This window comes from Numida meleagris, chromosome 9 (genome assembly GCF_002078875.1).
Source record: "Numida meleagris isolate 19003 breed g44 Domestic line chromosome 9, NumMel1.0, whole genome shotgun sequence".
Taxonomy (NCBI): Eukaryota; Metazoa; Chordata; class Aves; order Galliformes; family Numididae; genus Numida; species Numida meleagris.
In genome coordinates this window covers 14474723-14763080 of record NC_034417.1, presented here as the reverse complement: position 1 = coordinate 14763080, position 288358 = coordinate 14474723, and the positions used below count along the sequence as shown (strand labels likewise).

The 288358-nt window shown below is 42.2% G+C and overlaps 1 protein-coding gene and 3 long non-coding RNA genes across 7 annotated transcripts in view; all 4 read right to left on the bottom strand.

Annotated features, from left to right (window-relative positions):
• Positions 1 to 12323, bottom strand: part of LOC110403898 — a 14933-nt gene extending 2610 nt beyond the window's left edge. Inside the window, exons 1-4 of the long non-coding RNA XR_002441896.1 lie at positions 11307 to 12323; positions 7575 to 7707; positions 6566 to 6780; positions 3984 to 5688 (exon numbers count right to left, since the gene is read on the bottom strand). This is a non-coding gene — a long non-coding RNA (uncharacterized LOC110403898). The remainder of the gene's footprint in view (positions 1 to 3983; positions 5689 to 6565; positions 6781 to 7574; positions 7708 to 11306) is intronic.
• On the bottom strand, positions 22989 to 140610 carry MCTP2 (multiple C2 and transmembrane domain containing 2). 3 transcript variants are annotated; one of them, XM_021407429.1, is made up of 24 exons: positions 140523 to 140610; positions 124578 to 124681; positions 122703 to 123230; positions 118526 to 118585; positions 117395 to 117503; positions 107672 to 107814; positions 106832 to 106908; positions 105541 to 105652; positions 103550 to 103585; positions 94844 to 95008; positions 92937 to 93067; positions 86877 to 87063; positions 85880 to 85973; positions 82262 to 82364; positions 79777 to 79879; positions 70550 to 70651; positions 69695 to 69769; positions 68826 to 68945; positions 45957 to 46079; positions 43137 to 43178; positions 32526 to 32635; positions 30039 to 30148; positions 28216 to 28313; positions 22989 to 25924 (listed from the first exon to the last, which is right to left on the bottom strand). In XM_021407429.1, exons 3-24 carry the CDS (start codon positions 123219 to 123221, stop codon positions 25856 to 25858), a joined length of 2688 nt encoding a protein of 895 aa, XP_021263104.1. In that variant the 5' UTR covers positions 123222 to 123230; positions 124578 to 124681; positions 140523 to 140610; the 3' UTR covers positions 22989 to 25855. The 3 variants fall into 3 exon arrangements, with proteins under 3 accessions (XP_021263104.1, XP_021263103.1, XP_021263105.1); XM_021407428.1 differs by lacking the exon at positions 140523 to 140610 and adding an exon at positions 140124 to 140260; XM_021407430.1 differs by lacking the exons at positions 103550 to 103585; positions 105541 to 105652; positions 106832 to 106908; ... (4 more) ...; positions 124578 to 124681; positions 140523 to 140610 and having other exon boundaries at positions 92937 to 93002; positions 94844 to 94977.
• LOC110403846 lies at positions 146821 to 167522 on the bottom strand. The gene is made up of 3 exons (XR_002441848.1): positions 167484 to 167522; positions 148342 to 148452; positions 146821 to 147151 (listed from the first exon to the last, which is right to left on the bottom strand). It is a non-coding gene; the product is annotated as an uncharacterized LOC110403846 (long non-coding RNA).
• Positions 169148 to 281120, bottom strand: LOC110403913. Of its 2 annotated transcripts, XR_002441901.1 has the most exons (4): positions 279989 to 281120; positions 211171 to 211282; positions 202340 to 202536; positions 169148 to 172688 (listed from the first exon to the last, which is right to left on the bottom strand). It is a non-coding gene; the product is annotated as an uncharacterized LOC110403913 (long non-coding RNA). The 2 variants fall into 2 exon arrangements; XR_002441902.1 differs by lacking the exon at positions 169148 to 172688 and having other exon boundaries at positions 200074 to 202536.

The window sequence follows — 288358 nt, the reverse complement described above, 5'->3', positions numbered from 1 at the left end:
TTTGAAAATCGTTTGGTTTTTTTTTTTTTTTTTTTCCTAAGAAAAAATCATTCATTGTAACAGCAGGGGAAAAAAAAGTGTATGCAATTAAAGCCAACAAAGACATAATGAAAATAAAATAATTATAATATTAAGAGTGAAAACTGAGACTAGATGCTTCTAATTGGAGAGCAGAAGACTTTGTCCATGCAACTGATGAGCAGCAAGACTTTTTTCTATTTGTATGTTTCCAGACTAGGCTGTGCCCCACTGACAGTCAGTGCTGAAGCAAAGCTTGGTAAGTTCTGAGTGCAGAAAAAACGTCTCTAATAAAAGCCTTCTGTGTCCTCCCAGGAGGATTTTCACCCACCACAGAGACATGGACACATCTGGAGTAGGCAGCAGCTAAGCACAGTGTAGAGGGAGCTGAGATGCTGGATGTATTTTGGATAGGAAGGTCCTGTTTGTAAGACATTCAGCCCCATGACTATTCTCGCTAATAGGCTGTGCCTTAAGTGTAACTGGTTGTGACCTGTTTTCCATCTCGAGTTAGAGGAGGGAAAGAGGTGCTGGGACAGGCAGGGAGGTGGTGATGAGGTGGCCAGGGGGTCAGTGCAGGACATGAGCATCCCCAGATCATCTCCTGGCTCTGTGCTGACTTCTTGCATGACTCAAGGCAAGTCATTTAATCTCAGTTTCCCATCTGCAAGCTCAGAGTGCCACTGCAAGTGCAAGCACAGCTGAGGTGGGGATGTGCTCAGCCACCACAGCCGATGGCAAGGAGGAACCCTTGAGTTATTATGGATTGAGAGGAACAAGTGCTCCATTCCCAGGCACTGAGCACCACTCCGCTCATGATGATGCTTACGGAGCTATAGGATATCAAGGCAAACACTTGCATCTCTTTAGTGCCATCAGGATCACATCAAAGCTGCGTGCATTTCTTCCTTCCTCTCCCTTCTCTTGTTGCACCAGAGGCTCAGAGTCGCTGGCTCTTGCTCACCAGTCTCATTGCATTAGCTTGATAAACCACCCGTTTACCTATAATGCAACAGACTGTAAGAACCCTTGTGGCTATTGCATAATAAGGAAAATAAATAATAATATGCTTTAACAAGCATTAGTTGAAATAGCCGGGATTTGGTGGACCCGGCGATAAACAGCAGATTTGCTTCCCCAGGAACGTGGAAAAACGAATCACATTTGGTTGGCAGCTATGAAAACACAGCTGATCAACGGCTTGGTGCAGGCTCACACAATCCCCCATCACACAGGGCATGAGGGAGGGATGTTGTGCACGTTCCTGTGCTAGATGCATTGCCCCGGCGGGCTGGCAGCTTTCCATCCCTTGGACAGGAGCTGCAGGGCTGCACGGCCCAGACAGCAGTTTAACCCGAGGGTCAGAGGGCAGTCAGGCGTTATCTACCGGCTGGGCGCATTTCCTCCACATCTGTGGCTCCAATATTCCCGAAAAGACACTGACGAGAGGGCGAGAGCTAATGGGAGCTCCTCCGGTATTTAGAAATGTAAAGGGCTGCATTCATTTTTAATGATGTTGGGAACTCACTTTGAAAAAAAAAAAAAAAAAAAAAGAATAACAAAAGCAAAAGCAGTCAACAGCAATTTACGCAGGGTGAGAGACAGAAAAATCAATTTAACCTTCCCTACCTGATTTTTTGGGCCTTGCAGCTGCTGGACAATGAGAGTATCACTGTATGCTTCAAGTACAACACAATTTTCGGTACAGCATTACAACTATGGGATGGGCTTGTACAGTTGTGCCTCGGTTATACTATTACACGTCTATTGCATGGGACTAAAATAACTTATTAAGGTAAAATCCATCATCATCTGCCCCCTATTGCTCAGCACGGATGGTGTTTCACCGACCCCTATCAGTTTGCATGAAGTGTAGGGCTAGCTTTTGAGTTAAGCATTTGCTTGGTACGCTCTTGAGAAGCCTTAAAGCTACTTTTGCCTTCCAGACTGGAGGAGCCCTACATCCAGTTGAGTAGATAATATATAATATAATAACATATAGTACATGAATTGACAAAACCAACAAGGCACTGCTGCTGCACTCCACAGCTATGCAGGCAGTTGGGGCACTGATCATCTCCCACATGCCAGAAGCAGAGGACAAAGAGGTCCCATATGGGGCTTCTTTGCCACCAGTAACCCTTTTCCAGTGAGTGAAGCCCCCAGGGGACCAACTTTCCCACCTGGACCATTATTTTGCATCAACCACATCTACCAAGCTGACATTGCTGCTGCAGAGCATAGGGCCAAGGTCTGTCATAAAGGAGAAATAAAGCCAGGTGCAATTACCCTTTTGCTCCTGTATTGATTATACTACAGCATTAATTCTAGGGTAATGCAGCTGTGGATGGAGCCAGGATGACTGTCTCCAGCATAGGACACTCCAACCTTTTTAGGCGTGCTGCAATTGAATTTTTTTTCTCTAGTTATCTTCTGTTTAAGGTGATGAAATCTAAACACTTAGAATCCAAATACTGACTGGGCACAGGCCAAAGAGTTTTTCACATATGCTAAGCTAATGCAATCCTCACCAAAAGACAGTCACTAGAAGACACCTCCTAAGAACTCCTTCCTGGCTCTTACGAGTCACAGTGGTATCTACTGGCTTCTTCCCATCCATATCACAAAGTCATCTCTATGATTAACACCTTCACTAGCATCCTCCATGGTAGGATAGCCAATACCAACATAACCTCTTCATTTTTAAGGGTGACAGAGAATGATGAGGTCATTTTCCATGCCCTGTGTCATTTCCCTCCCCAATTACAAGGCTGGTCCTTCAGAGAATAGCCTCGTGGGCTCTTGTCTAGACAATCCTTTAATTGACTCAAGCTACAGGACTTCCGTCATTTCTCCAGGGAGATCATCCCACAGTCTGACAGACCTTGATGCCAGGAAACATCTCTTAATGTTACCCCTACAGCGTCCTTGCCCAGTGTCATGCCAAAGCTATATTCAGATAATGTCTTCTACCAGGAGATCTATACATTCCAGGTATCCCACCTTGCACATGTACCACACTTCCATCAGTCCAGTCAACTTCCATTTGACGAGTGGCAAATGCTGCTTCTAGATCAATGTAAGTATTTTCATTTATTCCCCTGCCAGCACATCAACTTGATTAGCTTATGGAGAAATGTTGTGGTCGCAGCAGCAGAGGGAATACAATTTTCTTGAAAATCATGAAAAATAGTGAGTCACATATTTTTAATTTATTATAGGGACAAAATAACCCTTACGTTTTGTCTTTAATAAAATCAAAATTCAGAACCTTGAAACATAGCTTCGTAAAATGTTTTTTTTTCTTTTTTTTTGTTTTTTTTTTTTCAAAAGAAATCAATTTAAATTCATTCACTCCTGGGGTAATCACATAAATAGTGAGCAACAGGTTAATAAGGTAGTAATAGATATATTAATAATGAGCAAATCAATTGTTAGGGGCTGTTCAATAGTGTGCTTATTAGGTTTATATTCATCTGCACTACTAAAACTGATGTGCTTTTAATAATCTATAACATGTTATTCATGACTCGAGCATTCTTCTCTATTAATAATTTACTAATGCTTTATAAACTATTTATAATTGCATTCTTCATATAAAAATATGATCTTTGATCTAACAGCAAGTGATAACTTGGGACAGTCCCTACTGGACTAAACTGACGACGCAGAGGAAACCACAGCGGAGCTGCTGAAGCACCATCTGTGCTATCCACAATCCCCAGCATTTGCTTCTACTGGTTTTGCAGCTCTTCAGAAACACGATAGCCAACATGAATCGAATTTTAATTTTGCATAACTCCGTAGCAAAATGTTCTTAGAGAACAACCAGTTCTCCTATTCAGTGTTTGAAAATCCATTTTTCTTCTCCAAATTAGAGACAACGTTAGGAATAGAGGCTAAAGGAGATCATTGGAGCTCTTGTTATAGAATTATTACAAAATCACAACTTGTTTTCATCTTACCAACCCCATCCAGGCATGAAGACAGTACAAGTTGTGGTGAAAATGACTGGAAAGATGCAGAGAGAAGGAGTAATGATATTTCATCAACAGTGTAGGGTCCTTCGTGGAGCTGAAACTGCCACTTCTGTACTCTTCCCAAGATCCACTAAGCCCTGGAAAAAGGAAAGTTACAGTCTTAAACAACATAATACATTAAGTGCCATAGAGGAAAGAAAGCATGTGATTTATTATTCAACCAAGAAAGGCTAGAATGCATTAGAAGTTTATTCTAAAACCAAAAATAATGATATGAGTGTTGAAAGCACCAGTAAATATCTGTGGAAATATTTCCTTTAGTTCTGCTATCTTTATTTAAGATCAAAATTACTCTAACAAATACGGGGAAAGGTACCAATACTTCACAGGAATGCAGTGGTTCACTTATGAAGAGAGTAAGGGAATTTGTCTTATTTAACCAGATAAAGATTAAAAGCGGTTCTGATTACTCTTCCTAAATGCATTCAGAATTCAGGAGGGTGAGGCCAGTGGAGAAAGATTATATATGTTAAAGGACTCTGTTGGAACTAGTTCAGTTGCTTATAGATTGGCCATGAAAATTAATGAAGAGCATTGATTAATTGAGCATCGAAAGCCTATGATAGTTTTCTAAAATTAAGCAGTCAGAGAAAAAAAATTCAACTGGAAGCCTTTGAAAAAATTCAACTGGAAGCCTCTGAAAGGGACTATATTGCCAAGGAGACAAGAATCTGGTGTGTCATTATGTCCCCAAGGGGTTGAAAAGGAGACTGGATCACTGTTTGTTTGTGTTGTTCTTATCTTATGCATCATGTTGTTTCTGGAGAGCAAGAAGGATTTGTCCCCCTACCACTGCTGGTTTCTGGCAGGGTTATAAGTTTTGTCTGGGTTCAGTTTTGGCCTTTCTTTGAAGTAACGCCATCGGATGTTGCTAGGAACAGGATGTAGAAAGATGCACGGACATACTTACAGATCCACACATCCCCAGTTTAGATGAAGGTTGTAACTGATGGATGAGCTCTCGGGAGAAGAATACAGTTTGCTGAATGTACCGCGATAACATAAACATGCTTTATTTCTTTAGATAACTCAATAGTACAATATATGAGCGATGAGGCAAAATAGAAAATGGAAAGAAAATCCTTCTGAGTATTTGTACTACCTAGATTTGATTTTGAACACAATCCTCATATGCTAGAGTGATGATCTGTCTTAGTTGGTGTCTGAGTGACCTCTGAAGTCTTGAATACCCTGGATCCCTCTGTACGAAGTTTGGGGCTACAATTTTCCCTCTCTAGAGAAAAAATAACTTCAGAAAGAGCTAGAACAGAAGAAGGATCTGTTATGGCTGGTAGAGAGGGTGGTTTATCTGGTTTGGAAACAGTGATAAAAACACTGTCTCCTATTCCCCCAGAATAAAGTTGAATCATGTAGAAAATTAGCCAACTTTTTTCAATAAATTTTTTTCTTAATTATTATTATTCCCAGTTCAGTCCCATCATTCAACGATGCTTAGAAGATTAAGTTTTTTTTTTTCCCCCTCCAAAGTACTTTATAACAATACTTATTAAGTTTGCTGGAGGAGTGGCCCTAGTATCTGGAGTCTTCTCCTGTTCTGTCCTCACACGCACAACTCAATCTTCCTCCACGCTCTCTCAGGAACAGCATCCCCCTCTTTCGTGCGTCTGTGCTATAAGCGGAAAGAGAATTTCACTTAAAGGAGCACTGGCAACTGGTTTTGAATCTCAAGCTAATTTGTTGTCAGAGTAATTTTTTAACATAATTCGGGGATGTCTTTCAAGTGGTGAGAGAGGAAGGGATCTGTTAAGTGAAGGAGAATTAATTATTCCCAGACATTACTGAAAACATAACCAGGGTGAGATAGAGCAAATGAAATTGATTTTAAACAAAAGTGAACCTGACCGCTCACATTTCATCGTCCCCTTCTGTGAGACTTCTCCAGGTTTCACCTCTTGTTCAAGAAAATTAAGTATTAATATGGCCACTCTTAGAGAGAGCTGCAAGATAACCCTATTTGCTCACACCGTCTCAACTGATTAAGTCTTGTTTCCCAGCTGATTGGGAAGATGTATGAGAGTGACAAGCTTCTGTCTTACAAGATCTTCAAGTCTGAAGTCTGTAAATTCTCATCTCTCTTTTACCCACTCCTTCTCCCCGTAAGTCAAAACAAACTCAAACACCGAACCACAATTTAGGGCCTGAAGAGGAGGCTCTGACCTTCCTCCTCCAAAACACCTTTCTGAAACACTCACGGCATCTGCCACTTGGCATTACAACTTTCCTGCTAAAAGATGCAAGGACATAAGCTTTGTTGTTGTTTGTTTTTAGTGAAAAACATACTATTAGATTGGTTTGCATAAAAAAACAAACAACAAAGCAGTAAAGACAGGGTAGGGGGTTGCTAAATGCTGATGAGAGCTGAGATGTATTAACCAGCTGTAATGTGCTGCTCTAGTCTCCAGCTTTGAAATCCCTGCTAAAAGGCTTCGAACCATTTCTCTCACAGCTTATAACATACACAGAGCAGAGCACAAGAATGCAATTACCTCCAGCACAGCTCTTCCCTGTCTGCATAGCTGCATTAGGAAGGATTGCTTGAGACAGATTTTAGAGTTACACCATTAACTGCAAAAAAGGTGACGAACAGGAATGTCCCCTGATGTGTCTCCAGCCCCAGAGTGTCTTTAGACCACACCAAGATGGTCTGTTCTCTTCAGGATTAGCTGAGGGCCATGGTCAAGGCTGCAATGTGATGAAACAGCTGGGAAACAGAAGCACAAGACACCGGTAGAGAGGGATGTGTGAGGTACAAACCTCTGGATCAGTAGCCCTCATTGTACATCAAACACCACCCCCTAGTTTCCTCCTGCCTAAAAATATTTGGGAGAAAAGACAGAATAGTCAAGAAAGATTATCCATGACCACAGCAAAGGAGCAATTTAGAAGAACTCTGGGGATGGTCTAATTAGGCCATTGCACATTAGCTGATGGCACATTGCTGGCACAACAACAAATGCAACGGCCATTGCATCAAAACACCTTAATGACATCTTGGAGCCTACCCTCCGGCAGCACCAAGACCTCATAGAGAGAAAGGACAGCAAGACTACCTGCGTGTGACACTCCTCACGAGCAGAAACAATCAGCCTTGATGGAGTATTTTATGAAGAGGTTTCCATCAGGCGCCAGCAGCTTTTTAAATATTAACCAGCGAGATCCACTGGCTGCCACTCTGGGATTACTGACTCTGACACTGGTGATCCCAGCGCGTCAGCTTAATTTAGCAGCCAAATCCTGGCTCCCAGCGAGTGGCTTGCAGATGTGGATTTTAATTAAAAATATTTAATTTTCAGCTCCGAGTTCCATTTGCTCTACCTGGCAGTATGGTTGCTGGTGCTCATCATACAAACCACCACAATGCTGCTCCAAGGAAACCTCTAACAGTTTCCTCCGCCTATGGCAGCTCCAAACGGCCCCATGGAGCCCCGTTCTGCATCCAGCCTCAAACACTGAAACGGAGAGCTAAAAATAAATCATTTGTGGCTCAGAACCTACCTTATACCATAGCAGCTCACTCAGAGACTGGCGACATGGAAAGTGCTCCCTTCTAGCTCCAACACGATGCATCCCTCGAGAGTCTGTTTTTCACCCACAGGACGCTGCTACAAACTCTAGGTGTTGCTCAAACCTGGGGGAAAGAAAGCTATGTTTAAATTGTCACCTCAGGGTCGTAAGCACACATCATTTGACAACAAGCAAGCTGGGACTTCACATAGCTCAGTGGGACCTCACATAGTTCCTTCTCTGCGTCATGAGTAGTTCCATACAAATATTTTTTCACTAATAGTTTTCTACATCTGCAGACATATACTTAGCAAATCTCTACTCAAACAGTTGCAAAAGCGTTTAGTGCAGGTCCTAACTATGAAAAAAGGCTCTGTCTTCTGTTTGCACACTGCAAACAGCATGCATGGCATTTGTCCACACATAGACACTTCTTGTGAATGTAGCAGAAAATGCGAGCAGTTTGGAAGTTGTACATTATGGCTGATAAATATCTGAAAAGATGTTTAGAGATTTTTCGTTTAGGTCCTGTATTTTAAGGGAATATTTGGGAAAAATGTTTTTCCTATGGGGAAAGGGATACAGACATCAAGAAAAGGAGTCAGAAACAAGGAGGCTTCACTATACTAATATCTAAATCATTCAACAGTCAGATTCAACAGTTAATATTTATTACGAATAGCTGCAAATTTTAATTATAGAAGATATTTCAAAATGATATATTTTTTGTTTTATTCTATTTTATTTCCAAGGAAGTTCATATCTCTTCATTGCTCTCGAGAAGAGAAATAAGTAACCCTAGATGCTCTACAGAAAGACTTATTAAAGGGCACGTACAATTCAGTGCCAGTGAGAACCTACCCATAGAGAAAGACTTTGTAAACTATTTGGGGGAAGGACAGTACACGGTTGTATAGCACCTGATGCAATGGAGGCATGACATACGACCCTTATCACAAACGGAAAAACAAACATCGACAAGACAGATTGAAGAACACATCAGAAACAGTAAAAATAACGTTAAAAATAATCGCTGCTAACATTTAGCCTGGAGTCCTTTTTGCTTTGTTATTTTATATTGACAACCCCACCTAGAAATGGGTCTCTAAGACTTTTTGACTTGTAGACAACCCATTTTGCTCCACAGACCCCAGTGTATCTATTGTCACCCATGGGAGAGCCCCAGGGTCTCTGCTACGCTGCGTCTTTGGGGACAGATCAAATGGCTTCCAGACGAGAACAGAACCAGACATTTTCCAACCAAATACATCTCAGGTCACTGAGCAATGCTCTGGTGGCTCTGCCTCTCCTGCAAATGCCCATGCTGAGGCATTTCAATACGTAGCTTTGCCTGAGGAACCTTCCTCCTCTAGGGCAGGAGGAGATGCTTGCCCCTGCCTTGGCCAGCACCACGTCCAGTGAGCTGACCAAAACCATCAACGCAGCTGTGTGCTTACTGATGTCTACAACTTCAAATTGGGGTGCTCTAGATATGCAGATAGGCTTTGATCAAGCAGCACTTCTAGGGAGAAAGGTAGCGATGGCAGAGTCATAGCTGAGCATGAGAAGAAGAGTAGAAGACCCGTTCAGGCTGGACTTCGGGATTAACTGCGTGAGCACCTGCTTGATGATGCATTGAAGTCCCAGAGACCCCGTGCCAAGTGCTGTAACACCAAAGCAAGGCCTCGCCCCTGACTGTAGAGTCTGAAAACCTTAGGACATACAATTATTCATTCAGACGGGGATTTATGTCCAGCTACTGTTTTCCAAGGCAGTCAGGTACTACCACAGGTGACTGCCACAGCAAGGACATTTGGGGAACTTCTCAAGACAGGTGAGCACTGAGTCTCTCAAGAGGGTGAGTGCTGGCATAGGGTCCAAAGCACTTTATCAATCCCTTCCTCACTGTCACATCAGACAATGGGGAGATACCACACTCCATGAAAATAAGCTGTATTAACCCCACAAGGGGGCAAATCTCTTCTACAACTAAATCGCAGTGCATGAATACCTGTAGAGTGACTCCTCGATCTCCTCAGTAAAGAACAGACAGGATTTACAGGGCACCAAACCCTTGCTCTGTCAGAATGAGCAGTGAGAATTATGCTAGATCCATCATTAACACTACAGGATCCCAAGCAGAGGCTCTGTGAACCACTGACAATTTTCTCAAGTCCTGGAAAATCCGCCAGCAGTTGCTCATGGATAGGAACTGTCTAGAACATCCGCCTTCATAGCCTCACCACAGCTATAGGTTTCAACATCTTCCCTTCCTTCCTGACCACGGCATGAGAAGCAGACAACGCACACAGAAAAAGGGCAGCTCCAAATCTTTGCCCAAAGCCTGACAGTTTCTCCTTCCCCAGGCAGAAAATGGCACAACTTTAATATGATAATGATGTCCCGCATGAACTCGTTCTTCAAACAAGGACCAGTTTGTCATGAGACAGAAATGGACAAGGGTCAACCTTTTCTGCCCCTTCTGCATACAACAATTCCTTCTTTGGGGGGAATGGCTTGAAAGCTCCAGTTATCTAAGTCTGTTTTCCACTAAGAGTGACACCTCCGAACAGACTCCTCCTGTCCCTTTTTTAGGCTATGAACGAGTCCTTGGTGTTCCAGCCAGGCCACTTCTCCAATGCAGCTTCTGTCATTAGGAAGAGCAAAAAAAAAAAAAAGAAGAAAAAAAAAGCCACCTTCTCTTGGAAAGTTCTGCCAATATTTTATGCCCCCTTTTTCTTTTTTTTTTCCTTTTTTTTTTTTTTCCCCCTTCGTACATTCACACAAGCTAAACAACAAGAGGGTCCTCTGATGAATGTGGCGGATCGCCATGGTTACGGTTCAGAGATGCAGCAAAAAGCAATTATGGTGGGACATAGAGGAGAAAAAGAAGAAAAAAAAGGAAGAGAGAAATGCACCTCTTTGTCAGAATTTCAGAACAGCTGTAATAACACTTCTGCACCCAAACCAGTGCAAAGTAACTGAAATATTGTGGCATGTTAAATGCCAACGCATTAAATACTGGGATTTCAATGTCACATTATTTAAAAAGACAGGAAGCATTAATTTCCAGCTGCACTTTCAGCTTGTTAAGTCATCTAGGGGGAATAGGGAAAAAGGAACAAGTCCATGGCACGGGGGCTCACATTTTGAGGTGTGAAATAAAACACTGTTCAGTGAGGCAGCGGAATGCACTTGTAACAGATTTAATCTGACAGCAGCTGTGGTTTCCTATTTAAGGTTTGTGTGATTTATTTTTCCCCTTGGTGCTGGAGCTCCTGAAAGAGTTGACGATGCTCTCCTGACCTTTCCTAGGCTGAGGATCTCAAAGCACTTTACCCCATGCATTCATTTTCACAGCCTCCGATGGGCGAGGTAGGTGGTTGGCACTGCTCTCACACAGTAGGTGAGACTTGCTCCAGTCTGATCGTTCTAGACCAAGGTCACAGATGGGCTGTCTTTGACCTTGGTTTGGGACTGAGAGAAGCAGGAAATTCTCATTTTACAAGTTGTTATTCTAAAATCATACTTAGAATAAAAGCTGCATATTGCAGTCCAGGATTATCTGTGAAGTGTGTGCGTGCCCATTACACATCTATTCCTCTGTGGCTAGCAAAAAAGATTTGTCTCTACTCTTCCCTGTTTGTATTTACTCTTGAGGATTTCTACAGATCTATTTTTGGTGGCACCAGCAGCATAAAGGTGCTCCCTTCCTTCTCATACCTGTTACATACTGTAGCTCCCAACTGCATCCCTGTCTTCCAGGCTGTGAATCAGAATGGGAACTAGACTTTGGTAGCCCAGGGAAGGAGATGGGAAATAAGACATGATTGAAACGGTCTCTGATCCTGTTCACCAGGTGGTTCTGCAAACTGGAGTGCTAGAGGAGCAGAAGTGGCAAGAGTCCATGGCACCTCGGCTGCAACAGAAAAGAAAGATGAGCAGAGCAATGCAACAACGAACAGCCAAAACAGCCCAACAGGACAAAGATTACCCCCTTCAGAGATTATTTACCTCTTTTCTGAACTCTCCACTTCAGTTACGTTTCCTGTCTCTTCACAGAGTAGACATTACAAACCACGTGTCCCAGCTCCAGCCTTCCCCCATCAGGTCACAAGCTCAACCACCCATCCAATACTCACTCACTTGATAGACAGAAGTGAGAACTCGGTTTCCCAATCACAGCAGCGGCCCACTATTTCTTTCCTCTATTATTCTATATTATTCCCAGTGAAAGCAAAGCTGCCAGGTCCTTCCTCAAGCAAAAGAAATCTGAGAGGGACTGAGTAGTGGTATTTCGGAAAACTTTGCTTCTGATTAACTTTTAAAGGAATTATCAGCACCCCACACCACAGGGAGGTGACAGTTCTTCCTTTAACCTTTCCCTTGGTAATTTATGCCTTTGGAGATGTGTTTTCCACTCCATCTTCCCCCTTCTTCTGAGCAGTTCTGAATCCAAGGGAGCCAGCTAGAGTAGTGGGACAGATTGGGTGATGTTCCCACGTGATGCAGAGATACCCCAATCCCACCTAAATCAGTAGCATCTGGAACTCAGAGCCATTTCTGATTGAATGCTCAGTGTCCAAACAGGTGAATCCCTACAGAAGAGTCAAGGGAAGGAAAGCAGATCATACCAGAAATCATTGTCAAGGTCCTCTTTGTCCTACAGGCACATGGCATTCATAAGAAGAAGTGATAAAAGAAGGGATTTTAAAATAAAGGTTTTGTTGCAGTTTGCTGGTTTCTCGCTGCTTTATTATTTGTTCTTTGCACACGTCAGATAACCGGGCTTGCAAACAGCTTTAATTAGAAATGCAGATTACACAAGGCCAGAACACACTGGACACTTTCTCCCTAGCAATCCTGCTGGGAATACACACAGCCAATTTGCTAAGAAACAAGCTGAAAGTCAAAGTTAGCTTCATTTTCAAGCTGTATAGTGAATGCAGTTGCTGTGCCCAGTTCATAAATCTAGCAGCTGTGAATAATTCCTCATTCTTAAAGAATTTGACAGAACAAAAGAACCACCTTGTTCCCTGTAGAAAGGTCTGCTGGAACTACACTACTTCTGGTAGCGGTTCTACCTGCAGAGATGAGGAAGGAGTGGACATGATCAGTGACGACCTAGGGTTCAAACCAGGAACCCAGCATGCCATGCCCATCCTGACAATGAACTTGTACACCAGAAAACCCTGACAAAGAGTCTGTAGGAATGGTCTACACGCTCCAAAATATATCTTCTTCCATAAACTTTTGAAGATTTCTGGCTTTAAAACTTTCCTCATTTATTTACTTACCACATTTTTGTCCGGGGAAGACTGTTGAGAAAATGCACTGCTCCAAATGGACGTGAAAAGGAAAAAACAGCCCAGGAGAAGGGGATGCAATGAGTGCTGGAAAAGCACAGACATGTTATTGAAATTCTGACCTTTCTGACAGCTCCTGGCTTCCCGTCGGCACTGTGTCAGGACGATGACTATCATGTTTCAGGCTGTGCTTTGCCTGCAGCAGACTGTAGCAATTTCTCTATAATTGCTGAATATATATAAATATATATATATATATGTTTCATTGCATCATGGTTTCACCTGAGCAGAGATTTTTAGGGGAGCAGGGGAGGAAGAGGACCTAAACTGGATGAACTGGGAACAGCTGAGTTCAGGTTAAAAGGAACTGGGCTTATCTACAATAGCTACAGTTAGGTCCAAAATGCAATAACTACTGAACTATTCCTCTCTGCTAATGCAAAACTTAAATGGTTAAATTCTGCTTCCCTTCACATCAATGATAAAACCCTCCTTGGCAGTAGTGGGAGGAAAATGCCTTGAAACGATTCTAACATGGCTTCTAAGAAAAGGTTTGGGTGGGAAGGATAATAATTGAGATTCTTTTTCTATGTTAACTGAGGTTCACTTATTATTAGTACTACTGCATTGTTACAAAATATTTTCAGAATCCTCATAATGAAACATAATTGAAAATTCAAATAAAACATAGGAAATGTGATCAGAAATTTAAACAGTTTGTCATGTCCTATTTTGGAAATGGAAAAAAAAAAAGGGCTTTGGGAGTTTGAAAGCAATGTTTGAATTCCTATCTGTAGCACAGTGCTTACTATCAGGTTGTGAATTGGTTTACTCCTCATACACAACCAACTGGACATCTGCAAAGTCTGTATGAAAAGAGAGCACAGAAACAGAAGTATCACTGACGAAACATTAAGCTATGGGCCTGGTATCACATTGGGTCCTTCCAGTGCCATGTACCTGTGTGTCACTGCTGCACTACTTAGAGCTCCATCAAACAAACCACTTACCAAGCAGAGAGATATGAGATTTCTTGGTGATTGCTCTCCATTAAATTTCACAAAATATTAGATAAAAGAGGGTTTAAAACGATATTTCGCAGATATTTAAAATTAACGGCATTGCTTCACTGGTGCTGATGTTTCTTTGATGTTTTCGTAGGGCCAAAGTGACAGAGAATTAACTTTATGGGAAGAAAACAAAGTTAAGGTACTTGGAAAACATGTGCAGACATAACTGAGCCTCAGTACCAGAAGCATTACTTCAAATATACGATCACCTTCTTCAAGAAGCTGAAAATATCCATTGGTGAGAGTACACTCCCCGGTGCCATCCTCTGTTCCCAACACGGCTTTGCCATGAAGAACCCCAACAAACCCTCAAGAATTTATAGCTAAGGAAGGCAGACAACACTCAGCTGCTGAGAAGCAATCTAATGCCAGGGGAACGTTGGATTTCTCACGGCAAGAGATGCAAAACTCTTTCATCTCACAGCCCCTGGAGATATGAATTCTCTTGCACTAGAAAATCATCTCTAAGTTTCTATAAATTAATAAGAATTAGCCAGTACCTAACTACCGTGTGTACTACTACTAACACCTAACCCCAGTGTGTTACCCTGGTCTTTAAAAGTCGCATCATTTTGATCATCTTACTGTCACTAATTTTTTTTCTTCTGTGATTTTGATGTTTTAATATTTCAGAGGAAAGCTCACTGTAAATTGGAGGATTTAAACAAGCTACATTATTGAATTAACAATCTCAGTAAACGATTCTTTGGAGAAAGACAAACAAACATTTTTCCCCAGATCTCATCTGCAAAGCAGGAAAGAGAGCACGTATACAATAGTGAAGTATTTCTATTTTAGTGGTGTTTTTGTCACTTCTCCAAAACTCAACCCCCTTGCATACGGCACATGGCCACGGACTGCCAGGCGCATTAACGTTTTACATCTAAAAGCCTGAACTAAACTTCAAAGCCACTCCATCGGGCAGTTTCCTCAGTTTTTCAGCTTAATCTTTTAACTCTAGAGCTGAGGATGCAAGCTTGCATAAACTTGGTCCCTAAATATTAGGATCCCAACAGGTGTCCAGCTTTCAGAAAGGTGGAAGCAGACATCTGGGCTCATAATTCATAGATCCATTGACTCACTCTAGTGCTTGAAGCAGGAGAAACAGCCTCTTCACAGAGGTTCTCACTTGCTTCAAAGGACAACTAAAGCAAGGGCTATGGTGCCCTGGGGTCTGCAGCCCTGCGTGTTGGTGGTGTGGTCTCAAGGCAACGAGCTGCAGCCGGTGGCCGTGGTGGTGGAAGGGAACCACGGCGGTAGGTGGATGGTCAGACTAGATGATCTGAGAGGTCTTTTCCAACCTTCATGATTCTATGATTCATTGCAGCCCTTCTCAACCAAGTCCCCACCACTCTCGAGTTCAAACCCTTTGATCCTCCAGCTCCAAACAAACTCCTTTCTCAGTGGAATCGCTTGGGACAAAGTTTTGCCCCACGAGGTCAGTCACTGGGCTTCCAGACAGCAGACTCGCACCAGGGATTCAGCTGCTCTAAGCACTGGTGTTTTACCTTGTGGAGGATGGAAAAGACGTTAGCATAGAGTTTGTTTTGGCCTCACAATACAGGGCCGGTGATGCTCAGCCCCCACCAGAAGACTGTTGTTCTAGCAATGGAAAACGGAAGGGGGGAAGAGATGGACTCAAAGCACACAGCACTCCAAAGCCAAAACACACATCGCAGGCATTTCTGCTAGTGGGATACGCAGGGTAAGCCAAGCCAGTGCTCTGCTACTCAGAAAACTCCAGCAAGCAGCAGTCATCAACAGAGCAAACACATGCTGCCCTGGCACAGCAGCCAGGGGAGGGGAAGCTGAAGGTTTATAACAGGTTGCTTCACGTAAGATGGAATATTAACTCTTTCTCTAGTGCACCCTCTTCCTATAGGCTACCCCAGAAAATTAAAGTTGGGGTTTTTTGTTTTTTGTTTTTTTGTTTTTTTGTTTTCCATTTTTGTATTCTAGGCAAAGGGTAAAAGCTCCATCCCAGATAGCCAGGACAGGCCTGTATGTGTATTTGGATGTATGGATGTATGTGTATGGATTTTACACCATACCTCATCCTTTTCTTTTACTCTCTCTTCTTTCTCCCCACTTCTCTTTCCATTTTTTGTACTGGCACAGCCACAAGCAGCTGCCCTTCTGCCCACTCTCAGCATCCTTTCTCTGAGCCGTGATCACTCCTCCACTGCCTTTGTCCCTGATACTCTCCCCCACAAGCCCAGTGCAATATCCCAACTTCAGCCAAGTCCAACATGAAATCATTCAACTACACCATTTTAGATTGAACGCCAACTCGTGCTTGGGAAATGTTGCACATCCTCCCTGCATTCAGCTTGTACAAACAGCGGTAGATATTTCTGTCCCTACTATACAAGCGCACACATGCTCCTGCTGCTCCCACCCCTACAGGCATTTCCCCAAAGCTATCTTAAGATTATTGCAAATGCAACACCACATTATGCCTCCTAAAAAATAAAATAAAATAGTCAAACCCTGGCGTATCTCCAGAGAGGAAAGCGTCAGATCTCAGCTGGTAAATAAGATGTTACTGTGAAGCTTGTAAAGCCAACGTTATTTCTCCTTTGTAAAGGCTCTACCTGCATAACATGAAGGGGGCTCAGTGACAGACACATTAAAACACCATTAAACTGTGAAATAGAACACAGTGTGAAAATAGATTTAACCTTCACAGCATATTGATCTCTACCCCGCGCCGTGCCTAAGTTCTTGGACAACTGTTTTATAATAGGTTTTACTTATTTTCCTGTTGCTATTCTGACTTCCTCAGAGGAGGGTGTTATTTCTAAAAGCTCCTGACAGCTAAGGGAAAAGTGGGCTTGTTTCTTAGTCATTGCTCAGCGCTCGAGCGGTGCTGCTGCCAGCTGCTCCATAAACAGAAATCAGTTCTGGGTGAGGGAAGGATGGGTCTGGGCAGCAGCGATTGTGGTGGGATGGGAGGAGGAGGAAGGGGAAGCGGAAAGGGAAGAGGAGACGGGCTGTTTGCAAGGACTGCGCCGAACAAAACCACGCAGGATGCAGGCAACCAGGCTGAACCTGAAATGCCTTTTGAAAGGGACAGCTCCAAGATTTATTTAAGCGCGCAGGGACACGGACTGCGTTTGTGAAGACCATAGGTAAAATAATTGTGCACACATCTGCATATTCAGACGGAAATCCTTCTGGGGAGGTGACCGCCATGGATCATGCTGCTGGTACCTTCACTGTGCGACAGTGACTCCTCGCAGCCATGACTTATACCATGGGACCTCTGAACCCCGTCACCTCCTCCCTGACCCTCCATCCATCTTCCAGAGCCTTATGCTAAGAGTTCAAACCCTTCCAAATGGGCAGGTATTTTTCTTTTTCACGTCAATTCAACAACCAAAAAAACCCAACGTTCCACCACCTGCACACTGGGATTTCCTTTTTGACCACCCCAAAATAAACCCATCCAGAACGCGGGACAGATAAGGGCCAGCCATGTCCTGTAGCCGTGAAAGAGGATTTTCTAACACCCACACATGAATGAGATAAATTTTAGGGATGGGTGGTGTTCTTTTTACATAAACATCTCCACTGCAGTCATCTGTCAGATCCTGGGCTGGCTTCTCCACATGCAAGCAAAGGGCAAGCTCAGACCATCCTTCAGATATCCCGTACACACTGCATGGAAATCCAACATCTATGCTGCCTACCGGGCATGACTGGAGCGCCTCTGAGCAGCGTGCTCGATCCACGGACCCAGGCCTTGCCAGTAATGAGCATCACACCATTCAGATTTGTACACATGGCTCACACATACGGTTTGCACACTGTCTGTGAGGCAACCAAGCAGCTGCAAATGGCCTAAACCACAGAGATGCTTTCAGAGCAATAGAAGAGCTGCACTGACTTCAGCAAGACTGGGATGGTGCTCACTGTATTTAAAGCAACTACTCATTAATGAAGTCAGTTAGCTTCAACAAAAACATACTTCCACTTTGGGTATGCAGTCCAGCTCTCCAGAATGTTGTACGTATTGACATAGCATGAATATCATCTGTTCCCCCAGCAAACTGCTGTCAACAAGAATATACAACAGTCAAACAGCATCAAGTTTGGCCACTATTTATCTAATTCATTGGAGTAGCCAGGGTGATTCAAAGCCTTTGAGCTCAGCAAGGATTTTATATCAATGCACTTCAAGTACAGCTCACAAAGAACCACACAGCAATTGCAAAACACTCAACTGTTAATTTCTTTCTCACGTAGAGAAGTGGCTATACTTCCCTACAGGAATCCTTACACTGGTTTCTGTTCCCTAAAAGGAGCTTACCTTTTCCTTGTGTCTCCAGCAGAGCAAACACTCCACAGCAGAGCTGAAAAATCTGTTTCCATTATTAACAATGCCGGATGAGAAGGATATGGCATGGGTGAGGATGCTGACCTCCACCTTCCATGTGCCTCATTCATGGACACTACCACTCTGCTTTAAGAAACTTCCATCTCACCATAGTGTCCTATGCAGATGGCCCACAGTCTCCATTCACACTTCCAGTCAACAACACATAATTTCAATGCTGTTCTTCCAGTTTAGCCTGTTCCCAAGCAGATACTTTAACTGACTTGGTTTTGGTGAGCTTCTTATTAAGAACTGTATTGAATAATCCTATCTGTTATGACCCATCACAACTTTTACCTGCTCTTATTTCTATGCAAATGATGGGACTTAAAGGATACCCATGGGGTAGGAGAGCTCAGCAGGCAGGGAGGAGAAGCAGTGGATCTTCATGGTGGATTAACGACCCACTGAAGATGATAAAACCAGTTCAGCATGTAAGAAGGACAAACAGTAAGGAACAAGGCTAAGGAAAGCAGATAACTGAGAATAGCGAAGTATAAACCTAAATAGTGCAACGTGCTTTGGTGGTACTCTCTTGGATGATGCTGCACACAGTTAAGGAGGCAAAAATAGGGGGTTTTGATATTTGTTTTGCAAGAAAACCATGCACAAGGAAGAGGTATGTTTTTTTAAATTGCAAAGAGTACACGGCATAGATTAAACTCCAAAAGACATCAATCCTCCAAGGTAAAGATGGTTTCAGATTCAGGAATCTCCCCATTTCCCAGACACTAAGGATAAAAGAATAACACAACTTTATAGAATTTCCCAATTCCGATCTAATTTTAGAGAAAGTTACATCAGTGCCGACCTTAAGACAGTTCCAGTACCCTAGAAATCCATGGATTCGGATCTGATCCTTCACCACAGTTTTCTTTGGAGTACAACTAGTCCTCAACACACACGCACATACAGAAAGAAAATCAAAATTCATTTTTCGTCCAAAAGCAGCTCCCAAATGTATCAGCACTGCTATTTATCTACCTTCCCCAAATAGATTTCTATACATTTGTACAAACATAAAAGAAAAAAAAAGTATGGAGAAGCAGTCCTACCCCAGAAATGAAGCCCTCAAACTGTCTGAAAATGTGAGACTTCCAAGATAGTCCTTTTTTTTCTGCCACAGAACTGTTCTGTGTCCTTGTGCAAGCGCTTCCTTGGTAAACGCCCCCAGTGCTCTCCACTCACCCCTAGTATCGTCCCATCACAATGACACATCTTCAGGAGAGAGCCTGAAGGTTATGGATTGTGTTTGGTTAAATCCCCCCACTTGAGGGATCCATTTAACGGTAATCTCAGGTGTAAAACTTGAGATGCAAATATCACAGTCAGAAATGCATTTTGAAGCAATAGTCACGCGTCTATGGAAAGATGACGATAATAGCGAGTGCTTACAGCAAATGGTATTGTCCAAATTGATATCGTATCTTATACTCAAAAGGTCTGAGCAGAAGCATCTGGGCATCATGGTAGAGCTAAAAACAAGCCCATCGAAAATGGATAAACAATTAAAAATGTATTGAAAGAAGAAAGAAAAAGAGAAATCATTCCTAATTAATTCCAGTGCCCTGTACAACCCCAGACTATTTGTAATCCTACAGGGAACATCTTTATTGATCTGGGGGACGCTGCAGCAGACTTCTGATGCTTATCTCAGCATAAAAATAGGCTCTTGTGATGAGCAGTGATTTAATTACATGACAATCACCGCTAACAATGCATGGCGAATACCAAAAATATGCAGAGCAAGAGTGGCAGTGATAAATGCAAGGGAATGGCAATGACTTTCAGTAAAGTCGTCCATTGCCAGAGATGGAGGGAGACTTCCCCCACCCCTGCAAGTGAGCAATACGTGGTTTTGCTATGCACAGGCTTAGGCCCTCAGAAACAGTTGCCCTACATGACAACGAGCACAAAGATCATTCGGATCCCATCTTTCAGATAGAAATGCTAAAATAGGAGCAGTACAAAGCATTTGCTCAAGAAATAAAATACTGCATTTAGGTTTGTTTGTAAGTACCGGCTCTTTGGTTCTTATCACCTTCATTTGGTAGGTGACAGTTAAAACATTATTCAATATTCTTCCCACTGACAGAAGAAACTTACCAAAATGCAGAGATCAAGAGCCAAAAAGTTCTTCATTCATCTGCTAGAAATTTGATCAAAACCTTTCAGTGTAAGTGGGAAATCCCTAGCTAAGCATTCCCATGAGCAATCCCTACACCCATCCACCCTTCATTTCATCAAAGCCCAGGGCATTATCCATCTGAAGGCCACTGTATGTGTCAGCTGAGCACACAGCTTCACGGAGCCGCTGATCACCAACGAGGAGCAACCTGTTCACATCCTAACCTGAACATGTTTGGGCCTGGAAGACCCAGAACCAGACTCAGGGGTCCAACCTATAAGCAAGCCTCTTACCTCTTTCTACAAGGAGGTCTAGAAGAGGTTGGAAGGCTGGTTGTGCTAAGAAAGCAGCTCAGATGAAGTTTATGCCGGCTGATCTTCTGGCTTTTACTTTCTTCTTCTCTTAGAGGCACATCACCTCATTCAGCCAAGAGGGAAATTGCAGGTGTTCAATCCAACACGCAGAAACCGATTGGCAATGTTCTCCCACGTAAAATTTAACAAGAATCACCAGCCCTCGGGTTAGAGCCACGCTGAGAACTTGAACTCCTGCCCGCCCAGGTGCTGCTGCTGCTGCAAACACCGAGACCTGAATGCCACCTCCTGCTGCCCTGTGCTCAGCTCCATGATTCATGTCAGAGGAGCACATCGCTTATTCAAAACAAAATGACCTTCTACATGCTGCACTGTTTTAAGTCAAAGCAATACAGAGGAAAGCAGATTAGATATGGGATGATCTGGAGAGGTAAGGTTTTTTCTCTTTGTTATTTCTAAATGCTTTTGAATATTTACACTAAGCAAAACATATTGTTTACTCACGTATCCTTTGGAACTATATAACTGCTGCTGCTGAGGGTCTTCTCCACTGATAAAAAATTCTTTGGCAGACGCTTTACCCAAACATGTTGGAATTTCACCCGGTTTAACTTATCCTAAATTGAGAACAATTAAAACACTCCATTTGCAATACAGCAGGTTAACAGTAATATGTAGTACCTCAGCTTTCTTCCCAGTTGCTAACTTTCAGGATGTTGAAGAGCAGATATTCTTATCATGTCTCTGTGTGATTTGAAGGGGTAGATGCATCAGGGCACTGACACATGTAGCTTTAAAGATAAAATGCAAGTACAGTATTAAGTCAGAAGAGGATTCACTTCTAATACATACCATAGTCTCCCGAGTCAAAGCTAACATTTCCCAAACAGTCTATCAGCTTAGTCTAAAGGACGGAGAATCTAAAGGTTAAGGTTTGATTAGAATGTATTTTGTCGATTTTTGCTTAACACTTCAGAGCAGCCAAATTCCTTCCCAGTGTGAACCTATGGAGCTGGTGGGAAAATAACTCCAGTTGTGGCGATTCCTGCAGGATCAGGCCCTCCAAATAAAAACCCAACCAAACAAAGTAGCCCCATGTAGAGTACAGGAAATTAAATGGCAACTCTCCATTTTCCAGTGGGACAACCCAGTTCTGGGAGCTGTTCGTACTCCAGGCAGTCAATTAGCAGGAGTCTAATATCTAGGGATGAGCACTTCCCCATGCAAACAAGCGCAGGTCTGCAGGGCAGCAGCCATAGGTGTGAGACCCAGAGCACTAGGGCTGAGCTCTCCATTGCTTTGTTTGGGAGAGGACTGAGGGAGAGCAGAGAGAGGAATGCCAGGGCTGAAGGTTAAAACTGCAGCTCTGCAAGCAGAAAAGAAAAGGCGCTTGTGACATTTCCACCGACCGCTTTATTCAGTTGTTTGCTTGCTTTCCACAACGTGCGTTTCAGTGACTGAGTTTTCCTGACAGTGATCCATAAGGGAGCTGAGTCCTCGTTCCTATTCATGATTAGTCAAGAATCCAGCTTTCAGCAGCAGCTTATGTTTGGGCAAACACGAGTACATATTTCATTTGCACACGTACGTCAAATCCTGTTATTTACACGCTGTAAAGGTAGTAGACATGTTTGATCACATCCTACCAACAAATCTCTGTGTTCCGTAATGTACAGTCAGCCAAAGGACCCACAGATAGATTTACATTTCTGAATGCCTTCCGGTCTTACAGAAATTAGAATGCAAATGTACACCTTGTGGGACTCAAATGACTGCCTTAAATTAAAAATATAAGTTTATAATGTCCATGCTATACAGCGTATAGATGAAAAATGTAAAAAATAATAATTCCCACGAGCAGATAGACACACAGGCACGTAACAACTGACATTCTGGCTTCAAGAATCAAATGAAAAGTCTGAATAAAGAGTTGGATTACTTCAGTGTGCAGCAAATGCACGTAACCCTCCTTTCCCCATTGGTAAGGACTAGGAAATCCTGCCAAAAAGCACAAAGCAGGTGGGGTATCTCTTTACCTTATCTGCTACAGCAGCACAGCTTCCACTTCAGGTAACCTCAGGTGCTGTTACACTGCACTGTCAAGTGATGTACTTGCTTACCTAGCCAGATACTAAATAATACAGCTCAGTAAGCATTTGTAAGGAATGAGAAATGTATGTCCTAATGCAGATAAATTAAAAGCATCATCATAACCTCAAACGTTTATTACATTTCAAACAGCATTTACCAAAACAAGGAGCTCATTACAACATTTACACATACTGGACCATCCAAACCCTTTCATTTGGTATGTCTCCAGCACAACAACCTAATATAAATTATTCCAAATCACACACACACATATATATAAAAGACGTCATCCCGTCTCCTGAACAGAAATCAAACGTGGAAAAATCTACAGAAAAAAAAAATACTATTACAATATCAGTCCCAACTTCTGAATAAATAAACGTTTGCTGCAGTTGAATATTTTCACTCAGATCAATGATCTGATTTCACATGCCTGCTTAAATATGTGGGACTTTGGCCCCTACAAAGCGACAAGAGTACAGCATGATAAACTGGATGATAGTCCCAAGCGAGACAATTAGGCATTGTTTACACAGAAGACTGAGAAACTGGTTTAACAAAAGAGATCCGTGGACATCCACTGTATGTACAAGAAGGAGATTTACTGGAGATTTTATAATTTCTACAAGACTCTTTCCAACCGACTTCATTAACTTGAAGTAAATCAAATCATGCAGAGATCTGGCTCAGCCAGAGAGACACGCCGGGAACGATACAAAATGAAGAAGAACAGACACAAGATAAGCCTTAGAATCTTTGGCATTTTTCATAAACATTTTCAAGGTTTTTAAATCTGTATGTTCAATCATTTTCCCACACATACGCACCTATAAATACATTATACATGTACTCTTCTTTATACACAACTGTGTACATGCATGGGTACACAAGCACACGTGCACACAAAGAGGCATTTTTATAGTATTTTAAACTGAGATAATCTTTCTTCTCTCTCTTCATATGCAGCTACACAGAGCTTTACATGAGCAAAACACATTCTTTATCAAACGGAGGCACTGATCTCTTCTCCCTGGTAGCCCACACCCAGCAGCACAGAGGAGGCTGAGACTGGACATCAGGAAAAGTTTCTTGACCACGAGAGCGGTCAAACACTGGAAAAGACTTCCCAGCGAAGTGGTTGATGCCCCCATGCGTGTCAGTGCTCTAGAGGAATTTGGATAATGTCCTCAATGGTATTCTTTAACTTTTGGTTAGCCCTGAAGTGGTTGGGCAGTTGGACTTGATGGTCTTTGTAGGTCCTTTCCAAATGAACTATTCTAAATCAAGTCCATGAACACGTGCCCCTTCTAATTCAGTGGCACAGAGGGGATTGTTACTTCGGAAAAACAAACATCAAAAAATCACTGAATCCAGGTAACAATCCAGTGGAAAATACTCTGGTGTTAGTTTTTCCTCCCCAGACTCACGCATCAGGCCCCCAAGTTTGCATCACTGAATGGTGTGACACCATTTGGATTGCCAATCCATAAACAAGGCTTCACTTGTTTTACCTTTAATTAGACTACTTCCGAAGTCTTATTTTTTAAAAAGCAACTTGTGCACCAGAATTCTCTTTGTTTGTAAGGTGAACCACTTGAGGCGATGCTGGTGGGAACACCTGCCTGGAAACAGCACGAACCAAGCTCCAGCTCTCATGCTAACAATGACTCACGGTGGCAAGTCACAAGTCACTCCCATAAAGTCCTACAGCAACTAAAAGACTGAGGACTACACTCTCACAAAAACTGAGCAGGTTTACACATGATTCTCCACCTCAGTTTCCCAAGGCAAACAACATGGATGATGCTGGTTATGTGAATTTTATAAAGCAGAAGAACAATAGCTAAAAGATCAGTAAGAAAGCAAGAAACCACATTCTCCTCAGAAAACGGTGTCCTTTCTCCTGTTTCTTCATTGCTCATCTCCCACATAACTTCATTTTCTGATCCCTTCTTTGTGAATCCCAGTGAGAATCAGTGGCAGACCAACACCTGCCCACTATTGCACAGCCACATCTTTGGGCACCATGTACTCCTTCTGCACGAGCACTTGTTTCTTTAAGGCAATAAAGTGTTTTTCTCCTGGATCTGTAGTGTTGACCCCTCTGGATTTAGACTGAAAAACAAGAGTCGTGCTGAAAATATCTGATGAGATGGAGTTATAAAAGGCAAGTCAACAGAGTCTTTTCAGGTCAGTGAGTTAGGCTTTTCTGCAGTCTCTTAATCCTTTTGCGGCAGAAGGTTCTCATGCATCCATTGCCAGCAATGGATCTCCAATGAATCCAGCATCCAAATAGTTAACCATGGGGTGGGCATTTTTTATTTTTTTAAAGAAAAGGGAAAAAGGAGAAATCCACAAGTGCTGGATGAAATATTGAGATACTGCTGGAGCTCCTCACTCTGCTAATTATGATAAAAAACTTTTTAAAATGTACACTGCTTGAACAGAAGATGGGTATCAAAGACTCGTTAATTCAGAGCTTAAACCTTTCTAGGCACAGTGATTTAACTCAGAAAAGAATAGCTTTCATATCTTAATGTAAATCTGTTGGATATGTTAAAAACTGGTTCAGAGCATCTCCTCACATCAGCTCAGCTGATCTGCTACGCTAGGCAGAATTATTTCCTCCTACATAAAAAAATGGAGCGCTGCCACATCCAGCCTTGCCTCTGCAATTGAAGGAAAATAAAAAATAAGAAGAGGGAATGCAGTGGCACCATACCCTCCCACACTCCTCCCCACCCTACAAACTACTTCATCTGTTCCACTCCGCTCTTCTGGGGGCTCCATCTTGGTGCCAAAAGACAGCCCAAAACGACAACCCAAAATAGGTGTTTATCAAAACGACCAGCTTTAAAAAACATAATTAAAAAAAGAGCCTGTGGCAAATTATTGTGTTGTTCTGAACTATGAAGAGAAGGGGGAAGCGCATGTACACGTGGGGGGTACGGAGGGAGATGCTGCATTCCGAAATTGCACTTCATCCTATAGCGCACTCCGTTTCTTCCTAATGGGACTGGAGCTGCTGTATGGTTTCAATTCAGCATGCTGCACCTGTAAAAACAAATAGACATGACGTTTGCAGCTAGGTAACTCTAGCTCACTACAGTGTGTGTTAATGGCTCCCCAAGGACAAACCAAGGGAAACTAAGGAAGGTTCAAAAGTAATGAATCATTTTCTAAACACAGGAACATGGGGGATTAATTGCAGGAAGGATTTGAGAAGTCATGCATCATTTCTTGAAACGAAAATATTAAAAGCAGATTTTTCTAATGAGATACATGGGGTTCTACCTAATTTCTGCAGCGTAGGATAGATCTTGGGGTTTGTTTTGGTTTGGGAGCTGTTTTTCTTCTTCTAGCATTAACCAGTAAGTTTAATAAACTTCTCTCAGGAGTTAGAGATCAAGTGGATCCCAAAATGCAGCAAATGACTCTTGCCAAAATTGCATGCAGACCTTGGGATGCTGGAATATTTAATCATTTCAAAAATGAAAATATTTTCTCTAATCGAATCTGGACAAAGCTACCTCCACCTTTCAAAACAATTTCACTTACACTTTAATAGGTAAAACACATGTGATAAAGGGAGGAAAATTATGCAATCCCAACAGCAAATTGCCTGTTGTGCTACAAAAAAGTATTCCCATTGAAACCACGGAAACCTTTTGCTGAATGTGCCATCTTTTCCATTCCTCTGTCTTTTGTCCAGCACATGGCTAAAATACATAGGTGTTTTCCAACTCGTCGCAGTACCGCAGTGAAATGATGATGCATCAGTAGCATGTTAAAGGAAGCAGAAAGGATTTGGAGCTGCCACGGATGACTCTTTGCTGGAGGAGTGTGGGGCTGTCATACAGGCTCACTATTTTTAGCACTAGTGGAAAACTGCTCTGAGAAGGTCTGTCCCATCGAAGGAACTTTTATTAGTCCTCCCTCATAGTAAATGGTTATCGTTTTCCTCAGAGAGTTCAAAGGTTCCCAAAATGATAGAAACCACTCAAGGAAATGTTATAAATGTAAATGTTAAATAAAGCATAAATAGAAAAGCAGCTTATCTTTAAATATAAACATTAAAAGGGCACATGCAAACCATCACTGCAAATCCAGTGCACTCTATGAGAGCAATGGCAAAAAAAAAAAAAAAACACTACCAAAAATACACTCAAACTTAACGTCGCTATGATTATTCCTGTTTAGCTCTTTTGCTCCCACCAGTCTACGAAGAGATTTCTCTCAAGTTATTAGTGCTGCCATCAGCCAATCTGGTGACCTCTTGAGATAAATGTCACCACAAGCCTTTCCAACCCTGTTTCTACCAGATGCTTCAACGCTGCATGGAGGCAATTATTTTTCGGTCTCCAGCAGAGTAAAATCACTACAGGCGAGATTGTGATCCCCTTATTCACAGTAAGCAGCACCTCACTGTGAAAGTACCACGATTCACAGAGGAAGGTACAATGTCAGTGGGATCCAGAGCATCAGGATCAGGGCCTGAGGACACAGATTCCAGTTGATTAAAACAAAAGAAAGAATCCTTTGTATCATGTGCCTCGTTACTCAGCAAGACTATTTTCCTTCCTTCAGGAGAAATAAACAGATCTTGACATTCTAAAGGACTTATTGTTCAAATCATTTCCAGGAAGATTGGCAGGATTACTGAAGACAGTGTTGTTGTTTCAAAGAAATATGAAAAGAGACGAGACTTGACTGAAATTGAGGGCGGACAGATTCTGGCTAGATTAAAAGTTATAATTCTGTAATGGTAGAAGATTGAACTCATCAACCGCAGACTATTTTATACACATCTCAAAGCTTTCTCTAATGAAAAAGATGAGCTGAGCATTGTCCGAGGGCAGCCTGGAGTTCAAGGTGGGTGGGGAGGAAGAATTTTGAGGGATGGATGATGTGAAAAAAGCCACAGCGAGCACAAAGTCACGGAAATAATCCCCCCACACTCGATTTTGAGAAAACGGAGAATTCAGAAAGCCTTTTGGATGGTTATCTCTATCAAAGAGACTATTTTTCTCTTTCCTCTGTACAAATATAGGAGCAGAAAGGTGACGGAAACCATAGTTCACTAACCATGCTGGGTGATTTTCCAGATCATTTTTAAGTACGTCTTTTCAGGATAATTTTTCTGCAATCATGCTTCTGACAAAGGATTTTGGCTCCCCTCTCTTCTAACGTTCCCCCCCCCCCACCAACCCCCACCCTTTGTGGATTTTCCCAATCCCTTATCTCAGTTATTCAAAAGTGCAGGGGCATTGTATTCCCCAACAGAGCACCCAGCTGCTCTCAGAGCTGCTCGTTGCCTCTGTTGGTGCTGCCCATTCATTACGTACCTTTTGAACATCAGATGGTACCCTGGAGAGGAAATCTAGTAGCTCGTTATTATCGATGGCATAGGGATTTCTAAGCTTCTTAGTAAATTTATTTATGCCTAGGAAAAATAAAAGCAAACAAAATAAGGCAACTCATTTCTATTCCCTCCCTCCTCAGCTGCTCAGGTGAGGTGAAAAAGGGAAGAAGAATTCACAAGTAAAAATTAGTGTGAAAACAGTGCCTCAGACTTCAAGCCATGCACACGTTGCCGGTCATGTGGGATCATTCACAAATGCCTCCTGAAAGAAGTAGGTTTATACAGCCACTTCCCCACTTTGAGAGCAATCTGTTGTCAGCAGTGGGGGAAAAATAAAGATTGTGGCATGCATTCATTCAGGAGGATAATGTGGGGAGAATATAACCAATTCGCCACTGAGATGACTGTTAAATCCACTATCCTTCGTGAGCAAAGACAACCAGCACCCTGCTGCTTCCCCACCAAGATATCACGATAGCAACGTGGCTATCTAAGGGCATGGTAGAAGAGCAAAGTGTCACTGAGCAGAAGAAAACAGCCAGCTCACTTTAAAGAACAGCCAAAAGAATTCATATGCCAGCAGCCTCCAAGAATCATAACAGAGCACTCAATCCTATTATACCCCTGTCCAAAATCCCATACTAGTTTCCTTGAAAGTAGTTTAAAATGAGGTGGCTGCTCCAGCCTTCTCCTCTCTGTGAAATGTTCCTGCTTCACATCTGAGATGCAGCTTTTAAGCCATATATTTGGAGCAAAATGCCAACACAATTTTCTGTGTACCTGATTTTTAAAAAACAGAAAATACCATAAGGTCTTTTGAGGCCTTGCCACAGGGTAGTTGTTTAACACGTATCATATTTGAAGGCCCTGTCAGTCTAGATGATGTTGAATGGATGTATAGTTCTCATGTATTCACCATGTCCTCCATACCAGAACAACAGTATTTCGCCACAGAACTTTTTACTCCCAGCAGTTTCTCTCCTTTCTTTTTGCTCTTTCGTTTGATTTAATCCTTAATTTAATTTCTTTTTTCTCTCCTACAACAGTGGCTGAGGCTTGACAGGGTGACGGGAGCTCCCTACAGCCCAGCACTGCACCAGGGCAGAGCTTAGCAGTTTGTTGACGACTACCTTCAGACTGAGATAGAACCATAAATAAGACAGAAGGCCACTTAGAGTTAAGGACAGACTTCAGCAGCTGAAATATGCTTTTTTGTTGTTGTTGTTGTTGTTGTTATTCTTAAAGACCACCTTACTTTTCTTCAGAACATTATCAAGCATTTTTTTCATATTTAAAAGCTCCCATTTTGCTTCATCCCAATAAATCAATACACTTTTATACAACTCCTTTCCATTCCCCGCTCCAAAGATATTCTCAGTGCTTCCCATTGGACCACAGGTTATTGGGCATAATGCTTCTCCTGATTTTGGTAAGAACCAAAAGGCTGCCACGGTCCAGGCCTCCATGCTCAAGCAATTCAAACACACCTTGCCCACTCCCCAGCATTTCCCAGCTGGGGGCTCCAGCACAAGGAAACTAATTACTTCCTAATAATAGTAATAATAATAAACAGAAATAGTTTATCTACACTAATGTGCTTCTTGTGGTGCTGCTGAAAACCAGCAAAGAACCCTAAGAAAAGAAGATCACTGGATGACCCAGGGAGTAAAAGAAAAAATGTGAAGAGGTTCATAGCGTATTAATTCATCTGTAAGTAAAAGCAACTGATTGCAACAGGTAAAGATTGATTTAATTTTGTAGATGTAAAATGTATCACATGCATATGAGAAACAGTGTAGCACTTACCCCAGATTAAAATAATGTACCTCAGTGGTATAAAGTACAAAATAACTGTTGCTGCCGCAAGGAACAAGCAGGCCAGAACGGAGAGGAAAGGCACCGTCCAGTTGAACGTGCTGAAAAGAATAATATTTCTCAGTATTTCTACACTGTACTTTATGGCAGATAATAACTTAATGACCTCTTAGCAATTTTTTATGCATTCAAGCACAAAGATACACTTTGGAAAGTGGGTAAGCGGAGTCCTGCGTCTGGACTAGCTGTAATAGATTAAAGGTGATATCTGAGAGGCAGATACCAGGTCAAGGAGAGAGGATAGCCTCAGGGGGGCTCGGCGAAGTTGTTAGCCATGTAGTGAGTTGTTCTTGTTTCTTATACATGTCGCACTTGTTACACATCTCTGTTCACCAGTCAGCTCTCCATTATTCATAGGAAGATTATCTGATCTGGAGACAAGGCCACGCTGCAGGTGCAAGCCATCTGAGCTGGCTCTGCAGGACCACAGTGGAGATGACATGAGAAGGGTGCTGATGCATGACTTGAAAGTGGCAGGTAGCCAGAGTCAACTCTGCCAATAACTTGGAATGGATTAATTACAGCTAATGCTAAACCTTAAAAAAGCAATTGGTCACTTCTCTGCATTGTATTGGGGAATAATATTCTATACAAATATGTCTTAATAGGTATGCACTTGCTTCTATTTCCTTACATTTTTATCATTTTCTTACTACACTGTATATAGGAGGCTGTCTCAGGTCAGCTCCAGTATGTTATCAGCAGTCCAAGCCTTCACACACCACCATTTTTCCACTTGGGCTCTGAAGTCATCATAGTAATTTAGACTTTCAGCACACAAAAAAATTTCCTTTCACACAGATCATTCACATGTAAGCCTACCATGTACTTCAGGGGAGCAGCTATTACTAATATATCCTAGCAGTTACTTTGCCAACATGTTCCCCTGTATCACCAGACATTGAGATACCTGGAGACTACATGAACATCAGTCAGTTTGTAGGTGGATTTACAGGTCTTTGCCCATAGAAGCTGTGGGTGCCCCATCTCTGGAGGTGCTCAAGGCCAGGCTGGATGGGCTCTGGGCAGCCTGATCTGATGGGTGGCAACCAGCCCACAGCAGGGGGTTGTTGGAGCTCAGTGATTTTCGAAGTCCCTTCCAACCTACTCTATATTCTACAATTCTGTGATCTTAGCATTCGTTTCATGCAATCTACCTGCCAACTTCGTCACGTCAGGATGATGGAGAGTAGGAAGAAGAGGGAACGAATGTGGACCACTCATCAGGCTACAAAATAATATGAACTTCTCTTGATCAACAAAGTTAATAGTATGGGACAATAATTACTTTTAAGCTTCAGCAGAGGTAGTAAATATTAAGTAAATATAGGTGGGGGAGAAACCATCAACATAGCTCAAGTTAAAAACAATACCAAAACAGCCCTATTCTGTTAAACTATTAAAATTCCCTATGATTGCATAAGTAGAGTGACAGATGGAAACTGCAGCATGATTCAGTCTGTCACTTAGAAAAAACTTTGGTGGCAATTTTTTAATGGAGCATTACTGTCGAGTTACAATGGAATTCTTCTGAAATTACACTGGGCCTCCACATTAATACCCAATGTGTTCTTTAAGACCATTGTCACCAAAATGAATACAAGAATTAATAGTGAGTCTTCCTGCCATGCAGCTGGGCAGAACACTGCCCCGTTCATAGACTGGAATACATCTCTGGGCCACTTCCACCCCAGCTGGGGTGCATGGCGTGGAACCACAGCACATGGGTTTGCTGTATTTTTAGCTCGAACCCAGCTCCTCATTGAAGCGTGGCTCAATCACAAACCATCACTTTGTGCTCAAAACAGAAAACAATGTGGGTCAATGAAGTGCCAATAAAGATTGGGTTATAAAAGTTTGTATGTGTTTGTGTGGGGGACTTTCCTTTTTTTTTTTTTTTCTTTGGCTCTTCACCTCTTTCCTTTGCAAGGTCAGGAATGCCCCATCTGCCTCCTGTTGTGACAAGACCAGAAAACTGCCTTCAGGCTTCCTTGTGGCATCAGCAGGAAGTAGAAAGCTCAAAATGGTAGAGAAGAACATCAATGCACTGTAGAAGGAAATAAATGACTGGTAACCCCTGTAACCATGGTAGGGAGGGCATGGGAAAGGCAATACCATCAGTCCCCTACCTATTTTCAATGGGGAAATCCAAAGAAAAACCCGATACTTCCTAGTCCACAACTTCAAGAAGTATTTTCCCATCATCACCCCATCACAGACAGACAAGATCAGAAATATGAGCAAATGGATGCTGTGAGAGCTACACCAGCAAAGCACACAGTCTCTCCTTTTGTCTATGCTTTAGGAACATTTCTGGAACAAAAATTCCATGGCCAGGCTCTCCTGCTCCACTTTGCAAGAAATTCACCTCTGCTTCATTGCAAATTATGGTTAAGCATGAAAAAATGGATCACTTACTTTTTAATTCTCTCTCCAAACGATGCTATTTCCTCTAGAATGCTTTGAACAGCTATGACAATCTCTTGCACCATGTGGATTCTATCAATTAATCCCTTTTTCTCAGATTCCTACCAAAACAAAAACCAAAAAAAGCAAATCATTTCATTCAGTATTTGCTAACATGTTCACAGATCCGTGAGAAAAGCAAGAGATTCCCAGTACCACTGATGCATCTGTGAACTTAAGCACATCACTGAAGGAAGGAGAGAAAACATTTATTACATATAATGAATTTGAAGGCAAATAGTTCCCTACATTTTCTTTCTTTCTTTCCCTCAGCACCTGGGCAGAGGTTTCTTTATCTCCTAACACGAAGTTCAGGATTTCAAACCAGGCTTTCACTGAAGAACCCAGCCGTACGTCAATCCAGAAGAGGTGCCAAGCACCCCTCGGTCCATAACTTTTGAATATCACTTTTCTGAGCTTTGCAAACTCCCAACAGCCATGCTGTTTTCTGTATATAAACTAGCAGCAAGATAGTGAATGCAACATTTTTTTGATCATTCTGCATACAGAGACTTATTCTTTTTCGTGGGGAAAAAAAAAGAATCAAAGGAAAAAAATGACATTTTCTTTTTAAAGCAGCCATTTCGCAACTTCATTTCTTACTGCTTATTTTAGGCAACAGCATTACAGGACATTGCTACACATGTGCAGGAATAAAAAGGAAGCACATTAAAAATCAAAATGACTTAAATCAGCTTTGGAAATCAGTATACAATTATCAGCATTCAGCATTTCTTTGCCAGCAATCTAACACACATACAGGCATGCAAATTGGTGTGGTTGCAGATATTCTAGCACGAAATCAGCAAAACATTCACTTATTGCAAAACGCAGAGAGCCCTGGACACTGATTTTACATCACATTTAGACTCTCTAAAACCAGCTCAATTTAGAAAAAAAGAATTATTATATATTTTTTTTTAACCAGTCAGTGCCCAGAGAGGGGAGATGGTGGTACACTGCAAGTCATGGCCATGTTCTCCTGGAGGTCCTTGAGGCCAGGCTGGATGGGGCCCTGGGCAGCCTGATCCGGTGGGGGACAACCAGCCCATGGCAGGGGGTTGGAGCTCAACGATCTTTAAGGTCTCTTCCAACCCAAGCCATTCTATGATTCTATCATTCTCCATGGTCCCTGCTGGCCAGAGTACGTGGGAGTAAGCAGGGACTGGAGACATTTAGAGCAGCACTGCCTACAATTCTCCCCCTGCCATGAACCTGCAATACACTGCTGCGCAGGAGAGAGGGTCAGAGGCTGCTTGCAGTCACAATGGGCCACAGAAGTGAAGTCTCATCGCTACAGGGTTTTGACACTACCATGCTATGAGAGGGTCTGCATGCATCTGAGAGAGGGCACTGCCCTACATCTGTGTGTGCTAAAATAACACATGAACCATCTTTGGATACTAAGAGCCAGACATGACTGCATGGCCCTCGTAACCCTTAAAAGCCAAGGTTTGAATTACTTACTGGATATTTCTCTTCACAGTAATTTTTGAGTTGAAAAAGCCAGCCAAAACCACCATGGAGTTATCAAACTCCAGATATTTGAATATTTGCCTTTAGGTTGCAAGGGAATGCACAGTAAATAGAAGCAGGATTTTTTAAATAATCACACATTCGGGTGTGAAAATGAGTATTTTTACATTAATAAAACAACCAACAAAAAATGAAACCCCTGGGGTGTGAAATAACCCCGAAACTAAATAAATAAATAAATAGTCAGCTCATGTGAAAATAGCACCAAAAAGTCATTTTCACACAGCTCCAGCTATAACCTTGCTAGGCTCAAATGTAAATGACACATTAGGATTATTTTTAACTATTCCTTCACTAGAATGGTGCAACGGTCGCTTAGTCATAGTCAGCTCTTAGGCACCAAGCTTGCCAGTAGAAGTTGAGCGCAGTATATGGAGCAGCAGGCAGTGGGGATTTCGTTCTATCCTAATGCAGACAGATGGGTAAAGGAATCACTTCAGATGATATTCAGTGATATTCCAGGGCAAGCCTACTCTTGCTACCCACGGCTGAAAGGAAGATTGTCCAGCAACTCTATCTGCATCATGCTGGCTTCATTTACACGTTTTCCACTGAGCGTAGAAACACAGCGATAACGCACTTGAACCAACACCACACAACTTCTGCTGCAGCCACCAAGCAGACTAGGAAAATAAAACAGGAACAACCAGCTCATGGGATAACAGGACAACTGCATACGTATCCTTACTTAGCAGGCACACTAAAATCAGTCCTAGACAATATATTCTTTTCAATTTGTAATACAAAATATACGCAACCAAAGAACAGGCAGAGGTAGTTAGGGATTAGAAAGCATTTTAATTGAACTCAGTTACTGGACAATAAAATGTGCTAGCCACTACTCATGCTCAATGCATTGCACTGTCCATGCCAAAATAATTCGATAGTTTGTCCATGTCTTTTCTTTGTTATTATTGTTTTGTTCTGGAAACCTGCAGTCTAAACACATTTACAGGATGATTAGGCACTGGTTAAGCAGGAGAGAAGCAGACAAATGAAGTACAACACATAGGATCTTCCAAATTATTGAGGCTGTGGAGCACTGTGTATGCTCCCTGAAGTCAGAACCTCACAAAACACTGTCAGAAGCAGTGAGAGTGGTTGTAGTCCATCAAGAACACAGTCGCTGCTCTGTCTTTATTAGTAAATGAGCAACTGCCATACAGAAAGTTGTTATGGAGCATAAAGATATTTGTTAAAGACGTAAAAAATAATCCTAAATTCATCTTCCACTCTACTTCTCTACCTGTGCAAGGTCCTCCCCCAGCATAGGTAATTTTGCTCCTTCCTCTTCAGATATCACTTCTCTCTGAGTTGTTTTGGACTCAATGTATTATTCTGCTGGAAAACAGGATTTGGATACCCATGGTTCAAAACCAAAGCTCTGAAGCATTTTCTTGAATTTAAAATAAAATATCCTGCCTGTTTCTCACACTTATTTTTTTTTTTCTAAAATCAGTTGTGAAACCTCCTTTCCTTCAAGGCCTTTTTCTTCCTTATTTCTTAGCTGATTACAGCACTGTGGGTGGACCAAAACCAGTCTGCAGCCTCTGGGAAAGAATTAAGTCCATCAAAATGAACTTACAACTGAGAATTAATTATATAATCAGTGTGTTACTTCAAATCTTCCTTGCATATCCCGATTTAAGAAACCTTCATTTCTACATTAATTGCCTGAACAAAAACACAAAAGGGGTCTTACAGAAGATTAAGCATGTCAGTGGAAGAAGGGGAAAAAAAAAGCAAAAACCCAGCAAATTCACAAATTAAGTCTTTTGTGTCCAGTTAATGCACATCAGCTTGAACTTCCACATGAAGACACCAAATCTCTCTCTGCCCTGCTGAATGTAAAGTGCTTCTGGATTTTTCTTTCTGAAATACGCAATGGTTAACAAGACAAACATATAAAGGCACAGAAGGGGTTACTGCATTTCTCTGATCTTTTTTCCCTTCCCAGCAACGTCGTCCCACTCCAGACACTCAGGGACAGTTGCAAAAGAAACTCACATGACAACAAAATTGATGCACTTCCAATGACAGAGACTTTGAAAGTGCGTGAAATATGGGGTAGGCCAGGAAGAGCCATCTCCAGCATTAACACATCAATTCATGACTGGTGAGCTACAGTTGTCAGAGCTGGGATTGCAGGGGAAATCATGAAACCTACGGAGGAAGAGACTGAAGACAAAAATTACCAATTGTTTGCTCTGCTCTGCACCACAGCCCAAAGAATGCTACTTACTGCAGCTTCTCTAGCAATGTATTCAGTGCTGAACTGAAAACATGGATGGTAGAGATCTGCTACTTCTTGCAATCATTTGTTTCCATGATTAATAACTGTCATCTTTACAAAAGCTAAAAGCTGCTCCCTATTTTTTAAATCTGTCCTTCAGAGTTTGTTCTGGATACATCAAAAAATTAAAACACAAGGACGTTTTTTCATGCTGTTTTATAAGTGATTTTTTTTTTAAATGTATACGGCACATATCGTATGCACACAACTAAAATTTTAGGCACAAACTCACTAGCAACTTCTAAATACTTCAAACCATTCAGATTCCATATAAAACACTTGCACAAAAAGAAATCTTGCATGCAGCTTTCAAACAAGTGGTATTCATCAGCAAATTTCTGGCATGCCAAGGGAAACTCAATATATAAAGCTGAAGAACACTCGGGGGCAAGGATGAGGAATAAGAGGAGGAGAAAGAATAAATAGGGATTGATACAAAAGGAGGAAGAAAGCGAGACACAGGCCACCAAGTCAGGATTGAAAATGTGGAATTAGAAGAGTCAGTCTGCCTCGTTTGGGCTGGCCTAACCATCAGGATTAGCTTCTTTACAGCAGTTATTCCATTACATTACCACTGCTAAAAACACATCAGGGCAATATTTTGTCAGGATTTACCCCATCCACCAGATCGGAACTCCCCAGTGTATCAGTAGCAAAACAAGACTGACAGAAAGGGGAAAGGAAAAAAAAGCTCAGGCATGCATGCCTTTTAGTCTGCTGTTCTTCTAGGTTTTGAAGAACATGCTGTAGTTATTTAGAGAAAAAGAGATGTAACCAAAGTGGGCTTTCACTTACAACTTAGAAGAGTTGGAAGGGACCGTTAAAGGTCATCTAGCCCAACTTCCCTGCAGTGCAGAGGGACACCTACAGCTGATCAGGTTGCTCAGAGCCTGGTTCAGCCTCACCTTGAACGCAGAACTCCAAACTCAATGCTGTCTGGCAAAACTCGTACCAAATGTCTTAAGGCCAAAATACTCATAGATGAAGAACTTCCAGAACTAGAAAGATTTTACTTGGTATAAACAGGAGACCACTGTTCTCTATTGTCTGCAGGGAACAGTTTGCTAACAGCTTCAGTCCAGCAGCAGAGCGAAGCTCTTGTGGGAAGTGGCAGTCATGGAGTCTCTTGGTAGCTAAAATGAATTCCAGGCAGAGTGCTGAAAATAGTCACCACAGCAACCTTGAACCTGATCCTGCCTTCGATAGGAGCTAAGGGTGGCTGTAACGATCCCAGCAATCTGCTTTGCTGAGTCACTGCAGTGCCCTGAGCTGTGATGTCTGCTGCGTGCTGAGGAGGGCTTCTTGGCTCTTATGGGAGGACAAGCACGCAGAGGGGATGGCTGCCAAACTCTGAGCGATTGCCTTGTGCAGTCCCAAAACTGTGCATCACAGGATCGTTTTGTTTATTAACACCATGCTGCAAATGTGCCTGCCTGGCTGTGGAAATGTAGCAAATCTGAGTGTACTTGAAATAATTACCAAATAGAGGAAATGCAACACATACAGGTCAATTTATGCTCTCAGTTAAAAAGGTGTGAAATCTGGAATAATTCCACCAGAGCCAATAGAATTACTTCAGGCTGATATGAAGGACAGCACCACCAGCCTTAATAGGATGCATTTTAAAAGCAGGGCACAGCATCCTACAGCTAAGTCTGAGGGGCCACTGGCAAAAAGGCCAAAGATGGCCATCTCATCCCTCATTAAGGAGTGCTCATAGGAAAACATAGCACTTTTCTTTGCTTACATTACACAAATTTCATCTGTGCACAGCGGACTAATTCTAAACCAAAGCAGAGTTTAAGATTGTGTGGAGGGGCTTAGGGCAGAACTCTGCTGCTTTCCCTCTGGACAGGTGCGAAATACAGGGGTTTAAAATGCATATTCTGAACTTGTATGCATTTGCATAGAGATATAAAATTACCAGAATCTGGTGATATTACTGCAAGTCTTAAAAGTAATATCAGTAGTCGCAACAGAATAAAACAACATTCAGGTGAGAAACATGTGCACAAGAACTAACAAGAAAGAAGCCTGAATGGAGATAAGAATGTATCGTTCATCTTTTATCTTAAAAGAAAAAAAACTTTGAGCAAAAAAAAAAAATAATAAAGTACTTTCTCCTGGAAATACAGGAGACCTAAGAACAATCGCACGCTGATTGGATTTAAACTACTGGATCATCATCTATAATCTAGCAATTTGGGGTACAGGAGGAAGATAGTGCTATTCATACGCCTGCTCAATTCAAAAGAAATTTTAACAACATTTTACATAGTTGGAATTTTTAAAGGAAATTTTTCAACTCCCTGAGGTTTATGAGCTCAGCGCTATTTAGTATTCCTCCAGAGATTTAGAGGAGTTACGGTGTTGGTTCGCTTACCTGCAGGGCAAGAGGATGAATGTTAGCTTGCATATGTCTGCTAAGGTTTTTATGCGAGGAGAGACATGCAACAGTGTCTGGTATACTTGAAAGTCTTCAGCAAGTCCCTGCTATGAATTCCTCTCTCCCATCACTCCCAAACCTACGGATGACCAGAGTGCTGGTGGCCACGATGAGGAGACAAGGATTGTGCCAAGTTATGGATGCCTATGGATCACAGCATTCCTAAAACATGCCACATTGTAGACTGAGAAATAACAGATCATCTATCTCTCTTCCGGTTTCTGGTACGCAGAAGGCTTTGCAAAGAGGAAAGCATAACCAGAGCAATCTCTGCACTCCGGATGACCCAGAAGTTGATTAGGTTAATAAGAAGCTTGGAGAAAACTTGCCTAAGTAATAACTGCATCTTAAGTGATAACTGGAAACTTTCATTACTTTAGTCAAGATGATTACAAGACCAGATGATTCTGTGTGCTTAGATGTGCCCCATCCTCTGTCTCTGCACTGATCATACCTGGGGCAAGCAGCAGAATCTGTTCCTTAGTATTATTATAGCTGATGGAAGAGCCTAGCTTATTTGTGGTCAGCACACAGGCTCCTTAGGAAGAAGTAAGAAAGAATCCATAATGCTTACTGAAGAGAGAACGGCAACATAAGGGAGTCCACACCTACATAAAAAATGAATCAAGATGTGTTTTTACGACACGATCTTGCCCACAATTTTGTGGAGAAGGTGTGTGATCTCTCTTAGTCTGAACATACCCTCTGTATCATGGGGTATTTTCAAGCCTTTACCATCATTTGTCTTCATCAGTCTCAATGGAAGATGATGAAATATTATTTTGCAATTGTTGTATGGAAGAAAAAAGAATTTAATGAAATTATTTATACTTCCAGAGAATAAAACAATGAGATGATATTGTCTTGTATGACCTTTCCTAAGTATGGGGATACAGCATCTTACACAATAGACTCTTGGTTCATGTTTCAATTACTGACCTTTACTGTGGAGAAAATTAATGCAATTTTCATCGTAATCCACCCGTACAAATAAGATCCATACGGAAGGTTTCCACATGCTGAATCTAACACAAATGGAAAATGTCAGCTGTTTGCTACTGGATGAATTTGACTTAAATTTGTTTGGCTGAGTCTTTTCAAATTGTGCTCGTAAAAGTTGGTATATTCTTGGTACCTATTTCTGAAAGAATATTTTATATTAGGAAGAAGGAATTCTTCTTCTTTGGGGATTTTTGCTGGCCTCTCCTCGCCCCCCCAAAATTAACCCCGAGGTGCTAAACATTCCTTGGAAGTTGTCAATGAACTTGGCTTGAAGTCACAGTGTCATCTAATCCTTTGCTATTACATCCCATTAATCAAGCACAACTATGTTGGCTCACCACCGGATGGAGACCCTCCAAGAAAAAATCAGGGATCTCTGTTGACTTATTTTCATCTCTGATTTTCTTTAAACTCAATTTTTGTTTTGTTTTGGTGGAAATGCAAAGTTTTTTCCAAAAAACTTAATATCATGAGAGAACCCCAAGACTCTTCCCAATCCGGTGCCAGGACACTTGTATTTAACAAAGTAGCTGCCTGCTCTTGAAGCTCCACAGTCGTTGTCAAAAAAAGAAAGCGGAAAAAAGAAAAATAAACAGAAACAGTCAACGATTAGACAACCCACAATCCAAGCTGCATGCAACTTGTCTATACCACTCTACTGGTGGGCAAAAGATGTTTCAGTGATGTAATTTTAAAATAATCCTTCAGACAGTCTGACAGAGCCCAGAGCCGACAGGACAGAGCCTGAACTCCGCATCTAAGATGGAGTGAATCCGAGAAGGCATTCATCCACCGAACAGCTTGTGCCAAAGGGACACAGCTCTCTTATCTCCATGACGGTATTTGGAAAGGGCAGAGGGAGAAACGATGGGGGATTCGGCAATTAAGCGCTGTCATTTAAGACAGATAGTTTAGGTGGAGGGAGTTAATCTGCTCACGGGTTTTTGAACTGAGCGTCTGTGTATTTATAATTTGTAAACAGTTCATCTCTTAGAGGGTGTGTTACAATTCCCAGAAGCATGGTCTGTTATGTCTAACTTGCAGCAGAACCCAGAAAGGCTATGTGTGCGACTGTTTTGATACAACATGATGATAGGAAACAGAAACAGTGGCCTCGTAGACTACGACTCAACTAGCAGATTTCAACTTTGGTTCTTGTATTAGGGAGGAAAAAAAAATACACAGACTTCTTTTTTAAACTACAGCTGTCTGTTTAAATGTTGACATTGCAGTAAGATAATGTCATAAAATTACTTTTTTCTTACACTCCCCAGAGAGCACTGGCCACCCTCAGACTTGGAAAAGTCACTTAGAATAACCTAACGTCCTTAAAGATGTGCACAACATGCTCCAACACTGGGGCAAATACACCCAGGACAACAGGAAGACAGTAAGGCAATGCTGCAAGGTGTGTGGCCTGAGACACACGGAAAGGCTGGCAATTCTCTAGTAATTCTGTGTCCGAATCTCAGACACACAACACTAGTATACAATTAATACAAGTTAGGAATTATTATTGCCGTAATATTGAGATAAAAGCATTATCTCGATAAGAAAGCCTAATGGAGGTGTCCATGTGAGTTGCTTTAATTAGTTCCACCAGATCTCCATTTCCAAGAGCCTCTAGTGCACGAAACAGAGATAGAGACGGTGCTGATTACAGCAAAATGACCGAGCCAAATAATCAACAGCTCAACTCTCAGGAGTTTTGCCAAACCACTGTTTTTAGTTAAAAGAAACCAACAAGGAAAATCACAGTGGAGTTGTTCAGCAGGTGGCAGAAGTGCAAAGTAACCAGATCCATAGTTAAGTGACACAGTTGTGTTTATATGGAGAACCTAAGTCACTGGTTAAACCTGACCTAGAATATTTTGGATTTGCAGCAATTAATTTGTTGCATAGAACAGGAACAGGGGACTAAGTATATTAGGACTGGCTACAGAGAATACATTATACATTTAGGAACCACACAAAAATGTAGGGTCAGCATATGCAGGTGTCTAACGTCGGGTACCCACAAAACAGAAACTATCAACATTTTAGAGATGCAATATTTCTTTGAAAACAATGCAACTTCCATTTAGCAACTTCTGCTAGACACTGGTCTGCTTACTTGACCAATATAACAATGAGAAGAATGAAGTAAAAATGAGAAACTTATTGTGCATTGCAAGAATCCCGCAATTCATCCGGATTGTCTAAACTTCCACTTATAACTCCGATGGATTTTTGTTTGCTCGTTAAAATACAGCTACCACAGAAGAGCAGGTTAAATTTAAACAACTATTCCCATCAACAAGTCTGTTGAGCTTCAATTCTAGTGTCTGTGACCGAGAAGGGTTAAGGCGTACTTCCTAAATGTGGTATTGATTTCCTTCACAATGATCAACAATTTCACTGTAACACTCTTCAAACATAGAATATGCAAGAAGAGCTTATTAACTTAGTACACAATTTGAAAGTTTCACATTGCCTTGTGAACATTTTCTTCCCAACAGCTAATGTTCCTTTGCATGCTGTTGCTCGTTAAATAATTCCTCACCTTTTAGCTCTTGAGTATTTATAGATTATCAGATTCTCCATCTCTTACTTATGTTTTTTCAAGCTGTATACATTAAATTCTCTTAATCTTTCTTCACATGTCATGCCCTCTAATCTTTTTATCATTTGTCACTGTGGTTTGATAAACTTGAAAAAAAATCCAATGAATTTTTCATAGTGAGCAGAATGAGTAAGTATGCTCTAATAAAATGAGGCCTCACCAATGCCAAGTCTTTCTACATTTCAGCTGACAAACTAAAAACATTTTTTTTTTCCAGGCTGTAAAAGAAATGTTGAGAAGACTTTAACCAGTCCTCCACAAATCACAGCAATTCTGGCCTACAGAAATGGAAATGCTGTATAATTTGTTGTAAGCCATTAGTGCAGAATGTTCATCCAACACTCGCAATGGAAGTGATGACGCATTTTACATATTCACCTTGTTCACCCATACACATACATACACTGGCACATGAACCCACGTCTTATGATTTCAAGCATACCCTGGGCACTCCACAGATTCAAATGAAGTTCACAGGTCTCATGCAGGTCATGCCATTATTGAATGTTATACAAAACAACCAGCATTCTCAAACTTTCAGGTTTGCTGATCAGCAAACAGGTAACAATTATTTTCCCAGATAAAACAGGTAAGGAATGCAGATCTCATGGAGATAGCACGGTTAGTTTGTGTTACGCCCACTTTCCTTCTGATTCTAGCTAAAATACCATGAGATATTTTTACCTTATCTTCCTCGTCGTCATCTTCATCCAAGCCCATAAGCTCCTGCAAAAGCATATCTCCGTATTAGAAAAAATTACACTTATTTCTCATTGACAGGCAATGTTCAAAAAGCTTGATACTCCCACAGCATTTCATTACACAGTTTTCTCCCACTTCTATTGCAAGTCATTAACAAATCCACAACTTTCACCTTTCAGAAATAATGTTTAGCAATCAAGGACTTTTTTTTTGTGATATCCTGAACAAAGCAGGCAATACCCTATACAAATTTTAAGTCTAAATAAAGCATTAGTGGTTGTGTCCTGTCATTTGAAGGCAACAGGCTTTCAAATTCATTGTCAACTTTAACTAGCTGTAAGCAGCTGTGTTCTTAGTCTGACAAATGAACCAGTCAGCATGTCAAGGCTGAGGACTCTACACTCAACTTGTTCCATCCTCACTGTTACAATGACTGCTCTCTCCCTTTAGGGCCATTACCGAAGCATTAGATTGTAGAAAATACATTAGTATGAATATAATCAATCTCATGGTTCATATTCAGATTCCTATGCAGCATTGTTCCCTCCCTTTAACTTCTTCACTTGACAGGCAGGGAAGGAAAACAAAAGACTTGCCTATGGCTTGAAATTAGGAGTGATTGGGTTTTAATTCAGGTATTTTATAACCTGAGCCTTTAACAGGGTCCTCCAAGTTTTTCTCGGTTATTTAATATTTGAATCAGCATATTGCAAGTTTTCTTTTTTTGCAAGCATATTGCAAAAATGTGACAAATCAACAACAAAAAATGTTTGGGATTTGTTTTTTTATTTTTTCTGCCAGAATAGTTGCAACTAGTATTCAGAAGGTACTGAGAGTTCAGATATCCCGGTTTACTCCCGCTCTCTGCTGTACCCAGCGTAGCTAAGTTAACAGTGATCATGGTTTATGTTTCTGTAGAAGCTGCCATCTGTAAATCATAAAGCATTTTACCAACATTCATGCATTTAACGTCCTGGCAATTGGTTCATGCCTACAAGGTTAATACTGTTATCTCCATTTTATAGCACAGAAATTGGAGTGAGAATATGAGGTCCTCTTTTCCAGATACTCTTGTTCTCTTTCTCAACTATACATGAAAAGTACTTTACTTCACATGTAGTCAAGGTCTAAAGAAGCAAAAAAAAAAAAACATAAATAAGCAACTGGGAAAAAAGCACTAGTATTTTGAAAAAAATAACTTTCATCATCTGCAGGACAGATGTGACTAGAGGTAGCACCTGATTGTCTATTTCTGACCTACAGACGGTTAGAATCATAGGCACACATAAAAAAGAAATCAGGTAATATTAAAGGCACTTTGACGACTTGTTCCATATGATCCCAATCCTGCAAAGCACTTAGGCAGACGTGTAACTTTCCTTATGCAAAATACACCCCTGAATTTCACAGCATCACATTGCTCACAGGATGTGTGACCAAAAAGGGCCAACTTTCTTGTTCAACTTTCTTCGCTACTGCTTAACTTGGAATTTCAAATACGGTCTTCTAGTAGCATCCACCTGAATGATCTGATGTGCAATCTTGCTGACTTGTGTGAGACTGTCCTCATCTGAACATGCAATAAACTCACCACAGCATGAGCGATAGGTGTTGAATGTTAATCTCTGTGTACTTTTCCTAGGCAACCAAGTAGGATTTTGTATTGCCTTTTGTATTTAAAATAAAACAATAAAAAGAAATGTTTGGCTGAGATTCTCCCACATGAGAAGTCCTCATTTCTTGATGAAATAAAGTAGTCCCTGGAGACATACAATATTTTTCTGTGTTATTCTGGACTTAGAAAAAAGTGTTTTTCTTACCTTTTGTCTTCAAACCAAACCTACATCCTTGTCCTTATAGTACAACTTTCCCTGTGTTCCAACAATCCTTCCATTTGGAAATGGATCACAACTGAACTAGAAGCAACTTTTGTTGCTAAAACTAATACAATAGGAATCGACTTCTTTTTAATCCCACGATACAATTTCTCTGTATCAAATTCAAGCAATTCATTTGTGTAAAGGTAGCCTTTAGGGGTACAAATGCCAATCATCTTTTTATCAGAAGTTATAAGAGGTAATTCAGCCTGTATTTTGTTATTGTACTTGTAATACATTTATAAATGGAACGTAATGGGAATCCACAAATTTATCCTCTACTTTCATTGTAATTATAGTTACAGAAGTAAAGACGGTGGTCAACATCAAACAGAGTTTCATACCTCAACATGTGCAATTTGCAACATGTAATTATTTTTGTATTGTGAGCATTTCTATTTCCTAAAACAAGTGAAAGAACTGAGGAGTAACTTTTACAAAAACTATTTGTCATTTAAACTGGGAGGCGAGGAGGAGGAGTAAGGGTTTCTTCTTGAAGTTTCAGATAACAGGACAAGGTTTAAAAAACAGCTAACCTCTATTTCAGCTTGTATTGACTTTCCTCTTCTGTGAATCACGAATCGTCAGGGAGATGCAAAGTGTAAGAGCAGTGGGGGCACGGGTTTTGGGGTCTTGTCACTTTCCAAGTCCTTCTTAGTTCAACAGAGTTACAAAATAACTGCAAATATTTTTAAGTGAAATTTCCCTCCTACACACTGTCTTGTCTTCTTCCCCGTGCTATACTGAATGGCTTTTTGCTTGAATTGAATCAAGAAAATTGAGAGGGTGGAGAACTCTTTTCAGTAACTTCAAAATAAAAATGTTTAGCTGCACAATTAGATTAATACCATTAAAATGCACGACATTTTGCTGAAGGGCAAATTCAAGCTGGGGCTGTCAGAAAGTTTACTGCCATTTTACTTGCCTGGGCATCTTGGGTGTTGTTGACCTTCCCTGTTCTGACGAGTGAGAAGTTGTATGCAAAGAGCGCCAGTAGAGCCAGAGGCAGCATGTACAGTTCCACGCTCCATACGGTGACCACGAATACCTGGGAGAAATAAAGCAACAGAAAAGAACACATACAGGTGTTTAAAGAGAATATGATACCAGAAAGCCTTTCAGCCATTATCCTGCATCCTTGAATCTCTGCTAACCTCATTCATTTCTTATTTGGCAAAAAAAAAGAAGTCTGCTTGAAAAGCATACTCGTTCCATTCTGTTTGAATCCATTAGGCTGCTATTTGTTTGCTTCTCCTTCCCTTTTTTTGGTGAAGTACAAATCCATGAACATAAGGTTGGTCCACAGGCATTGTTCAGTCCTTCCTGGGACTTCCTCAAGCCTGAAAGCTTTGTCATTAATGCTGGCACATAATAGACGCACTTAAACCTGTTCCACTTCATCAAACCCTAATTGCCAGAAGGTCTTTCACTGACTAGAGAAGAGTTTCTTCCTCTTGTGCAACAGGAGCCATCCACCTCTTCAGTCAATCCAGGAGAGACTGCTTAGCAAATGGAACTTCACCATTAATCCACTTACTCTTCTTGGCACAGCACTGCAAAGACCTTTGAGGGTGCAAGGCTCTCGGTTGCATGTGACGCTTTATTTTGGAAAGGAATCCAGTAATTCTATTCTCAATTCCCATACACCTGCCATTTTTCACTAAAGCGAATTCTGATTTCACTGGTTGCTTGGGGCCTCTTTACCCAGAAAAGGTCTGAGTTTGTGCCTTTGGAGCAGTATCTGATAAAAACCACTAACAGCACAAGTAGAAGGCAAATCTGTGGTTCTTTTCTGCAAACTGGATCAGCAAAACATGTAACCACTGCTACGGGGATTTAAAAAGCATTTAAGGTTTTTCAAAAATATGATACCAAGCCGAAATGCAATCTTATCTTACAAATACCAGTGATATGTGAACAGACTCCAAACTTAGTGGTTGGAAATGCAAGTTAATAAACTAAATCCAGAACTGTCATAAAATGCATGTTGTGATCCCATTTCCTTTTCTATTCATACACAGCGTTTCCAGAAGAACTGACTCATGCCAGTAGTAACTTTAAGCTAAATTTTAAACAATCTCCCTTAGAGATTAGGCACAAAAACATTTATCAGATTTTTCTTCCCACAAAGGAATCTCTGAAATGATCAGAAACAAAAATCAAATTTTTAGAATAATACAGGTAGGTGAAAGTGAGTCAGATCCTCCAGTTAATGCATCTCAAACTGTCATGAAAGAACAACTATGGGCGATCAGAAAGCCAAATCTCTATCTCCTTGGCCTGTCAGACTCTGTATAAAGGTAAGGCTGGCATTTGCAGAACAGGCTGTTTATGGCAACATATACAGTGCTATGGACCGCAGAGCCTAACCACACCACACCAAAACACTACTTCCCACTGCATTCCATGGGGAAAATTTACACCGTTACAGAAAATCAGCTTCCGTAACTTTTAAAGAAAAATTCTTGCCTGATATCAGACAATTGGCCAGTTCGCATCTAGCAGGGGCCCAACACAAACCGAGACAATGACCATGTACATAGCCCTGCCCAAACAGGGGCTGCATTTTCTAGAGCAAACCTGATTTTATGCTATCTGTTGCTATGCAAGGACTTAGATTGTCATCTTTTTCTTGGATTTGGAGGTCAGTAAAACAATATTCGAGATACACACATTGATAAAGTGAGTTGACATCCACGCAACATATCCCCATACTGCTGATTTGCAGCACAGGAACTTAGAAAAGGATCATGTTTTAATTCCTTTTTTATCATGCTCTTCAACACTTTTAAAAATTAGATAATTATACTAACAGTCAAATTGTATACAAAAGCAAGGTAAAAGAAACAGAAGAATGCTGGCCAAGAAGGTAGGGTACTTGAACTCTCCTATAGGAGTCTCCAAAAACTATGGTATTTCAAGATTTAAAAAGCCAATTCTTCTGAAGTTATTCCAGCTCCCTTAGATGAATCTTTACTTGTTTTGTAAGGGAAAGTAAAGGTGATATCAGCTCTTGTCCTACCTCAAATATCATTCTAAAGAATAAGTATCCGTTATTGCGAATATCTCTCTATATATATATCTTGGATATATAGAGATAGCTAAAAACAGAGGCACACACAAATATACATCTGATCCTTACGAAAGCTCTTTTAAAGAAATTCAAATTGCTAGGTATTAATTCAAAAAATTTGCTTCAACATGTTGGAGGAGGTTGTATAGGCATCATCTCCCCAGGGTCTACATGAACTCACTCTTGTCTTAGTGCAGCAAAAAGACTCCACCAGCAGCCAGCTATGCTGACTCCTACAGGAGTCAATGAAGCCCTTGAAGAACCTTTCTTCATTCATTCAATTGCAGGACTTGAACCAATTTTAGTGCATCTGTCACCATCCTATACAAACATCACTCCACTCTGTTGCAAGTATAATACAACCTTGCAATCACAGGTCATTTAGGCAAGATGCAAAATCAAGACCTTGGTGATTTTAGATCCAACAGTATATTTTGTGTATTATTAAGTTTCAGACCCTAAATAAAACTTAAAATTTAATGACAAAATCTCAGTGCAGGCTCAGTTGATAGCTGAGGCATACTGTTGCTTCCTTTCTAACGCTGACTGGTTATCAGCTGCTGAGCTGTAATTCAGACAGCGACACTCTGATAGAGCTCCCACACCTACTTAAGAAGAGCTGCTTTACTGTTACCATTGCAATAGAGGCAACTTTCATTACTGTAAGACAACACAGATACAAGACAAATTGAATTAACTATTCGGAAATTATTTAGCTGCGGAGGTATGGGAAATGATTGCCGTGAACATAAAGTACATAATAACAGTTCAGAGGGTGTTTATACAGTAAACAGAAATATTTCTGCATCCTAACAGCCTTTTCCAGCAGTTCTATAGCATCTGCCAGCAAAGCAGTTCCTATAGAAGCCCAAATCCTGCTTTTTCAGTTCTCATGTAGCCCTGGAACACCAAGTGCAAGGGCTGCTCCAAAAATAACGCCTCCTATTGTATGATGTCGGCCCACGACATAAGAGGTGGATGCTTGTGACGTGGCAGTAGAGGCTGAACCTTCCCACCATATTCCATTACATTTTGTTGCCGTGCAGTCTGACAAAACAGCATCTGACATGGAAGTGCATATGAAGCAAAGGTGTGTCACTGAATTCCTGCAATGCAGAAAAAAGTTACACGCATTGACATCCACTGACTCTTGCAGAACGTTTATGGAGACCAAACAGTGGATGTGAGCGCAGTGAGGTGGTGAGTGGTACATTTCAGCAGTGGTGACAGCAACATGAAAGACAGCCATATTCCAGATGGCCATGCACAGCTCACAGCTGTCACACCATGAAACAAAGAGGGACTCGAAGTCCACACAAACTGGCAGATCATGACCAGGGAACTGTGTACGGAGTTGGATATTGGCTTCAATGTATTGGAAATGATGGTGGCAACATTGGAATATCACAAAGCTTGTGCCAGGTGAGTCCCACAAATGCTCACACAAGAACAGAAAGAACACTATATGCAAGTTTGTATTTCCTCCCCAGCGGCATTGGGGAAAAAGAGCTCCTGCATTATCCCGCTTAAATTATTTTGTACCAAAACCTCTTGTCAAAACTCAAGAATGGTTCAGCTGCTGACATATACAATAGCTACTGCAAGGATCAATATATTCCCAATTCCTATTAGGCCCTAGCCTATCTTCTTCCTAATACATAGGCTGGTAGGGGAAATCATTAACAGGTTCAGACCACTTGCTCAAGTTCACAGAAGTCAGGGACAGCATCCAAGAGCCCCCGTTGCAAACGATCTGGTTTTAACAAACCATACTTTTATTTCTTCACATTTCATATCATCGTTAGACCAACCTCTGTCAAACGTAATCCATGACATCACTGACACCTTTTGTGCCTGGATTCATACTGTGCATGAGAGAAGTTAAAATGACAGCAGCCGATTTCTAAAATAAAAGTCAACAATCAAAAACTAGCTCTCTGTGTTACATCTTCTAATGCAATTTGAGAATATAAAACCCTACTATCGAACTGAACTATTTAATTCACGACATTATAAAACAATTATCAGAATAGAAGCAGAAAAAAAGACAAATCTGGAGGAAAAAAAAGAGCTCTTGACGCTAATATTTAGACTAGAGTTCTACCTAGAAGAGAACAGCAACATCACAGCCTTGGAGAAAGGACCACTCGATTTCAGCTGATTAATGTGTTGCTATTTCAAAGGGCCTAATAACTACAAGTTAAAGCTCTGGAGGTTTGGAAGCTGTTTCATCTGAAAATCACTGAAGAGGGGTCCAACTGTTCCTGTCAAGAAGCATGGAGTTTGAACAACCACGAGAGTGGCCCTTTTGACAGCAGTACAAAAGATGAGAGAAGGCAGTCTCAACTGAAAGTAAAAACAAACCTTCAGAAACACATTTCAAATCTGGTTTTTCTGCCCCTCTGGTTCCAATTTAGGATCTGACTATTAGGAACAGATTTTAGACGGGTGTCTACTAAAGTATGCCCATAAAACATTTGTCACCAGCAAACCCACAGTCATGGGATGGAATAGTTTTAAGAGGTTTAGAAACCTAGCATGGAATGGGATTTTCTATGTATTTTTTTCTACATATTAATTATATCTTCTTTTTTTTTTTTAACTAAAAAAAGGACATTCTTGGCCTATAAGTCTTTCTAGAGAAGTAATAAATGCTATGTTGCTGAACAGAATAATTCTTGAAAAACAGCAGCGATGGGAAAAGGAGAGGGATGCATTCCATCAGATGGAAAAAATAAAGTGAAAGGAGATTAAATGCATGCAAGGAACCTATGGTAAAAGGTTATTTTCTCAGGCAGCATAGGCTCCAATGCTAATGAAATGCCTCATCAGTGGAACTGTGAAAAATATTATTTGAAACTTCAGGTTTCAAAACCACACACAATTTGACTGAAGTCTAAATGACTAACAGCTTTGTCAAAAGTTTCCTTGCAATTTATAAACGTGGTTTATGCAATTCATGAAAAGTCAGGAGAAACATATGAGCTAATGTTACTCCAAGTTACCTGTTTTCAACCAAATCAAAACACTGATTTTGATTTGAGGCACAGAGAGACATTCCCCTTCATTTATAGGGAAGAGGAATTGGATGTCTCTAACTTATCTCAAAGTCACGCAGTCTTCATGCACACAAAAACGGACTCCGAACGCCCCAGCATTCTTTTTAAGCTTTCAGTCCCTCTACCCCAAAATACAGGATATCAGCCAATGACATAAGGCACTGGCTCCCCAAAAGGGCATTCAAATCCCTCTGAGGCAATAAGCTTGTCAACAACAAATTATTTCTGACAGATACTTATTCCTGCTCTTTGAAAGGGAGAGTAAAAGAGTTGAAGGGAAAGTGGACGGATCTACTTAGAGCAAGAAGCTTGGCCGTATGCGTGCGCATACCTGCATACACTGAGGAATCTCCTCGAGATAACAGACATTATAGGTGCACTACCACGGTGCTGAGCCCACGTAATGGAAACCAGAGCACAGCACGCGGAGCCACGTGAATGCAGTAACCATCTTTGTGATCATGGAACGGCGTGTGCGTTTGATGGGGAAGAATACAGAAAAGGAAGTTTCTAGCAGTTAAGGAAATTAGTCTAAAATAGGTCCATATTGAGGCACAGCAAATAAGGGCTGAATATATTTTCCAGTGAAGTACCCCTCCCAAAGATTTTGTTTTTGGAAGATTCTCTTCCAAAGTTGCACTCCACCATCTTTCCTATTATCCTCATTCCATAGCACCTTGCCATGCCACGCTCAGCTGAGAGCACCTACTGACCCGAGCCAGCACTCAAGTTGGTGGTGAGCAGAGTCACTCCCTCCTTGTGATGCAGTAACAAAGAACGTGGCAGGAAGAGAAATTATGCTTAAATAAAGCAGCACCACTGTCAGAAGAAACCTATTTACTTTAGATTCAATTTGCTTTTTGTGTCCCCAGCAAAAGAACACAGAGTATCTCAACAGCGGTACAGTACATGTGTTCCATTGAGTTGGGATGACCAAAATCAAAAGTGATGTAAAGGAACGGAGGTCATTAAATATTTATGTCACGTTACAAATAATCCCTGCATTGCTCTACACATCTCATGTGTACAGCTTGCATAGAACTTGCTAATTTTATGGCTATATCACAAAGTTTAGCTCTTCTCCATAGGTATACTACTGCAAGGACAAACACTATTAGAATGCAAAAAAAAAAAAAAAAAAGATGACAAAAGTTCCACCTAAACACCCCAAAGCCAAATCAGAGCACCAGACTGCATGTATTAGATGCATGTCACAGCACAGAGCTGAAGATTACAAATAAAGGGTTTGCGTATGCAGCACACTTTGCTACCACGCTACTCATTTTTTCCAGAAGATGCCTTAGGTAACAGAAACAACATGGCTATGTTTGCCCACATCAGCCGTCTGTGTAGGCTGAGAGAGCTGCCAAGCCATGTCCTGCTGCCACAGCCAGATGTTCTGCCCCTGCTTGTTCCAGCTGCAGCCCACTGAGAAAATGGCTGCGAATGGTACTAGCAGGAGGTGTCTGATTTGTGTTCAACGACTGACGTTACATATGATGATGCAAGAAGGAAAACGAGTGATAGAACAAAGCCTTTGAAGTAACGCACAAGGACTGGAACTGTACTCACGAGGATCAACGTTTTAAGACTGGTTTAAATACCCAAAAAGAAAAAAATAAACAATGTTCCCTACTTTCAGCAAAATAAGATGTGAAACAACCAACAGAAAAACCAAAAAATTCCCTTAAGAACATACAAGAAATCTCATACTACCCAAGTCAATGTGCAGTAGGGCCTTCTTTTATTTTTTTAATCACTGCCTAGTTTAGATTCTTCAGGGGGAACGCATTTTCTTTGCTGCTGCTAGGAAGTAGAAACTCATTTGTGTTTTAAATGAAAGCTGTGACTCATGTGCAATCACAGGATTCCAAGAAATGGAGCTTACAGAACAGCATGCTATTCTGCAAAAGTCGCAGTGAACTCAGAAGAGCTGACAGTATTATGGTCTGTTCTCCACCATCATCTTGGGACTCTGCTGTTGCAGCTCAACCAGGGAAGGCTATGATGGTAGATTTAAGGCTACCTGACTGCAAACACAAAACGTCCACGCTTGGATAATGATTTACTTTTCTGTCATTAAGAAGTCCAATGGATTTATTCTTTATTCCTAACAATGTCTGGAATAAGAATGAGAACTAAACATGAAACAACAGCACCCCACCCAACACCACCTAAAAGCAAAGGAAAGAAAAAAAAGTGGTTTCTCTTCTTTTTTTTTTTTATTATTTTTGTTACATTAATCAGATTAGGCTGCCTAGGAAATTAAAAACAAGATCCTTAGAGATCTTTCTTTAATGAGGGGTCAGAGAAGAGCTGCTTGGTTCGAGTTTATTGCACCAAATTCATAATATCTCTTAAGTTTGTAAATTAAAATTTCATGGAATCACAGAATCATGAAGGCTGGAAAAGACCTCTAAGATCACCCCGTCCAAGCACAACCCATTTGCAACATGCCTGTTAACCACATGTCCTTCAGCATCACATCCCCATGGTTCTTCAGCACCTCCAGGGACAGTGATTCCCCCACTCCTGGGCAGCCTGTGCCAATGCAGCACCATTCTTTCTGAGAAGAAATTTCTCCTAATATCTAACCTGAACCTCTCCTGGCACAACTTGAAGCCATTACCCCTTGTATATAATCACAGAATGAGTAAGGTGAAATCATTTATACGTTTCATTGCAGATATCTGAAGACTATCTGCCAAATGTCATCATGGACAACTACTTTCAATACCAAAAACTGTGTCTGAAGGAGGCACGCTTTTTCCTTTAAGACATTAAAACCCCAAAGCATACCAGCCCACCACAAGTTCTGCAGGATGCCTCCGAATAATCTTCTTGTGGCTGCGCTTCCTCTTTATCCCTAACCCAAAAAGAGGGTAATCAAAACAAAAACAAGCACAACACCAGTTGTTTGAGGGTTCTATATTTATGTATGTACAACAGTTTTAGAGTAGAAGACTTCAAATCTTTTCAGGCTGCAGACACTGAAGAAATAGCTGTTTGCTAGCATGCTGACTGCTCTAATTTTTCCCTCATGTTTTATCTATCATATTTTACATTTCCTGAGCCAAGTAAAATACAGTTAGAGACCCTCAAGCAATGAAGCTTAAAAATGGAGGGGGGAAAAAAAAAAAGAAACAGGGAAAAATATATTACAACAGTTTTCTATCTTTTAGGGTAGTCCACTGGGAGCGGGTCAGGAGAATAAATCTGCATGTTCTTTGTTAAGGAGTAACTATGACAGACAAAGGCAATGGAGGAAGATCTTAAAAACAAAGGGGAGGGAGGCATGCCAAACAAAAATTTGCTGTTTTATATTGTAGCTAAATGAAACGGTCAATTTTATCTCTAATGTTTTGGTTTGTTTATCAGTAGGGTTATAGCTTAAGAATTACTCTCAATCAGAAAGTTATGATCTATTTTCAGGGAAGACAGGCATTATGTGAGTTAAAAGCCTGATCCTATAGTAAATAATTCTTCCAACAAGTGTCAGAAAAAATATCTGTGCTCTTTAAAAGGAGAAAAAAATGTAGGTTAATTTTATTTATTCTGGATAGGGTGAACACCTTAAAAGGGTCAGGAAAAAAAATGATCATTAGCTAAGCTGATAAATGTCCACTTACCTTGGAGATGTATTTGTTAACACGGTGAGAAATACTAGCTGTAGGGGTCAAATGGTGACGTAACTGTACAGTAAGTGTAACAGGATTCAGTGGAAGCCTTCTGTAACTTTGGACTATCAACACTGGGTTACAGTTGGTAGCAAACGACACACTTAAGCAATACATTTAAATGACTTTAATGACTTCTGCATGTTCACGGTGTATATTGGAACTAAATGAGGAAAAAAAAAAAGGACTCTCCAATAAAGCAAGCGTATTTAATTAGACTTAATTCAGAATACAGTGGCAGGAGGATCACACATAGCATTACTTCCTTGGCAGTCGCCAACTACGGCATGAAAAAAAACAACAGGCTGCAGTAAACCATATATGGAGGTGCTTGTACACAGAAATCACAGAACCATTAAGGTTGGAAAAGACCACTCAGATCATCTAGTTCAGCCATCAACACATCACCACGATGCCCACGTCCTTCGGTGCCACAAATGTTTCAAAACTGCCTGGCACCCTTTTCCCAAACACTCTCGGCCCCAGTGATGTTTCTAGACTGAAACAGAACAGAAGGAGCAAAGCACTGGTTTTGGTTTTTTGGTTGTAGGTTTTGGTTTGTTTTGTTATGGGGAAGGGAGATGTTATTTAAGTAAGAGAGCAAAAACTGTAGCTGAATCCCAGCCCTCCCCACATCTCACTTGCACGCTGGATACTCAGAACAGAGAGAGTGATTAAAACACACTTACATAATTTTTACAGGTTCGTAACCTTCAGAGAGACAAAACTGCTGCCTTACAGAACAAATGCATGGAGATGGCTGGGGTACCCTGTGGAATTACATCCTAAATATGTTGTGATTGTAAGTCAGCAACAACAGCAGAGATGCAAAAAAAAAAAATCCTAAGCATCGTCAACATGATTGTCTAATAGAGATTTTCCCCTTACAGACCTAGAGCATCTTGCTTTCCAAAACACACAACAATATAAGGAAAAAAAAAAATTTGCAAGACTCTTGCAATTTCAGGCAGCTGTTCAGGTAAAACTAAAGCCAGAAGATTGTTTATTTTAATAAAGCTATTGTATGTGCAGCTCCAAATTAGGAATGGCAGGAGACCAGGGGATGCCTAAACCATCACCACCTGTTTGCCCTGAAAATCAATTAAAGTCACACTATCGCAGCAATCCCTTCTTAGCTAATAAAAGTTATACAGCTTCAACGTGCGACTTGAGGTGCTTTGTGGGAATGCGCCTGAAATCCAAAGCCTCAGTCTCGTGTTACTTTGATAGTAAACACAGCTATGAACTAACCACTGTAAAACTTGCCTTTTTCGGGTTAGAGAAGGTGTTAAGGGAAAAGAGATCCTGAACTGCTGTTTTGATGCAGTGGATTGAACTAATATTCAGTAAACTCTAACAATCCAGCAAAGAACATTATACAGAGTTTTAAATCAGAGAAGACTGAAGTCCTTTATAACACATTCCTGTTCAACATATTCCACGCTGCAGAACAGATCCAACTTTACAAGTTGAAAGCAAGGGCAGCAGAGACATCCCAAGTGTTTTAGTAATTAAACGAATATGCATAATGAACCATATGCCCAAAGGGCCTGTTCTTCATGTGGGCCAGATTTTTGTTTGAATTTTTAATTTTTATATACAGATGAAACATTTCATGTAATATAGCAACAGTGCAAAGGAACATGCTATGCAGGAAAGGAAAGAGGAACTACCCATGTGAGAACGACCAGAATACACTTGATGAATTCTGCTCCTCAATTTCCGATTCAGAGCCAAGAGGGTTTTTTATTCAAAAAAAAAAAAAAAGAAAGAAAAAATGCTTTTCTCCTTTGAACAGCTGTATTAGTCATCTGCTCCGAGTCTAGAAAAGATGCTTTAAATATATATATTTATATAGGTCATATTTATACATTTTTATGTGTGAAATAGATTGTGTACAGCACAAAACCATTGACACCATCAGATTAAAAAGCTTCCAATCCACAGGAAAGAAAAAAACCTAAAGGATGGCTCTCTTTTTGACAGGAGCTGTGGTGTGGTGGGAACTGCACCATAACAGCACACACATCTGTCTGTCAAGCAGGCCTGGATATAATTTTTTTTTTTCTTAAAGATGGGTGCAATTCCCCTCTTGTTATAATAATGTTACTCTACTGTGAACATTACGATATCATGGCTTTGTTGCAGAAATATTACACGTTCCAGGTTCTCCTGGGGTTGAACCGTGCCTCTCCTCTCCTAGTCACATACATCCTTTCTCATCCCTTGCTCTTAAAGTGCAAGAGAAGCATCTTTGACAAACAGAATCCATTGGAGTATGTTGGTCCTTTAAACAAGCAACAAAACCATTTGGTGCTTCCAGCTGATTTGCAAGTATCTAGATTGCAGAATGATATCCTGGCTCTTTTAAGTGGCTTTCATCCATTGGACTAACCTCTATTTTCTTTTGAAAAACTTCTGCTGGGGCCACGTACTTATTTCTACCAACGTGCTGGTTTTTATACGTGAATTGGGCTCTACAAACCAAGGGAAACCGAAATCCTTATCACATTTTGTGAGAGAAAGGAAAAGTTTGGGATGAGCAGCAATGAGCACCTGGCTAACTCAGATCATGGCACCGCAGAGCTCTACAGACACGCAGCGTTAAAATGGCTGTTCCCTGCGCTGGCTTGGCTCCACAGAGATCCAGTTGGGAAACATCAGCTGTGCTATAAGAAATGCAAACAATCATCTGATTCGCTTCGGAATTAGAGAGAGGCTTTTCATCAGACTCAATGAGTTCAAGTTTTCGTGGGACTTCAGGAGTTCCCCGTCACCACACTTAAACAGAACGGCCTGTGAGATCAATCCTCCCCTAGTATCAAAAGTATTTAAACCCTGAAAAAAACAAAACACGGTTGTAAGTAGAGGCATTCATCGTTCTCAGTCCTAACTCAGGTTTTTTACTTTTGACACCAGCTGGTTGATGTGATCGAGTGGTCTCCGCGGAAAGACAGATAAACTTCAACGGCTGTCGGAAGACAAAAATTGACATGGAGCGTCACCTTTCCCGACTGTTCAAATCCTTTAAGGAAGTGTTGGAGCAATTAGAGAGGGAGTCTAATCTTTGCAGAGTGCATTAACACTCTCCGACCTCTCAGACAATAGATCAGACCTTAGACACATAATGCTTCCCTAAGGCTTTTTAACCAGAGCATTTGATCTCATAGTCACTCCCTATGTGTCGCTATAGGTATCAGTGCGTAAGACAGTATTCACTGGGCACTGAAGGACCGCTATCTGTACCAGTATTCTAATTTTAAAATAGCAGGAAAGCCATCGCAGTGCATGCTGTCACAGAGCTACTACTTCCCAGGAAAAGAAAAAAAAAAAAGGAAAAAAAAATAAAGCAATCCAGAGTGGCTCTGCGAAATGTCTTCATTTTTAATAATCTCGTATTTCCTTTCTGCCACCACTGTTTACTTCCCAGCTTTGCAGTATAAATCTATTTTAAAAGGCGGACATTAGTTCTTTATTCGCAGAAACAGTTATCTGACAATAATTTCAAAATACTCCATTTCTTAGCCCCTGTGGAGGGACTTGAGGGAAAGGGAATTAGGAAGACAGCTCTAGTTTATTAAGGAAATTGAAATACATCATTGCAAATAATTTTCCCAAATGTGCGCAAGAAAGTATCTAGGGATGTTTTCTTAACTGCTAGAACAAGTCACCATCTAATTCCTGATGGGCATGTTGTGCCAAAAAACACGTAATTGATACAGCGATATTAGCATTTCTCATTTAATATTCTAAACATTTTAAGAAAACTTGCTCCGTGCATTTTTCTAATGGAATTAGAGTTCCTTGCCATCATTTTCTGACAGAGGCCACGTCTGAACACTCCTCGTGAGGACAATGCATAACGGGATTTTAAACAGAGCTAACTGAATTCCCACCCACTGCTAAATAACCGGTGCTGAAGTCTTTCTTCTCCCCTGTGCCATGTATTTGATGTACAATGCCAGCTTAGAACACTTTATATTAATCTACGAATAGTTTGTATTAGCTGCAGGATTTTGTTTCACTTTTCTAGAACTACAGAGAGTGCCTTTTGTGAAGTCCTTGCATTACAAATACTTCTTGCTGCTGTTTCAACGTGTATCTCAAATTTGTCGAGCCAAGTGCATCAAAAATGACAAAAAGGTCACGTATACCTAGTATATTTAAAAACAAACAAGTCTTCAAAGTCAAAGTGTAATGCAGTTATTTCTAATCTGAACAAACAATAGGCTACATCTAATGAAAGTTGACAATTGGCTCTGATACAAAGCTGTGCAGCTCCTCTGTTCCATTAAAAGATGAAAGCTGAAGGAAAGTACAGAAGACAGCGACTTCTCTCAAAAAGCAAGCAGAAAGTTCTGCATCTCAACCAGCAGAGCAGATAAAGGCTGTTTTGCTGGGGTTTTTTTGTGGACGTTTCTGCTCACATATGGCACTCATCTCTCATTAAGCATGCTGGTGTTCCGTGGGTAAAGTTAATGCTAAAATAAAACAGCATATTAGATCAGAACAAAATGCTGCATGCTCTACATATTTATTAAAATCACAGCACAGCATTTTAAACAAAAAAAAGCACCTGCCACCAAGCTAAGATTGACTGCAATGTGGATGTCAGAATTAAGGCTCATACACTTAATTCTAATAAAGCAGGGAGAAAGGAAACCAAAACTCAGGGATGCTACTGGTGCCCATCTAATCCTTTACTGTTGCAGTAGTCAAACTTATTAATAATCAATAGGACCGACTTTTTAAACCAGATTTCTGGGATTCTGCAGTTTAAAAAAACAGAAATAATATTCTGATGTAGGATACTTCTATTACTAATTTTATCCTTAAACAACCTTATGATCAACACCCTAGAAACTTCCCAGTTGCTTACGACTAACCTCAGTCAGAGCAGCTCTTAGTTGCCAGTGAAAAGAAGTAAAACTAAAGGGAACAGGCTTAAAAAAAAATGTCTTTGCTCCACAGCTTCTACACTAATCCTCTTTTATTCTCAGATCCTGTAAAGGATCCAACTCTTTCTCATTTAAAAAAGTAGTAGCGCGCTTTCAGAGAAACCCCTCAAGGTGCATCTGTCTCCATCATAAAACTAAAACGCTGCGTTACCTTCAAACACGAAATTTCTTCCAGTTGTCAACATTTCTGCAACTAGTGTTAGATTAGCGCCGAGAGAACGAGTGAATTGAATTAAAAAATAAAATAGTTCAAGCAAGAAAAAACGAAAACCTGACAGAAAAATCTGACAAAAGCACGAGTGTCAGAGCTGGCTCATTCATGAGAGGCCATCGCCACCTACAGGATTTTCCTCCGCTTCTGAAATGCCGTTACTCGTATTCGAGCAGGACTTGCTCCAAACAGATGGGAATTTCTAACCGAGGTTAAATAACATAAGTTTGCCGAAGTGAACGGAGTTGTGGTGACTTCAATCACCTACAGATTTCTCTACTAATTCCCTTATTTTAGAAGAATAAAACCTGACTATTTCCAGGGAATGCGCTGCTTTAAGATTACATGTGCTACAAATAAAGGATTTGCCTTTTTTAGACGAAAAAAAGAAGAAAAACCACAAAGCACTGATAGGGTTATTCCATCAACATCAAGGGAAGTAACAGTCAACATCTACAATGTTCCTGTAAATCTGAGTGCCTTAAAGTACGAAGAGATGATGCCAGGTCAAAGTACTGTGAACAACGAGACCAAACCAAGCAGACCCTGACTGAAAGAAAACCAATGCACCTGGGTTCTGGGTGGAGGGAAGCACACTATGAAATTAAGACGATTCTTACCTTCAATGAAAATTTCACCTCCTAATAGATATCATAGACTTTCTACTTTCCCCCCGCCCCTCAATTTACCCACTTTCTGACATCAAGAACAGCAGATGCTTCGGCTGAGCTGGATACCTTTTCAGATACAGTTTGCATCGTACACATCCCTACATGACTTTGGGAATTCTATGCATATGCTTCTGAAATACGTTTCCAGTAGCATGAGTAAGTAGTTTCTCTCCCACACTCCTGTTTAACATGAGTTTTACACAGACACAGCCCTCTCTGAACTTCAAATACAAACTTTACCTTTGTTTAAACAATTTCTGATCTGTGAATAAATTGAACCTCCAGAAAAAAGGATAGGCAAACTGGAAAAATAAGTGGCTGCTTCTCAATATGCCAAATCAACTCTTTAGGCCAAAATAAACTGGCAAAAAGTAACAAAAATTTCTGTTGTTTTTCAAGCTACTAGTTAATTGACAGGAATTGCAAATCACCGCTTTCTCACAAATTCAGAAGATGTTGGACACTTCATCTGAAGTTCCTCTAAAGAATTACAAACAAGAAAAGAACTGCAGGAAAGCCAACTTTTAGACAACGTGCAGTACAGTCTTTCCCAGATGTTTTGCAACAAATCCCCAACGTTGGGGCGGAGATTCGTATTTTGAGCTAATTTCACCTTTGGCATATGTGAGTTTTGCGGTTCTATTGAGAGTAAAGGAAGCCACGCCATCTTTCTGGACAGCAAATTTCATCTTTATATAATCGTTAAAACCAAAGGACAAAAAAAAAAACCCACCAGTTTAATGCTAATCTGTGCCTAGATTTGTCAGCAGAAGCACACTGCATTTCTGTTAACACGTGGATCGAAACAGAAGTTCAGCAATGTTGGATAAACAACTAAAGCCAACAACAGGCAAGATTTTACCCTGCTGGAAAAAAAAGCAAAAAAAACTCAATATATACAAAATAAATAGAAAATGTACAAAACAGTATAAGGGCAACAATAATCTCTAGCAAAACTTCAGAACTTCAAAAGACACAAGACGTTATATATTAAAAAAGAAAGAGCTTCATAAATCAAACAGCTAAAGTACAATACAATATAGAAAACTCCAGCCAGACCACAAAGAGGGCTCTTTCTTCATAAACATCAGATCAGGCAGCTAAAATTATTACCAAAGCTCTCTTGTAACTGTCACCTGTGGTGGGTATAATTACAGGCTACTGCTGCAAGCACGCCCACGTCATATGGCAATAAAAGGACCTATAGCTTGCCAAGACCAGGCAGACAATGGAGAACATACACCACCTGACGAGAGCCCAAAAAGATCAGCCAGGGAGACTAATAAAAATGACAGCTTAGAAACAAATGACAAAGCTTCAGCCACAAAAAAGGCAATATCAAATTAGCTGGGAATGCAAGCACTGAGCAGAGTTCTCCAACAGGTCACAACTCGAGCAGAAAGCCGGTCGGAACTGTTTTCAGATGCATTTAGCTCAGGTTTTAGCTGTAAAGAGCCCTTTTTTTCCTTCGTACTTTTTTTATTAAATAAAATGTTTGCACATTTGGGGTTGGCTTTGTGAGCTGTCATTAGATAGCCAAACAGATGAAAACTATCTATTTCTAACTCTGCTCCGGAGACAGATAGATAACGTATGTTAATACGGGCACTTTCTAAGGATACATCTACACTCTGTAACAAAGCTGAAATTCCTCCTCATTGCCTTAATTCTTTGCTGGATGCCCGCATGCACATGCCTACTGACCAGCTGTAGAGAAGCTCACCTTATGGCAGAATTGGGCTTTTAACTTGACAATCTGACCATAAAGTTTAACACGCACAGGCGACACATTAAATGGCTTTGTCATCTAGTAACAACATAACGCAATTACAGGAAGAGGGGAAGGCAGAGATCTAGGGGTCTGAGTGAGAATGCAACGCATACAAGTCTGCAATACACAGCACAGAAAGCGCAGCTACTGAAGCTCCCCAACCCCAAAAAAGCAAGGGACTCGCCATATAGGGTGAGTGACTCGTGAAGCAGTCCCAGAAGAGATGACTAGTATTCCTCAGATTCCTCTTTTGTGGCTGCTTTTTGTTTGTTTGGGTAAAAAAAAAAAATGGAACTCCCTGAACTCCTGAGCTAGAGACACAGACCACCTCGCCTCTGCAAAGTTAAATTTAAGATCTTCGTATCAGTTTCTGCTATGCTCCATCTCATTCCGACTCCAAAGCTGCAAACTTTGTTTTTTAAATCTTGTTTATAGTGCTGTCAAGCCTCTAAGTAGTTATTTCCCTATTAACTTTGTCCTTGTTTGTTCTTGCATTTTTGAAAGAGCTGGAAATAACACGTGTTTACTTTGCTGCGTGGCTCTCGGCATCACCAATATTGCCGTTGCTATTCCAGGAATTTTAACTGCTGCAGGAAAGCAAAGCCCGGGATCTCAGGCTTAAACCGTATCCTACTAAAGCACAGAAGGATAATGCTGGAAATGTAAAAACTTCTGGGAAAAGAGCAAAAACACCTCCTTTAATTGCACAGAGAAGCCCGCTTCTCATCCGAGCTGTTACTTGCATGTGTCAGGTAACGTGCTTGTAACAGCTCAGCGTGCACAAACACTGGATTTTCACAGGCACTGCCATGAGCAGCGTGGAGGAAGCAGGATGTAAACGTTTCCTCTGTCATTAGAAAAATGCTTTTACAGGGATATAATAGCCTGAAATAAAAATATACCTCTGATCCAGCCCTTTCACGGGAACTCGAGACAATAATTTTAGAGATGTACCTTTGCCAGGGATTTGCAGAGGGAAAGAGCAGAGGAAATGTTAGGGGCTCTGAAGAATTAGTTGCTAGGTCGAATTCTTGAAACGCTGCCTCCGACTGCTCCTCCAGCACTAGCTCGGGTCTTTAATAGGAAAAAGGAATTGTATCAGAGCGCTATTTCTCAGCTTCCCTATTTAAAAAAGGGACCCCGTTCATTCCTTTGCGGACTGCTTCTTCAAAACTGCAGCAAAACACAAGCTGTAAATGAGCTGAGAAAAGCCCTCAGCAAAAGCTCTACAGTAAAGCTGAAGTGAGGGCCATCTCTTTTGCATTAATACTTCTATTTTTTTTTAAAGCTTTTTCTTTTTCCAAGTTCCCCATTCAGCGTTTGAAGAATACTCATTCTTCTCTCTTTAGGATTACATCTATTCATTTTATTTAGCTTTTTAATGTGGAGACATTTTAATCTACCATTACTTTAATGCTGTTCCCAAATAGTTTAGGAACAATGATTTATATTTCATCTTCAGCTACGAGAATTAAAAAAAAGAGAGAACAAAAAGACTATACCATTCTCATTGCTTACACATGTAGTGTAGTAGCGGGGCGGTTTGGTTTGTCCTTTGTGTCAGAGAACTGCCTGCTCAAAATTATTGGGCAATTCAAATAGCACGGAAAAATATTGGGAATGTAACATAAGAGTGTGCGCTCCTTCCCTTCCCTACAGGTGAATTGTTACTGCCTATTGAGAATTCATACATGAAGCCTCGGTGAAACTTCTATCTTTTGCTTGGTTGGCCAAGGTCTGAGAGATGCTCGGCAACACTCAGCCTCTACCCTCAGTTGTTTGGATGTCACTGGTCTCATTTCTCCACAGATTTCTCGTGTTGCAAAACAACACGTGACCTTGAGTTAGACTGGATGTTCTACCAGTATTTTGTTGTCATGTCCAGTGTGGCATTATATTAAGTAAAAACAGGATTGGAACGTTTTGCTTGGAAAAGTCTCAGCATAACATTCAGAAGATGCTTGTCCATACGTGGAATGAAAGATCTACCCCCAGCTAACTTCAGAAGGCTTAAATTTTGAGTTAGCAAACATCATTCTCGAGGGAAAAGTACATTCCCCTCTTACTGATGCACAGTTAGTGATTTTAGAGGACACTGTCAACAAGCTCTCGGCCTTTTGTCTTTAGGTCATCAGTATAAATATAGCCCAGCTCAAAAGGGGATTAAAAATTATTCATGTCTGTTAAGACGGTTGGTGTCTCCTCTACGAGATGAGTTTAACTGGGCTCAGATCCAGCTCCCATATCACGAGCTTAAGTGGCTGCATATTAAAGGGCATGCTAAGCAGCAGTGCCCCAAAGTACGTGAGCTGCAGAGTTCATGGGTTGAACTCTCCATGCTATCCCAGGTTAGGACCAATGCAAACTGGCAAAGCGCAGCCTCAGCCAGCACACCCCATGACTCTTAAAGCCCCAAGAGGCTAATGCCAAAAGGCTGGGCATCCTCCAGCTCCTTCTGGATCTACAAAAAGGTTTGGAGCTCTGAACTGGAGATGGGTGCCTGTATCCCACCTCTCCAGAAAGAAGCTCAAAAGCTTAAGTGTGGGTTTGTTGCTGCATCCATAGCTCCCAGCAGCTCTGCTGGACGTCTCAAACCCCCAGTGCTTCCCTGTTCCAGAATGAGTTGGCTTTTTGGGAAGCCCAAACACTCCAAAATGATCCCACGTCTGTCATTTTCCCAGCTGCGCACCATTAAATAACTACAGGCAGTTTGACCAGAAACTCCACATTTCAACCACAATTACACGGCATCACCATGTATTCCCTCCTTGTGATAGTACTATCCCATCATAAAAGAATTACCCTGCAATGTCACTGCAAAATAAAATAAATACTGCCCACACATGCTGCTTTCACTGTCTGGCTACCAGCTAGGGCAGAGCTTGAAATACAGCTCCCACCTGTACCACCCTGGCAGCAGCCCTGATTAGCAGAGGCCTGAAGCTGATGCAGGGGGACACACTGCCAATAAAAATGAAGTATTCTGGCATGGGTTCGCGTGCAGGGACCCTGAAGCACATTGCCAGCGAGCGCTGCCAGTCACACCGGAGGTGCCATGGTGGCCGCTTCCCCATCATTTGCCCGAACCCATCAATGTCTCGCAACTATCACACAAACTTTACAAAATCGTAAAAAATTCCAGTCAATATATCCTTTTAATTTGCTCCAGATTATAGTTGTTTTTTTTTTAAGCAATTACTGTAATTTCATTAAATGACATAATTACCATTAATTCAGAGGAAAACTGTCAATAGAAGGTGTAATTATGTTGCATAAAATCACAAGCACAACGTTCAACGATGCATAATTCCTCACGAAAATCGTTCTGTGACTAAAATTAACTCTTAAAATATTGTTAAAATACATATTGTGCAGTAGGAATGATTAAGTTTTGACTATGGACTTCCACAACCAACGTGAAGAAGGAGCAGAGCAGGCAGGGAGCGCGCACGCGTAGAAGGAAGAAGCAAGAATTCAGCTTAAAAGCGCACTGGAAAGGTAACATGAGTTTTCGTATGAAAAACAAACAGCTTATTATCACATGGATATGAGTTGATTTGCAAGCAGACATTCCCTCTGGCACATTTCACCGTGCAGCTCCTGCTTTTTGGGCACCATTAGCACAGTGTGGAAGCAATGTCTCAATGAAGAAAGGTGACAAAAGGAAGGAGCGAGGCGGATGAGGCTAAAACCACAATATTTGCTCTGGAAATCAGGAACAAATTGTCCAGGTATGGTATGGAGAGTGTTAGGCACACAAGCAGAACCGTGAAGGGATACACTACAGTAAGTTTTAGAGTACCTTCAAAAGAAAGCCCCTTTTGAGGAGTAGGTTCCAAGGAGTAGATGGTGGAGAACACATGGACAAAGACTTTTAAGACCTCTCCCAGTGTAAGAACACGGTTAACATCACAGGTAACATTTTCCACAAGTGTCAATTTATCCACTATATCAGTATATTGAGATGAACACGCCTTGTAAATAAGAGAACACAATGATAGCATTTTCCTCATCCACTTGGGTCCTGCCTGTTCTGACCTCTGTTTCCTGCCCTTTTTCTTTTGAGTACCCAAAAGCAGCAGCAAACGTCCTTGTCGCACTTGCAAGCGGTCGGTACTAATGGGCAAGGAGGTGCATTGTAATAAAGACTAAACAGCAACGTGCCAGATAGCACACGAGCTCCTACTGCAATGCTCTTATCATCTCTTACAAATACTCTCTTCCACCTGAGTGAGGTGCTTTGTGTGTCTTTCCCACCTCTGGTTTCTAGTGCCAGATACAAGCGAGATGTTAGTAAGAACACATGGTACGGGCTAAGCTGATTCAAAGAAGGTACACAGAAGTTGCTTGGTGGGGGATGATGATTTTCAAAATGACATATTTTAAGATATATCTTTTATTTTAACTGTTAAAGGCTGGATTATACGTACAGGTCAGGGCAATGGGGTACAGCACCTATCTTGCTGTGTACATATTTTCCCCAGCTATGAATGCATTTACTGGAAACAGCAAAAGATAGGGAATTACCACTTCATTATAAATGCCTAAATGGAATTATTGCCATGTGGAAAAAATCAAATACACTTAACTTTTGGTTTGTAGAAGAAATCTGCTTTTATTATCCTTAGTAGTGTACTTTATTCCTTTCCCACTACCCACTTTCTGTAGGAAACCAGGAGCATTATGTTACCCAGTAAAGATGTTAACATCTGTAACTTGTAACGTTCCACTTCTTTTGTTCATCTTCCTTCTCACCTGGAATCAATTCCTTTTTCTGTGGACCCACTTTCCCAGATTCTTATTTTTATGCCTTTCTATCACTTACAAATTTTTCCTAACTCTAGAAAAATGAACTTCACAGCCGTGACTTCACAAGCATTTTATTTCCTAATTGAGCAAATCTCTTAAGCATGTGGTTAGGTTCCTGTTTAACAGCGACGGTACAATATTGGCACTGGGATTTTACCTATGCCCCTACTACCTTTGCTGCTTGTGTGTACAACTGTACAATTCCTTGCGCACAACCGTACAGATTTCTTGCACAACACAGAGAGAGGTTTCAGAGCCACCAATACTGCAAACAAGCATGCATACATAGCAGCTCCAAATCTTCCAAAAAATCCATCATCTTAAAGCCCAAAGGGCAAGGCTAGGCTGATGTAAGTTTTCTTTCTCTTAGCACTTCCAATATATCAGTGCGCATCCTACAGTATATCAGTTAGCATCTCTGTCTTCAATGAAGACAACATTTTAAGGTATCAGTAAGCAGGTCTTGAGCCATTAATGCTAGATATGATCTGAATGAGTTTAGAGCAGAAGCAGAAAAAAAAGCACAGAAAAGATCCTCTTGTCCTACCTACTCTTAAAGTGCATGTCATGCCTATAACTTGCAGGGTCTTTGCTCTGATTTTCTTTCCATCATCTTACTTATCTGTAAGGAACACACTGTGAAGTGTGCTCCTTAAAAGAGCCTTAAAGTGATTTAAAATGCACAGAGAGTAAAAGGAGAAATCTTGAAGATGTGGCTGTAATCAACACTCAAAAACTTTCTTTTTGCATGCCGGACCACCACAAAATGATTTTGTAACCTTCAACGGCACGCCAAACATTGCAAGCACGAAGAAAATGTCACACCACAGAATAAAAAACAGGCAAAACCCTTTTTGTGCTTGCATGGATTATGAGAAAACTGCAAATGCGGTGTTTACTAACAGGAGGAAAATGGAGAGGGTGGGAATGGCAGGTAGAGAATTTGGCTTTTTGTTTGCAGAGGGGAGAACTCATTGACCAGCCTTCCCCTGTCCTTTTATATATATACATATTGTGATGGTTAAGGGAATAAATTTGCAACTGGCAAAGCTGTTCATGCACCATAGGGACATGCAGCACGCCGTGCAGTGGCAGCAGTCAGAGCAGACATTGGTAACCTGCAGCTCATTGCCTCCTCGTGCATCATGACAACCAACATCTCACTGCAGTTGGTGCCTACTTTCTCAGCCACCATCTCTCTCCTCTCCTACCATCCAATTTCCATCCTCTAAAAGGGCCGTAATAGCCATACAGAACAGCCATATGGTCATAGCCTTTACAGGGTAACGTCACCGACCATATTGACATGGGTGGCCCAGGTCAACAAGAGCCTCTGCTCATAGCAAAAGAAAAAAAGGCTGTTTCTGAAGGTTTAATTTCCACGTCCAGCAGACCCAACGCTGACCTGGCTGCCTTTGAAATCTGCACACCCTGCAGCCGTGTAGCTACAAAATACCAATAACAGCAAACGATAAATGGCTTTACTCTGGTGGAGAGGAAGGCACGTTAACACTCGAGATCTTATATCACTTAGCCGCATCCAATAAAAGAAGAAATCCACTTACCACAAATGCTATCACGCTCTTTACCGTGGACTCCCAGAGAAAACAGCTCCGAAGGAATTGTATTGTATTCCATATTGCCATGGTGATTTTTTTCACACGATCAACATTTCTCGATAAGATCTGATAAATATTGAGTGGGAGGAGGGGAGGAGAAGAGTTTAATCAAACACTCTAATATCCTACCATTGCTTCAGAAACAGGGATAATTTAAGCTACAAATGCATGCCAGGGCACATATTACAAATAAAGCTTCTATTTCAAAGGCACTTTCCTGCTCCTGTCTGCTTTCTGATTACACCCTTACCTCCCAGATTTTCCTTATCCATCAGAAAAAAAATAAGGCAAAAAAACCCCAAAAACAAAGCACATCTCGATGCCAAAACTAAACAGAACAGTAACAGAAACCTATCTTCATTGCCTTTTAATTTTCATATTATAGTAATGTCTGAGAATGAAAGGCTAGAAATAATTTAATCCAAACACAGAACCTCTTCTCTGTGTTTTAGATTCGTCCATAGAAATAAATAAGAGAATTTTAGTCTTATTACAGGGCAGATTTTTAAAAGGATAATAGTCATTGTTCTAAAATCTACGGAGTTGTTAACTAATGTAGATCTGAATTCTTCGATCCCAAATAAAAGAATAGGGTTTATGCTTTGCTTCAGGTGCCGTTAACTGTGCATCACCCACACCTATCGTTTTCCCTGTTCTGAAGCACAAAGCCAATCTACTGATGCAAACTAGATCAGAAAGCCTTTCAACATAAAGAAATGCACAGAATTTACAAGTAAATGGGTGCTGTTCTTGGCCACAGCAATTCAAATCTTTCCAAAGTAAGCATAAGAGCTGAGCCCAGAGATAACCTTTACCTTCTTAGAAAATTTGCGGTTCTCCTCAGTGAAGCGCTTTTCTCGGGGCTTGAATGTTCTAATACTTGCTTTTATCTGAAATAAATAAGAAAGTTGTGTACTTTTAAATTCGTTACTACTTATAGCACTGGGATCTTTCTCTCTTTTAAGGGACATCTAGGAGAAGACTGAAAGAAACCAAGGGGACACCCTACGGAGGAACTGAAATAAATATTCATCATCGTGCACGTTCAATACATATAGGTGGAAGAACCCGGACTGTCTCAGCCCTGCTCCCCAGAGTTTTGTTGACTGCTCTCACTATACCACAGGGCCAGCAAAGGCAGAGCCGCGGCACAGCCCACAACGGCCTTAATAAATGGGATTCCATTCAGCAAAGGCTGGAGGGCATAAACAATTGAGACTGACTCAGCCACCTAAAAACTAAGTGCACCACGTACATGCCTCATTAATTTTCCTGTCAACACCCTGGGAAGAGAACATTGTGGGTCAGCTTTTTTGGGAGGAAGTAGGTGTTAAAAGTAATGCATAATAATCTAAACATTAAGCCCTTTTCTGGCTCCTGCAAATGAAGCCCTGGTGTACAGTAATTGACACCTCCTTCCTAAAGCTCCTGTGGTCACTGTAAGTCCTGAAGTGCCCGTTCATTGTTCCATCCACACAGATGGGCTGTCACGTTACGACGTGCCAATGCCTCCTCACCCACAGTATGAAACATTGCAACCAGATGCAGCGAGGTCAGGACTTTTCCTGCTTGGCTCCTTCTTTCAAAGGATCAATTACCTCCGTCCCAGGTCCACATATTTCCATGTTCCATACACAAATGATAAGCAAAGAGAAAATATTTTAACTTACGGGATTAAATAGGACATCCAGCTCTAAGTAAATTACTCCTTTTGAAGCATGTTCCAAGTCTTTATTCTTCAGCATGTAACAACTTTGTTTGCCATTTCTGATCTATAGATTGGGAAGAGAAAAAGCATCAATATTTTCCCAGCTGTAATTTACAATGTAATTTTAAAAGACACTACCAAAAAAAAAAAACTCACAAGCACAAAAATCCTCCCCAAACCACGATAATATACTCAGAGCCTGAAATACAAAATGACCATTGGATTAGAGACCTATAAAATTGCAGATTAAATCTCTTATGGTCCAACTTTAATTTACAAACCTTGTACTTTATAGTAGAGCAGTGCACGCAATAACCAGTTTGAAAATTCTGCCCTGGAAGCCAGTGAGTTGATGGGAAGTAATCAGCCTCCGTTATTACAGGTTGAAAATGGAATTTTTCTTCCAAAGTTCAGAAAAAGAGCCACGACAACAACTTACCCACCTACTGCACACTCCTGTACACGAACTCACTTCAAATGCTTCGCTTATTGCAAGGTTGTCAAATTATTACCCAGGAAACGAACACAATCCAAAGAAATTAATCAGCTTAAGTGGAATGAATGTTAATGTAACAAATGTTCAAAATTAACTAATTCACGTAAAAGACTTCTCCCCCCACCTCTGAATTTCAATACCATTTCTATGCTCTAATCTGCCGGTTGGCCCTATCACATTAAACGTCTATAAAAAGAAAAACAACCTCCCTCCCTCACCATTTTGTAAACTATTTGGCTCAAATCAAAAGCATTCTCTCTTCTAAAAGTGATGGCAGAAATGTATTTATTATACACAGTAGGATATGTATTGATTAAACATTTGGCTTTTTAGGAAGCAGACCAGTTAATTCTAAACAGCAGTAACATAAAAAACTGCAGCTTACCAAAAAGCTACATTCAGGGACTGTAATGATCAAAGATTAAAGATTACGGAGGAAATTTGGGGGCATGAAATTGCAACCATATTTAAAACGGCTATTGCTGCTCTGGCATTTAGAAGAGGCACTCGTATAAACCACAGCAGAAATGAGTAAGGAGAAAAAAAAGGTATAATAGGAACCAAGCGATTTCACATTACAAGGGAAAGGTCACGTTCCTTCCCAATGCTACTCCACCCTTTCTGTACCAAACAGCTCGTCAAAGGGTAGATGGCTTTCCTGGCTGACAGTTAAAAGGGAAGAGGGCTCTCATAAAGACCAAGTTTGCATCCTCAGCAGTGTCCAAACAGGAACTCCAGCTTTTACTATGTTCTCATCCAAAGCTGTGCTTAACAGGACGCTGAGAGCTATGCAGTCGTTCATAGAGCCTCTTTAATAATAACAGGTACTGATCATGAACCTGCTTTCAATGTAAGGGGAAACACAAAGGGTTGGAGTTAGAGACAAAGGAAGTGGCCAGCCCCATTTCTAGGATCGCTCCTATCACAAGGTCCTCAGACCTATTGCCATGTAAAGTACTGTTTACCCGTCAGAAAGGATTCCGCTACTTCAGCAGTTCCCTCATCACTACCTGCCAGCAAGGGCAGAAATAGTTTGAAAAGATACTGAATGAAAACAAAACCACTCCAAGTTATTCAGAAACTAAAGATGCTCCACTGTCCAAACCTAAAATTGGATTTCCTCTGAGTAGAGATAAAAGGCCAAATGGACTTGGCTTGAGATTATTATCCCTCTGGTCCAACGCAATGGCACCAGCAGAAGGTTTAGAGCGAGCTTTGTTCCTAGCAGCGCGTCTGCAGAACTACAGATATCCGGTGCATATCAAAACTGCATAATTGTAGATTCCTCATATTTATGAATGTGGAGGCTGAATTTTCATCTATTTCAGTTCCAAACAGTTCTCCCAACTTTTCATTCTTAGGATGAAATCCTTCCATACTTCACGAGTAAGAACATGTGGAAATCTGTCTGGATATTCTTCTTACCTACATATTTTAAGAGCATAGGCAATAAGGAAGGGTATTGCACATGCTGCTAAATTCAGAGAAAAAAAAGGAAAAGGAAGGAGAAGGCCTGGCAACATGGCATTCTGCACTCAGAAACATTACTGACTTCAAATAAAAGATTTTATTTGCACAGCTGTAGCTGTATCAAACACTTTGGGTATATCTGTAGGTGTGCAACCTTGAAATCATCAAGAAATAGCTTCCATCTCCATTCGTCTTTGTAAATGGGGGTTTGTTACCGGGGATGGTATCATTACTGTTGTTGCTGCAATTTTCAAGTTGGACAGGGCAGAAAGTATTGCACTACGGATCCAGTTTTAGTCACTTCCATTTGACATCTTTAATTCTAAATGTTTGACTTGTCTAGAAAAAGATGCATAATTATACCTCAGACTAAGACTAAACATTAAGACAGATTTCCTAGCTTTTGACCTTCTTCAAGAGGAGAAAAGCACAAGAGAAAAGAACAATTGGCTATAAGCTGGCATTTCTCCACTGCATTTTCATTTGGATGAACAGAAAAAACCTTGAAAAAAAAAGTCAAACAGAAGTCTCTCAAAAGTTTTGGCAACATGCTAAGGCAATGCAGCTCAGCAAAAGGTGTAGGGTAACTCTAACACCCATGACTGCATGGAGATTAGATTGGTGGCATGTCTCAACTGTGCCCAGAAGAAAACACCCAAAAGTGCATTCTCTGTTCTTGGGCCAGAGTTTAGATTCTGTTCAACATTTCCCTCTATCTCAAGAGACAGTCATATTAATTTCATTTTGGATCCATTTCTTTCTCCTCTCTGGGAACTCTTCTCCTGTCTCCGCTGCTTGCAAAAACCACTCAAATGTTCTCTCCAGCCGTGGACAATGTTGCAGCCTGAGCTGGGGTCCTAGAACGATCCTAAATTTAGAAAGATCAGATTCCTCTGTCACCCAAATATCTTTCACTAGATGCCCGAATTAATAGTCCCGATAGCCATGTCTAAAACTTCTAACCGCTACTTATGTAAAAAGGAGCAAGAATGGAATGGAAATGAATACTGGAATTAAAAGTGAAAATATCTACAGGTGAGGTCCTTCAAGAGAGATTATCAATATTATTCCCTCATTATTTCACATACGCATATATATATATCTTCTCAAGGAATACTAATGCCTGCGTTCTCTGAAAACTTGTAAACTGCATGCAACATACTAGGGTTCAATCAACAATCAAGACTGCCCATATCCACAGGAGGATGGATAGTAGTACCAACCCCACCGATACGCTTAACTGGACAAGGTTACCGTCAGAAAAAAGAAATCAGCGTTCTCATCCCTTGAAAACTTCTGATATTTGGGGTTATTTCCATGTTCTGAATCAACTCAGAAAGATAAAATACGAGCAGCACTATTTCAACAGTACAATTCACCCCTTCTTCCATATCATAGTCCCTACACAGGAGCACGTAAAGGAAGTCACCAGCTGGAAGAAAAGCTAAAATTCTTCATGCATTCAGTATTTGTATCTACAGGAGCACTTCAGGCAGAAGTAACCTCTGGCAGTGCTTCAGCTTGCCCTCCCAGCTGGGAGGAGATGTTCAGGTGCATGAGACCACAGCACAGTCAAGGCCCAAAGTGCATCAAGTTCCTTTCAAATGAGTGAATATATTTGCTAAACTCTTCCCACAGATGTCCCCAGTAAAACAAATGTGACTAAACACAGTATTGATGTAGCCAGCCAATGCTAAATCTATTAAGCAACAACCTTCTGACCGCTTGGGAATTTTAATGAAATAGCGAAAGCCGAGATTGATATGACACAAAACACTGAGAAGACAGGACCCTTACGCAGCAAAGGGTGTTTTTTCATTGCTCTTGTCTCAAAGAAATATGGTTTAGTGGCTTTTTTTTTTCACATTGATTTTAAGAAAACTTCGCTCTGTACCCAGCTTTGATGCAGATTCAATGTCATATATTGATGACCTGACAGAACAATGCTGGGTTAAACCTCTGTACATCAACACCCGTGACGTGCAGAAAGGGTAATGGCTACTCTCCAAAGGTAATTCATCCAAAGCATTTGGGACCTCTGATATTCCTGCTTGAGCTCATTGCTGATGCACAATGTCATACCATTTGCCCCGAATAACATAAAGCTGTCTTGTTATAGACACACACCTCCTCTTATCAAAGGACATATTTCCCCAGGAAAAGATGAAAGCAAGGCACATATTTGATCCACCTGGACGTGAGTAAGGGGTTTTTTTTGTTGTTGTTTCTCCTCAGCCTTGTAATATACGTTCATTAGATTTTATACAAAATGTCCAGCCTCAACTCTTTCCCCCAAACATTTCACTTTTAATAACCTTCTGTAGGATCCAAAGTACAATGGCAATGTAAATTCTTGGCAGAGGGTTGATGTCTGAAGACTGAATGTGCATGTGGGCAATGGTCTGAAAGCAGGCAGCCAGGCTGCCAGGCAGAGTGAGGAGATGCTGAAAGCCCCAGGAGCGCTCTGAGGCCAGGATCTCAAGTAGCACTCAAGAAAAAAAACATTCCCCCGTCGATACTATTTTCAATAAGCAGAGCACTGTCAAAGCACAATACATCATTACAGAAATAAAGTGTCCTTTTCTCTGGAAGCGATGTCCTTTACCCTCATTCCAAAATTTCAGGTTCATGAGAAGAGTAAAAATCAGAACAGATGATCTACTGCACAGCAGCCTCTGTGACATAAGCGCAGCATTTCCACCGCTCTCTTAAAGCTTTCTCCTGCAAAAGGCTGTACACTTATGGTCAAGGGCTAAGTAATCACAACTGGCAGGTGTCTGTTCTCTGAATCCAGGCCATGTTTCAGATAATTAAGCTTGCAAAAGTCATCCTAGCTGTTTCCACTGTATCTTTAGCTACCGACCTCGCGCGGCACTTGGAAACATTTCAGAGAGCTCTTCCTGTTTGCCGAAAAAAGGGCGCAGCTGAAATCTACTCTGAGCTGATAACTCAGCAGATAAAAACATTCCAGTCTGCCATACAACTCTTCACTCAAAGCTCTTTCTACATGAGGATATTTGATATACCCTGCTTTAAGATTTACTGAAGCACACGATATGATCCCATGCCTCCTCTAACTTGCAGCCCTCCAGGAGATAGGAGCCTCTTGAAGCAAACCAAAAAAGACAGAGCCTTACAGACAGAAACGTGGCTGCTTTCAGTAAGACCGAGGGCACAAACGAACACCAAGGTGGAAAGGACTACTTTGATAATGAGTTCAAGTCCCCTGAAACCTACAAAAATCACTAAACCTATCGAATTCCTTTCTTGAAGCAATTAACTTTTTGCCTGGCTTCTCCATTTCCCAGTATCTTCTTCAGTTTCTAACACAAAAACCCACCCTGTTCAGACCATGGTCTGGTCTTCCCTCTCATTGCCCAGCATCTGAGAACGCAATCCCTCTTGCAGCCCAAAGCTTAGGCAAGCCAGACTCTACAGGTCACCTTTGGCACAAGAGAGCTCCATTTTGTTCAATACTGGTAGCAGTAATTTGCATCTTCTTCAGTTTATATGCCACTTCTGTGACTGTGGATACCTGGAGCTGCAAACAGTATTTGAGATGAGGTCTTGTTTACCTGCTTTAGAGGTGGAGAATTGTTCAACATAAAGAAGGGCAGGAGAAAAAAAATGCAATAGGTTGATTAACATGGAAAAGCTACAAGTAAAAAGCAAGCTCTGCATTTAGATTTCACCTTCCTGAAACAGCAAAGGCAAATCACTACTTCCCTCCCTCCGTCCACATCTACCTGCGAATAGAGAAAACGCCAAAAAGGCAAAAGAATGTGAAGTTTTCAGCTTTATTCCTGTCATTTTAAAACTCTTCTTACGTTGCCAAATCTGTTTGTGTCTTAATTAACACATTCCATAAGCCTAGATCACAGTCAACGGTGACTGGAAAGCATGAACCTAATATTAATACACAAATTCACAGAGACTGTGTGTTAATGGGATGATGAAGGTGCATTCATGTTTGCAAAATGCCACTGCAAGACTTCTGGACATATTCAAACCAAAATTCTCTTTCAAACTGAACTTTTCCTAGCCCTCCAACATATACTCTATCCAAAGCAATTCTTCAGTAAGAAAATGTAGCCATCCACGAGCAGTTCCTGAAGGAAACTTATTTCACGTGCTGACAGCTCACAACTCAGGCTCGTGCATTTTTAACTTATATGAGGGGAACAAAGAGGCAAATGCATTTCTATTTCAAAAGGGAATGTAATGCAAGCCAAATATTAGGCCTGAGAAATTAAACTTGCATGATTTGTGAGGTTTCCTTGAATCTTTAACTATTGTTCGCTTTCAGCATATTTATCTAAATGGTTCAAAGGATAGGTTCAAATCTATAGCTAAATTCACAACATACGTCGAAATACTCATTTCACCAAAAAGAGCTTAGAAAATCGCCATTCTCTGTCTGAACAAAGCTAATAGGTGCAAAATGTTTTTAATCAGAAGCAGAGATGAATATATTTATGCTAGATTTGACTGAAATAGGAGGCAGGGAAGTTTGGATGGGAAGGAAGAAAATCAGTTGGCAAATGAGAGCGTAAACATTTTAGTTTTATTTTATTTTTTTGTCTCAAACTTTGGACAAAAAACCTATGCTGAATTTGAGCATTACCACACACATGCACTCCCCTGCTCTGCCTTGTTACATGCTTCCTAAGGGATACTTGACAAATGCCTATAAAATCAACAGAAAATCCAACTCTAACATCTTCTCACTGTGAGCCCACACAGCCTGCTGCCGATCATGCAGACCATTTGGCAAGCACTGGGTCTGCAGGAGAGCAGCTGCTCCAGCCACTCTCTTCCAGGAACATCAGAGATATGAGGACTTTGGGAAAAATTAACAAAGTGATCAAAAATGGAATAAAAGACGTTAAGAGTTTTTCTTCCCTGTAAACATCAAATCATCCTTCATGCCAAACTGACTTTAATATTGTTCGGAAAGTGGAGATACTGAAGACTCTAACCACTGAAATAGACAAATAATCTAAAGCATCCCCAGCCTCAGAAAGAACTTGCAGGGTAAGCCGTGGAGGGAGGCAGAATACAGGGCAGCTTGAACACAGGTACGTGCATACAAAATGCACCTATCTGTTCCACAAAGTCCCCAAACAGACGTTTTATTATTCTTTTACCTACAGTGACCCCAGTCAGACCAGTACCCAGGTCTCCGAGTGTACTGGGTGGATACACCAGCTCTGCCTAGCATTGCTGCTTGAGTGCAGCACTGAGGCACCTACAGCCCAGTATTTACTCCACAGCCACTCCTGCGGGTTATGCATGTCTTATCCCCCTTATTCAAGGGCAGGCTGGATGGAGCCCTGGGCAGCCTGATCTGGTGGTTGACAATCCTGCCCGTGGCAGGGGGGCTGGGGCTTAATGATCTTTAAGGTCCCTTCCAACCCAAGCCATTCTACGGTTCTATGAAATATCCCAAGGTGCCCATGATCTGGACTCCAGAATAGCTTGGAAAAAGCACATGGTGGATGAAAATAAACATAAACACACGTTCCTGAGGAAATTCAGAAGCCACATTGCTTTTAACTTGAATGCACAAGAAATATACATATTTAAACAAAATAGTAACAAAACTGGAGCACATTAGCCTGCTCCTTTACCACTATAAAGCATTCTTTAAGCTGTGATCATATTCTCTAAAACGGTTCAAGAGCTTTTCAGGCATTTCATTATTTATTTGGAAACATCAAATATTTGTAGTTCAGCTTCCCCTTTCTGATCTTGATTGGTCCCTTACCTAACCTGTACCCATATATTTCCCAGCTGACCCTGAGGGGCTGCTTTGATTTAATGGAATTTCTGCTTTTTCTCTAGAAACCTCCCATTACTCCACTCTCTGCGAGGATGGAGCCCCACTAACTCATTCCCACAACAGAGCCATCCCTGCAGCTGCCCTCCTTTAAGACTCAAACTCTTTTGCCTTAAACATAAGAGATGTGCACCAGCCTTTCTGCAGAGGTGAACATGCTTTCACAGGAATGCTTCAAAACAATATGGCAATTTTGTACTCTATAATTTCAATCAAGACTCACCGGCTGCCTGTTCAGGAGAGCTATTACCCACAGCATCACACTGTACGTTACCGAAAGGTTTGCACTACTGCAAGCATCACTCACACTGTGTTATATGTTGTAAGCATGAATGTTTGTACAGGGCACGAGGCAGTACCCACTGCATAGCCTGTCATACCCTCTTTTCCCTATAGGGAATCGACTGCAAAATGTGATGCCTCAAAACTCAAGGGAAATCCCACGCATGAAGCTAAGTGTGTGCTTACAGACCTGGAGTGATATGAGCATAAGAGAGTCCATGAGGCCGTTATCCTCAGCTACTGATTTAACAACAGCAACAACCTAGAAAGTTATTTCCAAACTTTACTGCAAAATTTACCAGAATCTTCTGTGCTACTCCGAATACACACACGCAGCTGTTTGCATCCTCTTGATCTGGTTTACTCTGTTATTACCAGCCTTCTTCCAAATTAAATCAGTCTTACCAAACACAAAGCTGCTTTAGCCCATTTCTCTATTAATGCCTTATAATGACCCTTTCATGTTCCCTTCTCTTTAGCTTGGCCTTTTTTTGGCCATTTCAGAAAAAGCTTTAACTCTCCTTAATCTCCAGAGCAACTCCTTTCCCCTGAGCTTGCTTTGTTTCCAGTTTTGATTTTATACTCCCATGGTAGCATTCACTCTTCACATATTTGTTTACAGAACAAAAGCCACCCGTCTTTATAAGCACTGTGGAGCAGAAAACACCCCTTTTAGGTAATTTTATTCAGCTGTGCCAATAACAACAGCTATCTCTAGTCAATCCTACTGTGATGTGCAATTACTTTCTTGGAGCAAAAAGAAGCAAGACAGAACAAAGACATGCATAAAATGTTACCTTCGGAAGATGATGTGGAAACATACAGAACAACTCAATTATGTTTTCAGACCTACATGGCATGTAGTGCTGATGAAGTACAGACACTTCTGCAATTTTCTTTCCAATCAACTAAATTTCTATTAAAAAGGGTTGGCAATGCTTGTTACGCTAAAGAAGACTACAAACACTGCCAACTAAGGCACACATGGGTCACAATAGCTGTTTGTCTCCAAACCTTTGTTGCTTTGCACTAAGGAGAAAAGAAAAGCAACTCATTCCCAGCGAAACCACCAATGTTTGAAAGATGTACAAAGGTAACTTACAGACAGCAAAGGGATAGCAACTTTTCCAAGAAAATCAGGGGGTTTATCTCCATCTTCATCAAACACCGTCACTTCCAGAACGTCATGAATATCTTTAATAGGGCTGTAATGAAAAGTGCAGACACAAACAGTGATATTCGATACACATGCACGCAGTCTTCCCCACAAAGATCTGAGAATGCTGTTTTCCTAATTAAGTTTGTATTACCTTGGAGTATAAAACTAGCATTTAATTAAATTCCAAAAAAATTGAATCAAATGATGGATATTCCCCAAGCTTTCCCCTCGTGTTGCAGTGCCATAACTAGGTGAATAAACAACTACCAGACAGTGACGTTTTTTGTGCACCTATGTTGACTGTAACAGTGGATCAACTCTGCTTTCAAGCAGAGAAAGCTGGTGGCCGGGAGCGGTCCAGGGCTGAATTCAAAACCAGGCTCCAGGACACTAAGAATACATGAAAAATAATCCAGGAAGCAGAACATGTAATTGCATTTGACTTGAGCTATTATGTTCCTTTTAAACTATTAGCAACACCAATTACTTAAAAAATAATAAACCTAACAACCCTAATTAAAGGCCAAATGTACAATATTTTTATTCCATTCAATCCAAATTTTCGACCAATGCGGCAGCAGGCACTCAATCCTGAATATTTTATCAGATCATCAGTAAATCAGTCTCATTTCAGAAAAGTTGATGTGTGTGCTTGCAAAACCTGGGTAACCGGAGATGATTTATGAGTTGCGTTCATTGTCTCCTCTTTTCCCTCTACCACATGCTAGAATTAAAAGAAAGAGGCACATTGGCACAGCACCTGCTTTTTATTTAAATCAGTGCAGCCATTCTACCCAGAAGGCCACTTCAGGGCAGTCCTGCTCACGGAACCTCTCCCTTTGACACCATGGAGGTGCTCTTTGCAGAGCAGAGATAGGAGCTCAAAGCCACCTGTCCGTCCCTCCGCTAGCAGCTGCAGCGTGTTCTTCAGTGTGACCCAGGCACTATCTGCACCACATATGCACTATTTACAAGACCTTGTCTTTAAAATATGCCAAAACCTCTCACTTCAGCAACCGAACTTCCACATACCTCTAACACGCCATTACAATTTTTCATACAGTACAGCTACCAGGGGTATAAAATATTAAGAAACCCACACTGTGACACAGACAAGTGTGTTGCAGAAAATCCAAGTATGACGGGAAGGGCTCTTTGGTGGTATCGAATACTCCATTTGAAAGGGATTCACTCCGAACAATCCACTCTGCTCTAAATCATCACCAATAGCTTTTAAGTAGTTTGATCTTGATTAAAGGGGAAAAAAAATAATAAAAGGAATCCAAAGAGAGTTGTGAGAGCCTGACTGGCTCTGTGAATTTGCTGCACAGAGTGGCCACGCACGAGCAATAAGAAAGTTAGTGATAGTCTGCAGCTGACATTTCTGAGACCCTCAGGAAGTACAGAAACAAACCTTCTTTAAAAAAAAAAAGATTTGGGATTCTTATTAGGTTTATTTTGTTGGCTGAACATCCAAAAAGACTCATCTGTTGGCACAATCTCAGAATAAACAACGAGTGGAAACTTCTTGAGAACAGACAAAGCAAAAGAAAGGAAAGGCCTCCAAGAGACATGCATTCAGCTGCAGCCATGAACTCAACAGAAATCCAGCAAAGTACTTCTATCAAAGAGATCCGATACTTTTTACTGTGTTCACATCCAGCTAAGTGTTTTGGAACGTTGCTTTTGCAAGAAATCTGTAATTCTCAAACCGTTCTTCCAGTGGAGGGCTGTAGATGTTACAAATGCTCGACTGCCAGCCCTCACAGTTTCCTTCTTTACCGCAGACTGCTACAGTCTTGGGGATATTTATTTTAATCAGTTATTCACAAAAACTTTTCAGCATGAAGGAAGATAAAAAATTTGACTGCCAGTAACTTAACTATCACTTTTTGTTACTAATGAAGTCACCCCAAAAACACACGCTTTTATTTTCATAAAAACCTACGCTTCTGATTTGTGTTAAGCCATCTCTGATTAGTTTAAATTCATAAGACACAACAGGAACAACGTGAGCTCTAATTTTCTGCTTGCTTACAAATTAAATGAGGTATTCTGCCATGGTTCAATGAACCGTATTTTATTTTAAATTATGGAAAACGTAGGCGTGAGTATCTGGTCATCACTTTCCGTTATATTATCTCTTGGATCCAGATACAACTCCATTATGTCCAGTCATGATTCTTCCTATAAATATCACAGTAATTCTTCTTTTAATGACTTCTATTAATAAACTCCATCCAAGAACTAGTAAGAGGCAAAAAGCTCCAATTGAGTTATATTTGATATTTCTCCAGCATCCTCTTCTGACTATAAAAAGTGACATATCTTAAACTTGACCTTTGTATTTTTCCAAAGTCAATAGCTTTCATAGATAAGCTGCTAACTGTTTGGTGTTCCATCATGTTTTCAAAAGCAATTCACTTACAATGTGAAAACTTTGTTCCACTCTGGATTGAGGTTCTTGTAAACAGTATGTGTTTGAAGACTGTCATTTCCCAGCTCCAGTACACAGAAAGGATCACTTTTACCTATGGGAAAATCAGACTGGAATTAAAAAAATAAAAAAGCAGACCCGTTACTGTAGTTACCATGCACTCTTTCATTGTGGTACAGGCGTAGAACTTGACCGGCCAAATATAAATTCATTAAGGTAATTGGAGATTGCCTCCCACTGGTGGAATGACTTGTGCTAAATAAACAATATCACCGATGCATCTTCAGTTTTGAAATCAACACCACCTCGTAATCCATTCAGGTGCCTTCACTCTAATACTTGAAATCTGAGATTTACAGAGACTAATCTCTAAATCTGTACAGCAAGAAAAATCTGCTGAAGTTGACAACTACTCAGCTGACATTATGCAAGCAGTACTGTCACACTGACTCAGGTAGTGTTGGGGCTTCAGTTACAGCTGTTTTACCCTCTTCTTAGAGTGCGTGGTCTTCTCCAGTTGATTAGAGGATTAACTAGCCATGCCACAAGAAGAGAAGCGTGGCACGGAGCCTGTATCAGTAGCACTTCATCAGCCAATTCCATGGAAGCAAGTCCTTGAAGCTAAGGAGACCCTACGTAACGTCGCTGCTTCAATAAAACCCAAATCAATTCAAAGATCCAACTGCAGAATCCAGGTGTGAAGCAGGCAGAGTACTTAAAACCAAAAAAACCCAAATGGAATAAACAAAAAAATGCCCTCTATAAAGAAAGATGCTGGTGTGGAACACATTGCGGCACAGATGTTTGCTAACGCATTAATATATTGTTTTGATAAAGCACATGGCATGAATTTGTAGCTTTCACAACATAATGCAGCTCAGCAGTTTCCAGCATGAGCAGAGCTCCGTCTACCAGTGTGTCTGACTCAGTATCTGATTTAATCTCGTCGTCAGTTCTCATGTACAACTCAGGCACAGACTATCCAGCTTCACTTCTGTGTATGCAACTAAGTACGGCAGCAATGCCAGGATTTAGGTAGCAGGCAAAAGATATTTAAACAAAAGCTTTCCTTTTCTTAATCTTTATTTTCGGTATTATTAATGAAGGGCTCTTAAGGTTCTTACTCTGGGAAGTTTATGAAAGAACATGGAATCTTTTCAGTATGCAAACAGTGGGTATTAACTAGTCAATATTGGTAAAATTTAAAAACCATGTATATTACTAGAATCTGTTTGTCTTTTCCTTTTCAGCTTACGTGCCCGTTCCCTGAAAAGCAGCTCTTCAGAGAAACTGCTTGAAATGCAAACTGGTATGTGCCAAAAACAATCCCACTGTATAATTTGATATTCTGAATGCTATTTTTTGGTCAGTGAGCAAATGCAGCGTCTGAGAAGAACTCTCATGCATACACCGAAAACGTCCAATAAAGCAGAAAGTCATTTTCACGTCAACAAAGCTATTATCTAGGAATATAAAAGTATGGAAGGCTCAAACTGGGCTGGCTGTGGCTGAAGAACTTCCACGTATTCAATACACCTATGCGGAAACTTGACTAAAATTTATATCAAACGGCAGAATACTGATTGTCAAAACACTGATCCAAACCAAAGCAGAAACTACATGGTTTCCATGGGATGAAAACCCGCAATTAAAATCTACAGCATTAAGATATATCACCTGAGAGAATTCCCAGTCACACCAAGTAAGGAACAAGGTATAAGGTGGCACAACACTTCTCGTCTCCAGGAGTTTGCATACCTAAGACTTGTCACTGCTGTGGGATGGCACAGGGGAATACCACCTGCTCGGACAGCTCCTTCATTAAGCCCCAGGAAATCTTTGCGCTTCTTATTGTCTCCACAATTATTCCTTTATCAGATTTTTAGCCGGACTTTGAATTTACTTTTATCAATAACAATAAATCTGAGCAGTCTCCCTGGTAATGCAGGAAATATGGCACTGCTCTAGGAGGGCTCTATTATGGAAGCCCATAATTGCTGCACTAATCATTTATGAATGGCTCAGAACAGATAATTAATCTTTATGTCTCTCATTACATGATCAGAAATTATGCTATTTTTACCTAAAATGGCTGCATCCTTTTGCAATTTGGTGGGTCTATTACAGCATAATACTAGGATATTTTCAGCGCTGCCATTGAAAAACAATTTGTCATTTGCTTCATGAATCAGGCTCAAAGCCTGGGTTATTTTGAATATAATGACAGACTGAGTAACCTTTTACTTAAGCAGAATTTCATTCTCTGCTATGCACAAGGAATGTGTGTCACACACCCTGTAAGAAAAGTCTTTGAATTGCAGAATCAAGAACGTGCGTGTCTCTCCTAATGTTCATTATCCACCCACATGCTCCTGGTTAAGAACTGAGGGAAATGGGGCCAAATCCATCACTGATGCAACTGCATTAGCATCAGTGAAGTTTTCCAAAGAGTCCATAACCTCCTGAGCTCAGTTATTTCCCTCAACACTGCACATGTATTTTGATATAGAGCCCTATCCTGCTCTAGGTCCTGCTTTGCTGTTGCACAGCTTCTGCACAAGCTACCTTTCCTTACTGGCAGGCTTTTTTTCATTGTTGTCAAATTAAATTATTCAGTTCTTTGAAGAAAACGTATCTGCAGAAATCTTTTCTTCCACTGCAGGGAATTGAAACTGAAATACTACCATGATTAATGCTGGGTTTTATCCTTTGGTCCTTATTTTAGGAGCAGTGGTCTCCTATGTTATACTGACTGCATGAATTCCAGAGAATGGGGCAAGAGTGTTTTCTCTCTAGCATCTTTCTTGCCTTTATCAACAAGTTATCTTTGGAAAAAAAAAAAAAGCAGACTGTCAGCAAATATACAACACACTATGCTGTGTCTGTGAATTATGAGATGCTGCAAGATACAGAGGGGAATTAAAAGGTCTCCAGAATCCTGGAGAAGATGATAATAAAAATAATAATATCCAGGCAGTCACTACAGAGAAATATCAATTCTCTAGCTCTTCCCTGGAGAAACAATATGAAGTTGTATTCTTAAAAGCGTTAGCATCCATTGCTGTCAGGACCAGGAACAATTTGAGGTAAAGCTCAGTGGAAAATCTGTCCTTTCTAGAAGTAAGAGCCATGAAGATCGTTACAAATTGAAGCTTCAGTTCCCTATCACTGGTGAGCTTTCTTTTTCAGGTGAGAGCCCGCAGCACTTCCCGAATACAGACACTCAGCGCTGTGTCAGATGCCCCAAAATCCCTCCACTTGTTCACAAACATGCAAGGCACCCAACAACATTTGGAGATACTCATTTCAGAAGGCAGGCATACAGATGAGCCACTTTTTAATACCTATTTGATTAGGATATCCTAAATCCTAACCTACTGGTTATCTAGCATAAATCTAAAGGGGCACCAGATATCCAACCAGGAGGCCCTTCCCACATATTTTGGGAAAGCAAAACTATTTTGTGGCTCAGTTTCTTGGGGCAGGTTTCACACTGCAGAGAAGCTATGAGGTTTGCTTTCCCTTGTTCAACAGACAGTACAGCACAAAGTGTAAATAACACTCAGAACATACTATTGCATCAAATGCTGGAAAACAGAAATGGAATACCTGCAAAATCTGCTGCCAGGAGGTCAACTGCCTTTAAAACTTTGACCTGTAAGAAACCAACGTCCTTCATGTCTCTAAAGGAATTCTTTATACTCTGCAAAGAGGAAAACGTTTAGGATTTAGTTTAGGATACATTAAGTTTCAATTCAGTAAGAAACACATTGATGAACTACTAAACGGCTTTAGTGATACTCATTCACAGTTTCTACAGCATTTCAGTTTAGCAGCCAGTATTCACGTACATCCTTCCACTATCCCATTCTCAAAGCACAGCAACCTTACATTTCGTGACATTCCAAACTCGCAGCTCTTAAAGAGATTTTTAGTTCACATAAGTTACACATCAATTTCATGATGGAGACTGGAAAGAGCCCTACTTGCTTATGGAAATAACATCTGCCCATCAAAACAAAAAATGGGGCAGAGGTAGACCTGGAGAAACAGCATGGGTTTAGGAAGACAGCACACTCCATCAGGTGTTCTTCAAAGTGTTATCAAGTAATTTGAATTCATCATGTTTCAGTATCGCATCCCATTTTACAGAGAGGCTTACTCCTTTATGCTCAGCTTTAAAGGATTGAAGTGTGGAAGCCATCAAATGACTTAGTTCTCCTAAAGTTGAAAATTCAGAACACATCGTCCCAAAGGAGAAAAGAAAACTAAGTAATATTCTCTCCCTCCATGATATTCATAGACTTTCATTCCTCATGATAAGGTCTTAACATAATTCAAGTTTTTAAAGGGAAGCATTAGCTTAAAACTCATCAAATAGAGGCATCCAAATTGCTTGAGTCTATCTGCCCTGCCAATCTACTTGTCATTCTAAAGACAATAAGTATTCCAAATAATAGTTTTCTGTGGTAAGAGACATGTTATTATGACTGGACAAATCTTACTTCTTTTCTCCCTTCCCTTTTTTCCTTTGTTTCGGTTGTAGTTTTGACTACTTTGAAAAATAAAGCAGAAAAGGAGTAAAAAAAAAAAAATGCAAACTCACATAGCGCTGTGCAATCTGTTTTCTTTCACTGGGGTCTCCCAGAGGGCAGACACACAGATCAGAGATGGACACTCCTGTACATGGGGTGACAGCAATCAGCATTATCAGGGACCCCGGATGTTTTTCCAGAGGCAGCTCTAAGCAATTTGTCTGTTTCATTGACAGGGCAGAAATGTCAACTTTACATCTAGAACAACAATGCCAAGGGTTAATGAATAAGAGGAGGTAAATAAAATAAAGCAGTATTTAATATTGATTTCAGTAGCAAGCAGGCAGCAAAAGCTTTGTGGAGATATGCACATATGTGTGTGCACATATGAAACTAAACATGGAAAACAAAGCCAGTTTCTACTGTACTTAGTGTCAGTTTTGCTTTCCGGTTCACCTACTGGTAAAGCAAAGGTAAAAGGTTTGGGCTGCACAGTAGAAAACTCAACTCCGGCCTGCCTCACTTCCCCTCCCAAATCCCACCGTGCTTTGTGATGGATTTTAAAGAATTTTATTTCACCTGGGGGAAAAGAAAAGAGGCAAACACAAAATTTAAAACATTAGCCTAAAATAGATTCGTTTCTTTAAAGTCACATACTCCATTTTATGCTACATTATACTGTATGCCCCAATCTCTTTTACAAGCCTTACTAGAGTTACGTTTTCAGTGTACTGTTATATTTCCCAGGGGGAAGGACTGTCTTGAAAGTTCCCCCCACCTTCAGCATAGTGCACGCACCATTAATCTGATTTAAAATAATAAAATAAAAAGGAGAAACGTTTATGAAGAGACAATAATAAAAGATAAGGATGGGCTAAAGGAGAGATCGCTAGACATCCAGTTACATGTGAAGGGAGCAGCTCAATGCAACAGAAAATCTAATCACCTTGCTCGGCTAAATGCCTTCTATTTAGAAGTCCAGTAAATGGAGTGGAACTTTTCTGAACCTCTGTGAGCCTTGGCTTTCAAGAACAAGCTAAACAAAAGTTGTAGATGATGGAAAAAAAAAAAAAAAGCAGGAAGGAGAGGCTTTGTTGCCACAGAGCAAGGGGAGTCACATTCCTCTAAGGGACGGCGAGCGGATGATGGAAGGAGAGAGATTTCTCTCCCCTTAATGCCTGCCGACAAGTTTTTATTTAAACTAAACTTGTTAAGGTGTTGTCTTAATAGGCTAAAATTCCACAGGGTTCCCCCAGGTGGGTTTCTTCTGGGTAAATGGTGCATGTAGTGTTCCTGATTGATCCCATTCCAGTAGTAGAGCTGGAGCAGTTTATACCCATCTGCTATAAATTGCATGCTTTCCGCTTCTCAACAGCCTATTTTCTGTGAATGCTAAGGGAGGTGAAAAAAAAAAAAACCAAAACATTTCAGCCTGAAAACCCAACAAGCTATATTATGAAGTGAAACTCATTGCTCTGATGAGTTTGTAAGTCATCCAGTAGCTCCCTGTATTAAAACACAGTTCTGTGTGTAAGCTTCTGACCAAAGTCAATGGGGATGACTTCGCCTTAAGCGTGCTCTTTGCTATTCACCTTGCTGAGCGTACAACAGGTTGCAAGTTTACTCTTACTAAGTGCTTTCAAGTGTTTTGAAAGAGAAGGAAAATGAGCTAGGAAGAGTTCCAACACAGTTCGGCAAGCAGGTTGCCTCTCACCAGTTTCCAAGTGTGAAAGGTCACACTCAAGCTCATTGCTATACCTAGACTCTTCAGAAAGATACAAGAGAAAATGTGCAAGGAGGGAAAAGAAACCAAAAATAAAACAAAAAGGCAAGCATTTGAGAAAGACCTCATCACTCTCACCCCGCAGTTCAACATCACCTTGGCTGCATTTACAGCAGTGTTACTGATACCTTACGTATCCAGTGCAAAAGGGGAATGTATAATTATCTTGTTTTGTTTTGTTTTTAATTTATTTTTACAGATGAAGAAATTGAATCGAGGACAGAAGTGAAACTCAGGGTCACCCAGCTGGGTCTGTGGTCCAGCTGGCCACACAGGCCACGTCTCCCACATCAGCATTTCACCCACCCACTCAAACACAACGCAGAACTGGGAAAAGCTGCATTTGCAATTAGTGTTAAGAAATTTCCATGTGAAAAGAGAGAGAAAAGACAAAACTTTCAGATGACGGTGCGGCTCCCACCAGAAGATAACCTTAGAAATTTCATGTATCTCAAAGGCAAAGTTAAATATGATTCTAGTTTGTTTTGGCAAATTGGAGTTGTTTCACTTATTCAAAGAATTTCATTAGCCAAAGGTCAAAGAAAAGATTGAGTATAAGGGTGTGGGGGTAGGAGGGATGCACATGTGGGGGGGGAAAAGCAGCAGGAGATGGAGTATAAGCATTTCTTCCTCAACTCATGTCTGATTTCCATGCAAGCTAACTTCCTAAAAACATCTGTGTTCACTCAAGGTGATGGCATGCTGCTGTACTTTCTTTTGAGAAACTGAAGAGAAAATCCACATTTGCACTTGCAAATGGCAAAAGGCTTAAGAAAAAGAATCTGTTTCATTTAGGTTATAGAAGGCAACTGATCAGACTATAACGAATGTGTCTCGGTGAAGCAATTAGATGTTCTATTTAGTATATATACACTCAGAAATTTTCACACAAGCACTTCTACACTTCTAAACTGAGTCGAACTATATCCCCGTCCTCCTGAAAGAGAAATCCTCCATTTTCCATCTTCTAGCTTTATATCTGAAAGACCTTATTACAGATAATTATTTCACAGAAAAGCAGTAAGAGACTATGGGAATGACCACAGCATAAAACAAACGGAAGCATTCCACTGGTTTTGCAGAAAATTAGCCAGATCTAAATGCAAAGAGCAAAACCCACAAGTTATTCGCACCTGAGGTGATGCAAATGATCTCCCAAGTTAAATTCTCAACATAGTAACCTTATTTCAGAATAGAATGGCTCTGCTTGTTGTCATCCTTCCATAAATCAAGGAATTAAATTCAGGCATAGTATTTCACACATGGCAATATGCATGATCTATAGAGGATAGAGGTCTGTTACCTCAATTAAACGCTTTTCTTCCTTCTCTTGATCAATATAGAAGTCTAAGCCTCTATACTGACCTCTAGTCCTGCAGAGGAATATGCTTCAGCTTTACTTTTTGTTTAAGATTTTCTTTTGACTTCTTGACTTACAGCCCTTACATTTATCTGCCATATTTTTTTCACCCTTTTGCAATTAATTTCACAAAGAAACTTTACTTGAGAACAGTATATACTAAATTTGGGGTAATTTGTTTTCATTTATCAAGGAATCAAATGTTAAGTTTTCACTAGGAGGAGCTGGGCTTAGGCACTTCCCAGCAGCCCATCCAGAGTCCATCAAATAATGGTAAGTATCCTTATATATACATAAGTATATATGATAACACCGAGACAAATTATTACCTTTTTTCCTCCAGAACCCTTGGAAGCCCTTCACAAATGAGGTCAGAATCACAATCAGTATACAGTAAGATGTGTCTAAGATTAATATTTGGAAAGGGATTCCAAATGCCACAGGTGCCAGAGAGATGGTTAACATGGTCCTATTCTGACTTATACTAGACATAAATTCAGTGAAATTTAATTGAAAGGTTTGGTCCCAGTCATCGTAGATTTTACCACTTCATCCCAACTGTGTGGCCTTTAGAACAAGTTGTTCCTGCCTGCAAAGGCACCATTTCCCTGAGGCATTCCTCAAAGATACCAGATGCTCTCCTACTGCACTGCTCATGGTCTTAAGTCTTGTGATTTTTGTAAAATGCCTTTCTTGATGCAGGTTTGTGGTGAAAAGAACCGATATTTCGCAGTATCACTTTCTCAAAACATATTTCTTAATGCAGAGATGCTCACTCGCAATTTGGCATAAACAATTTAACACAGCCTGGACAAATTCTGCACACGTTAACACCTTTGTTTATTAATATACATTAACATCATCTCTTGTTTATAGCATGCCTCTTATCCCAAGGGACACAAAAAGCACTCCGTAAATGTTAGTAGCAGCTCTGTGCAGACTAAATAGAGGGATTATTTCGTCCAGCAGCACAGAACAGCCACCCCCCAGCGTCAGACTCTGGCAGCTGAACCCCTCAGTGCTGCAGTATATTACGTGAGAAATTGGATCCCAATGGAAATATAAGGACAACGTAGGTAGGCTGAATGTAATAATTTAGGTTGCACTGCACCCTGACAGTGAGGGCCCACTGCACAATAGGAGAAGGGTGACATGAAACCGCAACTTCACTAATTCAGAAGCAGACAAATGCCCCAGGTGTTAGTGTTTAGTACCAAAGGTCCAATGCATTCCTTATTCTATATGTTCCATAGGCTTCATGGACACTTCAGGCTCTATTTCAAGAATATTTTACCTTAAAACCAAATTATGCCTGGGAGAAGAGAAAGGTTCCAGGGGCTTAAACCATCCATCCTACACAAAATCGTGGGTCTAACGGGATGAACAAAAGTCTTTATTCCACAGAAGTTCAGCAGCGTGTGGATCAGCAGATGTGACAACTCATTATTTTAACATCTAACCAACACAGTCCACCCTACATAGCCCTGAGAGAACATAATGAATTCTGCTCTACCCACAAGTTAACCACAGAATTATTAAGATCCAGCAAATTTTGCTTTTTTTTTTTTTCTTTAAAGCCATGAAAATATGTGAAGGCAGTTGGGGCATAATGCTGTAGGTAATGACTGAGTACAACCCGCAGGCATTTTACTGAAGAATCTTTCTTATAGCACAGTTGTGAAATCCAGATTTCAAAACTCAACTTGGAAGTCACAGTGACAACGAACACGGCACCTCATAATGCCGTTTTTCCTACAAAAAACCTTTTCCAGATTAGACTGCACTTGAACCATACAGTAAAAAAATATATTTATTGGGTTTCAAAAGTTTCTACACTGTGCAAACAAGGCTGGTCATTACGCATTTGGTGCTTACCTACACGTGCAATCACCAAATCTAGCATATTTTTTTCCTGTTTTGATGCTACAGGGAAATCACTGCACTTAAGGCAACAGCAATGTTTCCTTTCCACTGACAACAAAAGTAACTTTAAGGTAAATCTGACAGACACAAGCTTTCCCATTGCTGAAATCTTTAATAACACCACTGGTTATAGAATAAGCTGATCACTTTTTGCCACACTGAACACCACCTGCCTGAAACAAGTAGAAAAAAAAAAAAGAAGGGAAAAAAAGTAAGAAAGAATTCCTCCTGTGTCAAGGAGACTGAACAGAGGCAAGCCACAAACACTGCTACATTTCGTAACTCTAAACAGAAAATATCAGAAGTAATAAAAGTAACTGTAAGAACTGAAGGAACAAATTCATCTCCAGCCACTTCTCCATGTGATGAACAACAGCATTCAGCCAGAAAGCATTTCCTGCTCTGCAAAACCACAAACATTTGTAGAGCCAAAGGGGATTGTTCTTTTCAGTGAATAGTTTCAAACTACTTTTAATACTTAAAGCAAGAGAATGTTCTTATTAGTTAGTGCTATTTAGTCAGCAAGTTGTGAAATACTCGCCAGGTAAGAATGCAAACAACTGCAGACGGCATCCTTGCTCCTAAGAGTTTAGAGGTTGGGGCACTGATCCAGCTGTACAGATGCAGTTTGGGGAGACAAAAGCAAAAGAAGAGACGAGGGCAATAGGAGGAAAGATACAGTTATCTCTAGGAAACTAAGACTGTGCTAGTACTGTACAAAACTGGGTGGATTTAGATGGACGAAAACGATCAGGACTCAACAGTAGGAACCACAGTCCATTTCCATTAAGAAATTAAAATGAAAGGTTCAACTAACTAGCCCACAAAATGTCTGCTGCTAATGTGGCATGAGATTGATCATTTGAAGTTATAACATAATAATGCAGCAGGACAAAATCCTCTATCAGTCAGGAGACAGACATTCCCTGAGAGGTCAACCCTGCAAGCCATACTTTAAATAGCAAGAGATGGTACAATAAGTTGGGGCACCAACCTAAATATAAATGAATGTAACATAAATTACATTAGCTTTTGCATTTAACCCCCCTCCAAAATAGCACTTACGTTCCCAAAAGCTCCTCGTGCTTTTTGTTATCCTTTCTCCAGACCTCAATGTCCAACATATCCTTCCTGTCAGAGAAGTAGTGAAAATCAAACTGTTCCCTCCACTGAGGATTTGCACTCTTACACAGTGTCTAGAAAACATGCAGTTATAATATTTACTTTTCTTAAATGGCACGTATTTCCACAGTAAAGCACATATCAATTCTACAACAAAGCCAGATGTTATGGTACCCAAGTGCTAAGAAGGTCATCCAAACCAAAGCTCCACAGTTCATAAAACAGAGCCTCAGCATTCTTCCTCACAGTAATGCTAACTATTCAAATGTGATGTCAATGAATGGCTAGAGAAACGCAAGGTGGATCCTCCAGTTCCACTCTCACTGAGCCACGGTCATCATTCAACACCACTCATGCCAGAAGAAATCAGGAATTCGCCTTTTGAAGACAGTCATCTTAAAGCAGGTTTGAATTACTTCAGAAATTCAAGCTAATATTTTTCACTCTTTAATGTTAAGATATAAGCAAAGAAGGAGAAGCTTTGATAATATTAACATGGCATTCATTTGATATCTGTAAATTGTCCTTCTGAGTTCAGTGAGATCTTTCACACTTTCAGGTTACTCTGAGAATGCCAGTATTCACCGGGCTGAGATTTAAATCACTTGCAATTCATATCACACTACACTAACCACCATCAGCATCAGCATGGCCACTGAGAGAACAGGAGATAGGATTAGCTGGACCATGACTGAGATTTCCTCCACCCTGGCTGCTTTTCTGGCCCGTGAGATCGTACCTCATAAGTTAAATAAACTCCAGGAAAGAACATGAAGTACAGACAATTTGAATTCCTACTACAGTGTTAAAGCTGCGGTCCCCAACTCTTGCTGGACTCCAGACAGAAGTACTAGGCAATTAATTCAGTGCAGGCAACGTTGGCCTGAACTCCCTCTTTTAAACTTTTCAATTTTCTGTGACTGCAAACAATGGAGAGTCGTTCAGATTCATAACACAAGCTATGGACCATAAAGAGAAACATAAAAAGGGATCTTAACGAGAATACTGTATATTTATTCTAAAATAACTAAACCATTTGTTATTTTTCAAAGCTGCTTTTCAAAATAAAAACATCATATCGTGACCTTGGTTGAGGTCTTCTGTAGGGGACAGAGTGCAGGTTTCAGTCTACATCTGAACGCTATGTTCTGTGAACTTGTGCTGCACATTTTGTACAGGAGGGATTTTGTTTGTTTCCTCCTCCTCCCTCCACATTTCCAGTTCATGACACGCGGAGCTTTTGCTTTCTCAACAGAATAGTATTTTAATTACTGTTTATTTCCTTACTGGACTTCGGAGACAAAACGTGTATCTTTGGGAACCCTACTCATTTCTTTGTTTCCTATTAAATGGTACTACATACACGCAAATACAGCCTAAAAGAATAAAATTTTAAATCAAGACCCTGGAATTTTCCAGATGTTTTGTGGTTGGTTTGGTGGTAGGCTTCTCCTTTTTTTTTTTCCCCCTCTGTGAAAGGTAACATGTCTGAAGAAAAGTGCTTCAAGAAAACATTCCCCTTCACCAGGAACCATTTCAGGTCTGCTTTCCCAGCATACCTAACATTGCAAACCTGACTTCTGTATTGGCAGAGAGGAAAGAACACGTGTGATGCATGTAGCCTTGTTTCATTTCACATTAACACTGAGCATCCATCAATATGATGAGCACGTTAAATGCACAAAAACAGATAACACTACTCCCAACTTCCTTATTTCTATGTTGCCGTATATAACATATTAATAAAATGTCAGCATCCTTCCGTCTGGTCTCCTGGTTTTGATCTCACTTTTATAACAAAAAAAGATTCAAGAATAGTTCCAAACTGGAAGAAATTCTGAGTTACCTACCTTACTCTTGTATCTTTGATCTCCCAGTTTCAGGAGAATAAAAACTTCTGCCAAGCCCCCTACAGGGATGTTCCTCCCTTCCAGGAGCGTGATGGTGACCTGCCCATTCCACAGCTGGTTCTTGCGCAAAGAGTCAGAGAGTCGCACGTTCCGCATGAAACTTGCCTGCAAAGCAAGTTGGGGACACAAAACAGTCATACACTCAAACCCATGTTTTTATACACACATCGACAGTGATATGAAATCATCAGAAGTGAGAGAGGTATCACCAGTTCCTCACAGCAAGCAAGGAACTAAGGGCACAACAATACTAAGGGTTTTCTGCCTGTTCCGTGCTACAGCTGTCCCCATGAACGGACCACGCTCAGTGTCAGGACAACATCAGCACATTTAGTTAAACTACCAGAGAAGTCAACATCAGCTAACCTGGCTGAGCTTCAAAAAGAGCAGAGCTTGAGTGCGTAGAGCAAACTGTTACCTTGTCTCACAGAACAACACAGGACAGTGACACAGAGAAGGGACAGAAGAGGGGAGAAAGGAAAGCTAGCTAAAAATGTCTCCAGCTACATCGATAAAACTGGGGTCTGTCCTTTCCTGTGAGGCAGGCCACCGCCATACACTGCCTATGGCCCGGTGAAGGACTGAAGTCGCATCTTCCACCGCTCAGTGTCCTCCACCTTAGCTCTTTGCCTGCAGACTGTCAGAGCTGCAGCTTCCAGAAACTGAGCTCACGAACCAAGAACACCGACGCCTGCTGAAAAGCACTGACACAACTGGGCTCTTTATCAGGAGTTACGGTTACCTAGTAGGCACATTTGTTACCTTCATGATTTCCTCCTACATAGCATGGCTGCACTAACAGTTTGCTAACTGGCAGTATTTTATTGGACAGAGGATGATTAAATAGGCCTTTATTTGGAGGGAGTAAGAGTGAGAGCTGGAAGCATTAAAACTCAAGGCTATCCTCTTCTTCTCGCAGTAAAACCCTGCCATATTTTATTCTTGGGAAGCAACTTTTAACTCGCCACACTTTGGAGCTTCAATCATATTATATACAGGTGGGAGCAAGACAGAAGAGATTGCACAAGTCACTTTAAAGCAGGACGAGTTGGCTTTAAAAGCAAGTAAGAAACGTTGTTGCTAAATAAAATGATTGAAAAAGCACCTGATGTCTGAAGATTACTTTTTATGGATCAATTACCCAGCTACAAAATTCTTAAATCATGGGTGGTGAACTCACAAATTTTAACTCGCTTTTTATTTTAAAATACCCAACTCTTTGGATCCCACAAGCATATTAATATACTTCTATTTAAACACCCCGTTTGGCTTTCCTGGCACACTGGAGAAAGATTCCTACCTTTAAAAAGAAAATGAGATTTTGATTCATAAATCCAGCTGCAATGTAATTTTTTTTCTTTTTTTTTTTTTCAAGTTGGTCTTTTAGGCCAAAAAACTAAAGCATGACTGTTCCCATGGACATACTTCAAAGACCCAGAAGATATATTCCTCCCTAAACACTGCAACTATTTCAAAATCCTTTTTATAAAAAAGGGAGTAATGTCCACAAGGGATCAAAGGGCATTCTGCAGTCTGGCAATCGCCTTAGAAAAATGGCAGTGCTTCCATGAAATATGCCCTAAAATAATTTTGCAGCTTGGTATGTCCTAATTTCGAATTGGATGTTTATCTTGGAAAAGCTTCTATCTAACTTGTCCATAAAACAGCTCCACTTAGCTCTATGAGCCCTGTGAAAATGGAATCCAAAGCTGGCTATTAAAGGGGCCTGGAGATTGCTTCCATATGGCGTAACAGCATGGGAGTGGAGGGCTAAGGCCTACAGCAGGCGCTGCTTGGCTTGAGCTCCCGATCTATCCATGGACACTCGTTGCATTACACCATAACATCTGGATTATTGCTTGTAATGTCCCTGGGAAATATCCACTTCCCATCAAAGCCTTTATCTATCTCAGTTGTACTTTGAACATTTTAGTATTTAACATAGTCATGTTTGATGTGATGTACTTGCTGCTTACAGACCAAGGATTTTCCCTCCCCCCCATCCTTCCTCCGAGAAGGAAGAGGTATTTGATGTTAGTTCACAAAAAAAAAAAACAAAAAAAAAACAAAGTTTATAATTCAGATTATAATTTCTTTTAAAAACAAAGCATCCCGTTCTCTTCAAAGCTTCCAGCCCGAACACGAAAGAGTTGTTATCACTCAGTTTGCAAATCAAATTTGGATTCTTTTCATTTTTTACCTAGTCTGGTATTTTAGGGAGTCACTCAGTGTTGGGGCGGGGGGGGGGGGGGGGCTTCCTACCAAAATTTGGTCTGAAATACAGCCCCACCTTCTCAGCCACTACCTTGACAGTTCAAAGGAGAGCTGGGAGGTACTCAAACCGTTCCCAGGAAACATCAGCACCTGCAGCTCAGTATTATCAGAGCACACTGCAATGCTTCAACTCTGACCTCTCAAAACAGGTGACCCTGAGCAAACAGCCTTGTGCAGCCCTACTGTATGGCTGGACAGCTGCAAAGTGCTCTGTGCTGGGGTGCTGAGTCCAGCTCAGGGGTGGAGTGTATGGGCCACAAGCTGTGCTAACAGGACCTGACTATTTTCTGGACAAGATCAAACATCGCTTTAAAGCACCGCACTGTTAGAGGAGCCAAAACGTTTTCAGCTGGTTCAGGATACAGTGCTGATCTGAACCACCTCAGCAATGCTGCCTGCTTCCAGGGTACAGTACCCTGTAATCATCCCTCTAAATGGAGCAGCATGATACCCCAGGAAGGCTGCTTCTCTCGGGTCACATCAGCAATGCTTTGTGTTTCCTGGCCTTGACCAGGTTGTGTGTGCTCAGCAGGTCTGAGACGTCTCCCATGCCTCGTATCTTCTGAATGTACACTGAAGACACACACTGTGCTCGCTCTGCATCCCCCTTCTCGGAGTTCCCATATATTTGGCAGGCTGTTCCACTGACCACCCTGATCGAAATCCCAGCCAAACAGGCAACGTCTTCATTTCCCTTCAGTTTCTGGATGGAAGCATGTTCAGGGAAAGCCAAATGTGGTACGCCCAAGGACCTGAACCATCAATGAGTCAACTTTAGTGTTGCCTGGGGAAGGCTGCACTACAGAAAATGCCGCCCGGGTGAAAAGAAATCGATACTGTATTATTTATTACAAAAGTCCCAGCTCCTCTCTGATACCCCACGTATACTTATTTCAAACAGATTTACACAGAGTTAATTGATTAAACTTCACAGCCTCCCTCTGAGTTTGCAAAACTATTACAGAGCAGAGCACAGAGAACTGCAGTCATTAGTCTGCATTAGTCCAACAAAGTTAGTGGCAAAACAAGCACTACAAAAACCACTTTCCATTCCTCCCAGTCATCACTACACTAATCTGCCTTCACACCAGGAAAATCAAAGCCCCTGTACGCCACCCAGAAAAGGTGGTTTGCTCAATCAGTGATAATTATAAGATGTTTTTAGCTATTCAGCTCTTCCCTTCCCTGCTGCCTCCCAAGCTGCAGACAGCTCTGCGCGTGGGTGCTCCAGCTCCTCCTGTCTCTGAACCCTGCTCTTTCCAGCTGTGCTCCTGAACCACATGCCAGGCTCCAGGCCCCTCTTGCTGCATTCTCCTCCAAATGCTGCAGTCAGCCAGCTCACACTCTGGCTACATCCCAAACCAAAATCAAGGTGCTTTGCCGAGGTACAGAAAAGTTGGCTGAAGCTAGGATTTGACTAGAGGGCTGGAAATGAGGAAACACATGCTTTATGATGGAAGTTGGCACGTGTCCTGAGCACAAGACATTAGACAAGTTCACTTATCCCCCCCATCCAGTATCCATCACTTCTGAAACGAAGCTTCTGGCCCTGAGACCAGAATTTGAGGGGCCGCCTTGAGAGCTCTGACTTCATCTGAGCTCTCCATGCATTGAAAAATATTCATACATGCATCTAATGTGGGTGTTGGCTTGCAAACAACCAGCAATACCATAAATGTCATCCCTATGAGCAGCTCAGTGCTGTAAAATGGGTAAGAACTTAAAGAAAGTGTTTCCCACACAAGTATGACAGAAAGACAATGAGCACAAGAATATCCAAGGAAGCTGTTCTGTAAAAACAAACAAACCCAAAAACACACAGAGGATTTAAAGTCTAAGCCCTCATGTTTATTGCAGATTTAGGGTCTGCAAAACATCAGGTAAGCAGTAATATTCTCTGAAGCCTTGTCATGGAGCAGGACCCTGTCACATAAAGAACAGAGGTGGTTCTTTTCCATATGCTTAGAAAGGACATTTTCCTAGAAAACAGCACATCTCTGAAGAGAAAAAACCATCAGTGCTGACAGCACCATTTCCAAAATTCAGTTTCTGATTTCAAAAACGAGTAGAGAAGCTTCTCGTGCCAACTTTCAATTTTTTGCTACTTCCTAGTTTTGGTTACAAGAAGAAACCTGGACAAGAACAAGCAGGTGAGCCACACTCTGCCTTCACAGAGGCTAACAACAGAGATGAGCGAGAGTGAGCTTCGGAGGGGAAAGAACAGGCTCACTGACCCACAGCTTCACAAAATCCTTTAGGAGCTTGACTCTCCCTGCAAACACCACTGGATATAATGTCCCTCCATAGGCACCCAGTGCATCCCCTCTGGTGCATCAGGAGCGCTTTCAAATCTGTCTCTTTTCCTGACACACACATCCATGCCCCAAGTTCAAACTTGTTTTTGAAGCAATAAAGAGATGCAGAAAAATCGTACATTTAAATGACACAGCGAGGTGGCCAAGTGTGAAGTGAGTCCATCTCTCACATCTTTCATTTAAAAGGATGAGACAGGACAACAGAAAGCCTGCTGCAATCCCTGTGAAGAGGTCAACGTAGAAACTGGGCCACGTAATTTGCCATTTGAGAAAACAACAACACGCAAATAGAAGACTCTTTGGACCTCTCCTCATTAGGCAGGGAAACCATTTTGCAGAGGCAGTCTCCCCCTGGGAAAGAGGAGAGGGCAGCGAGAAAGGCAAGTGAAGCGACACGAGATTGCCGCCACGATGCGTGACCCCGTGGCAGCCGAGTCCCTACGCTCCGCAGAACGCTCCGAGCACGCCGCTGCCCACGGGGTATTGTGGGAGAAAGGCAAATAGAATGAGGCAGGCCAAAATGAAACCTAACAGCCCACGCAGAAAAAGCAGAGCGAGGGATTTTCCCCTGTGATGAGACGCCGAGGAGCACTTGGGTCCGGTCAGCCTTTCAACCAATTTGTTCAATCAGCTTCGGCTATCAAGGTGGCAACTGCGTCGCTTTTGTTTCAGGACTGAACTGCTGCAGGTCAATCCACCCCAAGCAAACCTGCTCATTTGCTTCAGAGATGTTCAACACTTAAAGGTTACTCAGCTGTACAAATGCTGGAAATAGCACGCGGGGCTCTCGGGGCAAGATTCAAGCCACCCGGGACAAACAAGGCTACTGAGCATCACCACATTGGGATCCGGCAGAGATGGTAACCAACTCCTTCTGCACCCCAGATAGCTCCAGAAAAACAGGAATAAAATCAGAAAAGAGGGGAGAGCTTGCCAATACGCAGATACGAGCTTATACGTTAATACTACTTAACAGTATCCCCTTCCTTTTGCAATGCCACTCTCCATGAGAAAGAATAAAGCTGCACTCTTGGAGACAGCTCCTGCAGAGGACAATGCAGTTCTCAGCTCCCATGAAAAATGAGGGCTCTGGATGTGCTGCCCATGTCTTGGGGTGCTGCCCAGATGTGCAATGATTCCCACTAGCTGCAGTGAAGGATATATATACTGTGTAACCAACAGATAGCTAAATCATCCAGTTTAACAGCTCTTGCACCAAAATGATTTAAAAGACAGTATTCAGTCGCTGAAATCCTTCCTGCGTAATATTTCTAACGACTGTGAAACTACTGTAGCTAGACTGGATGAACTTGTACTGCTGCTGTTTCTATTGTTGTCTGAAATGCAGCTTTCTTTCCCTGAAAGAGCAAGGGAGTGTGGAGAACACACGTGAAAAGTATGTAGTATCCACAACAGCCCAGGTGAGTCCCTTCACCTGTCTGGCACAGGGTCACATTGGGCATTAATACTACCAACAGAGGTACTCAGCATTCGGGGTGAATTTCAGAAGCCAGCAAGAATCTCACAGCTAATGTAACAATTCATTTAGAATACCGATGTTCCAACTCTGCCAAGTGCACTGAGATAACACAAAATGGCCAAATCGGAGTATAACTCGATTTCCTTCATGTAAGGAAAAAAAAAGGGAAAGTTATATTCATTTTTGTCCATCCTCACAGTAAGCCATTTTCCTTGTATTTTTCAGAAAAAGAAAAGCTAAATGTTACAATGTGGGTCAGCTATAGTTCACTTTTAATAAATTCAGGAAAACCATTCCTAATAGAAAACTTTGATTTGCTTAAACCTGAAGAGATGAAATTTAGATTCGTCTCAGTTCAGCTGCTCGAATGGGAAGTACACGGCCTTTATTCCTGCAGCAACCAACCACAGTCAGCTCGGGAGCCAAAAAGATGAGTTTGTGCATGCATTAGAGAGCTCATCCCATTTCCCCTGCCCCCCTTATTGCTATATCTTTATCTCGTCCAGCAACATTGTTTTCTACCCCATCATACTCTCTGGCCATTCTTCCATAACCTCTTGTGCCTTCCCTAGACACCTATATTCCCCACGCACGCCATTTTTCTTTCTTGCCTTTATGTTCTGCCACAAACTGCTAGTACTGCTTCCACAGCCCAGAGTTTCCTAACTAAAGATGGTTATTGATGTACAGTACTAGTGTTTTAGTGCAGTAGCAGAATCAATAAACTAGGAAATACTGCTTTGTCAGATTTTGCCAGTGCATGCTGGGAAATATTTTTAGTGCCTTTGGATGGTCACAGAGCTTTTCTTTAGAGATCACACTGGAGCATGAACTATGTCTTCCCTCAGAAGAACTGAAGCTCTCCTACCCTCTAGTGACTGTAACTGAATAGAGCACAAGGTTGCAGCTCTGTGGTTTGCTTCTTTTTCCCCCCTCCTCTTTCAAACAGCACTTGCATTTCTTGTAACTTGCTCCCATGCCTTAGCATCTCAATTCTATTTAAAAAAGATGCTACAGCAGAAGCCAGAGTCTTGAGAAGTGCCAGACCTGACAATATGGCTTATAGCTGAAGGTCTAGAAAACTGTATATATAAAAAAAATAATTCAAAATGCAATGAGGTATAGCATACAGCAGAGAAAAATAAATGGCAGCAACCAGGGCAGAAGTTTGGCTATTCTGCACAAAAGGGAGCAGAGTTTAAAACCCCATTCCCCTTCCTGGGACCTAAAGCCAACCAGCGTCAAGAGACAACTGTGTGTGCTTGCATGAGAAAGAGAGGGATTGAGCTACACTGACTGAGTGGGGACATGGTAATTTCCAGAGCTTAAGTTAAAAACTAAAGTGCTGAGCTCTTCAATTCACTTTCTGCCGTCCTGCATTCAGGGATGTCTGGCAGCCCTCTGCAAGCGCAGCACTATGGGTCTGTGTTATCTCCCCGCAACTGGGGCTCACCGAGCCACCAGCCAGCTCCAAGGGCTCAACTTTGCACTTCTGGTTACAAAAATATTTTTGCTGCCACCATACCTGAGAGAATTGGCTCCTCCACATACCACAACACAGTTACGATGAATAAAACAAGAGGAGGTTAATTATTCAATTTATTTAGGCACAAACTGATAGTTATATAGGGAAAATACCAGGATGCATATGTGCTCTCATAGGAGCCAGATCTTGCTTTCCAGGAGGTCAGTCTTTAGGGCTCTCAAGTCAAGTACTGGGCCTTGCAGTTTCTGTATCATTATTATTTACTCAATAGCAAATTAAAGCTTGACAAAACAAATGAAAAGCCACAAGTCCGCTTCCCGAACCAGTTAAAATATAATGTAAAAATGGGATATTACAGGAAGATAGATGTAATGGCAGCCTTCAGGACTACTAGAAAAGACCAAGGAAAGCATGTTCCATAGATACGCAGCAACACCAATCTTTGGAATCCTGTTACATTGCTGGTAATGGTAACTGCCTGCTCTTTCTCCATCCTGAGAACAAAAGGAATTTGAAAACCCACAGAAGGAGCCAGAAGACATAAATACCATCTCACCAATTCCTCCAGAGGCAAGACACACCCCAAACAATTCAATTGGGAACCAGTCGACCTGTTTTCAACACCAGTACGTACTGCTGGCCACCTTTCGGGTACTCCTAAGCAATCCAAATCCTCCACAGCTTTCTCGTTGTTGTTGCTTAATCATAGAATGCTTTAGGATGGAGAGGACCTAAAGGTCATCTAGTTTCAACCCCTTGATGCAGGCAGGGCTGCCAACCACTAGATCAGGCTGCCCAGAATCCAGGATGAATTTACTCCCATTTTCTGTTAGTAGAGACTCTTTCTATAGTTCTTTGCCAAATGAGGCCTTACTCTAATTTGCTGATAGATGCTACCATAGGCCAGACAGTAAGAAAACAGAAGCAATTTCACATCACACTGAAAAAATCAAAAAAGCAAATGGAATGAGAACTACCACATGTAGGTTGCATCTAGACTTCCAAAGTTATGATACTTTTACACTTCGTTTTAGAGGAGAGCACAAAGATATGGGGAGCGGACCTTTTTGAAAAGAAAAGGTATGCATTACCTTGGATGAAGTTCTCTTCTTCCGACTTGACCACCTCTATTCGGGAGTCCCCAGCATTGTACCAAAGAGAATCCACAGGGGAGGAGTAAAATGGGGAAAGTTGTTCAGTAAAGTAATTCAAACATCAGCTTATAAAACTTACTGGAAAAGCTTATTAATAAGGAGGGGCTTGGATCTATTACTGCATTAATTTATCTTCCTCCTCCAAGGCACCATCAACAAACTCAAAATACCTGCATTGCACCAAAAATAAGAGGACTAAAAAAAATCAGGAACAATAATCGGAGGGACAGAGAGCCATTAGTGAGAAACATGGCTTATACTTTTGGTGCCATCTGGTTCTACAGTAAGCTAATTTTAAAAAGAAAAAAAAAAGAATCATCTTGCTGTTAAGTGCTAATGTGGACAGAGCCATTTCACTATTCTGATTCCAGTGGAAATGGCTGAGCAATTTGCATTTGAAATACGAGGGCTTAAAACATCATCTTTAAAAAAAATTACAGTGTGCACCAACTCTTCTATCATCCGCACTCTGAATATTAACTAAGCACCCTAGAGTACCAAAAGCCTCTACTTCAAACCAGTGCATTTTCTGTCTCACTGGCTAAGTCCACTTTATTCCACGTCTTCCTAAAAATCCCAGAAGAATTCCATGGTTCTTCTGGCTAAATTACTTCTTCCTAAAGACACTATGTCTGCTTCACCCCTTCCTGTAATCCAGTGACACTTGCCAACAACATTGTCTTGTACAAGTTCATTGGGGAATTCACATCTCAGATTGAAGCCATCGCCTCATAACATAGACATATAAATAGAGCAACAGTGCTCTGACATCATTAAGTTTTTAAATAATCACATACCAAAGTAGAAGTAACTTTACAATTATCATAAAATTAATGTAGAGGATGATTTTTTGCAATTTTCAGAAAAGGCAACAATTTGAAAAATAATTATTGAAGTGCAGACATCCCGTGACAACTTTTTCTTATTCTGCTTTCAAACCCTTTGAAACATTTCTATAAATAATCCCATTTAGACTGTAATTTCATACCTGTAATTCAATAATGTGCTGTAAACAGCAACTTCCATACTAGACTGTACAGAAGATCAGAAAGATTTTTCTCTTTATATATTTATGTCTCATATTTAAAACTGGGCTGGCTTGAAAACCAGAGCTAAGAAAATGCCAAATTGTGTCTTTTCCCTGCTCCTTGCAAAGCTGTTCCACGGACAGCAGCAACATGAGTTCACCAGTGAAGGCACGATGTACACTGTATAAAACACTGGTAGGAATCTTGGAAGTTTAAAACAACAACATAACCAACACCTGCACAACATGAAATTTAAAAACTAACAGCTTTGAGTTGCTCGCAATCTCTGCCCAGTTTTTTTCTGTCTTTCTAGCAACAAAGCTGCACTGTATTTCTGCATGAGGAGCCAAGTTCAAGTGAATTCAGTACGAAACTCAGTATCAAAATCAGGGTTCTTAGGAGAAATCTCTTCCTTTCAGCCAGTGTTCTCTTCCTGCTGCATTGATGCAGTTACAGTCTTGACTTCAAATCCCTATCTTTAGATGTATTTTTTCATCACTGGCATGAGAGAGAAGAATTGCATTCAAAATGCTGGGTTGTTTCCACGTGTGAAAATCCAAGCTCCTTGATGGCAACCAGAAAACAGCATGCTCTGGAATAGCAGTCGCAGCAGTGGAAGATAACGTGCACACGATACATGGATAGCATTGCCACAGTGCACTTTGCAACTACAAGACAAAAGAATTTAGCTACAGATGTCTAAGCATCTTTTACTCAGTTAAACATGGAGCTTTTTTTTTTTCCCTAAAGCCATGATCTATATCAATTTCAATATAAAGTTCTGTGAAGATGAAAATAAAGGTGGCATTTTGAAGTAAATCAGATTAGGTCAGGTCCTTTTTTTTTTTTCCCTCACCTCAACACATTTCAGCTATAAATTTGATTTCCTAAGCCACTTACATTTCTCTTGAAGTCTCCTTGCTTGACTGCTAGACTCAAGTTTAATACAATCACTCCCATGTCATCTTCTAAACTGTTGGGATCTTCCAGTTTTAAAACCTGTTCAGTAGTTCTACAAGCAAAACAAAAAAATAAAAGAAGAAAAGGTACGGATTTGTTGTCTTCAGTTAACTCGAGTTCATTCCTAAAGGTCACTCTGAGCTGTGCAAATTTCAGCCTCTTGTCTGAATTCCCAATATTGAGTTTAAATATGAAAGCAGGAAGTCTGAAGCTGATAGTCCCGACTAAATGCACAACCCTTTTAATAACACAGCCTGTCATGATATTCCTGTGTTATTACCTGCATTTCTTCAGATGTGGGTACAAGCTGAACTAAGTTACTGCTGCCTCCAATTCACAGGGAAGAAGGAGGACAGAGAAACTTAACCAAGTGAATTTTCTAACATTAATGGCTGAGACTTGACTCAGAATACGTATTCTGCCTTACCTCCGTGTGCATTTAATCTCCCTCTGTGACTCAGTTCCCTCTCTGAAAACGGTAATGCTGGCATTTACTTGGTGGCACTATCTGACAGATAAATTCATTAATGTTTCTGGAAACACGCATACAACAGCCATGGGAGCTATAATACACCCGCACAGGGCGAACTCATTTTCTCAAAAAAAAAAAAGTCACACAGTGAGTGAGTATAAAAGAGAGAAATAAAACTTGAATTCCTGGCTTCCAGCTTCACATTCAGACCAAGCAGCAGTAGACAAAAGGCGAAGGGCTTTGCCTCTGCACTAAATCAGGGCCAGATGCAGCTGCAGCAGGGCTGGGTGGCTGCGGGGGGAGGATGGAACTGGGGGAGCTCGCTGGCAGCAAGGCACTCCCAGTCAAATAATCTGCAGAAAAATGCACCCCACTCTACAGGGGGCTATAGCAGGGGGTTCTCAGCTTTCTCCCCAGTTCTTCTGTCATAAATCTACCTCCATAAATTATTCTGGCATAGCTAGAATAAATAATCCCTGCATATAGAAACTCATTCCTAGATACAAGAAGAGCAGCTTCGTCTGTACTGGGCTCCATCCAGGTACAACTGCAATCCAGTACATGATGCCAGATGAAACCGCACCTATATGGCATTTATCTAAAGCTAATTTCTCCTTTTTGAAACATGTTCCTCACCCTTCAATCAGAAAAAAGTTTCCACAAACAGATGAATTCCAAGCCATAGCAAAAGCATTTCATTATTTTATCGTGTCCCTCAACTGGAGTGCAATAACACCATTAATTAAATAAATGTGTTACCTATTGAGTTCAAGTTCAGTGAGTGCTACAAATGCCGAACCCATGAAGTCAGAAGAGGTTAAGTCTCGATCATACACCTGGTGGCAAAATAAAATAAATATTTAGAATTTTCACATCATAAGGCAGTTTTATCCAGCTGATAAAAGAACTGATATTTTAAGGCTTTTCAGATCAAAGCTTAAATATAATTCAGGGATAATTTTCCATTTCCCTGCTTTAATTTGTATTTTTAGCTGAATATTTAAACAGTGTTTTGAAAGTATCATCTTAATATTATGTAAACAAAGACGTGTGCTGCTACAGATTGTGCCTGTTCCTTTATGCTCTATGATGAAACGCTGCAGAACATCAGGTAGTTCCTGCTACAGATGTTTTAGCAATTAGTGCTCACAACTGGTAGCTTGCAGTTCTGGTAACTGTAATGGTACTCATAATGAGAAAAGGCTTTGCTACTTGTCACGGTTGCATCCTGGGCAATAATTCTGTTCAATCCAGCCAAATTACACTCTTAAAATAAGAGTATGAAACCACTACTGATTTCACCAGGTTTGCACAAGCATGGTAAGTTACAGCAGAAATTAGCCCCGTAGTCTTAAATATATCCTGTCAAGGAATTTCATTTCAACTTGAGTTTTCAGTGAATGAAAGCAAAACATTCAAGTGAAATCTGGAAAAGACATATGTGCATTTTAATTTGAAATTGCTAAAACTCTTAAACCAGATCGTGTTTTGCATTATGCTACCGCAGTGAATAAAAGAATCACTATGTTTTTACAGCAGAAAACAATTGCTTAAAACGATATTTATCTATCTTTCAAAAAATTTTAAACCAAGACTTACCTTGACCCAGAGTTTTTGATCGAGAGTCTGTACGGGCAGCACGACAGTCTCATCCCAAACTGGGTTTAGGTTCTTGTAGATTACCTTACTTTTGTATAGAGTTTTCCCATTCAGTTTGAACTTCACATACGGGTCACTTGTACCTGTGATAATTAAAAAGGGATAGATCAGCACCGCCCCCATATAAACACACAGTCTTAAAATATAATTTAATAAAATAATAAATGGTAATGTCTTTCTTCTAATATACACTCATATGCATAACTACCTATACAGAAATGCCTAGTTTGTACAGGAAATCAATTGAACATAACCAGAAAGTTCCCTGAGAGCAGACAGCAACATCTTCATAGTTTATTCGATCTCTGCTTCATTATTCTTACAGAGTGGTAATTATTCTTTAGTAACTTTGTTAATATTTTGAGTAAAGAGCAAACAAGGATGAAGAAATATTTACAGGCCAATTAGGAAAGCAAACAGTAAAAGAGAAAATATGATCCTGTGACAACGAATATTTAGAACAAAACTAAAAGGCATTATAACTCTGGATAGGAGTGCCAAGGATACCAGTAACAATAGCTAAAATACCCATCAGGATTTCATCACTGCTGCCATTTGCCTATTTACTTAAATTCAAATTTCAAGTTCCACTGAAAGAAATACTGACAATATTCAGCAGCTCAGGATAAAACCACACAGAGAACAGATTCCATAAAGAAAATCAACAATACTCAGGTAACACATTTTTTAATCCAGGCAGCACATTCTGCCATGGCAATAATGTCCCATATTTTTATGGAGCAGATGTCCATAGGCAGACCATGATGCTCGTGCTGCTCGGCAGCAATAGACAGACTTGCAGCTGTCAGAGGAAAAGAGAAGAGGGAAATTTTATTATTATTATTAAGCCAATGGTTTCTGCACTAACACCAATCACCATGCAGGACAAAAAAAAAAAAAAAGAGGGAACGAGGTATGGAAAATATTTAACTAGATGGTTGATTTAGTAAGGCACACAGACTGCAAAATCTCATGGACTGCCAATAAGTGAAATAATAAAATTGAGGTGTAGCATCATTTACAATTAACCGATCCCAAGTGTTGCTTATCTGTAATGTTCAATATTGTCTGCACTGTACTTTATATTTAGAATTCCACTTCCCTGCTAACAGTTCCATTTCATATCAGCTAACCCGACAGATGCATCCACACCAGGCACTGCACGCTTCCAATGCAGCCACCACTGCAAATGCTGCATTTCAAGGAGCTGCTGCTGCCACAACTTCAGACTTCACAACTTCAAAATAATCTTAATGTGTCCTCCCAGGTCCCCAAAGAGCTACTGGTGATGAATGAGGAGATATGATCAATGCTATGTGAAGAAAGACTCAGACTCGAGAAAAAATAGCTACGCAATAACATCTATTTAGGCACTTGGGGACACAGTGGGCATGGTGGGGACGAGTTGAGGGCTGGACCTGATGATCTTAGTGGTCTTTTCCAGCCTTAATGATTCTATTTGGAAACAAATAGTAAATACAACTGTATGTCTGGGGACACAGAGACTTATTTTTAAGAATTATAGAAAGTTTTTATTCTGCTTTCACTTGAGAAGTGATGAGTCAGAGTCCCGTCCAGTTCTGCACATAAGGGGTGTTTCATTCACAGAAGGAAAATATTGATTGGATTTCAAATACAACCCACAATAGTGCTTGCTGAAATCAACTTTGTCGTTGTTGTTGGGAAAAACACTACAAACATAAATACAATTTTTTTTCCCCTTCTTCTCTGAGAGGTGATAATAATAAGGGCCTGACCCAAAGGCCAGGGAAGTCAGAGGTCAGCTTCTCATTGGTTTTAATGGGTTAGGACTAGACCTTCCACTAGAATACTTACTAAAACTATGATTGTACTCCCACATAAAGCACCCAGCTTAAAAACAGCACGCTTTACACAATGAATGGAAATAGTAAGATAGAACATAGCCCCGCTATGTGGGCAGTGGCCCTCCGAGGATTTACAGGCTGAGAAATGACGCCATTGAGCTCTGGGGTGTTCGTTTCTCCCAGCTCCAAAGATCCCAACTCTGTTCTGCTTTAAAAGGAAAAGAAAGGATGGGTAGGAATTAACTGCACGCTCAAAAACAGTAACAGTAATAATGATGTCCAGAACCTATCCTGTGCACAAAATAGTAACCAGCCTAGATAAGGAAAGCACTTGATGAAATTAAAGCATGAAGAGGTTGATGGAGGTCTATGGCTGTAACTCAACTGGTTTTGGCACAGAAAACCCATGAGAGAGGGCAAAGCCTAAAAAGAGAAAAAGAGGAGATGGAGAAAGCAAACAGCCAGCAAGTTCAATATCTGCCAGCACGAAACTCCAAGTCCTTTCTCTGAGGATGGGAAGCAAGAGGACCATATCTAAGTAAGCATCCTAATTGCATTATTGCTCTGAAAGCTTTCCAGATCATTAATAAAGGGAAATAAAAAGAGGGGGAAGGGCTGCCTGGTGCTGTTCATGTGAATTAGGCTGTAGCAATCATTCTTTTCTATAAACATGTACATAAGAGGAAAAGAATACACACAAATATATATATATATATAAAACAGTGAGGAAAAAGCTATAATAAAAAGAGGCCTTTAATTAAATAAGATTGCCACACTGGGATCAGGCCTTCATGCTTGTCAGCTTACTCTCAAAATAAACATCTCAAACCCAGGCCTCAGTGGTGTCACTTACTCCGGCAAGGCACACTGGGTAATCCCTCGCTATCTTGACAGCTACATAATGTTCAAACTGTTTCACGGGTGAATGGCGGCACTTGCGCAAAAGAAAATATTAATGCCTGGAATTAATAGAAAAAGGGATGATGGCTTACAAAAGCCAAACAAGGGAAAGGTGTCAAGTTAGTGCGGTGTTAATTGTTAGGGAAAATAATTGTGAGCGGGCGTGGGTTTCGGCAGCGCTTGGCTGTCGGGCTGTCAGAGGGGTAACATCTCAACTAGGCAGGCAGGGGAACGGGGCCAGCAGCGCGGGAGAGCCGCTCCGACGTCCTACAAATGACAGAATGGCACCTCTGTGCCAACAGACAGACGGACCTCAACCTCCAAGGTGGCAGCTGGACACATACCGGGGCTCGCTGGCATTGTCTTGGGCTGATCGAGTTAGGCAACAAGGCTGGATGGAGGGGGCGAGGCACTGCAGCCCCTTTTGAGGCTTTCAAGGTTTCCCGCACAACATGTTGGCAAAGCTGCTGCGTCTCCCTGGGTCACTGCACTTACTTCTGGTGTTCTTTAAGATGCCCCAGATTGCTTTCAGGTGGTCAACACAGGATAAAAGGAGACAGGCAGTGAGAAACAGGGCAGACGGGGCAGCCACACCTGACGGGATGAATAGCACAGACTGCAAATTATTGTTAACCGCGTCCGAGTTCAAGGCTCGTAGCCTTCTGGATTCAAGATCGGGCAGACATTTGCATCTATTAAATGCTGTTAATTAGGGACAATCTACAGTCTAGCCAAACAGTAAAGCTTTTCAAATCAGTGAATGGTGATTTATGATATGAAATGATCTAAAAGGAGGATATATTTTAGATTTCTATTAGACACAACAGGTGCTCAAGAATATTCTGAAGAAGCCAGGCCATTAAAAAAAGCTTTTGAGAAGTCACTTACCAGCAAAGGCATCCAAGACAGTAACAGAAAAAAAGAAAGGATGACTTCCACACAACAAACAGCTGATCATTCTATCAGCTAGACCTATTTTTGCACAAGAACATCTCAAAAGCGATGCACACCCAAATTCTTTTGCCTCTACTACCTCCCACTACCACTACAAAGCCCCAAGTGCAGGCACAACGAGCCCCAGCTAAAATCTGAGCGAATTCAGTGAGCCAAGGTGGCTGAGACGCGGCAGCAGGACGGGGTTTAGCAGCACAAGAAACTGTTAATGGTGTCTTTGAATGGATACTGCTGCCCTCTAGCAGCCAGCAAGAGATGAGTCACATCAGCTGCGTTAAAACAGTATACACACTTGTTTCATAATTAGAAAAAAAATAACACCAGATCCCATATGATTTCAAACCACACTCCATTTTACAGGAGTAAACTTACTGGAACTACAGCATATGAAACAAGTCTTGTTACATAAATAAAGAAAATTACCACCTAAGTTGCATTAAAATCCTGAAAGCTCAAAGCAAGAACAGTGTGAAACATAACCTGGATCATTTCAAGGTTTGGTTAAAATCCTACATTTGAATCTGAAGAAGGAAATGAAGGATTTATTTTATATGCACATAAAAAAATACATTTCTTATAATCTTCCTAGAAATAGAATTATTTGAGTTATTTACAACAAGTAGTAAAAGACATTTTACAACGGAACACACTTTTTAAATGGAAAACCACTGTCCTTGTAGTGAAATAGCTGAGACCAAGGCTTAAAGGGGAAATCAGGAAGAAAAAAAAAAAAAAAAACACGTAATCTGAGAGCAGGAAATCCAGGTAATTTTGGAAAGTTTTGTGCACAGCGAATTTTAAGTGATCGGTGATTCTTGGGAACAAGCATCACCGATAGGCTCCAAGGGAAAATAAACCAATAACTCAACGAGAGATATGTGAAGAATTCATGCAGATCTATACTTGAAGGGAAAGAAAAAAACTGAGAGGATATTTCAGAAATGATAGTTTAAAAAAAAAAAATCCTCTCAGAAACTGGATTCAGCACCCCACCAACCGCTGCAGAACAAGCTGCTGAATGCAGAGCCACGCAGAATCCAGAAAGCATCAAAAATAAGTACTGAAGCCATTCAAATCCTTAGCGTTTGTAAATTAGTCATGATTAAGCCTTTCAAAAAGAAGTGTGAAAAGTTGCCTAATACATCTGAATAATTAATAAATCTGAAGAGCTAATGATCTAATTGCCGATACCCTGAAAACAGAGAGAATCTAAATTAATCAGTGTGTTTGCAGGGAGTGATTCAGCCTAATTGCTCTGAGCATTTGCTTTCCAAACAATGGATTTATTCTTTGCAAGCTGAGAAACCCCTGAGCCCTGTGCAAAGCCATCCTTGCCTCCAACACCGCTACCATCGCAGAGCTGGGCAGGAGACGGCCCAGAGCCGTGGCTGGTGCAGGTGTACTGCAGGCGTGTCGGTGCTTAAAGAACAAAGTATGTGCTATCCCGTCCCCTCTTCTTTCCATTTTCTTTTTTACAGCCCCTTTAGATACTGAGAAGCCACTCTCAGGTCTCCCCAGAGCCCTCCCTCCTCCAGGCTGCACAGCCCCGGCTCTCAGCCTGTCCTCGCAGGGACAGTGTTCCATCCCTTGGATCATTTTTGTGGCCCTCCTCTGGATGCACTCCAACAGGCCCACGTCTCTCCTGCACTGAGGACTCCACGTCTGGGTGCAGTACTCCACGTGAGGTCTCACGGCACAGAGCAGAGGGGCAGGATCATCTCCCTCGCCCTGCTGGCCATGTTGCTTTGGATGCAGCCCAGGATACGTTTGGCTTCAGGGCTGCAAGGGCACGGTGCTGGCTCATGCCCGCCTTCTGAGCAGGGATGATGGGATGCAGCCAGCAAGCAGACAGCCCCTTCTGCACTCCTGCAACCTGCACTGCTCCCTTTGTGCAGTCCTCACACGCACGCTTCCCATATCCTACTGTCTGGATCACAAAAGGAAAGAAATGAGAGCAAAAAACCAAGTGCAGCAGCAGGAAACCATCAGGGAAACCTGAGAGGAAGAAAGACAAAAGGACAGATAGGGCACAAAGAGCTTGCAAAAATCTAGGAAATGGAAAACTGTGCAGAAAAGAGAGGAAAAAGAAGTCCATCGGAGCAATGCAACAGAGGGGAAAAAAAACTGAAGAGAACCACAGACGCTCACCAGTTGACAGCACATCTGAGAAATGTATTTATCATAACCACAGTGTGTAACAGAGGTAACCATACACTCTAAGCCTGGAAGTACGGAATTTAGAAACACAAAGGGCTTCTCACCCTTACATGCACTCAAAACTGTTTGTTTGGTTTTTTTTTTCCTCACAGTAGTACAGTGGAGTTTGTCAACTGAAGAAGGCAACACCTCCCTGCAGCTGTGGCACCATCTCGCTGCTCGGTGTCACAGTGCAGCTGCTCTGCAGTGATGGTTGTACAGACAGCAGCAGCCACAGTCAGAGCATCCCAGGGCCAGAAGGGACCGTGACATTTCAGAGTTTGTTAGACCAACTCACACAAACATCAGGCATCACTCTGCCAAAGGAAAGCGGATGAAGAAGTAGAAATGGGCTCCATCTCCTCCCAATTCAAAGCACATAGAGCTGGAAATCACGAGCTTCACAAAAATGGGCTCAAGGAGGCCAAAAAGCTACCAAGGGCATAACAGAACAGCAACATTTAGAACTGGTGGCTTAGAGTGTTTAATATTTTATCAAAGCCAAACAAAATATGCGGTAATTTTCACTCCTGCACAACTACCAGCGTTTCCCAAATACGCACGTTTCAATAATAAAATGCATTCTGCTCTGTTACCATTCACTGTATTAAAACTACATAGGTCACAGACTCCTCACCATTACCATGATGTTATTGGGTGATTAGTAGCAATAACACTACACAAAGTGCACAAAATGCTGGTATTGGGCTGGTACCCACTCATGTTCACAGCGTTTGGTTCATCAGTCACAATCATAAATGTGGGAGGACCCATGCACATCTGCCACGAGGCAATGTACACACAAGGGATGCGACTGCCACTTGCCAAGCACACCTTCCTGTCTGCTCAGGCAATCTCTAATGTATGGCTGTGTTGGATTGTACCCCAAGAAGCATCAGTGAGAAGCAAATAAACCAGATTCCAAGCAAACTGATGGTCAATGAGCCCCTACGAGAGGACACTGCAATACTGGTCTGGAGAAGGATTTCTTCAGAGCATCTCTCAGTTCTACTGAATCAAGATCCTGCTCTGCAGCACTCTGCTTTCTTGGCTTGGGTACACAGAGACACAGACGGCTGAAAAACCACGGGAGAGGCAAAAGGTGAAGAAAACAGCAGCCGGGAGTAGAAATTAACAGATAATATTATGAAGGTAAATAAAGAGTAAGAAAAAACTGGCGAAGTGAAACCAAAGGAAATATCCCTAAAAGAGCAGTAAGCAGTGAGTGAGAGTTCAGAAGAGTATCCGCGAGGTTTAGGAAAAGTGAAGTCACACACCAGTCTTACAGCCTGGGGTTATCAGCAGAACCATCCCTCACCTTTACTCAGCCAAGAGTAATTACTTCCTTCATTACAAGTGTATAATGAGTCAACTCAGAGAAAGGCATGAATTTGCTGAGAAGAACCAGGACTATCCAGCAACAGCTGTTTTAAATGGCAGAAAGATATTTTCTCTGCCAAACAACTTAGATTAATACACACATACACATATTAAAATGCTCAATGCAACTGAAGCCACTTCTTCCTCCTCCTGCCCATAGGCTGGCACAGGCAGCAAACAAGGCAGCAAACAGGCAGCAGAGGGCAGCAGGGACACGTGGAGAGGCTCCTGCTCCTCCTGCAAGCCCCCGAGCCTCAGTAGGAGCCATTCAGGGAGCTGCCCAGGACTTAACATCGAGGGGAAAAGTGCTGGTGTCAGAATGGCACAGAGCACCACACAAGTGCAATTTGCTTTCAGCAAATACAGAGCTTTCCCAAAATGTACATCTATGAGTCTGATTGTTGCTTTCAGTCTTCGCTTTCCTGCCCCCAACCCCAAAAGCAATTGCTGTTATCACAATCACTAAAAACAAAAACGTAGGAAATTTACAAAACTGATCTAAGCTGAAGATGCTGGTAACACACTCTTCATTCAGGCTCTGTGGTTTATATGGGTTTACATGACAATTTTTTTTTCTTCTCGTTTCCATCACTGACCAGTTACCACTAAGTATGACTGCTGTATGTGAATACATGCTGCTGAGCTCCTGCTCATGAAGCCTGACATCCCTGCTACCTACCTGAGCATTTTTGCAGTTGTTCACACAACGCTGACCAGAGGATGTTTAAACCTCCTATACTCACACTACAACACAGGACCAGCAACTCATCATTTACCCACTGCAGAGTTCCAGAGCACCCTGTTGCATGTTAATAAAACAAATGTGGTGAAGAGGGTTTGAAACCCTCACGCAGCTGCGTCAGACAGCTTTGCTTGGTTAGCTCTGGGGTTTTCCTGTTCCCAAAACATGAATGAGCACGACTTGGCCTCCAGCCCTGGCTCCACAGCCAGACTGGAGGATGCACTGGCTGCAGGCAGCATGTTCCTATAGTCAAGCTATTGGAGTGGAATGTTACAGCCCAGCTCAGCGGCCATATCCGGAGTCGCAGCAAGGGAGAGGAGGGAAGTTGCATTCTCCCAGCCCACAAGTTTTCTGAGGTTTCCTCATGTTGGCTTTGCTCATCTCTCCAACAACTTCCCACTTTTAAAAGCACGCTGCAAAACCACAGCAGCCAGAGCTCAGACCTAAATGTCTCACAAAGATCCTAAGTAACCGGGAGGACAGCAGACCTGTAAGGATATGCATTGAGCATCACCAGTACGAAGAGGCCACCAACACTACTGTGCCTGAAGAATAACCATTAAGTCACTATTTGCCCCTCATCCCAACATCCGTTTAAAGAAAAAAGAAAGCAGGAATTTTATTGAATCATTTACCACCTCACAGTCTTCTAAATGAGCAGTCATCTGCCACAGAAAGTGACAGACCCAAAATGATTCTTCCCCTTGATTCTGTTGTTTCACTGTTGTACAAAGCTTTGTTAAAGCAAACATTTGCGCTCTTATGCAGGAAACCACAGCCAAGAGCAAACTGTGTTCTGTCTCCTATAGAAATCCTCCTCTACTGGAATTGCTCATTTATTGTATCCTTTCTGTAGAAGCAGCTGGATGTGTCCTGGCTTGTGCGGCTTACTAGTAAAACTGATGAACTGCTATGCTGTCAGGAAGTACGTGCTTCTGCCTAAAGAGTGATGATCTTAATCTAAGTATTCATTCGCTCCTTCCAAAAGCTGGAAGCTAAGAGGAAAAAATGTAGCATATGCTTGGCCAAGAGTTACTGTTTGGTGAAGACAAGGAAAAAGTTAACCGAGATAACAGAAGATGGAAATCCCAAAATCAAGCACCCATATGAAGGTTTAAAAATCCATATAGATTGTTCCAGATGCCCACCTTCACAAGCCTATGGCTAGTTCAAGCTTATTTCCTTTAAACCTGAATGAATAAACCGTATTCCTTCATCACAAGTTGTAGTTGAGATTAGACGGGGGGTAAACTTGGCTTACACTCCTACTCTCACAGTTCCTCTGTCACTAAAATCTTCACAGATAACCCAAAAAGCACTTGTAGAGCATGCTACTTCATTTATCACATTCCAAAATTATTATTATTATTAAGCTAAATAAGAATTTCTCAAGATTAATGACTGCAGATGCTAAGTACAACAAGGGAGGCGTTTTGCAGCTGCACAATCAGGCAGGAGGAGCAGCAAACACACGGCAGCTCCCTCCCCTGTGTATATAAGGTGGATAAACCCAGGTGTTGAGTGCTCTGATCTGGAAGCCAGTCAATGGCTTGTTGCATCAGAGATAAGAAAAGAAGCTGACGGTGCAAAGTGCAGCCAAACTCAAGACAGGGAAAGCAGAGTGGTGCAACTCTTAAAAGGAAGCAGGTGAAAGGTGGGGCTCACCGCAGCGATCTCTGATAACCAGGTTCCGGCCTTCTTTCAGGTGGATGGTCAGCAGGTAAGCAAAGGGGCTGGGCAGGTGGCTCAAACAATCGTTTCCTTCCTCTGCACCCTAAAACGAACAGAGAAATCAATCCCCACTGCGCATCTCACCAGGCAGACACATGAACAGAGCAGGTGCTTTCACAGACCTTCTTTCACTGGGGAAACCTTTACAGTGCACTTGTCAGAAAAAGGAATAAAGACATTTTTCCGAGGCTTCGTTTCATTATGTAAATAGCTAAATATCACTGTCAGATAAACTCACAAAGCCAAGAGTAACACTCAAAAATGGGTTCTAACAGTAAACATCATAAATGCATGAACAGGAATTCCAAATCCTAGCAACTTCATGCATTTTTTTTCTAGCTGCCCCTTCCTCGTGCATTCACAATCACATAATGAACTCGTGAGGGTACACACATTTCATAAAGCTACTGAGCAGACAGTATTTCTTCACAGAGTTCTAGAAGATATGAAAGCAACAGTGGGCAATGCTACTTATGATGTTTTGCCACAGCGAACTCGGTAATTCTTATTCAGAGTTGCTGCCAGTGTTGCATCCCACGTTACCACCACCCAGCTGGCACACTTGGTGAAAGTAGCCACTGGACAGCCCTGGGGAGGCTAACAGAGGACAAAGGTAGAGAAATCCATTCAGAAACGGCAAATATATTTTACATGATGAGCACATGTCACAGCTGTCAATGCCTTTTCGCACCACTGTAAAACTGCCATCTATTTCTTAAATCCTACATCCATGTTAAGGTATTTGAAGTCTTTATTTATTCCTGGGCCACTGGGTGAGTGTTTAAGCTAACTGATGAAAGCGTTATCGCTGCAACACAGAAACTATAGAATACTTCATAAAATTACAGAACACGCTATTTAAAATATTCATGTCTTGCACTGCCGCAACAAATGCCCTCAAAATACCACACTGGAAAAATCTACAGAAGACTTCACCTGCCGGTTTTGTTTCGGGGCTTTTTTGGTTGTTGTGTTTTGTTTTTCATCTGTAAGAAGTAAAGCAGCAAAGAACCTGAACCTAAAATTATTTGCTTCCCCCCAGTCTGATCAGGTTAAAAGACTTACCATCTGATCATCAAACATTTGAGAAGATACTGAAGACTCTAAATCCATTCCTCCACATTCCTATTAAAAAAAAATACAAATAATTAGACAACAGTAATTTAAGGATCAAGAAAATTCTCCTAATATCCCTCAAGTCATAATACTAGTCAAGAAAACCCTTGTAACCTTTTAAAGAATTTGTTAAAACATATTTATACTTCTGCTTAGAGGCTAGCAAATAGTTTTGATAGGAATTCGTTTTCCTGACTTACAGTGATTGCACACTTAATGGGATCGTTAGTGTGATCTAAATATTAAGTGCCTGCTTCTAGCATTTGGAATAAATTCTCCTCCACAGCAGAGACATGTGCTTCAAGTGCTGAAAGTCCTTAATACAAACTCCCGATGCCTGAGGGTTGCTGCATCTGGCGACTCACCACTTAGAGTTGCAATGCTGACCCATATTCCTGGACAGAATTTACTTTGTTTAATCTTCAAGTTTCCTCTGTAAGATGAAATAATAAAAATTCCAGAAGTGGTTGCAGTAGCAACGATATCCTGGGGCTGGACAGTGGGTGGTACTCTCACATCACTACCATTTCTCTTTAATTGCCCACGAGTTAGGGTCTAAGAGATGTTTTTTGCAAAAAAAAAATAAACAACCCATTGTGTGTTTTGATTTAGAACCCTCTAAACTTTGGGTTTATGCTCCAGTAACTCAGCTATATGCACACACAAAGCGTACAACTCCATGGAGTGGAAAGCCCGTGAAAGTAATAATAGTAATAATAATAAATGGTCAAAGGGAAAGGGGAAAAAACATGCTGGACGCGTCGTTCCCCACATTCTGTAGTAAGTGGAAGGCTCAAGCAATTGTTATTAGAGCACATTAGAGGAAGTCAAATATTTCCTCCTAAAGACTGACTCACACAAAAACTTGAAGCTACGGTGGCATCACGTCTAGACTGTCTGGACACACAAGGGGTTCACTCCATGGTATGGACACCACTGATGCTGTTTTGACTACCAGGACAGTCTACAATAGTCGCTTACACCGAAGAGGACCTATGTGCATGGGCAACTCTTTGGCTTAATGCAGGGCAATCAACAGCCCATTCAAATACAGAGTTTTATTCTAAGAACAACCACTTCACTCTACAGAAATGCACACAAAGTGCAATTTGATCCCCATGAGAAAATGTTATTGCATGCAGTGTGGTAACATCCAAATCTCTCCGATGAGAGCTGCATTGCGTTGAGCACTGTACAAAGAAAAAAAGAACCAGCTTCTGCATCACACGTAAAACTAAGATATATTGACATGCTAAAATAAATACAAGCTTCTGTGTAATGATTCTTCTCTTCCTCTCCCCAAATACATATATTACGTATCAGGAAACACAATACTTCTGTACTGCAAGTAAAATTTTACTCGCATGACAGACGAAATTTAACATTATGGCTCCCACAGTAATGGTAACTTGGCCACCTTGCAAAAACACATTAGAAGCAGAAAAATTATTATCATAAAGAGCAGCAGAAGAGTTTCCTTGCACAACAGAGCTGAGTTACAGCTGCTGGGGGAACCCTAACTTGGAATATCCTGACTAGTATGCATAAAATCTCACTTGTGTGCATTAAACCGAGTACTTCTATAGCAATCCTTGGCTTCACAGGAATCCCCTTCAGGCACCATCATTGGCACTGATAATAGTTTCACTTTACAGCTTGTTTTGCATTGCATAAATACAGAATCAAACATGTTTGTTTTCATTTTATCTTCATATAAGATAAAGTGCTATTATTCTAGGTAGCTGACTGCAATAAGATCACTGAATACAGATGAAAGTTTCATTGAAAATATATTCCTGAAATTTTGATTTTATTTAATCACAGAGATGATTCTGAACTTAAATATGAGCAAATGAGGCCACATTCACGAAGTGGGTCATAGTCCCAAATGTGCCTGCATACAAAAGTAATACAACAACATATGCATGAATGCATATAAATAAGTCACACTTTCCTCCTGATTGGGTTCACGATCTCTACTATTTCATGTTTTCTGTGGAAGGATGATTCAAAACACAAGTTCATCAAGTGCATCAGCAACCGGACGGGGCTTTGGGTTGCTAGTGACGCACAGCAAGGTGTTAGAAGATGAAGAAATGGTGTTAGCGCACTGCAGCAGTGATGCATGACCACAGGCAGAAAATGTCATGAAAGGTGTCCTTTGAAACCTGAGCAAATGAGGCAAGGGTTAAAGGCGACTTCAGTCACTCCTTCACCCTTCTAATTTGCCTAACCTGCTACAACAGAGCGTAAACTAAGTAAATCTCTTGGCAAATTAAAATGGGAGAAAATTAACTAAAGATGGAACACTCCATGCACTGACAGCTCTGTGGTGAACATTCAGAAGACTGACAACCACAACCCCACATTGAGCTCATGCGTGAGGCTCAGAAAGTATCTCATGGTATTGGGTGACCAAAGGAAACCAGGAAATGAGTAGGTGGCATGTGACAAGCAACTCAGGGGGAAAAAAGCTCAACCTACATCTTCGCTTTTTTTAGTTTGTTTTGTTCCAGGGATCTGCCTTCCTTTTCATTTGCACCTCGCTAATCGGCCAACGCTGCTCACAAAAGAATGATGCAAGTTGATTGTTGTGCTCTCTACAGCAACCTCAACCAGTAGGTATGCAACCTGCTGTTTCAACCGGAGGCACACAAAGCACAGATTTTGTGCCTGTTCAATCATGCAGGAGAGCTAAACATGAAATCATTGACTTTAGTCTTCCTTATCTGTTTCTACTTTCACTTGCTTCATTCTACCACTCACTATTTAGAGAAAATCTTTCTGCATTTAGAAGTTGTTACTGGAGGCAGATCACAGGAAGGAAGGTAGGATATTCACAGAGAGCAACGGTTTGGTATGAAATTAAATATTAAAATGTTTATATGCACAAACACGCACACATACATACTTTGGTAATGATTTAAATGCTACAGAGAGGAAGACAGACTGCTCTGCATCTGGAGGAAACTCATCTGGAAGTTAATCTATTCCATCACAATACAGTTACCACCTTCTGCTAAAGTACTCCGCTTGCCCAAAGTCAAGCAGGATTTGGGATTAATTTTGGTGCTGCTGCAAACACACTCACTGAGTATTAGCTCAGAATCTGTTGGTCTACAACAGCAGAAAACAATTGCTGATACCATTACAACAACCTGGAAACAAACTCCTAAAATGACAGCATGAGTCTCCAGCCAGCCATATATGCTGATTAACCTGAGTTGCTACTGTTTTAGACGAGGTACAGCAAAGAATCGTAGAATATCCTGAGTTAGAAAGGACCCCTAAGGATCGAGTCCGACTCCTAGAAATGATACGATATACTATTTCAGCTGGTTTTAATGTAGATATCTGAAAGCCAGCAAGCCAACGAATTAATAACTTACAACTAGAAGCGATAGCCACTGGCAACCTGTGTGATATGTTGCATCACAGCAGGCTAGGTGCTAACTCTGCTTCAACGAGAATGCACACACCTTTGAGATGCAGAACAAGCAGTTTTATACCAGGAAAGATCATTTTCCCTGTAGTAGCACTGAACATAATCTTGAATGCTGAGCTCAAAAAGTGAATTTGCCTGTGAAATCACCTATCTCAAAGCAGAGTTTTACACCAAAATATTTTTTTCGTTTTTGCATCTCAGATGACTAAGGAAAACAGGCGCCATCCCAGCGACACCTGAACTATGGGATAATGGCCTCAAAACAGCTCAAAATCCAACCTTTCTAGTGATAACTCAATAGGAAGAGATACATTTCCACAAAACAAACAAAACAAACTGGGCCTAAAATGTTTCAGACAACCATCACGCACCTGCAGATTCTCCATTTCACTCACATCAGGCAGGATTTACTGTTTAAAGACAGTTCAGACTTGGATCCTCCAGTTCCTGAGGCATTGCCACAGGGGCACTGACCACAAAGGTGGTGAGAAAGGGATGTGTTATTTTTTCGCTGCTCCAGATTGACAGAAAAGATATCTGAATATCACAGTTGGTTTATGCTCTTTTTTTTTTTTTTTCTTTACTCATTCCTGGCACAGGGCTCCCTTCTCCATCTCGTTACAATCCACTCAAATAAGCCCCACGATGGGAGCTCAGTCTGGCTATTTCCAAGCCCCTTACCTCCATCATCTCGCTCGTCAGGTCAGCGCTCAGGCGGGCTCTCTGCAGCAGCTCCAGGAGGTCACTGCTGGACGGTCGCTTCCCCTCGGACACAGGGCCGTCCGCCACACGCACGCCCAAGTGAGCAATGGCCGGCTCCGTGCATGCAGTTGAAGGCTGCAGCCATGGCCAGTCCTCTCCCTCTGGCCTCATCGATGAGTTTCTCCTTTTCAGAGACACCACAGGCCTGGGGACGCCACTGGGGTAGCCACTGGACAGCACCTGAGTGCTCGAATATGTTGTTTCTTCCTCTGTGAGAGCCTCCACCTCCAGCATGTCAGGCACTGACACGCTGAGGCGTCGGTCCAGGGTGCGGACCTTGCTCACCACCATCTTGCTCGACCTCTTCTTCGTCTTCCTCACACTTAAGTTTTGTAGGAACGGCCTCGTTCTCTGCTTCAAGGATCCCCAGACAGATGGTTTCTCCAAGTCCATTGCTGCACACGGAACCTCAGCAATGCCTCTGGTACGAAGCGGCATCAGCGATTCCTGGGGTGATTAAAAGGAACGTAGGAAGAAGGCAAGTCAATCACAAAAACGAACAGCAGTTGAAGATTATGATTCATGTTGCCTCATCTTAAAACTTTCACTCATTTTTCTAAACAGTAAAAAGGAAGCATGCCATAAAGTATTAGTAAGCGCTTCCCAATGAAATCTGGTAGGTAGGTTTAATTGTTTAGGGGGAAAACAGAACAAGTAATTAATCCTACACTAAAACACAGTGTCTATCCTCTGTCTTATGACTGCTATGAGGAGATACTGTTTCATTTCTCCTGCCAAGTGCCAACTGGCAAAAATTGGTGATTTATCCCCTTGCCAATTGCTTCTGTACAAAACTTACTGATCGAGTTAAATCAAAATAATGCTAGCACACAAAAAAGGTGGCAAGGCTGGCACTGCCATTTCTGATGATCATTTTGCCGGGCTATGCAGGTTTTCTTTGCTACTTCTGTCATGGTTTTATGATTTTCGGTTATTGGTATTCCACATCATAACATCATGTAGTGAATGTACCTGGTTCTCAGAAGAGAAGGACTACTACAGTCCCCACGGCACTTTGCTCCTCTGTTACCATTTTCCAGCCGGAGGGAAAAGATAAAAGCTCGCAGTATAAAAACTTGCAGATCACGAGACCTCGTCCCTTTTTCCGCCGTCTCTCGTCTTGGCAGCACCTCGCTCTCCAGCCGCCTTATCGTCGGTAGTAGAGTAAGGCCTACCTTGATTTTGGGACATTCTCTCTCTCTGTATTGAATTTATCAGCTTAAATTGTAATTATATTGTATTATAGTGTGTTGTTTTGCATTCCGATATTTTATTTAGTAAATTAGTTTGTTTCTCCTCAGATTGTTGCCGCTGTTCTTTGCTCTCAGGGCCATCTCCCTACCCTTTTCCCCTTTCCCCTTTTCCCGGGACGTGGGCCCTTGGGTCCCCCGTCCCCTTTGTCACGGAATCGGGCCTAACGCCCGTAAACCGTTGACAACTTCTTAAGATGCGAGGATTCTTACATGACTTACAGGTGGACAAGCACAACACGAAAACCAGTCCAACAAACTAAGTGGCTGAGGCAGAAGAGTCTCCTGACATATGACGTATAACATTAGAAAGACCTAAAGACCTAAGACCTAAAAATATTCCCTTTTGTTAACACATTCTCAATGGAAGTCACCTCTAAAGAATTAATAAGCCTCACAAAGAAGGCAGTTCAGAGAAAATGAAGACAGAAATGAACAGAAGGAATTAAAGATTTTGAAAAGCTGCTGGTGGACTCTCATCTCTCTTGTCTGCTCATGCTGCAGTGAGGGGTGACAAGAAAAGATTCAAACCAAAATCACTCACTGAATCTGCATTGTAACGCAATGGTCAAATGGATGCCTCTGTGCACGGGAATATCCTCACGGACAGGGTCTTTCGTGGTTGACAGCTGAACAACCATCCTTATTCTGAAAAGCAAATAGTCAGATCATCATTCAAACTCATTAAGGAAAAAGCTAATGAAACCTTCAGATTTGCTCTTTTACGGTCTCTGATGACGCATCACAGCTTATTTCACCATCAATGGCAGCATATACCCTTTAACTTCATGACTGCTGCTTCTAAAACCTACAGTACAACAGTACATTTAAATACACAGAGTTGAACAAATTGCATAGTTTACCAAAATTAACTTAATCCACTATTATCCTGATCACTAAGAAAAACATCAGAACAATCAGACAATAGAAATACAACTGTGCATAAACCTAGATAGAGAAAGCACTGTCCGCTCTCTAAGACACCTACTCTTACATTTCAATAATTTGAAGGTTGCATTATGAACTTATTTAAATAATGTTATGACTATCCTCACCATACTTGGAATGTTTGGGCATCTACAAGACAATCTTTCCCTGTACTGTTATGCAACTAAAACTATACAATCCCTCCTGCCTCCATCTGTGTTTCTATGCTGATGCTCCCATCCATATTGCCTGCTACAGAATAGTTATATTCCGTACAAAAAATAAGCTATTATAGCAGCACATGCATTCAACTCATCAGTATCAGATTTTGCCCATATAGGAGTGCGTGCTAGTATACATTCATCAGCTAAACACACTATTTTCATCTCTAGCTCCTGTAGTCAGGCCCAGTATCAAAGTGCACACAGACAAACTGGAATTCTTTTTTCCTCACATCTCTGAGAAGCAAAACCAGTGCTGAAGCAGCACCCAGTGCCTCGTGCAGGTTCACTGGAAACATGGCTCAATTTGCTCTCCCTGGCAGGCAGCTTCTTCTTTCTTCATTCTTTAGATAAAAAATTGGTAATACAGTTACAGGCCTTCTTGGTAGCATTATATCACATCAGAGGAATCATTAGGCCAAACACATTTGCACAAAGCATTATGAAACTCCACTGCTGGGACTCATTTAAACAACTCCTCTAATGCCAGCACTCCCCGTGATGTTTGTCTACATGCACAAAGCCTGCCGAAGTGAATTCAGTGTAAATAAAGGCAGGACTGAGCTCACAACATTCACCTCCCAAGGCTCTGGCTGCTTCCTATTCTCTTCCTGTTATTCTCCACCCTTCTCAATTTGACAACCTGTTGCTATCGTTTTTACTGTTTGCTTAGATTTTGTTTCCTAGCAGCACGCCAGTTCCTTTAAGCTTTATGTCATTCCATTCTTCTAGTTTTTTTTCATACTAGAAATGTCCGTTCAGCAAGGATGGTACCACAGTGTATGTGAGACCCACTTGCACTCAACCCACCATGAGCAAGTTCCTCCCCACGGTCGACAACCACAGTGAAGAAAATTTAAAAAAAGAAAAAAAACCAGGGGAAAAGTTTTTGGGTTTTTTTTTTTTTTTTTCTGGACAGCAGCAAAGATGCTCCAGCAGCTGCCACCAAGCAGTGCTGGCAGTATTTGCTGTGTAAGGAGACCACGGGGATGCCTGAAGCGAGGCCAGAGAAGCTGTTTAGCCCAGCCCTGGACCGCCAAGAGGTTTGGCCATATTCCACTCCTGAATCCACACACCCACACTCCTGCTGCAGCCGTCACTTTCGTTTTATAAATGCTGTCATGACAAGCAAATTAATCCAAATGACTGTTGTAAAGCACAAATAAAAAAAATAGTTATGTACCAGCAAGCGTTCTGGTTTTAGAAAAAAAACGCACAAATACAGTCTGAAGTGCAAATGCAGTCTGACATCTGCCAGACGCAGACTGGCACTTTTTTCACTTCCCCAGCTCATGCAGGAAAAAAGAACCACACGAAACCACCCCCATGAGCAGAAATTCATTCCCCAGAGAGCACAGTGCAAAGTGAGGGATGGGGCCCACCACACAACCCAGCCCGGTACTGGAGCCAGAAGTACCCCATGCCCCAACAGCACACATTGACGTGCACAGCTGCTGCTCCTACTGAACACTGGATTTGCACAGCTAATAAATCCAGTCCATTTTCTCTTCCTCCATCAGTTTATTCCCTACTTTTCTTTCCCACACTGAGCAGCATCAATAAAAACATATTTTATAGAGAAAAATTGCCCATTTCTTGTAATTACAAGAACATTCTCCACGTCAGCATGTTGCTCATGTACTCCTTATCTGCCATAGGCCAGAAGCTTTTCCTTTTCCTTCCACAGTCTCAGAAGTTCAGTGCCAAACTTATCTCCAAATATTCCCTAAGCACCCACGGGGAGAGGTGTACTTAGCCAAATTGTGGCTCTAAGTACAGCCTCTATTCCTTCCTTGCATCAGGGGCGCATTGTACCAAAAAGCTGCAAACAATGATCATTCAGGGAGAAACATTTCCTGTTATCAATGTTAACTTGGTTGTTTTTAATTGAATGGCCCCTCGCTCTTACGCAAGAAGAAATAAATCAAAAAAATCTTTTCGGCCTATCTTCTTCAGCTTATTCTGTAATATGCTGCTAAATCTCAGAGGCTCAGAGCAATCCATATATTTTAATCTCTTCCTTCAGAGAGACCGCTCCGGATTGCACCTGTCATTTTTATTACATCTTGTTCTTTTGCTTCGCCTCCTCCTCTTCTGGGGGCAATGGGAACTAGAAAAAAAAAAAAGATAAACAACACAAAAACTGCTAACAGCACATCATCTGACTGACGTAAGGAGTATTTCTAGCTTTTTATCTTCCCTTAATTTCCTTCTGACCACGGTCCTTAGGTTTTTCTTTTCTTCTTTTAAACAATGCGTTTTGCTCTCTCTCACTGTAGCACACACTACTTACTCCTTTAAGTAGTTATAATATTCAGAGATAAAGCATTTTTTACATGTTCTAACAGGAGGCTCTAAGAGAGATTTCAAAAGTCACTGCAAGTATAGAGAAATCATCCTGTAATTCAGCTTCACTTACAAGTCCTGTTGGGAAGCCAGAACCGGGACACAAAACCAAACCGATTTACATATTGGAAATCACAGAATACATTCCTGCTCTTCACTCTACGTAATCGTTCTCTGCACATCCAAAGAGCACCACACTCACTGAAACACCCTTGAGACACTCCCTGCCAAAGCCTTGAAGATGCGTCCCCAAAGCCAGCAGAAAGATCCGAACACAGCCAGGCATGCCACCACCACCATGACACAACTTCAACAAGTCCGGGAGTCACTGTGCACAACTGACTTCCCCAGTTGAAGTCAAAACGTTGGGTCAGGCTGCGTGCCATTAATCTTCATCACATGGGGGCCAAGCGGTGTGTTTTCAGCTGCAACTAATTGCAAGCCAACATTCAAACCCTCAGTAGCTGAAAACAGTCACACACATTAGAAGCTGTCAGGAAGATGTTCTTCAGTTGCACGCATCTTAGCACAGGTTCACAGTGGACAACAGCTAATGAAACTCCCTTACTATATAATCTCTGCTGGTTTTGACGTAGGGCGCTCACCCCAATCTCTGCCTGCCTGGCAGGCACTGCCATAAAATCTAACACAAGGCATTACACAATTAACAATGCTAATCACACTTTTCCTACAAATACCAGTAAGCAGAAATTAAACCATTTCTCCCTGGGAGAAAAAAAAAAAGGAACAGATGAGGAAAACAGCTCTCTGCTGGCTAACCAACAACACTATGTGCTGGACTCTTATTACGGTAAAGTGCCTGAGTCCTGTATGAACCATTACAACCAAGAGCAGAACCACTTCAGAAAAAGAAACCTACACTTTCTTCTTGGCAATGGCTTCTTTCAGTAGCTTATCTGGAAATGCAATACTTCATCATAAGCATCGACTACCTCAGAGGTAAGAAAACATTTACCTGTACATCTCAACAAAGCCACAAAAATATGTGTACCTCTAAGCAAAGCCAGAGCTTTGTTCGGAGCTCCCGGTACCTCCCAGAACATTCCAAACTCAGCACACGTTACACCCATACTTAAAATATTTAAAACCAAACTGCATACTTCACCATCAACAAGATATCTCCTGGATTATCAACACCTTCAAGCGCTGGGCTTCTTTTGCAGAAAAAAAAAAAAACAAGTCCAAAACAAAAATCTGACCTAGGTGGCGTTGAGGCCATTCCCTTGGGTGTGATCACACAAGCTAGCAAGGGCCACTGAATTCAATAGGTACATGACAATAGACAAGAAGTGAGACAGATCTTTCTTCCTGCATTCATGCCCTGCAGTGCAGGGTAAATACCTGAGCTTAAATTTGCGACAGCACCAAAAGTCTAATCTCAGTCTGATTCTGCACAGGCTAATTACCCTGGGGAAATCAGTGTCAGAATTATTTTTAGTACTAACAAGCATCAAAGGGAGCACACTGCTGAAGTGTAGCTAACATCTCCATTGCACAGGCAGCTTGCCACAAAAGCAGGGTCATGCCCTGGCCACGTCCCAAATCTTGCCACAGTGTTTGGATTCAGATTTCCCTTTCGGGGCTTCAAATAATGCAAGTCCATCCACATCACTTCTTCTCTGCTACTGTAACAGATTCATTTGCAAAGCACAATGGGATGCGGAATTTTTTAAAAATATGACCTGATGATGGCAAACAAATGCTTCACAGAAGACAATTTTGGTAATTCAGTGCTTGAATGGAAATAAGATAACCAAAGGAAACCAAACTTATTTTCTTGATGTGAGGAAGAATCCTACAACTTGTGGGACACAATATTAAAGGAAAATGCAAAGCTTAAGAAGAACGTGTTTGTTCTGTGCAGATTATAAAGACATCTTGAATAAAACTCTCTTTAATTATGGTTGTTGGGTTGTTTTTTTTTTTGTCGTATCTTGATCCTCTCCTCAGATCCCACAGGGTTTTCAGGCTCTGGGTTCCTGGATGCCACGCTTGGCTTTTCATTTCTCTATTTGCTCAAACATGATGAGCTCCATCTTACCAACACCATGAAATGAGCACGTTTTCCTCCATTCTTCACATGAAAGGAACAAGGCCTCTGACTCCTTAGAGTCTCTTTTGCACAATCTGGAGAGCTTTCTTCTGACCATTTATGAGCAGACAGTAACTACAACAAGTAACAGACCCACCAGCTGCTACAAGCACCTTAAGATAGTATCTGATAGCGAAAGTTGCTGAAAAAAAACCTGCACCTGACTGCAGCTTGTGTAAGTACTGCTTTCAGTTTGTTTCTGCATATTCTGAAACCAAAGAAAAATGATGAGTGTGTATGGGGGGAAATGAAGGAGGAAGCGTTTGGCTGCATTTTTCTAAAAATATTTCACAATTTCCTTCCACTCTTTCAACTTCCTTCAAAATATTGTCACTTGTAATTGTACCCGTGCATGCCAGAAGGTCTCTTTCAGTCTAATTCCTAGGACTGCATGAAGGTGCTACAACCAGATACGTTCTTTACCCAGATACATCATTCTCCCCTAAGCATCAGACCTCCCTGGGGACAAAGCTCTGCCTCCTGCAGCTATCCATTACAAGAGGGGCTGTGCACACCAAATCACACCCCAAGCAAAATCCTAGAACGATAGATGCTGCCCTTCAAAGGCACCATGCCATGTGCAGAGATCAGGTCAGCAATTGGGAAGTTTCTTTCATATGGAATGGATTTTCCAGCTTGCCACATTGCTCCCAATTGCACCCCTGGAAATGTGGTACGTGGAGCAGAGCACATCCAGGAGCATGGCAAGAGGGAAAGCTGATGAGCAGCAAGAAGGAGTGATGTGGGAAGTCAGTAGGCACTGGTAGAGGAAAACCTAAAATAAATAGAAGAATGGAAGGTTTATTGTGGCAGTACAAGGGAAGAGAGACAGCAACACATGTTCCAGCAGCTCCAGTGGGAATTCAGCCCTGCAGCCTCCTCCCTCACTCTCTCCTTCAAGCAGATCACCTCCTTCGTAACAAGAGGTATATTTTTGTAACAAGAGGTGCACAGAAATAGATCATCCCTTTCCATAACTCTCAGGGAAAACAAACCTAGGAAGGAAACTGGAGAGTCATTTCCAGAGGAGGCCAAGTAAGGCAGCGCCTTTCACAAGCACTGAAGTATCTTTATTTTTTTTTTTGTAAAGTTTGTGTTTATATGCAAATTACTTGCATTACTTCCCTAAATAACTACCATTACTGTCAAACCACTTATGAAAAGTCAGTGGCTACAGAGGAAAGATCTATTAAAAGCTCCGCACAATTCCGTAATGACTATTTACCAAAAGGGCATAAACTCAACACTTTCTACCAGAAGAAAGGGCCTGATGCTAGCTCGGATTGAGCAGGACGACAGCCTGCACTAAGCCAGCTGTTACAGTTTGCCTTTTCTTTACAGCAACACGTCCCTCTTCCCAGCAGCAACATGCTTGATGATGGCAGATGATTTCCAACCTTAATGATTCTCTGGCTCGGTGGACATGGTGGTGATGGGTTGGCAGCTGGACAACATCTTAGCAGTCTTTTCCAACCTTAATGATTTTATGGCACGAGCCAGGGCCAGAGTTTACAATGAATGGCAGGTACACAGGAGAGCTTGAGTTACTCTGAATACGTACTGGCCTGTAGAATTACATGTCCTATCACATTTAGCATCTCTGCACGGTTCGAGTGTATCAGTAGACAAAATAACACAGCGTCTTTACATTTTCTTAACTGACAAAGGCAGAAGGCTGAAGGAAACTAAAAAAGACGAGAGGTTTGTGTCATAGCATGTCATTGTTTGAGGCAATCTCTTCAGCAATAGTCCTCATTTTCTGTAAGAACCGCTAGCCTCTGTACAGCAAATCATTGCAGTTAGATATATTGCATCATGCATTGCCACTGGGAAACATGAAAGACAGACTGCAAAAACTGCATAGAATAAAGCCTCCAGGAAGCTTTCGGCGAAACGAAACGTTTGAGGCTTTCAGTGCCATCTCTCACGCTGTCACGCAGCCCAGAACACAGCGTGTGGCCACACAACAGCATAGAGACAATGATGGATGGACACCAAAACCACAAGTGAAGCGAAGAACCTAGAATCACAAGGAAGTTTAAGTGAAGAATAAAACAAATACCTAGCGTTCAACAAAGCAGTCGTCAGATCCTCCACGCAAGGGGAGCTTGTTCAAAGCCACAATACAAATGTTCCTGATCTCCCCATTATAGATCTCAAACAAGGGCTTATTTGGACAGAGACAAAACAACTCTCTCACTGATGTGCTCTTCTAGGGCAGCACTGCTGCAAGGCCCAACGATTCTCAGCTATCCAAGAAATTAAGCATGAGTATGCAGAACTACTGTATACTTATGGCCATGTTACAGTCATGACCATTTAAGTGTAAATCTAACACATGAACATCTTGCTGGGCTTCATAATTTGGCTCAGCTACTCCAAAATTCAACTTTGAAAGACACCGAGATAAACTAAGGAAAATAGTGAGGCAGGAGAAGAAAAGTGTTAGGGAAGGACTCCTGAAAATACACACCTTTGAAAGCCTTGTTTTGGCATTCCTTGGCTAAAAGGTAGTAAGGATACAGTACACCTGCTGGCAATTTTAGAAGAAAATCTTATAATCAGCAATGCTCTGCTTCTAAAAATGACAATAGCTTAGATAATAAGAGTAAGCCATAAGCTGTATTGCTAACTTTGTAAATATAAGCTGCAATATACCTAACTTGCTTAAAATGTGGAAAAGAGATGTATACAAACTAATCACTAGAGCCAAGAAAATTTATCTTGCTTACACGTACCTGGCTTCTGGGTAAGAAGCAAGCCTGTTATACGATGGAAAAAGGAGCATATGCATCAGAATGCCTTCACTCTGGAGTGAAGGAGCTCCACCCTATTTATCTATTCCTGTAGCTCCGGAGAATTGATTTCATCCCAGACAGACAATAACTTCGTACTTTAAATATGAAAAAGCAAAAGCATGCAACTAGAACCAGTCACACTGTTCCTCCTAGAGATGTGGCAATAAAACATTCAGCGCACAAGTGGCAGCATAAACCTAACAACTCCTTTAAACTTCTTTTTTCTTAATCGTACTGACTAAGCGTATGTCAGCAGACGTCTCTCTAACGCTAGTCATTTCTCACAGGAGCAAAACTTGCAGGTTTACCTTTCCATACACCATTTGAGTTTACAGCCTCCAGGAACAAGAAATATGCAACTTGTCTCTGGGTTCTGTTACAGCCCGATTTTCCCATTGAGAAGATCAGATAAAGGTGGTAAATTTAACTCTCATTCGTTAGCAAACACATACTGACACTACCCAAGTCTACACACTGGTTTTTCACTTTGCTAAAGCCCCTAAATACTGACATTGTCCTCAAGAGAACCTATAAAGCTATAATTCCCACAACTATTAGAAGATCGAATAAAGAGGTAAAACATTAAAACATACGAGACTGACGCAACTTAATGCAAGGATGAAGTGAACCATTCAGGGTTTTATCTGCAGAAGTTCAGAGAGCCTCAATGTTACACTAAAGTCACATGGTGCTATTAATTCTGGTACATTCTACTAAGTGACCTAATCAGAAAAGCTACCCAAAACTTAGAAAGACTGTTTGTATCAGGTAACTTAAAACCTCATTTTTAGATTTTCTAAGATATTTGGTTTATACGACAAACCCCCTCTCAGACTCTAATTTCACACATCTTTGTTTTCCCTGCAGCTCCAAGCAGTGCATTCTGCTGGAATTAGGCTCACTGACATTACGCTGTCCTGGTCACTCAGTCTGATGTCACTGGCAATTTTCTTCACTGTTTTCTGGTTTTAACCCAGAATCTTCCAAAACATTCTGTCTTCCCTAGGGCTCTCTGGAGACCATCTTTATAAGCATTGTCCATTCTCACTGAACACCATCAGGATGATTACCCTGTCTGTTGGCCAGAGACACCTAAACATCAGCGTAATAGTATTTTGAGTACATTTATTCAAGAGCCAGATTTAGCTGGATTTTAATCCGTTTCAGTGACATTGGACTGACTGAAGAACCACAAACCCTAGGTTTGGAGAGCTCCTGACATCCCTATGCTGTACCCAGGTGGAAGACCCACAAAGACATTAACTTCTGTCCAGACCAACTCATTCTTATGAAAAATTCCAAACACGTTACGCAGCCCTTAAAAACACCTTAGTCTTGATTCTTCTGAGGTAAATTTGTCAGGCAGGGTGGGGTTAAACTTTGTTAAAATTTAAGTATCTTTCCTTCAGCATACCTGCAGCACCTTTCTCATGCTGCCCAATTGCTCATTTGCTCACAGTGTTACCATGGGGCGTTTTTAATTCTCCTTTCGTGTATATACGGCTTCAGGCAGAATATTTTGGAGCAGATCAAACCAACCAGTCCACTTTTCATCACCATGCCCCATTCACATGTTCTCAAACTAAATTTTAAGTGCCTAAATTAAGATCACCTACCCTATAATTAAGAAACAAAAATCAGAGTCGATGAATCATTGGTGTTTACTTCTGGGGAATACTAACCAAAAGCCGCTTTAATTCAGCCAGCATCATTATACAACCTCCTATTCTTTGTGGATTACAACCACTTAGAACTCATAAACAAAACTTTTGCAACAGCTGTCAATAAAAACCTTTTAAAGATGTAGTAATTCTTTTAATGGATTTAAGAGCTATCCAGATTCCATTTACCTGTGCCTAACAGATAGAGGCAAGAAGTCGGTAATTTGACAAGTCTCCTGAAACAGGAACAGCCCGCAGTTAGCTAAATAGATTAGGAGGTTCAAACAAATTCTGCACCTAAGCAGATGAATGATTTATCTTCTTCAGCTTTCATTTGATTAGTACCAAAGCTTAGATTATTTTTTTTTTTGCTAAAGGTGACTATGAGACATCCAGTATTGTTCAGCAGATGTTAAAAACCAGAATCCTTCTTGAATTCGAAGAAGCAGGCTCCAATCCAAAACTCAAATGTCCTCACCTAGCATGTAGTAAGCTTTGTATATCAAATTATAGTTTTATGAAGTTAAACATAATGCAGCCAATTACACAAAATCACATCCCAACCACAATGGTACCATCACAATTACTACTATTTAAGTAGGGAACGGGGAGTTAATTAGAATATAAACATACAATCTGTTCTAAGAAATCCACGAGCACACGTAAGAGATCAAATATTTGTATTTTTTTAAAAAAGAAAGAAAACAAGGCAAAACACAAGTCCACAGTTAATTGTTTCCAAGTACAAGAAACCTGGAACAAAGCTTGCTATTGAATTAACATTAATGATTTGTCATTTGCTTCTGCAGATGTTTCCCATGAGGGAAGATGCCAGAAAGCATTTGAAACCCAGAGAAGCAGCGATAAGGAACTGAGTTTGTGTTACTTCAATTTACGTGGATATTTTAATTTGAATTTGTCAAAAACATCAGATTCAATAGGGCTATACGTAAAGGGGAATTTGTCAGCAATAAAATTTCAAAGAACAAAACACCATAACTCCTTCCCACTTAGAGCAAATAAGCGAGGTTTAAAAAAAAAAATCACAGCCATGGTAATATGAGTCGAGAAATTCTGCTGCTGTCCTCACCAGCAGCTCCAAATCATTACCACCTCCACATCAATGACATCAAAGACAAATGCCTGCTTAAATAAGTTAGTATGGCCATCTCATTTTCATTCATCTCTGTTAAGAGATTATCAAAAAAACTTAGATTTCATACCATATCCCAGCTAAAACTCAGTTCTTCAGCAGTTCTCATACATTTAAGAGCAAAAAAGGGATAAAAACACTTGCTAGAAAATCCCACTGAGATTTTTATCTTTTAATTTATGGCACTACATGGAGCTGGAACTCTTCTATTTCCAAATTAGATTTTATCTCTGACTTTAAGGCAGCAAAGCTATACAATTCCAAGAACTTCTGAAACAATGAAGGCTGCACCAATCCAAAGTCTCTACTGCAGCACAACTTACTTTGAAGAATACAAATGGAGTTCTTAGGAGTGGGTAACAGGAAGAATTGTCAAGGGTACAAGTACTTTCCAGAAAGGAAGGATATGAATAAAACATTTTTTTCCCCCGATCTACAAGGTAAACAAAACAACAACGACGAAAAGATTTCAAAACTTATGCTGCTGTCTTACTGGTATTTCAGCAAATTGTTCTTGTGGGAAAGCAAAAACAAGCTAGCAAGGAGCATCTGTGTAAATACATATGAAACAAGAACCCATCGTGGCAAGCAGAAGAGTCATCCTCTGCGTCAATTTAACTCAACTCTCCTCATACAGTAACCAAGAAACCAAAAGAAAGCATTTAAATTAACTACTTCCAGTTAAGGACTATCAGAAAGCATTACCACCAAGCAATGCTGTAAGACCAAAGGCAGTCACACCATGCATCCCACCTACACAAGTGGGGTTCTCTCTGGCGACAGGGAGGCTGGAAATTTGCACATCCAAGCTGGAAATGTTCCAGTGCAAAATTCCACGTGATGCCTTGAAGACTCCCAGCTCAAGGGTCTGTTTTTCTTAGACAACAGCTGAGGTCAATGGAAAGCACAGGCACAATTTGTCACCATCAGCTCTGGTGCAGGGCTTAACAGAAGGTGGCATAAGCAAAAACATAACATTCTTCTGATTTTCAAAAATAATCCAAGTATTTCTTGTGATAAAACAATGAGATTTTGCAGCTGCAGGGTAACCCTGCAAAACATCAGATTAATTTGCAGAAGGCTATAAATAACTAACTGATCAAAATTTAAGGAAACTATTAAGTACACTACTGCAGTTTTCCCCTAAGCTTGAAAACTGAAGTTGCATTCAACATTCACCTGCTTGGATATGTTTTGGGCAAACTAATGATGACCTGAGAACAACCTCTCCAAATTTTTCTCCCACAGAGCATGTAAGTGGACTGCATTGCTCCAAATATCAATTCAGCCCAATAAGTTGCCTCTAACTCTGACCAAAAGCAGATGTTCAGAGGAAAGAATATAAGGTTGGCAAATTATAGAGAGACTCCACCTGCAAAATAATGTCCTGGTTTCCAGAAATCTATCACTTAGGGGCTGCTTCAGCTAGAAATCATATCTGCAGCCTTGTGATTAACAGTTCTAGAATACTTTTCCTACATGGATACGTCTTAAAAGTTTAAAAAATCATTTAGAACTTAAGCAACAGGAATGCTCTACAGTGATGGGTTCCACAGATAAGTCATGTGTGTGAACCAGTATCTCCTTTTATTGAAAAGAAACTCAGGATAAAAAAAGTCACTGAACTTTTCCCGTTTATTCTCACTTCAGATTTTGAGTTATGTGAAATGATGAGCAATTTTTAAGTGGAAAGGACAGGTTAAATGGTTTTAAGCTTGCCTCCAACTGTGTGTGTTAAGTTTTGCCTCATTTTAAGGTCTGCATTTTTAATGAACAATAACAAAACTTGTAATTCCCAAATACTTTTAAAAGGATCTTGCTTCACATCAACACAGTAGCTACACAATGAGTTAGTGCAAATATAAATACACACGTGCAGGTATTTGCCCTAGCACAGAGAGACAAGCTACAAAGTGGGTGGCAACAGCACAGTTTGCTTTCAGAGGTGATGTCCTCATCGCTTTTGGGGCAGGACAGGCACACAATGTATCTGCAGTGCCTTACCCACTTGCACAGTACTGGAGATCCAGAGAAGATGGAGCACAGCAAACAAATGAAGTGTTTTATTAACAACTTCCTTATAATTGCTGCATAAGGTAGAGCAAAACCACCAACTCAGCAATCACCCCACTCTGTGGCAATGCTGGTAAACCTGTAGTTACACCCAATCTAATTCCTTCAAGTGAGAAATTTAATTAAGCATTTAATAAGGTGATCAATCATTGGACCGAACACAGGAAACTTGGCCCAGTTTCTCTTAGCACGATTCAACAGTCCTCAATCAGGACTCTCATTTACATGGGATACCCCTCAAAAAAAATGTGTAAATTGAGAGACACAAACTGCCCAAATACGAATAACCCCTTTACTTCTATAATTTGATTTTCATAGCATCAACAGGCACTGTCAGGTGCAGCTGTTACACTGATACTCAATTTGAAAGCAGTGTTGGAGGCACTTGCGTTTCTGACAACCTCATAATCCTGCAAAGAGCAATTTCATTTTGAGAAACAGTCCCCCAGGACCTGGGGAACATTTAACTGCTTAACATGGGTAGGAATAGACTGGGGAAAAGCGGTCCTGTCACTTAAAAGCAAACTTCTATTGCATGTATGCTGTCTAATAAATACAACTTGAAGTAAAATGGGAATGTGGGAAGGATGCCAACATAAATCCTCCAGATCTGAGGAAATCGGGAGCAATTTTCCACTCAAGGATGAAACCAGTACAGAGGAAATTAGGGCATATTTAGCATGCTTTGGCCTCCTCCACCAAGGTGAAGCCGCCATCTCCCCTCCAGAAAGAGTAAGCTAAGAGACCCCACATCTCCACATACTGCCCAGAGAGACCAAAATTCAAATCCCCCACTAAAATTAGTTCAGATTATAGGGGTGAGTGACCAAAACTGACAGGTTCTCCAGTCATGACAGTACCTCAAGCTGCTGCACACATTCAGCTAGCAGAGGCCTCATGGCAACCTTCAGCTATCTACAAGAAATTCTCCTCAGAGGTGAGATGAGGGAATCACTCTGACTTAGACCATACCAGCCTAACAGATGCACAGTATTGCCTGGAAAATCTCTGCGGGGGTAACCAGGGGACACAGGCCGCACGCAGGCCCAACCCGGTTCGCCATAGGCAGCCCGAAAACACAGAGGGCCTCAGCATTCAAAGCACAGCCAGAAACCTCCTTAAAAGCAATTCTTGCCTGAGCAGGTATTTTGAACAATTATCTGTTCAAGTAAGAAGAATTTCATCAACACAGTTACCTGGAAAACAGCTGCTTAAACTTACGCAAAAGCCACCTTGAAAAAAAAGAAAGGTGAAGATGATACAGTCTTGCAGTTGACATTCCTTGCAGCAAAGCAGATCCAATCTTGGTAGTAATTACCTCAAATGAGTGGACAAGCAACACTTTCACCCCTCTGCGACCACCCTCTGCACTGCGGTCAATTTTAGGGATCCCCGTGCTATTCAGGTGCTTACCTCTACCAAGTGCAGTTGCAGGTGCTCCACCTCACGTCTTGGGTTTTAATAAACAACTTAAATACACACATATATACACACATACGACAGGCTGAACCAGGCTCTGAGCAGCCTGACTGATCTGTAGGTGTCCCTGTTCACTGCAGGGGAGTTGGACCAGATGGCCTTTAAATGTTTCTTCCAACTCAAACGATTCTATAATTCTACACATTCAAACTATTTGACGGCTTCTTCAATATTAACAAAGTTAAAGATGCTTCTGACACCACCACCGCTATAAAGAATGAAGCATGCTTAAAAAAAACTTAAGCAAAATGAAATTTTCCTTTCTGTAGCACGTTCCTCAAATTCTTCCCACAGTGATTGCAGAGGGGAGCTGCACTTGCTGAATCCATCTTCAGGCTCCACCGTCTGAAAGCTTTTTTGCCTCATGATAAGCTATTTTATGACAGTAGCGAACAGCAGCAAGAAATCAAACAAATAGGATTATTACTCAAATGCTCCCATTCACCCTGACAGCTTGAAGCACCCATTCAATAGGATCATTGCTGAGAGTGAACCAAAAATTACTGCAGCACACCTGACAACTTCTACAGCTCAATCACCAAAAAATTAACACAAAATCATCCAGGTGAGAATTTCCATTTTCTTAAAGTCACACTGCGGTAATTTAGCTTCCAAGTGACTGTCATAACATTAAGGGCACCATGCATTTCCCTGTCAGTTGCTACAGCTGTGCTATGCAAACATCACTGAAAAACCGGATTATTTCTCATTACAAGCAGGGTGTCTTTATTTAAAGAGCGATGCCTTACTTCTTAAGTCTCTCTTGAAGATACTCTTTATGCAATTTTGCCACATTGATGTACTTGTGTGATTTTTTTTTCCTTTTTTATTATTATTTTAGGTTTGTTTGTTTGACTAAATGGTTTGATTAACTAAAGCCAACAATCAACTCCTTTCCAGTAAGCAAAAGGGACGAATCAGTCCAGGGACTGGGGAAGAGGCATTTGGATTTTTTCAGCGTAACTTTCTTACACAGATAACAAACACAGGACTCTGACCGCTTTGCTCCGAGTCTCTCGCACTGCATCGCTAAAGCTGCCCATTGCAAAGCAAAAGCAACGAGCGGAGTTACTGCAGAGCCGCCCACTACAAACTTTCTTCCCCTGGATACTCGAGGGCTACAAGAACAAAGTCCGATAACAACTCGGCCAGTCACAAAACAGGCAAAATCTGCCAAGTCCCACGAAAAAAACACAGAGCCCCGCTCCTACCAGCAGCTTGGATTTTAAGAGAAGCCACTGTATTTACCCCATCGCGACCAAACGCAGATAACAACAAGCAGCAGCTGCAGCCTCGCGACATGGGGCGAGCCGAGTTACCTGCCAGCCGGGTACGGCCATCTCCAGCCGGACTGCTCGGCTCCCGCGCTGCTCGCCCCGCAGAGGGCACGTGTCGCTGTCAGCACCGCTTCCTCCTCCCCGCGAACCGCGCCGCCTCGCCGCGCTGCTCCCACCCCCGGCCCGGGGCGGTGCCACCACCGCCTCCCTGGGCGTTTCCCCCGCCTCCACCGCGGCCCCCGGGGAGGGCCCTTCGCAGAACGTCGTGCCCTTACCGCAGCATCCCCCCCAGCTGCCACCGGCTCCTTCCTCGCAGCAACCCTCCACAGTGTTTCCCCCCCCCATCTCGGAGCAGCCCCATCTCCCAGGAGCGTTCTCTTCCACAGCCCATACCTCTGTCCCTCCATCACCACTCCCCATCTCCACATCCCCCATAGGCACCTGCACTGTGTCCCCCAGAGCATCCCCCAACACAGCGAGTTTTGTCCCAAAGGGCAGAGGAGAAGGTGCTGGACAGCCCTTGGTAAGGGTGGAGCTGGAAAGGAAATTGCATGCGTGACTACAGGCGAGGGAAAAGAAAACCAACAGCAGCATTGCCACGTAACACATTTTCTTGGCTGCATCTTCAGGTGCCTAGCAAGAGAGCCAAGTATCACAGCTGTGTGTTTGAGGCCAGGCAATCAAGGCAGGGCTGGGTAAGATGACTTACTTAACTGGCATACCTGCAGCTGAAGCAAGCCTGGATTTCCCCCATCAGTGCGGCACAGCATGGAAAGGCAAATGGTACTTTGGCAGCAGTGTATTTCTGGCAGCATTTTGTGGGTCTCACTCTCCAAAACACGCCTGCCTGACAGATCTCATGCAAGTCAAATGTCACTGCTCTTTCCTGTGGTGTTTAGCCTCTATCAACCTTAGTATCGCTATGTGAGCCACAGAACAGTAAGTAAAACTGAAAGCTTAGTAATGGAATGTACTTCCCCATCTTCTGCTCGCTAGGATTACATCTTATCATAGAATAATTGGAGTTGGAATCTGGTCCAACTCCCCTGCAACAAACAGGGACACCTACAGCTGATCAGGTGCTCAGAGCCCCGTCCAGCCTGACGTGGAGTGTCTCCAGGGACAGGGCACCCACCACCTCTCTGGGCAACCTGTGCCAGCACCTCACCATCCTTACTAGAAAAAAACTTCCTTATATCTAATCTAAATCTCCTCTCTTTTAGTTTGAAACCATTTCCCCTTTTCCAATTGTAACAGACCCTGCTAAAGAGTCTATCCCTCTTTCTTACAGCCCCTTTAGATAAGGGGAGGCTGCTCTCACATCTCCCTGGAGCCTTCTCTCCACCAGGCTGCACAGCCCCAGCTCTCAGCCTGTCCTCATAGTGGAGGTGTTCCATCCCTTGGGTCATTTTTGTGACCCTAAAGAGTACATTTAAGAGCACAGCTGATGTAGTGACACCTCACATCACCTAGTAAAACCTGGTGATGCAATTACGTTACGCTGTTGTGAAACATTGTCATGCACATCTGGCGAGGGTTTGTCATAGCACAGCAAACTATTTCATTAAGCACTGAAGGAAAACATGGGAAAAACTTTATATTATTACCCTGCTCTCTACCAAATCTAGATAGGAAAACCTCACATTTGCCAGTCCCAGACAAACCTACAGGATGAGGCACAAGGAGCTACATAAGCATCATTAAGGTTATTGCTCACATGTGCGAGATATTTATAGGACCAGGGCAAAAGTCAGTATTGACAAAGCTGTATTTTACTTCCTGATTTATTTGAGTGGCCAGCTCCTAATGTTCCAGCACTACTTCAATGAGAGGATCAGTTACTGCACTCACTGTTATATCAAATATGCAGCTACTCCTAGAGTGCACATGGCTTTCCAAAATCCTGCTGAATGCTGAGCAGCCAGTTTTACTTAGCTTGTGCAATTAAAAATACATGCTTTAAGGGGAACTTTGCTGAGAACAGAAAAGACAATCAACTATCTAAGCTGAAAGCAGATAAAAGACTTGCACCACTAATATTTTTGCATCTTTTCATCTAATTTTACTGAAGATGTCTCACTGTAAAGCAGATGCTGACTGCAAAACCATATCTGCTTTCTAGTTCCTGTGAATGCCAGTGCGTGTGGTGAGTCATTACTGCTCTTCGGCCCCTATAGAGACTTTCTGTTTGATCTATTCATGATCTTCTTTCCACTACTTTATGTATTCATAGCAACCTAAACGACCAATTTATTACCAATAGGCAAGAAATCAGAACTGTTGAGAACACTCATCCCGTCTTTATCTTATATCTGCAACAATACACCTGTTCACTAGCACTCATTTTTAACAAATGAAAGTGGGGAAGAGGAGGGAAGACAACACTTCGGAAGGATCACCAAAACCCTAGTACGGCCAGTGGTAAAACATAAGCAGACCCAACCAGAGGATATTTTATGAATGCATCCAATGCCCTTTGAAGCCATCAAGAGCTACAACGTCACTTGTTATTAACTCACTTTGTGTTGGACTTTGACATAAACACTAGTTAAATCCTGCTGTAAAAAGCACATGAACAAATGAATGCACAGTCAAAAATATAGCCAAAACCATTTCAATTGGAAAAAAATTAAAGCAGAGATATCTAAACAAAATTCTTTATTACCTTTCCAGGCAGATCTATGGATTATTTCCAAGGAGCCACAGTACAACTTTCCCTTCACACACACAAATGATTTTCTTCTAGACGTTATTAAGGATGGCATTAACAATTCCTTTAGGGGAAGAAAAGAGTAAAATATATAATTGAAACTACAGTTGGCATTATCAAATTCTACTTGTCTTTTGTGAAAATGTCTCGTTTTCTCATAAAAGAAATAAAAGCTCTTTTTCTCAGCAAAGAAAAAAACCACATCTTTACTCCCTCACTGATTTTTTCCCTTGCAGTATAACTACTGGAAAGAAAATGACTTCATCAGTTACTAGCAAAACTTGTCCAGAGTAGGTTGTTACCGAGCTCCGGAGGCTACTACAACAGTAGGTCAACATGAGGCTGCTTAAGACAACAGTTTTAGCTGTGTTCCCAACCACAAATTCAGGTGCAGTCTTTCAGAGGTGCAACAAGTAAAGCATTAATATTTAGTCCACCTCCTTGTGTAGACTGCTTCCAACAGCACCTCTTCCATGGCCATGAGGAAGGGAACTGGAAGCAGCATCAGACACAAGGAGACCCAATCACAAGAAAAAGTAGTCCTTCCATTTGCATTAAAACACTCTTTCCCCTGACCTTACAGGTACTGTGTGTAGTAATACACGTATTTGGAGTTCAATCAAAGCTTTGATCAGTTGTTACTCCTCTAAATGTCTCCTGTCCCATCTACAGGTGGAAGGTATTCACTGCCGTGACCACTGGTCACCACCAGAAGCTCCACAGATCTCCTTAGCCTACTTCCAAGCAATTGTGTGAACCCAGCTATTCAACACTGACTTGTTTGCAGAAGTTTACTTAACAGATTGCTTTGACATTTGTTAGCCTAGGGCAAAAACCCTCAGGTACACAACGAATGAAGGCTTTTCAAAAACACTAGGCAACATTTGTGGGTTTTATTTCTTTTATTACAGAGTTGAACAATTACAGCCAAGAAGTCCTGGTGACCCCAGCACAGAATTACAGGTCTCTAAAGCGCAGCTGAGCACCTGGTTTACAGGCAGAATTTGGAGCAGGACCAAGGGCGTGCTTGCTCTCCGTGTCCATGAGCATTAAGCCATTCCCAGAATGCAAACCAAACAGGCTGCAAGGTGTAAGTCACTGTGTAACTACACAAACGGACTCAGAACTTTAGGACACTTCAACTTGTCCATAGTCTGGGATTAGAACATTAACAATGGTAATCAGTTATGACTTGACTACTCACTTTCAACTTCAGTAACTTATCCTGAAAAACACATTTCTTCCACTCATCGTGATTCACCTCGTAGGTGAAGAACTGTCCCTGGCCATTTTTCTGCCTGAACAGTGGAAATGCCGCATGCTGAAACCTGAGTTTTAACTTCCAAGAAATGAAACCATGAGAATCTCAAGTTTCCTCTTCTCTCTTTTTTAGTCATGTGCCCATATCTGAGCGCAACTCAACCATGTCAAGCCATTCAGTGCTGACTACATTTCAATCAGCTGTCTCTGGTGAGAAAGAATGGAGACAGCTGTTTCAACTACTTAGGATTTATTAATAGTTTTGAAAATTATTCAAGCATGCTGCATTTTGTGACAGATCTTATAATTTATCATCGGTGTAGTAATTTTCCTGACAGCTCATTGAGCAGTGATGCAGAGGACTGTTTCTTGTGCAAACAATGGACTTCAAGAACATTTGAGAAGTCATCTTTTGATTCATCCCAAAGGTAGCGCAGAGCTGTACACAGGATCTATCTGCTTCTGAGAGCAGCTGACAACTGCTACAACAAAAGCATAGGGAGCCCAGCAAGGAACCGCATCCAAGAATCTCCAAGCAATTTACCAACATCAGTCCATCCTCATACATCTCAGAAGTAGTTATAAACATGACTGATGAGCTAAGTCTTTGTTCTATTGCTGGCTTAAAGTTATATGGGAATATATATTTATAAAAATCCAATAACAGTCAGGAATAGAGTGTAATATTGATTCTTCCAGTAACAAAGTACTTAGGAAGGAAGAAAATAAGTGATTTATTTTGGTTTGGCTGTTCTGCTGGTACTCCTTGTTCTAGGAAAATGGAGTTCATAAAGTTTTCAGCTTCCAGCCCAATGTTACCGGAGTTGCAATGAAGCAGTTGGTCCTTGAAATTAGTGAGGATCAGCGACTTCACTGATTCCCTCCCACTTCTTGCTATTCAGTGCGTGTTTCAAACAGCAGAGTGATCTTGTCACGAAAGGATGAAGGAGGTCTCAGCTCCTGCTGAGCTCTGAGTGCAGCAGGAGCCCACAGACAGACGTTTGCATCTCTCATATTCAACTCACTTTTGTTCTGATGCCAGCTAAGCTGCCTTGTTCATACTGCTGATACCTTATTATCAGCTTTAAACATTAAACCTAAAGGTAGCTACAGGTTAAATCTTACTACTGACACATCATTAATTGTACTGTGACAGCTGGAGAATACCAAAGGCACTGGTCAGTAACATATTAAGATCATTTTACCCTACAGCAGTATCTTGCCTAAACTTTATTTAATCACCAAATTGACTTTTACTGCAGCCTTTGGCACTGACAAACATGAGCAGCAGATGGTTTGAACACATCTACTGAAGCCAGGAGATCTTTGCTCTTTTCAGCCATGGTTTTATATATATATATATATATATATTCATCCCCTTGAGTTCTTGTGTCTGATGATGAAGTCCAGCAACACAAAGCACGAGCTATAGAGACTATGAACAATGCGAATAAGAAATACAGGGTTGGAAAACTGAAGAACGTCGCCATTCAGTATTTTGTAACATTTCTCCTGAAAAGCCTCTGCCTGTCCCCACATCTACAGGGAAGAAAAAAACGAGTAATAAAAGCAGATTCTTGGTATACATTATCTCCTCTTCCCAACTGATCCTTGTGGAAAGGACGTGGAAAAGCAAACCAGAAGAGTAATACACTGTGCTCTAGACAAGTTCTGGAACTAGGGAAAGGGGAAATGAATTTAAATGCTGTATTCTGTTCTAGATTGTACCAAGTGAAGTATTTCCCTTTATGTTGTCTTTCAGAGAAGTGTATGTTCAGTATGGTACCTCCACTCCTACCTTGTGCTGCCTCTGTGGGAATTGGCATTTGCTCATAAATTGCGAGCTGGGAAATCTGAAGAAAAATTTGCACACAGCCAAAGTTTTAACATGAGAGATTTCAACTGTGTTTATTTATATTTAATAGCTAAGAAGCAAGCTGTTCATTCTTCAAAACTGACGTGAATGAATATCCCTTCTATTACAGTATTTATCACCACCTAATAAGGTGTTGTAGTACTGTGATGAAGGTATCTAAATCCAGACTCTAAAACTAGAAGCACAGCAGACTCCATCCATACTTATTAAACAGTCTTCTGGAAATGACTTATGGGACTCACTAGAATTGTTGACTGAGGGATATTACCCTTGCACGTACTTGCAGGTGTTGAATGCACTACACAGTGTTAAGGGTGCTGGATGAGAACAAGTGTTTCAATGTAGACATAAGCCCAAGACTGCTTAGAGTACTACCAAGTGAGGCTCTTCAAGTGAGTTCCCATGAGCAAACAGACTTTTGAATAACACCAACCTACGCACTCTTTAGTCTTTTCTTCAGTCACTTTTTCATATCTGAAACCTAGGAATGACTAAAAGTAAACTGAGCACTTCTAAAATTAAGCTTAACAAGGTTTGATGTTGACAAGCTAAAGGTGACCAGTTTGTAAAGCCAGGCCAGCTGTCAAAGACACCTACTAGAACATAGATCCCCAAAGGTCTTTGTGGTAGTATTAAAGGCTGTCATGCTTCCTACACTAAGGACAGCTGTATGTGCCAAAGGGGTAACCAACTCCATCTGCTCACCACTGCTACATGACAGACATCACTGCTCTCAGATCCATCAGCAGGGCTGCAGTCGCAAGATCTCACTTTTGACAAAAAAAAAAAACACAAAAAAACCAGCACTAATAGAACCCTGTTAAACTCATTCAACATCCTCCCTTGCTGACCACAGTCATACCCAAACTGGCTGGTATACAGAGCTGGGAGTGGCTTGCTGCTGTGGTCCCCACATCCCTGTTCTGAGCTGTTCCAGGCAGGCTGCCCATCACTACATCTGGAGGAGGTACAGCAAAACTCATCAAGCAAAGAACATTTCCTATGCTTCAGTGCAATACGATCAGAAACATTAAGAACAAGCAGTGCCCACCCCAGATACTTGCCAAACGGGATCAAAGGCTGTTGACATCGGCTCAGCTTCTCATCCTGCTCCCAGTCACTGTCCTTCAACACAGCTATTTCTAAGAGGAGAGCTCCGTTGCTTTGCAGAGGGGTATAACCGTCTTCAAAGCGGATCTGTCATCCAGGCAATCTTCAGAGCAGCTTGGTGGGGGGGCAGGAAATTGTATCAGAACAAGGAAACAATAAGAATAACTGGCTATTTTTGCAGTTATAGATTTGCTGATACTGGATCATTTCATCAATCCCTCAATTTCTCTGCGCTCCCTCTGGCAGGAACCAGAATTTATCAGAGCTGAGGAAAGTGGAAACCCCAGAGAAGGCACCTGGTTAATTGCACAATGCCGGAAGTTCAGGGAAATTGTCCTCAGCAGCTGTAGGAATGGTTAAGTTTGCATCTACAGGCACAATTCCCAGGAACAATTATTCCAGCTATGTTTTTCCTATTTCATCAGTTTACACACTTCAAAATATAAACAGTAACGCTGAGTTACAGTAACTGGTGAATGCCCATTTCCCAGCAAAGCCAGTGGGCTCTCATTCTTTGCTTTTTGTAAAGCAGATGTGACTATTTCCCAGCCTAGGAAAACCTCCCAGTGACGCAGAGCAGAGTTTTCTCTGGGAAGGTGAAGATCTGAACTAATTGCAGAGCAGTGGTGCAAGCGGCACAGGGTGGAGGAGCACGCAGTGCTGGGGCAGCCTCAGCTGCTATGATTTCAAACAGCCCCCGAGGCTGCTCCAATTTACTTTGGAGCCTTTCCTAGAACAAGGCTGAACTTTTTGCAGACAGAACATGAAACACAGAAGTCTCTTGCACAGAGAAAATGAATACAAAATGCTAATCCCACCTCTAAAGAAGGCCAGGTGTTTTGGCTGAGAGCTTTAAACCTCACTTAAGCAAGGCCAGGTGAGAACCCCACCTCTGTGTGTCCCGCTACATTCCCTTTCCTCTGGGTTTGACAGAATCCATCCTGAGCGTAGACAATTTCAAAAAACAGACCAGCCCTCTGATATAACAAGATAAAAAATGGGAGAATTTGAGGTGTAGAAGAGAGGTGAGCACTTAGCTTTGAGAGCACTCATTAAAATTCATCTTCCAGATGTCTGAATTGTTTATAGAGGATCACCACAGCCACTCAGCCCCTATAAACTACAAGTGCCAGAAGAGAGATTTATGGTACTGCAGCCTTAAAGAAATGCCTAATCCTTGTGTCAAGCAGTTTGAGGCAGACATAAAATAAGCATACATGAACATATTTCATGCTTGCTTCCGCTCCACCCATCCTGATAAACCCAGCAGGTCACTGTTAAGGTTTTTAATGTAAGCAGTTTACCTAAGGACTCGGTGGGTAAAAGGGGAGAGAGAGCACTGGAAGTTGAGTGATGTTTCTAGGTAACAGCCAGAAATGACAGCCAGGTGCTTCGTACATCCAGCTCCAGCACTTCTGATAAGAGATATGCAAGCATCAATAAGTTGGGAATGAAATGATGCTCTTCTTTCACAGGGATACAAGTCAAATATTGTAGAACAGAATTACCATAAGATTTTTTTTTAATGCCTGTACATTTACCATCCAGGATGCCTGGAGCAAAGAAAAATACACGGAGCAGAAGAAAACAGGAAGAGAAACGCAACCTGTTAAGCGTGGGTGCTTTAAAGGGCTCTCCAACACTTAGCATAACACATGCATTATTATGGCATTTCTATAAATCACGTGGCAAGACGTTCCAAGGTTGTGCATTATTTAGGCACCTCGTCATTCACTTCCTTGACGAATCTTAAGCTAATGGAAATGGTTTCGTATTCCGACAAGAAAAAACAAAGCCAAATTGGAAGAAGAGATTTGCCTTCAAAACCAAGATTTTTCTCACTGTAAGAAAACACTTGCTGCCTAACTCCTTTGAACTTTTGTAGGTACCTAAACCTATTCTAGATTCGATAAGAGACATTTGCAAGTAATACCTTCGCAAAAGCTGTGCTGCTTCCTCAGCAAGTTCTCAGTGCACTCCATGAACACACAGAGGACAGACTACAGAGATTTCAACACAGCACTACAAGCGTACAGTGGTACTGTTTACTTCACAAAGTTAATTAACTCCCTGCAGTGCAACTCAGTAGAAGTAACACCCTTGGAGGCTAAATCCTGGAGACAGCTGAAGGGGACTCTGTTGCCTGTCCAGTTCAGTAGACATCATGGATCCAAATCTTCACAGCTGTGGGGAAAAAGTATTCACCCACGCTAACTTTTAAAACTTACTTTCAGCACAACCAGCCTTTCTGTGTTGCAAACTGACCTAGTGGTTCATGAAGGAAGTTGTGACATAACCAAGTTCGGACAACAGGACGAGACCAAAGCTTGCTCTTAACCCTTGGCATACAATGTCTGAAGCCATTTGCTGGGTGATGGAGGGGAGAACAGAAGGAATAGATAGGAGGGAGAAATGTCTAGTAGTGGGAATCAAGAGCTGGCAGCAGGAAAGCAAACCATACATCTCAGTGTTGAAATCACACTGTCGTGGCATTCCTGGGAGCCAGCCTTCACTACATGTTGTCTCTGCCTATGTTTTGTAAAATGGGAACTATTTCGTGGAGTCCAGAAAGACAGGAACCAACTCAGACCATTTGCTAAGAGGGAATAAGAAGTTTATCTGGAGGGATGAAGAAAGATTTGAGAGACTAAGCTTTTTCATCATGAGAGAAGCTACACAAGCATATACATAAATATATATACACATATATAAATACAAGTATGAGTAGCATTAGAAAAAGTCAAATGCCAAGCAGCCACATAAATACCAAATACTATTCTCAATATCCTTGAACTTCAAATAGTGCAATTCACCCAGCACCAGCTGGTAAGTACTTTTGTTTGTTTTCCTGTGCATGTTCCTTTCCAAGAGATGAGACGCTCAATTCTGCTGCAGGCCAGGAGTGACATGATAATTACAGTGGTGTTCAAATGAAGCAAACTGGGAATCCCTCCAGACTCTCATCCTTAAAACACGCAAGTAACCTGGAAAGTTAGACAGGGACTCATGGGAAAAAGGGGACTATGAATTGGGAAAAGGACGCATGTATTTGTTTTCTGAGTAAGTTCTTCTCCCTCTACCAGTAAAGAACTTAAAATTTTATTTAGGAAAGTAGATAGATCATCATGTTCTACCCTGGGGTTACAGGCAAGCCTATGACAATTGATGAGTCCAGAGGGATATCTGCAGATCTTACTATTCCAGAAGCCACAAACGCTCTTCCAGTACTTTAGGACCATTCTAGTTCACGAGAAACTACAAACTATAGAATACGGTACCTCAGAAAAATAACAGAATAAAACGTTGTTGAAGAAGATATCTTTAAGGCTGGCAACAGCAGAAGGGAACTCCTCCTCCTCCCTGCCCCTTCCTTCTCCCCATGCTCACCCAACCTGGGAATCTCCCTGCCAGGGCTTCTGAGGTGGCCAGTTCCAGCAGGGAGATGTGACGTGGATAACCGGGGGAGCAGCAGCATTTTCCAGCAGCTATTTACATAAAGAACCCCACTGATGATACCCTAAGCCCTACGGTATCATTATGGCTTCTGTGAATCATACCCCTGCTGCAATTATTGCTCTTGCCCTAGCTCTTAAAAGACAGGAGAGCAGCAGTATGGTCAGATGCGGAATCTGACAGAGCAAGTCGCTTCCCACACGAAGTGTAATTCCTTTCTGAAGTTTAGATATTAATACTGTTTTAATTTGTCTGAAGACAAGTGTTTGTCTGAGAAGAAGTGCAAGTATAAAATATTTCCTAATTTTTTTGTTCATAGCGTGCAGCAAAACAGAACACACCACCGTGGACCACTTCTTCATTTGTCCTTATGAATATCTTGCACAGCAGTATTTTACACAGATTTCTTTTAAGTCTCAGCATGAAAGAGTGGGAATGCTGAGAACATCTGATACAGCGTAGGCATTCTGAACGCCAACAGACTGATCTGCGGCCTATCTAAATAGTCACTTCTTCCTTTTCCCCTCAATCCCCCTCTTCTTTACTTTTAGGAAAGGGAAAATTTAGATGTCAAATTTAGTACTACAGTTTTTAGGATAAATTAAACCTAGGACTGCAGTTATTTTTCCCATTAATTAGAAGGAAAAGGAGTTGCAATGTTGCATTTCAAAATTAATAGGTATTTCCTGGAACCTCAGCAACTAGGAAAAGCCATGAACAAGGAATCAAGCAATTTAAAAGTGAAGCTGAACACATTGATTTTCACAAACAATGGGAAGGAAACCACTGCTGCTTTTCCAATCCACCACTTCTATCAGCTGATGTAGCAGCATCACACACGGAGAATATTGTTTATAGCACAGGTAGTTCAACAGACAACATCTCCAGGAATCTGCCAAATTTCATTACCCAAACCCAAAATTATCGTTAAAACGACTAATTGAAACTGGGAAAGTTATTTTTGTCCCTCCAGAAATACTACAAACATCCTGAGCAGACTACAACATTCGTTTCCTCCAATAGCCGCGAGTGAGTCGTGACTTCAAGGATAAACCTTAAGAGGTGGGAAAACAGTTTCAGGAACAGAAAGCGCACAGAGCTTAACTCTGCTTTCAGTAAGACAGATCACCCTTTGAGTCACTCTTTTCCTCCATGCTTTTCTTTGTTCCAAGTCAGATGCTCCCACATGATTTAGTGAAGTTATAAAATAAAATCATGAAATTTCTCTTCAGTGTTGGCAATACAAGATAGACTTAATGGAAGCGCCTCCTCCTCCTCCTCCCTCTGAAATGAGTATTTCCCCACTCTTCCTTTGCTTCTCATTGACAGGAAAACAGCACATCACAGTCTTGTTCCAGCATATTAATTTCTTTGGGCTGTAGGAGACCATGGATTACATTGCATGAAGAAGTGACAGCTGGATGTGTCGTATTCCCAGCGTGGATTAGCCTGCCCTTTTAGGTGATCACAGCATCTGAACTCTGCAGAAAGATTGCTGTTCTTGAAGGGAAAGCTCGGATTCTTCTCTTACCTCCAATAGGAATCACTTTATAACTAATTAAGAACAGCATATTTGTTACTGTATGCGCTAATTAGTGCTACCTGCTTGCTTTCGCTGTCTTTACCACTAACCTTCCTGCCCATCACACTCAAAACACCACACCTACTCGAGGAAAATAAGTAGAAACCCATTTGGAGCATCACCTTCATCAGGGTCTAAAGCCATTGGCACAGGTTGTTTTCTGGGTACCTCTGCATTTTTGGCAGGTGTGCCTGGTTTGCCATCCATGCTGGAACATGGCCATTTGTGTGGGAATCATATCTGCTTAAGTTCCATGTGCAGCAATGTTTTGGACAAGGAATAGGACAACTAAATCAGGTTGAAAACACTAGACTAGGAGCTAAATCCACGGGAGGAGCAGAATGCATGAAGCACGAGTACAGCTCTGAGCACCAACTCACCCCCATCCAGGACTACAGCTAATAAACCCCAGGGCTGCACGCCAGTCAGGAAATATGCTTCTGGTTACGCAAACAGCCAGGTTCAGAGAATCTGCGCAAGCAGGAATGAGACCAAATAACAGGATCTGGGAGCATTCAGGGAAAAAGCCACACTGAGCAGGACCCTGGGAAAGGGAGGTGCATTGCCAGCTCACCTGGGCCACTGGTACTGCAGTGCTGCCAAGCTGGCTATGCGCTGAGCAGGGGCTGAATGTCTCATCTCCGAAGAGAGCAGGGAAATACAAGGCATCTTGGAAGTTAGGAGCACATGTAAGAGGAAGAAAGTATTAATATTCATAAGAATGCATTAAATACAGTCTAGTGATTTTGCACCACCTACTGTACATATTTGTATCTCCCAAGAGCAGCAAGAGGAAAGCTGAGAGAGAGCTCATATGGGGAACCAGCCACTGCTCATTATCCTCAAAGAAATAATCACCAGAGGTTCTGACTCCGGTGTGTAAGTTTAGTGCCTGCTGATGGGCAATTGCTCAGAGTCCACAGCTCAGAGTAGGCTATGGACAGCAACCAGAAAGGCTTTCAGAAAGCCAGCAGGATCAGGGGGATCAAGGAGCCATGAGAGCAACTGGGTACCCAGTACACCTTCAGGAAGGGGTCTGATTTTGGGGTGCTCCTGGGTGGAGCCAAGAGTTGGACTCAATGCTCCTTATGGGCCCTTCCAACTTGAGATATTCTATGATTCTGTACATGAACACAAGCCTTTCAGAAGATGTCTCTGATGTATGACAGGTTCATTCAAATACCTAAGGCCCTAGGATCATCTTCATGGGCAGTCTAGCACTCTGACAGCTACATGCTGTGGAATGAATTTCATGCTAGAACATGTAATTTGCAAATTAGAGTGGAAATTCAGAAGGACCATGCCAAGGTCCTGTGTTCAGCCTTGGACACAGGTGAACATTAATCCTGATCTTTACCACTTTGCAAAGAAATCTCTGTCCTTCCAGACAAGGAGAGGAACAGTGAAGATTTGTGGACCAGGAGGTAAAAACCCATTGGGGGCTTTGCTATTTTTCTTCCATAATAAATGATTAGTGAGAAAAAGGGAAGTTTAAAATTGGTAACAAGCTCTTTATTCCATCCAACTGTTGTTACCTTCAAGATAAATACATCTCAGCTGTAATACATCATTTCTAATAAACTTGAGAAGACAGGAGAACAGAAGAACCAAAGGGGCCTGTGGTGACACTGAAGAGCCACAGCCAGAAGCTGCAGCCCATACTGCAGGGGTACAGCACATCTGTATGACTATAGCTCCCGATACCCTTTATTACAGAATAAATAACAACAGTAAGCTGAGTCTGTCTTGCTCTCTGTGAATTGTTTTAATAAGCTGTGCTATATTATAGCCTCTTTAAACCAATAAATTACTCCACATACAGGAAATGGTGGCAATTAAGATATTTGGATTCTCCCTTAATCTACTTGCAAGGAACACAAAAAAAAAAAAAAAAAAAGTTGCTACAGAGTTCACACACCCCTGGATATTTTGCCCTGCTTTCCTGCATGGCCGCATTCCTTTGTGCAAGTGTTCTGCCCACAGCCCTCTCCTTCCAGAGCCTCACATCTCACTCAATCATTGCTTAGCAGTCTGCTCCACCTGTAACTACCATGTTCTACACTACGGCTGCACATAACAACCTTCTCCTGAGCTAGACTCCCTTAACCAACTGCAATAAAACAATTACATTTTTTGCCTTTCAGCCTTGTCTTCATTTACCAGGTATGGCTCAGGCCACAGAGCAAACAGGTCGTGGCAGCAGAGATGACATGGTGCCACAGGACTGAGTGAAGCTTGTTCTCCACTCCTCAGCTGGGGCATCTCTAGTTTTAGGCAAGAAGCATTCAAACACTTGATAGTCCCACGTGATTTATGAACCTAAGGCTCTTAAAATCAAGAAATTCAGCTCCTTGTCTCTAGATAAATCCTCTACTAAAAGAAAGCAATCCTTCAGCCCCACGCTTTGGTTCCTTACCTATACTTAAATCGCCCTCTTACTGCTTTTTCTTTACGCTTCCAGGCTCGGAGGTTGGGTTATGGGATTGCTTCGCTCTAGCACGCAGTCATACAGGAGCCTGAAGCCGTTAGTAACAGTATGACCGAACAGACTGAAGGAAAACGGACTCACAAATCAAATCGGGAATAGCCATGGGCTCACGCCTCCTCCCAGCGCTCCCATATTAACGGGATAACCTGTCTGAGTTTTGCTGCCCCTGTGTGGTCGTTCAGAGCAAGGATGTTCGAGTAAAACGCCAGAAGCGTTCGAGCTCCTTGGCTGCGATTACAGCTGCACCTCCACCAGCCCTACAGGGCACTGCCCCGATGGGGAAACCCTTTTTGGAAAGCCCTTCTTTGAGCACCCGGACATGCGTTAAAGCAGAGGAAACCCATTCCTTGCGGTGCCGATTCCCATTTGTTTAGGAACTGACCTGAAACTTGAAATCCTTTCAGACAGCTATAACCCTCCCTCACTGAGTCCCACCCGTTAAACGTCTTATGAAGATGATACCCATTGCAATGTCTTCTCACTCGAATACTTACTCCATTTTTATTGTCAAGCCTGGAAGAATTGACTGCATCCTTATCCTACAGCGTAACACCCTAGACGCATACACATCCCTCACATCCCTGTAGGTCTTTAGATGCAAATTGCCTCTGAAATGAAACCAGAAAAGCTTTCTCTTAAAGGACTCTTGTCCCCAAAGATGTTGGCAGTTTGTCCTTCTCCCTGAAAGCTTACTGTTATCATCAGGCAGCTCCATCCAAACACTACCTTGCCAGCAAGTTTTAGAAAGTGAGCAGGAAGAATGAATAGCCGTCAAGCACCTATACTGTGCACAACCTCCCGCTCAGGCACAGAGCTAGATCTTTAGAATTAACGTGCCTGAAATGTTACAGAAACCCAAATTCTTCATTACTATTTTCAGAGTTAAATACAGGCTCAAATTGAAAAGGCAAGCAGTGTGTCAATTACTGCGGTGTTTTTACACTGCGTAATTTGGAGGAAAAGCAGTTGGGGTTACTTTGCAGAAAGCCAACACCTGCAGTTCAGCTGTGAACTCGCTCAGATGCTTTCATCCTACAAGAAAGATGCCAGAATACCTCAGATTCCTGTTTCCACTAAGAGCTCTCATGCTTTAAGCAAGGAGACACTCTCGTACAATCAGATGGTGGCAATATATTCTGTGGGCAGACATCTGTTTCACATCAATAAAAGATACATCCCATCCATTACGGCCTGTGATCTCTACTCTTTGCTGATAAACATCCTACATTCAGATGCACTTCTTTCACAAACATGAGCACAATTACCAATTTCCCCGGCCACAAAATCAAGCGTTGGAACTCAGAAAAACAGGTTTGCTATATACGGGCAAGATAGAAAAAGCCTTTCAACTTTAGCCAATAACTTTAGCTAATAAGTGGAAAATATCTTTTTCTCCCTCTCTATGCCAGCATTATGCTGCTGCTTTGGAATTATCTATGCCAGTAATAGTCTGAAGATGGAGCATTTCTTTAAATATTGCCTCCAGTTATGATCAGGAGCACTCAGGAAGATCCATCCAGCAGGATTGCTGGGCTTGGTCGATAGCACTAAATGACCTCATGGATGCTCATAGACATCCCCTTCCCTTTCTAGTCCATGTGAAGAGCAAGGCATAAGGGCTGAAAAATTGGAGCCTGAATGTAGCTGGAAAACAGACTAGGAGGCTTGATTACATTTTCCATCGAGTTACTCTGCTTTATTGCATTGCAGTCCTTGAAAATTTTATTAGCGATTTCTCCTCTTCATTTATCCCTCTGACAACTGGATTTCCAACCTCTGATCCGTATCTGCAAACATGCTAATACAGATCCCAGCTAGGTCTTGCCATTGTACTCAAATTTAGGTGTCAGAAACTCCAAACTTAATTTGTAGCTCACCCCTGCACGTTCCCTAAAGGCAAAACTGAAGGAAGGCCAGGGCAAATCTGGACCCAAGTCAAAGAGCAGTGCATGAATTGTAGCAGATGACTCTCAAGTCTTTTTTAGCGTTAATTGAATTAGAATTTTGCCACTAAGCTTCTCCTCCAACAGAGGACCTGCCCATCAGACCGGTACAGCACACACGAGCACAGCCATGTCTTTGGCACAGGTCAAGGAGAGCTCACAAGCAGTGAGTTTTGCCCACGTGGACTCTTGAGGAAGCACCAGAGATCATTTCCCCTGCAGCATCCATCATTCCATAGCAGATGCTGTGCTGGAGACAGCAATCCTAGAGTGGGATGTACAGCAACTCTACCAGAATATCAGGAGTGCCAACAGCAGCGAAGCCAAGGAACACATACAGCTGATGCTGCTGTCCCAGGGCAGCTTCGCTTACCACAAGCTACTGCAGCAAGACAAGAACAGGAGGAGGTTCCCCATATCCTTCCACCTCTTGAATATTCACTTGGATTTCCTTCAGCCCATTTTCAGGGAACAAAAACTTCATTTTTCTGCGACTCCGTGATTTTTCCCAAAGCTTTCTAGCAGTACTGGTACAGCCTTAACCAGTTTTACTGATGCCACCATCACACCTGAGGAACCTGCTCCCTCCGAACCACGTGGCTACAAAACCAATCTAGCTGCAGCTCCCTTTGGATCCAGATCTGCTCCCGTGGAGCATTACACCACGCCAAGAGAGGTGCAGAAAGCCCTCGGGCAGCCAGCTAAAGCCCAGCCCCGGCAGGGATCACAGAGTGGTTTCACAGGTGCTTGGCTGCAGGGAGCATTTGATTTGCAAAGCTCAAGAAAGCAGCAGGGGAGGTCGGTTTGGGGTTACACCACCTGCAAAGACACGGGGAGGTGCGGTTATGGGAGAGGGAGGCTGGAGGGCTTGGGGCTCCGTGCACGTGTGAGGTGCGTGCCAGCAGATGGCATCGGGAAACCATAAATCCATCCGCAGGGTGCGGGATCACGGCCGCTCCTGCTGCCTCCAGCTCTGCAGCAACCCTTCCCTCATCCGGACAGCACAGCCTTGGATGCAAGCACAATTACTGCATTAACTCGTGCGCAGCGTTTTTTCAGCTCCATTTTTTTACATCCCAGCCCCGCGGTGGGAAGGATGCTCATGGCTTCCTACAGACAGGGGCAGAAAGGAAGTGGGATCGGATGGGTTGCCCGCTGATATATAGGAAAAGTCGCATTTGCTCTTTCCATACAGCTCCTCAGTAAGCTCAGCACTCCCTGCTGCAGAACACGTGATGTGAATTCTGGCCACCAGGTACCTGCACAGATGTGGAGGAACTGAGAGGTTTGTAAATGTTGTGGTCGAGCTTTTGCCCAAATTCCTTTACTTGCACTGTATTTAGACGCTCCTTTGCGACATTCCTCTCCAGTTTACCTGAATTTCAGCTCACAGTTCCATGATCTCAGAAAAAAAAAAACACCAGTTACTGACAGAAGTTGAAGGGAATCGCTTAGCTAACTACGAGCAATATTTTGCTTCCAGCTGCTGTCCCACAGCATAGTTTGGCCAGCAAAATCCCCAAAAGCTGTTCCTAGCAGCTGCTGCAGGCTGGGGTATGGGAAAATGCTGCCTTGGTGACAGCAAAGGGCAACACAGAACAGCTGCAACTGCAGGGCCAAACCTCGTCCAAGAGAAGCTGTATTCGCGGTATCACTGGGTTTCTCAGGATTGTACTAATTCCACTGTTCCACAGTTTTCACCTCCAAACCTTATAAAGTCTTTCCTTCACACTGCTGATTTCCTTCCATAGATTACTCCGAGGGCTCCCAGCTTTAAAGACAGCAGTATTTACATTTGCTGCTGCATACCTCCTTCCAGAGCCATGTCTTGGGGCTTTTAGGAGTCCGCCTGAGCAAACAGCAGTCTTTTATATAGACTTCAAGAAGAGGTAACTCGAGTAAACACTGTGACTTAAAGCCTTGAAAGCTAATATTTAGCAAGCTCTTGTGTTCACAGCTTTGGAAAGGTTTGCCTCTGGAAATAAAGCAAGAATATCTTCTATTTGAAAAAAAAAAAAGAAAAAAGTCAGTAGCAAATCCACACCCAGCGCTAACACCGGCATTCCTGACTTTGTGTTATCCCATACTGGGAACAGCCATACCCAAATGCTGACTGTCTAGAGCCAGGTTTACAGGTGCAGACCCCCATGACAAGACGTTCCAAGGGCAGCCTGCTTACAGCCTGAGCTGTAGGGGCACGCTGTCCCACAGATGGTGGAAAAGCTGAGTCTCAGCACTGCAAATACAGCAGGGCTAGAGGCAGCCATGGACTGATAAAAGAAAACAGAGCACTCAACGTGGCAGCAAAGTAGCTGCAAATGTACTGTGGGACATATAGGGTGCTTCAGTCCCAACATACTTACTCCCAGTGTCACCATAGGTCCCCAACTGCTTTGGTAGATACTCTATGGATGGCTGCACTTGTAGAAGTGGTCCTGCACTTTTTGCACCGTGGATTGCACTATGGATTTCATAGTTCTTTGTATGACAGCCCACTATTGCAACAAAGCTTTCAATTCCATACATTAGTGATAAGGAGAGAGAAATCACAGGAAGTAAGTCCCGCCACCTAAGCACTACTCAAACAGTGCCTTCTCTTACAGCAGTTCTTTACCAGTAGCTCACAAAGTAATCCAAGGAGCGGTAGCATCATCCCACTTTCCAAATAGGAAAACTAAAGCACAGGGAAAGGTCTGAGCTGTGCCCAGCCTAGAGCAGGCCTTCCCAGCTGTTGTTGGGTGCATCTTTTGTGAAGGAGCAAAACTCAGCTGACCCTTCTGCCTCTGCTCCCAAGCTTCTTCATGGAGAAGTGGAACAGAAAGACAGCTTTCCCAGAAGGATACCAGAAGTAACACAGTAAGCAATTCTCTCAGGGCATCTGATTCAGTGAACAAACCAAAGGGCCGTCATTCCCAACTCAGTTGCACTCTGCTCTGTAACGGTTTTCAGAATTAACCCACATCACCCAGGTGCTGGAGAGGACGTTTACCTGAATTTCTTCTGAACTTCATCGGATTTTGGATTACTTTCCAGTTTTCCCAGTGTCCATACAGGAACTGCTTTTGTTTGGGCAGGCGGTCCAGGTCCACAGCAAACATCCCTCCCACAGGGACGCTGCCTGCAGGTTACCATGGCCAAGAGCTTGGAGCATGCTCTTGAGGTCTACACCAGAGCAACGCAAACTATTGCAATGTCCCATCTCCAGCAGGCTCTCCAGGGAACTTCACAGATGTTTTGGAAGCTATTTTGCAGCAACAGCTTCATTAGGGGAACTCAACAGGAATTCTGTACTCACATCTCCAGACAAACTCTTCCTGCCACATTATAGCAACGATAATTATTAATTATTCATTGATTGTGTGACAGGAAGAGATGAAGAGCTGATCATACTGAGGCACTGCTAAAAAAAAAACCTCAACTATGTGTAGATGAATTAGCACTCACTGTCATTTTGGTATGCTGATAGGTCTGGGGAACGTGAAGAGTTCGCCAACGCTACAAGCAGACCCGCACCACCATTTCCATTCAGATAATGGTAGCAAAATTGTGTTCTCAAGCAAAGCTTTTACTTTCTGACATGCAACAAGGGAGTTCTAGCAGCAGTGAGAAAAATCTCCGTGCATGCAGGTATTTGGATAAGCACAAAGGGCTGCTGGCACCTCTCCAACCCAAATTGTTCTCTCCTTTGATGTTGGATTCCATCTACCTTGTGTAACGGCCCACTGGTTTGGTTGTCAGCAAGAACCAGACCCGAGGCACATACCTGTGGAGGTAGATGACTAATCCAATTAAATGGAAGTTAAAAAAAAGTTGAGATGCTTCTTGCATTCTGGACATAAGAGGGGAAGAGGCATGATCTAAAGGAATACGTACTGAAAAAAAAATTATTCAAGATTCTAGTTTGGGAAACTTGCCACAGATGATCATGGAAACTATTTTACTGGCATAATTAATCTTTCTATCAGCTTATCTCCACACGGGTAGCTGGTATCACTGCTTTGATTTCACAGAAAATCAAAGACAGATGGAATATGTTCTCCAAATACCTTCTTCCTTCCAGGCCAGTAGCAGATTCTGGAACAAAACACAGCTCCAGTAATATCTGTGTGCTTAGATCATACCGAGCTCACCTTCTGATCCACGCTGAAGCTTGTGTTCAGACAGGCTCTACAGAAGCTGCTAAATAAGCCCAAGAGAGTTTCTGAATTACTTCATTTATCCACACCTGTTTGGGCACAACTGCTGTTTGCCACTTGGTATCCCTTTTTCTCCAGCACCCCTTCTGTAAACATTGCAAAGCCACCCACACAGTGTTCCACGGTGAACAGGGTTTTCTCAGGTGGGCCCACTGCTTTGCTGAAGGAGAGCAGCACCACTGCAAAGCTCCAACAAGATCCTGGCAACTCATTTGTCTCTTTACCTCCTCAAACGATTGGTATTCAGAGCATCGCTAAAAGCCTCTTCTCGCCTTGCCCTTCTCAAAAGGCTTTTTTATCTCTTTAGCCCTGATCACTCATAAGGGCGAACAGACAAAAGCAGAGTCCTTGGGCTAGCTGCAAGGTTCCCCTCAGGAACACAGCACCTGAATATCAAAGATAAACGCACACTGTACAGTATCATGGTGCAAAGGGGCAAGCAACAGCCCATACGCTCACATCAGGAGTTCAACAGATGCTAAGAACAGCAGCTGTTCAGTTCTTAAAGGACACACACAAGAAGAACAATACCAAAGACATCTTTCTCCTATTTTCACCTTTAAATGCAGGGTTTCAATGATATACTTGCATTTTTGCCTGCCCAGCCCTCCAGCAACTCGAGATCTGTTTTCCTTCTCCTGGAACAGCAAAGGTTTAAGAACTCCTTGAACACCAGAACAAGATGCATTTCTTAGAAGTGGTTGAGACCAAGTGCTGATGCAAAATGGTAGTAGCACCAAAAATACATAAAACAGCCCTTTAAGTGTTACATTTTCCTGAAGAATTTATAGGGCCATGGGACATGCATGTCCTAATACACCGTACAACTTCCTTCCCCCCTTGGAGGCAAATGAGTTTCAATAAGCTGCTATTTCATCACTCATCCCAGCGACCTCCCTCTCAGCCTTCTCAACTACTCCCATACCAGCACTCAACTGTCACCACTGTTTAACAGATGGAATTTCTTCTACCTGTCACAGAAGACACCCCACCTTCCCAGGACCTGACAACTCGCACACTGAACAGGACAGCAAAGTGCTGTGCATCTGCAGGCTTGATGCTCCAGTAAGAATTATCACCTTGCCTCTGACAGTGGAACCATAACCATCACACAAAGCTCTATCACAAGTTCTTCGCACCACCAATTTTTCCCCCTCTGTCCCTAAGAGCAGGCTTTCATCTGTGCTCTCCAGCAAACCCCTGAGAAAGACTGAGATCTGGTTTGGGATTCTTTGTCTGACTGACGAAAATAGCTATTTTGTGCAACCTATTCTGAGGATACTGCTCATCAAATAATTTGTTTAAAGAGATGAGGAACGATCTTCCTTTGTGTTTAAATGGATCAAATGCACTGTAACCCCAAGCTCTTTCTGTGGCTACAACCAGCAAGTAGCCGAGGCAATCACAAGGCTCAGGACATGGGAAACTGCTTTAGAAAATATCTGTTGAGTTTTTATTATTTTATTGTTAATAAATCCACTGGGGATACTGTACAAAACTATGAAAAAGACAAATTGGCACATTAATAGGGGAGATGTAGACATCTTCCTCGCCCATTCCTCTGAAATCTTCCATTTCAGAAGACTGAGAGATTAAATCAGCACGAGAGTTTCACATGACTAGGATAACACTGTAATACCCATCATTTGCAAAAAAAATTCGTCTTTCTTTTCTAGAAACTGGTCAGAATCTGACCCAATCATTTATCTTTTGCTGATGCATGTTAGTAGATCCTTGCCTGAATGCTGGCATGGGTCTGCTAAGGGATGCTCCCAGTCTCCTCCTTCAGCTCAGGCCAATGTGGTGTCTTCATTCGTTCTCCCTACACAGCCTGAAGAGGGAAAATCACTGCAAATGCGACAAAAAAGCAATTCTGGCTTTGCCCTTCCCACCAACAGCTCTGCCAATGGACCAGAGCCTGGCCCAGCGCTTGCAGCACGACCAGTTCAACTGCTCCCACCCCAGAGAGCTCCAGCTGAAGATATGGCAACGGGCTCCATCTCTGCTGGCAGAGCAGCTGATGTCTTTGCCGTGAATAAGCAGACAGTCCTTTTTTAATCAGCAGGTGCCAGCCTTGCTCCCACACAGACAAAATTCAGATTTTTGCTCTGGTTTTGTCAACACAACCCATTGCCAGCAGCGCTTCCTTTCATCCCATTTTATGGCTCACATGTGCAGCATTGTCTTGTGCAAATTATGACAGCACAACCACCACCTGCCACTGGTTTGTGACTTTCTAATCTGCCTTCTGTGTGCTCAGGTAATCCCTGCTGCCTTTTTCCAGGCATTTCATGGAAAATCCACAATTCCCAGCTGTTTTACTCAAAGCCCCAGCAGTTATGAGAAATTTAATTTTGATTTAAAATAAGAGTAACATGAGTGACCCCACGGCGAAGCCAAGAATATCTGGAGAGATGCAAGAGGCCAAAGGAAGAGACAGGGAGAACAAATAGTGCTGCTAAGAGGATATAAAATGCAGCCGAGTCATGGGGAAAAGCAAAAAGCACAGAAACTCAGCTTCAGCATAAGCTCCATATGCCCAATAAGCTTTCAAGCCCTCAAGAGCATATATTTGCCTCTTAAGCACACAGGAGTCCAGGAACCCAATTCACACGAGCACAGCTTCTCTACTGAGGCTGGAATAGCATCACATTGGTAAAGGCCCCAGGATCAGGCCTTTACCCAAGGAAAAGAAATATTTGGAAATTCAGATTATTAAATGCAGCCTGCTGTTCACTTCACCTCTGTGGTCTCCAGTAAGTACCATAAATCCTGGTTTCACTTCGAGACCAATTGTCACATTATAACCCTGCCATATAGGCACACACACATTCCTTGCTATAAAGAGAAGGCGAGAAATCCGTGCCAGATTAGAACATATGGAATCTCTGTTTATGGATAAGTCATTTTTAAAGCCTCTCTCTCTCCATGAGTCATATGTGAATCACTGAAAGTGTCCTGTCAACAATAGTTTATTTACATGCAGAACCAATTAGCATTACGATGGCAGCCTGGAGAAGCAGGATTATAGCGAGGAGACATCATAAAAGCAGCGATGCCATTTTAGGAAAGCTGGGGGACAGAGGTTTGCAGACCTCCTGCCCAGAAGACACGAATTGGCCACCTCCCCACACTGCCAAAATGAAACTCATTTTGCCGCATCTTCCACCACCAGTAGGATTACTCCTAAATTAAAAGCCCGAATCCTCATTTGTATCCGTTTAGTTTCTCAGTACTACATCTCCATTTAGGATTTTGAAAAGTTTTAAATGCCCCAAAACATTTGCATTCCTTATTTGAAGATTATTTCGAGTCAGCAACTAAATTTGAGACCAAATTAAATTTACACAGCCTCTTTAAACTACTCAGCCCTGTACATACAGCATCTCTGGGACTCGCATGGACCTTTCATCATTAATAAGTGGAACAAGATAATTACATGCTCCAGTAGCTCATCGGGGTCTAGAAGCTATCACCACATAACCTGCTTCGTAATGGAAGAAATCATCTCCGCTAGAGCTGGGAGCGTAACTCAAAGACATTTCCATAAATATATAAACACTGTGAAATGAATTTATGTGATGTGGAGGCATTTCATTTTCGGAGCTCCTAATGTCTTCTCTCATTAATGCGTCAGGAATATTCACTTTGATTTGCTCCATTTAGCTTGGGAGGGCGTTCGACAGCAAAACAGTTAAACCTGCTCCGTCAGCGCTCGTGACATAAGGGCATCACAGAGCAGCAGCGCTCAGAGAGCTCTGCCCAGCCCTCGCTCAGGACCAGACGCCGCTTCGGATGCTGCAGGCGATGCCCCCGTCCCTCACTGCGCATCCTCACGAGGTCTCCGGCTCCCTGCAGTTTTAATAAACGCTTGGCAGGCAGATTTCTTGAAATTGTTTCCTGCCATGTGAGCTTGAGCGGCAGCGCTTCCTCAAGCCCCGCTCTCGCTCCGCGGTTTTCCCCTTTAGAGGGCACTGCGTTCCCAGGATCGCCTCCCGGGGCGGGGCCGGCGAGCAGGCAGCGCCTCGTGCTCTTTGCAAGGGACCGAAAGAACGTGCCGAGCCGCTTCGGAGGGACCGAGCCCGATAGGAGCCCAGCGGGATTTCCCCCCTCTGCAGGTGTCAGTGAGGCAGCGAGTCCCAACAAGACGACTCGTAGAATCAACAAGGTTGGGAAAGACCCTGAGATCACCCAGTCCAACCAGCAGCCCATCCCACCGTGCCCCTAACCACGTCCCTCAGTGCCACACATATCCTTATCTTGAACACCTCCAGTGACAGTGACTCCACCACTTCCCTTTGCCACCCACATCCCTGCACACCTAGCCGTGGGGAACCCTGGTTTTAGGTAAGCACAGAGAGTTCTGCCATCTGAAGAACTCTTTGGTTTCTATTTGCTGCAGCTGTATACAGTTTGCATTGTGTTGTCCTTGTGTTTTTTTAGTAGGCTGAGGACTGAATGACTTCATGCTGCACTGGCACACTGCAGCCACCACTTTTACATTAATGACAGCTCACTATGGGATAGGAAAACCTCCCCATCCTTCATCTCTGCCCCAGCATCCTCCACTTATGATGAGCAGGGATGCAAGAGGTCCCTTGGTGGCTGGCTGCTGTAATCTGGAAACAGACTGACTTGGTAACAGGCAGAATTTACTTCTCCCCATCCAGCCTGAGCTTCCCTGAACTTCAGCACGTTCCTGAAACATCCCCTTCTCCAAGAGTTTCCCAGCTTCTGACCAGTTTTAATGGTCAGCAGCAGCTGAGCAATAAAAAAAATATGGAGTTGGAGAGGTTACATTGCTCAGAAGGCAAAGAATGAAGTTCTGCCCTTCTGAGAAGCTGAATTTGACAGAAGGGAGCGGAAAGAGCCAGCACCAGGAGCCTGTCCCCAGGCGTAGAGGAAACAGAGTGCTCTTTCCTCAGAGCACGTGTCCTGGACTGGAGGCACGAGGAGTCCATCTGGGGGAAAGCAAGCCCTGGCAGCCCTTGCTCACCAGCTTTGAAATTTGGTGAGCAATCCTGCCACTGGTGGGAGAAAAATGGAAACAAACCCTGGGAACCTCAAGAAAGGGCTTGTATTTCCTACACGGAGCTTAGCAAAGCCTGCCAGGCCAGGTAAGCATTTCCACACCTGCAACAGAAGCAGAAGATGCTGAGATCCTTCCTCCCTGCATCACCGCTGTCTGCCTCCTACCCGCCCTGAAGAGCTACTTGAATCTCCAGCTTCCACTTATAGCCACATCTTCAGAGGGCAACTTTATCTCCTTTTTGGCATGTTGATCTCTAAATATTGGATAAGCATCATTTTATTTTGTCATGATAGGGGCAGCCGGGATATTCCTCAATCACTACAGCACATGCACTCAATACACAAGGGGCTCTCAGTGAGTCAAGTTTCGCTCCCAACATTGGGTTTTCTGTGCGAACCATTCATTTTGCTGAGCTGGCATTTATACACCTCCCCCCACCCCCACCACACACAACCCTTTTCACCATGTGAAACCTGAGGCAAATAGGAGCTTGAAGTCCTAACTGCTTTTTCTCTGCCCAGAAGGCTGAACTCGCTGCTGCTTCCACGTGGCCACCCAAATCCCACAGCATGCTGCTGGAACCCCGCTTTGCTGCTGCTGGTTCCCACAATTCCTCACTCCCAGCCCTCTGCTCTCCCTTTGCATCTAACCTTACAGGTACAAACTGACACAAAGCAAAGCCCAAACAAGTGCAAACTTTTTTTTTTTTTTTTTACCACAAATCTAAGCACGGCAGGGCCTCCCCTTCCTGCCTTCTCTCACCATCGTCCAGCTGTGCCCATAAACCACAGCCTGCTGAACCAATGCAGAGTGGAAGGCAGCTATTAAATCCGCTCCCTGGAGCTTTAACACTCGCAGCAATTTGTAGGGGAATTATTCTCCCCGCTCGGTTTGCAGCCTGCCTCCAGCCCTGCACACAGGGGATGGCTCATGGAGCAGGGCTCAGCCTCCCCTCCAAGCACAGAGCTGTCGGTGTTAGCAAATCTGCAGGAGATGCCAGCTGTCTGGCCAACAATTCCAGGCAGCACTGCTTGTTTAGGGCATGGCTGGTCTCCGCAAGCTCAAATTGGGCACTTATTTTATATATCCACCTCAGGCTGGAAGGTTTGAAGGTGCACAGGGCTTTTAGAGACGAGGAAACAGCAAAACGTGCCACAAGCCTGGAGCTTTATAAAGGTTTGCATTTCACTTTATTTATTTTTCTTTTATTATTCCCCCGCCTCTTCTTTAGAAGCCAGAAACCGAGTTATATTTGTGCATTGCCTTCTCCTGTCTCACAGAAGAGACGCACTGATTTGTTTTTCAGCAATACACTACAAAAACCTATTTTCTTCCTTCCCCCCCCCCCCCCCAGAGGTGCTCTCAAACACTTCCCTAGTGAGCTGGAAAAGAAAGAAGAGGACCTTTGTGTGGTGCCCCAGCCCTCATCCTCTGCCAGCCCTGCTCCAGAGGAAAAGTAGGCCCTGAAATGCCAGCAATAAGGATGAACGATCACAATCCTCAGCAGAGCACCCAGCTCTTCTACAGCCCTGGGCCCTCAAAACCACTGCTCCTCAGCTTTCAGATCTTTACCCCACACAGCACACAGAAACTCACAAAAAGCCCCACTAAAGAGCAGCTGCAAAGAAACCTATACAGGGAATCTCAAATGCACAAGTAAACACAGATCAGGCCTCAACCCAAGGACTACAGAGCAGCTTCACCACAGCTACAGAAGAACAAGCACAGAGCTCAATGCCCTGGACAACTCACCCCAGAAGCTGAGCTGCCCCCAGCTCAGGATCCCTGCAGCCTTCCCTCCAGCCAAACCCAAGCTCAGGGTTACCACAACCTTTATGGCCTAATCAGTCTGGCTAATTATGCCTCAGCTGCTTGATTGCAGATTGATTGGTGCTCCTTAACCCTTTCCAGCCCAGTGGCATGGGGTTTATCTTCACACTTCTACCCACAAATGGGCAGATCTGAGCATTCTCACTCAGTTGGGATCGTGTGTCATTGCCTGTGCTTCAGCAAAATGCTTTAATTGTTTCATGAATATCGTTTCCATCTTGGCTAATCGAGCTGCAGCCTGTTTGCATTCACATCATTCCTAACCACGTGCCAAGGCAGCAGAGACATCTCTGCAGGCTTCCTTCGCAGTCCACAGGAATCACCAGGGCTCTACCTGCTCACTTAAAGGTGGAACCTGTGAGGAATTGTTACAGAGAACTTTGCTGGCTGTGAAGCAGTAGCACTAAGGACAAAGCACCAACTGCTGGCTGAACAGCCCGATGTTCTGCCTTGAGGAACTGAAGCAGAACCCCTCGTAAACCTGGAACCAACACTCACCAGGGGACACGGCCCTGCAATTGCACTCTAAGATCTGTCATTTGGGTGAGGGTGAAGGTCTCGTGCGTGATAAAATTGCATTCATTTGGAAATAAATGGCAAACACCGCTTTTGTCTTTTATTCTCTTGATGCTACTCAAAGATGGGGATTGTTATCCACCCAGTGCCGAGGGCTTACAAATGAAGCGACCTCTTCACCTGGACAGGATTTTCTTCCATTGGGGGGTATATCCCAGTGGTTCAATCAGCCTATTTACCTATAGCTTTGATACCACGCTTAATTTTCAAACAGTTGGAGGTATCTGACATTTCTTCTCCAAAACCAGTTTGCCTGAAAATGCCACTGTGCAGATCCAGGCTGGTGAGGACCCCTGTGGAACAGTTCTGGACAAACCCTATCCACAATAGAACAATTAACTCCATAAATGGTAAAGAGGCCCTCAAGGCTCCCATTATTTCTGCACTAGCCATTTCCAGACACTGCTGGCCACCGACCTGGTGTTCCCGTTTACCCTCCCTCAGGGGACCTCAAAGAGGAGATGATCGACAGGGTGAAAAAAACAAAAACAAAAACATGAAAATGTGCTTTTCAAATGTTGTATATCATTGGTGGTATCTGTTACAGATCTGGAGTTTTCATTCCCTTTTTGTAAACTCTAGATGTTGTGGCTCTTGTCCCACACAGCTGGGGCAAGGGCAGGGAATGAAGCCTCCTCAGGACTAAAATCATAGGAAATATTGTGATTGCAAGTAAACAGTAGATACTTCTGAAGAAAGAAGTGACAGTGAATAAAAATTCTGGGTTCTTGTCAGCAAGAACGTCTTCAGAAAACCCACGTTCACACTTTTCTCCTTGTTTTCTCTACAGCAAACATCTTTTGTGTTTTTCTATTTCATTTCCTCTTCCATCTCTCCTTCTGTTACCTATCCCGGCCGTTCCTTTTCTCTCTTCCCTCTTGCCTCCACTTTTTGCTTGTAATTAATTGCCTCTGTAGTAGATTGTGAGACCTCTTTCAAACATTTGACCCTAGATGGGTAATATCACACATCAGTGGAACAATTAGTATGCTTCATCCTAAAAGTGAAATGTTGAAATGAAGGGGTTAAGACATAGATTGTTCTGCTTTTTAATAATGCATTCACAGCTTTATTTTTCAGTGAAATAGATTTCCACACACATGCTGGGGAAAGAAGAAAAGCTGCTCTCTGGAATGAGTTCTTGTTTGCAGCAATATTTGTTTCCCTTCTATTCGCTGCACTGACCATTAGCCCCCAAATTCAGCCCTTTTATCTGTGAAGTAGCTGTGCTTCTTATGGACTTTTTGATGCATGCTAATAATTCCCAACCCTCAGTCTCTGCAGTGGATTTTTGTAGAGCTCTAGGTTCATGTAACACCCCATAAGGAATGGGTTTCCTCTCAGCCCAGCTTCCCACCAGCATTTCCAGTGCTGGACCTCCCAGACCCCTACACCTGGTTCAGCCCCGAGCCAGTGACAGGGAAATCACAACTGCGGCTTTGGGCATGGCAGAGTAGCACCAATAGGCTCAGCTCCTCGAGTTCTGGTTTTGACAGGAACACCTCTTGCAACGAAAAAAATAAAAGCAGGGAAGGTGCGGAATCATCCAAAATGTTGCAGACAGCAGTTCGGACCTTGCTGAAACGAGGTGCTCCTTTCTCTGTGTCGTTTTCATTCTTTCCTACAGATTGCCTTAACCTTGGCCACAGACAGAAGAAATTCCTCTCCATTGCTGCAGTTTCTCTTCTGTCAGAGAAGCAGCATAAAGCGGTGAGCGCTCTGTGTTAGAGCAGTGACAACAAAGGGAGAAGACATTTATAGCAGTTCTGGTTGAATACATGGGGCTGCCTACCACAAGCTTTGCTCTACCCAGAAAATACCCTTGCAGGCTGGCACTTTGGGAAAAGAAAGGAAAACATCAAAGAAAGGGCTCAGATACCCACAGAAATGATGGAATATACAATTCCCAGCATAACTTCAGGGAAGACGCACATTTCCAGAGTGGCTATTGTCAAAAAGGGGCTGGTACTGCAATAAATAATAACAACAATGTATATCTTATTTTGAGAAAGACGTCGTTTTCTTTGCAATGAAAACAACCACAAGCACCAGGATCCACTTTATTTTCCTCCATTTTGAATAACGAAGGTTGGAAAAGACCTCTAGGCTCACCCAGTCCAACCCCCATCCAACCCACCATGCCCACTGACCATGTTCCTCAGTGCCACATCCCCACAGTTCTTGAACACCTCCTCCACTTTTGTTTTCTCTTTTTCTTTCTGTTGAGAAAGCAAAGTGCACACATGCAAGGAACCCTGGGGAAAAGGGAAAAAGAAAATATAGATCGAGGAAACTTTTAAAATTACAGCTGAGATAGTCATTTTTCCCAAGATTGATTTTGATTTTCACTGGGCTTTTCAATGAAATACCAAAATATATAGGGAAAGAAAGTTAATAATATTTGGACTATAATAGAATATTGACCTATTTCACCTCTGAGAGAGGAATAAATCTAGCACACGGTTCATCCTGCTACAGTCAGTTCCTTTCCTGATTGTACTTTCTATGGGGTGGGAATCAGTGGCCACCATTATTATCATCCTCCTCCACGCTATTACTATACTTAGACATGTTAATCATAGTTACATCACATTCCAGAGAGAGCTGTGAACTGCACTTTATGTCTCACTAAATATCCTGGAGGTGTAAATTAGACAAAGCCGTGAATCAGATCTCTTTTGTCTGTGTATTTCCATGCTCTTTTCAGGCTTTTTTGTGTTCGTTTAATGTTTAGAGGAAAAATCAACAGTGAAAGTGAGAAATGTTTTCCAACCAAAAATAATTTTTGAAATGAAATATCTTATGGGAATACCTTCTGCATTCATCCTAAAGAATATTGGAGCTGCCGCAGGACTCTGGATCTGAGGTGTGCAGGGTGAGCTGTGAGATACAAGCATTCAATCGAGATAAACTGATTCTTTTATCAACAAACACCTCTGTTAATTGTTTTCTGTGATATAAAGGTAATGGATGTATTAGCAAACTCCAGGTGGAACAAAGGAGGAGATAAGCTCCTCCTGTTGATAACAGTTTAATTCATCCACTCACAGAACACAGAGTCAACATGTAATTTAAATACCCAGGACCAAAGACAATTTAGGAAAGTATGTGAACGAGGGAAAAAAATAAAATTCTGGGGTGAAAATGGAAGCAGACTGTTGGCAGGGAGTCACGTCAGGCTTCTGCTTGTGAAGAGCTGGAATCAGAAATTATTCTTCTTAACCACCATATTAAATTAGGAGCTTCTTCTGTGCCATGGGTGGGTGTCTGACACTACCAGGCACTGGTATAAACATCCAGAAATGAAGATATTTGCCTTTTACTTGGGCAAAATAGCTCTTGCTGCCCAAGGAGTGATGTTTAATGGAGTCATGGTTAAGATGTATGAGTTTCTGCAGCTGAAAGACATCATGGATTGACCAGGGCTTGGATGATACCCTACATACACAGCCTTGCAAATCTCAGTACATATGCCAGTCAAAAGAGCTTCAAAGTTGCACCAAAAATTGTTCATACGCTTGGCCTGGACATCTTATGGGCAGCTCTTGTGAGGCACCTAGCCACTGTGTCCTGAGGCAGAGAAGATACAGGGCTGCCAGCATCTGAAAGGAACCAGTTAGGGATGCTTATGGAGAAACCAGTGCCATTTCTTAGTTGTGCCCTCCTCTCCCATAACATGATGAAATCTCTTTCCCAGATTTACCTGGCATTATTTTTCCTTTGCTGAAACTTAGAATTCAAACATGAGGAAGATCACACTGCGTCTTGTCCAGAATGTTTAACCCAGCATCATCAAATTACAGGTTTTCTTGTACACGGGTTTTTGTAATAATTGAATGACCATAACCTCAGTCAGTTTTGATTTCGTATCAGCAAAAAGACACGGCAGGCCTTCATGATTCAGGCTCCCTTTTTCTTCTCCTCTACTTTTTCAAAGTCCTTTCTGACAAAACCAAGGACTCTCGGGCAATATTTCCTATTTATTTCACTGTCTGCAGCTAATTTGAAGAGACGCACTGAGAATGACAGAAGTTAAGCTGCCTGAAAAATAGGTTTCCAGCCCCTGAGGCAAAAGTGAAAACTTTTTGTTGTTTTAACTATGTTTTTCTTCTCAAAGCAGCCTGAGAAAACTCTACTGCTGAGCTAAGGGTTAATTTGGACACAGCTGCATCCCCTCATTTGGCTCTTTAACCAAGCTCAAAGTGAAAACTTCATGTCTCAGAAGCAACAAAACAACCAGGATAAGAAGTGATTATCGATCACAGTTGGACATCACAACTCAAACAAGAGGAAATCTTTTGTAAAATGCTTTTGTTTTCCAGGACTGATGTAGCTTGTAAGTTGTTTTATTCCTTCAATGCTGTTCAGTTCACGTGCAATGAGCTCTGATCCCTCTTATGTACTTCCCAGAGAGTTCACTCCCAAGTTCACTCTTCATCCCATTGTGATTTTGCATCTTTGTCTACAGATCCGTTTTGCTTCTGCAGAGGAGTCAAAGAGTAGCGCTCCACCCCAGAGATAGTTGCATTTCAGCAAGGAGTTCTTCTGTACCTAAGAAAATCAGCAGAACAAGAAATGAGCAAAGGCAAAATATCTTTCAACGCTCAGTTCAGCATCAAAATTGAACTAAAACACCGTAATTTGGAAAACAGATATAGATAAAGAACACCCATTCCTTCTCATTAAAGTAACACTAAGTCACACTGTGCCCTCTCATCTGTGTGACACTGCAGGCAAGTGGTGGTCTGACCCCTGAAAGTCTCAGAATTTTCACCTTGTGTGCTATGGTGTTTTCAGCTGTCAATGTATAAGTGTGTGCAGCTTATATAAAGGACGTGATTTACACAAGCAGTGCTAACAGTCCTGCATGCAGCTGAGAACTTCTTTACAACCAGTGTGCTGGAACATGTTTGTACAAACTACGTACCAAAAAATTTCCACGAATATAAATGTGAAAAAAACAAAGCTCATTTTCAGGATACAGAGAAAAGTTGGAAAGGTGTCAAATCACGAAATATTCACAGTGATTGGTTCACTCAGTTCTGTTCCCAACCACCAACAAATGTGTAGCAAGATTCCAGCAACCGCTCCGCTTGTTTTCTTTTGGCTGTTTAGTTTGGATTTCATTTTAATTAAGGACATCCAGAAAGGTTCAGAGGTTTATTGGCCTTCAGAATATAATTAGAGATCAGATCTAACAGTGTTATTCATTTGTGGAGATAAGGGAATAGCAGTATTAAAAAACCACAGCCATTTAGACAATGCACCAATTAACTAACACATTGATGTTATATACATTACATCTGCACACGCATACATGTGTACATATGAACATGGGAACACTTGAATGCTTGATATTCAAATGAACGTTTCACATTTTGCTTTGTAAAGCTCTGTTTCCGTGCTTTAGAGCTGAGCAAAGAAGTAGGTGGCCTCTCCCCATGCCCACTGCCTGCAGTCCCTGGAGGAGCTCAGTATCTCTGAAATCTCAGCCAGTAATGACCACACCACATGGCTCATTTCAATTGTCAGCAACTGGCAAGTGCCTGGATGGCACCACTGCAATTATCATAGAATGACAGAATCATTAAGGTTGGAAAAAAACACTAGGATCATCTAGTCCAACTGTCAGCCCATCCCCACCATGCCCACTAACCATGTCCCTCGGTGCCACATCTACCCTTTTCTTGAACGCTCCACCAGTGATGATAGCAGCTTGATTTGGTTCCAGACAAGAGGAATTTTTTCACACAGAGGGTGGTGACGCACTGGAACAGGTTGCCCAGGGAGGTTGTGGATGCCCCGTCCCTGGAGGCATTCAAGGCCAGACTGGACGTGGCTCTGGGCAGCCTGGTCTAGTGGTTGGCGACTCTGCACTTGGCAGGGGGGTTGAGACTCGATGATCTTTGAGGTCCTTTTCAACCCACGCCGTTCTATGATTCTATGATTCTATGATAAGATTTTCAATCTTTCTCCATTCGTGGGGCTCTGTAACGGCCTGATAGAGGAGGTGTAGTAATGTCAGCCTACCGAGAACAGGCTTGTTTTCCTTAGTTACCTTTTATGTTCCTTGTTTGAGTTGCTCCTGGATTCTCAGCCATCAGCAATGTGAAAATCACTGCTGCAGAAGCTCAGGTTAAGCTCTGTAAATCTTCCCCTGGAGAACAGGCACTGTGTCTCACTGCTGAATCAGCAACCGCCAGCTCAACATGTTGATTTGAGCTGACAGGAGATCCTGCATTATTTCCATCAGTAAATGCTAGAGACAAGCCCATCCGGCCTTCACACAATGTGCTCCGGTTCTTATTTATTTCAGCCCCAACATGGTTCTGTTCTCAATTTGTTCTTATTGTGGCTGCAGTCTTCTTTCACTGTAAGTGAAGGAAACAAATGTTCAGTAGGAAAAGACCTGTTCTGCTATTAGATGCTCCCTGAAGTGGGACAGCTTCTTCTCAGAAAGAGTGGTGAGACATTGGGACAGGCTGCCCATGGAGGTGGTGGAGTCACCGTCCCTGTAGCTGTTCAAGAACCATGAGGATGTGGCACTGAAGGATGTCATTAGTGGGCATGGTGGAGAGGCAGCTGACGGTCAGACTAGATGTTCTTAGAGGTCTTTTCCAACCTTAATGATTCTGCGGTTCTGTGATTCCCTCCAAATGCCCGAGTGAGTGCTCCTGTCACTAAGTATCTGACAGCAGCATCACAGAGGGAAGGCTGAAGGCACCGAGCTCCAAGTATCCACACCGCTTCAGCAAGAGCTGTGCTGAAGGCACACGGCTGGAGTTGGTGGAATGAAATCTGGGGCCTCAGAACAAGTTCAAAAGCTTAACCTCTTCTTAAAACAGCATGTGTAGTAGTCTTGACATCTGGGTAAACGCCTTTCAAGCCAAAGCAGCACAGCAAATTTGAACGCTTCACCTCTCTGATAGGAAATCGATGCCTCATTTTAGCATTCAGCTTCCAAACTAGATTTCTCCTTTCCCCACATCGCATCCCCATCCCGCCATCAGCTGCCTTCTGTTTTCCCAGAACAGCTCAAGAAGAGGCTGGAGCAGAGGGGAGCTGGGATAGAAACGGTCATCAGTGTTTTTGTCACAGCGAGCAGATGTCGGCCAATGACAGATGGGTGGCAGCCCTCACACCCCGGGCTCCTGCCCACCCTGCTTACACTTTGCCATCCTGCCTTCAAAATCTTCACTACACCGTTGGTGCCAAGTGAAAAGAAAGCAAGGAATCTAAGGTGAAACGTCTGCAAGGCTCGTGATAGTAACATCTGCGCCAAAGAAATCTGGCGTGTCTGAACGCCTTGACCTGACAAGGATTGTTCTCCCCTTTGTCTCTCACTCTCTGTCTTTCTTTTCTTCCCTGTTTCCCACCGCATCCTGAGGTTTGAGTCACCATGGGTTGTGTTTTTATCAACAGTGAAACACACAGACACCTTTCACAGCTGCCGAGCTGGTTGCTTGCTTGGAATTTGGCTTTATAAAGGCCGGTTGTTTGCTTTTAGAGAGTTCACACACGTCTATATGCAGCCTCAGACCTGCACACAAAGAATTCTCCATTTGCTTATTCTGCAGCAAAACAGCACGACCCTACAGAGCTCAAGCTGTCAGCAGAGAGGAGCACTGCTGTGCTGTCACCCCAGAGCAATGAGGCGGTGCTGCACAGGCCAGCAGGTAGCCCAGTGGTTAATTAGGACCCTGTAAAACAAAAAAATAAATTAAACAAAAAGCAATCAATGGACAATGAGCTTTTCCAGGATGTCATATGCATAGCAGAGTAAGAACAGCATCAAGATTAATGTTACTGATTTGGGATCCTTACAAGGAAAATTCTTTGTAGAGCTGCAGAGTGCTTTGCAGCTTCTCATTTCAATGACACTTCTCATCCTTTTGCATTCCTTACTGACAGGGGAACGCTATGCCCGTGCCGGACCAACGGGATTCAGTGGGCGAGCCTCCATCCGATGACATCCCAACACAGCAGCCCCTTCCCATGTGCTAGTGCCTCCCCAGACTGCCCTGTTCAATGGCATCAGCAACACGGCTCCCTTTCCTCCTGGCTATCCCCTCTGCTCGCCCCCAAGCCCAGCTCGTGGTTTCTCATTTTCACGCTGCCTCTGCAGTTCCCAGTTCCTGCTCGCGCTGAAAATGATGAACTACAGTAAGGAAGGCGTCTCTGATGGTATTTCCTGCCTGTCAAACAACAGGAAGCATCAGAAACGTTGTGAGAAATCCATTTCACATGACATTGCTGAGTTAACAGTCTAGGCCCAGATGACTGCGATGGGTTTGTACTGGGGAGTTGGGATGTTTACCTGCCTTCTGATCCTGTTGAGGCCTGGTTACCTCTTGCAGGTTCCACGTAAGTTTTTGTGCTGCCTACGATGCTTTCTCCAGCCAAAGGAGTTTCACAGGGAGAGTTATTTATGCTTCCTGATCAGCTCCAGTTATTTGTAGTGCTTCCAGTTGCTCTCACTGCATAAAGACGTTCCCTAATGGCTCCTTGCTGTTTGCCTGACCTGGGGGGTGTCAGCTCACGCTCATTCCAACTCAGGGATCTCTTTGCCAATGCATTTGACGTGAGCAGCCTTTCATTCAAAACTCTTCCAAGCAAACAAAATGAAATCTTTTTTCCTTCGATGCGTTTCAGTCATTGAAATCAAGGAAAGTATATTGTGTGATTTAGATCACCTATCATTCAAAATGAATAGGAAACAGTTGAATCATCGTCTGAACTTGTTAACAAATATTGGAAGAAAACACTTGAAAGAAACTGAGTTCACTTCCCAAACGTTCACGAGTCAGAGAAGGGGCCGTATTCCTGCTTGGAAATGGACCTGGTTCCTCTTGAACTTAGCACCTACCCTTAACAACAACCACACGCTTAAATCCATGTAAGATGAGTGAGACCAAAAAGTGCTGAGCTGGGACACTATCCCGGAACGTTTTCAGCTGTTTTCAACATTGGAATTTTTCCCCAGCATCCCGCAGACACTGCCGGAAATCCCTGAGGCAGCGGAGGGCATTTGGGTATTCATTTCTGCATGTCAAAATTTCCCCCCAGGCTTTGCAGAACTCGAACCAGCTCTGCTTTGTGTCCATCTGCATGACAGTCTTAGCTACTGGTTTCTCTGGGAGATGGGATAGTTCCAAAAATCAAAGCTTCCATTTTGTTGTAGCGGTAAATGAAAGTACAAGAGAGGCAAACTACCAATTTCCTTCACGAAATGAAAGTAACTACTGAGCAATAAGAAAAAAATCAGAGATTAAAACTCTGTGATTCGGCAGAGCTTCTCAGGACGTACCTGAAAGTGCTTCTTCCCTTTATTTTCCTCAGCTGTTCACGGGTCGACAAGACTTTCCTTACTGCGATGTGCTGGCAGCAAACAACATTTCATGAGACAGCCATAGCCTGCAACATCTTGTCTGCTGCTCTTATTAACAGTTTTTCCCCTCATCTATGTCTGCTTCATCTGAAACAGACAGCCTACATGTCAGATGTTCATTATATTGATGATGTCCCAATGACAACCAATTTATTTTCCTGCCTGCACCTCCAAGAATTGTATTACTAATGATGTCTATCTGCTCTAGAAACGCTTTGTAAAAACTGATGGTCTGCCATGGGGATACTTAATTATATCTTCTTAAAGGAATACAATTAAGTTTGTAGGAAAAAGATTGCTCTGGGGTTAAAAATGTATCTCCAAATTAGTTTTCCTGGTGGGTAGGATATTTAATTTTCATTTCAGTAACCAAACTGGAGAATTGATCTGGCAGATCTGGTAAGATGAATGCTCTCAAAAGCAGACGACACCCATCTGAGCCAACATTCAGCCCTTACCCAGCATAAATGCCACACACACACGGCAGTGCACCTAGCTATGAGGGTCCTGCAAATACCATGTGCTGATGGGGACGGGCCTTTCAGACAGTTACATATGGCAGTGTGGAAACCACAGTTTAATTGCATTTCCACCAAGGAAATCCCACGTGGGATGACTACAAAGATACTTACAGAGAACATCAGGCAAAGTGCTCACATTGGGTAAGGCTTGCTTGTCACACGAGCCACAAGAACATGGTATTCCCAGTTGGCACAAACCTCCTGGTCATCCTTTAGCAAGTCTGCAGGGCTTGGGGCACTACTGATACTTGGATCCTCACCCCAGAGATGGGCAGCGTGAGGACACATCGTACAGGCAGCAGCTGGCTCCTTCACTCAAGCCAGCAGAAGGTGTCCCAGCTCTCCTGAAGCCTACACAGGAAGCTGGGATCTTTCATCTGTGATTTCCAAACTGTCCCGACTGGTAAAAGTTGGATTTTCTGCAGCAGCTTCCTTTGACTCCTTACAATCATTTATCCTTTCAGCTCAGTCTGCTCCGATGTTTTCCACATCACCTCTGACATTTTTAGTTTCCACATTAGCTGTAACATATTTATTATTTTTAGCTGAGCGATTCCTTTCTGAAAGCAAATCACTTTTTCACAGTATTTTGGAAAGGAACCCAAGAAGATGCCTGAAAGGAATGTCATGAAAATACATGTAGCAATACTCATTTAACATGCAGATCTCTTCAAATGCTGGAAACCACCTGCTCCCCACAGCATGCAGTTTTCAAGTCCAAAACAGAAAATAAACACATAAAAGTAGCATACACACGCACTCACAAACACAAACCCTTATCTGAGTCTATTTTAGAACATCAGAAACCGCTGATGTGAAAAAGGATGTAAAGAAGAAACTCCTTTGTGTACTTCTACTTTAAAAATAGTCTATCATGGTTATTTCCAGAATATGTCAGCGGATAATTTAAAACAAATGTTTTGGATGAAAGCAAAGGTTTTCAAATTACTTGTGGCAAATAATACTTATAATAATATTGATTTTATTTGTGGTCTTTCTCTCCTGTTTTCTGCTATGACATTCATTACTGGAACATATTTACTAAACAGTTTGGAGAAGTGTTTGCCAAGCTGTTGTCTTTCTGTTAATCGTACAGTGTGATATTTTTGTTAGTTGATGTAATAATAATGATTATATTGGTTGGCTCAACCACACAATGATAATTCGGTTTCTTGACTGGAGAGACTGAAGAGCCGCAAATTAAAAAACTACAAATAGTAAAATTGGTTTCATTCCTAGGTGCAACACTTGGTTGAAAACAAAAGTAAGGGGAGCTACAAGGGACCCGTTTTTTAAAGTACTATACCTGCTCCATCTGACTGAACAGCCAAAATCATAGAATCATGGAATCATTAAGGTTGGAAAAGACCTTTAAGATCATCGAGTCCAACCCTCCACCTACCACCAATATTGCCCACTGAGTACGTCCCTCATTACCACATCTACATGTTCCTTGAACACCTTCAGGAACGGTGACTCCACCACCTCCCTGGGCAGCCCATTCCAGTACCCAATGCTGCTTTTTTCAGATAATTTTTTCCTAATTTCCAACCTGAACTTCCCCTGGCACAATCTGAGGCCATTCCCTCTCATCCTATCAAAAGAGTAACTGTTCTGGAAAAAAGCTAGAGGAAACATTTGAGTTGTGCTGTGTGTGGGAGAGCTGGGAACATCCTTTGCCTCATTGGTTCCCATGGCTGGAAACCCTCCACTCCCCAACTGACGCTGCTTCAGCCACTCTTCCCCCAAGGCTTCTGATCGAGCTGGTCATCCCTGGTCCAATAGATCTTATCCACTGAGAAAAAAAAAAACCATGGATTTTCCATGCATGTACAAAAGATTAGAAACCAATCTTCCAGATACAAAAAACTCCTGTTCTTTAGCAAAGCTTGGATCAGGACTGAGATCCCAACTCCACGGCTCAGGACTGTTGCCAATTCTGTCATGTCTTTCCATCCCTCTTCTGGACAAGATCGATAGCAGCCGTGCCAGTAGAAATGAGAGTTAGAAGCTGTTTTTAGAACTCTGGTAATTTGTGTGAAAGCAAAAGGAACAAAAATATTCAAACTGAAGCCTAGCTCCATGAAATTTCCATCTCCATTCTGCAGAGCTGGGGTTTGGACCAGGTTCAGCTTGAAGGTGCTTAGCACACACATCTTACCATCTAATGCTGCCACAAGACCAAGAGCTGGTCCCGCTCCCTTTCAGCACAGATTAAGTTTGTCTCTAATATCAATGGATGAACTCAGGATTTTACCATAGTTAAAGAATTTGCTCCTTTTGGTAAGTTTTGAACGCTTTAGTCCAATTTCTTTCCTACAGTGTACTGGCCCTAGCACTAAACCTCTTGAAATCCAATGGATGGGCCAGCTTTGATGAGCTTTGCCTTCAGGCTATTCAGAGAAAAGCATCAACCCTTCATATTACAAGAGGAATGAACACGTATGGGTAGGTATGCTTGTAGAGAAATGTTTAGAATTGTTCTTGTTCTCTTATTCATTTAAGGCATTAACTGCAGGATTCAGTCGCTCTTTGTAAGCAAACTATGAGACTTTCATATGCATGAGCCATAAATATTGCATTTAGTCAGGTCCCTGCCACATTATTAAAAGGCATTCTGTTTACAGCCAGCAGATCTGATAGAAAACATTGCCCGCTCTGTCAGCAACACACAAAAACTAGGTGGCACCCATGAAATAAATGCTGTTTGATGTAAATTGCTTCAGAGCGAGACTTGGAAAATGTTTATTCAAGGCCTTACAACAATCTGTTTGGATACACTGCAGCTAGGGAATGTGTCACCTATAATGCTGCTGAGCAGAGGTTCCAGTTAAATCATTTTAATGGTAATACAAGCCATGCTAGGAAAGAATCCCTTGCAGAGAGTGCAAGCTGTGCCTTTCTGTGTTTAAGAAATGTTGATTTATGGCTTCTGTTGTTAGTATTGTTTTGCTTTTGTTTTTTTTATTGTTGTTGAGACATACATCTTTGCCATCACACCTCTACCTACACTCAGCACATGACCACTTAGCCTACAAATTACATTTCAAAGTGCTTTTGGCATTAAAAGAAAAAAAATCACTACATGATACTAAATTTTCTGTTTGCCAACCTTAGAATCATATAGTCTTCTAGGTTGGAAAATACCTTAAAGACCAACAAGTCCAGCTACCAACCTGACCTACCACGTCCCATCACTATGCCGTGTCACCTTATAGGAGATCAGGACTGAAAAAAATCACTTTCCTGTTGAACAGCGAGGGGTTCTGCCACCTGGACATTGTACAAAGAACGTCACAGCTGAATGGTAACCTACAGGTAAGCTTCCTATTTTCCCATGGTGGGAACATCTAGAGGACAGCCTTATTATTGCCGTTACTCTGGGTTGAGGCAGCCTCCCAAGGAGAACTAACCCAACATCCCAGCACATCCTGTGGAGATCCCGACCCAAGGAACTCGCAGCCAAGTGCTGCTCAGGAGACAAGCAGGTGAAGCAAAGCAGTGATGACAGGAGCCCGATGTCCCCATCAGACCGTGATGAGCAGTGTAATTGGTGCATGACTGGTATCATTGCACACCGGCTGCCAGTACAAGCGGAAAAAGCACTCCTCTGTAATGAGCCTGACCATGCTGCAGCAGAGTGCAATGCTTTTTCTTTTGTTTCCAATCTTGACTCAGCAAGGAGCAGGTGCAGAGCTGGCAGCCAGCAGCAGCAAAGCCTAGGAAACAATGAGCTGAGCGAGGAGAAAATTACGGTGACCCACCATGTAATTGCTCTGTGGATAATCTTTGCTCCCCCAAGTCCCTACAGAGCTGTCTGCAGGCAAGCTCTCCCTCCAGTCACTCAGAGTTCACAGGATTGGGGAGGCTCATGGAAAGCACTTGGGTCTCCCAGCTTTATATAATGGCGTTACCTATGAGATGAGCCTATCCCGTTCTGTGCGTGTATCACACATATGGCTGCTTACAGAGTCAGATGGAGCCATTTGCTCTGATCTCCTGACTTTTCTATTCCCCACTGCCTTCAACTCATTGTCTCTCATTAAGCTGATGGATAAGCTTGGCAACTGTGCCCTCTTTAGAAATGAGGGGGAAAAAAAAAGAAAAAAAGTACTGTCTTGCCAGGCAGATTTTTGAGACGATGCTCCATATATCTGGAATGCAGCAAACCGTGAAACATCTCTGTCCCCTTAAAGCTCCATTTTAACCAGCCTGAGGGTATGCAAAAAATAGTGCTGCAAAGGATCAAGACAATTGGCCTGTAGGTAACACACCAGTGTTGAAGGAAGAACATTTTTAAAAGGCTAGATCACTCTGCTCCTTAAACTCCCTTGTATTCTCCCTGTAAATCTGGCCACACTCACCATGACTGATCTAAAATATTCCATTTTTAATTAGTTCCAGCCTTGCAAATGTGATTGCTACATCTGCACAACACAGCAGTGCCAAATCAAAGTCTGAGGCAGATGAAGGAGTACGGAGCAGTTTAAAGACCTGTTGAAGGAGAAAGTAGGGCTACTCCACTCTTGGAAATTCCTTTTTGGAAAGCTTGGAGCAGCCAGGTCCCCACCTTGATCTCGCAGCCCCATTAAAAATGAGCAACTGGGGGATATTCTTCATCTTCACCCGGGCTCGAAAACCCAGCTCTCCGAAATAATCCAAATCCATCAATTTGGGGCTGTTCCAGAGATGTCTCTCTGCAGATGTACTGCAGATTTAGCATTTCTAGATTTATTTCTTTATTCATTTAGCAATAACCTCTCTGCAGTAGTTGTACCTGGAAGCTGGGGAGCACCATGGTTCACTGAAGTCCTGTTCTGAAGCTGTCACTGTGTCAGGATCTGGGTGAGTTTCTCATGGGAGATCCCATGACACAGAGGGGGAACAATCATCCCATTCAGTCTCAGGTGACACGCTAAATTTCCTTCTCCCACCTCTCTTTGGCACAGTAAATCTCTTCCTTTGTGTGTTCTTTTGGTAGTGTCTAACCTGATGTTATTTCCTGTTCTTTGTCAGAGGCGTAAACTATTAGAAACAATGAGACCTAAATGCCAATGGGAGGCATGTCAGTGTGATGCACAGGTGAGTTTTCTCCAAAACTACAAGTTCCTTTGCCATGGAGCTGTGTACAGCAGCCACTGAAATGGAAGGCACTTCAGGAGATAGTTAAAGAAACCCTTGAGAAATTATCTTACAAGGAAGACAATACCATGAGAAGGAATGCATCGCTAATAACAAAGCATACAAGCAAGACTGACAGACAGAGAGACAGATGGACTGAGAGATAGTCACAAGTATTACTCTGGGGAATTTTATGCCAGTTGAACCTAACATTTTTTGTGGTTCACAGAAATCATTGCTCTTTCTGCTTAGATGTCTCGACCAAAGCCATCATAAGCCTGTGCATATGTTATTCTTTTCTTTTTACTTCTGTAAACGCTCTGTTTCTCTGTCTCCCTTGACAGCAAGGCTGAAACTCTCTCACAAGGACCAGGAGGCTACATCTAAACCATTACAAACTGTGGCTTACATAAATCTAACCATATGCACTTTTGGAATGTCTCGTATTTTAAACTACAGGTCTGTGTGTAACTGTTCTTACTTTCAAGCCTCAAGTCCAAAAAAATAAAATAAAATAAAATAAAGAGAGAGAGAGAAAATACAACTCTGACTGTCTCCCTGCACCAGTAAGCTTGCCTTGCACAAGCACCTGGCTTCCCCTTCCATCAGAGCGGATCACAAAATCATTCTGCTTGCAACTGCTTGCAGCATGTGGCTGCAGGCTGACTGCAAAGAGGCACTGAGGGAGAGTATGAAAGTGGAGGATCCAGAGGCTGGATCCCAAATGTGAATTATCCAGAAGCAAAGTGCCACTGTTTTCCCAAAAGCTAGATTCTGGTGAGCTGGAAAGCAAGTCTACTGCTTCTGCCTTGCCTTGTCAGGATTAGCAGTACCTACCTGGGATCTGCAGTGTTGACCAGGGCTGTCAATTAAAACTAAACACATTTCAGTGTGGCTGCCAGCCAAAAACACAGAACCTGCCAAATATTAAACACAGAGGATCTGCCTAGTTTCAAAACAATTGTGCCACCGCTGCGAGCAGGGTGTGCTTATAATTCCAGTGTAATCCAAGCACTGCCTGTGCCAATTCCTAGCTCACGGATGAGGCCTTCCAAAGGAGCCATCCACAGCTCTGTCTGCTATCAGATCCTTTTCTCTTTAGTTTTAAGATCTCCAGAATGTAACCCATTTGTTCTGTCAGCACTAAAATCACAGCATTATAGAATCTTTACAGTTCAAAAAGACCACTAAGATCAACCAGTCCAATCATCAGCCCACCACCACCATGTCTCAGTGTCACATCGCCAGGGTTCTTGAGCACCCCCAGGAAGGATGACTCCACCACCTCCCCGGGCAGCCTGTGCCAATGCCTCACCTCTTTCTGAGAAGAAATTTTTCCTATTATCCAAAAAACGTATCAGACAAACAAAACCAAAGGGCTTGGTTAAAGACCACAAGCAAATTCAGATTTCTAGAACGTGCATCTATTTTTGACACCTCTCTTGAAGAATAACAGAATCAATTAAGCTTGTGAAGTTAATGAATAATGAAATTTCTTTTTGGTAAAACTATTACTGAGGGCAAAACTTTCCCATAAATTATATATTGAAGTGTGCCATAACAGTCATCACATGCTGATCCAAGCTAACAAAAAGGTTATTGACTATGTACATAACCTCTGTTTCCAGTTTCTAAGCTGGAAATGGATACTCACCGAAAGAAATATATCTGAAATAAAAGGCGATTGAAAAAGATCTCAGAAGACAAAAATAGGTTGGTTTTCTTCCCAAAAATTTTGGGACATTATGGCCCTCCAAATGGAACATCTCAAAGCTACTTTTGCTTGAGAGGAAAATCCTCTCAACACGCATCCATGGATCTCCAATCTAAAACCCCGCTTTAATCCTTAAGAACAGGGACGGAAATACTTCTGATTTCCTAAGCTATTCTAGCACAAGAGGAAACACAGAAGAAGAGATCACAAGCGTGGTGAGAAACAGAGATGACTGCACATGGGGGTAGGTAAGCAGGCATGCACAAATAGCCACAGTGATGGTATTAAGGCAAGAAACTTTCTGTCATCACAAGGGCCAGACCTTGGGGTCCTAGAGAGTACTATTTCGGGTTTGTAAATCACACTTAAAACCTACAACAGAAGAAAATATGTCTTTAACCTTATGTTTAAAATGGAAACCAAACAAAGATGCCAGAGCACATTCTTCTGTGTTACAATGAACTTAGCAATGCCTGTGACAGCCATGTTTCCCTTCGCCAGAGACATCCACTTGTCTTTTCAATTAGGCTGAGATACAGGCCAGAACTGACATAATGCTGGGCCTGGATAGGGCTCACGTGGTCCAGCTTTCGCTGTTATTGCCTCAAATCTGGACTGCAAAGATCTGGTAACGCAGCAAGGCAGGTAGACTGAGGGAAAGAAATACCAAGACACTAATAACTAAACACTCCATATCAGTCCCTGCTTTTCATTCTGAAAGTCCCTAAAGTACATTACAAATTGAGTTCTTCATCTCCCCAAACCATCTCATTCACCCATGAAATAGGACCATCCTAGGAGGTGGAAAAGGGAGGAGAGCAAAGAAAGAAGCAGAGGTTTAAGTGCAACCCAACAAAATAACTTTAAATCAGGAAAAATAAAACAAACCAACCCAAAGGCATATTTTCTTAAATACCAGATACTAGGACTCTCACCTCTTTATTTTGCCTTTTCTATGATGCAGGTAACCATTCCAAGGTTCATAACTCACATTTTCAGATTCCTGTGGCAGCCCGTAGGGAGTAAATTATTACCTCTGACTGGCAGGTCACTGAATGCTCCACTGCCCATCCAGGAAAGCTCAGGACTGGTTTGCTGCAATGCCTTTTCTCCAGGGGATAACTCTCATATAAACTCTCAACTTGGTCATCACCAAAGTAGAGCAGAATGCCGTAGCCTCTCTAACTTACAGAACTGCATCATTAAGGAAGGAATGACAGCTGAATCAGCAGTGTAAGATATTTTTCTATCTGTACATACCCACATAGCAATGATCTATTTACTATGAAGGTGCTTACCATCTTTCCCTCCATTTGAGCATGATAGGCAGCACTGGCATGGTATGTTTGGCAACAAGCAGAAAAATCGGTTGGGTGTCTCTGGACTTGCCCACCTTTTCTCAACAGCAGCTTCAAATGCTGTTTTGTTTTGACACATGTTTCCAATAAAAACACAAGGTTCGTATTGACAAGAGGAATGCTGGACCAGACCACTGGCATTTCAGAGCAGCCACAAATCCTGCTTTCTCCGAGCCCCTAAGGGTCAATTCCATGTGGCAAGACTCCCCACTCTCTAATTACTCATGTTCCTCCACAAGCAGCCTCCTTATCTCAGGAGCTACTGTCAGCTGAGGCTGATTTTTTCAGCTATTTAAAGAGGCACCATCAACTCAACTATGCTCTGTTTACATACATAAAATCAATAATATCTTCCCACTTACTTCTGCTATCTCTGCTTAAAGTGCTGCTCTGAAATTTGGATGCAGGCAGTGGAGGTTTCCCTCTTTACAGTAGTTATCTCCGAGAGATGCTCTGGTGGTGCATGTAAAGAGCAGGCTACTGGGGTGTGTGAATGAAGAGTTGCTGCTGGGATACGTTTCTGCAGTGGTCTTGCTTACGTGACTTAACTAAAAGATCAAAGAATTTTCTTTTTCCTCTAATAATCTGTGATCTATGCATCTCTTCGGGTGCACAGAAATGCCTCCTTCAAACCTCCCAGCAGGAGCGATGATGCCAAGTGCTGCATTTCACCCCACACCTCCCCACACCAGCAAGGAAGGGATCAAGAGGAAATGCAGCTGGCTGAAGGCCACAAAGAATCCCACAAAATCCTAACACAACAGCCAGGACAAGGACACTTGGTCCTACCCACCTCCTGCAGGGGTGAGAAAGAGGTTTGTTTGTAGCTCAACTCCTTTATTTACTGATCTCAAAGAAACTCAGTGATTCCATGTGTTAGGAATCAAGTCTACTAAAGGAATGAGGAGTGTAGCCAAAATGACTGATACCAGGGACCTTTGCCTTTCTCCTTCCAAAGAAGCAAAAAAAAAAAAAAAGTTGTGGAATTCATTCTTTAAAATAAAATAATAATTAAAAAAAGCATTCCTGAGACACACATGGATGTTACATGCCGTAAGTTTCCACATCGTCACATTTCATCTCACACCGACAGCGGAAGGCCGAACTAATTTTTTGAAGCGGCCAGCCGGGCTCTCAGGAGAACAATTGAGTTCATTTGTTGTCCTTCTGCTTTGATGTACTCCACAATCTCACATGAGATCAGGCTGCAGTGGGAATGGCCGGGCTCAGTGGACAAAAGGCAGCGGGCTCCCTCCTAAGAGGCTAATCAAAACCATCCAACCCCAGCAGAGGGAAGGCACAAGCAAAGAGCCAGCAAATAACTAAATATTTGCTACCCCTTAAATAACCTTGTCACCGAAACACAGAAGTACGCAGATAAGGCAATCCTCCTCCTGAGCAAACACACTGTGCGTATTTAACTTGACAGGTTTTGCAAGACTCATATTCCATAGCTTTCCATATTGTCCTCAGCAGGACACAGCCAAAAGTCTGGAAAATAATATCTTCTCTAACTTCACTACTCCCTCCTCCACTTTTTTTTTTTCCTTGTAATCATCCATATTATTAATAGGAGGCAGCTGGTTCCCATTAATGTTGGGAAAACTGGTCTATCTCAGGAATTATGGTTTAAATTGGCTTGTAGTCTGGGGGAATTAGCCATCTGCACCTGGCCTAACATGGATATTTTCAGCCACGCTAATCATAAACAGGGCTTTGTTCTAGTTGTGTCCACTCAGGTCTCTCTGTCTTTTTATTTTCCCCCTAAAGATTGCAAAACAAAAAAAATAAGAATCAGTAAAAAAAAGAAGAAGAATCCTATTAACCCTTTCACGGAGTTAATCAAAACCTAACTGCTTTGTTAGCGACCTGCATTTCATTTGGTGTTTTTAACTGAGAACATCACTGAAGTTTGAATGGGGCCCAGCAGAAGTCGTACGGCTTTTCGGAGGCTGAAGAGAACTGGCGCGCGGAAGAGCCAGTTGTTTGGCAGGACAGCTGTGATTTAGCAATCGCTTCGTGACGTCCATGAGAAGCGTAATACCATGTGGGCAGGAAGGGCTGCACACCAGACTGGAGCTGGAAAGAGGGAGGCTTGCAGCATTTAAAGCAAAAACACCAGAACGCTGCAAATTGCTCTCAAGAAATGTGCTATAACGTAAAGAGAATTTTGTAGGGTTTTTTTTTTTCTCCCTTCCCATTTAATATCCATTTTTGGCAAAATGACTGTGTTTATGCAGTGCTTTTGGGCTGAGATAAGAAAAAGGCCTTCAAAGGTGGGTGAAAATAAATGACATCACCAGTTCAGAGCCTGCTCTCTTTGTCTTAGAGACTTGGCAGCGCAGGTATACGCTCCATCCCATTCCCAAACCCTGCAGCAATCCATCCACAACTGCAGTTCTGCAGTTATAGGAATGAGTGGTTTCTACTACAGAAGAACCAACCTAAAGTTTTGGCCACGTATATATTTGTTATTAGGTTTAAAGATCATTTCTAAAGATTCAGCTTCTCTCTCTCTCTCTACCAATCTTCCCGTCGTAGTAATTACGAATTGCCAGTGTTAATGTGTCTGGAGAAGAAACAGATAACTGAGAAGATCAGTTCATCAGTGGCTACTGAACACAAAGAACTGGGCACAAAATTTGGCTTGAAAGTCACTGCAGCACTGCATGCTGGGGCCTGGGAGGTTCTGCCAAGGGCCAGCTCAGCTGCTCTGTCGGCTTTTGTCCCTGTGTCCCCTGCTCACTTGGGCTGCAGACAGGATGTTGCGTTAGCTGTGATACTATGGCTGTTTGTACACACAAGGTTTTAGGATGGGTTGGCTTGCAAGTAAGAATACGGTTTAACCTGGCATTCGCAGCTCCATCTACATTGTGTTTGGGGTTGGGAATTTTTTTGGTTTTGAACAAAGTTCCACAGGCCATCTTTGTGTGGTGCAGCATCACTCCTCCACCTAGGCTTACCCCTGGACGAGTGTACTGAGATGCCAAAGCTATTTGTGTGCCAAAAGACATCCTCTCCAGTCCTTTATCCAATATCAGTCTACAAATAGTGGCTACGCATGTCCCAGCCCGCTTACGTTCCCTCCGGGCTGAGTAACTGGGTCTAATCAGCCCATTTGCTTGCTCACACGTTTTGCAGGATCCAGCTGAAACAAGAAGCAGAAATGCTGACCTCTAATGCAAGAGCCCATTGCCATGCTATTTGGATCAGGAAGTGCCAAAATCTCAGAAAGAAGCCCGGATCTTCCAGGCCAATTTAGAGTCTCAAGAGGATCGTATAGTTTGGATAACCTACAGTCAAGCGTTACAATTTATGGGAGCTTATCCAAACCAAACTCTGACTCAATTCGCTCGCCCATCAGCAAGCGAAACACCTCGTGGAACAAGGTGTGCTGCCAAAGCCGAGGAACCAGCTCCGAGGTGGGGCTGGGCAGCATGGGGACAGGGAAGGGACAGCAGGGAGGGACTTCTGGAGCCAGGGTTTGGGGAGCAGGGAAGCTGCAGTCACCCTCTGCGTCAAACGGACAGCAGCAGGGGAAACGGAGCGTAAGGGAGGCTGTTTTTAATAAGCAACTCTGTGAAACCAGTTATAAAGCAGATATAAATCACTGGCTTCGGACAGCAGGGCAGAGTGCTGAAGCCCCCAAGGGGAAGGATGAACTTTGCATCCACAGCTGATCTCATGAGGCTGCAGCTGAATGGCTGAGCCCCATTTTTGGCCTGATGGCTCTGTGGGAGCACCTAGTCTGTTTGAGTGGTAGGTGTACTGACAAGGAATGAAAGGGTAGAGGTGGGGCATGCAGTCATCCTTAATCTCAGTGAGCTCTTAAGAATTTACTGAGACAGCCACAAATTCCTGGAAATGAGATTTCCCACCTCTTCAGGGACCAGGATTTAGGTATGAAAGCCAGAATAATGAATCTTGCATGAGAAAGGTATATTAAAAACAAAAGAACAGAAATGACACGACTTCAATAACTGAGGAAAGGCACCTGTAATCCCCAGCCATGTCTGTAACGGGGCTGTGTGCAGTGCCTGTGATCCAGACACAGCATCTCAAGACAAATACGACATGAAGCCAAGGGCTCCCTCGGTGTGCACCGTGACCCTCATCAACCAGCCTCAACCCCCACCTGCTCTAGGTTTGCCTCACTCTCTAGCTAAGCTCCTCAGAGCTAATTTTTGCTGTAATAAGCGCAGTGCTCATTGCAAATCTGCTCTCCGTCTGCACACTGGATGCTGCTCCTTGCAACAGTGCAGACTGCAAAGCCCAAAACAAAGCGTGAAAGCACAAGACAAAGTCTCCCAGCTGAGGAGATCCAGCTGTGGAAGAAACCTGCAGCGGAAATGAGACAAATCCAGTTAGAGCACCTTTGGGAAACAGTGAAAACCCTTCCCCTTTTCCATCATGGGCAGGATGACATTCACAGCTTCACCATGTCCCCACATCTGAAGGAGAGAGATCTCCTTAGCCATAAAGAAGACAAGAACCAGAGACATCCTAACCTTGCTTTTGTGTGTGTGTGTGTGTGAGGAACACTAAGACATTATATCACTGCGATAACAAGAAGGATAAACCATCAGGAAATTCACTACAAGAAAATACCAATGGGAAACATTTCAGGAGTCTGCAGAGTTCCTTAAACCTTCATGGGAGATGAAGTGAGACTGGGGAGTGTGCAGACAAGGGACTCTTTGTGAAGATTGATTTCTGTATCATAGCTGCGTAAAGAGCCCTTGGGTTTAGTGCGGCGCATGAGGATTCGCAGAAGGCAGAACAGTAACCTGCACTCCAGGCAGCACTAACAGACGGGATCTGGAGTGTATCACAGGGCCTTCTCATAGGCCCTTGGCTGGCGGCTGCTGATCTCAGTGCTGTGCTCCAGGTTTTTTCCAGTACATCCCCTTTCGGGGCCCAAAAACAGCCCAAGACACTGGCCCCTTAGGCTTGTTTCTCCCAAAACTAAAAACTTTAGATATCATGTTCATAACTCTCCTCTCCTTCCCGATTCACACAATGCACATCTTTTAGACATCTTCAAAATCATCACTGCTTTAGCTATTATTTTCCCCATGGCTTTACTGGTTCTCTTGGCACTGCTTTCGATTGCCTGTACAGCTGCACCCACACTAAAATTCTGCCTTCAGTAGCAATCCTGTCTATCTCCCTACATATCCATTCCATGGTCCTAGCGGTGCTTTCCCCTGTGAAGTCACTGGCACAGGCTGCCCAGAGAAGCTGTGGGTGCCCCATCCCTGGAGGTGCTCAAGGCCAGGTTGGATGGGGCCCTGGGCAGCCTGATCTGGTGGGGGGCAACCAGCCCATGGCAGTGAGGTTGGAGCTCCATGATCTTTAAGGCCCCTTCCAACCCAAATCACTCTCTAATTCTATGAGTGACTTCTCAGGAACACACTTTCCCATAACCAAACAAGGTTTCCAGTCTTGCAGGCACTAAAATCTAAGATGTCAGACCACGGGACATGGAATGATTTCCATTCTTCCTCCTTCATCCTTGCTCTCTTTATAGGGAAGCTGAGCTGATACCTTGAGTCCTCTCCCAGGTGCATTAGCTCACTGAAGAAGAACTTGCTTTGCAAAAGTGACAGCAGAAAAGTCCAATCAAGAAAGAAGAGAAATTAAGAAGTCTATGAAATCTGTTCACTGCATACACATAGGATCAGGATACCTGTGCAAACCTTGCAAAAACTTAACAGAAGCAAACCACAAAGCCTTAAGAGTCAGACTGGTAATAGGGAGATAAAATGTGGCAGGGATTGACTAGGGCAAGTACTCTGAAGAAACAGGAAATAAATTACTGACCTTGAGATCGAGTGTGTACGGTATAGCTCAGATGATGAAGCAGAGATTTTACGTGAGTTTTTCTGGAGATGAAGAAGGGATAGAAGAGAGATGAAAGAAAGGACATCCACATACAGCTGGGCTAGCAGGGTTTTTGCTTTTGCTTCGGTTAGGATTTTTCATTTTGCTACCTTTGCTGAGGAAAAACTTGAAACAAATGGGCAATAAGTTGATGAATTCATAAAGCCTAACATTTATTCTCTGCTGTGACAAGAACATCCCAGCTTCAAAGCAAAAGACAGATGGGCCACAGCTCAGCAGCAATGTGAGACTGCCAAGGAAATTAACCCACTGAAATTAAGCTGGAAAAATGAAGAGCCCAGAGGGCCAATGGCTCCTTAGGTCAGGAAGGCCCTGTATGGTGAAGAACAAATACTCCTCTGTATGGTGATGAACAAATAATATGGACAAAACTTTCATCTGCACATTTAATTAGAGAATGGAAGACAAAGGCTATGGGGATTTATAGGTTTTGGGTGCTACATCTTCCAGTTTTCCCTGCGTTTTGTTCTCAAGGAATCACTATCACTGGGCAGGTGCTTAATGATCTACCCATTAAGATGATCTACCCATTATTTGTCCTATTTCTGAACTGCTGTGCACATCCCCATAACAAATAGCCTTCACTTGTGCATATCAAACCCAAATGTCCTTGCACATCCTGAAGCTTGGCGCTCACCTTCTGGTCATAGCCAGTGCTGCGAGAAGTGGCCTTCCCATTGCCAGCTTCATCACTCAAGGGCCTCTGAAAATCAAAAGTTCTACACGCTGTCTGGTTCCAGCGAAAACATGATCTTGTAGCAAAATAAACTGAAGAAAAAGCTCCTAATAGCACAAAGACCTAATTCAGAGGGTAGAATTCATTATGGGAATACCACATCTGTCTCTTACAGACCTTAAAGTCTCTCACTGGCTTTGCTTATTTCAGAACTTGATTCCACGAAACAAAACATGGCAGGATAATCTTATTTATTTGTTTAGTTTTCCACTTTGTTCAGTTATCCCAGCTTAAATCTAAGCCAAATGTTACGCTAAAAACCCCACGGATATACATGTTTTTTGATTTACCAACAGGAGTAAGAAAATAGGTTACAACAGCCAAGACCAGAGGTCCTCATTTGTAACCATTTATCCTCATGTAGTTAAAGGTCACCCACAAATTACAGGCTGTGGGCTCTAGCACCATTTCACATAGATATGTACATATGTATATATGTATTTACAACTGCTACGTACTTATTTTCCACAGTGTGGTGCCCAACGTTTCTGCTATATCTGCCACACAGACAGCTGCCTGGTGCTATATTTAACACAGGGAAACGTTTTCCATTGGGTGGAACTGGAATGGGAGGAGGAGAGGTGACACGGCAAAATCAGCAGTGCCAAAGGTAACTGTTGTGGTTTGTGAGCTAAATGGCTGCTTGTGTCCCCGATGAAGTAGAGGAATAAACCTAGAAGCTGCTCCGTTAAGGAATCACTCAGCAGAAGTGGAAAATCTTGCAACTGTTTGATGGTTGGACGAGATGATCTTAGTGGCCTTTTCTAACCTTAATGATTCTATGATTCTATGACTTGTCACTCATCTACAAACAAGGGAGGAATTGGAGTGACAAGCTAAAGCACCAAGCACCATCAGAATGCCTAAATAATACTGAGATTTGTGGAGCATTCTAAATCTGAGGGGGAGCTATTTACATTCAGGTTTATGATGCCTTTTTTCTCATTGCTTCTCTGTAGCTCCTGCCATTTGAAAAACCAAAAACTTGCATTCTCAGGAAAATACATAACTCCAAGAATCAGTGCTTTGTGAAGAGCTGCAAATGCTGTGAGACTAGCACTAGAACTGTGGAAACGGGCAAGAAGCCTGTACAAAATGATTACCCAGCAAGTTCATGTGGTTGATGAAATTACTACGGAGCAATTTGTAGTCACCTACAAATCAGAGATATCAGGTGAAGCAGATGGTGCGTTACCATACAGCAAACGCTTATGCAAACGAGATGTAGCCTCTAGATCATTTATAATGAGCCATCGATATTACACTTCAAAGCTGACTAAGCTTTGGGTGAGGGCTGGTCTAGGTGACCTCCACAAGCCTCTACCAACCTCAATTATTCTGTGAGTTTCAGATTTTGGCTGAAAAAATATCTCAGCTGGAATAAAAAGCCATGTTTTTCAAATGGACAAAGGAGACGGTCTGGGTTGGAAAGTAAGCGGTCAGAAAAAAAAAAAAGTTTCTATGTTTAGGGTTTAAATGGTATCCTGCCTGCAGAACATTTTCTGAACTTTTGACATTTTCTAAGCAGTTCTTCACTGAAATTATAGAGCTCCTTCAGTTGGATGCTTCTAGGTGAGGTTTATTGCAAGGTTGCTTGCTGCTATGAAGGACTGCATGTACTCTGCAGAAGGTGACCAATGAAAGCATGGCACTCGCAGGGCAAATGGAGAAGATATCAAGCCCAACTTCCCCTTGCTTTCTGCTCCCTTAGAGAATCACACAAGTACAAAACCATGAAAACAATAACCCCAGCTGCAGAGGCAATGAAGCAATTTGTTAGGGAGATGACATTTTTAATGAGAAACACTTGCTGGAGGAGAACAAAAGGCCCTGTTTGGTCAGAGAGATGCTCTTGATACTCCTCTGAAGTGCATGAAAAAGTAATTTCATTTAAGCGTCATACACAGAGCAGCTGAATTTCCTGAGGCTCCAGATGTTGTCCTGTGCAGATGTTGAACAAATGGAACTCTGTCCTGATGACATGAAAAGAAAAAAGCAGGCCTTCCTAAACCAAAGCCCAGGCAGTGGAGGATTTCACATCTTAAAAGAAAAAAAATGATTGTAAAAAAAAAATAGAGAGAGAAAATCATGCAAACTGGGGGAAAAGGAAGTTCCTGAAAACAATCACGTTTTACTGAACATAGGGCTAACTGTTCTTAATTGTACAACAGATAATCGAAGGAGCTGAGAATCTAGATTTGCAAAATACCAAGTTCTGGCTCTGTCTTCTCTTTTTTCTTGGCTCTGCGTTCATTCTTTGACAGTTATCTGGCTGTGGTTCCACTGATTTAGATCCCTAGGAAGGGACAGACCCTGAGAACCTTTATTAGGCCAGAAGTTATTGGAACTTTCCTGGGTGAGTGATGGGTTCAGAATCAACTGAAAAATTATGGTTGATGTTTCACTGAATGGCTCTCACAGTAAAAGCGCAAAACTGCTTCTTGAGATTACTCTTACATACTTCCTGAATTTGGGGGAGGACAAGGAGTTTTGTGCCTCAAGTGGTAAAAGGTTTGAAATAAGAGAGCAGACCAAGATCAGCTCTCATGTTAATGAAGACTAATGAAATGTAATGACCTCGGTACTCAAATACTTCATTTCAGAGCCTTGGGATGGGGGACAGAAGTAGATTCAGATGATTACCAGTCTTTGTCTGTATACAGGGCCCATAGAAATTCTGATGTAAATGAGAATAGCCTTAGGTCTGATGGCTTATGCTCTATTTTTTTCCTGCCCTTTTAGGCCTTGAAAAATGGAGACTATTCACTCTTACTTCCAAATCCCAAGTCTCCTTCTGACACAGCATTATCCTTCTGCTAAGTGGTAGCAGATGAGAGAGTTTCGATCACTGCACAAACAGGAGGGCATTCGTGCCACTAACACATGCCCCTTCCTAAGGACCGGGGCTGTCACAGACAACTCAGCCTTTGACAAAGCAATAATAAAACCCAGGTTTGTGATGCTGGCCCATCAGCAGGTGGTACTGTGTAGTCAGTTTATAATGAATAAAGTGAGAACAATCTCATTTTGAAGGGGAATGTGGAAAAAAGAGATCAGCATCACACCTGACACGAACCCAACTAGCAAAGCTGAGCTCTGACACATCAGAATACACACTGAAGGAGAAGGATTCTTAGATGACCTAATATAAGCATCAGCAACCCAGTTCACAGCCACAGTGCCGGTGGCTCAGAGGAGCATTGTGTTTTGTAGAAACCTGCTCGAAGCAATTCCATAAAAGTAAATTGACCTTATGATGGAAAAATCAGTTTCTACAGAATTACTGGGTGCATACAAAATAACCCAAATTCCAACAATAGGTACTGCTTTTAAGCATGTTACTAGCTTTCAATTCATACATATGTTGCCAAAATAATCCCTTTGCATACACAATAGTCAGTGAAACTTCTGGTACGCACTTATAAAAGACTGCAGGCAAGCAATGCTTTATTTTCTATTCTAAAGATGTTTGCATTAAGTCCTGCCCCATCAGCACTCATCATGAGTCTTGATTGCTAATGAGGAAAAATCACTAATATAGAGAGAAACTAAGCCTGAATAAAACTGTTTCACACTCCCTTCCTCTGAGAACACACTGCAGCAGAGCATGCCCGGTCCATGCGGGATACAGGAGGTTTCGTCCCACGTACCTTTTGCTACAGGGGTTTTGGTGACGAGAACATTCTGCACAACCACACTAACAGCCAATGCTGCTGCATGAGCCACCATACAGGAGACAATCGGAGTGATGGTGGAGGACTGAGGGCTTCAGGCAGCATGTAATTAAGGCTGAGTAATGATAACGCCAGACTAGGGTGCTCATGAAGTCCTGGTCCTGGCACAAAGCAATGCAGAGCCTCGCTGCAGCCCCACATTGTCTCCTCTGCGTCATTTCCCTCAGCAATCCAAGGATCATCTGCACGGCAGATGCTGCATCTTCTTTATCCAGCAGAGAAGCCCATTGAGATGGGCTGCGCTGATGCACACCAGTAACCAAAAGCTGTTTGGTGCTTACGCAGAAGCTGTAAGGGGAAGCTGGTATAGGGCACAGAGGGGTCAGGAGCCCTCTCCCTCTGCATCACCAAGCAAAGTGGAGCCAAACACACCTTTGCCATGATGGTGTAGCAGCAGGGTATCGTCAGAAACAACCTGGGCTCAAACTCCAAAGCATCCGTATCCTTCTTTTCTGGGACTTCTTGATCTGCTCAGTATTTGATTCGACATTTCAGAACAATTTTTAAAAGTCTCCTGGGCATAAATATAAAATGTTTCCTTAAAATTATCTGGAATACCTAGATTCCTCATGGACTGCTGCATGAACACACTTAAACCCTTTAAAACACCGGGGAATGATGATTTCCTTCTTCAGGAATCATACGTGCACTTTCATGGGCCATTAGACATGGATAGCTCTGAAGGTAGCCTAAATCTTTAAGCTCTCCTGTCTTTTAGCAAATGGGAGAAAACCAGGAGAAAGACAAAGAGAAAAGAAATAATGAACATTTTGCGTGGCCACTAATGAGCTACTGCAGGTCATTACTTTTATTTCCAATAGGAATCTAAATTACAAACTGTTTTGAGAACGAGTCGCATTAGGCATTTACTTTATAATGAGTGTGACTGCAATTTTAAAAAGCTAGCGTACAGGATGGCAGAGAGGTTATAAAAACCCAAGTTACATATTGGATTGTGTGTAGACACAATGACTGTATTATTTCTAGGGAATTAATTTCTCCTTGCCTTCCCCCCTCCCCCAACCCCTCCCAACTTTCCAGACTCTGAATCATTTTCTAATAGAATCTCAACAGGCAATAGTATTAAAAATGTGTTAGATGTTAGTGTCTGGGCCAGGAAAAGCACGACAATCTAATACAGAGAATCTAACTGGGGCATTCATCCAAGTCTGCCATCCATCTTTCCACTCTCTGTGGTCTCTCTCCCACTTCAGGATACAAAGATTGAGCAAGTCCTTGGAATAATGGCATTTAAATGAGGCGAGCTCTACCTGACGATATTTCTTTGCCAGGCAGGTGGCAGGTCCCAGGGAACAGATGCCCAAACTAAATGATCTTCCTCTTGGTAAAGGCAATATGAATTGAGAGTCATTTCAGTACAAGAAGGCAGGCTAAAAACAGCAATCTCGTTCCATTAAAGGGAAAAAAGGACCCCTAAGCCCCAGGCATCATGATTTTGACACTTGATTTTCATTCCACAGTGTAACAAATAGGAAACCTTTCAGCAATTCTCAAGAAAACTTTCAGGAGAGCAAGACAAGCCAGAGTTAATGAACTTGCTGGATGGGTAAGACCAGCAAACTGGAACAGCAGCGTTGGGAGAATTTGAAACAGTGCCTGACTCCATGTCTCCATATTCTGTAAAGGATTCAGTGTCAAGATCCTCCTCTAAATTAAACAAATCCCATAGCTATAAGCAGTCTGAGCAGCAGAACTCAACCTCTTCCAGTTTTTGATAAAATGACTTCTTTAATAGAAACACTTTCTCCCCCCCTCCAATTCCAATCCTTGGGGCTGTGGGAAAAATAAAATAAAATCTTGTTTTGACCAGCATGAAATTCTCTGTCTAGATTTAAGTTGTCCATTTACCCCCTTCCTATTTATCACAGCAGAACAGACGAGTTCACACCGGAAAAACAGAAGCAGAAACCTAGATGAAAAATACCTATCTCCAGTATGCCTGCCTTTCATGAGATAGCCAGGGTGGTTAAAAATTAATCAGTCAGCAGCACAGGATATCATATTTGGATGCTAGTGTGCTCAATTAAAGTCTTGCTTCAGTAGTGCAGACTGCAGCTGTCTCTGAAGGTTTGAAATCACCAAAGGCAATATAAAGAGAGAAGCAAGGAAGAAAAGGCACTTTACAGAAAGTATCCTATGCACTTGTTATAGCTTACCAAGGGAATCTTTGTCTGCAAAGAATGAAAGGAAACAAATTACACTACTGTAGTACACTTCCAGTGGGTTCAGTATACAACAGTTAAAAACAATCTCACTCCATCTGAGGGTAGTTTTGAATAAAGGAGCTGAACTTAAGCTGTAGAAACGCGTACTGTGTTCTCCTACTCAAATATGCAGAGTATGGAAGGAATGACAGACGGAATGGGACCTCTTTAGACACGCGGCCAGTCCCCTCACACTGCAGGTCTCATATGGTTTCATCACAGACTCTCAAAACTTAAGCTTAAAATGAGGCTGCATCCTTCAGCGAATTGAGCAAACAGAAAACGTATCTCGCTTACACCTTTCCAGTCCAATCTCAAGTCTCTGCACTTACCATAATCCCTTCCAGAGAAAAGTCATTGCCCTGTTTCCTAACGAAGTCAAAGACTCTGGCTTAGGACTTGCCTGTCTTCACCAAATATTTACAGAACAGTGTAGTTATCCTATGGTCTAATCCTTTCTTCCAGTAAATAGATAAATGAATGCTGAAACAGACCGCCTCAGAAGGTGTTACCTCTGCACCCCAGTAAATCCACTCTATCAAATGGGCCAAAAATGCCCACCTCTTGTTTTCTGCTGTGCAGAACTGTTTGTGTCAGCCACATGTTCTACAGAAACATTTGTCTGAAAAGCCACTAAGAAGTCGATACGACACCAAGACATTGTTTCTCTTATCTAAGGTGGTAATGCTTCCAGCAAAGTGCAGTTCAATCTACCTCGATCTCTGACCACGAAATTCTAACCAGGACATCAGGATAAGGAAGGATGGCGTTTAATAAAAATGTGAGTATCTGAGATGTTGTACAGCATTTTCAAAACTTTAGACGTTTCCATACTGCCTGGTCCACACAGCAGCATCAATATGGTACAGCATTTGCTTCCTGTAAACTGTGCAACCAAAGCCTAGATGGTCTTCAAATTACCCTGCTGAATGAACCTGACATGATTTGGGAATCTGATACAGAAGTGCAGTCATCGTTTTATCACCAACTGAATTATAAACATCTCTGTGAAGTCCTTTCCAGTGTATGTGCTCCTAGTCAGGCTGCTCTATAGACAACATGCATTTAGCTGTGAACATTTTGCACCTAGTGCAAGGGCACCTCTGTGCTTCTACTAACTGCTGACAGAAAGTCACTGCTGTGTTTTGTTTGGTATTGAGTCAATGCCTAACTGAGACAGCTTGTGTTTTATTCTTATTGCTCTAAGCAAGAGACAAAACAAAAGGAAACAAAAGTTGAAAGCTGCTGTGGCTGAATGATGTTTATTTTAAATCCAAAGAAAAAAACAATATTTTCTTCCATGGTTTGAGTATTTGCAGTGTCCTTATTAGAGTGTATAAAAACACAAGTGGGAGGAAACAGCATCTGCAGTGGGTAGGTGAGGCTCCCCAGACGTTACAGGTCTGTCACAGAATTGCTATCTGAATATGACTGCAAGGGAGCCTATCTATAAGCGCATTATGCTATTGCATATTGTAACCATTAACCTTTGCTGGTTTTAACCTATGACTTTGCTTTTGGCCATTAACGTGCACCTCAAACTAATTTGTGAAGAAACTGCTATATGCATTACTTAAAGTGCTGAGAATCACAGGAAACAGCGAAGACTGAAGATGACAACCGTGGGTCTTGTTTGCAGATTTTTTGACAATCATCTCCTTCACAGAGAGGTCCTTGCACGGTAAACATCTGTGCAAAGGCATGGATGAGCAACAGAAACCACTGCCACACCTGTGCTTCAGGAGAATGGCATGTCTCACTGTAATTGTCCCTGAAGAATGTGGGTGACTGGCCCAGAGTGAAATGAAGAGTTGTTACTTCCAGCTCGAATAGAGGAGCAGAGGATCAAAGTGGATAAGACTGGGATTAAAAGCATGGATTAAACAGGCCAAGGCATATGGGGCTTTAAAGGAAAAACATTTGCTGTGACTGAGGATTGCTCCATAGAGAGGGCCCAAAAACATGGCCAACACAGGAAGTCTGGTTAATTATTTTAGCAGCAGAAATTTCAGCAGATGGAAGTTGCCAAACTGAGTCCTTCAGCTTCAGCTTGGTTGGAGCAACCAGAGTAGTAGTCGCAGGTTTGTACAAAAAAGGAGGTGTAAGAAAACAACAGCCCCTTTCCTTCTGTACCTGGCCTGCTAGTGTGATTTTGGATGTTCACAGCAATACCCAAGCACATGTGGAGTGCAGTCAGAGGTGAAAAGGAGGAGCAGAGAGGGAGTGGGAAGTTGAACAAATGTCCTGTGAAAGTCTGGTACAAAAATAGCATGAAAGCCCCATTTTACCAGCATGGAGCCATATGTAACAACGCAGCACATCTAGAAATAGTACACATCTCAGCTGGTGTTTGTGTGTCCATCTCTGTTTGCATTGATTCTGTACTACCATTATTACCACGTACCAGTGCATTCACAGCACGTACAAATGGGATCTCTCTGAGATAAAGCACAAAGCTGAGTAATTACATTAATTTATCACACACCTTTGGCTGCTTCGCCACCTTCTCCCTCCTGAATACTTTTTAGCTTTCAAAACAACCCTTTATGGAAGAAAATCTTAAAGTGTTTAAGAGGAAGGAAAGCAGTAGGGTTCTATAAACGCTGAATAAGGTATTACTGAAAATATCCTGAAACTGTGTTGGCTCCATTCTTCTTTTCCAGAAGTGCAATTCAGTAGCTACACTGCTGCTCTACTAGAAGACAGCACAGATCCAAGATCTATATAGTGAAACTGTCTTCAAAGCTTATCAGGCTTAAAATCTCCTGTAAAGCTATTAACCCTAATTAAGATTGCTGAAGATCCTTGGCATTAGTATCTCATTAATTTATTGATCTATGTTTTAAAAACAGTTCAGATCTTGTCACCACTACCCATGTTTAGAGGTTACTCCAGAATATCTTCTCTGTTTCTAACTTCCTTATTTTTCCAGCCTAAAGGAACCATTGGTTGATCTGTTCCCCACAATAAGATTAAGTGAAAAAGTAAGGTAACCCCAACACTTACAAAAAGATCCCACCCCAAGCAGAGCAGCTCTTAGGCGTGTCAGCAATTAGGCATCTCAGATCCTGATGCTCTCCGTTCCCAACAAAGCCATTCCACCAGGCTGTAAGGACCTGAGGAGGAGGCAGGTGAAGCTCAGGCTAGTTTCCCCTGGTAATGAGGATTATAATAATCCTATTGTGCTTCATCCACTCATACACATTTTTCTGTCTCAGAAGCCAGGAATATTTGCATTCATGACTCTGCTTAACAAACCAAACCAACACTTTCTAAGAATTGCAGGGTTTTGGTACTATAAGACAACATGCTGGAAACATCAAGGAAAAAAAACAGAATAACAATAGATAACAGTACTACGCTCTTACTTTGATGGGGTTTAGGCAGTGGGATCCACAAATAATTACCACGTTCCACCAAGACAGATAGATGTTTGTCATTTTCAAGACTCTGCCCTCCCCAGCCCCCCAATAGTTCTTTTGTGTGGTTGCAGATACTCACAGCTTCTTCATGGCATGGGACTTTGAAATAGGTTTTGCTGTTGCTGTCACATCTGCACCACAGAGACTTCCTGGATATTCACAACAAAACTGCAGCTTGCTTCTGGTTGGATGCCATCTACCATGGTTTCTCTTCCACATCCATCATGTGGACGAAATTTGTAAATTGCACTCCATCTCATCCAGACACAGACATACCTGCAATGAATAAAGAGTTATGTCCATTTATTACCTTCATAAATAACCGATTGCTGTTGAAGGCTTCAGGTTGTTCACAGGACAATTCCATGAATAAGTAGCATTGAGTGAGTACATCTATACAGACATACAGAGCCAAACGCTGGGGGAGGGATCATTGTTAAGAAACATTCAGTTGATCTATTTCTTTGACCAAACTCAACATTAAATACAGACCCAAAGATCTGCCTTAGGCAGCCTGTACAAATGCTTCATTACATTTGATTTTCTTCTAGATCAATGTAAACTCCCAAGAACTAATAACTCAGCCTATCCCGTTCACTCACTGACCAACGTTAATACTTTGCACCTCAAAAAACATCTAAGAAACATCTCAAGTTATCAGTACCACTGCACCTTCCTCATACATCTCTCCTTTATCCCTTTTTGAAAGATTCCTTTTATCTGCTTTTAACAATATGAATACAAGCTCAGGAGCATGATTCAGCTTCCTGTATTTGTGCCAGTCTGACTCATGGCAGTTCTAAAGAAGCTTAACTCCACCACTTGCTATTTGCTTCAAGGCTCCAGGACTGAAATCCTGTGGTCAGAACCAGCCCTTGGAGCAGCTTACTCAGCAAAGCAAGCAAATAAAATGCTCAGATTCATGATGCTGAATTATTTTTGCTTTTTCTTTGCTTTGTATCTCAGCATACGGACATCTGTTTATCTCCACTGATTTAATTTATGAATTTTTACAGCAGCAGTAGCACAGCACTAAGATAAGCCCTCTGTTTTAAGAAAAAGAAAATCTAACAGAGAATGTGATGAAGTATCCAGTGTTATGCCATACAGTTGGAAAGAAGATTGAACAGTAAGGAGTTTGCTTCTGAAATACACTGGCAATTTAAAAGTCTTTGCAATTTGATGGCTCAAAGTTTTGTGCATCATTCAACTGTGTTTGGCAGTTTCAGTATCCTTTGGGCACCGTGGAAATACAAATACCACATGAAATCAGGAGAGTGGTTTCAACAGTTGAGGGACAGAATGGCTCCAAGCACTAACCTTAATAAATCTTTTAAATCCCAAGTTCTGAATATCTGAAAATTCTGAATATTCAACAGTAAGGTTCAAAGCTGATCAAACAGAACCAAGAATTCATTTGATGCTTTATACCTGGTGAAAATCAGTACACCCCCAATTTATCATTGGTTATTTAACATATTTCTTCCCATTCCTGGCTCTGTTCAGATATTAAGCATGAGAAATGCCCTTCAGTGATGCCATCCTACAGCTAACCGGTGCTGCTCACCTGCAATGCCATGTGAATGCAATCTGGTTTCAGAGCTTTTAACAAATCAGTTTTATACAGATGAACCCCATCCTTCATACCTTTGATATGCAGAAGTTGTATACAGCAAAGGGGAAATCTGGCAGCGGATTTCTATTGCTCAAGATCTGATCTCAACGCACAAAGCAAAATCCAGAGATTAGAAAAATGCATTTGCTTCTGGGAAATATTCTACATGCATGAACATGTTGGGAAGACAGCTTCTCTTGGCACTGGATTGTGATCTGTATCTGCAGCTCTTTGTTCAGAAGCAGAAAAAGGGTGAAGTTAGGAGGGAGAGACTGGAGATAGCATGGGTAAGAGGCCCGGCACTTTCTTATATAACTCCAAAGCAAAGACGACTGAACTCTGCCTGTGCCCTCAGACTGAACGGCCCTGTGCAACAAGCTGAACAGCTGAAGGCTGGAATTGGGTCAAATACTGGGCAAAGAGAAATCTGGGATAACAGATTCCCTTGCCCTAGGCTGGCCACAGAGTGTTATGAGCAGTGGTAACCTTGAGGTGCCCCTCTCCCCACCCAAGGTCCCCAGCCCTTGCCAGCTCCAACCTCTCCCCATCTCCTGCTTCCATAACTTGCTCTCACTTCTGCAGAAGTACAAGACCCACAGAAGCCATTCTCCAAATAAGCCCTCAGGAATCCCTTAATCATCTAATAAAGTCTCTTATGACCCATTTAAGTGAAGGAGAGCAGGTGACAGAGCGTTGCTGTCTGTTTGCTTCAATGTATAATCAAAACTGGAGCAGAAGATAGTTGAAATGAAGACTTTCAAGCACTGGTTTGTGCCAGGATTCTACCTCATGATTCCTAAAGGTTGATTTAATCAGAGCTGACAACCTTCTAAGGCGCCATCCAACTTATTTTAAGTGATGCAAAATAAAAAGGGGCAACATATTCACCATTACTTTGAAACTGAACCCACAGGCTTTAAAAATGTTGACTCTTGCACATGAGATTATCACACATGGGTGATCAAAATTTCTCTCTGAGAGGCTCAGTCTCCACCCATACAGATTTAGGGATGTGTGTTTGCTAGCAGACACACATACCCGCTGGACAGGCTTCTTGAGGATCATCCTCAACCATGTTCCATAGCCTCTGGGTATTTCCAGCCCTCAGGTAAATTGGGAAAGAAGATTTGAGAAGGGGACCTCCCGTAGCTGCTCCATGACAGCATCCCTCAAAGTGTCCCTGAGGGTCAGAGACATACTGGGGATCACAAAAAGGCTCCAGCCCCAAGCCCAGGCTGGAAACAACCTGATAAAACAAACTGAAGCTGGTATTTCCAAAGGATTTACAAGCACAGATGTCTTGATCAATATGTGCAGCAACTGGCAAAGTCATTTCATCTGCTTTTGGCATCGCTAGATCCAGAATTACTTCCATATTATTCTCTTAGTTGTTAAACCAAGATCTTGAGGGAGGAATAGAAGGGGAGAAACGGGGGGAGCACGAGTCTCTTGCATTAAATCCACCTCATGTGCAAGCACATAAAGCCAGAGAAGTTTGCTGCCTCATGCTGTGAGTCTACGTCTCAGTTTTTGGCAATGGAACAAAACCCTGGGAGCAGTCTGGAGGTTTTCACATGTTTTGCTGCTTGCTTTGGCTACTGTCAGAGCATCCCGAGCCCTGTGCTGGCTTTGCAGAGGTATGTTTTGCAAGGCATTTTTCAGAAAATGTTTGCAATGAAAATAATTTAGATTCTCTCTCTCCCGTCTTTAGAAAAAAATGTTATTTAACAAGCTGATTTTCAAACTGTCCAAATAAAAAAACTGCAACCTTATCTGTAATAAAATCAGAGCAAGCTGCTAAGATAAATCCTGTAGGCTATCCTCTATATGCCTCATATTTTATTGATAACAGCACAGATTCTCTCCTGTGTGATCTTCTAGGATATAAAATGCATTCGGGCTCTGGATCGTATCTCAGGAGATCTGGGAGCCTTCTTGAGCGCTGCTGTGGTGGCACACTGGGCACTGCATTCCCCTCTCCTTCCACAGCTTATGAGGCAGCAGACGATGATGGGGCCACGACCCAGCGCTCACTCTGCTTCTGAAGTTAATTTCACAGCCTGTATTGATTTCTCTGCCGCCTCGGCTAAGCCGCTTCCGGTGTATTTTCAAGTTATGCAAACTGAAAAGTTTTACATTGCTTTCTGCTCTTTCACACTTGCTTCCTGCTTTCTTAAGTGCCTGCAGTGTAAAAGGAGCTGCTGACTCCGGTATTCGTTGGCTCAAGCGCTGTCCCGGAGCTGCACAAAGATGTATGCATGGCACAAAGGGCAACAGGGCTGAATTTGATTGTTCAGGGCCCTTGCTCACAGTCTGATGGAAATATGGTGTATGACCTATTTCTCCTTACTTCAAAACAGCCTCAAACCACCAGCTCTCGGACAAGCCTCCTTTGAGACTCCTCGATAATTCACTTCATTGAGTATTTTGTAATCAAAATGAGGCTTGGTATTTCTGAAAGACGCCAGATTCATGCCAGCACATCTGCTGAGGCGGAATGACTGATTCATTTGGGCAAGTCACTGTGCCTCTGTTTCCCCCTCCTAATAAAATAAGGATAAAAATTAAACCTTCAGTAGGCTGACACGCTCATCCCAGCTCCAGACCTTTCCTTGTTTTTATAGATATCCTTCAACATGTGAGAAAGAGAACGCTTATTTTTTTCCCTGCTGTCATTCTCATCCGTTGTTCATCACAATGCAGACTGCAGGATTTTGTTTATATAGATATATGTCTTATCTTTAGGAAAAAATAACACTTTGAAACATGAACGATATGGAAAACATAAGGAAAGAGCGAAAGGGAATGGGGAAAAAAGCTAAACACAGCACACATTATTAAGAAGAGTGCTAAAAGAGCTTATTCCAACCCTGGATAATGGTATGCATTAAACAAAGTAAAATGGCTTCTGCAAGTGGAATACAGTAGGAAAAACTCCAGGAGTTTTTCCCATGTATCAGCTATATAAAAGAAGACCTGGAAGATATCACTGAATGAAGCAGGTAAGAGACATGTGATTGTCAGAGCTTTAATTTAGTTAGATCATGAGCTGATGAAGGCTACTCACTGGACAGTTAGGCAGATAGCGTGCCAGCAAGAGAGAATGGACCAAGTAAATGGTCTCTAAAGTATGTAACAGAAAGTGACCAATGACGTGTAAAAAATAGCACAAGGGCAACAACAGAAGACTGTCTTTGTTTCCCCCAGACCTGTTGAAGCTGTGGTATGTTTTATGCATTAACCTCTCTGTATCGTGAGCAGCACTGGGCCAGACAGTACGAAGGTGATAGGTCACTGAAGCAATAAAGCAATCCTTTATTAATGTCTGTGCTCCGAAAAACGCAGCCCCAAATTCCTTCCAGATATTCAACTGGCTGATGGGAGTTTTATTTGTAGATTAAACCATAGAGCAAACTGCAGCCCTCATGTCCTCTTAAATCATGCAGCCTCCTTGGAATGACTACAATTCTCCCTGAGTTGCATTACCCAGAGTTTGTAAATGTCTGGAAGGCATAAACCACTAATGCATGTAATTTCTCTTTTCCCTCCTGCCATTTCTCTGGCTTTCCCACACAGATTGCTGCTTTCTCCCAACCACTTCAAGAATGGGATATATTTCTGTCTCAGAAACCAAGCTCTATCTCTCCCGATCCAGGGAGTCAGATTACACTGAGATCTAAAACATATTTCCTTGCTGAACGAATCAGATATTCATTTCGCTCCTACAAGAAGACATCTGCTTCCAAACCAGGTGCGACTCAGAGTGGTCACCTCCAGATTTTCCTTCAGGGAGAGTTCAAAGGCCTTGGACACAAGTTATTGATCGCTGTGTAGCACCACGATGTACACATGGCAATGAGCTGGGAGGGTGATTGAGGCGGGTTATCACATCCCTTTGGATCACATCCTTGGATGAGTTCTGGAGGCCCCCAACTGCCCAGCACAGAATCATAGAATTATTTAAGTTGGAGAAGACCTTCAAGATCACCAACTTCAACCATCGTCCTGACCTACTGAGTCCCATCACTAAACTATATTCCTTAAGGATTTAGTGCTATTTTCTTACAATATTCCATATTGTACCTAGTGGTATTTCTGGAACTGTACAGATCAGATAGGAAGATGGAAGGATTCCTCCTGCAGGAGACGTGCTGAGCCATCCCAAATCCGCTCAGCACTTGTGCTCTGCTCCACGTCACTTCTGCCAGATTCACTTTGCATGACATCCTAGCGCTGGTTCCCAAGGAAATATCTCGCAAAGAGCAAGCATCCTACTTTCAGGTGCTATCAGCATATTCAGACAGCACTTATTTTTGTAGCTTCTTTTAAAGCAAGCCACTCAGAAACCCTGAACACCAAAGCCAAACTGATCTGGGCCACTTCACCTTTAATTTTCTGGCTCTACAGCTCACTAGTACAATGCACACTGTATCAAAAGAGAGATTGCTTAGTTCTGAGTACTTGGATGAATTTTTTGCATAAGCTGCACCCGGAGCTCTCAAAGCCATTTTCCAGTCACCCTGCTGAGGGGCTTAGCATGAGCTCAGGCAGCATATCTTATCCTCACTTAATGCAAACACCCATCCATCTCAGAGGTGAGTGCATCCAACACCTCCTATTAGCCAACACCAAAGCTGTGCTTCCACGCAAGAGGTTTTAACCACCACACTGAAGTCACTCTCATCTTTGAATAGCCCAGCAAATAATTATGGCATGAAATACCTGCAGCAAGGCACTTTCTGCTCAGTTACATATCCAGATTGATGGCAGTAATAAACTAACAGTTTTCTTATATATCTGTGTAACACTACAGCTGTCTCAGAACTTATTTTTGCAGTTTAAAACAACGCATATGCTCTGCTTCAGGCTTAACCTTCTGACAGTGTTGTAATGAGAAATGGACTTTTCTTTATTTCCCATACTGTTTACCTCCAAAAGGCAGATGGCTCTGAGACTGGCTGCCTCTCCAAGAGTTAAAAGAAAGTAATTGCATGGCTCACACAGGCTGGAACCATGTAAGGATGCAAAATCTAGGCGCTCTCCAAAACTCACATTGACCATCCTAACTTCTCCTATCTACAAAAGTGATTCAGAAACGTTAAAGCAACAGGGTTGTTCAGACTGCTACTGGTTGGGACAGACATAAAACATTTTTTGTCTCTGTCTTTGGAAGTAAACAAAAATGATATTGAAAGTGGATGAGGAAGGAAAGCAAACGTTACCAAGGTTTCTAATGTTGAATAGGTTGGTGTAAATGTGGCCCCAGGAAGCTTGCAGGAGGCTGTTTCCAGTGGGTTTCATAGAATCATTAAGGTTGGAAAAGACCACTGAGATCATCTAGTTCAACCGTTTCTTTGTTCCTGAACCTTTTTGCCCATCTTTCCAGGGCCAGTGACCTGTACCCACACGTTACAGCTCTGGCTTTTGAACCCTTACAAATCCCTCTGTAGGATTTTGACGCTGCTCACCCTAAAGGCAGGTACTATGTATAGCAGCACACCTCCTGCCTGAGATTTCACATGCCTGTGCAGCCTGGTAACGAGTGAGTGCCTGTGTGCCAGCAAGTTCCTCCGCCTGTTTGTTTTCTTACCTGGGTCTCTTGTGGATAAACATTGAAGTGGCACAACTTGTTCTGCATGAAGCAATGAATAGGCCTGGACTGGTGCTTGCTAACAAATCTCTGCTCCATTCATTTCCTGCTTCCTCCTTCTGTTACAAGGATTCCGCTCTCCTACAGCTCTGTATTACTTTTTTTTAATTTTTAACTGTTTTGCCTAGTTTTCAAGCAACTTACAATATTTCTCAATGCACCATATTTCTCCAAACTTCTGCCCATTGCAACTAATCACTTAATTGTGGGGAGCTGGAGATACCAAGCATTCCAAATGAGCTTTTCCAGGTACCCAGCAACCTGGCCCTGCCAGGTTTCCCAACTGCACTCAGCTAGGTGGAATGAATCCAAGTGGGTTTGGCAAGCCAGCTGCTTCCACCACCTACACACGCGCACTTACTGGTATTTCATTCGCTGAGCAGCTCTTTCTTCTCCCCCTCGTCCCACCCACCACAGTTGCTTGGCCAGGAGGGGAATTTGTAGTTCAGCAGTTCAAAGGAAAGCTCATCCATCCTGCACTGAGAACTGCAGCTGGGGCACGGCTGCTCTGCCCCAACTTGTCTGGAGTAATTGGGATGCTCGAGTGCGGAGCTCCCAGCTGAAGAGACACATGGAATCCCTCCTTCAGTCCCACTAAGCAGCTCCTGGCATTGCAAAATGAGCAGGGTTTTCTGCATACATACAGGCAGCTGGGAGCCAGTGCTTGGAGAAATCGTAGAATCATAGGACCGTTGAGGTTGGAAAATACCACTATGATCACCCAGTCCAACTCCAGCCCACCCAAACCATGCCCGCAGACCATGTCCCTCAGTGCCATATCCCCACAGCTCTTGAACACGTCCAGGGATGGTGACTCCATCACCTCCCTGGGCAGCCTGTGCCAATCAAACCTCTCAGTTTTCCAAAATGACACAATGATATCATGCAAGCTCTAGCGGTACTCAATAAAATTCCAGTGAAGGAGATAAAAGAAATAAAAGCAAAGACCTTTAGCATTGTAAGCACCTCTTAACATTGTAAAGACTTATTCTTCTTGGAAGGGACCTTAAAGCCCATCCAGTTCTAACCCTCTGCCATGGTCTGGTTGCCCCCACCAGCTCAGGCTGCCCAAAGCCCTATCCAGCCTGGCCTTGAACACCTCCAGGGATGGAGCACCCAAAGCTTCTCTGCACTTTTTGTGCCAGGGCCTCACCGCCCTCTGAGTAAAGAATTTCCCCCCTAACATCTAACCTAAATTTCCAGTCTTTCAGTTTAAAACCATTCCCCCTTTGTCCTATGAATACTTTGTTTTCTTCTACCTAGGAAGAAAACAGAATGCAAACGCAAGTTAGCATTTCTGGAGAACCAACAAAAACACTTTTCTGCCTGCAGCATCCCAGCTGCCTTTCTGCAAAAACCGGCTATGGAAATGAGCTCCCTGGAGTCCTGCTGACACTGTCGACTCATCATGGTACACGGCGATGATCTGACCTGATAAAGGTGCTTTTCATTTTTTTAACTGACAAGGCAGTGCTCATTTCAGCAGGAAAGTGGTGATTTTAAAAAAACAAGGCAAAAGTAATAGGAAGAAATACTGATGCTGCCTTCCTTCATCAACAGTGGAAAATAAAAAGCATATACAGGTGGAAAATCTAACCTTCCTTCTAATCCTTGCAAAACTTGTAAACACGTAAGGCAAACTCACCATTTCAGCTGGTAGGCAGCCAAAATGCTGCTGACGGAAAAGGTGTGTCCTGGTCCCAAAGTCTACTGTTCTCCCCGCGAGGTTCAGGTATTATCCGAAGATAAGGCACGCGCTGCAAGAAACGAACACAAGAAACTCAGAGCCCTGCATTCCGCCACCTCTCTCACTCTAGCTTTGAAATAAATGCAGGTGGAACTAAAGGAAGGAGCAAATTAACTTTGCTATGTGGCTGCGATACCAGTTCAGTTCCTAGTGTTACCTCAAACCACCGATGCTCTCTGCAAAGGGCACTTACCCACAACTTCTATACAAGCCCATGGGATAAAAAAAGGGCCATGGATAGTGACAAATCTGACTGAAGCAAGGTTAGGTTTCTTACAGCCTCATTTCACCTCCTGCCTTATCTGTAATTAACTTCTGTCAAATGCTTTGAGCTTTATTTTTCCTTTATCTGAGCTGACAGACTTGCGGGGCAGCCCCTGGATGCAAGGGGTCGGAATGGGCTCCTGGTGGGATGCAGGCTGGTGCACGAGGGGAACCTCAACCTGCTCGTCATTTGGTTTTGGCTGCATTAAACATGACTGTAATCAAGCACTTCTTGAGAACCTTAAGATTAATGTCATTTATTTTGGTCAACAGGCTAAGTCTATTCAACTTTGGTTCAGCTCAAGCTGTGATTTTCCAAAGTGAGTGACCAAGTTTCTCTCAACAGCTTGCTTCTGGAATGACTCGGGCGATAAATACATGTCTGTGTAATATGAGGAACTTCAGGGAGCTGTAAGGAAGGGTTTATGTACCAGACCAATCTGAAGCTGTGGGGTTTTTTGTGGTGTGAAAATATGACCTGTTTGGTTAGTTTGGGTCCTCGGCACGTCTACAAATTTCCTTTCATAAAAAGCATCAAGGACAAAATGAGATTTTAATTTGTGACAAACAGTTGCACAAAGCAATTTGCTAAGGAAAGATCCAAAACAATTCAGCACCAGCCCACTTCTTCAATTTTTTTTATTACTACTATCTCTAATTACAGGCATGAAACCCAGGTAATAAGTGGGTTACATTTTCTACTAAGAAAATGATGTGTATAATTATAGGCACATGTTCAGCTGAGATATTGTGGCATCCAGTGCTTCCACAAAGATGATAATTGTCAACCTTTGCACTGTAATTAAGTCTAAATGGGAATCCTAATCGCTTTCCAAATGAGCAAACAGTAAGCCTATCTTGATTGGCTCTGTTGTGCCAATGAATGAAACTGATTTACTCTATGGGTTAATTAAGTTTTATAAAAGCCCATATCCCCCTTTCCTCAAAACCCACATTGTCAGCAAATATTTGAGCTAATTAGTCCTATATTGTTTTAGTGCTGTGTGATAGTATTACCTGTATTATCCTATTAGGAGCCCTGGTTTTCTGCAACCTTGATTTCAAATTTCCCCCTTGAAATGACTAGGTTGCCTTTGATTCACCTGTTTCTTGGGTTCGTGGCCTTCCTTCCCCTTTGAGGCTTGTGATTTCAGCAAGGGTCATGAACAAAAGAGGATGCTATGCAGTTTGATGCTTAGCTTTCCTTAAAAATGCTCTTCATGCCTAACCATGACACAACAGGCTCAGTGTAAGCGATCTCATCTCACTAGCTTTCTTTTCATTGCTATTCATGTGGGATATATTTTCCTACAAAGTGCCAGTCAGCCAGCCCAGCAGGACTCTGCTAAGCACGGACCACACGGGGAGATCCTGAGGATAAGTAAACCTTCAAACTACACAAGATGACCAAAACCAATATGACTCACTCTTACCTTCTGTTCCCGCATTCAGCACAACGTAACCATCCAATAACGCTAAAGAGATCATTTAGTGGGCATGGTGGAGATGGCTTGATGGTTGGATTAGATTATTTTAGCGGTCTTTTCCAACCTTAATGATTCTATGATTTGAACCCTCCATTCGATTTGCTCAATTCCCACAAAGACAGCAATTGCACTTAAATAGGCAGGAGGAGAGTCAGGAAACTTCCACAACACTTTGCAGTCTGGCCTCCCAGGGTAGACATGCGTGTGTCCAGAAGAACCCAACATGACTTCTGCTAGAAGAAGACACAGTGCAGGGATGGAAAAAGGAAAAATTTGGATACATTCATCACCAATCAGCACAGATACACAAAATCAGTGCATGCATACTGACTTATGATAAGAGAAAAAGTGTTTCATTTCCCTATTGTTTCTGTTGCCTCTCCTCTTTCTCAACTCAGTTGTTTGCCCTCAAGAACATATTTATTCTTTCTTTCATGAAGGACTTGAGCTGCAAAATAAATGCCGAGTAAAATGTTTCCAATGCACTTGCCCAAATAAAATGATTTGCGCAATTTAGTGGAAAAAATCACAGAGCTGAAAAAATATATGTGCTTCCTGTGGCAAGAGCACCTGAAAGGCAATGAAATTCCATTACCTGAAACAAGCCCATAAACAGCATTACAGAGCAGCCACTTGTCAGTGCTAGATGCTATTTGTGGGAAGCCACTAATTGCAGCTTTCATAAAACGGTTTGACTCCCTTCCAGGCTGATGCACAGTGCATTCCAAGTGGGTGATTTAGAAGCTGCAGAAAGCCAAATGCCCCAGCCACAGGGGAAGGCTGCCACACTGGCACTCCCTATGGAGAGCTCCTCAGCTGAGCGAGACATTGGACACTTCACGTCAAACACCTTCCTTGCTGTAGATGTCTCCTCCTCCATCACAATCACTACCAAAATCAGGAACCCATGGCAGCGGGAATGGTAGAGGACATTGTAAGGGTAGCCTCTGTCTCCTGCACGTTCCTAGGATTTACTATTAGATGGTAACTAGGACAACCAAACTGCAATTCATTTGTCTAAACAGAAACACTTCACGTCACTTCAGACACACTCCCCAGGCTTCACGGTACTAAAAGAAACGACGTGTGACCTACAGGAGATGTCTTCCTTCCTGGAAAGGGGACTTGGAGGCCATCTAGAGCATCCCAAACAGTTTCTGAAGTCTACGGTTAAGCAACAGAGTCATGACACAAACGAGTTGCTCATGGCCATGCGAACACACAGCAGACGTAGAGTTTTCCAGTCTAATGCTTTAGCAAAAGACCTTTCCACCTATTTGCCTTTCTTCCTACATAAAGTGATCTTCCTTATAGAAAAAATGATGAAAAGGAAATTTAAGTCAGACTTCTCATCCTCATTCTGAATCCAAAACATACATGCTTCGCTTCTGACCCTATGGTTGCTTCATATTTTGCCTTGTGAATCTATTCAGATGACACAATAGGAGAAGCTTGATTGGCAAGTGGGAAAATTGGCACTCAGCACTGTGATTCATCAGTCCTTTCAGAGCACACAGAGAAGACAATCTACTGATGTTTGGATAGTTTGCATGTTCTTATCTCAATGGAGCTTGTTCACACAAGCCAGGTTTGATTTTATGTTATCCTAAGCCTTGCCCTATACTTGTCCTAGTAGCTGAAAACAAGTTATTTTAGCCAAAGGCTCCAAAACCCTCACTCCTTTTTTAAAATAAAAATAAACCGAACAGTGAATTTAAAAAAGAGAGAAAGAGAGGGAGAGAAAAAAAACACAGAACAGTATTTTCAGTGGCTCATGAGCTGGAAAATCAACATTTTTTAATGAGGGGAAAAAAAAAAGATTAAGGCCATGCGGCAGCTGAAAAAGCAAGCACTTATTAAAACAAAATATTTAATGATCACAACCATTCAATGGTTGGAAAAGCATGCTCTAATGACCACGTTTAATAATGTTTAGAGCCACCCAGGGCCTTGAAAAGCAACTTCTTACCTAACTTGGTAGAGCTGCTGATTTCAATAAATGACATGCATGTTTAACCCACATGCAGGGGATTAGATTCCATACCAGTTCTGGAGAGAAAAAGGTTAAAAATCCTCTGCCTTTAACCAAGGGACTTTTGAGGCAGGTAAAAGGGAAGGGAGTAAAGGAGCCAGCGCTGCAGAAGGAAGAGAGCTCAGCACTGTTCTTCCCAGCAGGGAATTTCTGGCATCCACATTGTCCCCGTAAGGGCAATGGAGAATGGCCACAGATTTTCTGTTGCAAGGAAAAGAGGTGAGACTGTGCCACTGCAGGCATCTTCACCTCCATCTTCACCAACTGAATGCTCTGGAGATGGTAACTGGAAAAAAGGGGCCGGGGGCAGATAAAGCATCACCAAGCATACTGTAACATAAGGTTTTGTTCAGTTTGAAAATATCTTGCCCTAAAGCAGCATCACATATTTATTCCAAAGTTCATCGTATTGGCATAGAAGATTATATTTAATGAGAAACTGTCCTATTTTAGCTGTTTTCTGCTCAGAGGTGGCCTGTGCATATTGAAAAAAAAATGCTCCTAGTTATAGGAGAGCCAAGGTGCTGCAACCCAGCCCTCTTCAGTAGTGTGACCACCTTCAATTTGAAACAGTGCTGCAATTTGTTGCCAATATTCCACACTTCTCTAATTTTAATACGCAGAAAATAAGAGCTTGGGGTTATCTCACTTTGTTGACTGGGATTCAGAGAATTATTCCGAATCCCTCTGTGCATTTGGAGCCTTTCCAGAAGCTCAGGACAGTACCTGCAAAGCAGTTTGTCTTTGCAAAAATATTTTGCCATTTAAAGCCGCTGCGTGGCAGGGAAAAGCAAGTCCTGAAAATATACATTGTGCTCAGGGCTGGTTCGTAGTTGTACATGCTGAGGATTTAATGCAGAAACCCCTCCAAGGGAAACCAGTTCTTAGGCTGCTGCTACGAGAACCCCTTCCACCGAGCAGAAACAGGAGAAATCAATGTGCGTTAATCAAGGTATCAGATATAAGAGAGATCTATCAACAAATAGAAATAGGACCAGTCCGCCGGTGTGGTGCCAGGCATCTGGCCAAGGCTGTGTGCAAACAGAGACACGATGCACTACAGCACAGGCTCCCAGCACAGCGACGAGATGACAGTGAACTGCAGTGCTCAGCTCATGCATTTGGGAGCCTGTTGTGCTCATCTGACCCTCCGCCAATGACCAACGCAGGGCTCGGGCTGTAATTAAGATGATGACAGGAATTGCTCTGAACTTCAGTTGCCTCAAAAAGAATGACTGACATTTCTCAGGTAAAACTGGAGACTTCAGCTGTGAGAACAGTCATTTGCAATGCCCTGGTGGGTGGGTAGGCAGCGAGCTCCAGCTGAAGCAATCTCCCTGTTAAGGACACACCAACCTGAAAGCTAGTAATCACAGAATCATAAAGGGTGGGAAAGACCACTAAGATCAAGTCCAACTGTCAACCCTTCACCACCATGCCCACTGAACTACATTCCTCAAAATAGCAATGGCACATCACCCACAGTGGAACTGTTTTGGTAAGCTTCCCATGCTGGAGTGCTGGCTTTGTATCCCCTGATGAAAAACACACACAGCTTTGTAGGAAAGCACATCTGCCAAGAAACATCAGGTGATCTATACTCATCGGCCACTTCAGGTGTTGCCCATGGTCAGTAATGGGGGGTGCCTGCTGGCTGCCCCATCTCCTCCATGTGCCCTCCAGCCCCACCAACAGGGTCTCATTGTTACAAGGGCAGAACACACAGAGCCCCACATCAGCAAACAGCAGAAACCTTCATCAAACACGCCGCAAATCCCACACCATGCCCCATCCCACACCAGGTTGGTGGTGATTCCCCCTCTGGACACCACTGCTACCCAAGTCCACCATTTGACCTTCTGCCAAGGGACCACGTTGCTCCACCTTGGTGGGCTCTGGACTGTTTCCAGCTCAGCTCACTGCACAGTGAAATACTGAGATGGAAGAAATAGCCTTTCCACGTCACCAGCCCAGGGCGCCCAGCCACCAGATGGCAGGCAGCCAGCTGGTGCACTTGGGTTTCCATTTCACTCAACAGAGACAATTACAGCCTTTGTGATCTGTGTGCACCTTGCCCTGGACATACTGCATCCTCCTTCCTTGGCGTTCATCGCTTGCAGCGCTGACCCCCTTCTGATTCCTGCACCTGGACTGCCCTTTCCTTGCTGCCAGACCCAACATTTTGAAGTCATTTTAAAAATTCCAGTTGTTCAGGTACAACTTTTCCAATTTTTCTGGATACTATAGCATCAATAAACCAATTCTCCTCCCCATTCAAATTGTTTTTTCAATTAGGGATGGAAGCTAGTTGATACTAAAAGACTACAAATGATACACATAGGGAATCAGAATGGCTCATGTTGGAGGCGACTTTAGAGATTATCTGTTTCCATTCCCCCTGTCATGGAGAGAGTTGCCAACCGCTAAATCAGGCTGCCCAGGATCCCATCCAACCTGGCCCTGAGTGCCTCCATGAAAGCATTTATTGGTGGGGATCAGTCCCCAAAATTATCCTACAGTGGGGAAAAACAAGCCAATTCAACAGGACACATCTGTTGCTGCTCCCAGCACCATTCAAGCACTCTGTAAGAAATTAGTGGTTGCTTCTCATGGGACTTTTTCCCATTCTCTGCAAACATCCTGACAAAATCCTACAGCTTAGCATCCCCAGCAGCTCCTGCCACCTGCTCCTTCCAGCCTCCAGCCCCGCGTTTGTCCAGGCTCTCACAGATACTGTGTGGATGAGAGCAGCCTACAAGAATCCTAGGGAGGAAGCACATGTCTTTCTGTATATCTAAATGAAAAATGCCCCGGATCCAGTTTCCTCCTCTTAAGATCGTACAAAACACTCACAAGCACATGTGCTCTTTTCTCCCGAGGAGCTGCAGGCAACCACCTTAAGCCCTGTGACAGGTTTGACAACAGCTGCAGCAAGATTAATGCTTTAACTGCATTAGTATCCTTATTGGTACTAAGTAGTTTTTCATATATTTGCTCTTCCACAGTGGTACTACAGGATATTTACCCACTGGGAATGCTGTACTTTAAACAGTAAAAGGATCTAATTCTGTTCATTCCTATGCTTTTTTTTTCCCTCGTGATTCCCAATGAATTTATTGGGATTGCCTGTGGTTTCCAATAATGCAAATAAAGCAAAACAGAAACAAAACCCCAAACCCGAAGAGTAAGGTTGTTAAACTTCAGCACTGGGAACGGCAGGTAACAAGGATTAAAAGAAAACACAACACAGCTACAGAAAGACAGCCCATCATGTCCTGAATTTCTGCTGCAAGAAGTTTTATGGGGTGAGAGCTGATGAGTAAACACTATAAAACAAGTTGAGAAATGTATATCTGATGTCAAGAGAAGGCAAATAAAATAAAGTGAAACTTGCATGTGAGAGATGTGACTGTGGATGTGAAATCTGCTCTTGCCCTGCAGTTGCCTTGAGCACCAGCTAACAAGGAGGAATGTGTTCTGGCTCTGGTGGGAGATGGTTGGAAACAAATAGAATTCATCTTGTCCCAAAGAACAAGAAAATAACCAACATGAAGTCAGCAATGAATCCACCTGCTTTCCATCATAGGTTTGAATGCAATTTGTAGGATCATTGGGATTCATTTCACGGAGCCTTTCTTCAGCAATTTCTCCAAGAGAAAGAAAGAAGCTCTATCTGGAGAGCTATGCTGAAATGTTGGCCTTCGCTAGCTGAGCTGAGAAGCTTTTGCTGACAATGCTGTCACATTTCTTCTTTGCAAAGAAGATTAATAGAGAGAGTAGAACTTGTTAGGAGATGCTCATGACAATGGTTTTGTCCTCAAACCATTTCTAAAATATTTAGATCCCAGGGGCACTCAAAATCTAAACTTTTTGTGGGGAGAGAAAGGGAAATGGGAGAGGGGAATCTTTCACGACCTTGGCAGCAGCTGATGCTTAAAATTTACTGCCTCACATCTGAAAAAGTCCATGTAAGGCAAGACAGAACGATTGCTCCTTAAACAATCCTCACCAGGCATCGCTTGCAGGGCAGCTGTTGAAGTGGACACATTTATAACCACCTCTCCATATTCCAAAAGGCTTGTGATTACAACTTCTGGAACATCAGCCCAGTGTCTCACATGATAGATGCAGATTATCTAAAGGAGTTTTGTACCAGTGGCATTTTCTGTCCTTCTCCGTCAAACTGGGTTAGCAGTGCAGAAAAGTCAACAAGCTGGAGTGCTATGGTGTTAGCTTCTGGATGCAACTCCTCTGGGGTATGTTTGGGTTTGTGTTCTGAGTAACACTTGGAAACTACCCAGAAAAACAAATGAGGCTTTTTGGTAAAGGTGGAGGCATCTAGGTTAAAAAAAAAAAAAAAAAGGTGAAGAGACTTCAAGTTGTTCAAGTTGAGCTCAAACAGAAATTTTAAAGCCTCCATTTGGAAGGTGGCATGGGAAAACACTGAGATATTACTTAAACGCCAAGTGCAAAGGTGGAAATTGTATGAAAATGTGGTGCTTTGCTTTGCTGACAAGCACTAAACCACTGCAATGAATGGATGAGGCCTTGTGTTGGGCCATGGAGGCCCAGAAATCTGTAAGTACCATTACAGTGCAACAGAGGTTCACAAGAACATGAGGAGTTAAATCATCTTTTCTGTTGACAGGACTATTTTTTCTCCTGCTCTGGGAAATAACCTGGTTGGACTCCTTGGAACAGCTGTTTTCTACCATCTTTGTCATCTGTTTTTCAAATTACCTAGCTATTAAGTGATTATTTCTGATGATTCCAGCCTGAGAGCATCTGGAATTCTTAAAAACTCCCATCACTTCAGGTTTTCTTTCCACCTCCTTTACATCCTGCCTTCCTCTCTTCAGTCTAAAAATGAATTTTTCCCCCCAAATTCTGAAGTTCTTGAACTTCAGAGATCTGATAAGGTCTCAGTGCAGAGGGCACAGGGAAGAAAAGGGTACAGATCACTCTTGCAGAATCCTACTTTCACAATCTCATTTTCCTAGTAGTATTTCCAAGGGAAAAGACCATCCGAGTTGCTCATAAAATGTCTGCTCTTGCAAGGTAATTCCTCAGAAGTCTTTAGGGAACACAAACCACATGTGACCACTGAAACATGAAAACTGCTCTCCATCTCCTTGGATCTCCATCCTAATAGTTAAACCCCATGACCTTGCCTTGCAAAGGTATTTCCACTGCTGCAGAAAGTGAGGTGTATTCCAAAGGTGAATCAGGAAAATGCAGAGCAGAAACCTTAAGAGCTCAGCGATGGAACATTAATGGATAAATGTATGACCTGAAAGATAACATCAAACAGCAGGATGGGGAGCGTGGCTGTGGCTGTAAATGACTGGCAGGAGAGAATGACTGAATACATGAAAGAAAGGAAGCTTGTTGTCCTGGTTTATAGCACAGTGCACTTTACAGGCCTGGAACAACATGGCATCTTAAGGATTTGAATGCTGCAAATGTATTTGGCTGTGTTTTGTTGCTGTTTTTTTTTTTAATAAGATACTGCATAGCCTTTAAATTGCCACCTACTGCCTGTGTTATGCAATGCACATCTTAATTCAGGTATTCACTATCATTGCACTTGGTTTCTCTCTCTCTCTCTCCCTCTCTCGCTCCAAATCATCAAACGTGTCTACTCTTCTTGCACCAACCTACACTGATTCATCAGAGGTCAGAGCTGCATTTTCACTTGCAGCATGGCATTGAAACAGCGCTTGTGATTTCTCATTTGGCTTTCCCAAACGGATTCCTTGATAGAGTACAGCAGGGACTCAAAATGAGTTTTATTTGTCTGCCTTCGGGTCGTTTGTGGTGATTGCTTACTCTTTGTAAAGGTTACAGCTGTCAGCAGCACGCTGCTTTGATGTACAAAGGCTGCCACTAAGAACAGCCCACGTGGGCAGCACATAGATGTTCACAGTCTCTCCTGCTGTCACAACATCCCATCCTCATGCTATCACTAAGGCTTAAGAGGGATCTCATATTGCAAATCAGTCTTTCTCCCCGTGAATAAGCAGTGATGGATGCTGCGGCCTGGGCTGTCATCCGCCTGCTCATGTCACACAACAGCCTCAGTGTTATGGGGTTGGGTCTCATCCACATGTGTGCGGATGATGAGTCGTGGCACATTATTACACTGTAGTCTGAAGAAAGTCCTTAATGAAAATATCCCTGTTTAACTGTCCAAGGATAATCTTTTACTTAGGATCACCTGGCCTATAGGCTCATAAGCAAGTAAAATGAAATTGGAGCAGAGTTCAGCAAGAATCACAGACTGGAGAAAGTCTTCTAGAAGCATCCATCTGCCTGATTGATCTAGATTGGACAGTGCTGAGCTTGTGAAATAAATCTAAGACTGCAGTTGTACTGCTTTCAAAAGCTGCCTGACACCATTGCTGCTGAATTGGCACCACCATTGAATGATGGGCTGGATTTTTGTCCCACCTGGATTTTGAACACTCAGCAGCTCCCAGGCACCATCGCCCTTCTTCACAAGCACATCCATCATAGTTGGCATTGACTGATTAACCAAGGAGTGACTGGACATGAACTAATGAGCATCATTCGGCTAAGGCAGGCAAATGCTAAAAGGGCAGCAGAATGGGAGCTTTCATACCACAGGATGCATCTGTGAAGGAGACTCAGTCCGGACACAGCTTTGCAAACTCACAAACCTCTAATCTCTTCAGAATGCAGAACACTGAACAACAATTAAAAGAGTGCAGACAACATCTTGGCCACACTGTGTGATCTTCCCCATGGCCCAGGAAGTCAAACTAATGCAGCAGAGCGTCCAAACCAATTCACACCTATAGATCAGGAGGATCATAGTTTACAGTGAATGGTAATAAAATATCTACCAGTGTTGACATCAGAGCCACAGGTGGGTAGAAGCTGTGATAGGTAGAATCTTTCCCCAGAGACAGTTGAAGAGACCGTGAGTATGTAGAGGCAGCCCCCCAGGCTCACAGGAGGGACACCCAACAGCCTCTCAAGATCAAGACCAGATCTCCAGCACATCAATGCATGTCAAGAGGGGTAGCTCCTCCTCAAGACTAAGGCAGCTGATACCTGACAAGCTCAGTGCTGTTTCCTTGCCCTAGGACCAAGCTCCCAGTTACCACTCTCTATGCTACAGTAGAAATCTCCCTGTTGGAAAATTTCTCTGAACTGGAGTTACCTATAAACTTCAGAAGTGGTCAGCTTTATCTGTGAAAGGCACAACGTCCTCTTTTCGCAAGTTGCTCTCCAGAATATTTAACGTTCCGGAGTCTGCAGCAACTGTTTCCTATTTGTAGCATCGTCTTTTCCATATGACACATGCGACCAAAGCCCTGATATAAATACTGCGGAATTGCATATCTTTGTGAGTACACACAGTCATATTCTCTTTTGAAGATAACTGACAGCATACTAGATGCAAAGAACAGCTGGAAGTGGGGAAGCAGGAGAAAATCAGATGAAACTGTGAGTAAATACCATAGGGATTACGTATGGGTATTAGCTGAGGTATTCCTAGAAAACAACACTAAAATAACAGCCACTAGGCTTCAAAATTATCCACTTCCTCATTTAGACTCAATTATCATTTGGCAAAGAGTTGTTTGGACAAATAAGGAGATAACCAATGCTGGTTTGCCTGTTGCTCTTTGTCAGAAAGGTGTGTTTCACACCTATCAAACATTTAATTAATGCTCTCATGCCTGTAGGAATCCACCACAGGGTTTCTCTTCCCAGAGTTTCAGCCTGGGAGAAGCAGCCCCACAGAGTGCATTAAAGCCCAGATCTTCCTCGGTGCAACATCTGGCAGCAGAATGCTAACTGATGTTGTATAAAAAATAGATAACCTGTCTGCTGTTTTCCACCCTCCTCAGGAGGGAACCTTTTAATTGGCTGATAATATCCCCCCCTTTAGTCTGTCCTCTGAGAGGATTATATAAATCAGGCCGCTAAAAGGTCAAGGGATTCCCAAGGGAGGCTCCATAAAGAACAGAAAGTTTATGCCACAGCCATCCTACAGACTCCCCCCAGAACATGCAGAGGAACTGCAGAGGTGTCCAAATCCACCCCTTGACAGGCCACAAAGCTCCCATTAAGCAAAACCTCCCGCTTAAGAACTCTTACTTCCTTATCACCAGGAAAACCCCATTGAGTGGCAGCATCCAACCACCAGTTTCAGCCATGGGTTTGCATAGGAAGGGAACCTGGTGACACCTCCCCTTACTGCAGTCCCTCTTATTTATAGGATCTGTGCTTGGTGTGTTTGGAGTGAGGCTGCCCAGACATCCCACTTGCTGCTGGAGCATCTGTGATTTGCCAGCCAGTCACTCCAAGGCACAGGCATGGGCGTGCACGTTAAATGATGGTCAGGCAATTGTACAGATAAGGTGGATGGAATTTAAAGGGGAGATGTGAAAGAGCATTTGTATCTGCAATACTGCAGTATAATTGCACCTTTCTGCTCAGGGGCAGAAAGAAAACTCATACCCTGCCCCAGAGACTAGATTATTTTACTAACTCAAATTAGCAGAAGGTGGGGTGGGTGACAGAAAATGATTTACCAAACTAAACAAACCCAAGGCTTAGACAGAATTGGTTTGCAACCTTCTGCATCAGACCCTGTGGCTAGATCATAGTGGGTTAATGACAGAACCCAGAAGTCAGATCAATTCACGGTCTTTGGCTTCAAAAGGAAAATCAAACAAGAAAGAAAGAAAGAAAGAAAAAGAGCATTTATTTGCCTTCATTTCCTGCATTGATGAAGTTGCCTCCAATACTTGCAATTACTCTCTTCTTGAGAAAGGAATTAATTAGCATCATAATATATCTTCAAAGTTCCAAGAAGAATAAAGGGATCTGGTACAATGCGGGATTCCTGGCATGGAAATCAGGCCCTCATCTAAACAGCAGGGGTGATTGTACAGGCATATTAGTGTGAAACAGGGGGATGCACTTCTATTTGCTGCTGGAAGAATTTTGATGAATAAATCAAAAACCCTGTCATGTCTGGAGGCACTGGAAAGGCAGCTAGTGTTCAAGGAGGATGGGTAAGTGCCGTGTTAGGGGTCAGGTCCAGCTACACGGAGAGTAATGGGAACACTGTCACTGCATTTGGTGGGGGACACAGACCAGCCACCAAGCTTGTGCTTCAGCTGTGAATATCCCACTTTGTCTCAAGCGTTAAATCAATAGCCTCTATCCAAGAGGAACCTCGCTGCAAAGGCCAACATACATCGAATGCATCTCCCTTCTAAGCTGCTGAACAAAGCCCAGCATGTTTCAAGTTAGGCAGAGACTGTTCCTAGAATCATGGAATCACTAATGTCACCCAGTCCAACCCCAACCCACCCCCACCATGCTCACCAACCACGTCCCTCAGTGCTTCATCTGCACGTTCCTTGAACACCTCCAGGGACGGTGACTCCACCACCTCCCTGGGCAGCATGTGCCAATGTCTGGCCATTTGTATCCTCAGACAGTTTCAGCAATTTCAACCATTAAAATAGTGGGTTGTATGCCACATTTACTGAGACATCTTAGTAACATGTCTGCAGACACTCTGTAGACACAGTGGAAAAAGCATCCCCGTGTCAGACAACATAGTCGGGAGAAATGAAAGATGATGTAGTAAGAGATGAAGGCAGTTCATCACAGATCTGCCGTTTGCAAAATCCAGAAGAGTAATAAAGTGATGGGCAGCAAAAGTCACAATCTGCCACACATCTAAATGCCACCGGAGCAGTAGGAGCATGCTGTAAATCACAGTAAAGATGACTCGAGGGTGGGATCTGAAGGACAAATGGCCATTGCTTCATCAGCCACCGACAGGCAGGCAAGCCATGCCTGTGGTGAGCTGTGTCAGAAAACCACGAGCCACATAATGTCAAACCTGAAATGCAAGCTCCACAGTCCTACTTGACACAAATGGAAAAGTGTAAAAGAAAACAGATGTTGGCAACAAAGAATGGTTTTATGCATTCTTTAAAAACAGTTACTGGCATCTGTCAGTGCATCTCACACTCTTCCTTGAAGGCTGCTGCTGACATTAAACAAGAGTGTCGAAGATTCTCATCTCGAACTTGATAGCAAAGAGGATGGAAACAAAAGAGGTGACTTGAAATGCAATTACGTTTTGCATTTGAGGGTGAGTGGGCAAGTGCAAGCAGTTACTGAGCTTCAGACAGAGATGGCTGCACTTGTTATCTTCAATCTGTTTACAGAGGAGTAATTGAAAGTAGCGATGTCTATCAAGCCAAGCGTAACAGTTTGTTCTTACCTTCCTGCCCTTTCAGCACAGATGAAAGAACGGCAGCAGCGATAACGGATGCGGATCCGTAAGGGGTGAAACCTATCTGATTGGCACCTGGACACCTTGCGACGGGCACACCGCCAAGCTGGCCACCACGCTGCTGCTGTTCTTACAACTGTGACTCAGTCTGCTTTGTGCAACCCTCACAAAGCTGCTCAGGGCCACGCGGGCACGCACTTGACCAGAGAGGGATTTGGGCTGGGTTTTGTGCAGGGCACTGCAGTCATGTCTTAAAAATGCAGCCATGGGACAGCTCCCAGAGCTGCCTTGGTTACATCTTTTACTCCATTTTGCACTTTCACACATTTTCTTAGTGCAGGAACAGGAACACTCTGTATTAGACACTTTCAAACAAAAATCAATGGTGAGAGAAACATGTAATTTTTTCCCCCCTTTCAGAGCAAGAGCAGCACTGGTCAGACTTCCTAAAAGATGCTGCATATTTTCCAAATGAGACCTATGATGATCATTCCTGCAAAAACACGTGTTGACACAGCAAATGTAATAGACACGGGTAAACACGTAGTGTGACAAAGTACATTTCTGGGATATGATTTTTTTTCCCCGAAGTCATAAACTTTCCTCCCTAGAAAATCCCCTGCAGCCAGCACAGATAAACTGTATAGTGCAAGATACACAGCAGAAGAAAGTAGGCCATGAGTAAGCCCAGCTCCAGCCACAGCAACAGCCTCTCCACATGCAGCTCTGCCAATACTTCTTGCTGCAGGAGAGAAAAAATATCCTATTCCTACCATGTTTCCTTCTGCCCTAGGAGCAAAAATTTCTCACAGCATACGCTGGAGAAGAATAAATTAAAAAAAACCTCAGCATTCTCCTGGTTTAGCAGTTTTATGCTAGTCAAGGGCAATAATTTGTGTGATGAAATTAGCTTGAAAGTCATGGCAAGGCTGTGCTAAGTCAGAGCTGTTGTGCATACATGGGAACAGTATCATGCTCACAGGGCAGGGACAGCTGCAGCCAAGTAGAAAAACAAAGTAATGACTTCTAACCTAATGCAAAGTGCCAGCCGTGTAATAGGGAAGCAACTGAACATTTAGAAAGAGTTGGCAAAGAGGGTGAAATCATTTCTCTGGGCTGCAGAATGCTAAAAATCACAGCAGGTGTTTGCTCAACGCGACCATTACTTGAGAGCATCACTCAGGAAAGAAAATCTAGAAAGTAGCTTTGAATATTGGAAGAAACGGGGAAAATGAGGTGATTCTACACACCCACCAGATTTAGAAGATCAAAGTCAGACCAGCTTGTCACTCATTGCACTGTTTAACCCATTGCTAGAAGGGTATTTCAAAGGTTATTTATTACTTGAAAGAAAAACAAACAGCTGGCACAAGGGAAAGAGGAGAAGGGCTCAGTGGCCCTGATCCTAAAGGAATAAAACCAGCCACAGATTATAAGCAAAACAGGGATGTATAAAATTTGGACAAAGCCAATCTTTGGCCAAAGATCCCCTGCTTTTTTGGATGATCTCATCACCAAATTTGATTCCGGGCTCTGTTTAGTAAGAAAAAGATTTACAGTAAAAAAAATGCAGAGAGCAGAAAACACCACGCTATTTCTCAAGCCTTGAAAGTAGAGTCTGTTAGAGATTGCTTAATGCTTCAGACAGTCCCTGCTTGCACATATGTAAAACAAACCCTGACAGCCATGCTCCCCCCAAATCCCATTTATTCATTTTCATGCTCTTTTGTCCTTGGCACTCCAGCTGGCACCAGCAGCAGCACTGGAGCAAGGGCGATGAGAAATCTCAATAGGAAGTCTGCACAGCAAAGATTTCTTCATCCTTTTTTGAAGGCACAGTGTGACCAAAGAACTCAGATAAGGCTCCAAATGTCCTATGGGGTGAGTACTTGCCGCTAGAGCTGTACACAGCAAGGATGAAGATTCCCACTGCCACAGATAGGAACTGGATTAGATTGCACACATATGATTCCTCTGCTCTTCTTTCCATGACCGAGCAGCAAATCCAGCTATTGGGTTACATTCCCTCCTTAACTATTGCCACAGATGATTGTACTGCTCTGGATTGCCCCATAGTCTGGAAAAGAAGTAGTAGTGAATTGAACCCCTAGAGTTTTCACAGAATCATAGAATCGTTGGAGTTGGAAGGGGCCGTTAAAGGCCATCTGGTCCAACTGCCTTGCACTGAACAGGGACACCTGCAGCTGATCAGGTGCTCAGAGCCCGTCCAGCCTGACCTGGAGTGTCTGCAGGGATGGGGCACCCACCACCTCTCTGGGCAGCCTGTGCCAGTGCCTCACCACCCTGATCGTAAAAAAAATTGTTCCCTTGTATCCAGTCCTGAAGCTACAAAACATTCTCCTGGTAAGCTTGGTTTCCCCCTTGCTCTGACAACTAGGGAATGGCAGAGCACAGCACAGAGAGCTGTTTGTCTTTTGTAACCTGTCTTCAGCTCCATAGATCAATCTGTGAAATTAAATTCGAGGCGTGAATGGCCCTGCAGCCCAACTCCTCCTCTATCGATTTAGCCCATGTTGTCTGTGCCCCTCGCAATATTTATGCCAAAGAGCATTTAAAAATAAATAAATAAATGAACGAGGCTGCTCCTTCAATATACACTGACATTCAGCAGGAGAAGAAATGAAGGCAAGGAGGGGAGGGGAAGCACAGCCAGTTCCCAGAATGAAAAGCACTGACATGCGTGTCGAATGGTTTTGTCTGAAGCACTGGGACCAGGTGGTAGGAGACTGCTGCAGTTAGGAAAGCCCTCAGATTTCTCTCCTGGCAGAAGTGCCTGTGTAATTGCCATGTGTTTGTGCCATGTTGGTCCCCTGCAAGCTTTGCTGAGGCAAAACTGCTTCAGGGGTTAAACTGTTTATCATGAAGAGCAGAAAATCTGGTTCAGAGATACCTACTGGATGTTATTTTGATGGAGAGGGGTCAGTCAGTGAGGAAATCGGGATAAATCAAGCCCTCACCCAAATTTTTCTTGAGGTTTAGGATGCTCGTCTCCCATGGGAGGGATGACAGATAACCAGAGCAGGCAGCTCACCGGGATACCCAACAGACCTGGAGGTTTTACATTGCTCACTTACCCACCCACCACTCATCCGCTGGATTTACCAGGAAGAAGAAATGTCAAAAATGAATCTTTCTCTCAGCCCAGGCAAGGTGCTGAGCAGCTTCGCTCATTAGCTTGGTGGCACTGTTATCTGCTTTTTCTCCCTCGCCTTCCATTTGCTGTCTGGGATATTACAATTCACTCCGCTCTTTCAGCCACTTCCCCTTTGTTCACCTCGCTTTTGTGTTTCCCTTTCTGCAAATACTCCGGCAAATGAGCTCACAGGCAAGAACAAAGGCATTTAAGGCTAATGCTGCTACCCCTGCAGGAGAATCATTTTCAGATTTATCATGGTGCACGGAGCTAGGGAATATTGCACAGAGCAGACTTGATACGGGTCATCCAAAACATATCAGAAGTTTGGGCTGATGAACGCGAAATTGTTGTGGTGGAAAAACATGTAGTGGTGGTGGAGAATAGAGAATGGAAAGCTTTCAGTTTTCAACAGCACTCAATTTTGTGTTTACTTCAGTTTTATGCAGCGGGACCTTTAAAGCCTTGGAAATTAAACAAACATTAATTTGGTTAAAAATAAACTCCTTTTTTTTAATCTGACTTTCATTTGTCTTGAACAATGCAAAAATTATTTCCAGTTGAAAGGAGTTATTCTTCCTATTCTCATAACAGTTACGTGCCATTAATGGCTTATAACCGCTACATTCAGCCAATGGGCTAATGGAAATAAACCATGTGATTGGCAAAGACAACTCTAATTAGAAAGACTTCCAACAAATTGACCACAGATGAGATAAAGGGCAGGATAAGTAAAAGTGCTATATAAATTACTTGCCATGAATTATCTGCCAGCTTGAGGAAACTGACAGTAATAGACTTAGGCAGCATATTCTGTCACCTTTCATTTCAGGTCCTGATTTTCCAGTGAAAACAGCATAAAAATCCTGCTCTGCTCACTGGGGGAAGGTAAAAGGCATTCAGCTTCTGGAAGGATATTCCGTGCAGCAGAGACAGCCTTTGTGTTTCCACGTGCAATTGCTCTCTCCTTGCCCTGTGCTGGGAAACCTGCGCTCCTGAGGTTGCGATCAGCAAGGCTGATGTGCAGGAAAAGAGCCTTACAGACAGCTTCCAAGGCCTGGGTTTTGTGATGCCAAGAACATTTTCTGTGCTGGACAGGGTGCGCGCTGCATGTTAAACAAGGTCTCCAAACAGATATTTGCAGGGATTGTATCAGACGGCATGATAAATCATTTCAAATAAAGGTATGGGATGATATCCAGAGCCTTCAAGCTTCAATCTAATTAGGCGTCTGGGAGCAGTGCTGGGCTGCTGGGCGAGCAGAGGCTGCGTCCAATACCTGCGTGTAGGGCACATCCAGACCTGGGGGTGGGACGCTGTGGGCTACCACCGTGGTGGGTAACAGAACTAATGATGGTGGTGGTCTCAGTGGAGGGGAGGACTGGGATAGACACACTGCCTACCACTGGCTCGGTGTGCAGGAGAACAAAAAATCACCCTGTAATAAGGTTACAGCAGCAGGAAGCTTGTATTTCAGCTGGTGACACCACCAGGCACATGACATCATGGCTCGGTGTCGTGGCCCCGCATCATTTTATCATGAGGTAATCAGGTCAGCCCCAGAGTAAAGGGCCTTTAAATCATGAGGCGAGTGCCAGGGGCTGTTCCTGCTGGAATTGCAGCCCCGGAGAGAAGGTGCCACTCGCAACCTCCAGCATCGGGCTGTCGTGCAGCTGCACATCTCAGGGGGGGGAATTAGAAAGGAATCGACACCCAGGTGTTTGTAGTTTGTCCTTGCTTGGAGGCAGCCAGATGCGTTAGCATTTCAGAAAGAGAAGAGGGGGGTGGGGAAAGGGAAGAAAAAGAAATACCCTCTGGTTTCGACAAGGAGACAGACAGAAACTAGAGAGTCCATTAGACGTTAATAAATTACCCTGCAATATGCCGGGCTGACAAGGCCAGCTCCTTACTCCACAGCTGGCAGCTTTAGGCAGAGATGCTGCTTCATGCACGTCTGACACACAAGCTGCAATATTTTGCAATAACATGCCAGACTCTCTCTCACTGCACCAAACGCTTCCTAAGGGTCCACCACCCACAGCACTGTGATTTAAGAGCAGGATGAGTATGTGACCTGCACGGCTAGTTAAAGCACCAAAACAAATTGCCAGAGGAGACTATGGAACCATCATTATCAGCAATTTTTAATGGCAGGTTCAACACCCTGCTGCAACCAGAGGGATGGAGAAAATAACCTTGCCAAGTCCTTTCCAGTTCAGATTTTAGGATTTCATGGTTCAGGGAAGAAGCAATGAGAGCTCTGAGTCCCATTCCACATATTTGCTGCTGCCTGATCAGGAAAAAATAGAAGAAATTTCAACAACAAAATATCCTGTAGTTTATTTCTCTTAACCTTGGCCTACTAACAGGCCCTCAAATCTCATCTGCAAGCCTCTTCTTCCAACACGTGGTAGGTCAAGGAAAAGGCTCTGCCTTCACTAAGGGAGATGTTACAATTGAAAAAGTTTACAGTGCTTATATAAACCTCAAGGATTAAAGCCTTGTCTGCAGTAAATATCCTGGCAATATGCTCAGCCACATATATCTGCAAAAGCAGTTCAGTCCTTACCCAGGGACTCTGGTCTGTCCTCTTCCAAATCAACCAGATAGAAGTGGATCCTCTTGCTGCTTACCACAATGTTTTATTGGTCACATCAAGGTCTTTATGTTGGAGGTGAGCAGCTAGGTATCAAACCAAAGTGGTAAATTAAAGATAGTTTTCCTTGTGATCAGAACAGCCCTCCAAGCTTCAAAGCCAAAAGGAGAAGCGTAAGCCAAGCCATGCGTTATTTTTTAATCATCTCAGAACTCCTGAGTTTTGCAGGGTGAACACATGTGATCTGAAGGTCTGGCAGAACTGAAACGGTGCCAACTCTGAGCCCAAGAGATGAGGCCCAAAGCAAACCCCAGGAAGGTGCTGAGCACCCTCACCCCTGGTCTCCATCATTCCACTGCAGGGGTTTGCTCTGTGCTGAGGTGTGCTCCGAGCCTCCCAGGACTGAGTTAGCAGTGCATTGGTTACACCATTTACCCAAATGAAGATAATGACATGACAAGCAAAATCAATTTTCATATGGTCTCTAAGCTGAGATTTGATTCCAGAGGTTAAAGACACAGGGCAATACTCTTCAATGAAGCTAAACAATTTATAGCAGCTGAGCATCTATCCTTCAGAGCTTAACTGCTAAGAGCAGGGAGAAATTAATTTCTGAATCCAGTGCATGTTCAGCCAAGCTTAAAGTAAATGGGGATTATTATTCTTTTCAGGTGAAAAGCAGATTATAACAATAAATATACAATGTAGGTTTGAAAGAATGGCTCCAGGGAGACAGCTAGATTCAGAAAGAAATTAGTTAGAAAGCAACTTCTGAAAGCACTGAATATTCTTTGCCATTTCCCAATCGATTCTTAACTCAGAAAGCAGGAAAACAGCCGACACGTCTAATAGCTGCCCAGCAGCATGATTTGTTAGGCCTGCTCGAGTTCCTGGCAGCCGCTGCAGATGAATCAGTGGTTTCTTTTTTAACGTCTTCTGTGATAATAGCAGCAAGAAGTGCTGCTTTCCTGAAATTCAGGATTTGGTCCTTTTTGGTAAAGCAGGCATTAAGATTCAAGATCTGAGGAGGCCTTAATGTAGAGAGTATGTTCTAAAAATACCTGCATGGCAGATCAATTTTCCCCCTTGCCAATGCGTTTAAACATCTTTTTCTTTTGTTTGTTCCTGTTATCATTCTCAGCTACTATCAGTGCCACATTCCCAAATGTGGTCGAATGAATGATGCCATTTCTTCCCTAAGGTCCCTGCAGTTTTAACTTTCTGGTCTCCCTTCTCAAAGCACATGCCGCACTGCCATGTAGGCTGACCCTGAAGCCCAGAGGCACTCAGGCTGGAAATTGACCCCTTTTAGATCCATCGGGCTATTTTCAGTCCAAAGCCTATTTTTCCCCAACCGAAAATGAGTAAGCTGTGCATTGCTATTCAAAAGCATTATCACTTCAGGAAAATAAGTAAATAATTCAAAGACTTTGCGCAAGATTGCTGCTCACCAGCAGTCTTTCTATCAACGAGCATTTCTGGCACAACGACCTCACCGATTAACAGTTCCATCTGCTACAGCAAATCACAGTGCAGCACCCAAAACGTTGGCCTGGGCCCACTCCTTGTTAACGCTCCCACCCATCTCTTGGGCAGGGGCTGAGATAAATCCCCCAAATCAAACCTCGATGGCTCCTCCATGACTAATGAAATCTGGCAAAGAAAAATGAATGGAAAACAAAACAAAACAAAACCCTTGGCAGTGCACAGGGGCGTTTTTCTCAGTCTCCGCATCAGGAGACAAAAGGCTCTCACACGCTCAGCTCAGCTTGATGCTATTGACAGCTGAACCTTTGCAGCAGATTTCTCTCAGCGTGAATTCCTGTCCCTGAAGTGTGCTTTATCCCCTCTCTAAACAGCAAACAACAACACAAGTTGGTAGAGGAGCCACTTCAGCTCTTGAAAATACAGACACTGACTACAGGTTTTACCCTCAACCTCCACTTAAACACCAGCCAAGTCTTGCAGAAACAAGCCATGTGATTGGGGGAAGAAACAAATAATAATAATAATAAACAAAGAGCAACACACTAAATACAGCCTTCTTCACACCTCTTCCAGCACTCTACCAGGCATAGTGAATGGATGTTCCCTTGGGCAGGGTAAGGAGGATTAAATCAGTACTTTACAAACAGGTGAAGTACATAAGTGCATACCCAAGCCTGTAGTTTCTCAGGTTGAGAGTATATAAGTTGTTAATATAATAGTATATATCCCAAGCACTGCTCATGGGTAAACAAGACTGACTGAGCATGTGCCCAAAAGCAGCAGATAAACTGCTCTTCTTTTGAAATGTTTCAGTGTTCAATACTTTCTGCATGGCTTACTACAACAAAGAAACAATCATAATTTATTGTCTTGATGCTTTATTTAGTTTACTACTAAAAAAACTTGCCCAGTGCATTTAGACATTCAAAAGGATGGCAGGTCTCTTATCATCCTTTCTTCAGACACCAAATCTAATACACTTTGAGGTCTCAAATGCTACCGTGGACTGTCTTAGCTCCTATCACGAGGAAGACATGTTAGGTGCTGCCTCTGTGGCCTTCATCAGTCCTTCAAGGAGACAAGGACTCATGCAGTATGTCTTCTCATAAATTATTCCACCTTTAAAACTGAAAATAGAAACCATCAGTGTTGTGGCATTCATTTCCCAAGATAACTGTACTTTCTCTGACAGGTGCTTTGGTCATTCAGGGTCTTACAATTGATGAAAGTCTTTGGCACACTAAACCCAGCTTGATGTCACTGACAGCCAAAACTTTGATTAGCCCCAACTTTTACGGGACAAATTTTAGCCTCTCTATGTATTCCATTCCACCTGGAATCTGCAATCTTGACATTATTTAGGGTTCCTGAGAATGAAGACATCTTTATGTGGGGTTTCAAGACAGGAACTAGTAAGGTAAAATACCATCCCCTTAGGGGGTTTACACAAACCCAGAGCCACAAATATCAGGGCAATCCAAGTAGCCGCTCTCTTCATTACCTCACTGATTGCAGATCATCCTCCAATAGCTCGTGTTCACTATGCTTTGGTAGATGCAGCTGCTGAGCCCTTTCATAATACTTGGTGAGGAGGACAGGAGGTTGAGAGATTCCCCTGCCAGGGAAAGCCATAGCGAAGTCAATAAAACTCACTCAGTCGGGATAGTCACTTTCAGAGTGGAGAATAAACCAGCTGTCTAAGCCATGTATTTCCCTTGCCCTTTCCAATAGCAAAACAATGCAAGTGCCTTAATGATGTACCACCTGAACTCAGACATCATCTCCTTCCAGCAATATCAGGTGTCTCAGCTGACACCTGGGGAGGATTCTTGCAGGCAAGGCTCTCCCTGTAAAGCAAGAGCCAACTAAAGGCTTGAGGAAAAAAGACTTTTTTCCTGCTCCTTCTGGTACATCAAAATAAGTAAAGAGTGAGTCCCAGGAGACTCTGGTCTCTGCCAGAGAGATTAGAAAACCATTATGAATAGTAGAAAAATCCAGGCCCTGGTGTGCCAGCTCAAGGATTTTCCCCTTAGACAGACTAGACAGTAAAGACGAGAGCTTAAACAGAACTAGGAACAACTGTTGAGTCTGTTTGGATTTTTTATAGTGCCTTATTAGGAGCTGATTGACAAAGAAAAGAAATAGAGGAATAATAAATCCATACTTTGACTAGCTGAGAGAAGGCGATAGCGCAACAATTTTACAGGAGTGATAAATTGAAATGAACACAAACATCACAACCATGACCTTTAAAAGCATCACTTATACTGGAAGCATTGGCATGGAACCGTGCTTTTGATTTGTGCAGTGATCAGAAACACTCAGAAAATCCAATCTGCACTTTGTCATCGGTTGAGGCCAATCAACCATTGCCACAGTAATTTAGAAAAGCCCAGGATTTGCTCTGCTGCAAGGTAGGATTGAAGACCTATCCTCCCTCCTCCTGTTAAGTGCTGGATCCACACTGTGTAACACAGATGGACTTCCTCAGCAACTCCCCACTCCAATCTTCTCAACTGAGTGTATAGGGAAGGTTACTGCCAGCACTGCTGTCCTCTATCAGAGTGCTCCTTATCACAGCTCCCTCAGAAATATCCATCCATTTGGCAGCCCTCCATCCGAAACACTGCCATTTTCTCTGAACATCCTCTACTTGGCTATTTCGTGACAGGAAGAGCTATCAGGCCAAGTGCCATCCAATCAACCAGCAAAGCTCGCTAGTTCTGCCCATGGTTTGATCAGTTTAGATGAGATCACTTCTCTCCAAAGCTTTCTCTTTCAAGGACAACCAGGGCTTGAATAGCCATGGGTGTAAATTCCTGCCCTGGTACGAAGCTCTGCTGCTGGACTGTGTCCAGAATACAAAGTCAGTGCTCTCACAGGTCTATCTTTTATGTAACCATGCATCGAATGCGCAGAGTCCTTGAAGATCCTGTCATCCACCGTCCAGCAAAAAAGAAAAACGCTTCTTACATCACATTTCACAAGGATTCAGCAAGTGAGTAGACATTCCCAGAGTAGAAACATCACAAGGTGAAAGTCTGACACAGAAAGTCATCTATTCCTGTACTTTTCCCCAGCTATTGCCAACAAGAGACAGATCCTGTCAAAAAAGAACATTTAACCTGTTAGTTTATTCTAAAATACTGTGGCTGGTTTCAGCTAAAAATAGTTTATATTACTCCCCTGTGTAAGCTCAGAAGCACAAGCTGTATAATATAACAGGGAAAGCTAATATTTCTGACCACACAAATAATCAGCATGCCTTGGAAACACACAATGAGTGCACACCTACAGCCTGATGTTTCCAACCCATGAACTATGACATTTTATACAAGTCTTGGATCATTTGGGAAAGCTTTTCCAGGCTCAACAGCACTAGTAATGAAGAAATAGACAACTGAAGAGCAGACATCTCTGTGTTGATTGAGCAACATGATTGCATTGTATTCATATAATATAGGAGAGAGGGGAGCAGAGGAGAAGTACTGGCAAGGAGAAGGGCTAGTAAGCTATAGACAAAACTGGTAAAAGAATATAGGAGACGTAACTGGACAAAAACAGGAAAGCAGAAATTAGATTACAACATTTCTCATCTTTGGTGCACATGGATCTGGAAGGGCTGTTTCATCAGGCCATGCAGGACCTTTTGGCTCTAAATTCCCAATAGGATAAAATATTTTGGTCAACTATAGCTCTGCCAGGGATAAGCTTGGCTCAATGGGGTGTAGGTATCAGCTGGGAAGGGCAAGAACATAACCCAGAGCATCCGGGATAGTGTTAGCCTAACATGTCAGAAATGGCTTGTCCCCTTCCTCCAGCCAACTCCATCTCAGTCAGCATAAATCTTCCCCTCTCGTCTACACTGAGATACGGCCAGGATAATAAAAGACGGATTGCCTTCTCTGAGGACTTTTCACACTTATCAGTCTAGAACATTAAGATTAATTCAACTCCAAATTAAAGCAAAGGGACTTGTGATGCCTGGAGAGCACTAGAAATGCATCTTTCAGAATCCTTCTTCAGTCCTTTACAGACTCGATGAAGCTGTACATCATTGCAAAAGACCTGAAAGATTGGGCTTTTTTTGGGGCGCCAGACAGTGGTCTTTATCACACAGATTTTCACTTCTCTCTTTCAGACTGCCTGAAAAATGAAATCCAATTCCAGCTTGCTGTGGCTTCCAGACCTCATCCTCCAAACCCCAGCGCTGAGTCCAGATGACATTGCCCACAGCACTGCGATTCTTTTCTAAATTAAAATGCAGGTATGATACAAATTTTCTCCCCCTTCCTCGAGTATGAAAGAGAAAATTCCCGAGTACAAGTAGATAACTCATGAATAATTCATCAGCCCCATGTTCTCCTCCAGATGTAGAGACCCATGCGCTCATTCCTGTGCCTTTGAGTCTCCTGGGGGTCTTGGATACGACTGAGACAGACTTGTGCTAAACCTCATTCCAGCTTTAAACCTTAAAGGCTGCAAGCAAACTCCCTGATGAATTCCCTTGTCTCCTTCTCTTTGTTTGTTCTTCCTTTCATTTGCTTTGTCCGATACGCTTACACAGAATTACCCTCTGCTTCATGACTCTTGCAGAAAGGCATAAAACATGGAGAAATGTTTTACACTTTCCCACAGAAATATGTCTCTCTTATCACAGTTGCATGTTGCCTGAGGTTTAGCTGTGGGGACGCACATCTGATTGCCTAAAGAAGCATCACCAGGTTCTGTTTTGCATCAGGCAGGTCAGAAAGAGTCCAGAGCCCTTCCCTGGCTGATTTACTCCTTCATTTTAAAAGCAGAGATGTTGGTTTGCATTAAGGGAATGGCAGAACAATGCTGACAAAGTACGTCTTCAGTTTTTAAGATCCCTAATATAATAGAGAATATTAATCAAAGCACAAAAGAGACTCAGATGCTTCCCCACTCACAAATGTCATTAGAATTGCTTTCCAGTTTTAGAAATTGCCTTCCAAGATGTATGTTGGGTGGTAGTTACTAAATTAGGCTGAAAGTTTTTCAGCCATTCTATTTTCTCCCCAGTAATGCAATATTTTAACATTTTAACTTCATCGTGGAATAAATCTATTTTTAATATTGATAAGGAAAAGAAAGAAGGGGGTGGGTTTTTTGTTTTGTTTTTCATACAGCAGTGTTCAGATTTGGGTCTTTTTTCCATAGTGTTCAAAACTGGAAATCTTAGAGGGCTGTTTATTCAAAGAGAAATGTAATTTTTCTATAAATAGGTAAGTCTTTCTACTGCCTGTAGGAAGAAAACATGCACTGAAGTACCAGACTTCAATGTCCAGCTCAGCCCTGGATTCCAGCTTTTTCTGTGCTTCTGTCTTACTACTTAGAAAGACGGTGTTGCCCTGAGTCACAAAATCACACAGAGACATTTACTAGAGTGAGCACCTCGCTGCTTGCTGTTATTGATGTTTCTTATTCATGAACTTGCATTCAAAAAAAACAAAACAAAACAAAAAAAAACAACCCTCACACAGCCAGCTGAGAGCAGCAGGACTGTAGAGACAGAAACCAGAACAACAGCCCATGTACAGGGCTGTCAACTGCAAAAAGAACTGGGAATGGATACAGAAAAATACTTCTCTTTGTATTCATGTGTAGTCTTCTTTGGACAGTACCAGGGAAGCTGGCATGCAAGCGCAAAGTCAGTCGCATGCATGACTTTAACACTGACTACATCTTGCTAATAACAGTGCTCGCATCTCACCAAATAGCTGGAAGCTTTCGCCACTCTCCTCATCATGTGGAGGGCTTGTGAGGTCACCAGCTTTCATACATGAAAAAAAATGTCTGCATTCAGCATGAGGGAATTTTATGATTGACTTCATTTGGGAGTATGCCCATTAAGGGAAGGAAGATGGATCTTGTTTTAAGATGTGTTTATTTGCAACTCTTACACCTACGCACACATTCAGTTATTGATGCAGGTATCATAAACAGGGCTCTGTCCATGCTTGTTTTTGTAGGAAGAAGCTGAGCAGAAAGGAAATGACAAAACATTTTCTAAAGTCTCTACTACGCTTATAAAATGACTGCTCCAACTGTGAAATAATCCTTCCACCACTCCTGAGCACCACAGATAAAAATTGCGGGTGTAAATATACCAGCAGCATGTGTTTAAGTGTTAATTTCTGTATGACATTAACACCAGCCAATTCCTTTCTATTCCAGCTTGAATCTGGCCCTCTGGCTCTCCATCGCCAACTCCACACTTGGTCCTTAACACGACCATTCCCACTGCCCCATGAGCCAGGGCTAACACTTGACACCTGGGTATTAGTGTTTATTAGTGGAAATATTTTGCACTACATGAGTCAGCCCAACTGCATGTATGGGTATATTTAGGTTTATTACACCACAGCTAAACACGCCTGATCGAGGCTGTATGGCTGCTTATCCAGTCTGCCTGCCACAGCAGAGATGATTTGGGGCTGGTGATAGGGGCTATCTGGGTGACTCTTAGGAGCAATAGCTAGAGGTGCTCATGGCCAGACTAACACATAACTCCTTTAGCACCCTGCAAGTTTTACACGGTATAAGGAAAATTGTTATTTAAGGAACTCAGCAGGATATCAGCAGGTATTTGGGGTCTGACCTCCCTGTGCACTTCTGAAACCCATAGGAGAGCTCCAGCTGCAATTTTAAGCACATTACTAATTACTGTAGACACTCCTGGGTGATTGTGAGGACTGTGTAAAGATATACGTAGGTCGCTCTGAAAGCAATGCCTCCTATTTTCTTCCATGGAAACTACAACAGATACGAAGAACGCATTAACTGTTTGAAAGAGCAAATTCTCAGCTACAGAACACTGTTTTTCAACACAGTCACCGCCACTAGCTGCGCATTTTCATCAGCAATGAACAAGAGCCACACTTGTAAATATCTGCACCAGCAGAGGTGACTGTCACTGTCACCACCGCTGAAACGCACTACCCGCCACCTCACTGTACTCATATCCATGGGTTGGTCTCCATAAGCATTCAGCAAGCATTCATGAATGTCAGTGGGAGCCATTTTTTCCTGCAGGAAACTCAGTGGAGGAATTCAATGACACACCTTTGCTTCATACACACTTCCATGTCAGATGCCATTTTGTCAGACTGCCCCTCTCCTGCTCTCTATCACATGGCAACAAAACGGAATAGAAGACCGGTGAGAAGTTAAGGCTCTACTGCCATTCACCAACACCCACCTCTGTTGTTGTGGGCCAATATAATAAAACAGGAGGCATTGCTTCCACAGCAGCTCCCACCCTCTCTGGATTAGCAGTGAGGCAAACATCTGATCAACTGAATCAGAAGAGAACAATAACACAAAACCCTTTCCAACAGTCCATAGTTGAACTCCCTATACCTTCCAAAAACTAAAAAGTACCCAGTGCCTTGCAGTTCTACTTCAGCGTTATACTTTGATAATCAAATTATTAAAATTTTGACCTGAGATTTAAGCAAGAGAACAAGAACACAGGAAGAGAAACAGGAGAGAAAGGAAAGGCTGGAAACAGCCAGTGTTTCAGCAGGAATGACACCCCAGAGGAAGAAACTGAGATATCCATCTATATTTCACCATCAAGCTATCGATACATCATTTTTCAATTAATTCTGAGAGCTAAAAACATTAAGGATCGATTCCAGTTAGCACTGAGGTCTAATTAATTGTTTTCTTAAGATCTCCAAGATAAAAACTAGAGGGCGAAATAGCAGTTTTAGAAGGCTGTGTCATGGAAAAGCACAACAGCTGGTAAGAGGAGAGCAGCTCTGGATGCTAAAGAACAATCCAGTGCATTTCGTCTGGTTGGGAATGCTTCTGTGCTTGCTACTTCATTATGCGCAAGACAGATTTGCATTTTATTTGATTTTTTAGCAGTGTTATACCTAAGCTATCAGAGAAGAGCAAAGCAATCCAAATGAACAATTCTGAGTTTTCTGACGAGCACGCTGACATAGAAGAACTGTGTCTGTATAGCTGCATGCCCTGAAGCCTTGCCCAGCAGTTGGCAAAGCATTCACACAGACTTTCCCTTTGGAGGAGGATAGGGAAGTAAAGCAGGTGAAGGAACCCAACAGGAGTTCTTACACCAGCGCCTCAGATGCTTTGCCTCCTAGTCGCAGTTTTCCCAAGACTGTTGTTCTTATTATAAACAGTTGACTCAGAAACGTTGCAAAAGACTTCAAATAAAGCATTCCCGCCCTATCCCCTGCTGCTCCCTTCCCAATGCACAGAGATGCCTAAAACAATCCAGATGTGCTGCACAACGCCGTTCTGTGATAAAATCCTCAGAAGGCTCTTGCTCTCCCTGTCTGTCCTTGAGCATTAGAAATGGCCAGTTCATTTCCGTAAGTTATTATGCAAAATAGCCTGACAGGCCAAAGTGCTGGAGAGATGGTTCCCCTTCTCTGATGTGACTTTCACACTCTCCTGATGATATACAACTTTAATAAAAAGCATAAGAAGAAAGTTCAGCTGAGTTCGGCACGCAGTGCACAACTCAATCCCATTCTCCCCTCGGGCACTAATTTAAAACATATCCCAGGATGCTGATAGTCATCGTGTGCCGAGAGCCTGGTGAAAATGCACACAAGTCCATGTGCTGGAAGGACATTGACAGGCAATGTCATTTTGCATAGGGATTCCCAGGAGAGCCTCATTTCTAGTACAAAGGTATGATGCATTTCATTCAGTAGATTAAAAAAAAAAATCCAAGGTAATAGCAATTGCTCAATAATTGCACTTCTAATCCCTTAAACTTTTAGGTCAGCATTTTTCCTGTTGCATTTTACAATTGGGGAACCACAGGTCAGAGCCACACAAGTGTTGCCAGGCACTTCCAGGTTCAACCCATCACTGCTAGCCCACCACAAGCTCTCTTGGGGCTCAACCAACCTTCAGCAGAAGCTAAAACTAGCATGATTTTTCACAGCCCTTTCAAAAGCACAAACAATTACAATTATGTCCTGACTATCCCCATCAGCCCAAGTACCTGAAGTGCACTGGAAGAAGTTGGTTCCGTGAGAGATAATTTGACAGAAAAGGAGAGAGAAAGGGGAGAAGGGACTGGAATAAGTAAGTACAACATCTTCCTGCAATTGCTCAAACTGCCTGAGCTGCCTTTTGATGAAAGTCACCATTGCCTGCACTGTACCCCTCCATAACACCACTATCCAGCCTAAATATCACATGATTTTTCATGTCTGCTCAGGTATGAAGGCCTTCAGGACAAATTGGGCCAGGCTTTCTCATTCTAGCTTTAGGTGTTCTGTTCATTGCAGGGGAGTTGGACCAGATGACCTTTACTGGTCCCTTCCAACTCAAACAATTATATGATTCTACAATTCCCCCCTAAAACCAGCCATGCAGAAAGCTCCCATTTGTCAGCATGATTCAAATCCTTCATCAAAATTCAACCAAATGGTGTTTACAAAGTGTCGACCCTCCTTTGGGTCATTATTATGTAAAGAGTAAATTGGAAAGAAAAAGAGCCAGGTGAACGGTCACTCAGTGAGAAAGCTGGGAACACTGCAGTCATTCCAGTGCTGCCCTGTGCATAATATTTGTCTTGAACGATCCAAGCAACTGCCTTCTTCCCCTTCCAAACCCACGATTCCCTTTAACAGAAGAAAAGCTTAAGAGCTTCCCACAGAGAGAATAGAAGGACATTTTTTCGTAAGAGGGAGGTTGGTTTTCACTCTATCTCCAGTAGCACAGGGAATTAACAATTTCTATGATACCACCTAATGCGGGGGTTATACTGTAACAGCTATGCTGAAGAAGGGCTACCATCTCAAATTTCATTTTGGATTGGTACTTTTTTGGTTGGTTGGTTGTTGGGCTAGATGATTGTTTCTGTGCTTGCTGGTAGTTTTTTTGTTTGTTTTGTTTTTTTTAACTTCATTTGTTGTTGTTTTGGGGTTTTTTTGCAGTCATATCATGCTGGGCACTCTATTTACATAGGTGGAAAAGACGATGCTTGTCCCCAAGACCAAAACAAGAGATATCAAGTGGGCACAGATGGATAAAACGAAAAGAAATGGTGAAACCACCACACTGCCATCACAGCACAGGGATGAGGATGTTCTCTGGTTCTGAGGTAATAAAAGGAATCTCTATTTTAATACATAGACTCTACAACAGATTACAGTGTGGAAAGTCTCAGACGTTCAAACTGAGGGTTGTAAAGAGTTTAGATCACAAAAGGAAACTCATGCTGTTTCTAGTGACAGCATTTGTCTTTGCTTCACATGACAATAGACTGAACACTGAAATGGGGAACTAAAATAGTTTCCATAAATTAATCATAATTTATTTTTCTAATTAAAAAAATATATTTGGTTTGGAATTGGAGTCTGGGGAAAGACAAAAAAAGGCAAGTTCAGCTAGAGTTCACTTATCTTTCCCAAAAAAGAATTTGTTCTCCTGAGTCCCTTTGAAAGGGCATCTTGACATCTTTAAGGGAAGGTATTTAGGAACACAAATGCCATTGCTTGTTCTATCCAACATCGAGAGCTCCCACTTGTGCAGAGTAGCAGAAGGTGCTGCACAAAGCAGAGAACAGAAAGAAGGGGACAAATGAGAACCAGACAAAGATACCAAGGAGAAGAAACAAGAGATGAGTAGTACACACCATGGGCACACATAGCAGCTCACCAGCAGCTGCCAGGCCATGCTTAAGACCTCAGGCCTGACAACTTGCGTGACCCTATCTTTGGTATTTGAAAGAGGCAGGGAGCTAAATAAGGATGAAGAATCCACAAGAAGGAGGGGAAAAAAAATGAAGAGCCAAGTGATGTTAACTGTTCTATATATCTTGGTCTTCCCCATGGCACAGGGGTCAAAGAAGGGAACCAGCAGAGCCAAGGACCTACGCTTCACACCTTGGGTTTGTTTCCAGAAAGAAAAGGAAAAGGAAGGAGAAAATGGGCTGCCAGCAAAACTATCTTATCGCTCTCTCTTTTCTCATCATCCCTTTTCTCCCCACTGTCGCGAGGCTACATTTGTATCCAAAAATACACAGGCACATATTAGAAAAAAAGTCCTGAGGATCCAGTATCATTCTTCAAAGAGACAGCCCATGCTCGTTCTGATGACAATGGTGCTAATCTTATCCCCTGGCTGCTGCCCAAAAGTGACATCATGCTCAGAAATGTGTGTTTGCTTTAGAGGCTATTTACCACAGGAGGGGAGAGGGGGAGAGATGCGAAGCCAGGAAACAACAGGATTTGTGCACACCACAGACCGGATCCACACTCTATTGCAGTCCATTTACAAAGCTCCTTGCCACTTGCAAGATCAGAGCAGACAGAGCTGCGTAAAAGGACATACTGGATCCCAAGTACATGGGAGCTGAATATGCACGCACAAGCAAGAGAATCCATAAATGGGAGCGAAGTATCAGCTGGATATCATTTCCTCATCAGTAGGTGGAATGAGGTGACCACACCCAGCCGAAAAATATCACCTCCTTCTGCCACCTTTTATTTCAAGACTGATTCTTTCTTCAGCACGAGTTCTGGAATGGTTTAAAGGGAGTGGGACCCATCCTTACAGCACTGCTGTAGTAAAAATAATTGGTTAACTGGAGAGACGCTGATATACATGAACTTCAGTCTAAATTAAGAACACTCCCATCAGAAATCCCAAATGCAGACATGCTGTACTCATGCAAAGCAAAGCCACATTCCTAATAGGAAAATTACTTCAGCATCTTACCAGGTTAATCTATGCCACTATAAAGACTTCCTGCCAAATGTAGGCCCCTCATCCAGATCTGCTGGAGACAACGCAGTTGAGCCAGTTGTTAAAATCACAGCCAGCTCCCAAACCGCATGTCAAAGTGAATTTCAGAGTGCCCAAGTCCCAGACGGGGACAACATCTGTCTTTCCAAGCAGTCCATCCCAGAAAGGTTGTGGTAGAACCGAGCCCCCACTGACTGATCACTCTGCCCCAGGGGTGGGGGCACAGGGGTCACCCAGCCCACCCACACAATGCAACCACAGCCTGTCAACAGAAAATGAGAACGTTCAGTCCATTAAAAATGGTTCCTATACATATCTGTGTATGTATATATATCTAAATATTATATATAAAAATATATACACATACACAATGTTGGTTGTGCTACTGTCACACACAGCGTAGTGGGTAGCCAGTAGTTTCAGGGACCATTGAGCAAGAAATGAGGTTTTACACTACTTATTCTGAAATAGATATATGCAACTACAGATGTAAAGGAAGCCATTTAAAATCATGAGTCTAAACACAAATTTCATGTAGATTTTACGAATCTACTGCTTCCTCATTAGTACGATGATAAGATAGAGAACATTGTTTTGGAACTTAATGTTGTAAGATGGTAAGCATCATTACACAATGATTTAAGCTCAAGTATGTTTTCAACCAGAAAATTTTCTGAAAGCATCAAATAATAGCCAGATTACCTCTTAAGTAAACACACATATAAGAACTCCTAACTGATGGCATTAAAGGTAATACACCCTCTTCCCTGTAACCCAGCCCACAGCAGCATCTCCTGCCAGATGGCTCAAGTATAGGGCATGATATACTGGCCCTTTTCCTCCTTTAGAAGATGTTGGAGGTGGTACTCATTGCAACATGGGTTGCTTTTCCATTCTGGAAAATGAGACTAAATCTGAAATGGGTGACGAAGTGCTGGAACACCTTGCAGAGCAGCTTCAGCTCTCCTTGCACACCTCATCCCATACGCTCTGCAAGCAGACTGTTGAGGAATAGCCTCTGCCATAAGGATCTCGGAGTTAACCAGAAAGAAAAGCTGAAGGAAGGCAAAGTCAGGGAGAGCAGGACATAGCAGCACCAAACAGAACCCACCCCTGACTTGGAGTGCACTAACCTGCTCTTTCTCCACATATCCACCAGCACATGACATCAGGACACAGTTGAGCACAGAACATTTCCCTTGATAATTCCTGCCTTCTAATTACAGATTGCACTATGCTGGGGTTTATTCTTAAAGGAGAGATGTTTTGAAGAGTGTTTTCCACCATGAATTTCATTGGAAAAGCAGAATAAAAGGAGGGAAATGAGTGAGCCAACTTCTTCAGTTAGAACCCTGGCAAGATTAATAGCTAAGCTCATTGTGCTGGGCTCCACAAAGAGAAATGGGCTGGATAAACTCTGACTTATTGCCTTATCCTCTCATTGCCTTTCAGAACAGTTTTGCCTGGCTTTGTCCAAATAGATTGATATGACACACAAAAAAATTATTATTTTTTTTTTTGAATGCTTTGTGTAAGAATTTTCAAATCTGGCTTAAAAGTAAGGCAGGGGAAAAAAAAAGAAATCCTTCCTTCAAAGAATACAAGTCAATCCCTCAATTCCGTGTTGGGTAGAGAGGCTGTAGGAGGTTACAGAAGGCCATTGCAACATACAAAATCTCCCTAGAACATTAATCTGTGCCTAGCAATTCAATGAGATAAAAATTTGACAACACATTGGCTGGCTGCGATTGCCCAGGGAAAAACATCTCCTTCATAATAATCTAACTATAGGCTAGTAGAGCTATTTTTGTGCCTATTCTTTGCATGGAGCAATTTATTTTTATGGCTAGTAAAAGGAAATAAATTTCTCGGAAATGGCTCCTCAGTGAATTGGGGTCTGTGTAGCTCATTTTACGTTTATAGATAAGCAAAAGGTCAATTGAATGTTATGTCTTTTATTGCATGGCCTGCTAAGTCTTCACATAACAGGAAGAAATAATACAACCGTTCCACCGTTCCCCTCCAGGAGCCTTGGTTGAGGGGAGCCTTCTGCTTAGTGAGGTCGCTGCAAGGCATGGCAGATCAATCACTTGTCACGGGGCACTTGTCTTGCTTGTGAGATTTAATAGAGTGCATGAGATTAGATATAGTAGATATTGCTGCTGTGGAAAACAGTCAGTAAGAAATGTGCTGGGATCCTCCAGCATTTTCATCAGTTCTCACCATGCATAGATGCACCCAATAAAATTAACTTACTAGATAGTGCTCGGTGTCTTTTGTGGATCTACCAGCATCAGACTGGTCAGAAGAAGCTGCAGTACATGGGAACAGGAGATGTAAAGCTCAGATCCTACTACTTCACTCCAGTTTCATTTGCTAAGAGCTTGCTGAGTTACATCTCACTTTTCCCACTTTGCCTTTTCTTGTGTTGCATTGGACATAAGAGGGGCCATGATTTCAGCTGACCCTTAAGGCTTACCATGAGAACAGTTGATGCAGCAAAACCTCAGAGCACGATGCTGCACTTGCTGAAAAAGATATACAATGAACACTTCTGTGAAAAAACAGCTCGTGAGACCAAGCATTACACTCTCAACATCGTGAGTGTGGTCATGAGCCTAATACAGGGGGCAGTGAGTCCAGAGCCTTGTATCTCTAAGCTGTTCTGTGTTTTCTTCATGGGCACAAAACAGAAGTACAAGCTGAACAGACCCAGATCACTGCTTACCCACTTTCATCTCTTTTTCATTTCAGGAATCCTTGCTATGAGCCCTCTCCTCTGCCCTCAGGCTCTCTGCTGTTGCAAGTTGCCTCATCCTCTTCACGCCAGTCCCCACGGCACGCAGGAGATGGGAAAAACCTATTGGTGCTCACTGAACTCCCTGATCAGCATTTGTCCAAGCCCAGCTGGAGAAACAGCACAGACACAAAAAGGTCTGGGATTATTTTTGGAGAGCTAGCAAACCCATCGGTGCGTGTATTTTCTTTATGATCCTGCGTCAGGGCTGAAAGAGCAAGACCCAACCGTTGCTTTCAGAATTCCTGCCAGTTTGATGAACACACTGGTTCTCTTGCTAAGAAAACTGTTTGGGGAAGGCAAGCCTTGCACTTCCACCTTTGCTCCAATAGATTTGACCTGTGTGCTCTCAGGTCAATAGAGACACAGAGACAGCAAATAAGTATGACTGAGCCCCCATTCCTGAACAAATCACATCCTAACCTCACTTTAGATGTAGTTAAATACCACTATTTAAAGCTAATGAGAGAGCATTACTCAAATAGCTTCTTAGCACTATTTCTGCCTCGGAATTTCCCTTGCATTTGTGTGTATTGTCCACATGGCTCAGTATCTGCACCCTTCTTGCTTTTCTTTCTCATTTAGAATCTGATATCTGAATTATGTGCCAGTTATGCTGTTAAAATGAGCTCTTAGAAATAACCTTTTCTTCATCCACTGAAGCAGTTACAATTCCCCGACATAACTCATCTAATCACTACCTCAATGAGCAGGGCTTAATCTAAATGCATGTACTGAGCACCTGCCACATGTACTCTTCATTTATCTTACATGGCTTTACATTAAAAGCCAGCGCTGACTTTTGATACATTATAGATGACTATATCAAACTGTACATGGCTTAAATCCAGACCAGCCACTCAAAGGACTTACAATTATCTTCTTACCAATATGTAGCTTTAATTAAGCTACTGCCACCTTGAGGGATTAACTATCAGAACCTAGGCCATATACAGCCAGGACATGAAACGCAAAGCCCTGATTATTTTGGCACCTTTGAGCTGTAAAAATTAAAATGCTGTGGAAGGAAGAGCTCGCTATAGCTGCAAGATTGTATTACCTGCCAATGCAACTGACTGTATATTCACTGCCATCAAAAAACAAAGCTGAGACAAGCCTGAATTTTTTTTAGCAGGAGGAAAGCAGACAGAGTTCATCGTTGACTTGGCGCAGTTGAGTGCATTTTGCACAAGAGGTAACTGGAAGTTCAGAGTTTTTTTTCCCTCTTGTCTCTTTGTTTTAAAGATAGCCCGTGCGTGACAGAGTTTCGCTTGTCTAATCTCTTCAGGCTTTTTCTATACATACTCTATTCTGTGTTGACTTACCAAGAAATGCTCTTTTCCTTGGGGAACAAAACTGGCTGAGTTTAATGGGCTTGTTTCTTCACTTCTCACCACGAGGGAAGAAGCCTGGCTGCAGTTCTGCTCTATCTGGAGTAGGGCAGCAGAGTGCACTGCAATTTTCCAATTCGGCTCTTGGAATAATGATCATGACTTATTGCAACAGGCTTCCACAGCACACATGTTTGGGCCTTTCCTGGACACTTGATCTCAAAAACTAAGCCTGAAAAAACCTCCAACGGTACTGAGGAAGGCCATGCCCATGCTTAAGTCCTTTCACCTGAACCCTTGTCACTGCTGCTATTGGGATGCAGCAAGAGCTCAGGGTGGCTTTCAGGCTGCATGTTGCCCATTGAAGCAGCCATGCAGTTATACATCACCTTAAATGGCAGAAGTAAATATCTTGATTCTCCTTCCAGCTCCAAAGCCCTACCCCCTACAGGCTGGAGACACCACACTGTTCTAAAAAGGAATTCAAAAATAGGCCCTAAAATGTAACAGCTAGGAGGAATATCCAAGAACTCAGTCTCAGAGAGGACACCTTACAGCCTTGACCAACACGGTGGCAATTTGGAAAAGGCGTCGGTGATATCTCAGCAACCAGAGGAACACCCTGCAGTTTAGTCTGGATATGAGCATGCTCACTGCCAACTCAGTCTGTAGCATATCTGCTTCTTCCCAGTCCTCACAGATGCAACAGTCAATAAAGCTTTTTATTTAATGACGGGTTTAATTTCACGAGACTGCAGCCATAGGACGCTATAAGGAATGCAGTGCAAATGCTATAACAACACCATTTATTAACTACATGAACTTACTGTGCATAAAAATCCATAAATGTTGTGTCAGCGCAGCGAACTAAGGAAACTCACAGATTTGGGAAATGAAGGGCAGCTCAAACAATAAAGACAGATCCTCCTGTAAAATTAAACCCAGTGAAATACTTTTTAGCACTCACATCAGGACATTTCAAACACAAGTAACAGGTTCACTCCCTCTTTTCTCCTGGAGCCATTCCAAGCCTAAAATAATGTCACTGGGAATCATTAAAATAATAATAATAATTTTCCTGTTTTCTTCCTTTTGTTTCTTGTTTTCTTCACACTCCTAGATCAGCCCCTGCTCATGGCTGATATTAAAGCTTTTTGGTTTCTTTAGTATAATACCAGAAAGACAAAGAGAGATTTTTTAAAAGCACATTTTATCAATAGAAGAAGGCTAATAGTAATTTAGAAGAGGAGGCAAGCAGGGGGAAAAAATAATCTCTTAGCCATGAATTCCCATGGCCAGCAGGGCTATGTATATACCACTGTTGTGGTGATCAGCTGGTCTCTATGGCTTTGCTGGAAATTAAACATAGCTCTAGTGACGCTAATGAATTTCTGTTAATTTACAGTAGCACCACAAGATTTAAAACCTCCTTAATCACATCAGTGACTACATGCACCTCTCATCACTATGAAAACTGAGTATGGAATCCTCCCAAAATAAATGGAGCAGAGAAAACATGGCCTTCAAAAGGGTCAACTCTGTGCTTTCCAATATATACATGAATTCATAAAGGCAACACACTGGATATCTTTTTTTATTATTTTCATTTCTATAAATGCTTTAAAAATATATGTTTTGCCTTACGCAATATTTTTTAATTCCACAATAGAAAGAATATTAAGAAGGAGGGGAAACTGAAGAGAAAGCCATTATATTTTGACAAAACCACAGATTGCCAGAATTGCAGTCAGCAAATATTATACGTAAACAAGCCGAACACAGTTCCACCTTCTCTAAGCAGACACCTGGACACGCATCACAGGGACATGAGCATCACCAGATGTACAGAATTTGGCAAACTTAGTGCAGTTGGGTTGTTAGGGTTTTTTGTTTGCTTGGGTTGTTTTTTTTAAAAAGCACATTTGATTTCCTTAAAAAGTAGACAAGAAGCTTCTGAAAGGTTTCTCAACCGAGTGGTTGTCAAATGCCAGGCATAAATCAAACTTGAGAGGGCAACGCGGAATGCTGATTTGACTCTCTCCACTTGCACCAGCTTCTCCTTAGATCAATATAAGTTTCCAAATGTTTAGAGTAAATGCAAGTAAAATAGTTCCAGTCCCATAAACATTCTTTTCCTTGTTTTTTTTCCCCCTCTTCTTTTCCCCCAGATGCCATTTGGATGGGGCTGTGCAAGCCCTCCTCCATTTGACACTCTGCTTCCCCAAGCAGGCTGTCAGCATTTGATTAATGGTTCAGATCATGCACACCACATTTGCCAAAGACATGAAATACTCTGTTCAGCTCTGACTTTGCAAGGCACATTCTCTCTGATAAGCTGCTTGCAATCCCACAGTATATTTTCATGCCTCACTTTCCACAAGACCTGTGAAATTTCTCCCCAGCAGTCAAGCCAGAAGCTGAGGTTTTTCATGGCAGGTGGCCCAACATTGTTGTTGCTTAAACTGCACGATGATGTGGATGGAACCACACTGGTCACGTATAGTACACGAGTGCTATATTCATTAAAAAAGATAATGTTCCCATGGTGAAGGAGTTCCTCCTGAAACTGAATACGGAAAAGGAACGTGTCTCCAGAACCATGTTTATACACGGAAACACACACAGTTATTGTGGAAGAAATATCTGGGCTGAATATTCATGTTTTCACTGCCCCGGCTCCAGGGATTTTCATCTAAGACTTTTTCATTAGGCAGCAATCTAGTAAATGAGGTTAATGGGAGTTCCTGAAAGCAATGGTTCAGAAGGTAAGCGGAGAGCACTGCACATGCCTGCTGAGCCTGAGCAGCACCCAGCAAGGTTTTACTCTCCCTTCATAGTCAGACCAGAAGCTTCCTGCATGGAAATGGCTTATTTTTAGGAAATTACAAAGTTTTTACTTCTGACCATTAGCACTTACATAAAGCATCTCCAGTTCCAGAAGCTGTGACAACTTAGTGCTAAGCACAGCTAGAAGAAGCTTTGGAGCTTGGGTAGGTACTGACTGCATTGCTTACAAAAGGGACTGAAATCAGGAACTCCACAATTAAAGTTGTGAACCTTAATTACATTAAAACCATTTAGCTTGGACCTTCACTATTGCTGCTTCTAGAGAAGACACAAAGGGAGGCAGGCCCCTAATTCCTCCAGGACCACTTTGCAGCTGCAGAGGAGATGATTAGAGTAAAGAAAAGGGAGAAAAGTCATTGATTTACCCTTTTCTTCCTCACTGTTGTCTCTCATGGCTTTAATGGAAACAAAAAGATTAAAGGCCTAATTCTCTGTTCAATGAAACCAATTCCAGTGTGAATACTTAAAGACACCAAAGTCACAAACTCAAAAAACTGTTAAAACTGAGCAGAGCCCAATCCTCACATTGCACAGAACAGCCTGGCTAAACCCTATTCCACACTCAGTTGTGAACATTTTCAGTCCCTTTTGCTCTTCAGTTTTCACTACTTCTCAAGTTTCCTGGGAGCCATGCGGTTCAAGTGGGAGCAGGACAGTATGGCTCCAAGTCAGAAAATCAAGAAATAGCCACAGAAAATATGAGCATACTCTTGCTGTTTACTTCTTTATCTGCAAAGAAAGCTCAGAGGTCATGAGTATGTTTTACTGACTGTTGTAGAAGTAAATAAGATCCTAACTGCAGCTTTGAAAGCTGTTCTAGTGGAAAGCAAAAATGGTTATTCACCATTCCTCAAACCACGACAGATGAAGAATTTATCAAGAAACAGCATACAAAAACAGAGCAAGTTTCTACATGAATCTTTATCTTAAACTGTGGAACTCGTTGCCAAAGGGTATTTTACACGACAAAGCAGTGAGGACTGCAACTGTTGGTGCTTCACGATGAAACAATTCATACTATTTATTTTCTGAATCTGCCATAGCTTTCTTTGACCCTTTAGTAGCCCCAGCTCAGCCATCTCAGAAAACAATGACAGGAATGCTGCGACTTTCCAGCTCTTCCTTACTGTCTTTTCCACCCTCCAGATCAAGAAACTCACCTAGACTAAAAGTTTACAGGACAGAAGAGCTGTCAGACACTTACCCCTTTGCCATCTGGTGGTAATTTGCACCCTCCAAAATACATATATATATATATATTACTTTTTTAGGAGTTCAAACACAAAGTTCAAAGGAAAATCTAAGAATAAACAACATGTTTCACCCGGTTTTGAAACCCCATGAGAATTTCAGCGTTACCTGATTTCATCTTGAAACCATAAATCTCTCCTGGTTTGCACCAAGGTTCAGGACTTTCCTGGGACTGAGACTTTTGATGGATTTTTCACACCAGCTTCACATGATCCTCATCAACAGCACTGATGAGTTTTTCAGAAGGAGAGAATAGACCTGAAAATCCCAGCTTTTGAGAAGGTGTACAGTTTAAATCTCAGTCTGTGTCTGAACTGCTCCTATTCACCTTCACGTCCATGAGAGGCTATGGCAAATCAGTACATGCTTGAGAGCACAGCGTAGTAGAAAACTGATTCAAATTCTGTGCGACTCAGAGTGGGAACGTAAGCATTACACAACAGATAACAAATTTCATACTTGAAGAAGAAATTATTTTAAAGAATGAAGCTCTCACAAAATAACTCAAGCAACCCAAATCCTGAAATCCCAGCCTCAGAAAATCTTCCTGAATTTTATTATACACTGGCATCTACACTTCTGAAAGTCTTCTGCGTCCAAATTAGAAGTGCTATTTGTATTTGAGAAGAGTTCTTTCTCACTTTGTTAGATAGCCAGTGCTCGGTGCATGAGAGCCCTCAGAGATGCTTATACTTAACGATCTATTTCAGCAATTGAAATCTAAGCTATATAGTTGCTTGGGTTGTTGGGCTGTTTGGTTTTTTTAAGCAAACTGCTCCTCTGTGATCTACGTACCACTTCCACGAGCGGTACACTGGCTGTTAGAGTCCATGCGTACCTTGATTTACGATCACAGAAAGGCACTGTGAGGACAAAAAGACTCTTAAAGCCTTATTAATATTCAAATCGCTTGACATTTGTGCAGAAATGTTGTCCTATACTAATAGAACATGATCAAGCTTAACCTTGCGACTTTATGCTTTTAGCAAGAGAACAAGTTTAATACTTTTAAACCCTTATCAACTGCTCTTCAGTCCCTGCCTTTAGAGCATAATCTCCAGCAAATGCTGCTGCAAATGTCCTCCAAGTGACCTCGGAAGCAATTGGAATATGCAGAGAGGCCATTTTGAAGAGCACAACAACTTGCTTTGTAGACTCAAATGAAAACAGACATCAAAACCAAAGAGGATTATCCGGGGATGCCAGGGAGGGTGATGCCTCACTCCACTACTAACCAATTTATTTGAGAACTTGATACATTCCAGATTTACCACTGAAATAAATGCCATGTCCTACATACGTTGAACGGGAAAGAGCATTTAACTGTGTCATATGTATCAGATGAATAATCTGAAGGTGTTTTTCAGGAAACAGGAGCCTCAGGGGATTAGAAAAAGAAATGAAGTATTTCCCATATGGGTTCCCAACCTGCTTATTGAGCAGATCCATATCAACAAAACCTGTTTTCCAAGCTCTGGCAACTGAAGTTGTACAAGCTTAGTTTCTAAATCCCCAATAATTAGGCATATAAACTCAACTGGTATCTACACATTGATATTCTTAGCAAAAGCAGTAGCAGCTGAATAATTTTGGAATACTTGTCAAACTGTTGCCCCACTAGCCTCCTACTTCTTAGAATCATAGAATCATTATGTTCAGAAAAGACCAAGACTAACATCTAGTCCAGCCATGAACAGGTTTATCTTGGAGGGTGGAAAAATAAGTTAAAGAAGAACTTTTTAAAATGCAGTTGTCACTTTTTGTTGCAGCAGAACCATCAAGAAATTAAAACATTGGCAGTGCTGGTCCTGATAGATATGAAAAATGTCATATAGTATCTAATGCTTTCTCAGTGTAATTAGATGTTCTTTCATTAATATTGTACCCAAATGTTCCCTCTTAAATACCACAGCCTAAAAATAGCATATAAAGAACATAACAAGAACATCTTTTTTCTCATAGAGGTAGAAAACATTAAGACACGAGTGCACCTATTTGAGGACAGTTTTCACCCTTTTGTTTCAGAATATACTCCTATATGTTGTTTGTTGTTCTTTAGGTGGTGAATATCACAACATCACGCATTCTCCCTCCCATTTTATTACTGAAAATGTGAGACATAGACAGGTGTGGGGTTTCTCTTGCCCTTCTGATTTTCAGGCCAGAAGGAATAATCACAGCTCTGTTATTCTCTTGCAGAACAGTAGCCAGCAAACTACACCAAGTAATTTCCCTAATATTGAAATCACAGCTCTTTCTCAAGTCAATGTATTTTAAGTGGAAGAGAGAAAATCCACAGCACATCTGGGTGAGTGAGTGGTCAGTTACCTTCACTGTTAAAAACAGCAGCATCTGGGTTCAGCCAGCTTTACCTTCTAACCACTGGATCTCATTACATGCTTTAACTTTCCACCTTTAGATTAATGGAGCTGTCTACTATCTATTAGTGGATCAAATCACCTCTTAACCTTCTCTTCAATAAACTTAATAGATTGAAGGAACGGGACATTTAGCTTTATCAAAAGGGTGTGAAACAATACCAGTCCTTCCACTTCCTCAGAACAGGGTTTCTGCAGGAGATGTGATCAGCGGTTGGCTTTGTACCAGTCCCCAGGGGCAAAGTATTTAATCGAAATTGGTAGAGAAGTTGAGAAAAATACGGAGTTTGAAAGAAAATCTAAGGCAGCCTAACAAAGATTCCTTCCTCTCCTAGATATTCAGCTCCTGAAACAATGCTGCTTTTGATATTTCCCAATGTTTGAAAGGCTATTCCAGTAAACGCAGAAGAAATGTGCTTTTTAGGCACTCTCTGGCCACTTTAAATAGCAAAAGGAATGGCAACATACAAGCACCATAAAAGCAAAGGAAGAAAGAAGTCTATCTTTTCAGTCTGTTACAGTAAGCTATAGAATCACACCAAGCAATAGGCAATTATGCCATGCACACAATAACAGAAATCCACTGTTTCTCATCCAAAGAGCCTGGAGTGACAGCTTTGCTTGAGACTTGAGGGAACCAACCTCTGCTCACTCGCTGAAATACCAAACAGTTGGCTGGACTGGAAGCCACCTGCAGCTCAGTTATGCAAAAATCTAGAAGCCGCCGCTGTATGTTCACAAGATTTTGAATATCTAGTATGAAATCCTCTTCCAAAGTAAATAAAATAAGCAACTACTATATCATTACCATTTAGGAGAGCCTACAAGTTTCATGGTTCTTTTGAACACTGGCAAATCCAAGAGAATACGTTACTTTCCAAGTATTTTTTTTGTTTGTTTCAGTTATCTTCTGCTATTGGCATGAATAAAACCAATTGCCAACTTCAGAACTAACCTCACAATTTACTTATAAGATTTCACCATCATTGTGTAAACACAGCTGAGAACCAATTATCAGAATTAATAATCAAGTTCCTGGTGTATGAATATGTATATGATTTCCATTGCTTTAATATTCCAGCCTTCTCTTATCATTCACCGAGTCCCATAATAATTCTGCCAATATACATGTTCGTTCAAGCACTTGCAGAAAGGCAGCACGCAAAAGGCATGAGAACTAGAGAAAAACCAATTCATTTAGGAAGAGGAACAAGGAGAAAGAAAACCAGCCTTCTCGCTGAACGCTCATATCACCGTTTACTCTTCCAGCATTTATCATGTCCTTTGACTTTCTCGTTACAACAGAATTTCAAAAGTAGCATGGCAGCGGAAGAAGAAAAGCAGGAGGTGGAAAAAGCTCCAGCACTGTGTGATTTATTTCAAGATATGGTCGCTTCCGAGGATTAATGAGTATGTCTCGCTCAAAGATGAGACTCATCATGACTGTTACCTTTAATAACCCCTTTTCCTTAGAAGATCCCTCAGTACTGAGGATGAGACTGTGAGCCGGCAGCTTGAATTATTCATGAGGGCTGGTGGAAAACAATCATCCGCTCTTGGCATTAATGGTCTGTAAAGAGTTGCTTTTGACAAAACCATTTAACACCAGCAATAAAATAAATAAATTAATAATGGGGAAGCGTGGGGAGGGAAGCAAGCATAATAATGATGTACTGATGTAACACACCCTGGAAAATATTGTCTTAGATAGAAGAACGTGTGATCAGCAATCAAGTCCCTCTCACTAGTAAAATAAATCAGTGGGGAAAAAAGAAACCCGGGTGCAGTCTTCTGGCTCTGAATGCTGAAATACTGGGAGGCAACTCTGGTTTGGAGTTGGACAAACAGTGGATCTTGCAGAAGCAAACATATCATGTAGAGGTCAAAAGAAAGTATTCAAGGTAATTACACCTCTTTTCAGAGCAGCTCTCGTGCTTGACAGATCCTCCTCATGGCAACAGACAGAAAACCAGCTTTGTATGGGGAGGTGTTTTGCAGCGCTCTGTTCTATATGACATGCTGCAACCCATTTGGGAAGTGTGTTTGTTGGGGGGCGTGGGGAAGCTCATAGCAATGGTATTGCTGCCTCTGACTTTCTCAGTCAGCTCTTGTTAGGAAATAATGTCACATATAATTTCCCTTCTAATCTGCATAAGACATTCCGCAGTCAGGAGGTAAGATTCCAAAAAGACAAAGAAAAGTAAATATTAAAAATTTGGTTGGCTAAAAAAACAAGATTCCACTTAACATAGTGCGCATGTCATATTTCATTTACTTCTGTAAAGACATCTTTAATAAAAAGAAAAAAAAAGCAGAAATACTTGTGCTATTTGTTTAATGATAAAACCACTGGCACAGGAAGTGTTCAGATACTTATCAGCAAAACTTTTCCTGTGTTCAGAAATCAGAGGCCAGAGTCTTGCAGAAATTACCCTCTTCAACCCCAGTCCAAAGCAGGAATGGTCACAGTGGTCACCCACAGAGACACCGTCCTGCTCTTGGAGACCTTCAGTGACAAAGGTTCTAAGACTTCTTCTGTTTATCTTTTCCCAGATTTTTTCTATACATCTCATCAATTCTCCATATTCTCTCTCTTTAGTCTTTTCCACAGTACAGCAACACTGGAACCAGTATTTCAGCTAGGGCTGTGTCTGTGCAGAAGGGAATTACTTCAGTGTCGCAGAGGATTCTTTACCACCTCTAGGGACCTCCCTTTTTCTAAGTCATCTGAACTATAAGCATCAGAAACGTCACAAAGAACTAACAACAAGAATAACATACAGCACTTACAAAGCACAGGCCAAGTTATAAATATGTAGCGCTCAATCTTACTACAGCAGACCTGGATCCAGTACAGGGTCCCATCACGCAGTGAATTTAGTAGGCTATTTCTCATCACCATTCAGGAAAAGCAATTAAACACACGCTTAATTTCAAGTACACACCTAAACCTTACTGTTTATAGTGTTTATTGTGTTTTGATGAACCAAGCTGTTACACACAGACTTAACCATAAGCATGCGGTCCAGCAAGATTATTCATGCTCTGAAGTCATACACCTGTTAAGTGCTTTATTGGACTGAGGGCATAATTAGTGCAAAATAGAGCTATGTATATTTAATTACAAGCAGGACTAATGGCTAAAAATTATTTGTAAAATAGCATGGTATTTCCAGAGGCCAACTGTGAAACTAGTCCTGCTCCCAAGATCTAATTCTGCATCCTCTTCGAATCTGAAGAGAGACAAAACAATTGCTGTGATTTTCTCAGTCCTACAGAAATCATACATGAATCAAATTATCTTTTGTATTTATCAGCTAAATAATTCTGTCAACTGTCCAACAACTGCAGCAGCCCCAGGAGCTTTTGTAAACTAGCTGATGAATGATTGGTTAAATAAATCTACTACAATTATTCTGGTAACGAGAAACAAAAACGACACCATGTCTTTGCCAACACAAGCTAAATTCTATTTGCTGCTTTTTGGTAATAGGAGATATTGTATTTCTTTAATAGCGAGGATTTACTTGTGTGGGTAATTGCAGAGCTCAAAATAGCTAAAGATTTTTTTTTCCCTGAGATAGGATCTTAAAATGCTAACATTCATAGTGCCGGGTCTTATCATAACGTAACATTTCACTTAATGAAACACAAGAATGACTCTAGCATCTCTGAATTTATAGACTCTTTATACGTTAAGAAACAGACATGAGCTCAGACTTTGACCATAATGAATAGGAGAAAGAGCAGGAACAAACAGCTATTTATATGAGGGCAGTGTCACCACGAAAGCTGTAAGGTCTTTGGGTCAAACTCTCAGCTGATGTAAATGCCTCTTCGCATTTTATTAGACATAGTTCTTAATAATAAAAAAAACACAGGAAGGTGTCAAAACAGAGCCATCAAATCCATCTCTTCCACCATCTCTGCGACCTCAGCCATGAGGCGTGGAAGAGACAGAAAAATTCAGATGTCTTTATTCCTCATACTGGAAGTTTTTGATAAGACCTAAGCATAACTGTTAGTAGTGACCAGGCACAAGTTAAGCACTGTTATGCTTCTGTAATTCCAGTTTTGTAAAATCTGTGCTCAGTCAGCAGAGCTCAATCATCTCTGCTGCCTTATCAAACCCAATCCAGACACCATACTCTTTGCAGATCTCCGAATCCAGAAGGAAATGTATCTTGGAATACTTTAATGTTTCCTGACATTCATTTTGATTCAGCCCTCGTACCTTGTGCCTCTGTATGTTTCACAAGTGTTTCCAACAAGCCAGGCTGCATTTAAACAAACAGTGGCAAATAAGATTAGCGGGCAAGAAGACCCTCATTTAAAAATCTAAATCATGTTTTATCAGGAGAAGAAAGCTCTCCTGTAATTTGCAAACTTATGCACTCAGGACGCAGAAATAAGACATAGGCAATGAATGACAATACCTATTGAAGGGATAAGGGAATTTCAAAGCTGCTCTGTGAGGCAAATGCAGCAAACTGTTCTCAAGCAGAACAGACTTTGCACAAAGAAAAAAGAAAGCATTTTCCTGGCAATTTTGGATAGGCAGAAATCCATAAAACTCATGATCGGATCATGGGCAATTTATGGAGTGAGAAATCCCTGGATGGATACCAACACTCTCTCGGATGTAGTTAGTTCATGAGAAAGCAATGTTACATGGTCAGTAAATTGTTTAGGAAGATTTTAGTTGGCAAATCTCGCAGTCCTTGAGGAATACATTTCTTTATTTGCTTTCATCAGTGGACAGTTGCATTTACTTGCAACTGTCACCGCGATACCATGGACAGAGTCCATATATTTAGGAAAACTGAGGAAAAAAATGTTTTTCAAAGCCTGAATGATGCAGGCTGTTCTTCCAATACTTTGTTGGGTCTCTGGAAATACTACAATCATGGGTAAATTCTGAAACACTGTTATTTTACCATCACCAGTAAAATCCTGACCTCATGAAAACAAACAGAAACTCATCCTAGACTTCTGTAGGGCTAGAAGCAGAAGGGGTTTCTAAGCCACAGACAGAAAAGTACTGAGGCATGGAGAAGAGATGACAGTGTTCACAGCAGAGTCATAGGTGGGCTGGGCTGAAGAATTTTTTAATGTCACAGAGAGGCAAAGGTTCTGGCTAAAGCATAACACCAGCTACAAATGTGCTGACATTACAACATGGAGAATTTTGTCTTTGAGCAATAGAAAAGCGCTTAAATTTGATTAAATGTAGAATCATGAGGTTTTTGGTGGTTTTTCTCTTGTTTTCTTTCTTTGTTCCAAAGATGATCAAGGTCAGTCTACAAGGCCCAGAGAGCTAAATCAAATGCAAATTAAAATACGAACACAATATTCAACAAGGAGACTTTGGAAACAGCGTAAGTGAAATCGAGGGTTGGAGACATGATTCATTTTCGATAGATAATGTAAAGCTATGTGGGAAGGAAATGCTAGTGCATTTGCAAAGCACAGAGTCAGCTCAGAATAAAAAATCAGATAGACAGATTTAGCATCTAGCACATAATGCATCCCTGAGGTGACTAAATTTTCCTGAGAAAAGAACTAATCCTTGCACCTGTGCAACAGGGTTATGAAACACCAGGGAACTAAGTACTCTGTCCAGGAATTTACATTTGTTGTTACATATGCAAGACCTAATGCGTGAATATGCATGAAAAGAGAGTTGCAGTTTTATGGAAAATAGCTAAGTTTCAAGAATAGCATCCCAAAGAAATAGAGAACAAACCCCAGCAAGTCAGGGAGAATAACATCCCTTCTTACGGCCTCATGCTGACACAGCTGATAGAAGAACAATGAAATCCAAGCACATCTGTCCTCACAGCAAGGAACAGGGCATGGTGAGAAGCAAAGTGACAATGCTGTTACTGATGTCCAGAATGTTTCCCATTTGTATGCAAAGACATAGAGCAAGGAGAAAATGGCTTAAAGTCTCTGAGCGGTAGCTAAGTGGTACCCCCTAGTAAACACATAGAAAATGAAGCTTGTGTGCTCCTCCCCAGAAGTGAGAAGGTTAAGTACTGAAGTGATCCAACAGATCTGATTTCAATCAGTCTACAGCCTCAGCTCTTTCATTCATAGCTTTCTTACACATCAAACAGACATCCAATTCCTTACCACCTCATTACAATACTGGGAGAAGGGTAACACAGACATATACGTATTTTTAAAAATATACATTTTTGAGAGCAAGGAAAAAAAAAAAAAGCCATGCACTCACACCACTATGAATTTCTCCAAGAGGTAAGCAGAAACCACAGCCATGAGCAGGTAGCTGCACATATTGCTGCACAGAGGATGTTATTTGTGCTCACAGATTTAGCATGGAAGACAAGCTCCCAAATCGGGTGGTGTCAAATACAGCCCCCAGAAACAAGCAAGATGCATTTCAGTCCCTGGTGGCAGCAACCCATAAGCCAGCCACAGGTGCATGGTAAATTTAGTTGAAATGGGTGATTACATAATCTCATGCTAATTCTTCAGTAATTCCCCTGCAAAACAGATTTCATATTCCTGGGTAATTAACAGAAAATGTAATCCGTTCCTACTTTCCACGTTGCTCTTAATGTCTCCTCTTCTTTAATAAAGATTTTGCAATTAAAACTTCCCTGGCAAGCTGCCCAGCTCAGTGACCTTGCGTCTTTTACCTGCAGGATAATAAGCAACAGGAACAGAGCACACACAGCTATGAGTACTATGGCTTACATTTAAATATCTGGAGGATATTGGAGCTTGCTAGAGCAAGTTTGGCCTTAGTGAACATCCCACCACCACCATCTCCAGCTCTTTTACATCTACCATTAACAACAACAGCTCTTCTCCTCTCCACACTCAGCCACAATTGCCCACATCAGAGAGCATTAAGCACTACAAGTTTCCCTGATTTGCAAATAATCTTATTCCAGAAGTGTCAGCTTTCCCATCTAACAGACTTACTCATTCTCCTGAACACGCTATCAGCACCTCACCGTTGCCATTTCCCATCTAAACGTACACGCTACAGAAGGCGTTCTGGGGGATTGCTGCAAGAAGAGCTGATTGGGACTCGGCCCAGAAGCAGTTTACCTTTCAGCTTGTGACAGAGAGACAGAACTTTTCATCTAGAAGTGCTTCACAGATTTTAATCAACCTTTGCATCAGCCCTGAATGGAGGGTCAGCACTGCTTCCCCATTTGGATGTCAGCAACTGAGCTAGAGTAGGTGACTACTAAACACCACATGGCATTTTGGTGTTGGAAAGGAACAAAAAAAACAGCAGGAGAAAAAGGCAAAGCTGGATGCTGGATTCCATCCCCTTTTCCACTCAGGCTCCACAAAACTTTCTTCTTCCCTTTACTTTATACTGAAGTGACCTCCAAACTTCCTGTTCCTTGAGCCAAGAGAAGATCTTTGCTAACATCAAGGTAAGATGTAATGTATTAAATCAAGGTTTCAGGCTCCGAACACGCTCAGGCAAAGGATTTGAGAGAGAGCTCCCAAAATTAAGAGCTGACAGCAGGCTGGAATGGAATAAAAGTCAACTCTTGTTTGCAAAGCACTTTCAGGTCCCTTCATATAAAAGATTTTTGTCTCCATAAAGAAACTGAAGCAAATCGTAACCAGTGAGTAATCAGTGTCCACTATGTCAGACTGCTGGAAACAACCTGTTCCTAAACGCTGTCAGATCAGAAGTATTTTTAGAAATAACAAGATAATTGAATCTACCACAGCCAGCTCAGGACAAAAAAAAAAAAAAGGGGGGGGGGACCAAGATACTGTGCCAACTGATCCTTTATCAGAAAACCTCACCATAGTCAAAAGAGTCATTTTAGGCTTTATCCATGCAAAAGAAGGCATACAGCAGTCTAACGAGCACAGGAGTTCATCCCTTACTCATCAGTGAGGAGAGCAGCAACAAGAAGCAGCAAACAGCATGAGGGTGGAAAAAAGTTTTGCAATACTGACAGTTTCCTAAATCCCTTCTCTTCCTCCCCTTTGTAGAATTACTGTAATTAGTTCAGCAGAGAGGTGAACGCAGCTGATGACTTTATTCATTTAATTATTCAAAGGAGACCAGTGAATAATTTTAAAAGCATTTAGGGCCCCAATCATTTTAACTCAGGGAGGGATTAATAATGAAGAGCCAGACACTGTATTCAACAGCTGTAAGAACAGAACTTTTGCTTTCCATTTGTGTTTTGACTGCACTACCAGACGTCTTCCCACGCCCACCTCTCACAGGCACCAGGGACATGCCACACTGGATACATTCAGCAAATCGTTTCACCCCAGATACTTGTCACCTCTGCAGCAAAGGAGAAAGAGCTTCATATGAAAGCACAAGAAATGGGCAATTACCTAAGAAAAGCTTCTAATGAACATTCATCAATTATATATCAGTTAGTGGCTGCTGTAACATACCTTCCAACAGTTTTGTGAACTCCCTGGACGCAGGGCTTCTGAGCTCTGCTAAGCTTTGCCAATGCCCTCCAGTGATTTTCTTGAATTGATTCACTATTGCAAAGGATAAGGTGTAGGACATACTAATGCTGGGATTGCCCACCCCAAAATACATCAGAGGAAATTCCTAATGCAATCGTGTCTGCCTCTTTGAAAGGCAAAATTAAGGCATAAAACGGAGATGGTCAAAGGTGATGACTGTTAATACTAACAAGAAAGATAGCCCAGCTTTCCCCAGCCACAGTCACTGCAATATGCTTTTCCACATTACTACAGTAAGATAAGGAATCTTGTGCTACACATTTCCAGCAGAGTGATGACACCAAAGACAAAAAGCAAAGAAAATCATATAGGAGCCCTACGTAAACCATCTTCCAGGAAAGGAGGGGTTTTCTTTTGTTTGTTTGTTCTGTATGAAATAGAGCAGTTATAAGTGCAGGAGGAAAAGGAAGAGAGACTTCTGCAACCACTTATCTATAAGATTATAAAGTAATCCAGAGCATTCATATAGATGTTCATACATGGACAGTATAATCCTTATCTAGACAAATGTAAAATTCCAGGGTGAAGTCCCCAAAATTCTTGCTTGTAGTTGTTCATCTTGAAGTGCAATTCTTTATACTGTCTTCTGAAGAAAACCTTGACAGTAAGAAGTGCTGTTCTTTTTCAGCTACAGAAAACACATCTTTTTCTAATATAAACATTACATCATGCAGTCATGAGAACTCAGAGGAACTGCAGCCGCTATTTCTTCTGTACTTTCAGTCAGAGATTCTCCATCCCCAAGCAGATGCAACCTTGTGGTCCCCACAGCCATACCCATATGGTTGCTCCGGGGTGGATGGATGTGTCCTGCTTGGGCAGCAGGAACCAAGAATGCTAAGTAAAGCCATCTCTATCTGAGCTCCTTTTCAATCTGCTGTCAGTTCAGGTGTGTTGCAAAGGGATGGTTACAGAGAGTGGGAGAGAAATCAGCCTGGAGCCTGGAAGGTGGAAGTGACCAGAGACGAGAGGAGGAGAAATGAAACAACTGTATGAAGCCAAACCACATCTTCCCAGGGCAGAACTGCTCCACAGCAAGGATTACACAGGAACAGGGAACATTGTTTGATCTAGACCAACGTCAGTAATAAAATGAAAGCTCCATTAGCTATAAGAGCTCATCATGTGTACTGCTTGTGCATTCCAGGGAGAAGGAGCCACAGATCAAGATAATCCTCTTTCTTGCTTGTGTTTTCAGTTTGTTCATTTTTCCAATGTCAGCAAGTTCCGTATTGTTTGTAAGCCAAAGACTGACAGCAGTTTGATCTTGGTTCACCCAGTATGTGCTCACAATGGGACACGTGGCATCCACACATTCATTCATTCCACCAAGGAGCAGAACCTGAGCCTGAGGCAGTCCTCAGAGCTCACCTCAAAAGGTTTGGGATTGTTAGCAAGCCTAAGAGGCATCAAAAAAAATAAAATAAAAAAACACAGGGTTCACAGTAAGAACAAAACAAAACAACTTGCTTAAGAACATCTACACACCAGTGTTTTCCTTGAATTGGAGCTTGGGAGTAAATTTCTATTTACTGGTGTATGAGGAAAGCCAGATAAAATTAAATGCACACCCAGGGATGGGATTGTGAAAAGTGTGCATTCTCCCTAATATAATGAAAAACTGAGAAGAGTGACATGTTTGCAGATTATTTATTAACAGTAGGACAGAAGCTATTTTAGGCGCATGTCTTTAGACACCATTAACAGTAATTTACTCTCTAGAGTGCCCTTTCAGGAAACAGTAGGAACTAAGTAAACCCCATATATCATTCAGAGGCAGGAACAATTCTCATTGTTTCTTTCCTAAATCTATTTCCTTTCTCAGAACTTTGCCACCATATGGTCAACAAGGAAGCTGTGTAACAGGATCTGATAAGATTGAATTATATATTTTAGCAAGCTTCAGGAGCTGGGCCAAGGCATTTAAATACATCAGTTACTGAATTAGGACAAACCATTTGCCATCTTCTCAAAGAGGAAAATGAAAAGGAAAGACTTCACATCTGATCTAATGCATGAGAGGCCTCACAGACATGATAGCAATGAAGGGGCAGAAGACAGGCACCTAGTTGCTCTTTGTGCTTGTTTTTAAACAAATGTCTCCCCCATGGTAATCCTAAAATGATGTTCTTACTTTTGAATCTTAAATTAAAAATTTTTATTATTGTGGAAGCCTGATGTAATTTACAAATAGGTTTGACAGAAGACAGGAGGCTTTACTGTAATCCATTACCGCACATTTTGGTTCCCTTCTGCTCAAACAGCTGCATCCTCTCTGTCTACACATCTTGTGGTAGATTAAAGAAGAATCAATCTGAGTAAGAACAAAAGTAAAATCTCTTTCCCCCTCTGAAATCCTGCATTGATGTGTGGGGTGCAGGCGTGCAAAGCTGCAAGGAGGCACGCATGTTCTGCACGCCACAGAGTTTGAACTGGAAGCAAAACGGCCTCCATCTCCAATCAGACAAACAACTGGAATAGTGAATGTGAAACCCAGAGAAAAGCAGAACAGCACTTTCCATTTTCTAGCAGGTTCCAGTAACGTTCAACAGGGCTAATAACATGCAGCGGTGGAGTTCACGTTCTGCCCTTCTGCTCACTGAGGCCATAACTGATTTCTTAAAGTAGGACCTCAGAAGCATTTTGGTGGGCTTCTTGGCCTCCAGAGGTGAATTTCACCCAGGGAAAAAAGATCTAAGTTGCTACATGCAACGGAATAGGAAATAGTTATTTTCCACTAGGGAATCGCATCTCCTTTTTTCCCATCCCAGCTTCATTTTCACACCACGCCTGTTGAGACTGGAGCCATATGTACATTTTTCCAGTGTTATGGTCTAAAGACACGACAAAACACATTGAGGAGATTCAGGGTCATTTTAAAGCAGTAGAAGAACATAAGGGAAGGCAATCCAACTGCTCTTCTGTGTCACCTGCTATGTAGCTGCAAAATGATTTCTAATTTTGTCAGATTAAGAAAATACTACAGACAGCACTGAGGTTTTACGATGGAGAATGCTCCTATCCTTCACAGTAGCACTCCAAAAGTTACTACAAACCTTCCTGGAGTCAGCAGAAAAAAAAAATCACTGGAGAAGTATGAAACACCCAGGAGAGCAAATCATTAAATTGAAGGATAACTAGATGATGTCAAACTGATGGCATTTGCCCAGGAATAGCAGCTCACACTGTTAAAAATTAATTCTGAAGCACTGTAAACCACCTAACTGCTGCTAATTGGTCTTGTCCTCACTTTCTCTCTGCTAGTCTCCCAAGTTGTGTTTTCATTTCCATTAATCTGATGCTGGTCTTCCGGATAACCTGCAAACGCAAAGCATTTGGTTCCTGCTCCCAGCTCATTGGAATAATCTAAATGATGAAGGCAGGTACCAACTTCTCTAGCTGTAGCACCACATAGCTGCACAACCAACCTCCTATAAAACCAGAACTTGCAAAGGTGTGCAGAAGCTGCTGGTCCTTCTTTCAGCTCCAGCTTGGTTGGACATCCCACGCAGAAGGAAAACCCTGGCAGAACAAAGATGTAAGAACCATCCTGCACAGCTAGAGTTCTGTGAGCTGCTCCTATAACCAACCCCCGTAAATTTACAAGGCACTGAACATCTTGAAGATGTTCTCCTAACATTAATGCACTTTGTATAAGCAACAAGTATTAATTTAGACAAGGGCTGTTCAGGAGCCACACTCCTACTACCAGTAAACGCAGGTTAATTTACTTTTGCAGCAGTTTTTAAGAAATTCAACTTCCTTTAAATAAAGTAAAAGGGAGAAAATAAATAAAACCACAGTCCAGATGGAAACAAAGTCTGTTCCTTCTTCATCAGCCAAGCCACAGACAAGTTATAATTCACGTCTCCCTTGAGTCTCATCATTACCTACATTTGGGAAGCAAACATAAGGGTTAGGGGGTAATGGCGGTGTGGGGGACGCAGCCTGCCAACAAATTATATGCTAATTTTTTCTGTGTCTTTAATTCTATCTGAAATAAATGAAAAACATCTTGTGGTCCAAGTCATGGGATTCCTTAATCAACAAGGCAGAGCTGGGCTTGCGAAACTGAAGTCCCTGGGGAAATGGCTTCACTACTGAAGGAAACAACTGACTCAGAGCCCCACCGTCCTCAGACAGATTTCCTCTTAAATGCTTTCGTTGAAAGCAGTGCTTGCCTATGCCCAGGAGCATCTCAGCCCACTGGTCTCAAAGTCTCTTTTTATGCCATTCCAATAGCACCAGCTGGGGACTTCAGCCAAAGGCTTCCAGCTGGCATCTTGTGAAGCCTGGTGTTTCTTTCTGGTCATGTTAAGGACTCTAGTTTACAAATTCCTGATATGGAAAGCTCCAGTGCTCGAGTGCTTTATATTCTGATCTTATGAATTGATCTGCACAGTAAAGTACAATCAAAGAATGGGTCCCCTTAACAATTAGAACTGCTAAGGATAGAATTGCATCTGATTTGCCTGATGAGTCTCATTTTTAATGCAATTAGGCAGCCAAGGTTTGACAGACTAGACTGTCAGAGAGCCAAAGTGCCAAAGGAAATTTGCATATATTATAAAATAATTGGAATGGCAGGGTAAAACAAGAACCAATCTGACCTAAGCCTTCACTCAAATAGAATTGTGTGAATAATGGATTTTCCTTAATCTTGGTTGAACAGAAAAGGTTTAAAAAAGTTTACCGTGAGCAAGAACACATTTTTCTAATCTATAACAAAAAAAATGGAAAAAAGGAGTAGAGACAATTCTAAATAAAATGTCAATTTAAAACATCACACTTAAGCATTTCATTTAGAAGCCAGAAAAGCAAAACGTTTGCATCCAAAGTAAGACAGCAAAATGAACATTCTTAAGAAGGAATACTTTAGGCTGAGAAATTCCACACATTTTTTCTTTCAAGAAGAAAATAAACGTCTTCAGCTTTGTCAGTTTTTCCTCAGCAGAAAAAGAATACCTATTAAAACTGAAAACAATAGTTTTAATGACACACTTGTCAAGGAAGCCGTATCAAATTCAAGATTTCTGATCAAACCCAGAGAACTGGGAAACGTTTGGAAATGCATTCCATACAGATAATAGTGGATATTAAATCTCCCAGCTTTTGGCTGCTCTTGGATGTGGTGCTCTGTCTTCCATTCAGATACTTTGGAAGTTCCCAAATCCTTCTGGACTGATAATAAAATCAGTGTTGCAGTATTCAAATGCTAATTGTATGGGGCAGAGAGGGGAGCTAACAACAAAAAAATAATAATAAAAACAATTTCCTTACTGCATGCACGCACATCTTACTGCTAAGCAAAATGCAACTTTCCTACTTATATCGAGAACATGGGTTTGATGTCAACCGAATTTACTGAAAGGAAGCACCCGATCTTATCTGCAACACTTAGCTAGACCTGTGATTTTATATTTCACCTACTTCCTTTTCGTGGACAGAAACAAGTAGGTAAACGCAGCTTCACCACACTGTTTCTACCTTAGCTCTACAGAAGGATACTTTATTCTGCCTATGCAATTTAACTCTTCAGAGAGGTCAGAATAGCTCATACTATTAAATAATGCAGGCTAGACAATACTGACTTAATAAAACTTGCATGTCATTCTGTGTTGGAATTGATTTTCCTACTTGAGGGCCACTTTAGCTTGCAAATCAAAAGTGTCTTCTGTTGGTTCTTACAAAAAGACGTTGCCATTGCCTGGGCTTCCTTCAGAAACAGAGATTGATGGGACCAGGCTTGTGCTGGGTCAGTGTCTAATGGCCTCCTCTCAGCGGCCTGAATTATTCAACAGTGCTACAGCACCTCATGTTTTTTGATTAATGCATACAATTCAGGAACATCATAGCTGTAAGTATCAAAATACTTCCCTGCATTTTGTAGGCCAGTTTTCACTCTTCTTTCCTCTTTCGCATCCCAGTTCCAACATGTGAACTTATTCTCGTGGTAGGTATAGCCTTTCTGAACATTAAGTCATCCCGAGGACAAGGGGAACAATAATTCACTTCACTTGGACTCCACTAACGCTTGTGTCTTCCCATATACTAATATGTTTCATCCAAGACTCTTAAGTAATGGCTCACATTTATCTACCTGAACTAGAAACGTGCAAAGATCACCAGATCATTCAACAGCAAAGCTGAGAATACAATTATCACTCTTATAAATAGCCCATCTTTTTCTCCATTCAGTTCACCTGTAGATTTTCAACAGTCTGGTTCTTTCCCAGAATTTCCAGAAAAATAAGTTTGTTGAAAAGGTAAAAGGATCTTGTCGTGAAGCTGACAGGATTCCTGCTTCTCATCTCTTGACCTCTCTCTTCCCACTTTGCCCATTGCTAACAGTGAAGCTCTAAGTTTTATGCACTGATTGCCACACCAATTGTAGGCACTAATGTTTATAAAACCATGATCTATTTCACTAAAAATAAAAAATTCAAGTCCAAATATAGCAATGTGTGTAAGTAAATGCAATTAAACCTATTCTAGTGTTAATTATCTTCCATTTTGTACTTGTAAAACGTAGGAGAGCTCAACTCCAGCCTCACGAGTAGACATTCCCACCAAATATCATGACTGATTCACTGGGGATTTCTACTTTGTAATGGCATTTTCCCCCCAGTAACGAATGGGTGCAATTATAAATAAGTATTAAAAAAAGAGAGGCAGGAAGAATGGCAATGACTAAAAAAGTTATTTAAAAAAATCAATATTTAAAGCAATTAATTATAACAATGGTATGCTTTAATTGGAAAAAGCAAATTACAGAAGGCAAAGGGAAGAGTTATGATGCAATACGATGATCAACGCTGAGCTGTAGGATCAATTTTGCATATAACTGCAGCCACTTAAATAGGTTTCTGCAAAGCTGAATATTCTCAGTCACAGTCCAAATTACCTAGGAAAATTTGACCAATTAAAAGTAATAGATAATATATACTATGCACCAGTAACACTGAAATACACACTCAGAGGCTTGGCAGTTGTAAGACCATTAACAATCTCTGAGCATTTTAGAAGACTAACAAGTGAAACAAAGCCCAGAAGGTTTGGATTGCAGCTTTGATCAGTAGCCGCTACTGTTCATGGGAAAAATACTATTGTGGTCACTGAAGCTATCTTAGAAATTAGTGAGCTACGAGCTAACCAAATAAAAAGGAACTAAAGTTTTAGTGTTAGACATCCTTGTAATTATATATAATAGATATAAAATGTCTTTACTTTACAAATTGGTTCCAGGCTTTTAACTTAAAAATCACAGTGGTTAATTCTTTTTAAAATGACAAAGTATCTTCATACGCAAAGTTCCACTTCTAATAAAGTGCCCACACTTAGTTAATAAAATAGTAATCGAATGCTTTAGAACAACGAATAGAATACTGAGATTAGACCTAAAGCTAGCCCCTTCTATACTTCAGTTTTTCCCCTAGCAGAACTATGGAAAAAAATATATATATATCTTGAAATCCATTTACTTTAACTGACTCTTTTTTCACCATCTATTTTTTGGCATGCATTTGAATACAAAGCTGGAATCGCTGAGAGTTCTGTCTTAAAGCTATTTCACATCCTCAGGTGAGCTGACATGTCCTCATCCCTCTCCACACCTGAGAGAGGAATGTTTCAGTTCCTCTCCAGACATTATCTCCATTCACAAGTCCAGAGAGAAGACCAGCTCTCCAGGACTGGGGCTGCCCTAGAGCCTGTCAGTATAAACACCAGGAACATTGGTAAGCAGAGTCATCCTCTGGAAGGATTCATAACATGAGCAAAGACTGGGATATAATCAGAAAGAGGAAAAATTAAACTATACTTTTTTTACGTGCTGAAGTCTACCACCGCTTCGAATGGTTACAAACGAAACTCAAGCCTATCTCTGCCAAGAGAAATCCTTTGAGATGCCTTCACCAGCACTACGTTTGGTGAAGCCAGGTAAGCACAGAGGGTACAACAGCAGCCCCAGGTTGCAGAACCTCATTAGCAATTCATATTTCAACATTTCTGAGTTTCTGTTTGTCATCCCCAGAGTTCACTCTCAATGCACTATGCTAGCCCTGTGAATTCATGAATAGATACAAAAGACTTAACAGCCATCATAAGGACGTATTTCCCTCCACACAGACACTTTTTAAATGTCACCAATCTTTCTATCACAGCTTTGCTGCACAGGGCATCTAATTTCCTTTGGAAGTTCTGCAGCACAGTGTCCAATCAAAGATAGCATATTAAGTGTACATGCTTTAATTTTATGAAATCCAAACATTTTTAGTCTCATTTATATTCCATTCCATCTCTGGGACCTTCTGGGCTAACAAGAAGCTTACCCTAACCAAGAGGGTTGGAAAATACCAGTTTCATTGATGTGCTCTTTTTTGTCCTCAAAAACTGAAAAGACAGAGACAACAGAAGAAAGCTTTTTTAAAAATCTTCTATTAGTAGCCAGAATTTATCGGTTGATCTATCCCATATCTCAGTTGTGGAGACGCTTCATTTTTATGATCAATTTGCTTTAGTAATTTCCTCTAAACCTAATTTTTTGTTTATGAGTTTATATTTGATGGGCTCAGAATATCACCAAATTAAGTGCACTGAAGTTCATTTAAAATGTAAAATGATAGATATATAGATTTGGAATTAGAAACGGTGTAATAAATTAATAAAACATAGAGGTGATCTATAAGAAAAAGATAAAAGCATGAAGGAGATTTGGTGTGGAAGGAACATGAATTGTTCGCATAATGAAGCAAAGACGCCAAAATGAAAAACACAGAAAGGTAGATGATTGCGTCACAAAACACCCTGAGGGAAAGAGGAGCATGGAGGAAATAATTAAAATAAATTAAAAAATAAAAAATAAAAGACACAGCATGTCAGTGTGAAAAGAATAAGCCGGAAAGAAAAGGGGGAAAAAAAAGTTTTCAGGAAGATCAGAAGAAATGGTCATAGAATGAAGGAAGGGGTCTCCCGCCTGGCAAAGGATGAGACCACTGTTATACTGAAGACTGAACAAAGAATAATCAGAGAGGGTCTGAAATTAGCAGGCAGATATCATAATAGTTAATGCAGCAAAATCTGGAGAATACGAGGGGAAAACTATTACAAACCCTTAAGGGAGAGGACAGATCTATCTCTGCTGAACACAGAGTAGGCACGGGATGAGGCTGGGACCACCCTTAAAAATCTGGAATTGTGTCCTCACAGACCAAGCTATGCACTGCCAACAGGCTTTTTGGGTGCTCCAGGGAAATAGTAAGGGAGCAGATGTAACGCTGAGGATTATGGTTTCTCTGCAATACAGAAAGGATAAAGGAGGTCATCTAAGGTCTGTTGTCAGAACCAAATATCACACGTGAATACCTCCAGCTAGAGGAGACTGAGGTATGAGAGCTTTTATTTCTTCTTATTGGGCTCTTTTCTGAATTGCAGATCACTGTTTGTATGCTTTCTCCACATAGACAACGTCTTGGTGCAAGAGGAACGCTGCACCACGCTGTGTACTCCACTGGGCAGGGATGTTCAGTGCATCTATTATTCACATCACAGCTTGCTGCAGCTATTCCAGGAAGACCTCAAAAGAGCCCTGTCCTACTGCCATGAAAGGAAGTGAATACAATTTCCTTATATGAAGGGTCAGGAAACTGGAAAGCGAGCCTCCTCCTTGTGCACAAACCCTATGTCTATCAGCAGCAGCATCTGAGCTTCACTCAAACAAGTGCCCCAGGCTGTGATAAGCACTTCAAAATTTCAACATGGCATCAGACAGGAGGAATCACAATATTCAAGTATTAATCAACAGGGTAAGAACAAGCTGTTTTCTTTCCTTCTGGACAGGACTTTGGGTACAAGAAGACTCCAGTAACCATCTCTCCATAGAGATTACACATTACAACATTGTCAGCCTTGTTCTGAAGGAAACACAAGTACTGATGCCACTCACCAATCGGTGCTGCCAGTGGATTGCTTTAATTGATGCAGCAGTGTGATCACAGCTGCCCCTCCACCTCCCACTACTGTTTGTTTCTGACCCTTTCTCTCCAGTTATGGTATCTATCACACGTGACCTTGAAAAAAAAAATATACACATGCACAGGCTGCAGTTCTGTTTTGGATACACTTGAAAGCTCCCAAGGAATCCAAACCCTGTGCTGCAAGGCATAGGCAAATTTGAAGGAAAGAAGAAAATGCACATTCTTTGGGCTTACTTAGCTATGTGTTTCAAGAGCTGCTAACTGCTATGTTCAGGTTCAGTAATCTATCCAGATCGAAAAAGGAAACAGGGAGAGAAACCAAATCCAGGCAAGTCTTTGAGCCCTAATTTAGTTTTACCTTTCAGAGGTGATTTCACACTTCACTTTCCCTAACTCTCCCTGCACCCACATTTTCTACTGCGCTTGGATCAACACCATTTCTGCTGAAGCAAAATTGCCTTCGGCTTTGACAGAGGCTGATTTTACACAGGTGTGAGCCTCTGCTTCTTTCCCTGTCTTCAGAGAGGTAAAGATAGTTTTAAATGTTAGTTTTCCATTTAAAAAGACAAATGTGCAAATACATGTGGAAAAGGCAACAGCATCATAACAACACCATTCAGAAGTCCAGCTGTCCCTGGGTTAGGGCTCAGAAGCTCTACTGAGCTCACACTTGAAAAAGACAAGAGGTGAAAGAGCATCCATTTTGAGGCAGGGCAGAAAAAAAGGGAAGAAACAGAAATGCAACATTGTGAAATAATAGCTCCAAACAGCCCAGCTCAGGGCTCCTACACCTGAGCTGCCACCAGCTGGGAAGTTCAGCCCTGGGCCATGCAGCTTCCCCAGGTGCAAGCTAAATGTGATGCCTTAATTGCCACTGCCAGAATAACCCTTCTGTTCATTTGCAAGGCATGATCGACTGGTTTGACAAAATAGCACCAATCTTCTGTAGCTCCTGCATGCTCAGCTCCAGCTTTGAGAAATATTAATGAGGATGCAGGGGCGCTCCCCGTTTCCCTAATGCAACTTTTATGAAGGTGCAGATTTCTTGAGGTCTCATCCATGGGAGATGGGCACCTGCTCTCCATGTAGCGTGACCCAGGGATGTCAGCAGGGCAGAGAGAGCGAAGTCCTTCAGGGTCAGCCTCAGCCTGGCCTGAAGGCAGAAGCAAGCTTTGCCCGGGGCAGGATCGGAACAGACAGAGCTGATTAACGTGCTGCTGAGATACCAGAAAATGAGCCCTTTTCTTGAAAGTAGGCCAGTGTCTCCAGGGCTGTACTATAAGATCTCACAGCTTCCATTACAGAGGGGAAAAAAAGGAAAAAAAAAAAATCCAAGGGTTCTACAAAAGAGAGTATGAGTACCTAGTTTCATCACAAAATAAACTCTTCCTCCCACACATGTTTTCATTTTTCATTATCTCAGCAATGTCTCACTCTCTGTACGGCATTTGGTGGTATTTGAAATTATGAACACGACACTGAAGTATACCAACTCATTAACACAATTACTATTCATTCCATCTTGATTGCTATAGCGGAGACTTGTGTGGAAATTGCAGGGCAGGCTGGCTTAATCACATTTCCTTCCGTGCTTTGAATATCACAGGGCAAATATCCCCAGCTCAGCAGTGCCACATTGCTCCCAGTCCCATTCTTTTGCCTTGTGTGCATCAGCCTCAGCAATCCCAATTAGCCCATCATTTGAAGAGGCTTGGTTTCATTCCCCGCAGACTGCCCATTTATTAACATCCACCAGGTTATCTTGGTAAGTCACGACTGATCAGTCCATAACCAGCTGTACATTTTCACTTTCATTTTTCATGTGTCTCAGGGACATAAGCATTCAGTTTAATTAACAAGGATGAAATGTGGTTTTCTGTGAATTTTCACTTTTCAAGCCTCCCTGCCCATGGAGAAAATGGCTTAAGGAAAGACATAAAAGGAAAGACTTTCCTTTCAATACCACCAAACTTCTAGTTTGCAGTTCTGCACTATGTATATTTCCACAGAATTAGGACAGAAAGAATCGATACTTACATGCTAGGCATCAAACAGATAACAATGAATCACCTCTATTTCAGACACTACACACAAGCCACTTCAGACCTACTGCAGTTCCCAAGGCTTTCTACTTCCTGAAAATTCAATACTGAACACTGCTCAAGAACACAGAAAACACACGTATCTGAGAAAGTTTGGTGCTGAAATTCCAGACTGAAATGGGGATGTGATGCTTCAAGAGAAATAGAAACTCCTTTTTGTTCCAGGCTTTCTGCTGGTTTTTTCCCCCCCTCTACCCCCATGTTCTGGGTGCAAGACGCATCATGCAGCCTCTGAACTTAGAGCAGCTCAAGACAAGGAGAGGGGAGATGTCCTGACAGTGCCCTGGAGCATCCCTAACGAGAAGAGCAGCATTAGCATGGGCAGGCTGTGCCGAGCAGCACACAGAGGAAATGGGGCATTTGCTGATGTCCTTGAGAAGCCCATCTTGGCTGCGCTCAATCAAAAGGCTCCACAAGATTGTTGCATGGTGCTTTAATGACATTTATTATGACAGCTGAGCAAAAGCCATGTTTTTATGAAGTAATTACTCATTGCCAGAGGAGTCAGCTTATTGAGCCTAACTGCAATTAAGTTCAGATACACGTGACGAATGCTATAATTTCTTTTTCCCATTCTCTTTCCGAAGGGGACATTATTGGCACCAAAGCTGTACTTCAGCTGAAAGTCCAGAAAGCTTCAGCAGGCTGATAATCTCTTCAAAAGTATGAAGTAAATACATTACAAAATAACTAAACAAACTGAATATCGTCTTCTTGGCCAGATGTATTTGGTGCTTTAACCAGATTCATAATCTCCCTGTGGCAAGTCCGGTAGAAGCTAAGTAGTTATTGTTTTATTGTGACCCAGAGGAAAAAGAGGCTTAAGTTTCAGAATTGGAGGCGTTCCCTCTTTGCTACATATAAGGAGGTTGTTTAGTTGGCTTTTTTTGGTTCCCTGCTCTGCATTAGTGTGATGCCAAACACCGTGGCTGCACTCTCATCGTTCTCTCAAATGCAGGTGTGTTCAATTCCAAGGTCTTCACAGGCCAACTGTTTCACTTAGCACTAGTTTAAAAGAACAGAATGCCCTCAGGTGGACCAGCTCCTATCACCAGCCAAGGCACCAGGTCCATCTATGTTATTTCTATTTGAAGGAAAAAGCTTGCAGGATTATTTTCCCTATCAGCTTTTCCTTCTACTAGGTAAATCATGTAGCCTATCAAAGCCATTTCTGTGATCTCCCTTAACAATGCATTTGAAGGCGATATCAAAGAATTGCTGCTGGTGTTATACATATTACAGTAAGCCCCTGATAGAAGATTTTAATGCATTTTATGATTGGGAATGTTGTCTCAAGATAAAAACAGGCAGTCTGCAGGAATCAGCAAAAAACCACTTAATTTCACACATGTATAGCCACTGACGTGTGTGCAATGAGATTAGGCGATGCCCTTGTCGGCAAACTTATCACAACTTTCTCCAAATAGCAAATCCCTAATTAGTTTATACTGTGGCTTTGCAGAGGGTAAGCATGGCTAGGGAAGAGCAAACAGTAGCTGATTTCACAGGAACATGCTTGCTTAGCATGGGCTTAGCCATTATAAGAAAGTAAATACCGCATAAAAAAGCACTCTGTGGGAAAGACTCGTATGTTTTGTTTCAGCACCATTCGCAGATTTATCCAGAAACTTCTCAAACCCACTGCATCTTAATGAACTGGGGAAGGACTACATCATTTACAGAGACTGTCCTTTAGTCTAGATACTATTCTGTTTATAAATACATTGAATTTGCCACTTACCAGTCAGTTTACAACACCTATGTCATGTCTCCTCAAGCAAGTTCACATTGCTCACAGCTGGAAGAGCAACAGAAATGTAGGTGCAGCATTCTACATCTGATGAAACTATCAAGTAGTAAGGGAAAACTGAAGAAAAGAAAGGCTGGACTTATTTCTGCAGACAGCAAAACACTGTATAAATTAAAGGCAAAAAGCATCTTCCGGCACCTTCCAAATGCCATCAAGCCAGAGAAGTAAAACGGAAAACTGATGGGAAGTTATGATACATCAAAGTGGTTTGATCATGTTTTTCTCAAAGAAAACTCCCTGGAGAGAAGAGATGAAGGGGACAGTGGCTCTGCTGTCCATCACGGGACTGAGGGATCAGAGCAAGGCCAAGATCCTCAGTAACCACCAGGCAGATGACAAGAGCAAGGAGATAACCACTGTAAATAAATGCATGAATTCCTACATCATGCTCACACCACAAGCTGTATTAGAAATAAAATGTTTTGCCTTTGATGCAGAAAGAAAGGAATGAAGTCTCAGTTATGCAGAGTCATTCAAAAAAGTGAATGCGATGTAATTATTCAAGATGGTATTACAGTGGCAAATTCGTCCTTCAACATCATCAAATCAGTTCAGAAAAGCCAGTAACATTCACTCCTCCACTTTCATTAGCTCTGCTTAATATGCATCAGATAAGTAGCTTATAAATTCCTTATTGATTCCCTGGATTTTCACCCTGAATCTCATTTCCTATTGTCTTCCCCTCTGTAAAGACACACAGAGCACTATTAACGACGGAGAGAAAAATGAATGCGCAAGCTGTTGCTGGACCATTTGTCATTTCACATACAAAGTAGCTCTTGCCATGTTCTGCCCATCCTGATCTCACTACCTCCAGCAGCACCAAGAACACTCCAGCACCAGACCTTCATCTGCTTTTGCTACAGCCTGCTCAAGTCAAGTGCACAGTTCAACCTTGACCCTTCTACGTAACCAATATCTAAAAAAAAAAAAATACCTTTTTTTTTTTTTTTTTAAAGACTGCTTATTTTTGGTAGTGGAAAAAGCGTCATACCTTATCTCTTTGAGATTCAAATACTATTTGGGCCAAAACTGCTGCTCAAGATCATGAACAAAACCTCCAGTTGATTCCAATGAGAAGTTTGTCTAAAAACCAGTTGGACTGGAGTTCACAACATGTTTTTTAGCATTTCTGGAGATTACTTATGTGACAGCTTTAGCATAGTGCTTGAGAGGACTTGACATTCATCAATTTTTTCCTCTTTTTTTAGAACAGTAACGTGTTCCTGCACATCCACAGAATTTAAACCACAGCAAGGCAAGTTACAGAAGAAAGTGGCATGTACGCATACATTTTTAATTGTATTTTAAGTATTGTGGTAATAAACATAGCTCAGATGTAAGATACTAGGACATTCTTATCATATTGTCTATACGCATCTCTCATGTAATGGATCTCTGGAGTAACTTAACTTTATTATTATTTCTATTGCAAGTTGTATCGCTAAGCGCCATAGGAAAGAATATGTAAATCAGAAACATAAATGTGCCAGGTAAAAGCTACCAGGCTGAGCTAATGAGTTTGATATAGCAACCATACAACTATATTTTGATTTTTTTCCAACAAGCTAATTAAGGCTACCTAATTATCCCAAGGAGTATTATTATCCTCTTGGATTGTTAGGAGTAATTAACTTAAAGCAACTTGCAACCCTGCCCAAGGCAAGGGGGTTGGAACTAGGTGATCTTTAAGGTCCGTTCCAACTCAAGACATTCTGTGATTCCATGGTCAAAAGTGTAAACTTTGAGTATCTTTGAAAATTTCAGCAGTAGATGATGGACTGTGTGCATGAAGCTGCTTCCCTGGCGAGTGCTTCAGGTCAAAGGAGCTATGCAGGAAATATCACTCAGGAAAGGTGAATGGGGTGTTTCCATGTATATGGAGGATTGTTTTTTCCTTTCAATTTTTGGGAGATATAAAAATAAAACGATAGTACAACTGGTAACAGATAAAGTTACAATGAATTTCTGTGAAAATATATGAAATGTGAAGATACTCCATCCTAGGGAACGTCTGAAGTACAAGGACACAAAGAAAGTCCCTCTCTCTTGAGAGACAGCGATGAAGGTTTCATAAATAACATCACATTAGATATCCAAACACTGCAACTGGAGCATTTGAAACAGTCATAAAGAGCAGGAAATGCCACGGGATATTTGAATAAAGGTGTTGTCTAAAGGAACAGTCCTATGCAGGAATTAATGTCTGTGTTTGCGTGAGCCTAACTTAAAGCAACTAGGTCAAACCCCAGTCATTGGCAAGGAGAGAAGCACCACAAATTCACCACATATCTCATCAAGGTTTAAACACTCCATTACAATCCAGAGCACATTCTTTCATGAAACATTGAAAGGACCTTTAAAGTCCACCAAGAAGGCCAAAAAACTTCAAATATATACAGAACATTTTAAATTAACAAGCTCTTAGAAAACATCTGAACTGACAACAGCAACGAGAAGTTGAACACATTCAGCCATTTGTGCTCATCGCTTCTGCCCCTTCAGTACCAGCACATCTCTGTACCAGTGGAGGGTACCAATACCACCACCTGCAGTCACACTGCCTAGTTCCTGCTCTCAGGAACCCCATGCACCAAAAGCAGGACTAGGACAAGATACCCAAACCACAAAACCCACAGACAGACTCACCTCAGGTCATGCTGCAACTGCTGCACAGGGCAGAGCAAGGAATCCAGCACGCCAGGCTGTTGCTGTCACCATGAATCCATTCTTCCTCCTTCAGAGCTGCTTTTTTACTTCATTCTTAACCCTACTAATAATCCAATCCCTGCTGTTTGCGTGGCACAGAATAACACAAGCCAAACACCTCGTCACACTAAGAGAGGTTCTTGAAAGAAGGAGCTTCTTCCCCTAAAGCTCAGAGAACTTCACAGGTGAAAGTGTGGCAGAGGTAAATACCAGCCCCTGGCCTTACTGCCAGGAACTACCTGTTGCTGTTAATCTGTAACACTCACTGCTGCTCTTATCCCAGTTTTCCCAAGTCACCAGGTTGACGGGCCAGGTGCTTTGAGTTGAAAGGGGATGTTTTGCTTATTGAACATTATTTTGAATGCTTCAGAGCACTGTTGCTGTGCAGCTTTCTTGCTAGCTTCCTCTGCACCCAGCCTGAGGGCTGCTGTAGGAGGTTGTCATGCTGCTGTAACACAGAATTTTGTGAGGAATATTGTGAGGCCAGTAGCTAACTAGTGGGCGTGTCAGTCTAATTTGGTACAGGGCAAAGCTCTAGTAGGGCAACTATGGCAGGAGGAAAGGGGTTAGAATCAATGACAGATCTTTAGAGACACTCTAGAACAAGCATCCAACCCACGGCCTGCAGGCCCCATGGGGCCCAGCACAGCAAGTAAGGCCATCATGGCGGTGGCTCTTCCGTGCTGGGAGGCCCAGCCCAGCCTCAGGTGCACACCCACCCCTCAGCCACAACGTAAACATCAGCCTAGGACAATTTCCCTTCACTCAATGCAGCTCACGCAAGCCAAGAAGTTGGACACCCCTACTCTAGAGCAATCTCTTACATGTACAGATCCTTCCCCTGATCTTTCTTTATCACCATGGCACTTGGACTGCACCAGAAGGCTTCTATTTAATCTGCTTGCAGACCTTGCACATTCCACACCAAGACCTTCTGCTTTCGGTATGTTACCCCGCCCTTCTGTCAAAATCTGACTGACAGCCAGGGAAGTTCCACGCCACTCTGTCGCAAGCCTTGTCACACCCATCCCTCACACCGAAACCCAGCACTGATAGTACCACTTCATACCCAGGTGCTAGGGCACAGATTAACCGGGTGAAAACTCCCGGGTCCTGCTGCAGAAAGAAAAAACATACACGTGCTTGCTGTGTCAGCTGGCTGATGATCCACAGCCAGCATTGCTTTTATTTTTGCAAGCTGGAGCAGAGTCTAGAAGGTCTGTTTTTGGGCAAACCCGGGTTATTAAAAAAAGCAATCAGCTGGCCAGAAGGAACAAAATCCAACAATATCCTCTCCTTATCGTTTCCCTTTATCCACAACAAACAAATGAGTCAATGTGAGAGGAAAGGAACTCAATCAGCAGCCCCACACCAGCGAGCAGGGCTTGCATGTGTTATCGTTCCAGTCGTCTTATCAGCAAAGCCTGGGTGTCCAGTCAGTGCAATGATCATAATTGTTTTTATCCCCTTGAAAAGAAGCTGGAGGCAGAATTAAATTGATTTGTGAACAATGTTTACCCTTTTTCTCACCACTAAGCAGACAACCAATTAATGACATTAAAGATTAATTATCACAGCTACCTGCCAGGCTGACAATTACATTTGATGTTGCATGTTCTTTCCTCGGCAAGGCAAGTACCTACCGTGTTGCCTGAAGTTCCTGTTTTGAGTATCTAGAGTGCAGCAAAATCACAGAAAATAGTTTTTTTTAAAAAAAATAGAGGTCGGGCGATTTTTTTCAGCTATTATATGTTAGCGCCTCATTTGCAGGGGACGGTGCTCAGTGGCTTTGGGAGCATTTGGCCTAAAATGGAGTGGAAATGTAGTCAGAAGAGTCGGGTGTGTTTGTGTAAGTTGGAAGGAGGGAGAAAGTATATATTAGACATTTCTCACACACGCATACCCCACACCTGCTCCTGACAGCTTGCTCCATGTTTTGTATCAAATGTATAAATAATGTATATACATTTTACATATAAACAGAGTAATGCACATCCTGCCAACTCTATACTTAGACACAAAGGCACAGACAGAGCTAGAGATCCATGTGCACATAGATGTGTACGCACCTACTTAGCATTTAAATCCCTCCCATCCTGCAAAACAAACTCTTCTTCTCCCCTGAGGCAACAAGTCTGTTAATTATATTTCTTGCCTTGATTTTTCTTTTCAGACTAGCCATTTTTTTTTTTCAGATGTACATGAAATGTTTTTATTTTTAATTGTCATTCTTTGCAATTGAAAGATGTTAAGGACATCTTGCTCAATTTCTTGTAGAGAGCCAAAAGGAATGAAAAAAAAATAAAATTTTGTACACCAGCCTTATAAATTCTTACAGGTTGCAGTGGGAATTGTCTTTCTCACTTCCCTTCTACTTTAGCCCAGTCCACACTTGCCCAGAGCTGTTCCCTTGTGCACACAAAAGACTCTTAAAGCATTTTGTTGTTGTCGTTTTTTTTAAGAAGAGGAGGACCAGCCCTTGGCTCGTGGTTGTGCTCACTGCAGATGTTTGGCAGGGCGGAGTGGGCAGCAGAAGCAATGAGGAAACAAGGAGGGGCACAAAAATTTGGGACAGGATATGAAAGAGCTGAGCAGCACAGCCAAGGGCTGATGACTCAGGGCAAGTCAGCAGCAGGTGATTTGGAGGCTGGGAACCAGCCCAGCCTGCTCCATGCACTGCTGCAGAGGATGATCCTATTGTAGAGACCATCCCCACTGCACAATTCAGCCACAGCTTTCCTTCTCTGGCTGTAAAATAGAGGAGCCATGCAGACTTTCTATCCTTTCCTTGTGTTCATGAGATAAAGATTGTTGCTAATTATAGTCAACTTTGTGTTCATTTCTGAGGTCTCTCTCAGGTTTGATAAGAATCTCCCTCTGCTGAGCTAAACAGTGAGGGTCACCGAGGCCAGAGCAACCTTCATCGCCTTCTCTTTCTTCTCCAAGGAGATAATAACAGCCAAGATTCTGGTTTAAGCTTATTAAAGTGCCCAGTTATCTGTTTCAGCATGGATAATTTAATCAGACAAGTTAAATATTTATGAGGCTGCATTTTATTGTTGACGAAAGATAAAAATGTGCTTTAAGTGCTTTTCAGAATAAGAATTATAACGATGATTAAAAAATCCATTGGTAATGACACTTGATATTATTATTGTTAGCTCCTAGGATTACTGAACCGTCACAGAGGGCTGCAAATAGGAGTCCAGGAGCGGAACTGAACCATGCTATCTCTGTGCAGACAGAGCTGGTGAACATCCAAGGCTTAGCCTATCATCTAGACCTCATCCAGCCTGAAATTAACATTGTGCACACACAGAGGATGGAGCCAGGCCATCAGAGGAAGACTCACTTCAGTCCCTCTTACCACCTTTTAAAGTCAAAAAAGAGCACGTGACCCTGAAAATAAAAAGGAGAGTGCGCACAGGCAACCAGCATGCTTGCTATTATTTGCAGGTCTCTTGCACTGAAGTGCAAAGCTGAAACAGGATTCAGCCTCCTTGCAACACCCTGTGCACCTTGCAAAGCAGCCAGCCAAAAAAAAAAAAAAAGGCCAGCTATGCGTGCTTTTGAATAAGGAATCAGTTCATTTTCCCCCTGGATCAGCACGAAGGTATATTTAGCACAGGGTTCTCTGTTACAGACGGAGCCTGTGCTTTTCCCAATGTGAACAGCTTTGCTCTTGGAGGTGTGGGGATAGGGAGTCCCTGCCAGGACAGGCCTTAATTCAGCAAGGTGTTTACATAGGCGGCTAACATTTAGCACATGGAGAATCCTCCTTGATTTAAAGTTAGGACAGTGCTAAGATACATTATTTATCCAAGGTCAGAACTTCTAAACTGAATATTCTTCTTACAGCAGACAAAAAAAATCTGAGGAAAGTGTGTGGGGGGGTCACCCTGCTTTCTGCTTCACTGGAGTTTCATTTTTGCTAATCTTCATGGGCGTTAAAGCTCAAATAATCTTAAGGCATATAAACCATACATGTGGCAACAGTGAGGCTGTAAGTCTTACTATAAGCAATACTGCATATCAATTACGTTTGTTCTGCCTCAGGTAACTTAAACATTTTAAAAATATATTCACTTCCCTGCCTCATGTTCAAATTCTACCGTGTCAGTGTATTTATGAGGGTCAGCTGTATAGGTAGGCAGCAAAACACATATTTTATTTATTAAATACAAATAGGCAGCAAATCTAAAATAAGTGGTGGAAAAGCTTTCACTTTAGGAATTTTTGATATTTGAGCTCTTATTAATGTTACATTGATGCCATTTATCTTCTTAGCAGGTACTTTTATGTGTTTGGAAGTGAGACATAAAAGGAAAACGGATATTAATATTGCTACCATTAGTTCTATTTTCCCTATTATTACTGACTACTGCCACTCCCGCTAGAATAAAATAGACAAAAACATATGAAAAATACCCTCTTGTTTACTCACTTTTTATTATTTTTTATGGGAAGGAACAACACACATTGTCTAAAACTTTTAGTTGTGTTTTGGGTGATTTTCCAGCTGCTTTTTGGCTTGGGATTTGGGAAGGTTGGGGGTGTCTGCCACTAATTTGTTTGACAAAGGGCTTTCAGCAAACACTTTGCACAAAAAGTACTGCACCTTCTTTCTCTTTACTCTCTCTCCCCCCAGAACAACCCAGGTACCTCACCTGCCTGTCACACAACCAGCACCAGGTGTCCCGTGAGTAATTACGCACTGTCTCAGACTGAGCCTGAAGGAACTTTTAATTCTTTGGAGGTGGAAAGGAGAATTCTGCTGTCTTAGTGAGACACAAGGAATCCGCTTTCAAGAACGAGAAAAAAAAAATCATTTTTAAAGATTTAAAAGCTTTGACTCATTTTCCAATCAGTCATCCTCATTAACAAGTGTCTCTAAAATGCTGCCACTATAGGAAAAAAACTCAACCTGTCAAGGGCTTTCTTTTCTTCCTCCCCGCTGCATCCAATTAGGAATTCTCCTGCAGTTTTCCACTCTCTGAAGCAGGCTAAGCCTTCCTCAGAGATCTCCTCCCTGCAGAGAACTGCCATTTACTCACACCTCTAAGCCACTAAACCACAGCAACTCCTGTTTGAGAGCTATGAGAGCCTTTCTGGAGGCAGAACAGGAAGAACACAGCCTGTTAACTCCATTTTCCTCTTATGTTTTGCTAGGATAAAGTTATACCAAAAAAATTGTTCAAATAACTTACTTGAAATGAACCAAACTGCATGTAACTGGTTGACCAAACCACCAATAAATAGAGCGTAACAGAAGAATGAGTTAATGAACTGCATTAGCAGGAATCGAGTCCCAACTAGTACTTTCTTAAGGACATGCCAAGGCAAATCAGAGGAGCCTTTTCAGTGTGAATTCATTTAAAACTGTCATCTGAGACTCCCGCTTTGCTTGCTTGTTTGCATTGTGGTTCCTGATCCCTTAGTGGATGCCACTACAATGTTGAGGGGGGGGGGAAGAGAAACAGGAAAGCATTTCTGGGCAGTGAAATCTCAGAGAAATTTGTGAAACTGTTCCACCAGCTGTCAGACATCTCCCTCTTTCCCAGATTGTTTGGTCAAATGCTGAATTAATTAAGAGTTCATTATTTCGACTTCAGTATTCACACTAATTCTTTAGAACCTGGCAAACCACTGAAGTCCTATCCAAAGCCTCATGAGCATCCCCTCGAGCACAGCACGCCTCCCACAGTCTTCCTCCAGCTCCTTGCCAAACCTCAGCCCCGTCCCGACTGCTTGGCATCACCACCTCCATTTCAGAAAGGAGGAAAGAGATGCCGAGGTACAAAACATCCTTTTCCTGGCTATCCCCAAGAGCAAAGCCAGCCCTGCCGTTTACCCTTCCATTTATCCCAGCTATAGTAGAGTCACTGTCCATCCCAAGCCAGGATGTTCCATGCGCTCTCCTTGCACAACCAGCGTAATTTCCCCCCACTAATTGAGGCTCCGCAAAAAGCAATGCTGATGCAAATCACTGGAGAATCTGACCTAATATTTTCCTTACTATCATTGAGATAATGACTTGCTTCTGGGTAGGGAAAGAAAGAGGGGAGGGCAAAGCTGAAGTTGGCTCTGTTACTTCTTTGTTGGTGCGTTTCAAAACTATAGCAGTAAATGAAGCCTTCCTCACTTAGCAATCACCATTTATAAGGTACAGAGCACTGAGACCACTGCCTTTACGCATAATGGAGATGAGATACTGATAAGAAAGAGATGTCTTTGTTTTGTTAACAGTCTCCATCTCCCCCTCGGAGACAGGTCATCAGCTAGATAATTTATTAGAAAATATGACTGTAGTGTAATATGGTATGCACTGTCCTTCAGGGGTAGAAAATCAAATATTCACTTGTCACTGGAAGGGCTGATTTAATTGGTACATATAGCACTCCACCCTATTGCTTTAAAATAGCTATGTAGACTGTGTTTTCCATTGAAAAAGCAGGTAGATTTTAATTCAGATAATTGTGAGCAACCTCTGGAGCTCACCCTGCGAAAACACAAGTGCTACGAGCACCAGGCATGGCTCTCGTGACTGCCAGCACCTGTTTTTTGGGATCCTCCTGCAAATCAGTGGTTCTGACCATCTGGGGAGTGTCAGGCACTGAGAAATTCCTCCTTGGAAAAGAGGGCAGCAGGCCACAATCCTGAAACCTGAGCTGTCAGTTAAAGCCAAGGAGGGATTTGGAGAGCCAGCGAGACCTCCCACAAGCGCCATTTGCTCCAGCCCAACAGGGAATTTTGGTACTGGTGGGGTGAGGAGCAAGTTTTTGTTTTTAATGAGTTATTTATTAATTTCCCAGAGTGCTATATGCTCCAGCAATATAGCAAGGGCAGAGGGACATGACCTGAAACAAAGACTGCACCTGAAAAGTTGACTGGACCTTGCCCCATAACACAGCAGCACCCATCCATAGGAGGCATCTAGAGGAGACGGTTTCAGGGTTCCTGTGTCCAGAGGTTTCCTACTCCTCCTCACCCAGAGGGGCAAGAAGGATGCAGGGAGAAAGCTGTGCTGAAGCGATCTTCCCGAGCAAACTCAGGGAGCGCAGAGCCTGGGCTCAGGCTTGACGTGTTTTGCTACCCAAGCTCATGTCTGTAATTATGCATTTCAGTTAATCAAAACTGATCTGCAACTTTCTGTCAAAGTACGTTGTTTTGATTGTGCAAATATTTGCATTATTTTAGAAAGCAAACGCAAAAACCAGAAATATTTTGAAAATGGTTTTGTATTTTTCAGATGAAAGTAACATTCATTTTATACTTTCTGCTTAAAAAACAAGACCCCAGATATTTCATTTTGCATTTACAAAACTTACATTTGTTTAAAAACATTCTAAGGAATTTTCACTTGAGGGAGGAAAAGAAACCAAACAAATGCATTTCCCAGCAGCCCACAATTAAATGTGTTGCCAGTTTACAATCTGGCCAACGACCTTGAAAATCATAACTCCAGTCTAGGAACTGTCTCTCTGTCTCTCCTCTAAGTGACAGCTAATGAATGTGATATGCATCCTGGCATGGAGTTAGAACTGTGTCCTTTTGCTATTACAACTTCTACAGGCATTTCTTATACAAACTCACATTCTCAGGCTTCTCTAGATAGTAATTTTTTCTAACAATGTTGTTCAAAACTCATTCTGTAACAAAACTCCACTATATGACCAGAGCAATGTGTTTAAGACAGGAACACAGCTGCATTTTTTTTGAGTCACTTTCCAGGCTGTATCTGTCCTGCTAATGAATAGTGACATCAAACACACATAAATTAGACTGTAGGCTGAGGATAATTAAATTGAGCAAGTTGAAAAAAAAATGAACTGTATCAACTAAATCCCAATTTGCAAACTATTCTGCGTAGTCTTCAAGGTTTCAGCAGAACAATGGATATGGGGGGTGGATTATAGCAAGGTTTAAATTTCGTAGCGATGATTTGATATTCTATCTGTGCCCTGAGCAAGTCATGTTGCATCAGATCAAAACCCGATTTCATTCTATTGTGCAAAAAATCTATTGTTGCCACTCTCTCCCCCTACTTCTTCATTATGGGGATGTAATTTATCGAAGCGCCCCTGAGATTTTGCAGCACTGAATGGCTGTGGCATTATATATTTCCAACAGCTCCTTTGTTGCAGAGCACGAGTGGTTAATAGGAAGATAATGAAAATATGGAAATTAAATTAGGTTGGTGCCACGATTGAAAGAATAGTTTCTTTAATGTGCAATACAGGAAGGTTATAAGCAATTTTTTTTTTGTTAAAGATTTTTACATTCTTGAAGGGAAAATAGTAGGATGGGGAT

Bases quoted from the DNA above. Each gene is read 5' to 3' on its own strand.
- MCTP2 (XM_021407429.1), bottom strand. From the start codon at position 123,221: ATGCCGCTTCGTACCAGAGGCATTGCTGAGGTTCCGTGTGCAGCAATG. The intron at 106,909-107,671 runs GTAAGTCTTGGT...TTTTGCCACCAG, and splicing joins ATCAAAAACTCTGGGTCAAG to GTGTATGATCGAGACTTAAC. The intron at 68,946-69,694 runs GTAAAGGTTATC...AATATTTATCAG, and splicing joins ACCGCAAATTTTCTAAGAAG to ATCTTATCGAGAAATGTTGA.